The 288,358-nt window shown below is 39.4% G+C and overlaps 3 protein-coding genes across 4 annotated transcripts; 2 read left to right on the top strand and 1 right to left on the bottom strand.

Annotated features, from left to right (window-relative positions):
- The first annotated feature begins 9,006 nt into the window (after window positions 1-9,006).
- Window positions 9,007-76,631, top strand: LOC134527777 (uncharacterized). Of its 2 annotated transcripts, none has more exons than XM_063360717.1 (5): window positions 9,007-9,050; window positions 44,726-45,028; window positions 47,216-47,369; window positions 63,397-63,662; window positions 75,921-76,631. In XM_063360717.1, exons 2-5 carry the CDS (start codon window positions 44,755-44,757, stop codon window positions 76,073-76,075), a joined length of 849 nt encoding a protein of 282 aa, XP_063216787.1. In that variant the 5' UTR covers window positions 9,007-9,050; window positions 44,726-44,754; the 3' UTR covers window positions 76,076-76,631. The 2 variants fall into 2 exon arrangements, with proteins under 2 accessions (XP_063216787.1, XP_063216786.1); XM_063360716.1 differs by having other exon boundaries at window positions 9,034-9,074.
- Window positions 76,632-120,684: 44,053 nt separating this feature from the next.
- On the top strand, window positions 120,685-214,405 carry LOC134527769 (neuronal acetylcholine receptor subunit alpha-10-like). Its single transcript, XM_063360701.1, has 9 exons — window positions 120,685-120,730; window positions 121,343-121,508; window positions 125,772-125,816; window positions 138,693-138,802; window positions 156,122-156,335; window positions 161,018-161,177; window positions 177,905-178,057; window positions 209,098-209,273; window positions 211,453-214,405. The coding sequence occupies exons 2-9, from the start codon at window positions 121,362-121,364 to the stop codon at window positions 211,606-211,608; spliced, it is 1,161 nt and encodes a 386-aa protein (XP_063216771.1). The 5' UTR covers window positions 120,685-120,730; window positions 121,343-121,361; the 3' UTR covers window positions 211,609-214,405.
- A 3,669-nt stretch (window positions 214,406-218,074) lies between these two features.
- LOC134527768 (actin-related protein 10) lies at window positions 218,075-275,898 on the bottom strand. Its single transcript, XM_063360700.1, has 8 exons — window positions 275,662-275,898; window positions 265,655-265,807; window positions 261,849-261,957; window positions 260,314-260,489; window positions 259,096-259,196; window positions 237,261-237,472; window positions 233,734-233,935; window positions 218,075-218,534 (listed from the first exon to the last, which is right to left on the bottom strand). The coding sequence occupies exons 1-8, from the start codon at window positions 275,745-275,747 to the stop codon at window positions 218,407-218,409; spliced, it is 1,167 nt and encodes a 388-aa protein (XP_063216770.1). The 5' UTR covers window positions 275,748-275,898; the 3' UTR covers window positions 218,075-218,406.
- Window positions 275,899-288,358: the final 12,460 nt, after the last annotated feature.

Raw genomic sequence — 288,358 nt, 5'->3', positions numbered from 1 at the left:
AGGGAATTTCGTGTGTCAGGGAAAAGTCAGGGAAATGTCAGGGATTTTTTAAAAATCGTCTGGAAATTTTGGCCGTGTTTGTTCTTCACGCAGCAGCACGATACAATATGCATATTGATTGTTCAATTCGCCGCGTACACAATGATCGACGTATCGATTATAATCGGCACATGGCTGTACACATTGCGGCCTGTTAGGCTGGCCAAAATGGCGCGCATTTGTGTACTCTTGTTGATTTTGGTTTTCGTTTTTGTTGATGGATAAGTGAATTATTATATCATCAGCCAAACAAAGGTAAGAAACAAAATGTATGTATACTCTACTATAGTTGCTCTATGGGCAAGTCGCAAACTGTTGCCTAATTTGTTTCATTCGCTCGGCAACGGTTCGTGATGTTCTTGGTTTGTAAACTCTGCAAGCACGCATGTCTGAGTAAAGCAAAAAGTAGAACACACACCTTTTTTCACATTCCGGTTTATAAACTGTTTATAAACCGGAACATTAAGAAGGTGAGAGTTCAACTTTTTGATTCGGACATGCGTGCTTGCAGAGTTTATAAATCGGGTCAAACACAAGTCATGTTGTAACGTACTATATTATTTATTTTTTGAATTTTACGTTAGTTAGGCATTTTTCTTGCTTCGAAGTAGGCCAGGCCAGACAATGCAAATTTTTTAAAATACATGAACACACAGCAATTTTGTAGGTAAAATGTGACTATTTCCTGAAACAAGCTATTGTTGCTGGAACATATCCTATATTTTTTCAGATTTATTTTCAGTTCATAAGTTTACATTAGACCTAGGCCTATCTTATAAAAGGTGCTTGAAGTTGAAGCTGACGGTTACTTTGTATAGAAAATATGTGCTGATAGGCCTATGTACTTGCATTGATTTTATCTGTGTTTGTGGTGCCTGAAACGTTTATTTGCTAATTAATGAAAAATAGGTTAATTTTCTCACAAGAATATTATTTTAAAGATTAGTGTGATAAAGGTAAAAAATTATTTTATTTTAATAGGTCACAACATGGCTTCAAAACTCAGAAAAACTACATTCAGGGATGAATGGAACCAGAACCCATCCCTCTCATGGGCTCAGGCTATTGATGGCAGCCCATATGCAGCTTGGTGCAAACTTTGCAATCACAGGATTGAACTGAGTAATATGGGGAAGCAGGCTGTTACCAGTCATGCATCTGGAGTGAAACACAGCAGAAGAGTGCAAGGATTTCACATGAGTTCATCCATAGCAGTGTACTGTAAAACAACTAGGCCTACATCAGCAGCGTCACAAAATAATTCTGCTTCAGAGTCTTCTTCACCTTTGTCTGAATCTTCAAAATTGTTTAGTTCTGATGTACCCAGCTCACCTCAAGTATCTTCCCCTCCGTTGTTCCAAACATATCCAGTCAGCAGTTCTAAATCTATGCCTGATACTTCCTCGAATGCTGATAATTCTTCTCTAAACCCATCCGCAACATGTTCTTGCACATGCACATGTGGCAGTGCTAGAAAGGAATCAAAATCATTGACAAATTACTTATTAAATGATTCTGTAACACGTGCCGAAATACTTTGGTGTTTGTATTGTGTTATGGCTCATAATTCCTTAAGGAATGCAGAAAATAGTGTAGCAATGCATCGTAAGATGTATCACGACAGCAAAATTGCAGTTGGGAAAATCGAAAGTATCCTATACAATAGTTCACGGATTGGCTCCAGAATTTCAAAAGGAACTGCATGCTGATATATCAAAATCTTCTCATCTTGTAGTTGGCTTTGATGAAAGTTTAAATAAAATTGCCCAGAAACAGCAAATGGACATTTCTGTCCGTTACTGGAATGAAGATGATTCAATTACTTGCACTCGATATCTTACATCAGCATTTCTCGGCCATTCGACTGCAGCAGACCTGTTAAGTGCTTTTAAAAACTCTTTGCCTGTGAATACATTACACAAAATTATACAGGTGTCGATGGATGGCCCCAATGTAAATTTGCGGTTTTTAAAAGACTTGAAGCAAGATTTGAAGGAAGGTCGTACTGATGAGGGGGTAATATTGGATATCGGCACTTGTGGCTTACATTCATTACACTGTGCCTTCAAAGGCGCAATGAAGGAAACTGGTTGGGAAATTGTTAAATTCTTGCATGCTATTTACAACCTGTTTCATAACATCCCCACTCGTCGTGCAGACTACATTAGAATAACTGGTTCCAGCTTGTTTCCTCTAAAATTTTGTCCAGTTCGTTGGTTAGACAACGTTCCTGTAGCAGACAGAGCATTGAAAATTTTACCAAATCTTCGGAACTATGTTGCTGGTCTAAAGTCAAATACAGAATCTACGTGTGCTAGTTTTGTTATAGTGAAAAGTGCTATTAAAGATGTGTTACTTGGACCTAAACTTGCTTTTTTTTCATCTGTTGCTGCTGAAGTTGAAGCACTTCTCAAAGAATATCAAACAAATGACCCCATGGCGCCGTACCTCTTTTCCGACTTTTCTTCAGTCATCAAGAATTTTATGACTAGATTTGTCAAAGCAGACGTAATGGCAAATACTACCCTGAGCAAAATAGATTTATCTGAAAATAATCTTTTGTCAAGTAAAAAAATTGACTTAGGTTTTGGGACACGAGCTGCATTACGTTCAGAAAATGCAAGTCAGAAGGATATGGAATTATTTAGAGCAGACTGTCTAAAATGCCTGCAGGAATGTGTGAAAAGGATTTTAAAGCGCTCACCTCTTACATTCAGCTTGACAAGAGGCATTTCATTTGCTGATCCTTCTGTAGCCCTTATTCCCGATTTGGCGATCAAGAGGCTGTCATGTGCCTTAGATATATTTGTTAGTCATAATTGGCTCTCTGGAATTCAAGGTGACAAAATATCGAAGGAATTCAAAAGATTGTGTTCATTGACTGCAGTGCAGGAACATTTGAAACTCCATGTCCGATCCAAAGTACGCCTGGATAAGTTTTGGTTTGACCTTTTAAATGTTTACTGTAGTGAAAATACAGGGCATTTAGCATCTTTTTTGAAAATGATATTTATTATGTCTCATGGCAACGCAGCAGTAGAAAGGGAATTTTCAATAAACAAACAGTGCTTGGTAGAAAATCAGCTGGACATTTCACTGATTGCTCAGCGTACAATTCATGATGGTATTTTGTCAGCTGGAGGTATGGATAATTTTGTCGTATCTAAAAGATTTATTCATGCTGCTCGTAATGCATATTTAAAATACAAGGAATACACGGAACAACAGAAGAAGTTATTACAGGAAAAGGAAGAACAAGACACAAGAAAAAGAAAAGCAGCTGCTGAACTCTCTGCTTTGGAAGCTAAGAAAAAGAAAATCTTGGAAGATGCTGAAAAAGAAGCTGCTGTATTAAGCTTCCAGATAGAAGCTTTAAAAAAGTAGTGCTGCTAAGAAAAACCTTTGTTAAAATTTTAATTTGTGATTGGACTTAAAAGGTTTTTTTAAAGTTTTAAGTTTGGAACTATTGCATACTTAGCTAATTTGAATACTATATATATTATTTTTAAATATGAAGTGGAACTGACTTATGTTTTCAAAACCATCTAGTGAGTAACTCTTGGAAGAAATTGAGGAACATGGTGATATGTGAGTACAATAAACATATTTCATATATTTTTTTTCACATTTTGTATTTTAGTATTAGACCTATTTACACAGTTGCTGTTGCTTAAAATTTCGCAGTATATTTTTACATATATTATAGTGTAAAAAATATTGACAAAGTTTATAAGAATTTAAATGGGAACGAGCATAGTGTCAGGGAAAATCCTAATTTTGTCAGGGAAAACAGGGAAATGTCAGGGATTTTTGAAATCCATTTTCACGGTATTACATTTAATTGAACAAAGTTGTAGAACCACCGCCAAACATATCACTGTTATAACATGATTTCATTGAAATAATCAGGGCAGCAACATGTCAGAAGACTATAGGAAGCCCATTGGCTGACGACACTCCGTGGTTCTGGATAACGGCGCCGGGCATGGAACTCACTGGACGGGAGAGTGAGTGCCTCAGTGCGCTCTGTGGCCGAGTCTTATTCACACGGTGCTGCTGTTGGCACTAATCACTAGCCTCTTTAGTCGCCTCCTAGAGCGAGCTGCTGGTGAACTAAGCCACTAAAATTGAATAGTTTAGACGGAACTACTACTGATACATAGTTCCCAGCAACTCGATAGTCACTTTCTACTCACTGAGCTGACACAGTACTCCTTGTGTAGCGGCTGGTTACATCAGCCAACCGCTTGGTGCAGGAAACTTTACCACAGCGACTGTTGGATGCTGGAACTAAAACTCTTTAAGATGCTTGCAAATAAAAAATCCGAATCTTTTGCGGTATCCCCAGCGAATTCGGATCATGTAGCTGGTACCAGTGGCGTAGCGTGTGAGGGGCGGAGGGGGCGGCCCGCCCCGGGCGGCAGCCCGCGGGGGCGGGTCGCCGGTGAAGAGGGTTGAGATCTGATCTATGATTCATTCATTACATGTGTCAGACACACTATAAAGTTCCATTTTCATCTAAAATTTTGCGCACCAACTATTTTTTTAATATTTATTTAAAAGAAAAACTGCGAAATCACTGACAGAGCTCTTTATAACGTTTGTTTGTTTACATACGAACGGCAACATCGCATCACGCCGCGCCGCCCGGCGCGCGCGAGCCGAGTTGAGCGGCACTCCTTATTATGTTAATTACTCATACAAAATCTTTTGTTTCACGCGTAGGCCCGTGTCGATGCCTCTCTTTCGCACTCATTGAATTTAGTACTACGCATTGTACTGTAAAGTTTGACCTTAACACAGGGCAAACCAAACAACTTCCGCAAACCGGGACACAGTAAAACTCCTATATTGCCCCGTACCGCGAGGGCAGGTAAACCCAAAAAAATATTAAAACCCAAACTAATAGCAGGCTTAAAAAATACTAATAAGGTTGCGAACAGTGAGAGAGTCATTTTGATTGTGTTTCGATCTTTTAAATACTGTTGAATCTTCTAAAACTAAACATTTAGAACTTTACCCAATCTTTGAACTAGTTTTTGAAAATGAAAAGAGTCAAAGAAAGCGGTGCGGAATTCCGCAAAAAAAAAAAAAAAAAAAAAAAAAAAGGCTAAGAAAGAAGCAGATGCGAAGAAGTCTCAAGGTGCATTACTGAAATATTTTAGTTCCAGTTGTGGTTCGAAAGCCACGTTAACGTCTTCGGTGGCATCCTGCAGCAGCGGAAGTGATTCCAGTGTAAGTAGGTATATCATTCCTCCATATAGAATCACGCATGGCCTAGAATTACTCCAGTTATTTATTATTATTATTATTTATTTATTGTTTACAAAAGTTACAATATTTCTTACATTAGTCTCGCAAAACCTATTCTCCTAGGTTTGTCTGCAAGTACGGAGTCACACTCGTTCATTAAATCTTATTTTATAATACACTTAAAATTGCTCTAATAGCTGTTTGAACATTGATTATTGTTTAAAAAGTATTGAGTATATTAACATAAATTACATTGTGTTAAGGTACATCTGTTTAACTTTACGACTGAATTCTGTCCTGCTACTTGAATTGAAAACTTCAATAGGGGATGTTTTGTAAATCTAGTAGTAGTCTAGGAATATTTTTTTTTTGTTTTTGGATAACTTGATTATTTATGGTACCTGTCATACAAAGAAAACATAATTTTTCATTTAGCTCAAAAATGGCGCCAACGATTTTTCTCAAATTTCTCGTCATTTTATCTTTTAATAACATCTATAACATGGCTTACTCAGTCAGTTTTTACCGGGAAACTCTAAAAAAGGTAGCTGCCATACAAAATCAATTTTGTTTGTAAATTTTCCTATAAGCCCGGCAAACCGCGCCGTCACCAAAACCACTTTTGTTTTGTGATAGATAAAATACTTATTTGAAATTAGAACGTGTCCTCCGGCCAATATTCATGGGAATACATAACTTATTTTACAGGTACAAGAAGAAAACGTACCTGCCGTCGCAGTTGGAAGTAGTTCTGGTCCCACCACAGAGCAGGGTCAAGACGAAGTCGACTCATCAAAAGTACCTCAAGCATCTTGTCATAAGCCTGCAGAAAAAGTGAATGTTGCCAAAGAAGACATAATTGAAATCGTGCCTTCTGCTCCTGCCGAAATCAAAGATGTGAATCTCGACGATCTAGGTTGCTGGCCTTCTCCTATGACCGACGAAGTATGAACGCTTCTAGTACGTCGCGGATCTGACTCAGTACAGCACATCGATTACAAATTGGCCGATGTTGTTCGCTCAGGGACTTCAACGAAAGGCGGTACCCGAAAACTAACCAAAGAGTGATTCTACAAACCATTATCTAACGGCGAAAAGGTTCTCCGAACATGGATGGTGTACTCGCCTTTGAAGCAATCCTTGTATTGTTTTTCTTGCAAGCTGTTTGGCAATTCCGGCTCTAACTTCGCATCTGAAGAAAGATTCAACAAATGGTGGAAGCTAAATCCAATAATAGGAGACCATGAAAATAGCCTGGGCCATGAACAGAGCTTCTTGAAATGGAAGGAGTTGGAAGTTCGCCTGAACTGTAAAGCAACCATCGATCAGAAACAACAAGAAGTTTTCGAAAGTGAGGAGAAGAAGTGGAGGGATGTACTGTACAGGTTGCTGAATATTATCCAGTTCTTAGCCAAACAGAATCTGGCCTTCAGAGGACATCGAGAAGACATTCGAGGAGATGATAGTGGCAATCGCGGGAACTTTCTGGAGTTAGTGCACCTCCTAGCTAAATACGACCCTCTTCTAATGGAACACCTGACAAAGATAAAGCTGGGAGCAAGAGTCTCAGTTTCGTATCTATCTCCAGAAACCCAGAATGAATTTATAAACTTACTGGGACAGCAAGTTCAATCCACCATCATCCGTCGTATTCAAGAAGCTTAATATTATTGCGTAATCTTCGACAGTACACCAGACATCTCCCACAATGACCAAATGAGCCAAGTTCTGCGATACGTACGTATCGAAGGAGAAAAAGTCGCCGTGGTAGAATCTTTCATTGACTTCTTCGAACAAAAAGGAAAAAAATGCAGAAGATCTCAGCAACGATATAATCGCGAAGATAACAGCAGACGGACTGGACATACAGAATCTGAGAGGACAGGCTTATGACAATGCTGCCACAATGTCAGGGATCCACAATGGAGTTCAAGCCCGTATTAAAGCACTGAATCCGAAAGCTAGATTCGTTGCATGCACAAACCACTCACTAAACTTGGCTGGGGTACACGCTGCTTCTGAATCAGTGGATTCCGTGACGTTTTTTGGAACTCTGGAGAAGCTTTTTGCCTTATTTTCCGCATCAACTGTTCGATGGAACGCTTTGGTTGCCGTCACAGGTCAAGCAGTAAAACGAGTCACTGAAACGCGCTGGAGCGCTAGACATGTAGCTGTCAAGATGCTTAAAAATAAGTTTGAGGTAGTTCTTGAGGTACTGGAACAATTAACAGATTCATCTCAAACTTCCGAAACAAGATCGGGAGCCAGTCTTCTCCTGACAGCCATGCAGTCATTTAACTTCTTAACTTTTCTTGGCTTTTGGGCTGCAGTGCTACCTGAATTATATTGATTTACCTGCAGCAACGAGGACTAAGTGTGGATAAGTGTGCTCAGAAACTCTGCGCTTTGAAAACCCTCTTAGTGGAAAGTAGAGACCGTTTCGTGCAAGAAGCAATTGACTTTGCTGAGACTCTGCGAAAAACTCGGAATCGAACTCAAAACGAGAAGAATTCGCAGGAAAAAAACGCATGCATGGCGATGAATCTTCTGAAGATGCAGCTTTGTCTCACGAACAGGAAATCCGTCGAGAGATTATCGCATCATTCGACAAGATCATTCAAGAAATGACGACTCGATTCCAGCAAATTCAAGAAATATCGGACAAGTTCGGATTTTTGATGCCAGCGAAACTTTTGGACAGCAAGTTCGAGTGTGATCTTTCCCATGTATTAGAAGACATCGACAAGGACGAGTTTCAGATGGAGCGGAAGCGTTTTCAGCAGTTTTTTGTTGTTGCTTGTTCTGAATCAGAGGAAGATATATGTGGTAAAGGACCACTGGAGCTCCTCCAGTTCATTCAAAAACTGAATCTCGGAATTTCGGTTCCAAATATAGTCATCTTGATTCGTATATATTTGCCTTTGGCGATTAGTGTTGCAATTTGTGAGAGACGTTTTTCGAAGTTGAAGCAAATAAAAAATTACCTCAGATCTACTATGAGCTCCGCTAGACTATCAAAATTGGCTATATTGTCGATTGAACAAGAATTGGCTGCTAATATTGATTTTGACAAAGTTATTTCTGACTTCGCTGTTCATAAGGCCCGTAGAATCCGCTTGTAAAACCGCTCATCCTATTTTAACTTCAATAAAAGGTACCTCATTGCATGTGAAATTTAATTTTAATTAAGCACCTATAGAATGGGGGCGGGAAAATGGGTCTCCCGCCCCAGGCGCCGAGATGGCACGCTACGCCACTGGCTGGTACAAAGTGAATAGATGCATCTGTATGTTAATCCCATGGAGTTGGAAATTATAAAGTGACGGCATGCTGTGAGGTATAGTATGAGTCGCTTATTTTACTTCATCATATTGCAAATCCCAAATATTGTGTTAATGGAGCTTAAACATGTTAAATGGTATTTAATAAGTACAAATTAGAGCTTCTCTCACTTCCATAAAACTGTTTCCACGATGAAAACACCACACTTCAGCCAATGTTCTGGGTCTCCAGCCAACATGGTGCAGACCATCAGCTGGACTGAGCGTGGCTTCACATGGTATCCACGTAGTGAAGCAGAAGTGGCCACTCCACTGGTGAACCCACCAGTAAGGTCACCAACTCGCAGATGCAGACCGAGGGCTTAGCGTTATCAAGCGGCGACATTTACCTTCCACGTCGCCAGATATGAGAGCTCGCGGGTTGAGCTTCCGCGTCGCTTGCCTGCGGCCTCCAGTGCCCCGGGAGCTTCACCCGAGGTAGGGACACGCCGTGTCTGTGCAGTAAGGCTCTGTGTTCAATATTTCTGTTCTTCTTCAGCTACAATCACTGTCTATCCAGAAAGATGCAGAACGTAATATTATAGAAGCCATTTAGTGCGTTTAGTGGCAGGTATTTTTCGCGGGAAAATCTGAGGGCTTATTTGACTGCAGTGGCTCAGAATATTTGCTTAATGAAGCAACCCCAAGCAGACTCACGTCCGACTGACAGGGATTTCATCATCGTACGTATGGGCCTAGGGGGCCGAGTACCGAGACTTGGCATCGAACCCCGAGGCCAGTGAAGGAGTCCCAGGTCGCGTGATTGCGACCCTTAACCTCCTAGTTTGACCTATGTGTGTTTTGTTTTGGCGTTTTTGTGAATTGATTTCTAAAAATGCTGTGAATCAGTGGTGTATGCAAATGGCCGGAATATTAAAATTTAATTTCGTGTGGTGACTTTATTTCTACTTTAAACTCGTAGTGTTGTCCAGCCCTCCCTTTTAGTGTAAAAGGAGGAGTGGGGGTGAATATTAGTTAAAGCTGAGCAGTTGGCCTTAGCTGCTCAGGTTGTCTTTATTAGGTATATTATTATTTGTCATTAACGTGTTGATTTAGTTATGCTTGTGGGCAATGGCTGGACTAATTTAATGTATTTTACTACGTGTTGCCTGTCAGGCGAGGTTCCTGAGACCGTGGGCCACTGACCCCCTCCCTTTAATGGCTGGCTCGCTGTGTACCTGGGGCGGCTCAAAACTGCAGTTAGCATTTCTGCCAACTGCAGCATTGCGCCGCGCGGGATAGACTGCATACTCGGTGCGGCCCCAGGCCCTGGGGAGCTGCGGCTTGGTGTGTGCAGCCTCTGCTGCTAGGTGGGCGCCCTGGGTGACGAGTCAGGCCTCCAGGAGTCGAGTGGCTTCTTCTGATGTGGCAAAAGCCACTCGGTGGAGGCCGGTGGGGCGCCCTGTTGCCCGGCCCGGCTCGATGGTTGCGTTCCAAGTTATCTTGGTGCAAAAAGCCGGAAAACCTATTTCTGCAGGCATATGGTCCTCGTACATGGCCTCGTAGAAGGTGAGAAGTTGACCGCCGTGCGATCGACTCGGCGACAAATCCATGTCCAAGTCTGGAGTCGCGCTGCTCTAGACGCTTGTGGCTGTTGTTCTTCCCCCTCTTCCTTCGGCGCGAGTTCGGCATCTTGATTGGAGCGAAGAGAGGGCACGACCGATCAGGCTGGCAGCTAGGGTGCGACTCGATTTGACTGCAGTAAGGTATGCCCGTGCCAGCAGTTTCTTCCTTCTAATTGGTGGCCGCATGCTTCTCCACAACATTGCTGTAATTCGCGTACCGACAATGGACTTGTACCTATGTACCTCAGAGAGACTCAGATAATCACAGAAGATGTTTCAGTGTATTACACACAGATTGTCTCGAAATCTTTCCCCGATAAATGCATGCCCCTAGCGCGTATGAAATCAGCAGTCTCTCTTCACTGTTAGAAGTTATAAATTATTTTACATATTTCTCATAAAGAATACGCCGTGAAAAAAATAAGTGTTCTTCGTAATATATATGTTTGGTGGTGGAGTTTCTCTCAAGTACATGCCCACTGTCAGCATACCAATCATGGCCATTCTGTGCGAAATAACTGCGTCCTGAATGGCCTTTCCGAGTAAGGCAATGGCTTCTCTCGTAGACGGAAATGTCTTATTGCAGTCCAAAAATAAGTTTGTATGTATGTGTGTGTATATATATATACATACATACATCCTTAAAACTTCTGCCCCTGTGCTATACTTGTGCACTCAATAATTTTGTCCTAATATTTTTATTGTTGGCTCATGTTAAGCAACGTAAAATATTTTTATGAATAAATCATTGTGCATAGTAATTGAAGATTGAACAGCTGTTCGCGCGCTGGAAATAAAATTCTTAGTATCCGTGCTTAAGGAGGTAGTATCCTTAATAATTAACATTCTTTAAATTTATGTTTTGGCTCATTATTTTAAATTTATCATAATAAAACAATCGGGAATTTTTAAAAGGTTTTTATCAACGTAACAAGTGTTTTAAAAGTTATTTTGAGAAACTGGAAGTGAAATTTTATTTTTTAAATCATTGCATGGATTGAGGACATGAAATCGAGTGCTATACAATTTTGAATTAACGGCCTTTGTCCTAAAATTCTTAAGTTTTTGCGATATCATTATAAATAAATAAAACTTGGTTTTCGCAAAAGCCTCAAAATTGAGATATTCAGGATTTAAAAAAAATACTGTTTTTTTTATTTATTCCTAAACGATATCTTAACGCTATAGAGTTTTTACAACAAAGACCGTTAATTCAGAATTGCGTTACCCATAACTTCATTCTCTCAATATTAACGTCAGAATTAAAATATAAATTTGCACTGCTTTACCTTTGCTAACATGTGCTACAACTGTACTCTTCAAATAATTTCACATAGATTTCAATCTTTCTAAATTACAAAATATATACCCCTACTTCAGCTACTTCATAGCAATGTGTTGATATATTTACATTATTGTTCTTGTAGTATTACAAACTATTGCTTAGCTACTTGTTTCCAAATGAATATTTTGTAAAATTAGAAGGAAATGTTTTTCTGTGTGCGTCCAATAATTTCAATGAAATAATTGAGCTACAGCCCCACAGAAAAAAAAATTTGTACTTTCACAAAAGTATCCTATAAAAACCAGTTGCCAAGAAATAGATTGTACTACTACAAGAAAGATAATGTAACTTCGTACAATACATGGGTAAGGGATTTATTAATGTGTGCAGTTAATACTGGAAAGCTATTCAGGGAACGGTTTACAAATAACTTTAATGGTTGGAGGTACTGGGACAACACAAAGAATTCGAACCCAGTATTACTGCGAACACTATTTTGTAGTGATGCAGTTGTTTTCATGTAAATGTACAAATTTATTAATATCTGTAAGTTTACAAGAATAATTCTGAAGTAGGTTTATGCTTTATACACGAGTTTGCAGCCTATCCTGTTCGCGTGCAACGTCAATGTGTTGAACTAATCGTGAAGCGACGGTCTGACAACAGACTCGGCCAGGCGTTGGACAAGCAAGTGTATCAGTCTTAATACAGTAAAGTGCAGTGTAATTAAAGTTCTCAAAATCATTAACCAACATTTTATTGAATTGTTAAAACCATTCACAAACCATAAATATATCAATTATAATTATATTCTTGATTCAATTTAAACCACCGGCGAAAATAAAAAATCATAAAAACAAAATGTGCAGTAAAATACTCCTTTAAGGGTCAGGCTCTCGCAGTGTTGCATTACTTTCCATTACGTTATTATTGTTTTGAGGCCTACTGTACTTATTTCTCGTTTTTTTAGTATTTTTTAAAATTGCAAATAAATTTTGCTAGATAATCAATAAAAAATATAATTGTTAATTATAAGTCAAGAATGACCTCAATATTAAAACATGATGGTCTTTATGTAATTTTTATTCTTAATATTTAAAAAAGGCACAATTTGGTTATTTTTTAATCGTTATAACACCGCCTGCCTTTCTTCGACATATGTCTAGTGCGGCTATGTGGCAGAAGCGTGGAATTCGTGTTGGGAAACTGCTGAATTTATCTTAGCAGAAAAACATATTTAATAATTTGTTTTACGTTATCAATCATTTCAATTAAATTATGCAGCCAGAAATGTTCTGCTGTCGCTTAAAATATATAATAAAAAATATTTTTATATCAATTTATATGTCGATACCCATTTAATTGATTAAAAATAACATTTAATAAAATAGTTTTGTTCAAACTTAGATCGGGTTTTTAACCACTTAATAAACGTGAGAACGCAAGAAGCATAAGACTCGATAGTTAAATAACGACATTTTAAAATACGTGTTCAAAAATTATGAAAGATGCAAAAACACAATGTAGGCTTTGGATATATTTAAATTTCTTGCGCTTCGGCTTGAGTTTGCACCTTCTATAGCCATTCGTAGTAAAGTGTTCTGAAAACTTTTAAAAATAGCGACATTGAAGCCGAGTGGACACTAAGTCCAGTCAACCGCAGCAGAGGTGAAAGATACGGGGGGGTTTTACATTAAAACACAACGGCAGTGGTATAAGTGTTTTGAAAAGAATCAAAAAGAGAATAAGAATGAATTAAAAATAATATAACAGATTTATTTATAATAAATCGCCACTGGGGCATAACAACATTAAAGCTACATTAAAGCACGACCAACTCACTCCCGCGGGACGCAAAGTTAGGATAAAACATTTATACAACAGCATTTACACATAAATAAAAATATCATAAGCAGTAAAGCGGACTTGGTGGCTAGGCGCTCTAAAGGGCACAGGCAGTACTCGGTGTGAGCAATTTACTAAAGCCCGAACGAAAACATGGGTCTCAAACACAAAGGCAAAAACATTTAAACAGGCAACAAAGAAAAGTTACAGCGCGGCCACAACTCGCGAGAAAGAGACAATACATAAAAACAGACGTTAAACTTCACAGCCGAGTTCATACCTAGAGACGCAGAGCCACCACCGCAGTGACAGCCTTCAGATCAAGAGAGACCCCGAACGACTGTGTCAAGACTCGCCGATCCATCATATTGCCATCCGGGGCAGTTAGTGTGTGTGCGAGACCAGAAACCGAAGTTTCTATAACTCGCTTAGTGCATTGTAAATCAGGTGCACCCCACACTTTTGTAAAATCACTTGGATCAACGGGCGGGGCGCTTGTCTTGTTGGATAAGTTTGGCACACGGGCCTGTGTGTGCGCTGGTAGGTTGTGTAATGCTATAAAAAGTTACGTGTACCTGTCATCGGCGGGGGAGAGAAGCTCCCCACCAGCTAGATCGGCTAGCTGGCGTGATGTAGTGTCGTGTTGGTGTGCAATAGAGGCTTGTCTGTGTGCTTTAATTTCAAGTGACCTAGTTAAACTCGGGTGTGGCGTGTAGTGTAAAGCTGTGCGAGCCGCTCCTTCGAACCCCTGGGAACACAGAACATGCATGAGTAGTCAGCTCATATGTGCATGTAACAGGAAGTTCTGGCCGACACTCACGCAGGCATATAATCGTGTGGTCGTGTTAATGAACGGTAAAAAAAATTACATGGATTAGTAAACTTCTGACCGCCTTAGGGACCGAACTATTGCGTTCCAAGAATAGTTCAGTCAAAGACAGGCTAAGACAGATGCTGCGGCCCCCAGGCTGTTGTCGTTTAAACCTGAAACACAGGATGTAAAGTTAGTAAGTGTAGTGGTCGTGCTGTTCAGGCATAAGCCCTCGTCACATTTATTATTATTATTTTTTTAATTTTTAAAATTTTAATAATTTTTGTTGATTTTTATTATTTTTTTTTTACTTTTTTTAATTTACTATCTTTTATATCCTATAAATATACTTAAAAACTACTATACAAGCCCCCAGAGCCCTGCCCTGACAGGCATGCATGCCTCTCGGCCCGGATCCTCAGCGAGGGCTGGGGCAGCTCCCTCTACCAGTTCACCTGCATGATTCTGCCTTGACAAGGTGCTACGACGTGTGTGTGGCTTGTCGCGCGTGTTGTAGTGGTGTGACTGTAAAATGTTACGTACCCCGGGGAAGGGAAAATATATTTATTAGGTGATGATAAGTTTACAGAACTAGCTTTGTTAATTCAAAATCCCATGCCTTCCGAAACGCGGCCGGCACTGGAGGTGAAGCCTACCAGGCGGGTCTCGCCCTTCGGACATAGGGAGTCAGCCCTAACACAACAGGGAGAGAACTCCCGGGAGCCGAAACTGCACCTCATACAGGAACTGGGGGACTACGACCCAGAGGAGGAGGTCAGCTACAGACGACCTCGCCTCCCGACATGACACCCCCCACCCCCTCCAGGCAAGAAGGGGGCGGGAGCAGGTGGCAGCAGCGAAGCCAGTGGCACGTCTCTGCAGTGCCTCTCAGCCCTACAGTAGCACACGTGCTTACTAATCGACTGACAACAAATCAACTGGGTCGCCGAGAATAACAACTGCTACACGGGCCAAGGCCAAGTAGCAGCCCTGTTAGAGGTCCGAGGAATGGGCCAGGAGCTCAAGTGCGGGCAGGACCAGCACTTAGCTACAACTGAACGTCGAAATAGTGGCAAATGTTAAATACATTTACAGCCAACCAAAAACCCCAGCCACTACAACGCCGTATCAGTCAAACCAAAATAGGAGAGATGTGCACTAATGCAGAGAGAAGACCGCGGGCCAAGCTGGACAGCTCAACCAGTCTCCCCCCTCCACTGCCGGAGAGCGGGATCGTCATATACCCATGGCTCCCACAACGCCCCAGTCTTCAGTGCGGTCCCAGCTCCTCGGGGGATGGGGTCCCCCTCCCAAGGGGGCGTCGAGTGCGCCCTGGCGGCTGCAATAATATTAAAAAAAAAATCACTTCACCTCGCTCATCACCCTCCAAACACCACGCCTAAATCACACTTTAGGGACTCAACTCACTTGCTTTCACTCCCCTCAACACAGACAATATACAAACACACATCTAGAGGTAGTGGGCAGCTTTCCGCGGCCTGGAACTCTTTGCCAGCCTCCTCGCTTGACGCAACATGGCAATCAGGCGGAGGGGCTCGCTATAGCAATGATGATCTCCCTGTAAAGGCCCGTCTACAATAGTCCGAACCTGTGCGTGGTCCGTGTCCTTATCCAAATGTGAGTGACGTCACATTGTGTCACCGAAAACTGCCCTGTCCACAATTGCGATGTCCGATGTCCTAATGTATTGATTTCTAAAGTTGTCACCAGAGCGCAGTAAATGTGCCAAACCAAATGTTTTTGTTTATTGTTTTGATGCTTTGTAGTTTGAGATTGAACTTATGAAAGTTGTGGGAGTTCAATATTATATATTCCATTTCCTTCAATAATAAAAACAAACACCTCGTTTTCAAACGGGAACCGGAAATTCAAATATCGTGAGTGTTCTGTTCTTTTTCCGTGTCCGAAGTACACAGGTTGGGACAAAAAGTTCAAATTGACGAATGTCTTCGAACCAGGTAGGTTCGGACCTTCGCCCACTTGACGCATGACGTCAGAGGGTCACGTGGACCAATCAGCGACGAGTGTCCTTCGGACACAGTTTAGGACATTGCTATAAACCGGTCGCCTGGGGTTGCGTCATTACGCAATGTATCTGAGCTCGGAATGCTATTTTATATAATTTTAAAGTTATTGAAGACTTTTTAATAACTGAATCCATGTCGCTTTCGTTTTTAATATTTATTGTTTTAATTTAAACGAGGTTTTTTATGTTTACGTTGCTCGGACGGGTCGTAAATCGCTATTGAATTTATCAGTGCGTTTTTGTGCTGTGGTAAATCTAGGTACATTTTATTATTATTCTTTGATATTATTTCGCGGATGTACGGAATTTTAAGTGCGTTATGAATAGTTTCGTTACTCGTAAATCTATTGCAATCTGAAATGGCCCTTAGGAAATTATTCTGTTTAACTTGTAGCCGATTTATATGGTGATTTGCAGCATAGCCCCAGACCTCGCATCCATATAGCAGCTGCGGGCGTACAATTTGCGTGTAAAGTTGGAGTTTTTTCCTGCGTGGTAAATTAGGCGCTTTTAACATTGGGTACAGGCTTATTAAGGATCCTGTTGCAATGTTTGTTGCTCGAGCGATGTGTTTTCCCCATAGTAGTGTTCTGTCTAGCGTGAGTCCTAAATATTTTGCCTGTGTAACATTGGGAATGGGTTGATGAAAATGTTGGAGTTTCCTGTCTGGTCTGCCTCTACATTTTGAAATTACAAGAGTGGTTGATTTAGCTGCATTTATTTTAATTCGCCACCGAGTGTAAAATCGCTCAAGTGCTGTCAGCTGCCGTTGTACGCATACCATGGCATATTTGAAGTTTCCAGACTGTTTAATTATGGCTGTGTCGTCCGCATACATCTGAACATAGGCATTTTCATGCGGTATGTCAGCTGTGTAAATATTATAAAAGAAAGGTGAGAGTGGGGAGCCCTGTGGCACCCCAGCTGTAAGTTCGCAAGTAGTCGATTTAGCCCCGTCCAGAGCAACATAAAAGTTACGGCGCCATAAATAGTGGGCCACCAGGTATATATCTGTGTGTGTGTGTGTGTGTGTGTGTGTGTGTGTGTCTGGGAAATTAAAGTTTATAAATTTTTGAATAAGGCCCGGAATCCAGACTTTGTCGAAAGCTTTTTCTGCGTCGAGCATTGTCATTACTGTGTAAGCTTTAGATGAGTTATTAAATCCGTCGGTAGCATCTTCAACGATTTTTATTAAGGGGTGGATTGTTGAGTGACCTTTCCTGAAACCGAACTGAATGTCCGGAATCACGTTGTGTTCCTCTGCGTGTGTTTGAAGGCGCGAGAGTAAGGCTTTTTTAAAAATTTTACTCATGCTGTTTAAAAGGCTTATGGGTCGCCTGTTTTCTGGAATGGCTGGGTTTTTCCCTGGTTTAGGTATTGTGATTATTTTTGCTAGCTTCCAGGAGTCGGGGTAAGTTTTCTGTGTTAGTATAGCGTTGAATATCGCCAGTAAATATTCAAGTACCTCTAGAGGGATTTTTTTAAGTGTTTCGTAATTTATTGCGTCCGTGCCGCCTGATTTGTTGTTCGGACTGGCTTTAATTAGCTTTAAAAGTTTCCTTAACGTTATGGGTTCAGGGATAGACTGCGTGCCTGTTTGTAGAAAGTTATTTACCGCCTGTGTTGTTGTTAGGGTGAACTGCCTGTCATTTACGTCCGTGTTCGGGGAGAATTGTTTTTCTAGTAGGTCTGCGCCTGCGTTGTCCTTGTCTTCTGCGATGTATTTAGCCCCGGTGGCTGTTATAATAGCTGGAGTTGAAATAAATTTTTTGTTACCGCGGAGCCTGCGAGATAGTTTCCACATTTCCTGCGGTTTTGTGGCTACTTCGTTTATTAAGTTTCCGAATTGATTTATTTTTTCCTGTTTTAATTTGCGCTGTACGAAATTATTTAGTCTGTTGTATTCGTTTCTGGCTTCTGGTGTGCGGAGTCTTTGTGCTCTGTTTCTGGCTTGCCGCCTAAGAGAAATGTGATAATCCAGATCGGGGTAGTGTGTTCTAGTGAACTGCCTTTTTGTTTCAAATCGGGAGTGTTTTTTATGGCATTTTTTTACTGTGTCTGTGAATAGTTTTACGTGTGGATTTATTTCCTCAGGTGAATTTATTTCGGGGGGGGGGGGGGGGCTGATTTAGGGTGTCTATAAGTTCTTCCTTAAACCTGTCCCAATCTGTGATTTTTAGGTTATTATTAAAAAGCTGTATGTTGGAAGTGGCATTGAATGTTATTTGTGCTAGCACCGGTAAGTGATCGGAGTTTAGTTCATCCAGAGTTTCTATATGTATCTGAGCGTTTGGAATGTTTGTTAGGGCTATGTCTAAAATTTCTGGAGTGCCGCCATTTGTTGGATAAATTGTCGGGGAGTCAGGCGCAAGAATGACGTAATTTCCTGCTACCGCGTGGCCGTGTAAAATGTTCCCGTTTGCGTTTGTTTGTGTGCAGCCCCAGTCAGTGTGTTTGCTGTTTAAGTCTCCTGCAATAAAAAATTGATCCTCAACTTCCATTAATTTATTGAGGTCCTGTGGTGTGAGTGGGTCTTGTGGTGTCTTGTATACCGCAGACATGCAAACATGTGAATTATTATTACGGACGTTTATGCTGGTAGCCTCAATATGCTCCAGTTATTTATAGTTACCGGGTGGTGATGTATTCCGTGCTTAATTAGAATGGCTGTACCGCCGCGGAGTGTAGGGCTGTCTGTTCTGTATATTGTGTAACCGCATATGTACGCTCGCATGTGTGGTTTTAGAAAAGTTTCAGAGATGAAAGCGACATCGATTCCGTATACAAAAAGTAACTGTTCCAGTTCATAGATTTTATTTTGGAGGCCATGTGCATTAAATATTAGAACCTATAAAGACTTCCCCGGGTTCTGTGCCATTTTTAAGGTGTAGCGAGATTCAGGATTGCGGATAGTAAGATGATCTGTCGCTTCGATACGTCTGTTTCAGCTCGGATGGCGGCGTAGTGTGGAGAGAGTGTAGCAATGAGCTGTGAGAAATTGCAGAGTTTCAGAATCTCTGCCAGCTCGAACAGATCACCGACGGTGTTACCCTCTATTCTGTTCTGCGCTGGAGTGTGTGTGGTTCGTGGTTCTTTCACGGCCTGCGAGTATTTGCGTTCCGGTCGTGTCAGCTCGGTGGTAGTTTCTGTTTGTGGCTTGTTGACCACCTGGGCGCGCGACTGTGCCTGAGCGGGGCGGGTGGGGGGGAACTCCACCTCGCTGTGCGTGGCTGGCGCTTGTTTTTGAGTCTGTGCCTGCACGGTTGGTTTTTGCGACCTGCTCACCACCATCTTCAGGAAAATTGGACACTGCTTCCAGGCTGCAGTGTGCCCCCGCACTTTACAGTTGAAACAGAATTTTTCAGAGTCGTCAGACGTTTGACAGTCCTTTCGGGCGTGGTATTCGCCACACCTTACGCATCGCGGTGGTTTGCTGCAGCGAGTGTGGGTGTGGTCAAATTCTCCACATCACTTGCACTGGGCGATGTCCTGTGGGCGGGATTGGTATTTCTGTATTCATATCGAAGTGTAGTGCAAAGTACGTACTGCGAGGATGTTTAAATCTGAAGCAGCGACGGTCGCGCAGAAAGTCCCTGACCTGAAGCGGTTCGGCTGTCCTGTCGCGTTTGTGCGTGTAATTTCGAAGTTCCGCACGTCGTGAACTACGAAACCTTTTTCTGTTAGTTCCGCGGAGATGTCTTCTTCGGCGACCTCAGGGTACAGGCCCTTTATCACCACTTTGGTGTTACGCTCGTCTGGGTGCGCGAACGTGTGGTGGAAAATTTCATTAGTTTTTAGGTAGGAGAGGGCTCGTGTGTAGCCCTATCTGTCATTGAAAGTGAGACGCAGTTCTCTCCTGCGTGTTATGGTGTTGCGGAAGGCGATGTTGTTTGTGTTAAGGAAAGTTGCAATTTCCTTCAGTTTTGCAACTTCCCTGACCATGATCGGTACCCCCTTGTACTTACTTCCGGCCGCGGTTGTGGACTGTGGTTGAGCCGGTGATTGTGTGTCGGTGGGCAGGCTTGCCAGCACGTCGTAGCTGTTACGTACAGGGATCGCGGAAATCCCTGCCACCTGCGGTTGTGCGGAGTCGCGCCTGGTTGGCCGCGCATCCTCGCTGTTCCCCAGCACCGTTACCCGTCGTCTCTCGAGCGACTGGCTCCGGTCATGCGCATTGTTTTTCCGCGAGGCCTTTTTCCCCCCAACCTGCTGAAATTCGCTGTCGTCGTCGGCTCGCTCCCTCTTTGCGCCTGTGTGCTGTGTTTCCATGGCCACGGCCTGTTCGAGAGTTGTTGTTGTCGCCATGTTCCTACCCTTGTCACGGTACGCGAGCTATCCGACCCGCCGGTCGCCTAAATCCCTGAAACAGCGGTGGCTGACCAACACCTGGTGACAGGAGAGGCTATGCCTTAGGGAAGCTGTCTTCCCTGCACCGCTGCCTGGGGCTGAGGGCCGGGCTTATATAGCCCAAAAAAACACATTACAAGAGAGAGCGCTGGCGAGGTGGAGGGGAAGAGAACTAAGTAGGAGGGAGGGGAAATTGGAGGGGGAGGTCAAGCTGGAAAGGGAAAGAAGGAGAAGGAAGGGGAAAGGAGGGGAAGGAATGCTATACATGTGCCCCAAAGTGCTGAAAATGCTGGAAGCAGGAGGCTACTGCTTCAACATAATACACATAGAGGTCTATGGTTTTCTTTATATCACACAAAAATAGTACCTATATGAATGTCGGTCCTGCTACAGGGTCCGATGTCGGTGTCCACCATCTTGGATTTTGACATCATGGATGCCATATTATACTCTGACATCACTGCTGCCATATTGATTTACCTTGTTTTTTGACCTTGACTTTTGATCATGACATTTGACCTTGATCCCATCCACCATCTCGGATTCTGCCATCTTGAATTCTGCGATTTTGAAATCCACCATATTGGATTCTGATATCACAGGCGCTATATTGTTTGTTTTCTACTGTAACTCGATGTTCACTATCTTTGTTTATGCTGTTTGTTCCTAGAGTGGCCAGTACCGCTCTGGCTATTGCACATAAGGTCGATTTTCAGTTACTGACCAGTATTGTTATGACCCTTATACAAGATATAATGGAAGCGAGATAATTCAAACCATGGCTTGCATTGTACTTCACTTGTTTGAAAGGTATTTCTTGGGTCGAAGAGGCTCTTTCGATTTGCTTCTCATTGGGTTTTACTTGGACATATTGTATGCTTTTGCACCAGTAGTCAGCCAGTAATTGCACATATTTAAATGGAAGAATTTGAATACTATAAATTTTGCACTTCACACACAACTGTGTACTGTGAATATGTTAACAGACTTTCACACTACATTCTCATACACATAAAGACGAGTACAGTACTTAAAATAATAAGCAAAAAATATAGCTGTAAAATTAGCTATTTATCCAGTGCTCAGCTAGATATTTCCTTATGTCAGCCATATATTACCCAGTAGTCAGCCACATCTAACACACATGAAAAAATTTAATTTAAATTTTAAAATAGCTCTATAAACACAGTTTGTAATACAAGGCTTAAAACAGGGGGGAAATGTAACAATGCTGATGTGATAACGCACAAAATAATTTTTTTTTATGTTTTCAAAAATTAAACAGAATAAACTGACCTTGACAAATCTTCATCCCACCATAAAACATGTTAAAATAAAAATACTTACCTATTTAAATTTAGGCATATTGCTAGTCCTTGCTTGTGGTTACATCTATGATTCTCAATACATAATACAATTTTGGTTTTATAAATAGGCGTTGTCTAGTAATTGCAGTGATAAGGACTAACTTATAGCACCCCTGACTAAAAGAAAGAAAATAAACTATACCTAGATAAACCTTTATGTTTAAACAAATTACCTGTTATAGGCTACCTAGCCAATCAAAACATTTTTTTATTGAAGTGATTTGTTATTGATGTGAAATCTAAGCAACCCTCGACCATACTTTTTTGGTGCATCAATTGCACCTACAATATCACTGAACGAAAATTCAAAAATGTCTTCTACATCTGGGTGGCCATACACAAAACCATTAAATTGTTTGCTGTATTTAGACCTAAGGAAACTTCCTTCAAACTGTCCCGTTTCAGTGTTCTTTCTTGTCACTTTACAAATGTAGTATCTTCTAGAATGTCTTTGTTGAGATGAACATGCTCCCTGGGACCATTCATTTTCTTCTAGACCAACCACTAACCAACTGTCTGTTTCAATATCATAAATTTTCATCACAGGTTTTACATAAGCAAAGGTTCTTCCAAACTTTTGGGTAACCTGAAGGTCTACACAACTTGACGTGTCCCGGCAACAGCGTCCAGTGCTGGGGTGGCTTGAGGTGGGGTGAGACATCCTCAGTCGTCACTTGAACAGCTCCAGTGGTCGGCAATCCATCGTGCAGAGAGTGGCTGCTCAGTTTGCTGGGCAGGGATCACGGAAGAGGAGGGAGGGAAAGGCCGCTCCAGGGGAGGAGGGATGCTAAAGCGAAATCCCGAAGGTAGAGGTGGGTCGAAAAGTATCAACCTGATATTTTGTAACTGATACACGCCCGTATCAGGTACTGTAAACGAGTACACTTGAAAAATATCAAGTACTTTAGTATTAGTTTTTGAATTCGCCTGGAACACCACCACGGCCAATGTGCGCGTGCGCAGAACCCGATCGCAGATGACGGTCACTTGGGCGGAGTTTGTGAAAAGGGAGGGAGCGGCACGACGAATAAGGGATAAAGGGAAAGAATGTAGGGGTGGAAGCGCAGGGGAAGGCGTTGAAGGAGAGGCGCAGAGCAAAATTGTTACAAGTCGTTTTGTTTATTGTCCCACATCTAATTATGCTCAGTGCGCAGTTCGTGCACCGTCTCGTTCAATAATAAAACTAATGAAATTTTAATATTAAAAAGTACATTAATACAAGATATAATATTTATATTTGTGCACCTAACAACTATGAAAATGCAAATAAATTCTCAGTTGACACTAATAACAGATGTAATCAACATATGGACTTTCTTTTTTCGAAAACAATTAGTAACTAGTGTTTTCATACATTAAAAGATTACGATTTTATCAAAAATTAAAAATAAAAAAACAGATAGGTACATTAGTGAGCATACTATATCAATAGACATTTGAGTTAGGTAAATCAGGCAGATAGCAGTGCCAATATCGATAAAAAAACAAACACTTTGCAAGTTCAGTCACTATTTAACAAATAGTATTGCATTATAACTCAGTTTCTGTTTACACAAATTACACTTAGCAAACTCATTATTTTCCGTGAAAAAATTCCACACCAATGAAGTCTTTTTCCTGCACTTATCCATTCCTTATTTCACTATAAAGATACTAACTACAAAGCATGACAACCCGCAACAAGGTACATGGTAATACACGGCCAGGACGAACTGCAGTGAATGTTGAACTGATTGATACTGGCTGTATCAGGCGGGCATTAGAGTAACAGAGGTAAAGAATTACCGGGCGTGATAAATAATGTATCAGAGACACCGATACCTTTTTACGCTGGTGATGATGGCACGGAGGATGTGTAACCTGTAACGAGAATGCTGATACCTCGTTGCTTCTTGGAACCGCTACTGCTCAATCTGATACAAAAGTATAAGATACTTGTAACTAGTACATTACTGTATCAGTATCATGTTGATACTGATACCGAAAATTGCTGTAACAACCCACCTCTACCCGAAGGCCGCTCCAGCGAAGGACTCCAGAGCGTAATCTCGAAGGCCGCTCCGGAGGAAGGAGAGAGAAAGGATAATAGAGAAGTAGAGGAGAGCAGAAAGTAATAAATCGAAATCTAGATTTCTGGTGTAATACCCCAGATTTCTCTAGGGTAATGATCTCTGTCTGGTACGCCGTTTCCTCATATGCTCGGCCGGGAGCGTGTGACAGCGATACCAGGAACTCTTACGTTCCCATAACTCGCTATGCGGTTGCCAATATAAATATTGCGACCCCGTCACTTTGTTCGAATCATTGGAAACGACGGCGGGGCGCGAAGTGTGCGATTTTAAGATTAAAGGTGGCTCACGGTCCAGAAAGAAGTAAAATAGCTGTCGCATGTTGCTTGGCTCTATTTTTAATAGTGTAGATGTCAGGCGGGGGGAGGTCACCCTTTCCCCTCAGTTAGTTGGATAACTGATGCATGAAAGTGTCGTGATGTCTGTATTTAGAGGCGTGTGGAGTGTGCGCAAAAATGGCCTAATTAATCTCGTTGTGTGAGTGTAGTGTATAGCTCCAAGGCCGCACATACCCGGCTGACCAAGCAGGCATATCATCGTGTAGAGTTAGTCCGGTGAAGGAGAGAGCGCATAGTATTAATAAACACTGCGATGATACCTGCATTTTTATGAAAAAGTACCTGGGGAAAACAACTAGTATGCCCCCTAGGTGAACTTAACGACTTAATAAAAAAAAATAATTTTATTTTTATCCTCCAGAATTTTATTATAGTTACGTTGATGGAACTGATAGTACGCGATTACACTGGTACAACAAGTTAACAATAGTTTACTCTTTTGAAAAGCCTCTGGGAAATGATCCGTCCTAAAAGTTTTATTAGATAGTTTTCTCCCACCTTATTGTCCGACGCGTCCATTTAGTTTTCCTGCGAAGCGTTGCGGAACGTTGCGGCCGTTGCAGCTGATGGAGACGTCATCCTCTTGGTCGCCCCAATCTGACCACCACCATGGATGGACGGCGCCAGCGCAGCCCAATCGGCAGCATCTCGTTCTACTACAATATTCATAGCCCGGGTCACTGAAGAGCCGGTCACCCCTTTGCAAGCTTCCTTGTCGAACGGTTACGTTTCTGCTGCCCGAGGGACCCTCGATTGCTGTCCCCTCTAAGTCTCTTAGCACTTCACTGTGTGCTCGCCGAGACTTCCAGCACGTCGCGTAACGTCTACCGCCTGACCACACGGTCTCTCTTCTGCCACCTTAACAGTCCTCGCCGCTCACCACCGCTAGTGGCGCTGCCATCACCTTGCGCATGCGCGACTACCAACCACCGTGTAACTTGAGCCCACCTGACGTCACAGCGGCGCGGCCGTTTAAAACGTAATAACCGTTTTACTAGCATGAACTATAGCCCCGCCTGGGCTAATGAAGACCTGAAGAATTAATTTATAATAATTTAATTAAATTCGTGAAATGATTAATATAAAGTTTCCCGTGAGTTGCTGCTTCGAGCCACGCTCAGGAGAGGACACAGCTCATGTCGCCTGTCGCCAGCAAAATGCAGTCGGTCAGTTAGAGAAACTGCCCAAACCTTCATCACGAGTCCCTGGCCACAACTCCTACGCTTAAGTTCTAACGGTGATGTACAGTTGACCGGGCAACACTAATAATGAATTTACATGCTAATATAGAGCCCCGCTGGGCCGCATTTCGGCTGTGTGTACTCGTTTCGGTGCTGTGTGCACTGGGATGTATGTGGCCTTGGCTTAGGCAAGTTGCGGTTTTTTAAATTGTCGCTGGACAGCTGGGTCGTAGTCGGGGATAGAATGTATAAAAACATTAGGGTGTTCCGGGAGTTTGTCATAAAACGACGACCTATTTTGGCGTTTTATATGTTCCGAGACATATTCTACTTTAAGGAGCTGGTGTACTTCTAAAGTGCTAGTATACCAGGCGCAGTCTGATATTACTCGCAGGAATCTATTTTGTGTTATTTGAAGCTTCTTTATGTGCGACTGGGCTGCATAGCCATATATCTCGCAAGCATAAAGAAGTTGAGGGCGAACTATTTGCAGGTATAGTTGAAGTTTTTTCCTTCTAGGGAATTGAGGGGCCTTAAACATTGGGTATAGGGATCTTAAAGTGCCGAGTGCAATCCTGGAAACTTTATTAACCTGATGTTTCCAGGTGAGACTTGAATAGAGAGTTAGGCCTAAATATCTTACGGATTTTTCGTAAGGAATTTCTTGATTAAAGATTTTAAGTGCGCGATCAGGAGCTGTACGTTTTTTAGTTAAAATTATTGTGGTTGACTTGGCTCCATTAATTTTAATGCGCCAGCGAGTGTACCACTGTTCTAGTGATGTGAGCTGTCTTTGGACAATAGTTAAGGCGAAATTTAAATTAGAAGATTGATAAACTACCGCAGTGTCATCCGCGTAGAGCTGTACATGGGCATGTTCGCGCGGTATATCGGCCGTATACACATTATAAAAGAAGGGGGAGAGGGCTGAGCCCTGCGGCACCCCAGCTGTGAGATCTCGAATAGAGGACTTCGCCCCATCTATCCCGACAAAGAACTTTCGGCGCCATAAATAATGGGCCACTAGATGAATATATGTGTCTGGAAAATTAAAAGTCACCAATTTGTGAATTAGGCCAGGAATCCAGACCTTGTCGAAGGCCTTTCCGCATCTAACATAGTAGCTACTGTAAACTTCGCTCGTGAATTAAAGCCATCGGTGGCATCTTCAATAAGCTTGATTAAAGGATGAGATGTAGAGTGGCCACTCCGAAAACCGAATTGGTTATCTGGGATAATGCTGTGTTGGTCGGAGTGCTCTTTAAGTCGTTGTAATAAAATTTTTTCGAAAATTTTGCTAGTGCTATTTAAAAGGCTAATAGGGCGCCTATTTTGCGGTAAAGCCGCATTTTTTCCTGGCTTCGGAATCGTAATAACTTTCGCGATTTTCCACTCGGAAGGATAAGTTTTTAAAATAAACATTGCATTCAGAATTTTTAATAAATATTCGAGTGCTGGAAGAGGTAATTTTTTAAGTGATTCGAAATTTATACCTTCAGGTCCGCCTGCCTTATTTTTAGGTCGCGATTGAATTACTCGTAATAGCTCGTGAACTGTTATAAGTTCCGGCTTTATTTGTGTGGCTATTTGTAAATAATTATTTACTGCTACTGTAGTGGTTCTAGTAAACTGACGGTTATTTACATCCTCATTTGGCGAAAATTGTTTTTCAAAAATATCAGCTATAGCATTTGCTTTGTCAGCTGCGTCATATTTTATGCCTGTGTCTGTAATTATCGCGGGAGTAGAAATAAATTTATTATTGCCTCTTAGTGTGCGCGTAAGGCGCCACATTTGTCGAGGTTGTGTTGCGACTTCGGTGACTAGATTACCGAATTTATCTATTTTTAATTGTTTAAGTTTTCGAGTAACTTGGGCCTTTAGGCGATTGTATTAAGTCCTAGCCTGCGGTGTTCGTGTTCGCTGATAGTTATTTCGCGCCTGACGTTTTAAAATGATTAAAATATCAACATCTGGATAGTGAATTCGTGTAAATTCTCTTTTGTTTACTAATTTCGTGTGTTTTTTGCGCACATCTGTAATCGTGTCAGTAAACAACTTAACCTGTGTGTCAAGCTCATCTGGAGTATTTATCGGTGGTGGTTCAATAAAAATTGTTTCTAAATCTTCGCGGAATTTTTCCCAGTCGGTAACTCCGAAAGTTCGGCTAAAAATTGCCGCGCAAAACTGGGCATCAAAAGTCAATTGTATTAATACAGGAAAATGATCGGAGTCTAACTCATCTAATTTTTCGGAAGTAACCTGTGCTCCCGGAATGTTGGTAATGGCTATATCTAAAATTTCCGGCATGCCCCCATTAGTTGGGTAGCTAGTCGGCGAATTTGGAGCAAAAATTTCGTAGTTATTTCGAGCCGCATGCTCAGTTAAATTTCTCCCGGCTGGGTTGGTATTTCTGCAACCCCAGTCTTCGTTTTTACTATTTAGATCACCTGCTATGAAAAAGTGCTGCATTGGATTTATTAATTTATTTAAATCCCTAAACAATAAAGACTTGTTCGGTGGTTTATAGACTGCCGACGTACAGACGTGCGCATTTTTGTTACGAATATTTATGCTGGTGGCCTCAATATGCTCTAAGCCAGTTATTTCTATAGGGTGATGATTTATTCCGTGCTTAATAAGGATGGCTGTACCGCCCCCTAGAGTGTCGCGGTCGGTTCTATAGGTTGTATAACCACTTATATTAAAACGATGGTGAGGCTTTAATTTTGTCTCCGAAATTAATGCAACATCTATCCCGTACACGACTAAACATTGTTCTAACTCGTAGGATTTTGAACGGACGCCATTTGCATTAAAATTTAGAATTTGTAGTGTTTTCCCCATGTCTACAGCCATTTACTGAACACTTTCGCAAGGGCCTCCAGCAAAATGGTCTGGCGCTGTTTTGTTGTCTGCGCGGCGCGGATGCGAGCGTAATAAGGCTCCAGGGACTGAACAAGATTCCAATAATCGCATAAATGGAGAATTTCGGCGAGTTCCCCAAGGCCTGACAGTGTATTGGTTTCGTGCGCGTCTGTACTAGTCTCCGCTCTCTGCTGACTTTTGTCGACTCGCGTCTGCACGATGTCTGCGGCAGCGCGGTGTTGAACCCTGGGCCCTGCGACAACGGAAGCGAAAGACGCCTCGGTGCGCGCACTAGCTACCTGTCTGGTAGGTTGGCTTCCCTGCGCGCCGGCGGGCGAGGCCGCGTCATCGCCGCGTGGCGCGACTGTCCGGACGAACGGGAGACGAGGGTTGTCGCGGGTGCGGGTGCCGCGGGGGGCGGGGGGGGGGGGGGGAAGTGCTCAGTTGTCAGCGCGGGTGCTCGCGGAGCTACTCTGGCTGCCTGCTCGGCCTCGACGCGCTTCCTGGCCTCTACCCTGCGCAGAAAGTCTGGACACTGTCTCCACGCCGCGGTGTGCTCTGTGGCTTTGCAATTAAGGCAAACTTTCGGCGCCTCCTCCGGAGCCTGACACTCGCTCCTGGGATGCGCCCCAGAGCACCTAAAACACTGCGGGGTTTCCCTACAGTTTCCTGTTGTGTGCCCGAACACACCACATCGCTTACACAGGGGAATGTCTTCCGCGCGGTTTACATACCTCTCGACTTTAACGCCACTTGTATAATACAAGTGCGTGACTGAGTAGATGTCTCGCGCGCTCGGTGCGACATTTACGATGAACGAGGGAGAAGGCTCGTAGTACATCTGGCCTGTTGACCTATCGGTAAGTTTGGCACTCAGCTGCTTAATGAAAGTAACTTCAAAACCGAGTGACGTTAATTCCTCCTTAATGGCATCTACAGGCGTATACTTGCTGAGGCCTCTGATTACCACCTTTTCTCCCTTTTCGCAGGGCTGGGAGAAAGTGTGGTGCGGTACTCCGTTCGCATTAAGAGAATTCATCATAGGGAAAATAATTCTGCTCTGCCTTTTCGGTAGTCTTCGTACGTGACGTGGTGGGCGGAAGGTTGAGAAAGTGAGTGGGGAGCAAGGCAGGCGAGGATGAGCTGTAAAATCAGCGGGTGGTCTGTGATGCAGGGGGGTTTGATAAGGTCTTACAATGGCTTTGGTAAAGTGGTTGAGGATGACCGTGAAAGAGAAAAGGGGTGGGGGGGGGGGGGGGAAAGGTCCCAATGTTTCTATTCCCTGCACCAGATTGTAGTTTTCTGTATCATCTTTAGTTACCGCCACACAAAAAATAAATCTGTGAATCATTCAAAGTTTTCGTATCTGTAATGCATGATGAAGTGATAAATGAAAAATAATCACATAAAATTTAAAAATTATATTCAAAATAAAATAAAAATGTCAAACATTGTTTCATAACATATTATTTAGATTTAATACATTTGCAGACCTTTTATAATAGAAACGGGTACAACACTTATCTTACAGATATACTTAAAAATCGCCTACGCAGTTGTGAAAGTAAAAAATGCATATAAATAGATATACAATTTTGTTGACTATACGTTTTTAATAAATTCCATAACTAGTGAAAAAAACTTTGTGTACAATATTCAAACCATACACTTTACATAACAATAACACAATCTATAGTTGTGCAAATTATCTGTGTAAAAGAATGTTTGTAAAAAAATCCTACTAATATTATAAACGCGAAAGTTTGTAAGTATGGATGGATGTTTGTTACTCTTTCATGTAAAAACTACTGAATGGATTTGAATGAAATTTGGCCTACAGATAGCTTATAACCTGGATTAACACATAGACCCCATATTAATATGAAATTCCATCCCTAAGGGAGTGAAAAAGTGATAATTTCATTTTATAACAGAAAAAATCATAGGTCATAGACGTACAAATAGTGAGTGAGTGTCATTTCTCTATGTCTGACACACGATCATACACATAGTAAGGTCTGGCAAATTAATATATTTCTCCTTGGTGAGACCAGTCCGCTTAGTGGAGCTCGCAGCGGCTAGCAAAATAAAGGCGCTAATAACAGTTTTGTTCTTAACTTCGTCAATATATAGAGTTGCCTTGAATTTTAAACGCACCATCGTTTGATGCGTTTGTCATGTCTTTAATTATCGTTTGTTTGTGCCGTATGCGTTCCTATGCCATTCATCCGATTGCGATGAAATTTTGGTGATTAGTTACGCGCATGCCCATGAAGGTTACTGAGACGGTATAACTATTTCTCAATAGTTGGAGCACGAATCGTGTCAAAAAATGTGTTTATTTCATTTTATATAGCGGCACTTCGTCTGTTTTTGTTGTATAACTGCGCATGCATGACACAATTTATTTAAATATAAAAGAGAGACAGAGATAGAGTGATATATATATATATATATATATATATATATATATATAGTGAGATAGAGATGGAGAGATAAGTTGAGATAGAGCGAGGTATAGAGAATGAAATGGGTTAGATAAAGAGATATACCTATAGATGTATAGAGCTATATAGAGACTTATATATAGACGATATAGAGATAGTGGAAAGTATATATGTAGCTATAAAGAGATAAATAGAGATAGAGAGATGCATAGATGTATATAGATGTATATAGATGTAGATATATATATATATATATATATATATATATATATATATATATATATAGAGAGAGAGAGAGAGAGAGAGAGAGAGATATGGATAGATGATTTGTATAAATGTGGAACTACTTCAAACATATTACAAAACAAAACTGAATGAGGCATTGCAATGCAGGCCGAGTATTAGCTAGATAATGGAATCATTTCAATATTAGTAATCTCTTATTTTTAGCTTTTTTATATATTGCTTTATAAAGTCTAAATTACATACAGACCAGGTAAATAACTATAAACTGGCAGAACAACGTCTGTCGGGATCTGAAAGTGATTTAAATTAATTTTCACATTTGACATTCAAATTAAGAAGACAATTACTAACTACGCCCTGTGTTCAGCCCGGTCAAGGCCGGGTATTGCAGCTAGTATATCATTAACGTTTATTAAAGTACCAGACACTTTTGCATTAAACCAAATAATAAATAATAGTTTTAAAAAACTAGAAAACACGCTTTTATAGAAATTTGAACTAAAAAATAGAAAATAAATTTTAATAAAATTGAATTAAAAATAGTGCAAAAAATGTATTTTATTTTAAAAAAAGCGTGGGGTGCATGGTGTCAATAGTTATAATTATTTTATTGACAGATATGAGTAGAAGGATTATCATTTTGATAATATCTTAAAAAGCACCTCACGCTTTTTTTTTAAATAAAATACATTTTTTTACACTATTTTTAATTCAATTTTATTAAAATTTCTTTTCTATTTATTAGTTCAATTTTCTATAAAAGCGTGTTTTTTAGTTTTTTTAAACTATTATTTATTTTATACTTTTTAGTTTGGTTTATTTATAATTTAAAGTGATACTTCTTTATCGACGTATGCAAGAAATTTTATAACAATGTCAAAAAACTTGATAGATACATCAATTTACTACTAAAGTAGGCTTTGAATAGATATTGGCTGCAGTTAAATTAAAATCGATAAATATTATTTTATCTCAGAAGTGTCTCTAGATGTGGCTCAATTTTTTATTTATTACATGACTTTGCTATTAAAGTGAATTTGAGTAGATATTGGCTGCTTATAAAATATATATCCAATATAGCGTGTTGAAGAACTACAGTACTCAATAATTTCAATATACTGCTATGAAAATCAATATATTCGGGAAGTCATTGATGTTTATTCTAAGTCAGCATATCTGATGGGTGACATCCTTTGTTTTCAAATGTCTCACAAAACATTTTCTCCCATTTGTTCCAGTCCGATTCCACTGTAAGTTTCATTTGCATGCAGTTGTACCAAACTACACTGGAGTATTCTAAGAAATATTTTAAAATTTCTATTTTCTTTTTGTCTTCTTTGATTAGCAAACATTTACATTCTTTGTTGAAATCTTTAATCCACTGGTAAGCATTTGAGTTTCTGCCCGTGAATTTCTCAATCATGAAATCGTATGCAAATTTTCCTTAAATTTTGAGTTTCAGATATAGTTTTTTTTCTTCAAGAAATTTTTCTAACAGTTTTTCCAATTTTTTATTTGATCCACTAGGTATAGATTCAGCACTTTTTGTTTTTTCTTCGATTTCGTCGAGGTAAAAATCCTTAAACTGTATGTTTTGCTCTTTATCCAAATATATTTTTGATATATCATCTGTCAAACTTATCCATATTTTCCGTGTTTGATGTCTTTTATTTAATTATTTACTGACCGTGGCATAGTTTGGAATATTTTTAACTTCTTGGTGTAGATTTGCAGGTTGGTGTTCAAGTGGAATTTCAAAAATCTGCCATCAGGTGTAGCTATTGAGGTTATGCATATGGTGTTTGATTTCCCATCTGCTGTTGGTTTCACAGCAAAATCAAACACCAATTTTTCCATGTTTCGTGAAATATTTGCAGAAAATGTTGTTTTATAATGATGTTTCACTCTTGGTTAATTGGTAAAATGAAACAAAGAAACAAAGACGTAATTGTGTTTCTCTATTTTACGAAAGAAACAACATTTAAAGCCCTTATTTCAGAGATTTTCTTCTTCATATTTTTACAAATATAGATAATATTCTCTTCAAGAAAGTATATTGTTCACAATAATCATAACCCACTCTCACTTTTCATTTAATTAAATGTCACAATATTTAGTAGGCTTTGTTTATATCGCACCAAAGACAAACTGAAAGAAAATAGTTCCCACATGAGCGAAATGCGAACTCTTTTCTTTCAGTTTGTCTTTGGCGCGATATAAACAAAGCCTACTAAATATTGTGAAATTTTATAAATTGACAAAAATCTTATTTTGCAAATTGATAAATGGAATAATCTTATCAAATTAGTGTATTGTCATCGGTCTTCGATAAATATACAAAGTTTGAATGAAATATGGCCGTTTAAAGTGGGTCAAAATCGCACCCAAAGGAGTCGGTTACAAACATACAAACAAACATACAAACATACAGGTGAAGCTAATATAAAGCGTGTAAAAATAAATCAATTATACTTATTTGTAAACTTATATTATTACCCTTTATTTTATTTGTTGAGAGGAAAACACGAAAGAGTAAATTATAAAACCATTACAGAATGGCAATTTTAACTGTTAATAATATTAACATTATCAAACAACACTTTAAAATAAATATCGCGCGCTTTCACGGTTTTTGCTTTGCCTTTGGGTTCTAGCCGCGTCACATTGGAAGTTATTTCGACGTTGCGGAGTGCATTGCAGCCTCTATCTTTAGGGAAGCAGCAGCAGTCGTTTCTTACCTACTGTCAGTAACAGTAAGTAGTAGGTTACTGACGAACAGTAGGTAGTAGGGTACTGAGAGTAACAGTAGGTAAGAAGCGACTTCTGCTGCTGCCCTGAAGATGGAGGCTGCAACGCACTCCGAAACGTCGGAAAGAACTTCCATTGTGACGCGGCTAGAACCCAGAAGACAAGAACATTTATTAAAATGTTTATAGTTGATTTGATTACTTAAAGTATTTTAGTAAATTCTTGCTTATTACCATAATGTTCCTGATTTGTTATGAAGTCGCTTGAACTCTCGATTATCAATGACTCCGACATCTTATCATGTTTATTATTGGCCAAACATTATTAAATTTGCAAGAGGATTACCTCACAAAATGTGCCAGCCAATTTCAAACTTACCATACATAGTTTATCAAATACAGACACAAATACAGACTTATTAGTACCTCTGGCCTGCGCCTCTTTTTCCTGTATGCTGATAAAAACAATCTGGCTTTGCTAGACTTCCGAACCATTGATAGCTACACTTCCTTCTTCTGGCGAGTTGCGAACCTCAGTTTTGGGACAGCTCCACAGGAAGTGGTAACCCCCACCCCCTGCACTCTTCCCTATTGTTGTTGTCAGGCTTGGGCAGAGTCCTGCGCCCAGCAGGGGTCAGCTTAGCAGCTCCACAGGGGGGGAGGGCTCTCGCTGTCTACACCTCTTCTTCTCTTCTCTGCCTCCCACCATGTTTCCCACGCGACGATCATCTTTTTGGCCCAGCAATGTGTGCATTACTTTATAAATACATAATTTTCATCAAATATCTCAATTACGACAGTGAAGACACATAAATAAATTTATTTTATAAGGTTAACACTATGTTTTCAATGAAAAATATTTATGAAATATTCAATTAGAACTTCTGAAAATCACGCTGAAAACAGCTCAGAAACAGTACTTTCAATGCGGGATAAAACTTATTTAATCACAAAAATTAAAAAAAAAATATTCACTAGAAACGTTCCTTATACCTTTCTATATTTTTCAAAATTTTTTATTTCTTTTCAGTATTAAAATTACGTCATTGAGCCTTGGAACCGCGAGACCCTGCAGCACACAATTTTAGCAGCTGTGATGAATCCTCTTAAGCCAGGCCACCCCCTTGTCCTGGTCTGACTTGGCGTCGAAAGTGATCTTAACCTCTTGTTTTTTTGTTAGGCTCATTCTATTCTTTACGCCGATTTGAGCAAATACAGGGCCTATTGTACTGACGACCTGCGAATTTCGGATAATCAACGGGACCCGTTTATATTTTGGGGCTTCTGCGCCTTGAGGGTTGTTTGATGTGCTCGCGCGCGGTGCACTGTTGCGCCTACTGCTGCGGCTTTTGACTGTTGTGAAATCATCCTCGCGGTCCGAGTCTGATTCGATTGGGATCTGGGTCCCTGAAGGTTTTTTTTTGCTGCGGTGACATCAGAGTAGAGGTGGGTCGAAAAGTATCAACCAGATACTTTTGCACTGATACGCGCCAGTATCAGGAACGGCAAATGAGTACACTTGAAAAGTATCAAGTACTTTAGTATCAGTTCAGAATTCGCCTGGAACAACACCACGGCCAATGTGCGCGTGCGCAGAACCCGATCGCAGATGACGGTCACTTGGGCGGAGCTTGTGAAAGGGGAGGGAGCAGGAACGACGAATAAGGGATAAAGAAGGGAAATAATGTAGAGAGGAAGCGCAGGGGAAGGCGTTGAAGGAGAGGCGCAAAGCGAAATTGTTACGAGTCGTTTGGTTATTGTCCCACATCAAAGTACACTCAGTGCGCAGTGCGTGCACAGTCTCGTTCAATAATAAAACTAATGAAATTTTAATATTAAAAAGTACATTAATACAAGATATAATATTTATATTTGTGCACCTAACAGCTATGAAAATGCAAATAAATTCTCAGTTGACACTAATAACAGATGTAATCAACATATGGACTTTTTTTTTCGAAAACAATTAAGTAACTAGTGTTTTCATACATTAAAAGATTACGATTTTATCAAAAATTAAAAATAAAAAAAACAGATACGTACATTAGTGAATATACTATATCAATGTTTACATTTCAAATGTTTCTTCAGATTAGTTGATGATGATTTATAACTCAGTTTTTGTTTACACAAATTACAATTAGCAAACTCATTATTTTCTGTAAAAAAATTACACACGAATGAAGTCTTTTTCCTGCACTTATCCATATCTTATTTCACTATAAAGATACTAACTACAAAGCATGACAGCCCGCAACAATGTACATACATGGTGGTAATTAATACACGGCCAGGACGAACTGCAGTGAATGTTGAACTGATTGATACTGGCTGTATCAGGCGGGCATGAGAGTAACAGAGGTAGAGAATTACCGGGCGTGATAAATAATGTATCAGAGACACCGATACCTTTTTACGCTGGTGATGACGGCACGGGGGATGTGTACCCTGTAACGAGAATGCTGATACCTTGTCGCTTCCTGGGACCGCTACTGCTCTGATACAAAAGTTTAAGATACTTGTAACTAGTACATTACTGTATCAGTATCAGGATGGAACAGATACCGAAAATTGCTGTAACAACCCACCTCTACATCAGAGTCACTGTCGTCTCGTGCGCGTTTTGTGGCCGCGCCACAATCCATCTCCTCCCCTTCCTTCATCCCTGAAGGTTGGCACCCTGCTTTGAAAAAAGCAGGGACCACCGTTCCTGACTCGTCCGCGGTGTCTCGCGTCGCAATTACAGGTCGCACTATCGCAGCTGCCTACCCGACCTAACACCTTCCACGCTGGCCACTGACCTGAGCTTCCATTATCGGAAACCAGGCTAGGCAAAGAGATACGACTACCAGTACAAGCCAAGCTTATATACAAATCGGGTACAACATCATTACAGTCAATATTTACAGATTTAGCCTTTGTAGCATGTTCCATAAGATGTCACTGACTGTCCTGATCATATGTTAATTTATGACTCTTGGGATGCTCCCAACACGAGCGGAAGCCTGCTCCTTTTCTGAGTAATAATGACACAATAAATCCCACTTATTTGCATTCTGCAGCAGGCGCCATCTATCGGCGCCGGGTGCATCACCATCTTACAGGATACGAGTGTAGTCATAGACAGTTAGGCAAAAAATATCCTGCGGTGTCGGGGCAGCCATGTTTGTTTCAGGGATGAGCATGTAGCACTCGCACAAGGTGGCCGAGGCCAAATGCAGGACACGAAAAACTGTCATCTTCACTGTCTTCGAAACCTAATGAAACATGTGAGTCATCTTCAGAATCACTGCAATTAGCTTTGTCCACCAGAGTTATTCTTTCATTTTCAGTTTTTCTTTTCTTGCTATTTTTATTATCAGTTGTAAATTTTTTAGCTGAAGGATCTCGTTTCAATTTTCTTTCTTCCATTCGATTTATTTTCATTCTTTTCTTTTCTTGTTTTTCGTTATCTTTGTTGCTCATAAACTTACGCCATTTTAGAGATGAAATCGCACTAGGGGCCTTTTCTCTTCTTACTTTCTTCTGATGTGAAAATAGTTTAACATAGAACAAGTGTTGTTCGAAAGCAGGTGACATATTAGAATTGTTTCCAGTTCGTATAAAACTTCCTCTAGTGTTGAAAAATCCATGGATAATGTCGGAAACATCGATATGTCTTACAACTTGAGTAGAATCGATGTCTTTTTTAGTCTGGTATTCTTCCATCTCTCTAACTTCAGGATTATCACTTGCTTCAGAGTTACCAGCACAGTTTTTAACATTAATAGGACTACTATCATCCTCAAATTGTATGTATGAAATGGGTTTGTCTTGATTGCCACAGTAGTCATGATCTTTTTGTCTATCTGTAGTTTTACTAATAGATTTGTTAGTCTCTATCTTCTTATTGGGTCCCTCTTCATGGTTGAAGTTTTCTTGCACGACATTAGTACAAATAGGATGGAGCCCTTCAAAACTTTTGTTCAAAGCTTCTCTTGGTTCAAGGGTGTCTTCAGACATAACTTCATTTAGAATGGTACAGTCTGATAATTCCAACTCTTGCAAATTGAAGCCATCCAATTCAAGAATGCCATCTCTGACAGAGTAAATGCCCTCTTCCATTATGCTTTCTTCAACCATTTCTAATTCACGAGAGACTGAAGAATTGATAGAAACAGAACATTTCTTTTTTGCACTCTCAACTTCCTCATAGATTTTCTTTGCATCAACTTGCCTTAAGAGGAGGTTTCTTTCAATGAACCGAACAACTCTTAGTACTGTATCAAAATCTTCTCTCTTTAACTCAGGAGGTCTGTTTTCCTGCAGCTCTTTGTTTTCTCGCCGTTGAGATTTTCGAGTAGATTTTGAATGCATTTGGAATAATCCACTGCATCTGGATCAAGTGGAAAGAGACCACATCGTTTGAACCCACTTTTGATAGATTCTGGGATCGAAGGATTCTGCAGAACTTTCTGTAGAAGAGGACAAAACTTTAATAAGTTATAGTCAATACTGTGTTAACATTGTGTTCCTCGTTTTGCCAGTCACGAACAGTTTTTTTTTCATTTGTCTTTCAGTGGCTTAAAGACACTGACATCAGCAGGTTGCATGATTTGTGTTGTGTCTGGGGGTAAGGCATACAGAACGATCCCATTTTCAAAGCAGAAAGTGCTCAGCTGCATGGTCAAATAAGATTTGTGCTCATCAACGAATAAAATCAAAGGCCTCTGAATGTTATTTTCATTTACCCATGGGTGTTCTTTGTTTGCCACATACTCGTAGAACACATCACTTTTCATCCAGCCTGACTCTGAGCACCCTAAAAACCAGTTTTCTGGTACACTTTTTATGAGCTGCAAAGGTGGTTTCACATATGGAAAAACAAGAAGAGTATGAATTGTTTCACCACTAGCTGTAAACACCAACAGCACAGTTATTGTATCTTTTTCATTTCCATGCTGTACTTGATAGCCTACACATTTCTTGAGCCTTTTTCTGCTAGAACTTTTCCCATTTTAGGGCAGAGAGAAAAGCTGGTTTCATCACCATTCAGTATTCTTCTGGGATCTAAGAAGACATCATTCAAGTTGTTATATTCTATGTACAATTTCAGATCTGCAAACCATTTTCTGATTGCTTCTTCTGTCACAATTGCTCGACCTTTAGTAAGCCCCTCAGCTGTGCGATGAACTACTATGGGATGATGCTTTAAAAATGATCCATACAATTTTTTTCATGGACGACTGTTTTTGAAAGGATTTTTTCTTTTGTCTTCTTTGATTATATTTTGTACAGTGCTAAGCATATCGTCCTTCAGAGGAAAACCACATTTTGACCACTGAACACACCACTCAACAAGACACTTTTCTTCATCTCCAGTTAATATAGTAGGAGGACCCATACGTCGAGGACCTTCTAGAACCCGACCGTGAAGTCTGTCTTGAAGTGTTCCTCGTGGCACCCCAAACTCCTTAGATGCTGCATTTAAACCCATCCGCATTTCCCTGATAGATAGTAATGCATCTTCAAAAGCTTTTTCTGAGTAACAATGGATTTTTCTTTTCCCGTATGACATGCTGCCTCTGAAAAATATGTTACATAAATCAGTCATGTCATAGGCGGATCTAGGGGGGTTGCACGGGGGCACAAGCCCCCCCCCCCAACCCAGATAAATTAAATATGCACTGGATAATACGACTTCTGCAATAATAATCAGGTATAATACTAAGTACAGACACCCGGTGGTCCCCCCCCCCCCTAGAAGTCATTCGGTGCCCACCTAGAATTCATTCCTGTATCTGCTAATAGTCATGTACTCTTTAAAACTATTTACAGGTTTTCTATTTGTGAAGGTTATTAGGAAAGGATGGGAAACTGCAAACCATGAAGTCAAATAAAAAATAATGATAAATAATAAGCTTAATTTATAAATAAAATTGGCAAGTAGTGGCTGACTTACAGTTTCATGAGATCCAGTGGTCAGCTGCAAGTGTTGAGTAATAAAATAAAGTGGCTGACTACTGGATTTTGAACTGAATGGTCATATTTTTGTACAGCATTAAGTCAAGAAGATATTGATGTAGGCCTATAATATTATTTCTATGAAATATCAGTAGCAAGTAAGTCCATAAACCCCAGTAGTCAGCCACCTAGGCTGAGCACTGGAAAACCGTCATGAAAACTACCCCTGTTACCAGCCACTTCATTATTAAATGAAATTTTCGAAATTGTTGCATATAATTACTTTCATTAACAATTTCAAATATCTCTAAAAAATTCTCAAGATTACTGAATTCTTAATTACTTGTCAGGATACTTTCTTACCTTCTGAGGCCATACTTGAGGCACTCGAATTACGAGCCAAAGTACGCAGTCGCCAAGAAACTATAAAACCAGCAAAAACTACATTCCTAACCAGGACAGGATGATGTTAGAAATAAAGTAACGTATTACTGGCTTGCTCATATTTAATCTCTCCGAATTCTCAACATGGCATAAGCTGGGTACTGATTTGCCGACTCACAAGCTTATATTAATGGCAGGTCACGACCTTTCTTTAAAGCAAAATATAAATAATATAATTATAATAATGATAATTATCAATCTTTTAACAAGTAAAAATTTTACAAGTGATAAGAAACAAATTAACAATATTTTAACAATATTGAAACCGGTATACACGTCATACTAGCGTAACTCAGTACGTTATCTTTTTTATTAATTTTTTCATTATTTCCTCCTAAATGCTGTGACACGTCGCCGTACACCACGCATTATTCAGCTGTGTTTAAATTGCTCCGCACGTCCCGTTTCATAGAACTAAGCTTGTCGAATTGGGTCTGAATAGGCGTGGTAGTAGGCCCACCCCCGTGTCAGCTTCGTTCAGAATACAGGACCCACGCCGTAAGCAGTTTAAAACTCACTTCGGTCTCAACAAAATTCACGTAAACATTTAGTTCGTACTTCTTTATACCAAAAAAGGTTACGTAAACATTAAGTTCATGGCGTTAACTATTTATAGTATTTTAGAGTATCAGTCTAAAAGAAACATCGCGGAGGCACCCACTTTTTGTCACTCAGTTAGTTCCACAAACTTTACCCGGTGCTCGGTTGCTATTATTGGTGCGTCGAGACTTACTTGTACAGGATGTCCCAAAAGTCCTGCATCATAGGAAGAACACTAACTTGTTACAGTAGTGTGAAACAATTCATAAAATGTGCTCCACGTGAGTGCCTGAAAGTTCACAACACAGCTGCAGGTGATCTTTCATGTTTCGCAGAATGTTTTGTACCACAATTGGCGTCATAGCGCGGCATTCGGAAGCAATTCGCTCACACAAATGGTGTATGTCCTTGATCTTCACACTGTACAATTTGGATTTGAGATATCCCCATACAGAAAAGTCCATTGGGTTTAAATCCGGAGATCGAGGAGCCCATTCCACAGTTCCCCTTCGGCCAATCCACTGTGGAATGTTGTCGTCTAACCAATGACGAACCTGCGCGCCATAATGGGGAGGAGCACCATCCTGCATAAACCATTGAGGTTTAGCACCAATTATGTGCAAATCAGGCATCAATGAATTTCCCAACATGTCCAGGTACTTTTCACTTGGTCATTCCATAAAGCACACCACACCATAATCCGGGCAGCTCCTTGTTGTTTGGCATCGGTATTCCAATATGGATTTGCGTCGGACCAGTAGCGCACATTTTGGCAGTTCACCTCACCATTCACGTAAAAGTTTGCCTCATCGGAGAACATCACTGTGGACAAGAAGTCTTCGTCCTGCTCCAGTTTTTCCAGAAACCAATTGCACATTTCCACACGTCGGTACGGATCATCTTCCGACCTGTGGTGCAACAATTGCAACTTGTAAGGGTGGAAGTTGTGCTTTTTCAGGATTCGCTGAACGGTTGACCGAGGAACACCCAATTCCAAGCTGGTTTGTCGAATGGATTTCTTGGGACTTGCTACAACCCTCGCCAAAACAGTTTCCTGCACCTCTCTTGAAGTGCTTGGTCGTCCAGATCTGGTTGCATCAGCCACACTTCCTGTTTCCTTGAATTTTTCAAGCAGGCTGTCGTTCAGGGTACATCTCATTGAAATGTGTTGCCACGTCTCTCTGGGAGTATCCCTCTCTTCCACAGAGCAGCATAATCGCAACACGCTCTTCCTTAGTCAGCATGGTTCACCTGCAACATGAAAAAAAAAACACTTGCAGTTTAATTGCCTATGATGCGGAACTTTTGGGACATCCTGTAGAATGCAATTTCGCCACGTGCCGTCCGTCCTGCCCTCTCCTTGAGGCGTTGGCGAAAAAGACCCCGCCTCTCCATAGCTGAGATCCAGCCAAACATTCTTCCTTCAGCAAGCAGGTGTGCGCGCCTCCAGTCGCTCACTTCCGAATGACTAGCCGGCCACCGCCGCTGGCTCGAGCACGTCTCTCGTGACGTCAGGCCGACCAGCGCGCCGTGCGGTGATCCTGCGTAGAAACAAAAACAGCTGAGCGCTAGAGTTCGTTCCGTTGAGGCACATTACAGGGCACTTTAAGCAAGACAAAAAAGGGGTATTCATGATTAAGCATTATTAACAAAATTAACAAACCAGGTAAAGGAGATTTCAAAATATAAATTTAAGCAAGCAAAAAGGTAAATACCAACGGAGGCGTACCAAACGCCCCACTTCTTAAAAGAAATTCTGCACACAACCCTCTCTTTTCTATGACACAACCCAAACAATCACTAAACAACATCATAGATAGCATCACAGCAACTGTCAAAAGTAGAGGTTGCACAATGACACTAATTTTTGCTATTAAATTTCTCTGCACTGGCTGAGCACTGGAAAAGGGTAGTTGAAAATTGATGTTAAGTCAAAGAGAATACACACAGAATTTCTGAGATTTTATTTGCTACACAAGAGAGAAATGGCCGATTACTGGTGGTGGCTGAAATAAGGTGCTTTTACCCTATACTTAGTAGTGATCTAGAATACCGCATGGTTCAGAAACACTTAGTAAAGTAGTGTAGAATAGTAGTTGGCATTCTAGTAATCATAATGTGTACAGAATACTGCCTGCATGGTAGACATAATGATATTGCATAACAGTTGTTTTGCATAGAGTCATTTTTCGTAGTGAGGTAATGAAAAAAAATATTTAAAATACTATTTTAAACTTTAATTACACTTAGATTTTACACATTATCGAATCAAGGACGGAAATCCTTCGAATTTACAATTATATTAATTCGTAGTTTTTTTTAATGAATTTTTTGAGTTTTTTATTTTTTTATTTTAATGACAGATTTTCAATATGGTGGCCAATATGGTGGATGCTACAACAATCTGATGATTGACTCTATTGTACTCTAGCAGGTATAAATTAAACCAAGATGGCGGCAGTGCACTCTAGCAGACGATGTGTTCAATAAATACATGAGACTAGCACTCCTAGTAGCAAGCATTGAAAACAAAGATGTCGGCAGCGCACTCTAGTAGCTATACTATGTGTACAATATGTAGCACTAGATATTCTAGTAGTAAGTATTTAAACCTTATAGTGCGGCTCAGTTTCCAACCTGTGCTGCTATTATACCTTCATATTAAAAAAATACAATTTATAATATGTATTATTTTTTTATATTTAAGTCTATTAGTCCGGGATATGTCTCGATGGCTGTGTGATCAATGGCGTATTTTTTCCGAACTGTCATGGTTCAAATCACTTCGCTTCCAATGTATTTTGTATAAAAATTAAATTTAATATGTTAATAAGGGTCATATCACATCGACCTTATCTGCAATAGACAGAGCGGCGCTGGCGCACTCTAGAAACAAACAGCAGAAACAATGACATAGAACAAGATGCGACCTCCAGCAGAAAAAATAACAAGCTGTCAGATGTGACTTTAGAATCTAAGATGGAAGAATCCAAAATGGCAGCCAGCACAAGGTCATGATTAAAGGTCAAGGTAAAGTTAATCAAATATGGCCACCATGACTTCACAATATAAGATGGTGGACATGATGTCATAATATAGTATGGCATTTACCAAAACTGGACCCTGGACTCTGTAGCAGGATCGACCTTTATATACTACTCATGCACATTACATTTTTACAGTTATTAAAATTTCACGAAGTAAACAAAGTTTGCTTTCAATTCACATTAACAAGAACTTTCACATTTTCGTGAAAAAAATTCATTACCGATGAAAAGTCCGATGAAGAGAATTGGTTCTATAGTTATAAAGTTTCAAGTTGTAGGGTTGGTAATGGCTTGATGGAGTGTACACAGAATTACAGTTTGATTGTGGGATGGGGGTGGGGGTTGATGGTGGTAGTAGTAGATCCACTTTTCCGCTTTGCATTCAAATTCTTTCTTTGTGATTTGTGGAAATGATAGGTTTCTTTTTAATGATTTTGGAGGAAGGGGATATATCACCCTCCCCATGCCATATTACAATATCCAAAATTGCGAAATTATGTTTTACAAGACCTAATTAGAATTTACGTTTTTGAACACAATCTCTTTCGTAAAAAATGTATTTTTAAACTGTTTCAACCTAACCCAGTGTTTTCAGTGTCCTGCAAAAATAGCACTGACCATCAGCTGGTAAATAAAATTGTTTTTTTATGTATTAATGGTAATGCATGCATAGCTACCCACTGTTCATACCCCATTGAAGTACTTCAGTATTAAGGCATACTCAGTAGCCTACATAATAATGTATGAACTACAGGCTGTGCTACAAACAGCAGTCAACAGGCAAGAATGTAACAACTTCTGAGAAGGTTTTATTAGTGTGCCTTCTGTGTCTTCCACAGGTGCCCATAAAAAATTATCTCTACCCTAGCTACGGCCCAGCCTAGCAGCTGGGAGAACCATAGTAGCACACTGGCTATGGAGATAAATGTGTCGAATATGGTAGTTTGAAGAAAATGACCACTTCTTCCGTTCGCAGTGTGACACCGACGTATCGCCACGAAAACCATGTGGGCACGGCTGGTAGTGGCGCTGGTGGCGGTATCTGGGAGCAGGGCCTGGTACCAGCTGATCCCCGGGGTCGGCTACTACCAGTTCAACGCCGCCGACACGTGGATCCGGGCGCAGGATGCGTGTGTGTCGCGGGACTCGGCACTGGCCGTGCCCACCACACCCGAGAAGCTGCGAGCTCTCGGAGATGTGCTGGTGGGGCGCGGCAGCCGCTACGCCCATGCTGGGTTCCACCAGCTCTTCCAGCCCGGGCAGTACCTCACCGTATACGGTAGTATCTTCCAGCTCAGGCAGTACAGTAATATCTTCCTGCCTGGGTAGTTACCTCACTATATACTGTAATAACTTCCAGTCTGGGCAATACCTCACCATCTACGGTAGCATCATTCAGCTCAGGCAGTATCTCACTGTCTATGGTAATATCATTCAGTCTAGGCAATACCTCACCAATTATGGTATTATATGGTAGTACCTGGGCAGTACCTCTCTATCTGCGGTAACACCCTTCGATATCGCTTGGTGAACCTGGAGAATTGGATCAAAAGTCGTATTATGAGGAGAATTATCGACGAATAAAACTAAATAAGAGCTCTATTGTTGATAGACATTCCAATAAATAATGCGACAGTTGCCTTTTATCTACCTGTAGAGTCACATCGGTTAGCACTGAAGTATTTCCTCACATGGTGCAACATAAAGAATCATTGTGATGCCATTTATGGACTCACGACAAGGCTTAGAACACTTCTGACATTATTATAATTTTTTTAACGAAACTACAAATTGAACTTCTATCACCTCTATTAGTTTGATGGGATTGGTCCTAAATTACATGGTACAGCTCTGTGTTTAATATGCCTGGCTCGTATGCTTTAAGCGAAAATATTTGTCACTTCAACCAAGTATTATCGAAACAGAAGTAGATTGGCTTCTCGGTCGTAGCCGTGTCCTTGGCAAATCATTCACAGACGTTTTGGTCGACATTGCAGTCGCCATCATCAGGAAGCAGATACCCACTCAGTACCTACCTACTCAGTTCCTACCTACTCAGTAGGTAACTGCTCCCTGATGATGGCGACTTCAATATCGACCGAAACTTCGGTGAATTATTCGCCAAGGACACGGCTACACAACCCAGAAGCCAAGCTACTTCAGAAAAATGGCCGTGATAGGCTGAGAACATTATTACTATCGAAACATTTCATGCTGTGCATTTAAATGATCTAAATAGTCACTATGCCAAATGTGGGCACTGATAGTCAATCAATAATTTGGTGAATATAAAACTATTCATTGGTGTCTTTACTTATAAATTTCTAGAATATACATTCCCAGATCATTTTGCTGTAAAGTGTTCTTTCTTATAGATGGTCCTTGGAATTGACCAGAGACTTTGTTATTACATTTCTTCCATCAGTTTCCAAAATACTCTACTTCTAACAAAATGTTTATTTATTGTGTTAGTAATGTACATAAAATAATGATTGTACATAATTTGTAATCATGGATGTAGGATGTTAGGAAATGTTGTGTGCAATCATTTGCATATTAATGATTGATGTCAAAATGAGAACAGCCTCTCATGTCACCATCGTTTTCCCGTCCAGATAACAAAACATTTTTTGGTTATAATAAAGTTTTGTGCTAATTCCTTGCAAATGTGGAGTTAATATTTTTGCTTAACAATATTCACTTCATAAAAACATATTTTATGGCTCTGCCTAGCGAATTCCTTCTAGTCTACTAAACTTTTCTATTAAAAAATTCTATTATTATTATTATTATTATTATTAAACAACTTTGTTTGTTTTTCTAATTACTAACCACAGTGAATTCGACTTTAGAATAGACACCCACTGCATAGACTTATACTTCCATGTTTGTTACTAATGTTAAGTTAGCAATTTTTTTTTTTTAAGTGAGTGCCAAAAACGGGGCAATTCTTACATTAGGCAAAATTCCCAGCTTTATAATCGAAGTTAAGTCGTAGTACTCTCGGTTGTTGTGCAATGATTCTGACTGTAAGGTGAAGAGCAACGTGTAGACCCGAAATCTAAGAGTACAATGACAATAGCAGCGTAAGTCTGATATCATTTAGTTAGGAAATTTCAGGAGATGGCATGATGCGATGTAGTTGAAGTTTCTTTCTACCACACCATCGTCATACTACAACACCAAAACCATTTTGGAATTGGTGCTTGACCATGCCTAATTAAGATAAATGTATGAATTAGAATTTATATAAAATATAGTTCTTTAAAACGATTTCAACAATGAATACACTGCCGTTCAGCCAAAGGTCCTGTAAACATGGCGAAGACCATTAGCTTGGCAAAAAATGGCTTCATACAGTATCCAGATAGTACCTAATGCATGCATATACCCCTTGCCTGAAATATTTTTCACTCATTCGTCCTTGGTAGCAAATGATGGTCCGTGGAACGACGATCATGCGCAGGCGAGCTGCTGAACGAGACAGGACCACTCACGTGGGAGAGGGGCGCCCCACTGCCTGGTCCTGCCTACAGCTGCGGGGCGGTGTCGAGCAGCGGCGAGCTGGCCGTGCTGGAGTGCGACGGGAAGCTGCCATTCGTTTGCGAGAACGAGCTTTGGTGAGTGGACGTGCATTGTGTCTGGGAGGCCCTGACTCCCACATGCAGACTCCGACCTAACTACCCTTGGAAAACCTTGGCCCTTGCTGAGAAAGCATTCGTGGGGGTGGTACCTATATACCTCTTGTATTATAGCTTACTAAATGACTACAAATATGCAGAGTGCGAACCTTAGTAATGACAAATGGTGGGCACAGGGACACGAGACAAACATAAGTGCATTACTGCAATTCAACGACTGGCAATAGTTTTAACTATGAACATGGGCGTATATAAGGGTGGGGGGGTCAGGGGGTCCGGAACCCCCCCCCACCCCTTATCATACGACATAATTAAAATTAGCAGAATATTGATGACGGATAATATAATCTGTGCCACAAAATATGAGCACGCGTCACAACAATTAACTACCTATATATGGTACGTGGACACTGCGCCTTGCACATCCCCCCTCCCGACTTCTGCGCAACATTCATACTGCGCATGCGCCGCACCCGCCTCCCGCGCGACGCGCTTACTGCGCATGCGCACAACAGTCGAGTCTCGCGACCTTGATAGAACCACGCGCCATCGTCAGCCAACGTGTTTTTTCAAGCCATCTTTTGTTGCTATTAAATGTCTACTCTTGAATAAAAATTTATTATGAAACGGTCATCAAACCAAGTATCACTTTTGGATATTTTTGCAAAAAAGGAGAGAGTGAAAGTAGATGGAGCGGACGCGGGCCCGTTCACAAACATTAACGATGAAGCGACAAAGTATGTACCTACTATTTATCTGTAATAAATAACAGTTAACACCTAAGTATATACAGTGCAACCTAATTTTTATGTTCCTGGGATTGACGAATTCTCGTAATTAACTTTTTTTTTTACTTGCATCGTAATTTTCCCTATAATATTAATGCATTATTTTCCCGTTTTTTGGGAAAGCATTTCTCGCAAATTACGTTGCAACAGCGCTGCATTTAATAGCAAACCACCAGAAAAGTTTATACTAAACATAAACAATAAAAGTTGAAAGTGAATAGTGTGAAGTTAATGTATCAAACGTTTTGTGTTTAGTCAAATGCTACTTTGTTCGCTGTTTGTAAACAACCAACTTTTTTTTTGTGCCACAGTAAACCATACAGCCATGAACCAAAACTTTGGTGCCGTGACAACAAAATTAAGTTCAGTTTTATATCTCTCTCTTTTTAACTTCAATGTATTATGCATGAAATAAATGGCAAATACTTTTTTAACATAAACAGTGGATTACTGGGCCATTTTTAAAATAATTTTATGCAATTTACCATATTCCTGAAAATAAGCGTCTTCGTGCATTTTCGGCAATTATCATTTACATTTGAAATATTATTGAAACGGCAGTTCGCAGCACTGAATTTCCAAACATTTCAACAGTATTGCCAGGTTGAGGGATATTTCCTTCAGAGTAGGGATTTTTTTGCATTGAAAGGGATTGAGGGATTTTAAGCCGACCAGGTCATAAATGCAGGGATTTTCGGCAAGGTGAATGTCGTCTTTTCTTGTTTGCGCTGCAGACACCTTTTAATGAGAATATTCAGTCTTTCAATATTTTTGTCGGCGAAGTTGGTACATCTACAGCATCTATTTGTAACAGGAATAGACTGTCTTATGTTTTGTTACCTATTGTCTTTGATGTTTTGTATGTTTTGTTTACACATTTCGTGTTCGTGCAAATTGTATTGGTTACTGTCTCATCATAATTACTGAATTAGTATTACCTTTCTATAGCAGCATCTGGAGGTTGAAGACGATGTTTCCTATATTTAAGTGATAATGTGTGACTCTGAAGCCTTCTACCCCGAAAAGGGTCAGAAAAGAACCGGGAAATGAGAAAAAGTCGTGGCGCAAGCAACCATTTGTAGATTCCTGGTTGGAAGAGCCGCAATTTAAAGGTTGGTTATCAAAGGCCAGTGATAATTACAAAGAAAATTTTTTGTGTTGTAAAAAAGAATTGGTAGCAGGGAAACGCGAGTTGGAAAGACACAGCGATACTCCTACTCACAAAATAAATGCCTTGCAAATAAAAAATGTTCCAAAAATTAGCGCTTTGTTTCGCAGAAGATCGGGCACAGAAGAAACTATGCCAGATTTAACAATAGCACGCAGTATTAAATTGCACAGAACGAAAATAACATTGTTGTTGGTAGGGCCGTCCAACAAAAAATGCAGATGTATTGAAAGGAAATTTCTTTTCTATTCTAGTTAATGAAAGCACTGACATTGGCAGCAATAAAAATTTGTGTATTCACGCTAGTGGTAGTGCTTCGTCAGAATGTCTACCGAAAAAAGTTGAAACATTGTTACATTTGATTTTTTCGTATTTTTCACGTAGTCCAAAACGCCAGGACATTCTTGAAGAACTTCAAGACTTTATGATAGCTTGCTAGGTGAGGATGATCAATCCATCTAAAACAAGATGGTTAGCACTAGGGAACTGTGTCGCAAGAGTTTTAAGTCAGTGGCCAGTGTTTTTTTCTATCTTTGCAGAGGCAAAAAGTGAAGGTAAGAATTTAGTGGCCGACATCATCTTTGCAGACCTAAATAATACGTACACCAAAGCCTACTTGCAGTTTTTGAATTTTGTTTTACCAACATTTAATTCATTCAACAAACTGTTTCAGTCTGATAAATACTAATCCATTGTTTTGCTAATGAAGCTGAAAGATTTTTAAGATTGTTAGGTTCAAATTTCCTGAAACCAGAACTGATTTTAGGAGATAGTTTGTTAACATGTAATGCCAAGCATCCTTCTAATATCTAGCCATTATCTGACATCAAAATAGGGACAGCAGCAGAAGAAACCATAAGCGATTTGAAAACAAGATTTGACCATGATGTAAGTAAAGATGTAGAATATTTTCGCCTCAGATGCTTGCAATTTCACCAAGTTGCTTTTCAGGAAACACAAAAAAGAGTGTCATTACAACAAGGCTGCATTCGTGCTTTGAATTTTCTACAGCCCTCAAATGCCTTGGGAGTTGATAAGTCAATTCAAAGAGCGTATATCGAGTTATCACCACTTATCAAAAAATTTGAATCCAAAATTGATCCTATTGCAACTAAAGACGAATGGAATCACATGTCTAATTATTTTTCTAGTGAGGAAAAAACTGCATTCTTGAATTTACCAATACTAGAATTTTGGAGGGAAATTGAAGTACTTATGTGAAAATTTCAATGCTGAACTTCAGTTTAAAAATATTGGCAAACTTGCAAGAATTTGTTTGTCGTTACCACATTCCAATGCTTCTGTTGAACGTATATTCTCTATGGTTTCAAACATTAAAACAAAAAAGAGAAATAAATTATTTTCATCCACAGTGGCAACCCTTGTTCGTGTCAAGTTAGACATGCAAAACGAAAACATGAAGAAGGCATGCTATGAATACCCAGTAACTGAAAAAATGCTGGAGTTGTTCAACGAAAACATGTACAAGAAGGATCACAAGGAAACAAAATTGCTGGACTCTTGGCTGCTGAAGACGAAGAGAATGAAACTGTTATCTAATGTCAAAGTCTTTAGGACAAAAAAATTTGAAACATTTAAGGTAGAATTGAATAGAAAATGTTGTGTGTGGACTAGGTGTAGCCTACTTCAATAAAAACTATTTTTACATATTATTAATACCATATTATATTATTATTACTTGTCCTATAAAAAACTATTTATGTAGGGATTTTTTAAGGCTTGGAGGGATTTTCTAAGTAGTTTGCAGGGATTTTTGCACTGGGAAACCTGGCAACACTGCATTTCAATGGAAACCACTGACCTTTTTACTTCTAAAGACGTAAACAATCTTTTGAAAGACTTTTTTTTTTTGTTTAATAGAATTGTTTCCAATAAACATCTGAAATAAATTAAATGTTCAATACATGATTATACACACACACACACAAAGTTCCAAAAGAAAAAGGGAGAAATTATCAAAATAATAAGTGGACATTTTGGGTAGCTTCAAAATGCAGATCTCTTACTCAAGAACTTGAAATTTAATGTTCAGCTTTTAATATGCCTAATCATGAAGAATTGGAAGATTGGATGGATTAATTTTTTTACTGTGTGAATTAATTTTGTTTAATATATAAATAAAATAAGCATTCCTGACATTTTATTTAGTGTGATATATTTGCTTCTTATTGTTTCTATCATACTGAGACAATCAGGCCCGGACTGGCTCCTTCTGGGGCCCTCGGCCAGAAACTGAAAGGGGGCCCCTACCGGGAAGTCTGTGGGTTATGGAATACCATCCAGCAAACAGGGAGAGGGGGGGGGGGGGGGGGAGCAGAATCGTTCCCACCGGAAAATGTTTAGAAATTATGCGCCCGTAACTACGCCGGATCTGGAACGCGAGTACCCGGATGACGGCATTTGGCGCCCGCTGCGTGGGGCAAAGACAGAAAACTCAAGATTTTCTTCACGTTCGTTACAGAAAATTCTCACGAAAAACATTTTTTTTTTTAGCCATCTATCTGTCCATTTTTTTTCTCCGGCCACAACGCGGACACGGGACGGCCATCTTGCGCAGGAAAAGGGGATTAGGGTCAGACAGGCCGGCGCGACGAGGCGAGGAAATGAATTTTGACCAAAATTTTTGAAGAAAATATATTTTAAGTAAGTAATTGTATTGTTTCAACTGATTAATTAAAACAAAACTCCATATTTTTTTAAGTATGCCTTTATAATTGGTGAATCTTACAATAAGTTATTAAAATAAAAAATATAATAGGATAAGAAAATTATCAACAAGGAAACCAAGCCGAATTTTACTACTGTATACTGTATTATATGCAAGCTAAATTAATAGAATAATATAAATATGCTATGTTTGATACATTTTGATTAACAATTTTTAAAAATGAGCATTTTTAATTACAACAAACAAACAAAAATATTTTTTTCAAATTAAAATAACAAAATTATTAAGTTCCTCTTTTTGTCTTTGATACCCTATTGAATTGTACCTAATAAGAAAACAATCTATAAAGAGAAATCTAAATAATTATTTTCAGATAAACACAAATAAAATAATTTTTTAAAATAACTATTATAACTAACCCAAAAGCTTTTTCGTAAGTTCATTACTGGTTGCAGCTACTCCATCTATAATTTCGGCTTTATCTAATCCGTAAAATAAGTCTCTCCTAACATTAATAAAAAGTAGGCTTGATAAGAGCTCTTGGCTTAAAGCTGACCTTAGTCGGTTCTTAACAATTTTAAGTTTAGAAAAAACTCTTTTACATGTAACTTGTGTGCAAGGAATAGTTAGCACAAATTTATAAACTACATACAGATTTATATAGATCCCAGATTGTGTGAGATCAAAAAGAACAGAAAAAGCACATGACAAACATCGACAACATCGTTTCTTTTCGGATCAGTTGACACCTATAGGTTTTTCTGGTGCTTTTTCTTTTTCTGATGCTGACTCAAAATCGTCATCTTGATCTTCACTGTCTGTGTTTTCGACACCCACAATTTGTTTTTCTTCAATTTTATCTTCCTGTATGAAATTGCTGTACTGAGCTGCAAACTGTTTCAACTCTATCAGTACCCTGCTTCTGTCAACTTTACATAGTTTAGAGACGCTTGAAAGGGCTTCTGCAGGAAATTCATCAAGCTTCAAAATAGTATTAAATTTCTTTGGATCCAACCAGGAACAGTCTTGTAAAATTTCTTTGTTGGGGAAAAATCTCTCTTCGATACTTATCCTAGCACAGTCTAAAACAGTGAAAAAAATCAGTCTGTAACTTTGAGTAGTTGACAGTTCAGAAGCTTCGTCTTTAGATTTTTCCCCAGGCAACATATTCTTTTTTGACGTTCTTTTATTGTTAAAGTCTAACTCAATTTCAATGTCAACTTCGTATGTTCTAACTTTTCATTGAGAGCACTGGCATATGTTTTTGTTTTTGAGTACAAAGCCTCAAAGTGTACATAATTTCTTTTATTTTTCACTTGCTGGAGTAGTGTTTGAACCAGGTCCCAAGCGATAGAGTAGTCAATATTTTTACTTTGCAAGTACTTGGAAACAGGGGAAGTAACTAAAAAATAAATCAAGCAATACAAAAGACATGAATAGGTTCTCAAATTTAGACCAATGACTTATCAAATTCCTTGCAGTGAATTTTGATTTACAGTCAAAACTTCCAACTGATATTTTTTGTAAAACCGACATAAGATTAAATAATTTTGCTGTATTTGAAATTTTCTTCACAATTCAAAAACTCTTCATAAACAATTGATGAAAGAATTTTGTGTTTGCTCCACCATCGCGTCGCTCCTATTTTTTGTAACCTATATAACTTGTCATGTGCAGTGTGTTTTTTCTTTGTTTCTTCTTCCCACACTGCCATTCTTTTGTGCGACAAATTTAGAAAAACCGCCGTCTCTTCAACCAAACCAAATAAGTTTTCTTCTTGCAGTATTTTAACAGTCGTATCAGCAACTACTAAGTTTAGCACATGTGCCATACTATGTGTATACATAAGATCTCCGTTGTCCTTCTTGAGATTGGCTTGCAGACCGTTGTAGCATCCTTTCATGTTACTAGCTACGTCAAAAGAACATGCAATAATATTTGATGTAGCTATGCCAAATTTTGCTAGAGTAGATTTCACAAGTTCATACAAAGCAAGTCCACTTGAATCATCAACTACTGTCATATCTAAAAGTTTTTCATATATTTTTCCTTGCATTACATAGCGAACACATATAGCCAACTGATCCATTACAGCAACATCATGTGTACTATCTACCATGACGCTGTAATTTATGCTATTTTGAAGGTCGTTCAAAATAATTTTACGACCTATTGAGCTTATTACTTTGATAAACTTGTTGATAAAGGTTTTCGATAAAAATGTGAGTAAATAACCTCGCCCAATAGGCGTAGGCCTTTGAGTGTTCTTTCCTGTGGCTATTCTCTTATTTATTATTTTCTTTCGATGCTTTTTGCTTTCTTCAATACACATTGTGATGTGATTTTGAAAAATAACATCATAATTTGCGACCAACATCACAAGTTCCAGAAAATTTCCATGGTTTTCCACAGAGCCAAGCGTATACGCTCCTTCTGCTTTATCACCTCTATAGGCGATTCCTTGCTTTCCAATAAATAAAACAATGTCAATCAAACGTTGCACAACCAATCTTCTGGTCTGAACTTCTTTTTCTCGCTTTTTTGTTTGTTTGGTAGCTAAAAGAGTTGAGATGTCAAAACATTTTTGGCTTTGAAAAGCTGCTGTCACCGCGAGTTCATGGTAATGAGAGTCTTCATGAATCTCAATAGCTTTGTAAACATGTTTGGGAGAAACATCGTGACCAATAATAAAGGTAGAATCTCTATGATATTTACCTCCAAACGCCATACAACACGAGCAGTACACTTTGTTAAGCTGAACTGAGTATGATAACCATTTTTCAGTGAAATTTATCACCATTTGGCAGAAGTCGATAATACAGCTTTGAAGGCTCAAATGGCAATTTAGTTCCTTTTCCTTCTTTCGCTTGAATTGGTTGCTTCTCCATAAAATATTTTTAGACTCCGATCGGGTCATTTTCGTTTGGGCAGATGAAACAACCAAGTTGTTCCACAGTAGCATCAGGTGTCTCCTGGTCATCTCCTTCATCGGTGTTTTCTGAGTTGGAGCTCGAACTACTTATTTCTTGATGAACCGCTGCCGAGATGAAAAGATGTTAATGATGGACTGTCTAAAACAGGATGATCGCAAGCAGGCGTAGTTTTTTCCTTCTCAACACTACAAGACGAAGTACTAGGAGTAGACGCAGGCTTAAATGAAGGAGGTGACACTGGATCATCAGTCTCTGAAAACAAATACATACCTAGTCGCACTATAGCTAAAATATGACGTTAACAGTTTAGTTTTTTTAGAAATTAATTAAATCTTCTACTGTAAGTGTTGAATTTAGTCATCAAAGGACATCATACAGGAAACACTTCAAAATGTCAGCTTGATGCCTTGCAGTAACTACAATTTTTAGTATTTCCTATGTGAAGCAATTAATATTTAAGAAACGGAAATATTGATAACAGTGTTATTGACACGACTTATATTAAAAGCACAAGCAGGCAGTTACAAAAATAAATAGTTTGTCGCTGTAGCATAAAATACTTTCGGAAAGAGGTATTAAAAGTGCCGTGATCGAATTTGGGGGGGGGGGGGGGGGGTTCACAGCTTAAACAGAGATGACGAATGGAGAACGAGACAGCTGCATTATCGCTTCCCACGGAAATTCCGAAATTCCGTAGTGTTATCAACGTGCCTTCTGTAAAGTCTAGATGACATTCGAGAGGCAGTAAACAACTGCTGTTAAAACAGGCATAAGTAACGCAGTTTCGAGGCAGAGCATGTTTTTCAACTAAGCTATCCCATCCCTCCGCCAGGCACGTGAAGTTAAGGCGTTCGTGTCTGAAAAAAAAATGTGAAAACGTTAAAAGTAGTTTTATTTAAGTAGAAATTCGTGAAAAATACTGAAATAATTAGAAAATCGCGTTTTAACATCCAAACATCACAATTCGCATTATTTTTCGAGTTTTTCGCGATCGTGATTTTTTCAGGTCCCTACGATTGATAACTAATTCAACTTACCTGTATTTGAATTTTCATTGTGTACTGAATGATAACTAAGTACCTGAGAACTGGAATTAGAACTAGCTAACCAAGTGTTCAAACTTTGCGGGCTTTTAACATTTTCTGAAATTTTATTTTTCTTTCCTTTTCTTTTACTAGCGCCACTTGGATACACACGTTTCATATTTTCTAAACTTAATGATGCGGTTTTGTTCAAATCCGAACCACTTTTCGCGCACACATTAGTTGCTGTTAATTTTTAAAATAAACTTAACACAATTTAGCCGATTACATACAGAATAAACGTACTGCAATTGCGACATGCAATGCAACGCAGTTACTGAGCTGTCAGCTTGTCACTTCCCCTACCGCCAGCACCCCCCCCCCCCCTAATGTACGAAATGCACGCGCAGCGAGGGGGAAGAGCGGCATCAATCCATACTGATAAGAGTCTACGACGCCCCTCGCATGTCGCTAGCTGAATATGTGCTAGGGAGGTTTTAGGTGTATACGACGTAAAGTATCACCAACGTAAAACGTAAAATATGTGACCCAAAATGAAAAATACACAGAGGCAATTTTGTAAATCTATAAAGTATTTCGTAGAAAAAAAATTATTTGGGGGCCCTCCTGGCCCGGGGGCCCTCGTCGATCGCCGACTAGCCGACCTGACCAGTCCGGGCCTGGAGACAATAAAAAAAGTTTTTCTAACAATTCCCCCTTCTTTTTTTTTTACGTTTTTTCCGGTTTTTACATATATTTTTTCCCGGTCCCTTGAAATATGTAAAAACGAGGTTCTACTGTATCAGTAATGTAGGTAAGAACACATTGTCTCTGGCTTGCCGGTGCCGGATATCCAAGTTTGGCAAGATCGGGTTTTGGAGCGAAGGTTATTATGATATTTTAAATATCTCACGGCCTGGAATTTGTTAATTAATTTTATTTTCAGTAAACTATTTATTAAATCATTCAAATAAATTTCATAAAAATGACATTAGTTCTATTTATGACAAATTATTTTACTAACAAAAACAACAGCCGATCTCCATCCCACGAATTTCACGTGAATGACACTTGTTCAACACGCAAACGTGAAGTGTTGATCTTTTAGTCAATTAATTTCACTATATATGTACTTACTCAAATATTGAAAATTGATGCATATCTAATATTTATGTAAACAGTGTTGTGTTTTGTGTAATTTAGTTTTTTTTCCTTTTACAGCCGATAGATTTGTCTCCAGATGTATCCATTAATTATGATGTTGGGAGATATGTATGTCATCCTCCAAACAATGATGAGGAAAAACTAAGAGCATTAAACAACCTTGGATTCCACCGGATACATTCAAGTTTCCAGTCACTGGTAAAAAGAATCTGTCCTTTCAACGTCATTGGATTGCCAAATATTCGTGGCTTGTTTATTCAAATGTCATGCAGGGAGAACTTTGCAATGTATGTGTTTTACTTGAAAAAATGCAAGGCAGTCGCGGTCACCAAGAACTTGGAGCCTTTGTTAGTAAGCCATTTACTAACTGGAAGAAAGCTTTAGAGAGCTTTGATCACCATGCAGATACGAAGTATCGAACCAGCAGCAAATTTCATGAAGATTACGGAAGGCAAGGCGATTGATGTTAGTGTGTGTATTAATGTAGAAAATAACAAGATTGCTGCAGAAAATAGAAAAAGATTAAAAGCTATTATAGAAACAATTCTTCTTTGTGGGCGACAGGAAATGGCGTTAAGAGGGAGTCAAGATTCTGGAGAAATTGGAATAAACGAACCCATGCATAATGACGGAAATTTCCGCGCGCTGCTTCGTTTTCGTGCACTATCTGGCGATGAAGCACTTAAAAATCATTTAATTACACAAAACCAACACAACAGAGCCATCTATACATCATCAGTTATACAAAATGAACTGTTTGCAATATGTGGTAATACTATTCAAACACAAGTGCTTAAAAGGTTTCTTTACTGTATTAGCAGATGAAACTCAGGACATATCACGAAGAGATAAATTAGCGTTTTGTTTACGATATGTTACTGCTCGACTGGAAAATCTGTCATCCGTGAAGATTTTCTAGAATTTATCAACGTAGAAGATGTTTCAGCTCAAACATTAGCGAAGACTATTATAACGCATCTCTTAAGCTATAATTTGGACATGAATAAATTTATTGGGCAAGGGTTTGATGGTGCTGCAGTGAAGAGTGGTCGCTTACGAGACTTGAGAAGAATTATCGCAGGCCAATACCCAAAAGTGCAATTCGTACACTGTGTGGCTCACGTTCGGAATTTGGTTCTAGCGCATTCAAGGTGAGGTACCTATGATACGAAACTGTATCGGAACCATAAAAAGTATAGTAAACTTTTTTCGTCAATCTCCACTTAGAGACAGTCTTATGAAGAAAATTGCGGATCAAAATAACTAATCTCATTCAATGCTTATCTCTCTCTGTGAGACGCGATGGACAGAAAAACACGTGGCTGTTGAGAGATTCGCAGAAATGCTTCCAGTAGTACGCACAGCACTTGAAACACTTCAGGATTCTGCTAATAGAAATATCGGCACTGAAGCATACCAACTGCAAACAGCTATGGAAAACAGCCAATTCATCGTGTCATTAGTTGTACTGAGAAAAGTATTTTCATAATCAGTAAATCTAAATAAGGCAATGCAAAAGATTAATGTCGATTTGACCAATATTTGCAGTTACGTATGTAAAAACAATAAAAATTACTTTACAAAATATTCGGAATGAAAACGAGTTCGCAATCCTTTTCGAGCAAGCAAATAATATCAGTTTAAACGACATAAATGTTCCAAGAACGATTGGAAGGCAAACTCAGCGCAGTAATGTTCCAGGAGAAACTGCTGAGATATATTATTGTCGAAATATATTTTACCCTTTCATTGACCAGGTGATTACAGAACTTGATGCATGCTTTAAACTACATGAAGAAACAATAGAAGGGATTCAAATGCTTCTGCCTTAGAAGATCAATAAGGACTCCAGGATAAGTGAAAGGCTTAAAAAAATAGCACTATTATTTTTGGGAGAAACTGAGGCAAATAATTTTTCAAGTGAGTATGAAATATGGCAGAATCATTGGGAACATATGGCGAAAAAACCATCCACCGCACTAGAAAGTCTAGATCAGTGCGAGAATCAATTTTTTCCTAGTATAAGAAAGCTGCTCACTATTTTGGCCACACTCCAAGTGTCTACAGCAACCACAGAAATATGTTTTTCAACCCTAAAGAGGTTAAAAAAACTACTTGAGAAACATCATGGGAGATGAACGACTACCTGGGCTTGCGTAGATGAGCGTTCATCGTGACATAGTTTCTGAACTGGATTCAGATGAAATCATACATATGTTGGCCATAAAATGTAAAAGGCTAAATTTAATACTTTAAAGTTTTCAATTTTTAACTTTTTACCTCTAATTTATTATTTTATTTTGAAGGCTTTTTTATGCCAAATTTTTAAATTGATTGTAGTCTTTTTTATGTCAAAATGTTTTATGTTGAATGTGTAATATGGAAATAAATAAAAGCCGAAGCATCACAAACAAAGATAGAATAAAAATACCTATGTAGTTTAAAAAAAATATATTGATATACAATATTATGTTTATGTTATCTATCTTCTACTTTGTTACTTTTATTATAGTTAAATAAATTCTTTACGGGCATTACTTACAAATATTATTTTAATGTACTTAAAGTAACTATTGTTTGTATTTAGCTTAATTGTATGTAGCTGAACTAGTGTGTACCCATTTCATGTTTAAGTAATTGCTAAATGACTATGATTTGACAGTTTAGATTTTTAGCTTTTACCCGCGGACAAACCACCCCCCCCCCCCCCCCCATGTGAAAGCTTTTGCTACGGCCGTGACCATGAAGGAACTTTACAAGTGATTGGTCAACCTCAACAACTGAATTGCCTACAGAGCAGCCATCCTGTTATTCTACTCAACGATCAGCTTTTAAAGATTTACAACATAGTGGTGCTCTCGTTGTAAAACTGTTGCTTTAAAATAAATTTAAACTTCTTGATGCCAGGAATTTTATTCGTTGAATAAAATTGTGTAAGAAGTTGGCTTGCAGGAAGAACCTCCAGGCAAAACCTTTTCTCCAAACTGGCATGGATTACAAATGTCCTATTTCCTTCACAATGATGAAATTGTGGAAGCTCCATGCCTTGTCAACCTTCGTCTACCTTCTTTTTTTTTCTATCACTTAGGCAATACCTCTGAAGCTCGCATCTTATATTTCTTAAATGCATTTATGTTTTTGCAGTTTTTTCATTCCCTTGTTTGGTGAGGATATCGTGCGCACTATAGATGTTGTGACACTAGCTTAGTTAAAATAATTCGTAACCTGTAAGATCTGAGTGAATGTCTTGTCCAAGTAGATAGTAATAAGTCATTCTGAGAAAACCTAGCCTCTGATAAGATCACATGGTACTTCAATCCATTAGCTGCTTCCCATTGTAATGGGATCTAAAATGAGGTGATCAAATGTGCGAAAGCACTTTCTTCTCTTCAAAAAAAATTATGTTTTATGACACTAAAAATCTATTTATTCCCTAACGAGTGATCCTAACTAACGAAATGTATGCCTTGACAACAGTTCATTTACTCATTTTGGACCAAATGAAAATCCTGCCAAATCAACTCCAACAATCAGGCTACATCTACGGTCATTAACGCAGCAAATACACCAGTAATTTAAAAATAAATTTTATTTGTAACTAAATCAAAATGAAAAATGAAGCAATTGATACACACAATTACATGGAAGAACAGTTCTTACGAATATGGCTATGTTATGCTCGCAACCGCCAAGAATTGACAAAGATTTTCGTAGGTAGGATAGAGTGTTCTATGGAGTGCAGTGCCACAGTGATCTCGCAGTCCAAAGACCCCAGATTTGAATCGCAGTGTGCTGATCCAGAGCTCGAGTTTTCCAATGTTTCCCGACCTTTCTCCCAGAAAATGCTGGGATAATACTTTTGCTATAGCCCATGGCCGATTCATTTCCCTGTGTCCTTTGTCTGAATCTTTGTGTGTTATGTCATCCCATGATCTCGATGACGACAGAACTTTAATGGGGAAGAATATGAACAACCAAAATATGTCCTTTTGGTTTCATTAGGTTTCAGTCCATATAAATGTTTATTAAATTAAATATTTGCAGTGGTTTCGTCATAGAGAAAGCTATTTATAGTAGGGTAGACCGGGGGAAATCGGGTCAATTTTTTTAAATTCCTGAATAAGTATAAAACCAATATTAATTTACCATAAAATAATCTACAGTAATGTCAGTCATACATTTATGTACATATTTACATACAAACATTAGCCAATCTTCCTTACAAATTGACATTAAACTTGATAAAAGGAAAATGAAATGTTTTGACCCGATTTGGACAGAAGTGGGGTAAATCGGATCACAAGTGGGGCAAATCGGGTCAACAGATTTTCTTTACTGTTTTGACAGACACATTCCGCATACAAACTGTTTACACTGAAAAGCATTGACACAGCGCTCATGGTACATTTTGCAAGACTGGCACTGAATCCAATCTCCAGCAGTGCAGCTTCTGATGTCTTTGTATGCAATTTTGCACTTGTTGCAGAGAACATCTTCCTCATCATCCTGGCCTTCTTCCGAAATTTCCAACTCGGATGTGTTTTTAGTTTGTGTTCGCTTCTTCGTCTTCAGAGGTTCAATTTTGCTTTGCTTTGAACTTAATTTAACACCTGCTTCTTTCTTTTCAATTTCCTGGATTCCAACAATGTGCGATTCTCTTTTGACAGTAGCCTTAGAGAAGCAACAGTTTTTCGTTCACCTATATTCTCTTTGGTGTTAATTTTTCTGGTGTTGGTAACAGGCCTCTCACTTCTTCTGTGGTGCTCCTTCCACTTACACATTTGGCAGTGAACTCGTGATTCTATATTTACATGGATAATATTTTTATTATTTTAATATGTCCTAAACTTCAATATTATTATAAGTACTTACTAATTTTATCTAAAGTTGAAGTCATGTGCCTTAAATTCATTTTTTCCACTTATTTAGAATAGGCCTTAACTTAAAAATTGAGAAAGAAGAATAAAGTGCTTCACAATATATAGCAAATATATGAAGCAACCCGATTTCCCCACTGTATGCAGTGACTCGTTTTACCCCAACGGCAGCGACCCGAGTTACCCCATTTCACACTTTAAAAAAAAGAAAAATATTATAAATTCTGTCAAACATATAGAGCTTCAGTAATGCAGAATAATGTTAATTGGGTACATATTTTCGTACTCCATTACTTAAACTACAATACTATTTCGAAATGCGAACGTAAAGGCTTACGTAACACAAAATAAAACTTACATTGTTAAGAATTTTCCACTTCAGGACTGCACAGGTTCGGGTTCATGTCGCACAGACTACCAGAATGTTGTCACAGGCGATATTCGCCTTGTAGTGGACGGTTGTATAGAAAGATAGCAGCACTCTTCGGTAGGTTCCGTAGACTCCAGTTCATTCTTTCGCCGCAAGATAGCAGATCTTGTTATGATGACCCGGTTTACCCCGTGACCCGATTTCCCCCGGTCTACCCTAGCCAGTCGTTATTAACATAAGGGATTTAAAGTAATATATGTGAATGCATGTATGTATGTGCATGTGCGTGAGTGTGTGTGAGTGTGTGTGCTACTCTTTAACAAAGTCAAATTTTGAAAATTAAAAGACAGGAATTTGTAACAGTCTAAAAACGGTTTTAACATACCTAATAAATACATCTTATACATACATATTTTGCTCGTTTAAGCTGATTGTCGTAGAAAAAACCTCAGCCTGATGATGGGAGCAGATGCCAATTACTGAAATGTCGCAACAGATTTGTCCTAGAAAATCTCCTGTGTTTATCCACGCCTTCGTCATTTTTCTATCCAAAGTATCTGTTTAGTTTTATCAATTTGTTCGTCTGTGTGTCGCTGTGTTGTGCGGATTTTTTGTGTTTCTTTGTATTTACTGCTGTTTGTTGCAACTGTATCGTCTGTCAACATATTGTATTCGTCTGTCATTTTTCCTTAATAAACTTCTTCCACTGAATTCTCTGTGTTGTTTAAGCATGTAACATTTGACATCAGCTGATATTGGCTTGTTCTCCGTGTGTTTATGTATTAATAGTTTGTGTTCATTCTTGAGGTCTATGGCAATCAATGTAAACCATGCATGACTTTTTTTCAAGCTGTAACATTAAATGAATTTTCACAATCATAATAATTATTCTAAGAATATAGTAACTGTTGAAACCAAGATGGCGTCTTTCGTTTCCTGTCCCTTTTCTTGAAGTCATGGCATGCGGGGTTAGTGGGAAACTATCTCGGTGGCAGGTCGGAGTATGAGCACTTGGCCGGCGTGGGCTACTACAAGCTGTACACGAGCGGTGAGAACTGGGCGGACGCCAGGCGCCGCTGCGCCCAGGACGGCGCCCACCTGGCGGTGCTCGGCTCTGGAGCCGAGGCGGTGGCTCTTGGGAGGCTGCTGGCGCGCTTCCCCACGCTCAACAACACCGACCACGACAGCCGCGCGCTGCTGGGCTTCCACGCGCTTTACGCCACGACCCGCTCCCGTCGCCCCAGGCTGCGCACCGTGACGGGTGAGGGTCCGGAGGCCAGTGGTCGTGGCACGACTTGGTCATAAACGAAACTAAAGAAAATAATTATAGCTTCGCATTTCACAATAGTTAAGTTTCAATGAACAACAAAAGTAGCAAACTTTGATCTGAAACATATTAATGTATTTTTGAACTTAAAACAATTTAACATAACAAAAATTACAACCATCTTTATCTTTTCTCAACATTTATACTTTTATAGGAAATAACAACTTTCTGCTTCTAAATTGAAATAATGATGCTTTAAAAAAATTTACATGAAAGTTACACTCAAACAACACTATTTATACTTATCCCCGATGCCTATGTTCCCTCTCCCCCCTCTCTCTATCTCTCCCTCTCTCTCTGGTGTCAAGAACATTCTTGCCCTTCTGTCAACATGGTCGCCAGTCAGCGCTAGTGGAATGTCCTGGAAGCGATAAGTCTGGATGCTCGAGTTCACATCTTTATGCGCTCAGTCCGCTGGCGACTGCCAGCCGATTCACATGCAGTGTTGCGGTGCAGAGCGGCTTTCATAGTCTTAAGTACAAGTTCTGACTGGCAGCCTGTAGGGCGATGAATATATCACTCACCACCAGGGACTCATGCACCTCTGGTACCAATCCTGACGCAGACTTCCTGGCCATAACATGGTTTAAACTTTCCGCCACGACCAACTCTTCTCCCAGGGACCACCCCTCTTGTTCTGTAGTGAACCTACCTGCTTAGTTCTTGTTATCCCCGCAGAGGTTTCATGCTGGAGCCTTTTCACACAATACCAGACGACAACAGCATTAAGCCCCGTTCTAAAATGAGACGGAAGCTAAGATGGATCATGTAAACATAAACGGAACTCACATAATGGAGTTTATACAATAACATGCCTAGGGACACGGACCCATACCGATCAGTTATGCAATATCCAAATTTATCGTTCATGTTAATCCGTGCAACCAAGTATTTGTCTGTGGTGGTAGCCATCTTGCCGTTGCTCAACCCCAAAGGCACAACAACAGTCTTAGTTTGTTGTTTGAAGAATGAGTATTGTGATTTGCTTTGATTTTTTTTAAAATTGCATATAGCATACAAGCACAAACGTTTTCACATTTTTCCCTTTGAATTTAATTCCTTCTTAATGTTCAGCTGTACTCGCTTAATCTTACCTGCTGCGAACATAAAAATACCACAATATTAATCTTAAGAAATTCAAAACACTTACACCTTTCTTTAAGCAGGACGAATATTCTACAAGAAAAACAAATGATTTTAAAACCTCCCGCTTACAATACGTTTAACCATGTACAAGGCATCTCAATATTATGTCATGACTAAATAATGCTTCTATTGAATGTGATGTTAATACACATTTTAAATAGTTTCTGAAATATTATTGCTATCATGAATTTACCCAATACACACTGTTTGCAATAACAATAATAACAACAATAATAATTATCACAAAAATTAGCTCACTGCAAGAAACATTATTACTTGGAATACAGTTTAAATTAACAACAGATTATATGAAATTTGAATGACTGACAAACGACTAGCAAAGTTATTTTCAAGAATTATTTTAATCATCTAAATAAAATATCACTTGCCTTCACTCGTCGCTGTCGCTGCTGGCGATCACCACAGCTTGTCGTCTGCTCCCAACGCACTCGCTCGCCTCGAACACTGTTCAGTGGAGACCTCGCTGGCGAAACCTCCTTGTCGTCTCCAGACGCCAAGACGAAAACTCCAATGGCTCGCTGCCACTCGTCCTGCGTTTTTTTTTGGAGAGTGAGCAAAATCGCAGTCACCCATCGTACAGCTAAACCAACTGCATAACCAATGTGAAAAGCTTGTGTTCAGTACTGCTGTAAACACAACTCTTCGAACCTCACTCTTCACTGGCAACTTTCTATTTATCGATGTCCAGTTTTATGACTAACACGATATTGCCATATACTAGCTGCCTACACCTTTGCCAGCCAGACCATGCTTGGTGTAACTGCCCCAGTGTTCGGCATCTCCATATTTGGCAATGACATACATATGGATGACGTCTCAACCTGACGACACTCATACCGACAGTAACACAACTCGCAGCTCCTATGAGTCCATACCAAACTTCAGCTGGCAGTTACCTTGCTTTATTGACGAAAAAGTTTTACCTTTTTCGCGTACAGCGTGTGACCTATACTCGTATAAGCGATTGCAACTCCACACACACCTTGCCTGTTACCTCTCCTCTCGTATCGCTCTATGCCCTGGTCTCTACAGTTCTCCAGTGTGGATGGCTAAGTATTTCTCTTGAATATTAAAATGGCGTTTTACCATATCAAAGTTAAAGTCCTTAGCAGTCGTGGCAGCGCACCATCGGGCAATGTGATGTCCTCGGTGTAAGGGCGGCGGCGGTCGGGCAGTGTGAATTCAGCTCTTCGACGACGACGGTGCGGCACTAGCTTGGTACCGACCTGTTGACTCCCTCGTTCCCTTGCTGGGTCCCATATGTATAACGAACATGTGCTTCGAGTATATTCTACTCTGTGATCGAAACTGTGGTGGACTTCCGGCCATGTGACGATGACGTCATGCATAGTAGGTGGCCTACCTTTTTAGGGATGAATGAGGCTTGCCCGCGCGGCGAAAGGAAAGTGTGGGCGGCCTGGCACCAGACGCCGGCTCCAAAGTAAAGTTTTGCGATCCTGAGTAAGTTACGACGTAAAATATACGAATGTAACAGCTAGGCTTGTTTACATTTTAAAAATATTAAATTATTTCAAATACAACATATCTAGTTGTCTATTATTACTTTGTGGTTTATTTTCATTATATTTGTAAATCCTGACCATGTTGTGTTCTCGGAGATCAAATTTTTTAAATATTTTTTTTGTATTTTTTATTTTATTATTTTGGGTTTCAATATAATTAGTTGTCATTTGTCATGTTTCCATGCATAGTGTATAAATGACAGAAGCTATAGTGAAATTTTCCGGGGGATAGTCTCCATATACGTGTAACCCGTGATCCATTACCATTACCTTGTCATTGTAGAATCTGCTAACAGAGACCGGAAATAGCTATGGTATTAAGGCAGGTAGGATGCGACATAAACGCTCGAATTCGCCCATGTTGGGTTAGTAACATCTTCATTCCATGATTGTTTATCTAGGAAAGTTAATTACTATGAATGTTCCACTATATAAAATTTGCATTTTGTGGTCTGTAGAGCATGTGACCGAAATATGCTACTTGATCTATGGTATTTGTAAGAAGTTAGTCAAATATTTATAATTAAAATTTCGCCTAACTAATGGCTTCGTGATCACTCACTGGAAGTTCATTGTATGTGTTGCCACAGCTGGGTAAAGCGCACTAAATGTAAAATTATTTACTATAACCTCTTTCACCCTCAGTTTCACTGTTGTTGAATTTTCCATTAATTATTCAACCATGTGTGTTTTGAAAGTTTCATAATCCAATTTTGGCAGCAGTACACTACATGGGCCTAGTTGAGATAAATCCTTATTTTTGTTTGTGCTGCCAAAACACCTTAAATAGTTAATGGCATCAGGATTCTATAGAAACAAACCACAGGCACTGAATCCTTTTTTAAGTGTTTATACTTCTACATGTTTGTTCAGAACTGTTTCCAAGACTAGAAGAATTTTTCCTTAAGGTCTTCATTAGGGTGTTTCCTGCGCGAATCAAGTTCAACTTAGCTACATCCTTCTTTAATGAGCCTAAAAGCTGCGACATCTACTGGTTGAGGGATTCATGTTGCATTGGGGTACAGTGCAATTAATACAACACCAAGTTGAGCGCAAATTTCTCTAATACATAATGAAATATTACTTTTCTGTCCATCTACAAACAAAATAACTAATATTTCAATGTTGTTGTCCTTTAAAATTGTCACGAAAATATTTCCAATGTATTCATAAAACACTTCAGCTTTCATCCATCCTGTACTAATTCGAACAATTCCCCAGAAATCTATAACTGATTGAACAACTTCAATAGACAATCTTTGTTAAGGAAAAACAACCATCGGCGAAACCACTAAGCCACTAGCTGAAAAACTGATCATTATCATTACCATGCTTTGTATTTTCCTTGTTCCGTCTCAAAATATTTTCTGGCTCCTTTTGGACCTACCAATTTATAATTGGTGTGGGTTCAACATGAAAGGCATTAAATAGCCTTTCAGGCTGTTTAAAAATGTTGAACTACTCTTCGTCTTTTAGACAGTAGGATGCCTTCTTAAACCAGTTCCGAGTATCTTTTTCGCTGACAACTCTGCTTGTGACAGAGTCACTAGTCCAGGTTGCTATATCTGGATGTCGTTTGAGAAAGACCCTATACCAACCAGGATCTGGTGTGTCATCGGTAAAAGGATTTGGGTTATTTAATTTGAGGAATTCTTTCACACCGATAAACACGTCTTCTTTACGCATAGGATATATTTTGTTATTACTGCAATCAATGATCCATTTTACGGGCATTTTACCTCTTCTTCTGTTAAAACCTTTGAGGGGCCAGGGCGCTCCTCACAATATCTTACTTCACGTGGAACTGAATTGGGCATACGGGGTATTGGTCTCTGCATTTTATATTAAACCATGTGTCACATAAACAAATTTTTTTTTTTAATCAGCAGAGGCATATCTTATCTTTTGTATAACATTTTTAGTTTACTGCAAGGTAAAAATAAGTTGTCTGTAATCCTACAATGCTGCCAAGTATTTATGCACGTGTTCCTTTGCAAGTTCAAGTTTACTGGTACCCCGTGCCAATAAAGTTATAATTTATTAGCCTCCCCCCCCCATACCAAGATGTAACTTGCAATAATACATGGCTGTGAAAGATATGTATCTGAAGTAGGTACATGATAAGGAAGTTATATTGAAATAAATAAAATGCGATATAATTCTTGGCAGGGGGTGCCAAAATTTAAAAAAGAACATAAATCTAGTATGAAATATTGGCATCCTAACTGTATTCAATAAAGTTAGGTTATGTGCCACATTTCAACAAACAATAGGTACACTTAACTCTACAAGACTTATACATACAACTAAATATTAAACAAATTATTTACTTTGATGTCGTCCAGCCGAAGGCCACCCCAAAGCCCGACCTGCAACCGCCAGTATCCGACCCCACTAACGGAACGCACCCTTAGCAATGGCCCACCCGAGTCAGGCGAGCCCCTGAGGACTAGGCAGAATCAAGGGCCATGACTTAATTAATAAGCCACCTAGACCCCAGTTCATTAGAAATCAGACACAATATAATAGTAACGCCACTTTTTATTAAAAACCCCGCCCAAGGAAAGTGCGACGCAGGAGTGCCCGGGTCACTCACGTGTGAAATTACGTTAAAACATTTGTGAGTGTCTCCCTTGCGGCCTTCAGCCTAAATTAATTAGAGTATTGTGTAATGTAAATATTACCTCCCCGTTTTTTGTGTATAAACTCCCCACACTAGACATTATGCGGGGCAGTTCACCATACGGCACGGACCGACTCCCGCTACAAGTGACTTTTTGTTAAACGTCGAGTACACAGGCACCGACGACAGCTACGCATAGAACTTGCATATAATTTAACTGCGAGCCGCGGTCCACACAGGTGGACCCGGGTACCGCCGCATTACGAATTTCCGGGATTGGCTGTCTCCAATCAACCTCCCCCTTAACCTCGACTGGCGTGAGGGTTTAAATTAGTGACAGTGCGTCAGAGAACTCAGTATTAATTCAATGTAATTTCGTAGGGTAATTCAATGTACGTCGTGTAAGTGTAAACTGTAATTGTAACTGTTCGAGCCGATTAAACGTCCACTCCGCACACCCCGTGCGCGACGTGTCACCAACAGTACAAAACCCGAATTCGTGTGTGTTATTGTGTTGAGTCTCCCTACCCCAGCCAGGAATCAGCATGTTATGCTGCACAGGGCATGCGGCGTGTTAACAGCCAGGGATCCCTCCAACTGCAACCATCGCCGACGGTCCTAGCGGGCCACGCAGGGGCAACGCACCCACAGAACCCAAATTTGGTTAGACGCAGAGCTAGCCTGGCGCCCTCCCGGATACATTTTTACTAAGAGCCAGTTGTCCCGCTAGGATCTACGCCCGGTCTCGAACACGAGAACCCGGACGACGGCAACTTCATATGTATGAATTTACCGATCATGCTACAGACCATATTTTTTTTTAAAAAAAAAAAGCAACCACAGAATTGCAGTACATTACATTTACCCATAGATTAAAACTCAATGCAAAATGGAGATAAATCATAGACACAATCATGTACCTAATTTTAGAGGTCATAATTTTATATAAAAACATTAGCTTAAAGAACAAAATTACCCTTATTATTTAACATGGGCACTAACTGCGAATAATTTTACACTGTCAATAATTATTTATCACCTACCCTATATGCTGGGCCGGAGCAAAAAGGTCTTCCGCCTCAGGCAAAAGTCACAATTGCTACCCCTCTCATAAAATTTGGATTTTTTCCCCTCCCTTTTTGCCATTCCTAATATGTTACCGCCCTAGGCGGTCGCCTGACTCGCCTAATGGGTTCGCTGGCCCTGCCTATATGCATATTGTCTAATAATGAAAAATCGTAACAAATTTCAATAAGCTTTGATTTTAACAGTATTCAAATGCCTATTCTGTCATTGAGTTATAAGTCTATGGAATGGATGTCTGTTATAAAAATTATTTATTTCATTCCGGTTAGCAGTTTGTTAGTTAAAAAAAACTGTAATTCCGTAAAGGCTAATGCTAGAAGTTTTAGCTTAAAATGAACTCGCTAGAAATATCTTAAAAATGTAATCACGAAGTGAGTATTGTTAAACAAAGGTGTTAATAATCCATCAGCATCTAGTTACGAATTAAACTTCATTATAACAAAATCAATTTCCAGTATTCACATTTTGATTTGACTAATTCACAAAGCAAGGACTGCACACATCCACTTCTCGTATAAAATCTGCTACAAAACAAGCACTGAAGGTGTTGCAGGGCAGATGGTGGACTATATTGGCCACATTACATTGAAGTGGTTAAACCCTCTCTGGGTACAAGCCATGGAGCTAATATACAGTAATACATCTGGAGAGGACAAGGGAAGGCCAGCAGAGGATGCGAGGTGAAGCTGGGTATCGGCGTTTGTTCCCTGCTTCCTACGCGGGAAGAAAACGAAAACGAGCCAAACTTGCCTCGCGCGGCCGAAAAATCCTCCAAACTAAACTCGTAACAGCTCCGAGACTATCAAAACAATCAAACTGAAGATTTTACTGGATTATCTGTAAACATTTTTCCCCACACCGCTTTAATATTTTTTTCAAAACATGAATACTTTAATTTTTTTTAAAAATAAAATACCTATTTACTGCCAAAAATATTTGTGAATACGCAGAGTAAATTACAACATCGAGGAAAATTTTTTGTTTGCAATTATAGGTGGGGGACACCAGCGTATGAAATTAGGAAGAAGCCTCTAATTTTATTTATATACCCCTCTTGACGCATTCAACCCCATACTTTTATTTTTACAGAGAGTTGAAGTGGGAATAATGTTTCAGTGGGTAACACTACCGACATGTCTTCGGAACGCACTTCTTTTTGTTATTATACGTCTCAAATTTTATAATTTCATACACAACGTTTATAAAAACGAATTCTTACTTACCTCATTTAATCAATTACAAATCTCTTGTAATATACGTGTATTAGTAGAAGTTAGAAGTCTTTTCAATATCATGTTCTTGTTCGAGTCTACTTACTCAACCAACGTAACATGCAAACCTTAGCTAAACACTAGTAGAGAATAAATTGTTTGGAATAACTGTAATGCTATGCATATACTGACAATGTAAGACACTTTCAATTTTATTAATTGTTTGCATAATAATTAATAATTTTAAAAAATCATAGAATAGGCCTTTATAGACTGAAAATCTTTCACGTAGTTTCAAGTAGCGTACATAAAAGTTTTTAAATATATATAATTACCAAATATTGTTGATTATATTTAACATTTTTATACATGTTACAACACACATATAATAACAAGCCTATATAGGATATAAAAAGACAGACGCCAAATTTTAGCATTTTGTATTTCTTTTCTCTGTGTGAATAAAATAACAGTTCTTAACATAGTTGCTAATACTGTACTATATTTCTAAAAAAATACAAAAACCCTTGACATCGTCACCAATACAATAATAAATTTGCAAAATAATTAAGGCACGTCTTTTAATGCTACGAAGCACACTCTTAAGAGAAATGTTTTAAACTTATGTTGGGATGTAACTAATATCTTAAAAGCATTGTGAAACCGTTCCTTTGAGGGAAACCTTAATATACCGAACACCATACCATCTTTTAAACGAGTTCGATTTTCGCTTCTTAAGACCCATTTGTCTTCAAAATGCACTGTACACAATGCATGGTTCGGAGACGCAGTCCAATTAAACCCCGCTTTGTCGCTTTTTCCCAGAGCTGTCGTTGATCGTCACGTTTTGTAAATCTATGGAAAAAGTAAAGACTTGTACTTACAACTGAAACAACTTCTCTTTGTTAATTAGTTTTCTTAGGTTTGCCGAAAAGTTAGAAGATTAGTTACTTCTGTTTAAAACATTTTCCACTTTTTTCTGATGATTCAAATGTTTTGGGAATTAATGTCGTTAACAAATGAAAAAAAAAATCGTTATTACCTGTGAAAAGCAACGCCATCCGGCTTGGAATTCCGTCGATTTGTACAGCCATATGCGCTACAGGAAATCACAATTTTAGCCGCACACCAGCGCCACTCAAACCTCAAGGACAAGTAGGCTGGGTCTGTGTTTGCAGTAGAAATACACTCTCTTCCTCTTTCTTTTCATCCCTTCTTCGCAACGGGCTTGCTTCGCTCTCGCTCTACACATGTCCACTCCAGATTTTCTTACATGCTCCTTGGTACCAGCTGGCACTGCAGCACTATGATACATAATGCAGAGAATCTGTTTCTGTTGCAGGGCAAACACTGGACGATTTAGGTTTAAAAGTGAGGTCAGCCCTCTTTGGGTTCCAGCTAATACTGCGGTGCTGTGATGCAGGACACAGAGCTTGTGATGGTGTTGCAGGCCAGATGCTGGACCATGCTGGCTACACGAGGTGGAAGTGAGGTCAGCCTTCTTGTGGCACCAGTTGGCTCTGCGGTGCCATAATGCAGGACACAGAGCTTGTGATGGTGTTGCAGGCCAGATGCTGGACCATGCTGGCTACACGAGGTGGAAGTGAGGTCAGCATTCTTGTGGCACCAGTTGGCTCTGCGGTGCCATAATGCAGGACACAGAGCTTGTGATGGTGTTGCAGGCCAGATGCTGGACCATGCTGGCTACACGAGGTGGAAGCGGGGTCAGCCCTCTTGTGGCACCAGTTGGCTCTGCGGTGCCATAATGAAGGACACAGAGCTTGTGATGGTGTTGCAGGCCAGATGCTGGACCATGCTGGCTACACGAGGTGGAAGCGGGGTCAGCCCTCTTGTGGCACCAGTTGGCTCTGCGGTGCCATAATGAAGGACACAGAGCTTGTGATGGTGTTGCAGGCCAGATGCTGGACCATGCTGGCTACACGAGGTGGAAGTGAGGTCAGCCTTCTTGTGGCACCAGTTGGCTCTGCGGTGCCATAATGCAGGACACAGAGCTTGTGATGGTGTTGCAGGCCAGATGCTGGACCATGCTGGCTACACGAGGTGGAAGCGGGGTCAGCCCTCTTGTGGCACCAGTTGGCTCTGCGGTGCCATAATGCAGGACACAGAGCTTGTGATGGTGTTGCAGGCCAGATGCTGGACCATGCTGGCTACACGAGGTGGAAGCGGGGTCAGCCCTCTTGTGGCACCAGTTGGCTCTGCGGTGCCATAATGAAGGACACAGAGCTTGTGATGGTGTTGCAGGCCAGATGCTGGACCATGCTGGCTACACGAGGTGGAAGTGAGGTCAGCCTTCTTGTGGCACCAGTTGGCTCTGCGGTGCCATAATGCAGGACACAGAGCTTGTGATGGTGTTGCAGGCCAGATGCTGGACCATGCTGGCTACACGAGGTGGAAGCGGGGTCAGCCCTCTTGTGGCACCAGTTGGCTCTGCGGTGCCATAATGAAGGACACAGAGCTTGTGATGGTGTTGCAGGCCAGATGCTGGACCATGCTGGCTACACGAGGTGGAAGCGGGGTCAGCCCTCTTGTGGCACCAGTTGGCTCTGCGGTGCCATAATGAAGGACACAGAGCTTGTGATGGTGTTGCAGGCCAGATGCTGGACCATGCTGGCTACACGAGGTGGAAGCGGGGTCAGCCCTCTTGTGGCACCAGTTGGCTCTGCGGTGCCATAATGCAGGACACAGAGCTTGTGATGGTGTTGCAGGCCAGATGCTGGACCATGCTGGCTACACGAGGTGGAAGCGGGGTCAGCCCTCTTGTGGCACCAGTTGGCTCTGCGGTGCCATAATGAAGGACACAGAGCTTGTGATGGTGTTGCAGGCCAGATGCTGGACCATGCTGGCTACACGAGGTGGAAGTGAGGTCAGCCTTCTTGTGGCACCAGTTGGCTCTGCGGTGCCATAATGCAGGACACAGAGCTTGTGATGGTGTTGCAGGCCAGATGCTGGACCATGCTGGCTACACGAGGTGGAAGCGGGGTCAGCCCTCTTGTGGCACCAGTTGGCTCTGCGGTGCCATAATGCAGGACACAGAGCTTGTGATGGTGTTGCAGGCCAGATGCTGGACCATGCTGGCTACACGAGGTGGAAGCGGGGTCAGCCCTCTTGTGGCACCAGTTGGCTCTGCGGTGCCATAATGAAGGACACAGAGCTTGTGATGGTGTTGCAGGCCAGATGCTGGACCATGCTGGCTACACGAGGTGGAAGTGAGGTCAGCCTTCTTGTGGCACCAGTTGGCTCTGCGGTGCCATAATGCAGGACACAGAGCTTGTGATGGTGTTGCAGGCCAGATGCTGGACCATGCTGGCTACACGAGGTGGAAGCGGGGTCAGCCCTCTTGTGGCACCAGTTGGCTCTGCGGTGCCATAATGAAGGACACAGAGCTTGTGATGGTGTTGCAGGCCAGATGCTGGACCATGCTGGCTACACGAGGTGGAAGCGGGGTCAGCCCTCTTGTGGCACCAGTTGGCTCTGCGGTGCCATAATGAAGGACACAGAGCTTGTGATGGTGTTGCAGGCCAGATGCTGGACCATGCTGGCTACACGAGGTGGAAGCGGGGTCAGCCCTCTTGTGGCACCAGTTGGCTCTGCGGTGCCATAATGAAGGACACAGAGCTTGTGATGGTGTTGCAGGCCAGATGCTGGACCATGCTGGCTACACGAGGTGGAAGCGGGGTCAGCCCTCTTGTGGCACCAGTTGGCTCTGCGGTGCCATAATGAAGGACACAGAGCTTGTGATGGTGTTGCAGGCCAGATGCTGGACCATGCTGGCTACACGAGGTGGAAGCGGGGTCAGCCCTCTTGTGGCACCAGTTGGCTCTGCGGTGCCATAATGAAGGACACAGAGCTTGTGATGGTGTTGCAGGCCAGATGCTGGACCATGCTGGCTACACGAGGTGGAAGCGGGGTCAGCCCTCTTGTGGCACCAGTTGGCTCTGCGGTGCCATAATGAAGGACACAGAGCTTGTGATGGTGTTGCAGGCCAGATGCTGGACCATGCTGGCTACACGAGGTGGAAGCGGGGTCAGCCCTCTTGTGGCACCAGTTGGCTCTGCGGTGCCATAATGAAGGACACAGAGCTTGTGATGGTGTTGCAGGCCAGATGCTGGACCATGCTGGCTACACGAGGTGGAAGCGGGGTCAGCCCTCTTGTGGCACCAGTTGGCTCTGCGGTGCCATAATGCAGGACACAGAGCTTGTGATGGTGTTGCAGGCCAGATGCTGGACCATGCTGGCTACACGAGGTGGAAGCGGGGTCAGCCCTCTTGTGGCACCAGTTGGCTCTGCGGTGCCATAATGCAGGACACAGAGCTTGTGATGGTGTTGCAGGCCAGATGCTGGACCATGCTGGCTACACGAGGTGGAAGCGGGGTCAGCCCTCTTGTGGCACCAGTTGGCTCTGCGGCACCATAATGCAGGACACAGAGCTTGTGATGGTGTTGCAGGCCAGATGCTGGACCATGCTGGCTACACGAGGTGGAAGTGAGGTCAGCCCTCTTGTGGCACCAGTTGGCTCTGCGGTGCCATAATGCAGGACACAGAGCTTGTGATGGTGTTGCAGGCCAGATGCTGGACCATGCTGGCTACACGAGGTGGAAGCGGGGTCAGCCCTTTCTGGGCACCTCCTGGCACTGCGGCGCTATGACCCGGGACATAGAGCTAGTGATGGTGTCCTGCTCGCACAAGTATGCCTTCATATGTGAGCACGAGCTGTGAGGATGCCACATCGTCGATGCACTCCCAGAAGCACGTGGTGACTGAGCGCCCAGCACCAACGTTTTTGCTGTACACCAGCACTTCTGATAACTATCACAATTTATGTCAATGCACTTGGGATTCACATAACATGGACATAAATTAGATTTTTTTGCAAAAATCTTTATAACCTATAACTTTAGTACGTAAAAAAATAACTTAGAATCACACAAGCCAGAACCATCATAACTGAGAACAATCATAGCTCAGAAATACATGACTTATGGCTGTCACAACAGAGGAACATCGCAAATTAGAAAAATATAACAAAGAAATTGTTGTATTCATACATTTAAAGTGCAGTTAAGTTTAAAATGTTATTTATTTCTTATTGATGTGTTTGTTGATTTATAAGAAACATTGGGTATATGGACAGTAATTGTTTTAACTAGCTATGCTTCTACTGTTGACCTACTCTATAATATCAACTGAACAAGATCATCTTTCAATAGCAAGACCCCTATAGGTAGCAATTGAACACTGTAACTGAACGATGAAATTAACTTATTTATATTAACTTTTGTGTTTTTTTTTGTTATTGTTATATTTTTTCATCTATTTTCCACATTTTTTTTCATTGTTAAATTTTTACTATGTGAAATTATCTTAAATAAAATACAAGAATGTTATTATTTAGGCCAATCAGGGGCCAGCTTTCCGAGTGAGAGATTATTCGAACGAAAATAAGGTTTTTGGTGTGTGTAATTTTTGTTCCAGATCAAGGTACTTAAATATGCTGAACTGCTAAGTAATAGCGTGATAGCTAGATTTTGTGCAGTATCCTGCTCCATATGGATGCATTAAAACATCATTTAAGTGATTAAAAATTTGATTAATATTTTACTCATAAGAGTAAAGCAATTAGGGAGTCCAAAAATCTGTGAGTAACTTACAGGTTGTTTATCCATACACACTAAAGACAGATTAGACGTTTAGTACGTATTGAATTATTTTAAAATTAAAACTATGTGTACATTTAAAGAATACTTTTGATTTGTATTGTACTGGCTGTAAATTCAACTGATATTAAGCAAATTTCATTTTCTATGCTCAGTGGACTAAGAAAAGAGTTTGTGTTTCTACCACTGGAGAAAATTGCTAGCCGAGCAAAAAACCAAAACTATCATTATCTTAATGCAGAGGTGCCCACCCCCCCGAAACACTATGACCCCCCCCCCCTAACCTAATGATGTGGCCCCCCCCCCTCCGAAATTTTGTATGCCATTTTCTCAATGATTTACTCAATTATTTTATAATATTATACTTTTTTAGTATTATATTTTATCACATTTTGCATTAATTAAAACTGATTTTCTAATAATAATTTTGGTCATATCCATCCTGAACCGACAGATGCCAAATTGCTTTTGTTGAGGAAAGTGCGGGGTTGCCAATTTGATTTACAAGATCCCTTTCAATTATCAAAGCACCAGAAACGTATTTTCACATTAGAAGCTATAATTATGTAAATAATATGTACATTTTTCTCGTCTTTTAACCACCCCCCCCTTGAAATTTTAATGACGCAGTCTGCGTCGTTACCCCCCCCCCCCTTGTGGGCACCCCTGCTTAATGAAACTTTAAACCCATGTGTTGGTTTTATGTTGTTACGTAATGAGATCTATCTAAAGACCGTTGTTTAAAAAGAGTACAGGGATGACTGATTCGGATAGCAATCCCTCCATAGCAGGACGGCCGCCAGAGGGCGTAGACGAGTAAGGTGAAGTACAACTTATGTTAACTCCAGTGTAATTTGTAGCATGCTGACTCAGGCTTAGTACCTGCACATCGGTTTGTGTGAAGAAAACCACGCCCGCCAAAACGTTTGTTTTATTCAGTAGTTCTCCGCCCAACCTGCTTAGGTAGTTGTTACATCTAAATTTTTGTGTAAGTTTACTATCTCTAAAAACCTAGTTCACAGGGCTGTAATACCCAAAGTGCCTTAAAGAATAATTCAGTAATTAGATAAAAAGATTTGGAAACTCTGAATACTGGGGCCCTCAATTGATAGCGATAAAAGTCAACAACAGAGGCGACACTAGGAGTAAACAAAGAAAATTTAGAGACTCCCTACGAACACTTGGGAGAAAAAGGATCGTTATTATATATTAAATAAATAAAAACAACTGTTACGTCTATAGACTTCCTTATTTTATTAATCATTGTTCTTTCTTTTTTTATAGATTAAATTTTCCTTAGTAACACCTGTTTTACTCTTATTATATTAATTGAACTTCTTTACTATCGGGCCGGCCCTGAATGCTTAACAAAAATTACAATATTTAAAAACATGAATGAAATTAACATTGGTAACTTTACAGGTTGTACTTATAGTCCTTGCAAAACATTATATAAATTTCTTCTCCTAGATTTGCTTTTACTGTCCGCTGTCTTAACTGGGTTACACTATTTTTTTTTGAGTTCGTGAATAGAATAATAGAATTATGCGGGTATCACCCGGGGCTGTAGGTAGACGGTGATCGAGGTAGTTGGCCTAAAGGTGGTGGGTTCTGCTCAGGAACCGACACCAGAGGTTCTGGCAGAGGATTTTGGCTGCCCCAAACTTGGAACCCTGTCTGAAACAGAAGTCCAAATTCCAAAGAATTAGACCTGTTTCCAGACAGTATACTTAAATGGCGCAAAAGGCCAATAGAGGGAAATAAAAAGGGGGGGGGGGATGACGTCAAGACTTACCAAAACAGGGTGTTGGTCCTGGCGCTCAGGAGAGGGCGTCTCGTCTCCGAAAACCCGAACCACGATTCGCAGTAGCCACGGAAGTCATCATGATTAATTTTAAAAAAATATAAAAAAATACTAAGTTTCTCTACTTTCAACTAAACTACTGACTGGTTAATAATAATATTAGATAGGGACTCCATCCCTCTAGTCTGAGAAGACTACATAATATACGATGCGATGTCGATGATTCGCCGAAGATCGCAGATACAAACGGTACCAGTCAGTCAGGAGGCGCGCACCGAAGTCAGTTCAGAGCGGGATATCACCAGAATATCATAAGCGCGGGGTCTCTAGAGAATGGGAGGGGGGGTAGGCTCTGAGCCGAAAACTACCGAGTCCACCCGAAGGTGTCCGGCATAAAAAAAATTAGATCTTACTGGAGTGACTGCGCGACTGAGGCGCTATCTTTTGGTGGCGAGAAGAAGTACTAATAAATCGACTAGTGACCGACGAGAGTGTCAAGCTAGGGGGTAATGGAGTAACCAGTGGTGCCACCTAGCGGCCTGAGACATAAGGGGGAGAGAGGTTGTCGTTACCTCCGCGCGAGCGCTGGTGTCGGCGCTGCCGACGCCCACAAGTGGCGTTAGTGACGACAGCCGTCACTAGATGTCGTTAAGGTGCAGAATCGTAACTGCGGCTGTCAAGCCTGAGATGGCCTTGACTTCGGTTAACGTACCCGTGCGGTCGTCGCTCCTGGCTTCTCTTCTGAGAAGTAAGGGTGGGTGAGCAGGAGGGGGATGGCTTCAAAAAACGCATGGTCTGTGGGACGCAAGGCCCACGGGATCCTCCTGTCGTGTCTTGCTGCTAGTGAACCTTATACCGATTCGTGACAGAGTTAGCAGGGCTCAGCACTGCTTCACAAGCTGCTCTAGGCAAAAGAGGTCACGCGAAGAAATAAAGTTACCGGCCCCGACGTGCCTGGAGGCGGGAGAAATATTAGCCAGAATGCTAGCCTAGCATGAGGCTGGGAAAGAAAATCAGCTCGCCTCTGGGAACAGAGGCTGAGGGCCTGGCCGTAAAGAAAATAAGATGAGAGAAAAAAATATTTCCAAAAATATTTAAGATTACAAAATTTTAAATAAAACGTGCCTAAATCCCTAATACACGGCACAGGGCAATTAATATTTAGATATAGTAAGTACCTCTGTTTTTCTTCAATGTGATGGAACGATGGCTGAAAATGTAATCATTGAATAATTTTCATAAAATATTTTTGATACAGATATTATAACACGCATAAAACAAATTGGCCATTTGGAACAATTGACAGTACTGCCAACTGTCAAAAACCAATGAGAGCATTCACGAATAATTAAAAGTGCGTTCATGTATAGACTGTTGGTAAAGGTGTGAGGGAATGATTTTTTTTTATGGGACACACGTAAAAAATATATTTGAAAACTGGTTCATTAATTTTTATTCCAAACTGAATTATTACTTTTTTTAATTCGTTGTATTTTTAATAAATTAGTAAAATTCGCAAACAATTTTTTTTAATATTTTGATTTAAAAATTCGAAAGTATTACAATCTGGAGTTTGGGACATAGTGACGGAATGATTTTTAAGGTACATACTATATATATTTATAATTTAAAAAAAAATACTCTTATGGTTCCAAAATTATAACCAACACTATTAGCCTCAGTAAAGTTCTTTTCAAAGAAAAAAATAATTACCCTCATATGTTGTAAAAACTGTAAGGACAAGAATTTTGAGATTTCATGATAGTTACCCTGTACTGTGTTATTGTGTACTGTGCGTCCAGTGTGTGTACTGTGTACTTTGCGCCCGGTGTGTGTACTGTGTGTTATTTTGTTGAATGTGTGTTTTCGTTAAATACATGTAGTCAAAATCTGTAGTGGCTCTGAATATTAACTGGTTCCAAACCTTTTGGTCTTGATAAAACATTTTTAGGGATTATTTGTGCTTTAGTAAGCTTAAAACATTTTCTGTTGGTCTAAATGCTTCTAATTGATTTTATCGATACTTTAGGTTTGACGGTTCGAAGACTGTCTTGACTTCTTGAAATATGTACCTAATCTTAGCTATCGACGAAGAAGTAATTAAGGTTTGGAGACATCTGGTCTATTCGTCTGACATTGTTAATGACCTGGTCTAGCATTAGCATTGTACGTGAACTGGTTGGAATGTATTTCATGTATCGAAAAAAAGTAGACTTTCGTGTTATAGGCAGCGTGACAATATATTTAATTCTTTGGACATGTAACTTGTCTAGTGTTGTTTTTCGTAGCTTAGATGATTAATAAACTCCATTGAAGCTAACGACAAACAAATTAAAAATTTAGTTTAAGCTTTAATTATCCTTATCACTGGCCGAGAATCAAACCTGTGAATGTAAATATATCACGACAATTATTTTAATAATTGATTATTTTGATGATTTTTGGCATTTTTCCTGAATTTCTAGGTCAATTAATACAAATTTCCAAGATGATGGCCATAACAGCTTAATGGATGCTGGTATATGAGGAACTTAAGCTGTTTTTCATTATTTTGAACATGTTTTATTAAATAAGTATTTTTTGTATAAAATATTAATTTTTGCATTGATAAAGTATCAAAACAAGGACGGGAATCTATCGATTCAATCAATAAATTAATTAGTGATTTTTTTGATGATTTTTGGATTTTTTCCCGAAATTCTAGGTTAATTATTACTAATTTTCAAGATGGCGGTCAATATGTCATCGGCTTACTAGAGGCTGGTAGTAGAGGAATTTAAGCCTCCTTTAGGACTTTTCACCATATTTTATTGAATAAGAGTTTTTTGACATAAAATTAGAATTTAATTATCTTTAATTTTTCCCATTTTTCTACATTAATTATTTTGAATTATCAAGATAACATCCAAATTTCAAGGTGCTCATGGTAGCAAGTATTGAAAACAAAATGGTGGTTCTGTCTCGAACAGGCGGTGCTATTATTTTTTCAAATTAAAAAAAAATTACAAGTTCGAATATGTGTGTTTAATTGTTAAATAACTTTTTTTAATTCTCAGTCTTGTACTTAAATGTCTTGATGACCGTGCAGTTAAAGACATATGTTTTCAAACCCAGAGGTCAGAGCTGTGATGGTTCGAATCACAGTGCTTCCAATGTATTCTGCATAAGAAATTAGATTGAATATGTCGATAAGAACCATCAAATCTCTTGTAGGTAACGGAATATCGACCTATGTGATGAGAGACAGCAATGCTGGCGCGCTCTAGTAGTAAATAGAGGAAACAAATATGTCGGTATCCAAGATGGCGGCCTCCAGCAGAACAGAAAAAATCAATATGGCGGTCGTGACATCATCTAAGTTGGCGGCCTCCAGTAGACGAAAACAAAATGGTGGACATGGTGTCAAAATCGAAAGAAGTGGCTGTGAAATCAGATCCAAGATAGCGGACATGTTAATAGAATTCAATATGGTGACCGTAACGAAAATTGAAACTTTTTTATAATCCTAGTTGGTGGCCGTAACGAAAACTGCAACGATGATGTCATACACATCTAATATGGCGGGCGTAACGAAAAGTGCAGCATTAGTGACCAGGGCGCTCGATTAAAAGATGGCGGATCCAAGATAGCGAATCCAAGATGGCCGACGGGGTTAAGGTCAAAGGTGAAGGTCATCCAAGATGGCCACCGTGACGTCACAATCCAAGATGGCGGTCGGCACCTGAATCCTGGGCTCGGAGGAACTATTATATAAGTACACCACTAATATGTTGAGGACAATTATTCAGATTTACCTCTACCATTAGTTACACGTCTATGGCGAGACAAACTGAAGTATCGGCTTCCTGATCCGTGCAATATTGAAAATTTGCCCATACAAATGTTTGACAACTGCGAAAGACATTAAATGCACATACACCCTCGTCTAAATTGTGTTGACTATTGATTACTTTATTATTATGTGGACAAAAACAGATATCGTATGCCAATATACTTTGAAACTTGTGCAAATGTACATTTTCGAATGTCACGGGATTGGTTTTTTCAATTTACTACCATGAGACACTTGACGTAGTTTCATTGCGAAGATAAAGGCTGTGCCGTTCACTTGTGCCATCCCCTGGCTATACTTCCCGGCACTATGAACGAACTCAAGAGCTCTAGATTTAGGGAGGATCCGACATTTTCATAGTCATGCACAGGAACGGAACATTGGCGAAGGAAAGCTTATGACATCCTTTGACTAGATAACGATGTGTTTCGCACTTACGCACTATTGCGCGTGCGCGACAGTTAATAAAGGCTAAATTTTCCATTTCAATAAAAAACTAATGAAAATAAAGGGACGCGAGAAGGGTAGATTTGTTGCAAGTTTACAACCACATTATCTGTGAAATTATTTATTTAATTGTACACAATAATACAGAATCCACACCAGTAAGTAAAATATGAAATTTAGAGAAAATGTCTCATGCTGTAAAGGATCGCAAGATGCCTGCTTTTCAACCCAGCAAACGGTATCCATCGGTAACACTGAGACGACCCTAAATGGCTTAAGTAATATCAGATGCATCGCGTCGGTAAAGCAAGCCAGGCGCAGAGCAGCAATCTCATAAAATGACAGGATGTTGAAGTAAATGCAGAAAAATGAGTAAAAATGAGTATTTACTAAAATCTTCAAAACGGATATTAAATATACAATCATGACTTTACACGTGCTTACACTGGCAAATGGTGCACCATGCTGCCAGTAAGCTTAGCGCTACTAAAAACATTTTGCCACAAAATTTATACATATATTGCTTTTGGCAATCTAGGAGAGTAAAGTGAAAACTCTACAATATGCCAAGTGCTATACATAAATATAAATATATATTAATAATAATGATTATTTAAAGTCTGAAAAAGGATAGTTCGTTACACAAAATTGCGTAACTTCGCTAAATGCATTAAAACATTATTCTCGCCAAGGAAGTTTAAATCCAAACAATTAAATTTACAAAATATAAAAGAGTTAACTGAGTTCTCAATAAAATTCAGGCCATTTATGCGTGCGCATAAAACTATGCTTAATTCTGTTGCAATTTACTGCTACTCTCGGAGACAGAATGCTTTAACATACCTCCAGCAGTGGTGTCTAAAGTATAGGTCACCAACAAGTCACTAGACCCTAAATGCAAAAATTGAGTTATTTAAATATACTACGAGCATAGTTCTGAATAATGTAGGTCTGTGCATAACTTTCATAAGATTTAATCTTTACTAAACAGGACTTCGGAGTGGGTGTTAAAACTCCCAACACTTGAAGAATGTGCATGACCTATAGATTTCTACGAGAGTACGGTACATCCATGGGGCTGCAACTTATATAGAGGGACGAGGACCTGCTTTTAGTTTTCAGAACATTGCCGTAGCTATAATACAGCAGCACAGGCGAGAGTAGCTTTGTTTACTTTTTTTTTTTTACAAAGTGGCAGTTGTATGATTTTAATGGCGGCTAATGTTAGGAAATTGATAATGTTATTCACGTAGAACTTGCATTTTAAGATGTCTATCCCATCTCCTCAATATTTATGGGGAGCGAAGTGTGCGGCGAGAGGCTGTTGCTCAGTTCCGTAGAAACAAAGGTTTTTTTCGTTTTCCAAAAGGCAACACGAAACCTGCAAAAAGTAGGTACCAAGTATGGGTAGATTTCGCTCAGAATCCTGCGGTTTGCAGTTATGGAAAAAGAAACATTTTCTTGTGCGAGCTGCATTTTGCTGACGACCAGTTTAGGGACGCTGACAGGTATATGCTGATGTATGGAGCATTACCAACTATTAAGGTGAAAGAATGTCCGGTACCTGTTGATTCTCAAGTGGTAACTTGTGGGACGGAAGTCGTGAGCAGTGACAGTTTTTGTGAAGTTTCTTCCGAACATTGTCTTGCAGAAAAAAAATACCAGTATTATTGACATTGCAGACAACACTTTAGGTGATAATGCACTTTTACACATGGTTGAACATAATTCTTCAGAAAATGGCATGCGTTTGTTTGTTTCTGGTCAAAGCTCTGAATGTTCAAGTCTTTTTGACCATACATACACCAAAAGCAGTGAAGATACTGGTCCTAGTTTGGGACTTTTTGACACATACACTAAAACACATATTCTAGACAATCCTATATTTTATAAAATAGGTGAAGCTTCAGTTGTTAATAGCGTGAGTAATAGAAATGAAGAAGATACATGCATTGCAGCTTCAAACAGTGGTGGATCCAGGATTTTAGTTTGGGGGGGGGGGCTTGACCCAGCTGAGGGCAATGTTAAGTTAACTATTTGACACCCACAAGTTAGTGTGACATATTTCCCCCTACCCTGAACTATTTAGATGTAACACCACAGATCTTATTCTTGTTAACGGGAACTGAAGCAAATTTAATTTTAAATATTTTAGCAATTACTTTGACACATCAAACAAATCGTTTCAAAATTTATAAACACCAATTTAAGCATAAATTGTTATTTATTTACTGTACAAAAGGATAAATATTTAATATAACATCCAAAATGTACAAACAATATACCTGAATAATAATTCATGTGTGTGTAGAGCACACTGATTAAGTGTTGCCAACATGCATTTCAATATTATTCAAAAACATTTCTTAGTTCTCATTAGTTTTAACAAGAATTTTTTAGAAATTATGTGAGTCCGGTTAAGTTAAATCGTGCAGCATATCATTTTAAAAATCCAAGACTACTAAGTTACAAATGACTTGATTAACTAGTGATTTTATTTTGTAGAACAGATAATTATCTTAAATGACAAAGTCTACTTTCACTACAAAGAAATTGGTTGTCTGTAAAGTCGGTTTACGGACTATAGTTTAACGTGACGTCATAACAAAACATTGATGAAATGACTGCATACTTTTATGAATAAAATTGAATCACAACGAAATCAACAACTTTCCAACAACTTAACTAACTCTTCAGAGCTGCTATAATGTAATTTAATTATTTACTCTCTCTAATGCCGCTGTAACGCAATGAGTAAATAACCTTGTCCATAGGTCATGGGCGTCGCAAGGATATATTTTTTGCGGGGGACTGCAATTGATTTAGTTGTTAAGGAATATCCATCCCCTGGAAATAAGCAGGGGGTCCGGGGGTTCTCCCCCGGGAAATTTTGGGGTTTGAAGGTGCAAAAAGGTGGTTTTGGGCATTTTTCTTTCCTAAATATTCTAATTTTAGTTGGTTGCAATATCTAATTTATTTTTTATAAAAAATATTTTCAGAGAACAAATTTGTAAAACACAGTGCTCACATTACCACGATTGGACTAAATGCTCCATGCGCAAAATATGGGTTATATCACAGAAATCATATTTTTAATATAACTACGAAGCTAAATATATTATTGGAGGGGACGAAATTGAAGACTTTTATTATTGGGGGGGGGGGGCGACTTGTCCCCCCCGTCCCCCCCGGTTGCGACGCCCATGGGTAATTAACAAAGAGAATAACATATAAAAAATACATACAATTATCTGGACTCCAAAATTAAACAGGATTTATTACTAAACTTAAAAATAAAATTAAACAAGGTTGCTTATACAGTCGTGTCATGTAATAAAATAAAACAAATAATAAATTAGGTGTGGGATTACGTTGGACACAAAAAATACAAGAGTTCAGATAATATAAAGAATTTAAAAGAAAATAGATGCTAGCTCATGATCAGTCGGTTCGCAAGAGATCTTTAATCAAAAGACTTCTGAGTGTATGTTGTGTGATTAGAAATTGTGCTGTAAATAATGAATACTTAGAATTAAAACGTTGTTCACAAAAATGTAAATAAATAATTATTTATGATTGTTTATGTCCCGAAGCAACAACAGTTAACACGAAAAATTAGTGATAATATTCGCAGTATGCTAGTATGGCGTCCTCTCAGGATTTAGCATACCACATAGCCATACTTGAATTGCCGCTGTCTTCATAAATTACTATTACGACCCCAGTAAAAACAATTGTAACAGAACTTCGCTGAAGTTCTGGGGCGTAATTATTCACAAGATTTGCGAATCTGCGACGTAAGATATTCCTTACATCCCGCGTCGAAAAGGCCCGACGCGGAACCACACACAAGCCACAATATGGCACACCAGACAGAATACTCAATAATTCAGCTAACAAAATAATAACGACACTAGGAACAATGTTTCAATACACAGTTCAAAAGTTCCGCCGATTTCCGGGCCAATCATCGGCCTTCAAAAACGTAATCCAATACGATTTTTAGAGGTTATATAAACGAAAAATGTATAAATTGTACATAAATAATTATTCTCACACCAAAGTAAACAAACAGTGAAAAATATAAATAAATGATTTAAATTAAAGTTTCAGTGTTCTGTGGTGCATAGTAATATCACACTAAATTACAGGTTTATTTAAAAATGGCACATAATCATTTAAGGTGTTGAAATAGTAGTCATCAACAGCTTTCCTCGAATAACTGTGTTAATATGAATTTATTTTAAGTACATACAGAATAATCAGAAGGATGTACCTACCTGATGAACTTTGAGTCAAGAATGATGTCACTGACATTGTTTCCAGGCAATAGTGTTTCATTTTCGTTCGGTTAGCCCTCTTCCGTAAGAAAAACGAACGAAGATCCCCTTGTTTACGTTTCTCTGTCATTTTTTTAAAATTTGACAAAAGCAAATAAAAGAACGCCGCGATAACAGTTAATAATCACTTGAATAGCTCATTCTATTGTGTTGGATCCCACAAACCATACATGAAGACCTATGTATCTCGAGTACAAGGCGCGACTGCGGGGCGGGCCTTTTGGAAAGAGGAGAGCGAAGAGGTGATACCGTGCGCTCTCCCCCTTTCCCACACTCCCTTTCCACATAATCTTTGTTACAGCCGAAGCTCTTATTACAAGCACTATATACATTCGTTTACGTCTCGCGCGAACCTGTTGTTGGTGCATAATCGTGTGTGATTTGTGTAGTCATAATGGAAGTGGACCCAGATGCTTTTGGGGGGGGGGGGGGGGGGGGGCTTGAGCCCCTTAGCCCCCCCCCCCTGGATCCGCTACTGGCTTCGAATGATGAATCCATCACCCGTAGACTGAAACCAATAAAGTTAATGCAGCTGTTTGATGCTTCAGAAGAAAGGAACATTTCTTCAAAACCTAATATTGGTACAGAAGGTGAACAAGTAATAATTGTGGATTCCAGCACTTCTGACAATAATGGTGATGTTTGCAACAAAAGAAGCAAAGTGTTAAATTTGATTAAATGCAAATCATATAAAGAGGTTACACCAAGAAAATTGAAACTTGCTAATTTACTTTTAGCTAAAACTCGATCATTGAGGAAAGCCAAAAACGATGTGTCAACTTCAAAAGCACTTTTAAGAATTTGATGGGTGTGAATTCAGACCCTAAGTTACTTTTTCCGGATTATTTTCATTCAATGTCCCCTGAATCAGTGAACTGTGTAGTTTCCCAGCTGTTGTGTTCAAAAAAGAAACCTAAAGGTCGACGGTGGTCTAAGGACGATAAAGTTTTGGCACTTGCTTTGTACAAAAAGTCACCAAAAAATTACAGATTTCTCAGTTCAATGTTTGCTCTCCCAAGCAAAATAACTCTTGTCACCTTACTTACCAATATAAGTTTTGTAGCAGGTATAAATGACCACATTTTTGAATCTCTTGCAATGTCTTTCTCTGCCATGGAGGATATTAATCGTACATGTTTATTACTTATGGATGAAATTTCAATTTATGATCATTTAGAATTTGACAGTAATGGTGACAGAATTTCAGGTTTTCATGATCTAGGTCACCGTGGCAGAAGTAAAGCTGTTGGAAACCATGCATTGGTTTGTACCAACCTTGGGGATTAGTACAAATATTTAGCAATTGATAGAAAAATAGAACTTAATATAAAACAGCAATAGAACAATAAGTAAGCAAGGTGTCTAATGAAGGACATGTGAACTCTTACCAAAAATAATCCTTTCCAAAGGATTTACACAATTTCGTTCAACAAATTTATTTCTTAAAAACAAGTAACATACAACTATGAAGCGAAAATAACGAGTGAGTACAGTAGCAATAGCAATGACTAATCTTTAAATCATCCAGATGCAACATACTGAACAATTCATGCCATACAATAAAGTTTCCTGCATATCATGATCAAACAAAGCTTAACAGCACTAAAAGAACACTCGTGAGTACAGTCGCAATAGCCATTACTAACCTTTAAATCATGCAAATGCAATATACTGAACAATTCATGCAATGCAATAAATTGCTAGATTCATACATACGATCGCAACTATGCAAGAGCGATATCCAGAGCAATTAATACACTGGTCAAAGTTTATACCAAAAAGGAGAAGCCTGATACAATTACCGCATCTGACAAAGGTTACAACAAATATTGCAATTGATGACCTAACCTAACCGAACCATGTTATGGATTCACGAACCTTCGTAAGTACAAACTGCAATACAATAAAACAATTAAATTACTAACATTACATATTTACGACACCATGGCGGCGGTAAATGCACCACATACACAGTTACATTAAAGCATTGAACTCCTCGCAAAGTTTATTTTAACTCCTTTTACATAGAGAGTGCCATGCACCGAACACTCGTGAACATTAAACTTGACCTAAAAAATTGATAATACTGGGCAAAGGCAACACAGCCAATCAAAACGACTGAGCTACATTATTACACAAATGATTCATACACGTAAGTAATGAAAGTAATGATAAGCCAAACAAAATTTCCAAAGGCAATCCGAAAACCAATTTAGAAAAAAGCCTAATACAAAGTTAATCACATACCCTAACCTTCGTGCTGCCCACACACGTCGGACACGGAGAACTACCTGCTACCCAATTAGTTACATGTTGCCTCGTTCGAACCTGAAATAATAAGGATGTCAAACAGCTGTTGCAACTACCAGGGAGACCGAACGCTCGAGTGCATGCGCAGAGAGAAGACTGGAGTAGGGGAAAAGGAGGGGAGGCAGCACAGACCACCAGGGAAGGGACAATAAGGAGAGGAGTAAGGAGGGATGATTCTTGTTTGGTGATGACGTCACACTCATAAATGTCTTCTTGCTGCCGGCACAACCACCCACCCTTAAAACCCTGACTAGGGCTTGACACCCTAAAATCCTGCCTCTTGATGCTCCACCACTCCTAGCCACATAGTTATACGCTCAGCTCTCCCAAGTCGAAGTCCGTCGTCAAATGAAGATTAAGCGTAGCATGCTCACGAAGAGAAGAATAGAGCAGACGAAGTCCAGAAGAATAGAGAGGAGGTTACTTCGCTGCAGACAGAAACAAAGTAGAACCAGGCAAAGAGCACCTAGAAGTTCGTCAACCGCTGAACAGCGGTGTCATACAGGACGCTGAGTTCAGGAACATGCTCCAAGAGCAGGCAGCCATCCGGCGAATTTCAGGAGATGAGTACCACAGCAAGCAGGGTTCAATCGTATCCGTCTTCCAAAGCGTCTTCCGGTCTAGACAAGGGCGGTGTCGGCAGCAAGGGAATCCAAAATCCTCTTCTTCGATGATGCAGCATCCATTGCAGTTCCACGTAACAGCCAAACTTCTTACAGCACGGCGATCCATATCAAGAATGGGAATCAGGTTATAGGCATTGGAAACAAGGGGAAAACACTGGGACAAGCGCATGCTTACCAATCGTCCAAAAATTCAATAACAAAATATCAAAATAGCATCTTAACAAGATTATGAACACTAACAACCTTTCGAACCTAACCACTTAAAAATAAACCATGACACTGACAGAAATACACAACTATCATGACTACATATGTGTCAAGCATACACAATATCATCACCCGTGAGAATTGCTAAACAGAGAAAGTAGCCCTTTCCCACATAATAAATCAAGAATCCAAAATGCATTAATTTTAGATAAATAGAACCATTGTAACAAACTACTTAACAAATGTTTTTATCTGACTAGTGTGAGCTTTTCTAAACACCTTGTTATCTTTGTTTACAAGCAACACAGTATTTTTACCTAAAAACTTATTTATGACAAATGGCTCAACAAAACGAGATATCAGCTTACTGCTGACCTTAGCCGCAGCATCAGGCAACACATAATTCCTGCAACAAACCAAGTCTCCTGGGTGAAAACTGTGCTGTTAATGTGAAGCATCATAACGCCTTGCTGCAATGGCTTGAGCCCGTTTTAAATTAGAAAGCACTGTTTCAAAAACCTCTTCATGGGAAGCATCATCTAGCGGGAGTGAAGGAGAAGGGATGCCCCACTTATTGAGCAGAGGATGTGCAAGATGCCTACCAAGGAAGGGCAGGGAAGGAGGAAACCCTGATGACCCATGCTCAGCAGCATTGAAACCCAGATTAATCAAGTCCAGATCCTCATCCCATTGGGTGTGGTCATTATAAAAAATTGTTAGACAAGACTTAAGGTTACGATTAAATCGTTCTACCATGTTATCCTTGGGAAAATATGGAGTACTGAAAATTGGTCGAATTGCCCATTCGAAACACATATTCTTATATGCCACTGACTGAAAACACTTGGCATTATCCGAAGTCAGAAAACACGGAGCCCCAAAGAGCTTCCAAACCTGTGATGTCAAAACTTTCACCACAGTAGAGGCTTTCAGATTTCTCATAGGAAGCAAAAACACAAATTTTGAAAAAATATCTAATAAAATCAAAATGCACACATTACCCTTTTCGGACCTCACTAGAGGACTGAACGCATCCAAGTGCGCAGCATGCCAAGGGGCTTCAGGCAAACTAGCAGCATGCAAGCCCAAGTTAGCTTGACGGGGAGGCTTACAAAGCTGACAATCTGAACATTTCTGCACATAATTCTTAACATCCTCAATTAGAGATGGCCATGCAAAATGTAAAGCAATCTTCTTCAATGTGTTTGCCCTCTCCAAATGTCCTCCAAACACTGAGGAATGTAAATACTTCAACACAACCGATCGTAACGACAAGCGAACTAGCAATTTTTTTGCTCGTCCTGTCTTCCCCGTATAACAGACTAGCCCATTATGCACACAATAAGGAATAGCATCACCATTAGCAATTTATTGGGACAATTATACACAAAAAGGTTCCTGCGCTTGAGCCTCTTTCAAGTTGACGAAAGTTTCCGGAATAACCCGCAAGGCCGAGACCTCCGCAACCTTGACATCTTCGGCAGGTTCAACCTGGTACTCTTCCGGCTGAAACATGCGCGAAAGTGCATCTGCGACCACATTATCAACTTCCCGAATATGATGAATTTTGTACTGAAAACGAGATAGATGCAGCACCCATCTACCAATTCTGCCCAGTTGATCAGAATGGTTCAAGAGCCATGTCAGAGCCTGGTTGTCAAAATATAAATCAAATTCAGAACAATCCAAATAGGTTTGAAACTTTTCCATACCATAAATGCATGCAAGACCTTCCTTTTCATAAGCACTAAGCTTGCGCTCATAATCTGTGAGCGCCCGACTGGCATACACAATGGGCCTCAACCTACCCTCTTCCATTTGTCCCAAAATCGCTCCCAGAGCCAAGGAAGACACATCCACTTGCAATGCAAAATGCTTAGAAAAGTCAGGCAATATGAGAACTGGAGGAGAGGCGAGCTTACTCTTGAGAATTTTAAACGCCAATTCTTGATCTTCACCCCACTCGAATTTTTGACCTTTTCGCTTCAGAAGATTCAAAGGAGCCGCATGAACAGAAAAATCTTTAACAAAACGGGCATAGTAACCCAAAACACCAAGGAATCGCTGTACACCCTTCACATTCTTTGGGTGCGGAAAATTAAGTATAGGAGCAACCTTATCAGGATCCATCAACAGTTCTCCAGAAGAAATCAAATAACCCAAAACTTTAACCTGTCTTTTACTCAGGGTAATCTTATTCGGGTTGACTGTAAGACCTGCCAACCGAAGTCTGTCAAAAACCTGTCGAACATGATCCAGGTGCTCTTCCCAGGAATTACTATATATAATAATGTCATCTTTATAGTTGATGTCACCCAGTATATGTTCCAGCACTCGAGACAATGCCTGTGACCCAAATGAGGAACCCATAGGTAACCTATTATACTCAAAATGACCCCATGGGGTGGAAAAGGCCGCATATTTCCTACAATCAGGATGTGTTAGCACCTGATGGAAACTAGAGTTCAGGTCCACAATAGTGAAATACTTGGCACAACCCAGATGCTGCAAAGCACTCTCAACCGTCGGCATGGGAAATGGGTCAAATACTATAAGGTCATTAACCTGCTTAAAGGAATGAACTAGCCTGAATTCACCTGGTTCTTTCTTGGCAATCAAGAAAGTCGGGGTACAATATTCAGATACCGAAGGTGATATGACACCCGCCTTTAGCAATTTATCAATGAGATTTCGCATAATCTGCATTTTAGGAGGAGATAAGCGGTATGGACGCTCTCTAACCGGCAAGTCTTCCTTGACATGAAAACAATAGGGAAACACATCTTCCCAATTTCTTTGTGACAACATCAGAATATTCCTCCAATATACTACTCAACTGCTTAATCTGCTCCTCTCCTTCCTTCACAACCACTTCCATCACAGAACAACTGCCCTCATTAGCCCAAGGAATCTCAACATCCGATGCAAAAGCAAAACACAAGCACCACTTGCCTGCATCTACAACACACTGAGCATGCCCTAAAAAAGCTAAGCCCATAATAATGTCTGCAGTGATCTGCGGAATTATCCAGAAAATAAAGCTCCAGGAAAAACAATCAATTTTAAAATGTAATCGTACACAGGACCTAGAAGACACCATTTCTCCATTAGCTACACAAGCTCGCAACTGCTTGTCTTCTAAACACACCCTGTATAAATGAGGGCATTCCCTCAACAAACTTTTGAAAAATTTAGCACTAAACACGCAATGCGTGGACCCTGTATTCACAAGTGCCAAAACCTGTTTACCATACAAGCGTATAGGGACTTGACACGCACGAGGCGAATTACCTTTTATTCTTTGAACCCCACTCACACATCTCACGTGAGCGGAGCGGCCTCGTTTTCCGGACATTTCTCCTTAACATGACCTGGCTGCTTGCAACGAAAACACAGTCGTTCAGAATAAGCAATCTGTTGACTAGTGCAACGCGAGGACGCATGCCCATACTGACAGCAATTAGCACATCTAACATTCACAGCGCCAGACAGAGTCGCACCAAATGCCTCCACCTTCGGCGCATTACGATTGATAACGTGTTGTTTGGAGCGACCACTCACAACTGCCCTACTAGAGAGCTGGATGCCTTGTCCAGAACATTGGCTACGAGTCTCACTAACAGAAAATTTCCTTGCATATTCCTTCGTGGCCAGCAGTCTGTTCTCAAATTCACTAGCCAGGGCCCTCAACTGTGCAAAGGATCGCGGCACAGACGCAAAACTACAGTGCTGCAGGGTAAGAGTAGATAGATTTCCCACAATAATCTCTACAAGAGTTGCCTCGGGAAGCCCTGTGCACAACACGTTCGAAAAGTCTATAACTGAATTGACAAAATGTATCATAGGCTCATTCGGTTCCTGGAAACGATAAATTAGATCAGCCTTGCACTTTTCTCTCACCCGCGGAGGACAAGCATAGTCCAACACGGACTTCGCAAAGTCATCATATTTACTGTGCACCCTAATGACATCACACAATAACTGTAGAAAATGATCAGCACACTTCGTAAGAAGCGAGTGGACAAAATCTGATTCGCTCACTAACATGAGCTCACACAATTTTCTGGCAGCAATCAGAAAATCCAAGACCGCACGAGGATCCCCGGATGACAACTTTGGCAACCCCTGCAGGGATTTTAGAAATAACTTTTGACTGAAGGAAGGAGGAACGCTTGGACTCACAGATGTTGCTTCCTGCGAAGGCGGTGCGGACAGCTCCGCGCGAAAAAACTGAACTGCCTTTCGCCTTAGATCTTGCACTGTCTCACGCTCCTCGCTAGCCACGCCCACATCAGCTAAAAAAGCCAGCAACTCAACCTTGCTGACAGTGTAGACCCAAGAATAAGACATGGTCACTGTTGGCTCGTGTTCACATGAATCAAAGACAAACAAAGAATTAGACACACAAGCCAGCAGAGTTGCGCAGAATTTGTACCAACCTCGGGGATTATTACAAGTATTTACCAATTAATAGAAAAATAGAACTTAATATAAAACAGCAATAGAACATTAAGTAAGCAAGGTGCCTAATGAAGGACATGTGAACTCTTACCAAACATAATACTTTCCAAAGGATTTACACAATTTCGTTCAACAAATTTATTTCTTCAAAACAAGTAACATGCAACTATGAAGATGACAGCGAAATTAACGAGTGAGTACAGTAGCAATAGAATGACTAATCTTTAAAGCATGCAGATGAAATATACTGAACAATTCATGCCATACAATAAAGTCAAAGGCCTGTACCAAAAATGGAAGCAACCAGTTGCATATTACATAACAGCAGGTAATTTGAGTGCAGATGACTTACTTGGACTGCTGTGTACAGTTCTTAGAGCATGTTTTCAGGCAGGTTTAAATGTTGTAGGCACTGTATGTGATATGGCAACTAACAACACCCGAACCTTAAAACTTTTAGGTGTTACAGAAGCAGGGCCGGATTAAGGGGGGGGGGGGGGCAAGGGGCCCGGGCCCTGGGCCACCCACCAAGAGTGGGCCTCCCACCAATATAGGGGTGAATATCACAAAACCGGAAAAATAAATGTATTTTTGCTGTGAACTGTTTACAATTATAGGGAACATTTAACAAGACATCTCTAGCTTGATAAGAAATGTAATAACCAAACTTTATATTCTAAATTAGTTAAAATTATTAAAAATCATGCAACGTTATTGCACTGGCTAGTTCTTCCAAAAATGTAGTGATGCACATAACATTTAGTTAAAATGGCTGATAATTTACTAATTTACACCAGTTATAATTATTCACAATAATATGTTTAGTATGTTTATTTTACTTGAAAAATACAAATTGCAATATGTAAAAATAATAAAAATAATTTATTATTACCGGTGACCAGGAATATGATCATTATCCTAGCAAGTAGGTTTCATTTTCTAACTTGTTCATAGGTGGCAGCACAATCACAATGTCAGTACAGAACTAGTCTTTGTCTTCTAGAGAGTAGTGTTGCTATGAGTCCCTATGACAAGTGCGATCTCAGTTATGTGTAGTTTACTTGTTTAAAAGTTAATTCTTATTTTTCCATGTAATGTTTATCAATAGTCATATTCCTGGACTTTGACTTATGATACATCTTGGTAAGTGAAAAACTGTTTTATTATTCTAATTAAAATGAACAATGAATGCATGCTAACAGTGCTTTCAGTGTAAACCTAACCTCAAAAGACTTGGAGGGAAATCTCAATCTTAATATGATGCACTTTCCATCATTGCCCTGCCTATTTGGTCAGGACCACGGTCATATAGATAGGTCTGGCAACATACCTTCATTCTAAATAGGCTTAGTGAAGCTTGCGGTGGCCTGCGAACTAACGGCACTAATAGTAGTTGAACCCATCATTAACATTGTTTGTTTCGTAGAAGTGTAGCTTAACAATGTTGTGATATCCCACTTGTGTTACTATACTACGGAAGTTTGTCAAACAACTGTCAGGACAGAGATAGGATAGAAATACAGAGTTTTTTCTAACAGTAAAACTGACTAGTCACTGGTTAGGTCCAGAGGCAGATCTAGCTCTGGGTCCTGAGAGTCACCATACCTTAGAATTAGATGTACCCATGTCCCAAGTTGTCTGGGATATGTTGCTTGGAAACAGTTTTGATTTTTTGATTTAGAGAATAAAATTTACATTATTTAAGGTGTTTTCAGAATGAGAAGCTTGCATACCATTTGTTAAAAATTTTAATATTTTTTTAATATTTCATGAGGTGGTAGTATGTTTATGTCCCTTACTTGACATTTATTTATTTATTTATTTATTTATTATAACACATCTTCTAGCTACTCTCTAGGATCAACCACTTAGGGAATTTAGTATTTGTCAATAATTTTATATTTTATTAAAATTGTACTCGTTAAGTGTCGAGTGTAACATGGTAATTGAAATGTGTTGTTTTCAAAATCACATCTCAGTCTGATAGGTATAACCTTGAAAAATTCTGCACAAAATTGTTCAATGTTTTCCAAGTAATTTTCTGTTATGTAACTTAGAATGGGATCCACACATTCAATTGGAGGTAAAGTAGCTATAGAAGGGCAGCCAGATAGACGAAGGTAGGTGGAGAAGACAGGGGCAGGGTGGAGAGGATAAGGGTAATAATAAGGTCATTAGTGAAGGACTGGAGAAGCATGGAAAGGAATGTTAAGAATGCACAGCACAGTGATGGGTGAAGGGCATGGGCATGAAGTGGGAGAACATCTGGAGAAGGGTATAGAGAATACATCAATAGAAAAGTACAGCAGCACTGGCAGATGATGGGCCAGGGGCTATAATCAGTGCTGATTATGATGGTAGAAGTGGAATTTGTTGGAGGAGGTGGAGGTGGTGGTGTTTTGTAAAGCTTGTCTAGCTTTGGAACATTGGGATAGTTGGCCATAACCTGGCATGGACTGGGGTTTACGTGAATGGAGCAGTTTAGGTAAGCAAGGTAAATAGTATCAGGTACACAGACATTTTATTCAAACATCAAATCATAACATTAGGTTACTGATGAAGTTACGTTAATACAATTTAAGCAAGGCTAAATACAAAACCCAAAAACAATGATTATAGACAAAACGGGCTTCGAAGGTAAGCCGGCTACACCGTAAGCGATCCCATTATACAACGCGCTGTTGACGCGAAGCAAAGGCGGTGGCAAGTATGCAGATAAATCCAAACATTTTTACATTTTTCAAACTGCTGCAAGGTGCAGTTACAATTAAAAAATAACAGAAATATGTTATATTCATTACGTTGTACAAAACTACTGCGAAGTGCAGTTACGATTAAGGAAATACTTTACATAATTACGTTTGTCAGAACTACTGCAAAGTGCAGTTACAATTACAAAGGGAATTTACATTATGAGAATTAATCAAATACGTGTGACGACGTCTCAGGGGGATACAGTTACCAATAAAAACCAAGTTTACAGTGAAGTTACATTAATGCGTTAATTCAAACTAAACAATTTTCAAGGTGGCGGCCGAAAAGGAATTTAGACAAACCAATTTAAGAATAAGTGACTCTACATTAAGGTAAGGGCCACCGCCTCACACACAACTCAAACCAACTTACATGTTCCCCTGAGGTCGCACACCCACGTAGTTCTAAACTGAACCTAACCGACTACATGCTCGTAGAGTACAACAGCTGACAACCGAGCCTGACTAGAATCAAGAAAGAAAGAGGCTCCTGACCAATTTGCAGCTCCTTTTATAACATCGCGCCGCAGCGCGCGCATGCGCCAATCAAGGAGGGAGGGGGTGAACAAGTAGACCTAGAACAACCACTAGGAGGGGGGGGAAGGAGGGAGAAGGAGGAGGGGAGCGGAGTGCCGGAGGCCGATGCGGCGCGCACAGTTCAAACTGCTACAACTTCCCTGCCCTTAAACCACCGTACCCGCCGCCTTCTCCATCTTGAAGACAAAGTCACAGTTCAATTTCATGACGATCACAATTTTAACTGTCAGTCTAAACTTAGTAACATACAAGGTTTACACGCCGTATATAATTGCCAAGGATTCTTGAAGGATTACATAGGTCAAATACAAAGACCAAAAGGAGCATCTTCAGCGCTGAAGACTTTTCTTGATCTTGAGGGACATCCCAGGAAAGTTCATTTTTGAAACAAATTGTAGCAACGAGCTCCAAAGCTCGTACGTCGACAGACAGACGCAATTCCGGACGTAACTGCCGCAGGCGTCCCCACAGCAGCTGACGCCGATGGCGCCTGGCAGGGTAGACTTTTCAACTCGCTCCCCTGTCGAGCGGGTTGCATGCTCTCAGGGGACGAGGGCTTCCAGATGCCATTGTGTGCATCGTGCAGGCTCGCATGCGGCATGCATCACAGCTCGAGACTGGCGGAATGGGTCTCACGCCAGCACGCCAGCACGCCAAAGCAGCCGGCCGCTCGCTCACCCAGGGACAGCATCCATCAACCGCGGCGACTCAAGTAGGCACCTCAGGGCGAGCCAGGGAAGAGCCGCACAGCAGCATGCTGATGCGGAACTCCGAATGACGGAGTCGCATGGACGCATCCACGGACTCAGACAGGGAAAGAGGCGGGCTGCCTCGTAGACGCAGCGAATAGCGGGTGGGCACCAGTGACCACGACGGAGCGGGCAGGCGGAGGAGCCTCAGATCCGTAGCTGCGCAGATCCTCTTGAGGGCACGGCATCCGCGACGAGGAAGGAGGGGGGAGGAACGATAACCAAACCAAACTGAAAAAAAAAGAACACAAAACCAGACGCGCACGCCAAAACAACAGCAAACCCTATAATTAAGTATTAAACTTTTTTAAATGCCAGACATGAGCCTTTCTAAATTTTTTAGAACCAGACATACTGTGCATCAACACAGTATTCTCACTAAGAAATCTATTTATCACATAAGGTCCCACATATGGGGGAATTAATTTAACATTAATCTTTTCAGCTAAATTAGGTAGCACAAAATTCTTCACTAGGACCAACTGTCCAACAGAAAAATCATGAGGGCTCCGGGAAGCATTATATGAATTAGCCACTGCTTGACGAGCCTTCGTGAGATTGCAAGCCACATTATCCAGCACGGCCTCCAGTGACTCGTCATCCGAGGCAGCCTCCAGGGGCAGCAGTCCCCACAGGTTAAGGAGGGGGTGGGTAAGCTCCCTACCTAGAAACGGAATTGAAGGAGGGAATCGAGTAGCGGAATGCACAGCTGAATTAAGCCCTACGTTGATAAAATCCAGGTCGCTGTCCCATAGCGACTGATCATCCCTGTAGAAAGCAGTAAGAATGCTCTTGAGCACTTAATTGACTCGCTCTGATTGGTTTCCCTGGGGACAGTAAGGACTACTGTAAATAGGCTTAATGGCCCATTGAAAACACATGTCTCTGAACTGTATAGAGCGGAAGTAACGTGCGTTATACCACGTGATCATGGCAGGCGCACCAAAAAATTTTCACACCTGATCACGTAAGGCTTAAACAATACTATTTGCTTTCATGTTTTTTAAGGGGATTAGCAACACAAATTTCGAAAAAATGTCCAGAATAACCAAAATACAATTGTTACCTTTTTTAGAACGTGTTAGGGGACCAAAAATGTCAATGTGAAGCACATGCCAGGGGGCAACAGGAGCATCAGCATAATACAAGCCGACTTTGGCAAAGGCAGTGGCAAGTATGCAGTTAAATCCAAACATTTTTATATTTTTCAAACTGCTGCAAGGTGCAGTTACAATTAAAAAATAACAGAAATATGTTATATTCATTACGTTGTACAAAACTACTGCGAAGTGCAGTTACGATTAAGGAAATACTTTACATAATTACGTTTGTCAGAACTACTGCAAAGTGCAGTTACAATTACAAAGGGAATTTACATTATGAGAATTAATCAAATACGTGTGATGACGTCTAAGGGGGCGACAGTTACCAATAAAAACCAAGTTTACAGTGAAGTTACATTAATGCGTTAATTCAAACTAAACAATTTTCAAGGTGGCGGCCGAAAAGGAATTTAGACAAACCAATTTAAGAATAAGTGACTCTACATTAAGGTAAGGGCCACCGCCTCACACACAACTCAAACCAACTTACATGTTCCCCTGAGGTCGCACACCCACGTAGTTCTAAACTGAACCTAACCGACTACATGCTCGTAGAGTACAACAGCTGACAACCGAGCCTGACTAGAATTAAGAAAGAAAGAGGCTCCTGACCAATTTGCAGCTCCTTTTATAACATCGCGCCGCAGCGCGCGCATGCGCCAATCAAGGAGGGAGGGGGTGAACAAGTAGACATAGAACAACCACTAGGAGGGGGGGAAGGAGGGAGGAGGAGGGGAGCGGAGTGCCGGAGGCCGATGCGGCGCGCACAGTTCAAACCGCTACAGTTTATAGACATTTTAGAATTTCACTGGAATGACTTGGTAAACAAGTTTATATACTTACCATCAGGGGCCTGTTGCATAATGATTTACAATTTAATAATATTAGTAACGTTACTTGTAACTTGTAGAATTGTGTTGCACAGCAAAAAATTACACATCTACAAGTTACAAGTTGTAAAACATAAAATATTAGTGAATTTTACAAGTGTGTGTTGATTAATTGGTTGCTTTTCTACAAGTTTGTACAAATTATTAGTTTACACCAATATATTTTCTACAAGTGACTGTTTGCTCATAGTTTCAAGATACAAGTGAGGTTATTTTCCTTTGTGTTGACTTGAACTAATATTACCATGCAAAATTTGTGGCTAAATTCATCCAGTGATGAAGAAGGTGACTTTGGAGTGCGGGAAGAACAAAGGGTGGTGCACAATAATAGGAGGAAATATTATAGGTTAAGAGTGAATTTTGATTTTGAAAATGATGCAGAGTGCAATGAGCGATTCCTAATGAGGCGAAATAAAGCGGAGTTATTGATACAAAAAATTGGATTGAGATTGCAGCATTCTACAAAGAAGGGTGGTGCTTTATCTCCTAAAAACAAATATGCATAGCATTGCACTGGTTAGGAAGTGGAGCCCAGTTTCATACTGTGGCAGACATGCATGGTGTACACAAGTCTACTGTATGTAGAACAGTTCTAAAGTAGTTCATGCGGTGAACAATGAATTATTTAATGAAGTTGTTACATGGCCTGAAGACATAGCTGAAGAAACTAATATTTTCTACCAAATAGCAAATTTTCCACATGTTATTGGTGTGATTGATGGATCTTTAATACCTATTGATTCACCAACAGTAAATGAAGAAGCATTTGTTGACAGAAAAGGTGATCATTCTTTAAACTGTATGTTTGTTTGTGGTGCTTCTGGTATGTTTTATTATGTTAGTGCCAAATGTCCTGGAAGCGTGCATGATGCCCGTGTCCTACGAAACAGTGTGTTGTACAACAGAATGGAAGAACACAATCTTTTCCCTAATGCATTACTCTTGGGAGATTCTGCATATCCTCTAATGACATGGCTTATGACTCCACTACATCATAACCCAAACGATGTGGCAGAAAGAAAGTACAATCGCAGACTGAAGGCAACAAGACAAGTAATTGAACTTGCTTTAGGCATATTGAAAGAAAAGTTTCCTTGCCTAAATTACCTGCGTATAAACCCTACTTATGCTGGTTCAGTTGTAAAATGCTGTGCTACTCTCTGTAATTTTGCCAGGAGTGAAGAGAATGAGATTGTCATTCTTGCAAATGAAGAGGCAGAAGTGTTGGAAGAGAACTACATTGACCAGCATGAAGATCCTGAAGTGCTATACAATGAAGTGCAGTATGTAGGAGGTCGTATACGGCAGCAGCAGATATTGCAGTTAATGGTATAGGTAAATTATTTTCGTGGATTGTAAAATATATGCGTAGGGATATTATATTTTGTGTGGTTGATATACCTGTATATTTTTTATAGTTGTCACCTATAAAAGTTAATTTGATAAAATATTTGTACAAAACTTCTAGTTTGCTACAAGTTCAAGGTTTTATTTATTATAATTCATACATATGTGAGAGAAACTAAATATATCATTTCAAAACTTATATTAATACTGCAAACATTTTTATTTTATAATATTCATAGCAAATAAGAAAAATGTTCTCAATTGCTACCATTGTGAACTGTTATTATTTGGAAGTCTCCATCAACAATGGTGTTTTCTGATCCAGTGCTTTGAATTACATACATACGAGCTGTGTCAGGACAGCCCTCTGTAAATTTTGAAGGACTCAAACCCAGTTCTCTCTCAAGTTTTAATATTTCCAAAGATTTAAGGTAACTTTCATTCTCCAAAATTTCTACTGAAAGTTCCAACTTCCGTTTTTTAAGTGAATCTTCCGCCTTGTCTGATTCACTCAAAGAAATATTCTGATATGATGACTTCCGATTATTTCTCTCTGAAATAATAAAATATAGACATGTAACTTAAGTTATTTTATGTATTTTAATTTAATAAATGCTTGACAACATTATTCTTGTTATTGATCTTGTAACTTACCAGTTCTGTGACGGGTTTTGCTACATGTTGCTGTGAAACCATATGTTGATGTTTCTGGGGAAATAAAGCATTCTTCTTCTGTTTCGATTAAATCTTCTTCAACCACAGGTTCTGCAGCTGCCTTCATACTTTCTGGTACATCTAACCAGTTACTGTTGGGGAATCTTTACCAATTATCGATAGAACTTCCTCATCAATATTGGTTAGCTTGGCATCTGGTCCCACTCCTGTGCCAGTCCTCTTTGAGTTGTGGTTTTTTTCCTACAACCAAAATTAGCTTCACTGTAACAAAATTTAAAGCACTGCAATGTTTATACATTTTCTTTAATGGTAATATTAAAGTAAGAAAAACCTATAGGGGCCTAGTTATGCCTACAATAAAAATTTTTTGAGTAATATACCTTTACGATTGATTTTTGAAAATCAAATTACATTTATTAAGTTTATTCATTACTTGAAACCCAGTTAATTGTCTTATGTCACGGCTTTTCCGTAAATAAAATAATACAATTTCGAAAAGTTTTTTTAATGCAAATATACCATGTTTTACCCTGAAAACAGCATTCATAATAGTCTACTGGCTTCTGATAAATTACTGTTTATTGTTTAAATTACAAAGACTGTGCACTGACATGTTTTAACTGCATTTCCAATCCCGTGGAATTTTAAAATACCGTTTCCGGGGTAGAGAAAGATGTTGGTGTTTGAAAAGAAATAATCGGAATTTAATACTTATTTTACATACGGGAAAGCCATGACGTAAGAAAATCACCCATAAAGCAACTTAACAACACCAATTATGCAAATAAACAGTTTATAAAAAATTTAACCAAGTACAACATTGGGAAATGAATACATCTTACAAATACATACCTAATTTGTTCATCCACTGTACTTATTATTTTATCCTCCCATTAGCAACGCCATGTTAGAATAGGTTAGGTTATATTTTGCAATTCAATTCTTTCAAGACATTACAATTTAATTAACCTATTTATTTAACACATTAACTGATGGTACTTACCACTGTTGCTTTCCGCACATTTGGCCACCAAACATCTCTTAAATACGTCCAATCTTTCGTCAATGGAATCGCTCCCAATGCTTGCGCGTTTGAATGTACTTCTTTCCATTCTTGCACTTTATCTAGTTTCGAAAGTGAGTTTCTGAATACACTGACGCCACTCCCGCTGCCTGTTTAAGTTTTTAATTAAATATTAGCGTTGGAAAGGATCTCAGGGGTTTTAACGGGGGTTCGGCCTCATGGCTGCAGGCAGGAGCGCGTCGTGGTTCGGAACCTACCTGGGCTGTTCATGCCACCCAGGACGCCTTTTAAATGATTGGTAAACGAGTTACAGGACACTGCACTTTATTCAGTATTGATACACTTATTGGTCCCGGTACTGGCCGCGTCCGTTGTCGGACCGCTGTGACACGCGTATCTCTGAACGTAAATGACGCGCGCGACCAGGATAGGTTGCAAAGTAATATCGACAAACTGAAAGGGTGGGTACACGTCCCTATGAAGGATTTGGCGGATAGTCACGGAACTTATGTTGCTACGACTTAGGCTGATACGGAAACACGAAGAGAAATCCCTATGTTCAGGATTGTTTGCAATCTAGCCTGCGACGAAATATAACGGTCTCTAAAATTACGTAGATACGCCAGCTGGAGACGTACACGTTAAAGTCTCTTGAAATTGAAAGTTATTCAGTTAAATCACACGTTACAAATTACACATTTAAGATGGTGAAAATTAAAAGGCGAAAGTTAGTCAGTAGCATTCAACACTCGTTACAAAGAGCCTACGGTAATAACAATTAGCTGGCTGTGAAGCCGAAACTGCGTACCACTATACGCTGTCCTTAAACTGGACATGGAATTACGTAGAATATGAGAAAACTCCCTGTCGGGATAAAAATTAATAAGTTACGAGTCGCACGAAATATCGTGCGACTGGGGTGGGGTCGGCGCCGAGCTAGTTTTAGGATTTTAAAAGAATTACACTATTGCTGATATGGAGATGAAGCGCGAAAGTTGATGGCCCGACGTTCGCGGAGCGCCCGACCCCTTCTAGCTCCCGACGGTAACTGAGCGCGAGACCGCCCTGCGGCCTCGCGCCTAACCACGTGGAACGCGGGAAAACCGACCCAGCCAGTTTTGGACTTAAAGACAAGTTACACAATATATGCTTATAAGACAATTAGACATAATTTCCCTTACATGAATCTTCTTTTAAATTGTTATTAATTTAGTTGTTTCAATTTGACAAAATAATTATACAATTAATTAGGCGCATTGCCACACCCGGCCGGGCGCTGACGTCGCTTTGGTGTTCGTCGCGGCGCACTTTCACACACTCCGCGGTCATCACGCTCGGGCGTGTTCGATGCTCTTAGGAGCAAGTGTTGTTGTGGCATAACGACCTTTGCGGACCAGAGGGAGCACCGGCGGTTGGCGTCAACACCAAACAATAAATCTCGTTTTTCTTTGATTTTTTGGAGTATACAAAGTTTCAATTTACGCTGTTCATCGCGCTTTTCCATCTTCACTAAACCAAAACACAACCACGCACAATACACAACTATACCTTAACCTCAAAATGAACCTGGCAAAATGTAAATACAACAATTGAATTATTGGAAATTACTTGTAACTTGTAAAATTCACTTGTAGATTTTAACTAATATTATTAGAAAATGGTTCTCCATTATGAATCAGAAATTATTAGCACTTGTGATTTGTAACTTGTAAAAGACTACTGATAATATTAGTAAGATCATGCAACAGGCCCCAGGTGGTGATTACAATGCAATTGCAAGTTATTGTTATAACTAGAATTGAAACCAACTAGACATGGTATATGTGTATTCTTTTATTGTAATTGTAGAGTGTTAAGATGTTATGTGTAAGTTGTGGATAGAAGATTTTAATAAGCTAATTTTATCACTTCTAGGCTACCATAATGTTGTAGCACCATTAAAGTGCAATTGTTATGTTTTCACAAAAACAATAGATAACCGTACAAGTATGCTTACTGGCCTTGCTGGTAAAAAACCACACGTGGAAGCACATTTGTGAATGTGTCTTTTATTAACAAGTACAACCCTATGAGTACTTACAATGTTACACTTCGGCACTAGTGTACTTCGCGATACCATACCGATTTTGCATTATTTACGAAATAATGCCTGGAGATGTTACGACTAAACGTGGCATCGCGAAATATATAACATTGTGCCCTCTTTGTTACAAAACTTCATGAACTGAAAATTAAAGTTGCGGTAAATTTTGTAAATTATGAGGAATAAAATGCCGGTATCGCAAAATACACTTGACTGGGTGGGACTGTATTCTACTTTACGATTCCGGACATTTATTAATGTACTCAACTTCTGCTACAATAGAGGTTTTTATTTTAATGTAGCCGCCCTAACAAAACAAACCTTTCATTATGTTTTCAATCCTAAATGAATGCAAACCTAACCTAGTAAATAAAACGTTTGACTTAAACTAAAAATGTCCGGTATCGTGAACTACACTTGACCCTACACTTATTTTGTGTTTACATGTCATTTACTGCATAACTTTGCCATGCTATTATAGTCTATATCACAAAAGAGTGCACTTTTTTGACAGTTCTTCCGGCATGTGACTTTGTTTTCTTTTTGCACAAAACAGTTTTGCAAGGTTTTGTTTAATGCCAACGTTATGTTGCATGCAATTGTGCCTCTAGCAGTTTGAAATATGTAGTTTCACCATAATGAACTATTGGGTTTTGATTTTGACATATTTATGAACTGTCATTAAGTGCACTCGTTTGTGGAAGAAACTATATATAAAGTTTTGTTGCCCATTTCATTTGCAGTAATCCCTTGCTGTACAGTAATGTTCACGAGTGTCATGTACAATATTATGGAATCCCACATAGCTAAGTTAATTTACCTCCATTGTGATGTTAGCCTTAGTGAATTAAGACATTGTTTTATAACAACCTGGTTAACCATTCGTGATCAAGTACAAACCTGGTAATGTGACCAACCCAACCCAGTTAACTGCACTGATCAGTTTTTGTTAATTTTCATAGTGATGTTTTAATCATCTGGTTTTAGGCGTGTACCAATTTGTTAACCTTTGGTATTTATCTCCATCACTTAATGTTTTTTTGATTTATTTCATCTTATTCTGTAGGTTTGTTGGAGGCCAATGCTATCGCAACAGCGCAGTTTGTGTCATTTTGCAATAAACTGTTCGACAGTGTAAATGGCTCGATAGCTCAACCATATGGAGCGGATGGAATAAAATGCCAGCTTCGCAAGGAGCGAGAAGACCTGCACATGAAATTCTGGGATGAAAGCATAGCTGAAATAAGGCAATGGAAAGTAGAGAAAACCAAATGTGGGGAAGGAAGTGAAGTTAAGTATTTCCGCCCTCCTTGCTTGAGTGGCTGGATAATGACTTTGCAAGGTATGAAAATGCTCTGGGTCAAACTTAAGGAAATAGGTTTTCAGTTCATAGAACCAAGAACTCTTAGTCAAGACCAGATAGAGCATATTTTTGGTTCTGTAAGATCAAACTGTGGTTCCAACACCAATCCCACAGTGCCACAATTTGTCTCTGCATTGAAAACCTCTATGATAAATGGTTTGTCATTCTTGGATGTCAAAAATTCAAATTGCAGCGAAAAAGAGCCCAACACAGGTAAAATTCTGAACAATTTACAAAATTTTATTTCTTACTCATCCTCCCAGAAAGCTAATGCATGTGTGAGCAGTGACGTTTCCTGCAGCAAAACAGGTGAAAGATCTGCAGATACTGGTGTGGCATCATCCATCAATATTGAGACAGAAGCTGCAACTTCTTTGGGTAACATACTTCTTGACAACAGCAATACTCTTTCTGTGGCATATGTTGCTGGCAGTATTGCTAGAAATATTTTGGCATCGTCATCATGTGGGGATTGTAAAGAAGTTTTGGCAGAAGAAACACCTGATGTTGTTTTACATAAAGGCATTATTATGAAGGAATACTCTGCAAAATGCTCCGGACTTACTTATACATCTGATCAACTCATAAAGTGTGTTAACTTGGGAGCACGGCTAATTGATGAAACACTTTCAAAGATTGCGCACCTTCAGGGCATTCAAGTTGCAGTTACAGCAGTATTATTGAAAGAGATCGACTTCAGTTGGTTACGTGGCTGTTCTCATCATGGTGAACAACTTCACAGAGGAATTATTAGCAGGGGCGTACCCCTAACCCCCCCCCCCCCCTTATCACCAAATCTTTAATTAATTTCTTATTCCTCACTCAAACAAATTTCATATTAAAATTAATAAATTTTTTACCATTACAATATTTAAATTTAAGAACCGAAAACTGCTAAAATAGCACTATTTTACACCTTAAAATCCAAATTTTCCCGGGGGAGGACCCCCGGATCACCCGCTTTAATACGGGGGCGGCGGCATTCTTCTGAACACCCCCCCCCCCTAAACAAAAATCCTGGCTACGCCACTGATTATTAGTGGTATGTGTCGTGTAACAATTCCATGGTGGTGCACAAGGCGAAACAGGGAATTATCAAACTCTCTCAAAGTAAAATCTCAGCTGAAGGAACTTAAAATTCTGCAACACCAGTAGTAGTATCTTTTTTATAACTGGATTATGTGCCATCCGTGTTCACTCTATTTTATTAATGGCTTCATTGGATAACTACAGGGCATATGTTGTTTCACAGATCAGGCTTTTTGTTCAACTTTTGTTAGAGTTTCATACTATAATGAAATCTATCAACATTTTACAGTTTGTAAATTTCAAAGATTTCTGGTGTAAACCAACTTTATTTCTTGAAGTTGGAACACGTTTCAAATAACCGTAAGGAATATCATCACCATAGTAACTCAATGTTTTTCATATTGACAGAGTGAAGTGAAACAGGTTGTTTCAAAGGAAAGAACCATTATCAGAAATACTAAAGAATGATTACTTTTATTAGGCATATTGTTCGTTATTATTATTATTGATATTATTGACACAATGTGCTTGTGGTAGAATATATAATTCCTAAATTTAACATTGACTTTTAGGTAAATCTGTGAAACACAATGTACCAAACGAACAGTCGTGTGTTGTAAAAATACCCTAGCTCCCAATGAGGGCCGCAACTAGTTGGTGGGGGAGGGGGGGGGGCAAGCGGGGCATACGCCCCGGGCGCAAAGCTGTGGGGGCGCCGAAATCGCTTGCATTGTAATTCCTACTACAACTGGAAACTGGTAAAAAGTTTTTTAACTTGCATGCCAGGAATGTCTAATCTGATTTACAATATAACGTCTCAACATATTTATTTTAAAATACTCTGAGAAAAATGTTAAGTTCATCATTAACATAAAAAATTGTAAAGGGAGAAGTTCGAAAGTTTTAATGCGTCCTCTATACGAATACAGTACAATGTTGTCAGAGAGGGTGGTACCATGGGGAGGCGGAATGGATTATTTTTTCGTCCGCAACTGCGCACGACGTCATGTGGCTGAAAGCTAACCTCTGCCACTCCCGCAGCCAGACAGCACTCCCGCACATCTTCTCACTTAACTCGCTCGTTCTCTCACACTATTTCAATAAATCTTTTCAAATCTTCAACATCAATACTTTAAACCATTGCGCTTCCTACGGATTAATTATATTTCATGCACGTGCCCGAATTCAGCTGCAAAAAAAATAAAACGCGTAGACAATTTTTTTCTTAAATAACCTTGCGAAACACTGTGTGTTAAAAAACATTTTGAAAGCGCATTTTTCTAGATAAATGGAAATTATAAATCACCTACGCCACAAGGAGACATTACACTTTAATATTATGCAAAGAAAACACCTCTTAGTTTAATAGTTATGTAAAGGTGGTGTGATATGTTTTAGATGTCGCACCGTCTTATCATCCATGTAGAAGAGTTACCCGAAAAGCTAACAAGACTACTGCCATGGAAATGGAAATATGGTTAAGGAAATATTTTTCAAATGTTTGTAAACAGTAAACAAAATATAAAAACATCTTATAACTGTATAATTAAAATACAAACAACCCTATGGTAAATTTAATTTCAATATGAAAAAGTCTACAATAATGTTTACAAGAAACGAAATGGCAATAGCAATACAAAAATTTCGCAATTTTGTTACATTGTTAACATATATATTATTTTTAAAAAGGCAATAAAAATGACATACTCAATATTTGGAATACAATAAATACCTTAAGCCCTACATAATTGCTGGAATATTCACAATAATTTTTTTTCTTAAATATAGTAGTTAAAAAACATCGTAAATAAATCATGAACATACATATGGTGAAGGAAAGTGGACACTATCACACTGAAAAATCTTAGAGGGTAGTTTTCCTCGTCGTATTTCTTTCTTTGCGTTTTTCGTCTTGTTCGTTAACATATTTAATGTTCAAATACTTGATACGCATATAAGTTCTTGTCCAGACAAAACAGTTTATAACTTCTTCTGGATACTTATTTTCAGTAGTTCCTCAAATCATTTTAGTCAGTGATTAAAAAATCCGATCTTTTTGGCACAAATTGTTGCAATGAACATTATCAAAACACATTTCAGCGATCTTTATTAATTCAAAAAATTCATTAGTGGGACATTTTAAGTTACCCTTTGATTGTACATGTATCCAGCTATCGTCCTTCGAATTGAAATCCGTAGTGCCAAGGTCAGGATATTTATTTGTGAAACGGTGAGCTATATAGCCAGCAACATATTTCAGCCCTTCAAGAGAAATTTCGTCACTTGAAAGGGGCCTGTACTCTAAATCTAAGTCTATTTCTTCCATGTCAGAAAGATCTATTTCATTTAAAGGTGATTTCTCCCGAAATGTCTATGTAAAATGCATTTCCTTGCACAAAAGTTGTTCTGTACTTTCATTCTGATAAGCACTGCCCTGTTCCATTTAATTTGACGAAAAATCACTTACCAAAAACATTTCATCTGTCTTCTCATCCGTGTTTTTCCGTTCAGCAAAAACTGCTGCAGAATGTTTTCTTTTTAAGGACTATGTGTTTAATGTAAACCTACACATTTGATTGGTACAGAATGATATAGGATACTTACCATTTTTTACATTAATTTTGTCGCTTCTGCGGCAGCAATGGATCCATTCTTGTTGAAGATCCTCATTTTTTGGAAAGCGGAAAAACTTTATCCCATCACTGTTTCTGCTACTGTTTTAACAATCATAAACAGCACAGTATGACATTTAAACGAAATTCGTACACCGTAGACAGCTTTTACTGCGAACGAAAGAATGACAAGACGTACAGAGCTACTGTAGCGCAACAACCATGGCAAGAAGCACAGTATGTGGTGGTGAGTCAACGCTCTGTAGTTGCTGGTGTTGGGTCAGCTATCAGCCACGTGACGTCAGCAGCTGCGGGGGGAGGGGAAGCGATGCGCGCGCGCGTACCTGTCGTCTTAGTACCATAGGGTGGTACCACTGGCTGTGAGGAAGAGCATCTCTATTTGCTATGATGATATCATCAATATCTTTGCTGCAAAATGGTCTCGCAAGTTGAATTTGAATCTTTAAAAAACATTTATGACGACTATTTAATGACAGAAACGGTTACATGTAGGTACGGAAAATGCTTAAATAGCACCATTTTTCTGTGGGAGGGCCCCCGGACCCCCCGCTTTATTGGTGTGGTATGTGCAAAAAAAGAGTGGGAGGGGGCGCATGAATCCATTCATGCCCCGGGTGCCAGAGACTCTAGTTGCGGCCCTGCTCCCAATTACTAATTAATACCAATACAGTACTGTAAACATTAACAGAGGAAAAAGTGAATATGTGTTAAAACTATCTTCAGCAGGTCGTCAATAAATGTTCAAGTTTGTGTTAACCCACTATCCCTAACTCATGGTATGTTGAGGAGGGTACATTTCTGCTTGTTCTCCATTTTTAATCCAAATTTCAAGTTTTTATATTATCAAACCTTTTTAGATTTTGTGTCTTAAAAAATCAAATTAAAATAGGTCTCATCAGATCCAATAAGACTGTTATTGTGTTCCTTTTGGTTTATAGGTGGTGTTATATCAGTTGGAACAGTTTCCCAGTGTGTTAATCTGTTTGTTGTTTGGTATTTGTGGATATTTCCTGTGTATAAAATTGAGCAAGTCCCTATATTAAGACATGCAATCACAATATTGTAAAACACAGGTCATGTTTTTGTTATTGTATGAAACTGTAGTGTGTGTTTCCAAATAGGCTTTGTACATTTCTTATATTGTTAGATGCATTTATTTGTACAAAGCACTAAATGGTGAACAATAAATGTCATATTTGCTTTTCATAACTGACAAGTAGGTCATAGATGGGTATTTTTTGAATATCAGTAATAGTGTGGTACAATGCAATATATATGTTTCTGCATGTTTAATCACTTCTGTGCATTCTTGTTGTAACACATTTAGGAGAGTAATTTAACAGGCCAGTGTTTTTTTTTTCACTGCTTATGTCATATATATTTTCTTTAGAGAAAAATTAATACTCACAAATTTGAAAGAACTGTTATTAGATGAGTTCCATGAGTAAGTTACCAATGTTAATAGGAAAGACTAAGTGATACACAATGCAAAAAAATTTGTCTTCTATAAATATAATGATAAAGACTAATGATAATTGCGTTTACTATTATCTTATGATTTAATTGAAACAGTAGGTACCATTGTGATGAGTGAGTACCTATGTGTAAAAGGTGCACTTTAATTAGCACATTGATTTGATTTGATTTTTTATTGCATTCAATAGACCATGCATAATGGTATAGAATATGTCATAAAAATACAAATAAACATAAATACAAACACATAAACAGGTACAAGAACAGTATTAAAAGCATACAACTAAAATAATATAAAAGCTGCACTTCCTTGAATAAGCACCTATTTAGATAATATTATATATAAAAGAAAAGTAATACATAGTTACAGTAAACAAAATTAAGTATAGATATACACATTAGAACACAATATAACCTATATCACATAGTACAGTTCATCATAATCATTTAAAAAACTCACAAAAAAAAAGTAAAAATGTTACGAAGCTACCTCCTGTTCATAATCATCTATATTATTAAAAGCCTTATGTGATAAATAAAGAAATAATTATTTTTTAAATCTATTATATTGCTCCATATTTTTTAGAGCTGACGGTAATTTATTAAAAAATCTAATACCAACATTTCTAACTGACTGTAAAGTTTTTTCTTATGAACCCTTTGCAGATGAAAATCTGTATTAATTCGCGTGAAATGCTCATGAATATTAGTATTTTTTATATAAATTAATTTGTTTTTATAAATAAACAAAAATACTTTGTAAATATAAATACAGGGCACAGTAAGAAGACCTAAAGATTTATAAATATCACGACAGCTGTCCAAGCGTTTCATGTGGAGTATAATTCTGATTCATTTTTTTTTTTGTATAATAAAAACTGATTGTAGATGATGTCTATTACTCCCCCAATACATAATTCCATAGCTGATTAAAGAATAAACATAGCCAAAGTAGGCAGACCATAGGGATTGTTTGGTAGTTATATGAGAAAGTACTTTAAACATATAACACATACTGTTTAATTTATTTAGCAAACCAAACGTATGTTTGTCCCATGATAAAAATTCATCAATCTCAAGTCCAAGGAATCGTGAATGTGCCACAAAATTCAAGTTTGTATTTTTTAACAGAGTATTTGGTTTATTTGATTTTAATTTAGAGGGAAAAAAATTACATTTGTTTTACCATAATTCAGTAGCAGTTTATTATTTGTAAACCAAGAGTTTAATTTATGTAGTGTACTCATAACCAGAACATCAAGTTTAGAAGCAGGATTGCCTTTAACCAGTAGGTACATTAGTATCATCTGCAAAATAAATGATAGGAATATCGGTAAAATGATAAGTTAGATCATTTACATAGACCAGAAAAAGAAGTGGCCCTAAAACGCTACCTTGGGGAACTCCTACATTCATAAATTTAGGTAGGGAATTATAAGACTAATATATTGTTACTATTGACTAGTAACTTGAACTATCTGCATTCTGTTTGTGATATAAGACTTCAACAATTTATTGACTACGCCTCTAATTCCCAAATTGTATAATTTATCAATACGTAATTTATGATTTACTGTGTCGAAAGCTTTGAACAGATCAAGAAAAATACCAACGACATCCTCTGATCTGTCCTTGCATTCTGTGACAAAATCAACGAACTCGCCAATAGCCGACTCGGTATTTTTTCCCTTTAAGAAACCATGCTGGGATGTAGATAGCAGGTTAAATTTTGTGAGATAGCTAACCAATCTGTTATTAATGATAGACTCAAATATTTTATAAAAGGAACTAAGAAGTGAGATTGGTCTATAGTTCTCAATTAATGTAGAATTACCTTTTTTAACAATAGAAAAACTTTAGCAATTTTTAAGTCATTTGGAAAAACACCATGTATATAAACGATTCGTTTAAAATATGAACAAGAGGTGCAGCTAAAACATCAGAGCAATCTTTAATGACTTTAATGGGGATTCCATCAAGTCCTGAAGATTTTTAGATTTAAGATTTTTTATACATACAATCATTTCAGAGTATGTTACAGGATATAAAAACATAGTAAATTCAGATACTTTTGTTCGCCAACATGAGGGTGAAACACTTTGAATAGGTAAATTAGATCTAATTTATTTGAAACATTGCAGAAAAAACTATTTATGTAATTAGCTGTGAAAGAGGCTGATTTAATTGGAGCACCCTTTAAGTCAACTAACTGTGGAGTTTCATACGAAGTTTTTAATTTACTGGTTACCTTATTAATTATAACCCAGATTGTCTTTGATTTATTATTAGAATTTTTTATTAGAGTTTCGACATACTTTTGTTTAGCAATTTTTAAAATTCTTTTATATATATTTTTATAATTTCTGTAATAGCTGACAAAATATGGAGATGTATCGTATTTACTTCTCATATGGAGATTTTTTATATTTTTACTTGCCATTTTTATACCTGTGGTTATCCAACCATTATTTAGTCTAGCAGAACACTTATTTATATGTTTTAGTTTTTTTTGTAAAATACTGTTCAAATTTCAAACAAAAAATATTCATAAACATCCTAAATTTATCATCAACTGTTTTGGCTTTAAAAACAGGATCCCAGCTTTCAAGTTGAAGATCACACTAAAACCATGGAAGAGCATTGTAATCTCTAATATACATGAGACACTTTTTAGAAACAAATTTAAAATTATTTAGTTTTAATAATTGACCATAATGGTCAGAAAGACTGTTATTCGTGTTAAAAAGGTGCCCTTAATATTTCTACTAATTATAACATTATCTATTGTGATTGAACTATTAATAGATTCTCTTGTTACAAAATTAGTTAAAAGTAACATTCCATGTTGTTGAAGAATAGCAAAATATTGTTTTACATCGTTTATGTTAAAATCACCACAAAGAAGTACAGATTGATCAATTTTAATAGTTTTAACAAGAAGTTCATCAAGCCTAACAAAAAAAGAGTTTATGGCACTGTTAGGAGATCGATAGATGCACAATACAATATAAACCTTATTGTATGCATCATTAATTTCAATGGCAGCAACCTCAATTATTTTTTCTACAAATAAGCACTCCAGATCTGTTCTTCTTTTGAAGTTTAAGTTTTTAGAAACATATATGTATACAGGAACCACCACATTTAAAGGTTGGCCTACAAAAATAGCTGCCAATACCATAATTAGTTACATGCAATGTCCAAAGTTCATCCTCACTGCACCACTGCACCAATGCAACCACTGCAACAAGATATGTCAGAGTATTCATTTATAAGAATTTATAATTCATTTACTTTATTTCTAATAGATAATACATTTAGTAATAATATATTCAAAAAACAAAAATCACGAGAATCTGAAGGTGTACCCTGTTGAACACCCCCAAAGCTATTTTGAGTCTCAACATGTTGTCAATGAGATGTGCGAAAATTATCTAGTCATATGGGAACATACAAAGTTGGATCTTTGTGATTTACAGCTTGAAGTTTGTTTATTGCCTCACAGATTTTTTCAACCAATACCATTTTACCATTATAGTTTAGATGAAGGCCATGGGCTGTGTGCTGATCTCTACAAAGTCTGGAAATATCTACAACTAGTACGTTTTGAAAAGTATCGCAAATCGTCTTTAGTTTCGCATTTAAGATTTTTATTTCGTCATTTACGCAAGAGCTTGATGACAAGTCATATCTTGCTGGTACATTGACAACTATTACATTTGTATGAGTAATATTTATAAGTGCTTTTTTGTAGCACTTGGGAACTTAGCACTTTCATTCTTGGAAACTTCGTTTGAGCCCCAGCCTAATATCACATAGTCTTAATAATTCGACTCTTTACACAAAGACTGAAAAATTCCATTGTTATGCCTAAGAATAGGCTGCAGTGGGGCACCTGGGAAAATATTACTACAAATATTACCTTTATTACATTTATCTAGAAGTAAATTTCTCAAATTTCTGCCGTGACTGTTTGCAAATAAACTAATTTTTCCTTCAACATTTACTCCATTGTGGATTCCAGTGTGAATGTTTTGATACTTACACTGCGGATTATGTTTCTGTTGTTGCTGCTGCTGCTGGTGATATTGATGACTATTCCGTTGTTGATTAAAATACTGCTGGTGGTGATAGTAGTTCTACTATTGTCTATTATGGTGATTGTTTTGCTGTTTCTGATGGTGATGCCTAGGGTACTGGACGTTGTTCTGCTGTTTCTGGTGACTTTGATTTTGATTTTGATTTTTTTGCTGCTGATGATCTTGGAACTGACTTTCCTGTTGAGATGTCTGTTTTTCGTCATTATACTGACGTTTCAGGCAAACTGATTTCACCTTTTGGCCCGACCTGGACAATACTCCTACTCGTAGAGGTGGAAAAGCTGATGTATTATTGTCAATGTGGTCCGCTCTTAAAACGTCAAAACCATTTTCTATCACTGGAGAGACATACAATGTAGAAATGCCAGAAGCATGTGTTCGTTTTGGGGTTGCAAATTATTGGTCAACAAATCCTTGATCAACAATTTTTTTTGATAGTTCACCAATTTGATTTAGTAAATCCTTGTTACATTTGTGTATATCTTGTATTTCTGTTTGCAACATTTCTATTATTTTCATTAATGATTTTCCATCTTCACTAGAATTTAAACTACACTTCACTGGGCTTTCACCATGTTCTTTACCATATTCACAGAACCACTCTTCACTTTCACTTAAAGATTCGTTATCTTTCACATCCCCGCACCGAAAGTGATACCATCGATCGCACCTGTCGCAAAGAATTCCATTTTTTACGTTTCTATTACACTAAAGCATTTATCATTGTACCGCCGCTTAATTTTGTCACAATCAATTGCACGTTTACCTAACGAGGGCGCCATGACACATTCTTTTCAATACAGTAAATGCAGAAACCAGGCGACATGAAACACTAAAGGGTTTTCTTCTGATTCTTTTTATTTTGTTTTCTATTGAAGTAATTTCATTTCTGCAGACAGAGTGGGTACAGATATTTGCAAGGTGCTTGAAAAATAAGCCTTCTGTTGACATAAAGGATTTCCTTGAAATAAATTAAACCTGGTGTGACCATCATAACTAGTGACTGATACTTGCATCAAGATTATTTTGTTACAAATGCAATTATCTTTAAAAAAAATTCAGTTCAGTGCTGCTGAGAAAATGTAAGTGCTGTAACTTTGTCATGAAGCTAAGACTAAAATGCCTTTCACTTAACCAAAAACTGCAAAAATACATCACATACAGGGCTGCAATAAGAATGATATGAAAGGTAATAACTAGAAAAAATTAACGTCTTATTGAAATAAGGGGACGAGTTGAAATACAAGAGGTTGCTAGTGTAGACAGGGAAGGGTTCAGAGCAGAGAGTGAACGTGGGGAATGCTGCGTCGATGAGGGTTAGGTTTCCTCGGGGGTGCCGCAGGGAATTGTGTTTGATCCTATATTGTTCACCATAATGTTAAAATTACATATGTTTGGAGGTAACCAGCAGGATAAGGTTGTTTTATGATGATTGTGTGCTTCATTCAGTGGTTGGAGGGAAGAGAAAGTTGCAGGAAGATATTGAGTGGATAAGATTTTGGAAAGTTGTAAAAAGATGAAGGTAAATTTTTTGAAAAACTGAAGTGGTGCAGTTTTTGAGGAAATGTTTGAATAGTATGAGGGAGGGGAGAAAATAAGTGAAACATCAGAGTAAAAGTTAGGAGTGGATATGCTGCAGCAGAGTGCAATAGATGGAGTAGGAGCAGTTTGAAGATAATGCCATGAGTGATGGTGATGGATGTGGTGGCATTGAACATTTAAGAACAGGAGATGATTGGGAAGACTGGCACAGGACAGTAATGGGTGGGGTGAATAAAGATGGAATGATCTGGGGTAACATCTGGAAAAGGGTTTGTAAGAAACAACAGTAGAATAAACTGTGGGTCTGGTGGAGAACAATGTTAAATGCTTAACATTTTTATCAACGCCAACATAACTTAGAAGTTTGAAATTGGTGTATTAACCTTAATGTGTATCTACAAATCGGGTATGGTATAATATTGTCTGCCACAAGTAAATAAAATTTAGTTGTGAAAAATTAAATTCTCATATCCAACAAAACATAGAGATTTATTAAGAGTGCCAGAACTTCTCATTGTATGTTGTGTGTATAACACAGACACTGTTAACAATATGGGGATCAGATTGTAAATGGAACCATCTTAAAGTACCTATTGGAGTTATGAAGGGAAAGGACTTATTCAAAAACCACTTTTATAAATTACTACTAAATAGCTTTTACTATTGTGTTTTAGAATACATGTTTCACCAATCTTGAGCATATTATATATGCTGTTTACCTATCTACAATCATGTGCAAAATTTAGTTGTTACCTTTATGATGTAGGCCTATGTCTAATTTTTTTTTCATTTTAGGTGTCACATTTTTTTATATAAACATGTAAAAGATATTTTAACTTATGATGTCATAACTTATCTTGTATGCGAATAAGATTAATTTGTTTTCACATTTGTTTTTTCTTTGTGCATATAACTTGTAATCGCATGTTATCGAGATATTTGTGTGCGGTTTAGTATGTATCAGTTGTGCCCTGTACATTTGAATACATAGCCTACTGTAACATAAAACTAAGTTGTGTACTTATGCAATAAATTTTATCAATAATTCAGTGCATTTTTTGTGCAAGTTTATAAGATTGTAGTATTGAAATATGACAATTAATTTAACAGGCTACATTGTGCATTCACTGGCAAGGTTGTGTGCTAAATTTTACGTTTTTAGTTATTATTATTATTGTTGTTGTTGTTGTTGTTGAATCATCCTGCACAACCACCCCCAGGTATTTGTACTTATCCGCTTCACCAATTTTTTTCCCCACCCCAATTGTATGTCTCCTTAACCTGCATTTGGAAAAGAACTGCCACATCCATTAGGAAGGTACAAAATTGCATGTATGTTCACTGTTTATTTATATTTTTCATTTAAACGATGCTTAAGGACAATAGCATGTAATTGAATTCCTTGAAACTTGAGTAGACTAACTAAAGTATGCATGCTTTCTTACACAATTCTAATTTACACTTGAGGTGGTAAATTTAACCATTACATACGTCGCATTAACGAACTGTAACTAAACGTTTCTAAAATAAGCAAAGACGTTTTAAACCATTAGACAAGTTTCACGTTTTGGAACTATAATCTAACAAATAAAGATACATTCACTTCTTTGCATTCCACGAGCCACGACTCGCAGGATTTGGAACTATTTCTATACTATAATTCATTAAACAATTTTTTTGAAGGGTTCATGCTCAACAGCCCACGAACCTCATGTGTTCATGTCACGAACGTCATTAACCTAAACAAAATATATCATATTTGTTTATATCTTGACTGTTTGGAAACGCGCATGCGCACTTTTAAGAGTAGTTCCAGTGTTTGACGTAGCTAGAAACTGGCGCTGCTGTTACCACTGGAGAAGAAGAATGAGGACCCAACATTTAGCATTGAGTTACCTCTCTTTCCGTAGGGTTAATGCTCGTTGGGTACATCTAGAGCGTGCTCATTGCTACTCTGCGTCACATGCGAGTCGAATAGGCCCAGTTTCAAGGCTCTGTAGTGTACAGTCACACCTAAAAATTGCGTTAGCTACTGAGCGAAGTTTATTAACAGACAATTGTTTGGCACACTTATGTATTTTGTGTTCTTCCATCTACATGTATGGTGTTCCTCTGTCTCGATGTGTAATCAGTAGTCGATGGTGTTTCTCCGTGTCTATGTGTAAACCGTAGTCTATTGTCTAGCTCCGTCTCTATGTGTAATCAGTAGTCTATGACGTGAGCTCCATCTGTAAGTGTAATCAGTAGTCTATGGAATGTGCTCCCGAGGGCATAGCTGTGCGCTTGTTTATCGCCCAGCTGCTCTGGCGCGGGGGCGTGCCGCGCTGGGCGGGCAGTCGCGACCCGGTTGTCGACAAGCGAGCATCTCATATCTGCCCAGCAGCAGGTGAGTCGCAGGCATGGCGTTTGGAATTTTAAAAATACGGCATGCCGTGGGGTATCTGTGGGAATTTTCTACCACACCATAAACATATTGCAAGTCCCTAAACATTGAAATATTGGTGATTGACCAGGCTTCGAGGTTGTTGATTTGTATGAATGATAAATTTTGTCCTTAAAGCATTTACTTTCATAAAATGCCGTCCTTTAAAACTGTTTCCAAAATTCAAACTCTACACTTCACCCGGGCAATGTTATGGTTGTCTTGTAAAAGTGGCGCAGGCCATCAGTTAGATAATCAGGGGATTTCCACGTATGCTTGATTATATTCTAAAAGGGGCCAGAGGGTTTTTTTCAGCTTAATTATGTGCCATATTGGTTAGACACTCAAAACATTGGCCAAAGTGTAGTGTTTGCATTGTATAAATAGTTTTAAATTGCTTATTTTTTTATGAAAGTGATTGTCTTTAACTACGGATATTACTAACCATCACCAGACGTTATCAAGCACTATTTCCACAATGTGTTGGGCGGAACAATATGGCGATGGCGACTGCGTCACAGCATGCCGTCTCCATGGTAACAACGCAGTAGGTAATGCACGCGTGCACTTGCGCAGCCGACGGCGACTCGGGACCATGGAGTGCGCGAACAGCCCCACTGCGCCGCTGTTAGCGCTGAAGAGCGACCTCTTCTGCGACTACGACGCCTCGGCGCTGCCGCAAGGCCACGACGCCAACGGCACGGCGGTGTTCGTGCGGCTGGTCCTCCAGTTCCTGCAGTTCGTGAGTCTGCCTTTACCTCGAGAGCCATTACCGCGTTGAGCGCGGAGCGCAACAGTCACGTCACCTTGGCTCTCGGCATACGGCATTTGGTGGGAGTCATTTTGTGAATGGAACGGAAGTTGCATGGAAAACAAATATGTAATCATGGTGTTGCCATCTGTGGTGGATGGCGCGAACCAAAGCCAAAGGTAAACGTCATAGTATTAACTGTTTAATGAATTTTAACAGGATAAGCAGTATTATAATGAAATTCCTTCTAGGAAATCAAATCCAAAGACGGGGTTTGGTATTTTCCCAAGTCTTTCTTCGCTTTTATGGTTGTAGTTTCTTTAAATAATTTACAATTTCGGTCTGATAAACAAATGATTTGATAGTCAACGTAGCTTATCCCATTGTTCGCGAATTATAGCGGCATGTGCGGAAACTACGTGTGATTCGCGTCAAGAAATATAGGTACTTTAAAACTCAATTTGTGTATATATTTATTGTGTTCGGCATTTTTTTAAAGAATTATACGTTAAATTTTGTGTTCGAGTTCTGTATTATTATACGATTATTTTTCAACAAGAGAACACGTGAATTTGCTTGTTACCGAGGTTAGATGTTACCATGCGCGTAGATCCCGGGAGGGGGGGAAGAGGGACCTGGGCCCCTCCTGAAATTACGAAGCGTCTCACTGAGGGGGCCCGCTTGCGCTTGAAAAAGCACTGTGAAACGGGTTTGATGTCGAAACTATGTTTTATTGAAAAACTTGTATATATGTGTGTGTGTTTTCTGCTTATTGTATGCGTATATGCCCAAATATGGACAGTGTACAACATAAAAGTACAGTATACAGAAATGACTTGTTTCTGTTAACCCCGCGTGTAAAACTCGAGACAACCCCCCCCCCCCACCGGATATATCCAAGGGCCCCCCTTGCGAATCCTCCAGATTTGCGCCCTTGGATGTCACAAATCACCGGCGAGTGATGAAAGACTCGCTACATTTTTCCCCCTGCAATAACTAAAACTAAGTGTGTTTGCAGGAGTGGTCCGGGTTAGGGAGGAACCTAGGTGCGTCTCGTGCCGAAGACTATACGCCTAGTCATGCTGGTGATCAGCCATGCAGGGAGAGGGTCGCATGCATCATGTGCTTAGATTCACCGACCCTGATCAGCCCTAACCTTTTCCAAATTTCGCCACTTACTCTTGCAACTTCGAGGTCGGAATTTCGAGAATCCGTGCATTTTCACGATTTCACAATATTTCATATAAACTTTCTTTGAATGATTCTCGCGTTGGGGAGGATGTAAGACATTGTTTTGGACACATTTCATTGTTGGTTGACACTGTAAGTCGTATGTAAAACATAAAAAACAGACAAAGAAAGATGAATACACAAACAAACACAAAACAAGCCATAATCAGCCCATGTCACTATTAAATGCACAGAGAGCACAGAGAATTTCGTGGAAGGAATTAGTCGAAACAGCACCAAAGCACGGACAAACACAGTGGGCACACAAAGATGAGACTGTTGCTTGGAAACCAGTAATACAAACAACTAAAAACCTTGGTCAACACAGTGACACACAGAGGAAACCGACCATAATACTTTACAGATATTTTGACACTGTTCTGATGAATTTTTTCCACGAAATTCTCTGTGCCGCCAGTACATTTAACATATGCTGTTTTTGGGCTTGCTTTCTGTGTGTTCTGTATTAATCTTCTTTTGTTTATTCTCAGATTTTCTCTGTGACATACAGTGTATTAATTATGTTTTAAATGTTAAATGTTGCTAATCTTACCCAACCAACCTATCATATTAGTTCCGAGAGAAGTTTTTTAATGTGATCTATAATTATTTTCTTTTACAATAGCCAGAAAAAATTCTGAAGCTGCCCAAACTCTGATTACACTCGTATTTCTGACTCTGTGTCCGATAGTGCTTGGAATGCACTTGAAGAGTCAGTAAAGCAACAAAATTCCCACTAAGTTTTACAGAAGGTCTGTAACTTACTGTAACTGTAATTTAAAAAAAAAATGGGTAGCGAATCTGATTCCTTTTTTTAAATTTTTTTTTAAAGCAACTTCAGTTACGATTGTATGTGTGTATTGTATTTTTTTTTTCACTCTTCTCGTTCTTTACAAGTTTATATGTAGGTACATTATATAATTATTTCTTTAAAAATTTTCTTAACAATGTTAATTACGTGAACTTATAGTATACAAATTACCGAAATAGTAATTATGTTTGGGCACAATAGTTAACATAATACAAATTATGTAAATTATAACGCTGATAATTATGTGTAATTAGATAATACTAAAACAATGTAATAAAACATCAATGCAAGTAACTGTAGTTACAAGAAATAGACGTATATTATAATCTTACAGATTGTGATTACACGCCTGTAGGCTATACAATTCAAAACCACATATATAGGTATGTATATGTATGTATAACAGTATAGGACTTCTAGATATGTCTTACTCTTGTTAAGTATAATGATTAAATATGTACACTGATCACATGAGTGCACTAATATCTTGGCAATTTTAATAGTACCTATATAATGTTATAAGTTTCCAAATATTTGCACTATTTATAAGTTGTACATTTAATTCGTGTAGTTGGCTAATATTGTTGTTGCTTTAATTTATACTACCGCTAGATTTGCTCGGTCTTACAAGCTAGTTCAAGACTCAGGTCCAGATAATAATTTTCTGCGGGTGATTCTCGTTACATAATTGCATATTTATTTACAATGATTTTAATTGAATACTTTGGGATCAGATTTAATCAAATATGTCACAGTTATGATTATTTAAATATTTACTGTCCAATTATCGAGATTACCATTAAAAATATAGATGTGTTATGATCGAAAAAATTAATTCAGGCATGACAAGAACGATGACTACTTATCTGAACAATCCATGCCTATTTTACCTATAATCAGTAAAGTGATATCATTATCATTACTACACTTGTCATGCTTATTTGAACTTAATTAACTAATCTGTATTCTTGGTGTACAGAAAATAATCCAGTTACTCTAATTTTCAGATGACTTGATTCAACAATATGGCGCAGAAAAATCTTTCATATCCAATAAACTGACGTCGTCCAAGGCTACACTCTCCCTAAGCCCAATGTGCCTCACGCCACTGCCGACCCCAACTCCTCCCACCGACACCCTCTGTTTCAAACCTCCCGCCAACAAGTGCGCGTGTGCGTGTGTTCGGTCGCCCTGCGCGAACTATTTAGGCATGTTTTTTTTAAATAATGTAATTCTTAAATATCTGTAATATGTAATCCTTAAATCTTAATTAACTTGGAATTTGTGAAAGGTTTTAATAGTTATGTTTAACTGTCTTTAATATTAATGTACTAACGGTAAGTTCATAACTTCCTGCGGCCATGACACCCGGGGCCCGGGGCAGTCTCTTCTGTTCGCCGTGTGAGGACGCATCTCAGCAACTCTTCGACTTCAACTTTTGCTCGTAACTGATCCGTTAACATCCGCCGTCGTAACTATTTTTTAAACCTTTTTTTTAATCAACCTTCGAGGCCTACCCCGGCGGCAGACTGTATAACTTAATTAAAGCTCCCCGGAGCGTTTTGGATTAATCGGCGGACTTATACTTTCGGGACCGGGCCACGCGGTGTCCTGGTCAGCAAGAAAGCTGTACTATGGACTGTTTTCTGTGTGCGTCGTTAGTGTGCGTGTCGGCGCCAATAAAACTCAATATTCACCAGACTCGTTGCACTCAATTCCCGACCACGAGTTTCCCAGCACAGAGACGGAGGTGTTTGGGGCGCCTCAAGACCCCACCAGCAGTAACATAGCGTGCCCGTCGGCCGTGAGTGTTAGCGAGGGAAGTCGAGCCTAGCTCCACATGGGTCACGTCACGGCCCTGGGACAGAGTCGGTAGCCGGGTCCACGTGCCCATCCACGTGGTGGCACCCAAGGTATACATGTACGCCGATTCGAACCCCCCCCCCCCTTACGGCAAAACTGCTGTCTCTCGTTGCAAACTTTTGAACCAGCCACCAGAGACACAACGTAAAACTTTACCTTAGTACTAGAAAATATTAAAAACAAAAATAAACATAATATTTCAGAAACACTTACGACATAAAAAATATTTTGCATAGAAAAACTACACAATTTAACCAATTCTGTAAGCATGGTAATATGGGTCCCTAATATGTCATCTTCAAACAAAAATAAATATGTAAAATAACTATTTATTTTTATTTTTGTTGCAGTGGGAATCTGAAGACACGTTACGCCTTCACGTATGGATGGATTTCGTACGTATTTTTATGATTTAATGTGGGGGGAGGGGAACTGGGTTCGTAAGGGATAACCCAATAAAGTTTTATTACAGTTTTATTAATTACTAATATTTACATTCATTATAAATAATTGTACTTAAAAATGTTCGATCACATATGACTGGCACTTGAAAATGTTTATTCTCAAAGTCACTCAATGCATGTCACGTTCCGCAGATCGAACGCCGCCTCACTGGAGCTAGGCTCAGCAGTGGTTCGCCCCTTACCAAGTGCCTGTCCACACACACACACACAGAGTCTCGTGCCACTCATTCGCCGCACTCTCACGATGCAGTCGAACTCTGAGTCGTGCCACTCTCTAGGGGAAGGGAGGGGGGTCTCTCATCCTCTTCGCCGATGTCGATCTTCCCTTCGCTCGCAGAACTCTGGGAACTCCGGAACTGTCGCGGAACTCGGCACTCACGCGGCACTTCGCGGAACTCTCGTAGAGTCCGGCGTCACTGCTTCAGTACTGGTGGGTAGTCTTTCAGAAGCGACGAGAGCAGCAGTCGCGTGTTCACGCCACTCCGCGCGGCGGCCCGCGGAACTCCCCAAGACCGCTCAGCGATAGATAACAGCGCCGAGGCAGGACGATGCAAGAGCAGGGGGTAACGACGACCCTTGAAATCCGGCCAAGCATGCGTGGCATGCCTTACGCCTGTGGACGGCACGTGACACTGCACATGACGCCATTGGCCTGGCAGTGCCGTCAGCCAGCTCCTTTTTTAGAATGTTCTTCCAAATGTACCTCTTACTTTTTTCTATCAAATGTGCTTCCAAATGTGTTTTCTTTTTGTCGAATGTGCTTTCTTTTTTATCGAATGAGCTTTCAAATGTGCTTTCTTTATATCGAGTAGGTTTCCGAATGTACTAACTTTTTATCGAGTGTGTTTCCAAATTTGCTTCCCTTTTGTCGAATAGGCTTCCAATTGTGCTTACTTTCTATCGAGTTTGTTTACAAATATGCTTCCGTTTTGTCGAATGTTCTTCCAATTGTACTTCATTTTTTTCGAATAGGCTTCCAAATTAATACTTACTTTTTATCGAGTGTGCTTTCAAATGTGCTTCCTTTATTGAATGTGACTCCAAATGTACTGTTCTTTGTGTGCTTTCGTTTTGACGAATGTGCATCGACATATCTGTAGTCATGATATGATTGTCTTCGTGGTTGGGAGATGCCTGTTCTATACATTTGACATATACACAGCCTTTTTTAAATGTATGCTAAGTATCGAAAATAAGACATCTGGGCTACTGACTATATGTACCTAAACACCAACTGGATGGGGAAGGCCACCTACTAGATGTGCCTGGCCACCAACTGGTCGTGTTAGCATGACCAAGCGGCTTTTCGGGTCTTGTCATCTAACTGGACATGCGCTGTTGCTGACTGGACGTGCTTGGTTAATCGACCGTCATGTAGAACTGCCCTGAAAACACATGCAAAGGACTCACTTTGCCTTGTAATTAGATTGTATATATTGTTACGAATATGAGCAAGGCCGGGACACGTGCAGGTGCAGAGCTGGCTGGTGACTGCCGCATTATGATATGCACCGCGCGCGCCTGGAAGATAACAAGGATTGTCACTTTCCCCCCTCCTTCCCATCACTCCCCGCGCGACGCCCTGCCTTTGACACGTAACTGACACCGGACAGCTGGGAGTTACGTGAGTCGCCGACACGTGTTTCGAGATATTTCTACAGTCGTGTCGGCGCGAATTGGCGCGACTGGCCTCAGCCACTCTCGTGAGTTCTGGAATTGCGCCGGGGCCTATATATATGCCCGAGGACGTCAGTCAGGAGTCAGTAGTGAGTCAGTGGAGTGCAGAGAGAGAGAGAGAGAGAGAGAGAGAGAGTTCACGCGGGAGCCTTCCCGCAGCGGATCTTGCGGGGCGATAGTGTCGCGGGTGCGGCAGAGTGGCGAAGTCCTTGGACGAAAGTTCCAGGGCAGGGAGTGAGTGAGTGAGTGAGTGAGTGAGTGAGTCGAGTCGGGAGTTTTCCCACGGCGGAGTTTCCGGGCAATAGTGTCGCGGGCGCGGCGGAGTCCCGAGCGAAGTTCCGAGCGAGGCAACGAGCGGATCCTCGGCGAAGGGGAAGTGCGTCGGCGGCGGCGGAGTGCGGCGACGGAGTCCCGCGGTGGAGACCCACGAGGGGTGCTGCGGCGAGAGTTCCGCCAGAGGTGCGGCCCAGCGAGGTGTGCGGTATGTGAAAACGAGTGACTGGGGAAGCAACATTTTTAAGTGAAATTGATTAATTGCCATTTTAGAAGATTATTTGTATGTGACATAAGTAGTGGCGATAAATAAAACTGTGTGTGTGATAAAAATATTTAATTGGGCTATCCTTTACGAACCCGAGGTAAATTGTAACAATATTAAGAATTAATAATTTATTTTTTATACTTGTAGACTTATATAATACTACATTTTTATTTGTAAAATACTTTATATATTTTTAAACTTTTTGCTTTATATATTATATTTAATTAATTTTTTTTGCATTAGTCAAGAACTGAACCAAGGACAGATATCGATTTAATGAATCAAAATTTTCAGAAGTGATTTTAATAAATTTTGGAATTTTTTTCCCGATTTTATAGTTAAAAAGTTACAGATTTTCTAGATGGCGGTCAAGAAGGATACAAGATGGTGGATGCCACAGTTATAAATACTACTGCACTCTAGAGGGTAAAAATTAAACTAATATGGTGGCAGCACACACTAGCAGACAGCATGTGTACTATGTGCCACTAGTGCTCCTTCTATCGATTACTGAAAACAAGATAGCGGACCCAATATGGTTGCCATGACGTCGTATTTGCTGACGTAATATCTACATTGGCATTAGTGGTGGGAGGTCAGTCTGCCAGTGGCTTTCATGGAGAACGGTTCCATCTCCATTTTTAAACGTGAGACCTCACCGTGTTGTAGCTCCATGGCATAAACTTGCTTTTTATTTTTTAAAAAATTAATACATTTTAAATTTTTTACAATATTTTGGATGAAAATTGCGGATTTTCAAGTTGGCGGTGTGTGACGTAACTATTCAAAATTATGGAATGTTCTAGAATACAAGCTGGCGAGTGTGACATAAGCAATATTTTTATAAAATTTTTATATAAATTGAAATTAATTATTTTTAAAATTTTTATTAATACATTACAGTTACTCTCGCCACAAATAAAAACGAGGACTGGACTGGATAAAGTAACTAAACTTTCAAAGTTAGCATTTTAAAAATATTTTTTAGAACTTTTTAGGAATTTTCTGGTCAAAAATTAAAGAATTTCGTGTTTAAAGCTGTTTTGAGGAATGTTCGTTTTTTAAAAGGCAAAAATCTTTTGAGGCATTTCATTTTTAGGTTTTCGAATTTTTGATAACGAAACAGGATATTTTTTTTGAAGAGGATTTTCCGCTTGAAGTAGGGAAATTTTAAGGAATTTTTAGTCATTTTTGAGGCATTTTGAATAAATTTGACACCAAGATGTCCGCCGTGACATCACAATCCAATATGATGGCCGACACCAACGCCACCACACTCCGACTCCAGTATCAGGAGCCCCCAATATAAGTATACTACTCTTGGACAACACATCCACAAACGGAATAACCCAACGATGATATTAAACTATAAAATGGACAGTACAACAACAACAACAACAACATCAACAACATCAACAACACAGAGATGCACATGCGAACCCAGCGATATGACAAAACAGAACTTCTGGACACCACAACGACCGAACAGACGAACACAGTGGGCTTCTTAAGGCACCAGTTGCTTATTTTATGTGCTATGTTTTTTTTCCCTGATATCGCCTGATGTATTTGTTATGGGAAAGTCGGATCAGAAAGACAGACATGTAGACGACATGTAACTTTCACCAAGACTGCGTTTAATGCAACATCACTTCTTCCAAGGTACGTAATACATAAATCAGTACCACCAACTGAATATTAAACATAAAGACAAATTCCCATACACGTCAAAATTTACTAATTCCAACACCTTTCCCCAATTTTGACAACCCTAACTCAGAAAAAAATCTGTCAAATTTACAGTAGGGTACCTGTTTGGTTAAACATACACTTATTTGGTTATCTGAATAAACATACACAAGTTTTACAATATTCTCTTGTACAAGCTCGTTTATAAAATTGTATTTCACATGAATATGCTTAGATCTTTTTGTCTCAAGAGTACATGCCATTTTTATACAGGATTGATTATACTCATACATAATCATTTCAATATTCTTTAATTCTAAAAGTTCTGTCAACATATTTTTCACAAAGATACACTCTGTAGCAGCAGTAGCCAAGGCTACGTATTCAGCTTCAGTGCTGGATAGACTAACACAACTCTGTTTTTTACATTTCCATATCACATTATTACCAAATATCCTAATGAAGTAATACTTTTCCTATCAATTTTATCATTTACATAGCCTGCATCTACTTATGACTATCACATTACACACATGTTTAGGACAATACTCCTTTGTTTCGTTTAAATATCTTAGGATGTTTTTCAAATACTTAAAATGACTGTTTCCAAAACAATTCTGAAACTTACTGAAATATACAATAGGAAAACTCAAATCTGGTCGAGTACCGAGCATTACATAAATCAAACACCCAATAAGTTCTCTATACGGCACATTATTGTCACATTCATCTGAAGGTTGCAAGTCTAATTTAATTTCCATTGGCAAGTCTGAGAATTTACACTCTTTTATTTGAAATTTTTCTAATATTTTCTCAATCAATTTACATTCCCTAATAGATATACTTTCATCTGTACAAATAATTTCTAGCCCAAGGAAATTAAAAAATTCCAGTTCCCTCACTCATTTACTTCATTTCAAATTTTTCTTTTAAAGTCACTATAAGGTTTTGAATTTTTTCTTTATCATCAGAAAAAACCATTAGATCATCAACATAGACCAACATGTATAAGCCCTTCTTAAAAAACAAGCAAGGATCAGAGTTTGATCGCTTACAACCAAGTCTTAATAGTTCCTTGCTTAATCTTTCGTACCAGCATCTGGGGGATTGTTTCAGACCATACAAAGCCTTCCTTAATTTGCAAACAAGATTTTTATTCTTTTCAGACCCACAAATCCCTTCAGGAACTTTCATGAAAACTGGATCCTTTAGTTCTCCATACAAAAATGCACTTCTAACATCTAATTGGTTAATAACCCAGCCCATCTGTAATGATAGTGATAACAAAATTCTAATAGTAGGCATCCTAGCTACAGGGGCATATATTTCTTAATCTGGTTTTACTTCCTGAAAACACCCTCTGGCAACTAATCTTTCCTTCTTAATTAATTTCCCTTTTACTTCTTTTTCTGAAAAAACCCATTTGGGTCAGTCCATATCAAGTGGTCCAGCTCTGGTTGCTCGACTATTTTTAAAAAAATTCATAATTTGAGCCTTGTTAACATTATGTATTGACAGTTTAAAACTGACACAGTTAAATTTTTATTCTCACTAGTTTGATTATGGCAGCCATTTTTTTGTCATGGGGCGCGACAATTTTTACATTTACAAGGGTTCAGCTACATTGCTATATCTTGGCTCTGGTAGGCCATATCATGATGAAACAAAATCTGAGGGGTTAAGCACATTTTAAGCTACAATTCTGATGACAAAACATTTTTTTAACATCACTCAATCTTGCCAACTTTAAAGGTTGAACTTGTGCCTTAGAATTGCAAAAATTTGCATTTTCATAAATTTTTTTAAGAGTGAAGGCAGTATCTGTTGGGCTTCAAAATATTTATGGATGTGCTTATGTAATAGTAGAGTAAATACAAATTATTTGGAGTGTGAGACTTCAATACTTTTTTTTTTACAATTTTGTAAAAACCAGTTTTTTCAGATTTTTGCTTACTTTACGGCTTAATATCTCTGGTGGGCAGTTATCTAAAAATCTTAAATTTACACACAATTAAGTACTCCATGGTACATAACTCCTGTAAAAATTTAGACTTTGAGATTCAACTGGTTCGGTAGTTACAGCCTTGCCAAACTTGTGTAAAATTGCATTTTTTTTGCAACAATGAAACTATAATAAATTCTAATTATATTTTTAAAAATCTTAATACCCTAAAATTGGCATTTACTATGCAATTGAAAAGAGTTCTCCGACTAAGAACATTAAAAAAATATGCCTGAGATGTTTACCACTGTTTGGAGTGTGCAGGTCTTAACAGGCACGGACTTGCTCTAGTATGGTCTGGTATTTGTTCCATCCTGTTAGTCTGCCAGCAGCTCTGGTATAGGAAAGGTGGTTTGTGTTTCCATGAAGGTTTTTTGTTTTTCGGTATGGAGAAAGAGTGTTCAATAGGACATTTAACAAATGAACAATGCCTCAAATGTGTTTATGGTTCAGTGCAACAGGAATTGAAGAAAATCTGTGTGTTTAGTTTAGAACAGCAACAGCTAATATTTACCAGAGTTTCTAGTGATGTTAAGTCTGTATGTAAGTATCATGAGATTAAGTATCTTATTAAATATCACCATATATTTGGCCGGTATTGCAGTGATCCTTTACAAATACATAAAAAGGCAATCACAAAAGGACTTAGGGAAATACTTCCTGAACACATGTATAAAAAAACAAACTACAATTTACTGCTTGTCCCTGGTAAGTCCTTGTGTCCTACATGCTACAAAAAAATATTTGTGACAGCAAATGATGGAACAGGGGACACATGTGATTCAGACTTTATTACAGAGATTGAAAAGTTGGGAAAAGTAGACAATGTATGTACTCAATTAGGGGTTTCGCCAGCATCTAAAATAAGGAAATTGGGTTTAGATAAAAGACCACAAGCAATAGCTGACAAGATCAGTAAAGTTTCAAATGTTTTGAAAAGAAATCTTGAGGAATCTTTTGATGAAGTGATGGAAAACAGAGAAGCAAGTGAAGAGTCTGTAGAAGAGTTTGACGAATTAATCAAGAAACTGAAGGATAAATGTGCTGTTGCAGGAAAAGAAATGAAAGTGAAAATAATTAGTTTACTTCCAAATTCATGGAGTCGACTAAGAATAGCTCAAGAGTTCAATGTATCTGATCGTTTGGTAAAACTGACAAGAGACCTAGTGAAAGATCAGGGCATTCTACCAGAGTTGGGAAAGAAAAAGGGTTTTGGCATTCAATCAGAGGTGGTTACTACAGTCCGTGAATTCTATGAAAGTGATGAATACAGTCGTCTTTGTCCCGGAAAAAAAGACTGTTTATCTGTAAAAATAAATAACATGAAATGTCAAAAGCAGAAGAGGCTGGTGCTTTGCAATTTGAATGAATTGTTTGTGGAATTTAAATCTAAACATCCAGACTGTAGAATTGGAAGATCAAAATTCATTGAACTCAGACCTAAGTGGTGTGTCACAGCCGGATCATCGGGAACACACAATGTTTGTGTTTGTACTTATCATCAGAATGTTAAGCTAATGGTTGACGGTGCAAAGCTTATGAAAGATTACAAAGACCTACTTGCTATACTCGTTTGTGATATGAGTAGTTACGAGTGTATGATGGGCAAATGTGTTAAATGTCCAGGAAGTGAAGCCCTAGTATCTCTGTTTGATGAATTTGAAGAAAGTGATGCCATCCCAGACAACATAATTTTTCAACAATGGACCACAACAGATAGAGCTGAAATGATAACTGTTATTCAGCCAAAAGAAGAATTCATTCTGTCCCTTATTGAAAAACTTGATTCACTTAAAACTCATCATTTTATATCAAAGATTCAAAGTCAGCATTTGAGAGAGAAGAAGGAGAAACTTAACGAAACAGAGTGCATTGTTCTTGCAGACTTCGCAGAAAACTTTACATTTGTTATCCAAGACGAGATTCAGAGCTACCACTGGGTAAATCGCCAAGCAACTGTTCATCCTTTTGTGTATTATTACAAAGAAAACGATAAACTTCTAACCCAATGTGTTTGTGTAATCAGTGATCATTTGGACCATAACACAACAACAGTGCATACATTTCAATCTCATCTTATGAAACACTTAAAAGACACTGTTCCTTCGGTTCAACATATAATTTACTTCTCAGATGGATCATCAAGTCAGTACAAAAATAAGAAAAATTTAATTAATGTCTGTCACCACAAGAATGATTTCGGTCTTAGTGCTGAGTGGAATTTCTTCGCAACATCACATGGAAAAAATGCATGTGATGGTGTTGGAGGAACAACAAAAAGGGAAGTAACAAAGGCAGGTCTTCAAAGAACAGTCAAGGATCACATTCTTTCCCCTGAAGATATGTATATGTACTGTACACAGACTATTAAAGGTATCAAATATATATATGTTAAAGAAGAGGAAATTACCGCTCGACAAGAAGAGTTGAAACCTAGGTTCGACAACTGCCAACGGCTCCCTGGAACACGAAAATTTCACCGCTTTGTTCCTCTCACCGAGATTATAATGAGATGCTATGCAACGTCCAAATCAGAAGAGTATGAGGATCTTCCAGTTTCAACCAAGTCCATCCCCATGAATCTTCGGAACAATGACATTATCGCCTGTGTGTATGACGAACAGTGGTGGCTAGGAGTCATTGAAGAAGTTAATTTTGTGAACAATGATATTTACGTACAATTTTACAACCCAGCTGGACCTAGAACATCATTTAAGATGTAATGTGCAGACAGAGTGTGGGTGCCGCTTAAGAATGTGTTGAGGAAGCTCAGTCCATCAGAGCTATCCACAGCAACTGGACGTTCACACAACATTTCAGCATCATTATCTGAAGAAATTTCAATGCTGTTTAACAAACATAAGAAATAAGGTACAAATTAAAATCGTAAATCATTTGTCTGTTTAAAAATGTGATATAGAATGACTGTTATAATTAATATTTTTGTGCATAGTATACATGTGTTTTGGCAACAAACTTTAGTGTAATACTTTTTATGACTTAGTACAGCACTTACAGCATATATATAAAATAATTAAGAACGTATATAAAATTACTAGGGTTGCTTTTATTTATGCAAATAAATAAAAAAAATTACGAGTTTGGCAAGGCTGTAACTTCCAAACCAGTTGAATCTCAAAGTCTAAATTTTTGCCGGAGTTAAGTACCATGGAGTACTTAATTGTGTGTAAATTTAAGATTTTTAGATAACTGCCCACCAGAGATATTAAGCCGTAAAGTAAGCAAAAATCTGAAAAAACTGGTTTTTACAAAATTGTAAAAAAAAAAGTATTGAAGTCTCACACTCAAAATAATTTGTATTTACTCTACTATTACATAAGCACATCCATAAATATTTTGAAGCCCAACAGATACTGCCTTCACTCTTAAAAAAATTTATGAAAATGCAAATTTTTGCAATTCTAAGGCACAAGTTCAACCTTTAAAGTTGGCAAGATTGATTGATTTTAAAAAAATGGTTTGTCATCAGAATTGTAGCTTAAAATGTGCTTAACCCCTCAGATTTTGTTTCATCATGATATGGCCTACCAGAGCCAAGATATAGCAATGTAGCTGAACCCTTGTAAATGTAAAAATTGTCGCGCCCCATGACAAAAAAATGGCTGCCATAATCAAACTAATGAGAATAAAAAATTAACTGTGTCAGTTTTAAATTGTCAATACATAATGTTAACAAGGCTCAAAATATCAATTTTTTTAAAATTGATGAAGCTTCCAATAAATTTTTTTTTGGACCACTTCATATGGATTGACCCATTTGGAGTCTATTACTATCTTACCACTTGGTTTTTCAACTAACTCCCAAGTGTGGTTCTTTTCTAGGGCACGTATCTCCTCGTGCATTGCATCTTCCCATGCCTCCCTGTCTCTGTTATATTTCAAATCAGACACTGTCAAGGGAACATTAGGATCGAGAAACCCCCATGCATTCAATGCTGTTTGCATTGTATAGTCCTCAGTAATATAGTCTTTATGCCACACTGGAGGTACCCTAGTTCTTTCTGATCTCCTTCCTCCTTCCTCTATACCCTCATTAGACGTTCTCTCCTTTTGAAAATCACATGATACTTTTTCTAACCTGTCCACGCCATTTACCTTTACTTTCAATGGTTCTGCATCATATTGTGATTCATAGTACATCTCATCCTCCAGAAACTTTGCATCCCTTGACACTACAATTTGTCTCTTGCTTGGATCAAAAAACCTGTAAGCATTTGAAGCGTACCCTACCATGTAAACCTCAATGCTTCTCTTATCCAATTTCCCCAGAGATGGTTGATTGTCCTTAATGAAAGCTTTACTCCCAAACAACCTGATTTTATGGTAATTGACTTCCCCCCATAACATGTTTCAGCTGGTACTAGGCCATTGTACCTAGGGGTTCTATTATACAAGAATGCTGCTGTCCTAAACAGCTTCCCCCATAGGTATTAAGTTAAGTTTCCTATCAAACACCGGGATTTCTCTAACAAAGTTCTATTCATTCTCTCACTTTGTCCATTTAACTGAGGTGTATAGACAGGAGTATATTCCAGCTGAATACCTGAACAACCAGCCTTGAAAACTTGCAGAACAAAATTCACCCCCATTATCACATCGTATTCTTAACACCTTACGATTATCAGAGGAAAACTGCCTTTCTGCTGATTTTATAAAGTTTTTCACATTTTCACAGGCTTCATCTTTCCTCCTCAACAGAAACACCATACAAAAACCAGAATATGCATCAGTTATAGTCTGAAAATAATTATACCCATCAAACATAGTAGGCTTAATGGGACCACACAAGTCACTGCATATTATCTCAAGACACCTTTTCCCTTTAGGGCTTATCGAATTAAATGGTTGTCTAGTCAACTTACTCTCAATACATACTTTACAATCACTTACTGCTTCCATACCTTTAATTCCTGTCATCTTACCCAATGATCTCATTGCCTCCTCACCTGGGTGACCTAACCTCTCATGCCAAGTAGACATCCCTACACTGGGCACAGGTTCATTTCCAACTACCGAACAATTCAGCCCTACTACATACAGTTTACCAATTTTTTGACCTACGAGAACAGGTATACTTTCATTGCTTATTATCATCTTATCATTAAGAAAGGTTGTTTGATACCCAACTGCACAAACCCTTGACATAGAAAGAAGATTGTATCTCAAGTTATTTACAATCAAAAAATTTGTCAATGTACATTTATCAAAAACAATATTTCCCTTTTCATTTGCAACAAGCATTTTACTTCCATCTGCTACAACAATAGCAACAGGTTCCTTTAATGTCTCAATGCCTGTCATGAGAGACCTATAATCAGTATTTATCATATGCTCGGATGCACCAGAGTCACACACAAAAGTAATGGCGTGAGAGCGTTCATCATTACTCATCAAAGAGGTTGAAGCTATAAACACCACATCATTCTGTTCAGCACTTACCGGTGGCATTCCATCTGCAACGTTTACGTTTTGTAAATCATGTCTCCCGCCACAGAAACCCTTCCGAGGTGTATAGGAAAGCAGACCTCTCCGTTTTAACACTGGACACTGTCTCTTGTAATGACCATATTCACCACAGCCGAAACACTTAACCTTTGATCTCTTCGCCGCAAACGAACAACCAGACACCTGGGATGGTGACATATTATCATCCACCATTCAAAGTTCTGCATCCAGGAGTCGTCCCTTCACGAACTCTAAAGTTATGTTTGAAGTCATCGTCTCAATGGCTGTGATAACACTGCTAAATTTATCCGGCATAGTCAATAATAGATAGCACACCTTATCTGTTTCGTCTAAAACTGCCCCCAATGCTTCTAACTCACTAAGCATAGTCTCAACTACAAGGAAATGTTCCTGCAGCTCACCTGAGTAAAACTTCAATTTCAAGAGTTTCTTCATCACAAATAATTTGGATATGGGGCTCTTCCGGGCAAAAACATTCTTTAAAGAAACCATCATTTCTTTAGCTGAGGTTGCCACTTTCACTATCTCCAGGTGTTTATCTGATACACATTGAGCTATGACCCATTTGGCCTTTTTATCACGCACATCAAACTGTCGTCTTTCTTCCGCTGACAATTCCCCTTTGGTGATTTCCGAGATATTTATCACGTCGTCTACCCCCTCTTTGTTCAAAAACGTCTCTACTCTCCATAGCCAATTGGAGAAGTTAGTATTCGTAAGTTGTGGAAATCCTACAACTGTTGCAGGAAACATGGCCACCTGCCCACACCACACACAATCACAAAAAACAGCAGCAATTGCATATATACCGACCACTGCAATGGCAACTATACTCCTGAAATGCATTACGACTTTCAAGCAGTCACAGCCACATTAAACTAAGCCTGTCTGGGCCCATAACCACTGTTATGGGAAAGTCGGATCACAAAGACAGACATGTAGACGACATGTAACTTTCACCAAGACTGCGTTTAATGCAACATCACTTCTTCCAAGGTAATACACAAATCAGTACCACCAACTGAGCATTAAACATAAAGACAAATTCCCATACACATCAAAATTGACTAATACCAACAGTATTTGCATATTTATCTTTCTTTTCTGCTATTGAGCTTTCTTATGACTTAGATACGGTGTAATCAGCAATAGTGTACGTGCAAAACATCTTAAATCAATCTTCCCTTTTGCGAGAAGCACTAAAAGAACATACAAATTTAGGTATTCACGTAAAAATAAATATACCTTCCAAAATAATGATTTAAAAAATCCGCTTCGGAGAGGGCTATTGCCCCACCGCTCTCTTACTGGAGACACGCTTGGTCTTTGGTGATTGAAAATAATCATAAAATATTTGTATGGATGTATAGGCTTTGAGCAGCACAGCCTGATGGGATGACTGTGTCGGCAGGACTGGACGGACGCCAGGCTGTCCTGGGACCCCGCCTCGCACTCCGGGCTGACCAGCCTGACGGTCGACAAGCACTTGCTGTGGTTCCCAGACATCATGCTGTACAGCTCGTGAGTGTCCTTGTCTCCATCACACAGGCTGGTCCGAGCTACACCCGCGGCAAAGGTGCGGCTAGAGTTCCGACACCTAGGTGCCAACACCCTGCATTTATTAAGTAGTGTGACCAACCCGAACACAGGCGTACCGGGGTCTAGTCCTTCAACATAACTGAAGCTTACTTTCCTTGGTAAAGAGCAAATTCATGTGTTCTCATTTTGCAAATACACTTATAATACGAAAATCTGGCACGAAATTTAACATAGAATACTTAAAAATAATGACGAGCGTGATAAGTATATGCAAATTGTGTTTTAAACTAAATTTCTTGGCGCAAATCACACGTAGTTTCCGCGACTGCCGCTAAATTTCGTTGCCGGAGCAGCTCAGTGGCGTAGCCAGAGGGGCCTAGGGGGCCATGGCTCCCCCCGAAAGTTAAATATTATTTTTTTTAATATAAAGTTTGCATAAATAATTTTTATTTATTTTAAAATACTCTTACACTTATCTTATTCATACAAAATTTTACCTCAATTTTAAAATTTTACAATGGTATTGAGAACAAAGAGAAGTAACATTTACTCGTTTCCAGTGCTTAGTCTAAGGAAAGCTGGAATAACTTTGTGCTTCATAGGAAAGAAGTTGTTGCGAGCTCAAAGTCTTTTCTTTTTACAGTTGTTTGTGTGTTTCTGAGGGCTGACTACCTGGGTTACCCTTGTCACAGCAGGGGTGCGAGCTGGTCAGCCCCTGCTGCCAACTCCCTTTCAAATAGCCACACCCTTCAACTGTCACAGCACTGCCTGCTACTACTCGGCCACGACGAGTGTGCAGCGGAAGAGGGAAATGGCACACGTGCGAGAGGCAGGGATAGGAGACATGTGACCTTGCGAGGTAGGGAGGGCGAGCATACAGCAGTGGTCACGGATGTGTGTAACAAGCAACAGTATCAACAGCTCGTTGTTACATGTAAAGTATAGATATGTGCAACAAAAAAGGAAAGGATGTAATTTACTTTCGTATTTTAATAAAGTGTCGAAGCAAGACGGAAGTGGAGATCATATGACAATGACAGGTAAGATTTATAACTAATAAGTTAATCACGAGTTGGAAGTTAATATTACTAAAATACTAAGTTTTCAAAATGGCCACGGAAACAGGTTTCAAAACGTTATGTCTCAATGTCATTACACCAATTGGAATAGTAACTTGACATCGTACGTCCTCTTTATTTAAACAAAAACCCGGGTCACAGCCCTGTCCGCGGCACAATATTCCAGCTACGGCCCTGATAGTGCCACCACTCGTCACCAGATGGCAGTTGTAAATGTAAAGAGACAATGTATTATAGTTATGTTATATATGTTATTATTGTAAATATTTATGAAGATTATTAAGTGTGTATTGTAGAAAAACATCATTATAAGATCTCCTCTCCCAACCAATCTGGGAGAAGAAACATCATTATAAGTTCTCCTCTCTCAGCCAATCTGGGAGAAGAAACATCATTATAAGCTCTCCTCTCCCAGCCAATCTGGGAGAATAAACACCAATACAAGTAATTGTGGAATTATTGGAATACCTCTCTTTCCCTCTCTCTCCTTTTCCTCAGCTAGCGACTCCTAGTGAGACCGCGGGCTTCCTTCTCTCTCTCTCTCATCCTACCTCCCTCTGCCTACCCATCTGCTAGCGACTCTTTGTGAGACCGTGGGCAATTCTCTGCTAGCGACTCTTCGTGAGACCGCGGGCATTCCTCTCTCCTGCTCCCAGACTTTCCGCTAGTGACTCCTTGTGAGACCGCGGGAACCTTCCTTGTCAGCACTTCCTCGGTCAGCTGCACCACTCCCGCCTCAGAGTGTGAGGCTGCTCTACCCAAGAGCTGGCGCCGGGCAAACACCACGACTACCGAACGACCGAGCGACGTCCACCCCGTCTCCACATCTTCACCAGAGACGAGGCGGCAACATTTGGTGCCCGAACGTGTGGCATACTTCATCATCGAGACTACAAGAGAGCACGAACAGCCAGCAGCATTCGGTGACCCGAAGTGTGTATATTCACTAAACAAGTATAGAAGAATGGGTGCAGGACAGACAGTGTAGAAATTCATAAACAATGCTACCACACAGACTGACAACCACATGTGAGATGGGTCAGCCACCAAGGGACTTTGACCTAATGACAGGAGAGGGACAGTGGCACGACACATCTGAGGGCAAACCAGTGAGATCGGAGTTAGCAACAAGTACATTGGTTTGGGACACAATATCAACACCAAGGCCCACACAGGCACCGACACAGAAGGCAGGGGCAAACTTCACAGACTGGGAGGTGCTTGCAAGCCCAGCAATGCATCCAAACATGCATATGGGCGGACAGCTACCACAACAGGATGCATAGTGCTACCAGAGATTAGTGGGATAGCGCATGAGGACCCATGCGAGTTTGTACAGTGGTGTAAGGGACGGTTGACACAATACGGGGTGCCGATTGAAGAATGGACACAACGCACGAGTGAGCAATTACACGGGCAAGCTCGTGAGTGGTGGAACCTGTGGGGATGCTATGACATGCAGTGGCAGGAGTTCGCTACCCACTTAACACGGCGCTTTGACGACCGCATGGCAGTCATGAGCTGTAAGGCTCGCTTCTACGGCGAGTCCCAAAAGGACTCCTAGTCAGTAGAGCAGTTCGTGGCAAACATGCTGCGGCTGTACCGGCGCACAGCCCCGGGAGAAGACCCCGAGCAAGCTTTGCCAGAAGTTACTGCATTAATACGAGAAGAATTGCAACCATTCCTCAGGCCATACTGTAATGGGACGGTAGAGGACTACGTACGACAGGCAACAGCTACAGAAGGCAACCTACGACACCTCCTGGGACGTCGGACCGGGACAACTATCCCCGAACGAAGACCCAGACATCAGGTTGGAGCACCTGCAGGGCCAAGCAGGGACATACTGCAGGAACGTCCATGGCGGACAGCAACACGGGCGATCGAGGGCCCACCTGGTGGGACAGGCCAGAACATATCTCCAGAATGGCGGAATGCAGGCAATCGGCGCGATGGAGGCCGACCACCACAGTGCCGTCTTAGATGCCCACAGGGCTTGTATCACTGGCATCAGGACTGCTAGAGACACCAACAGCAACAACAACCAGCAGGAAATGGGCAGTAGGGGGTGTAGGACCTACATTCCTAACCCCCGCACCAGCCAAACCCCTGCCGCAAGCCACAGAGAACAACCTAGAACAACTGGGGCAGCTCACCACGCAAGAAAACCGACTGATGCGGATCCCCATCACCCTGAACGGGAGACCGACTGCCGCACTTATAGATACAGGGGCGAGCCATGTGTTCGTCGCCCAGCACTGTGTACCACCCGCAGATATCACACCCAGACGCTGTGCCCTGCGCCTTGCTACGAACACTGGAACCGGGACAGCCATTGGAGATGCCATCATCACTGTGGATATACGGGAGATGGTGACCCAAACTTCAGCAGTCGTGGTAGAAGGACTCAGAGAAGATTTGGTACTCGGACAGCCATGGTTGGTAGAGCAGGATGCCTTGATTTCGCCAGCATCAGGCCTGGTAAATTTAGGTAAACATGAGCATCTGGGAGTATGTACACTAGGAAGCATACCACCTTCCCACAGAGCACACGACCACAGGCAAAGAGACACGACCTGTCGCCTGCTCACTGTGGGAGAAGATGATGACCCACCTCCAGCGGACCTGATCGAACTCAAACAACGAGTTCTCAATGCCCAACGCACCTCCCCAGATGCTGAGCGTCGACGAGCAAAGCAAGTGGAAGGACTGGATGAAATATGGCCCATGAGAGAGGGCATGATGTGTACGAAGGGGATAGGAACCAACCAGGAGTGGCACATCTATGTACCACCAGAAGCACGAGAAGCCGTTCTGTGCTTCATGCACCAACATGACCTGGCAGGACACCCAGGAGCGAACCAAACCCGACGGGCAACCAGCCAGCACTACCACTGGCCCGGCATAGCCCGGGACATACGGGAGTATGTAAGGCCTGCGAGAAGTGCCAGGAGCGAAAGGCACGGCGGAGTGATGGGATCGAGCAGCAGCAGCCGCGCCTCCCTACTACCCCATTCCAGTCCATCGCGCTGGATGTTATGGGGCCGTATCCCCATACTGCCCGAGGTAAGAGGTTCCTGGTGGTGGTCACGGACCTCTTCACACGATGGGTAGAAGCATATCCTACCAGTAACATCCGAGCCAAACCATTGCAAGAATCCTGCAGACGGAATTCTTTCCACGATGGGGATACCCCAGGGACCTCCTGACGGACAATGCCAGCCAGTTCATCGGAAGGCAGTGGCAAGAATTATGTCAGGCATGGCAAGTGGAACACTGGACTACGCCGGCTTACCATCCACGAGCCAACCCAACGGAGAAACGTAACCAGGAGCTAAAAGTCCAAATGCGCATACGTCTGGGGGACGACCATACCACATGGGACGAACACATAGCAGAGACCCTGTTCTACATCCACCGCAGGATCAATGCAGCCACAGGGATGTCCCCGGCACAAATGGTCCAAGGCCACAATCTGCCCATGCCCGGCGAATGGACGGCCCACGGAGTGACAGATGAAGGGGAAGACCCCGAGGATCGCTGTCGGCGGCAAGAGATTGAGCTGACAACAGCGCGAGAACACCAGAGGGCCTAAACTCAGCTGATAACCCCGCAGACCACACAACAACCACCACAGCTACAGCCAGGTGGCCACATGTATGTCCGGACACATCCCCTGTCCAATGAAATTAGGAACTACTGCACTGGACTGAGCCCCAGGTGGTCGGGACCACACCGCATCCTGAAGCGGCTGGGTCAACGCACTTATTTGGTGCGCCGGGGTAGACAAATGCGAAAAGTACACCGGGACCACATCTGGAAAACAGCACTCCCAGAAGGGGGCAATGCCATGGAGGACCCTACTCCAGATGTGACAGGACCGATGCCGGACAACCACCAATCTGTCACACTCCAAGAAATGCAGCATCTGTTCCAGGGAACACCGAGCCCAAGGACAAGAATGGAGAGGCCTGCAGAAGACCCTGCCACGATCCCGAGGCGACAGCACCAGAGGCACCCAGCAAGAATGCAGATCCTTGATGTCACTGGGACACCATAGGTGGGCATAGGCACCACGAAGGAGCAGCCCCTGGTGACAGAACCGGATGACATTGAGACAACAGAACCACCTTCCCCTACCCGAGGTGGATGGGGCATGATGCCTCCCTCGCCGATGCCGAATTTCGGGTCAAGGTGGAAGAAACCAGCTGAGGACAAGCAGAGACACCACCGACGACGACGCCGGCCCCCACTGTACCTGGCAGATTACATCACCGGCCGCGAACTGGACACACTGGTAATTGGCGACCCAGGGAGTCCGAAACCGGCAGGCCCGCCCTGACGCTCGCAACTACGAGGAGAGAAGGCATCATGTGCCTGCTGGAGGGCGCGCGGACGGCCTAGACCCGGGCTTTTCCAGGAAGGGGGGGGGGCGTCTGACGTCGTACCTCCTCTTTATTTAAACAAAAACCTGGGTCACAGCCCTGTCCACGGCACAATATTCCAGCCATGGCCCTGATAGTGCCACCACTCGTCACCAGATGGCAGTTGTAAATATAAAGACACAATGTATTATAGTTATGTTATATATGTTATTATTGTAAATATTTATGAAGATTATTAAGTGTGTATTGAGAGTATGTTTTGTAGACTTGTAAATAATATTGTAAATGCAAAAGATCCAAAGGGATAGGAACATGTAAAATTTTAACACAAATGATTGTAGAAGAAACGTGTATAAATTGTGCGGGCTAACAAGCCTAGACAGCTCTCCTCTCCCAACCAATCTGGGAGAAGAAACATCATTATAAGTTCTCCTCTCTCAGCCAATCTGGGAGAAGAAACATCATTATAAGCTCTCCTCTCCCAGCCAATCTGGGAGAATAAACACCAATACAAGTAATTGTGGAATTATTGGAATACCTCTCTTTCCCTCTCTCTCCTTCTCCTCAGCTAGCGACTCCTAGTGAGACCGCGGGCTTCCTTCTCTCTCTCTCATCCTACCTCCCTCTGCCTACCCATCTGCTAGCGACTCTTTGTGAGACCGCGGGCAATCCTCTGCTAGCGTCTCTTCGTGAGACCGCGGGCATCCCTCTCTCCCACGACCAACCTTTCCGCTAGCGACTCTTCGTGAGACCGCGGGCATTCCTCTCTCCTGCTCCCAGACTTTCCGCTAGCGACTCCTTGTGAGACCGCGGGCACCTTCCTTGTCAGCACGTCCTCGGTCAGCTGCACCACTCCCGCCTTAGAGTGTGAGGCTGCTCTACTCAAGAGCTGGCGCCGGGCAAACACCACGACTACCGAACGACCGAGCGACGTCTACCCCGTCTCCACATCTTCATCAGAGACGAGGCCGCGACAACCTAACGGACTGAGTCGAACATAAAATGCTATGGAAACGTGGATCGTATTGGGAAGGGATGGAAAGTAAATGAAATATGCTTTTTTTTTTTTTCGGCTACAGTTGCCCTGTAATCAGGAATAACAACACTTTTATCGGGTCCATTAAATTTACTTGCGGAATTTAATTCCATATGTGGCAAAATGAAAATAGCTGTTTGTTTTTATTTACTTATTTGTTTATTTTATGTGAGCCAACATAAATTAAATCTCGCCAATAGTCCAACATGCAAATATGTCATGCGAATCGAAGTCGTTTTTAATCGGACTGAAATTTACCATGGGAATAGGTACTGTTCACAATCTAGATTCAATAACCAAAACGTTTTGGTACCTACATGGAAGCAATCAATGTTTTTTTATTGTTTCATCTAGAGATGGACGAGCCTTAGGGTGGTATTCCAAAACATTCAGGTAAGGTAGTGAATAAGCACTACCTTGTTGGGATACAACTGTAACCTATCTCGCAGACTGTATTCCAGAACGCGTCCCAATCCAATTCCTGTTAGGAAACGAAAAAGCAACTGTTTTAATAAACTGTGCCCTGTACGAGGCTAGAAACTGATTTCAATGCATTCTAGCGGATGTTTGGCAACCATCGATGGATTTGCTACGCCAAAATCCTACAGATAGCAGCACTATCGTGCGAATTAATTGGCAAAATTTAAATTTTCTCAGGTAATTTTAAAGTTGTTTATTATTTGTTTTTATGACCATTAAATTATTCAAATATATTCCAGAATAGTTTTTGCTATTATAAAGTTTTATTTGACACACTAGTTAATTTTAAAGTTGTTGATTATTTGTTTTTATGGCCATTAAAGTAATCAAATATATTTCAGAATAGTTTTTGCTATTATAAAGTTTTATTTGACACACTAAAACACATTATACATCCTCCGATTACAATTAAAATGACTATATATGAGTTAATGGCGCCAGATGCGATTCAGCCATCTGGGAGAAATCAACGAAAAATTGAGCTCTGCGCATGCGCGTGATTTTGGCAACGAAACGGCAACAGATAGGACACCAAAAATCAGTGCCCTAAAAATAAGGTACTGGCCGTGTCCTATCGTGCACTTGGAATATGGTTAGGGTACAGGTATCGCATATTCAACACCTAAACCCTTATTTTTGTGTCTTGGAATACGGCCCTTAGAGTCTTGAGCCGACCCAAAATGAGCTACAGAAAAACAACATAAAATCAAGCCGGGCAAAAAAAAAGATCCTATTTGAGCCTAAATCAATGCCATTTATAGGAAGGAAAAAATAGTTTCTCTTTCTTCATAATAATTACGTTAATAGTTTTAGATGACAATAAATATTTTTAAAGGTTTCGAGTGTGTGAACTATTTCTTCTTATTATTTATTTTTTTATTACATAATTTTTTTTGTTGAAATCTGTGACTTGATTCAGTGGTTAAAAATCATCTTATTTGATATAACATTTTACAGCTCATGAATAAAACAGCATAACATGCATGTGAATTGAATTGGGGGGGGGGGGGGAACTAATTTATATACATCATTAGTCACATGCATGTTATTTATATTAACTGCAGTTATTAATGGGGTACTTTGTAGATAAAAGGTGTACAATTACATTCTGCATTAAATTATTAGGTTCCATGTGAGTTATTTTTTTATGTATTTTACTAAGTTACGTATGAAGTAGACAGTCAAAAACATACCGTAAATATTTATAACAACATAAATACATTGAATTTGTTTATTGTGACTTTGCAAATGCTTTGGTACCCATGCTCAACCAATTAATAGGACAGTGCTACAGAAGTGTCTTTTTTCTTTATTTTGTACAGGCTGCTGACGAAAAAAAAAACATCGCAGTGTTCAGGTCCTTCTTTGGTACACAGACAATCTCATGATGAGCAAAGCACATTTGAAATGGCGAGTTTAAAAATGCAAAATAAACATGATATCGGGAGTTTCATTGACAGACGCAATGTAAGCGAAGATGAAAAGGAAGCTGTTTTAAAAAAACACTTGGACTCCAAATGCTGACTACAAATTCGAAAGTCAATTTAAGGGCAATAGAAAAAGGAATTTCCAGATTAATTGGTTGGAAAGTTTCAGCTGGCTAGCATATTCCAATGGTAAAGGATCACACCAATCTGTTGGTTCTCTGGATAAAATCCCTTTCACCAACTGGAAGGATGCCATCGAATGCTTTCATAATCATGCAAACAACAAATACCACAAAGATGCTAGCATATCAGTAAGTAACTTTCTTCAAATTTGCGATGGTAAAAGAGAGGACATACAAACTCAGCTAAATAATCAAGCAAAAGAAATCATCTTAAGCAACAAGAAAAAATTGGCAGCAATTATTCAGACAATTGTGTTGTGTGGCAGACAAGATATTGCACTTAGAGGCCACAAAGATGCAGGACGCCTTTCTATTGAAGAACCCGACAGTAATGATGGCAACTTCAGAGCACTGTTGCGATATCGTGCTAAACATGGGGATGTGGTGCTAAAAGAACACATCACAACCTGTAGTGGAAATGCTATGTACACTAGCCCTACTGTACAATATGAGATCATAAGTATTATTGGCACTACTCTCCAGGAAACCATTGCCAACCGAGCATGAAAAGCGAATCACTTCACGGTACTGGCAGATGAAACAAGTGATGTGCAGCCTGGGGGAAACAACAAAGTCGCATCCAAATAACCAGTACTGCCCAAAACCAAATGCGGACAGCAATGTCCAAGATCCCGCCCATTGCTTAGTAGCTTGTTTCTACTCTGTCCAACTCTTCTTCCGGAACCATCCTTCTGTTTCCTGTAACCAACCTGCTTGATATTAATGCATGAAATTTTTGTTTGCATCTCGCATGTCTCAGCCCAAGGTTTTCCCTGTGTCTATGCAGGTTTTACCTGGGCCCAACTTATCTAGTTTTTAATCTAGAATAGTCAGTGGCGCCAATTGCTGCCATGGCTGACCAATCTCCATCCTAACACATGATGCATGCTACCTCTCCTGCATGGCTTAAACCCTGCATGATTAGAGCATATAGGCTTCGACCTGAGACGGACTTAGTCTCTCCCTAACCCAGACCCCTCCCAAATACACTTAGTTTTATTACTTAGGTTAGGGGGAAAAATTGGACCCTCAGTTCACCTCTTGCCGCGGTGCAGTATGGAGCGGCTCTCTTCAGTTAGTTTCGCGAGATTTAGTTACTGTTCCAATGACGGCCTTGATGAACGATCTATCATCAACATCGTGGACCCTGATGGTACCAACGATGACAACAGTGACTACAGCAACAGCGGAGAGCTCAATGGCTGCGGTGTCGGCAGCTGTGGAGATCCCAACAATATCGATACCATCAACTGCAGTCATTTCGACGGTGTCTGCGATACCTGCATTGACTTGTGGTTTTCCATCGGATGAAGTTTCACCAGCATCATTGCAGACTTCAAAGAACTACGAACATTCACCGAGTCAGTGTAAATACTGTGGTGCATCATTTACTAAACATACAAATGCGCGCAGACATGAAAGAAGCAGTTGTCCAAATAATTTACTGAAAAGAACAGTGTTTCAATGTAACAAGTGCAATAAACTAATGTCACGTCTCGATAGCTTACATCATCATTATAAAAAATGTTCCGAGAAAGTTAAGTGCAAGTATAATGATTATGGTTATTGTTTGGACTCATGTGTTGTACCAGCTAATCTATACTAATATTATAAAGCTGAAGAGTTTGTTTGTTTGAACGCGCTAATCTCAGGAACCACTGGTCCGATTTAAAAAATTCTTTCAGTGTTGGATAGTGCATTTATCGAGGAAGGCTATATTATATTATCAATAACATTAGGGATCCTTACTAAAAGTCCAATTTAGAATCAAATGTGTTGGAGGGGGTTAGATACAACATGCAGTACACGTACGAAGTGTGTGTTGACAATGCCGCAGGCGCTAGAAGTTTATTTCCTATTGCCTATTAACATTGTTGCCACGCACTAGATGCCTTATCATTCTTAATTTTCCCATACAAGTACAAAACACCCGTGTGATATTAACAACGAAGCAATCAGTACCCTCATAAGAGTTATATTAGTATTTAAATACTTTTTATCACTTTAAATCGCAAACCTAAACTATTGTTTGTTTTTCCTCTCTCTGTGTTTAATTTGTTTTTTTTTCTTTTACTAGAATTAGTTTTATTATTTTTAATTAATTTTCATTTTTCGGACCATCAATAATTTTACTCTCCCGTTACAATTCTGACAAGGACTTATATATATATATAATAGTGGTAATGCTATTCTTGAGAACTCGATGGCATCATTACCACTATTAACACCGACCTGGATGGAAGGTCTACCATCATCAGTGCAGAGCCCGATGACAACGTCGTCTACAGTTAAAACTACTCTCTCAGCACAGCAGGAGATTTCGACGCGTGCCACATCTTCTGCAGAGCAGACCTCGAAGGCTTCAGAAGTTAACATTTCAGCGATGTTAAAAAGGTTGTCAACAGTGCCAGTGACATTGATGAAGGAAGGAGCATCCAATGGTGTTCCATCACCCAACTGTACGTACTGTGACAAAATCAAAAACTTGAAATTACGGGATTATGTAATACACAATTGTAATAATAACTCTGAACGCATTAAATATCAGTGAATAGGTGTTTAAGCCAGTTTATACACTATGGAAGATTAAAACGACACCTCAGGAATTGTGATAGACTGGCTGTACATTCATCAGAATCAAGCTGTATATTTTGTGGCAAAACAATAGCAAATATTCAAAGTGCAAAACAACATTAAATATATCACTGTCCTTTTAATGAAATCGATAATTCTTCTCTGTGTAAAAAATGTAGTGTACCAATATGTCGACCTGATAAACTGAACAGACATTTAAAGCCATGTAAATGACTTACTTCGTACAATAAGAAAACTGTTTGAATCGAGAAATGCTCAAGACTTTTGTAATTTGTCTGTTTTTATTGTAATTGTAGTAGTGCAGAATTTATGTACTAAATTGTTGTTTTTTAAAATAACTTATGGTGTTTTTATTTTCTCAAACTTTTAACCTTTACCTGAAATTACTTCATTTTGATTATTGTCCATGTATCGATTCTATAGGTAGATTAATGATAGATTTTTTATAAATATAATATTTTTTTATAAATTTATGGGTCAATAAATACCAATTTCCAAGATGGCGGACATAACGGCTTACTGGTGGCTGGTAGTATATGATTTTAAGCCTCTTTAAGAATTTTGAACATTAATTATTGAAATTATTTTTTACATAAAATTACAATTTTTGCATCATCCAGGGATCGAACCAAGGACATGAATTGATCGAATCAATCAGTTTGTTGATTAAAAATTTATTCAATGACATTTGTACTTTTTCCCGAATCTCTAGCATTAAAATTACGGATTTTCAAGATGGCGGACATGATGTCATACTACCTGATGATATAAGGTAGGGGGCCCATATTTCGTCCCCGTGCCCAATTTCGTTCCCTCCTGTATTTCGCCTGTTAGTTGCTGCAACCTGGTGACAGCGCGTGGAACTATAAGAACGCTTGCTTCTTAGCATTCCGCTAGAGTGCAAATAGTGTAGTAATGGCAGTTTTGTAGTTGACAACGTTTTTGTGTTTTCTGATGCGGTAAGTTCTTGAGTACATCTACTTTTGAAACATATTACTTCGAAAGTATGTATGAATATAATTTGAAATCTATGTCAATCACTTATGAGTGTTTAATCTTTTACTGATAAATATTGCGTAGGCAACATCAATTTTTTTATGCATCTGAAATGGCTTCCAGTGTTAAGGAGAGACTGCTCCTGATTTCGTCCCTCTTGGGTTCCAAATTTCGTCCAGGGGACGAGATTAGGAACTTATTTTTATTCATAAAGGTCATGGCATAACGTATACTATTTTTTATTTTCTGTTTTGTTTAGAAGATGGCGAAACGCAAGACGTGGGACAAAGAAGCTATGCAGAGAGCCATATGTGCAGTTAAAGCCAAAGAAATGGGATACAAAGTTGCGAGCAAGACATTTAACATTCCTCGCGCAACATTGAAAGACTATGTTAAAAGAAGTGGTGACCTTTCAACACAAGAATTAGTGTGTATGTAAATAGGCAAAAAACCAATTTTGCCTAAAACTTTGGAGAAAGAATTAGTGGATTACTGCACGACAATGGAAAGCCATTATTATGGTCTAACTGTAAAAGATCTTCGTCGCTTGGCGTTTCAACTTGCGATACGCAACAATATTCAACATCCTTTTTCAGTTGAAAAGAAATCTGCTGGTCGCAAATGGTTACGTCTGTTCCTGAAACGACATCCTCAGTTATCGCTAAGGAAACCACAGCCATTATCTCTTGCCAGAATAAATGGGTTCAGTCAAGAAAATGTAAGCAAGTTTTTCGCATTGCTAGAGCCATAACTTGCAAAAGTAAAACACAGCCCTCTAAAAATATTCAATGTTGACGAAACAGGGATTTCTATTGTTCAGCACAAGAGTCAAAAAGTCGTCGCAATAAAAGGGAAAAGAAAAGTGCATAAAATGTCTTCTGCTGAAAGGGAGTCATTGGTGACTGTGGTGGTGTGTATGTCGGCAGCAGGCCAATACATCCCTCCAATGATGATTTTTCCAAGAAAAATTATGAAAGCAGAACTTCTAGATGGGGCGACCCCGGGAACTATTGGGGGTGTTCACGAATCTGGGTGGATCACGGGCGATCTATTTTTTTAATGGTTCCAGCATTTTGTATCTACAGTTAAACCGTCGCTTGAAGATCCTGTTGTTTTAATATTAGACGGACACTACTCCCACACACGTAACATTAATGTGATTGATTGTGCTCGTGTAAATGGGGTTTCCATTGTCAGCTTACCACCGCATTCTACAGCCAAACTCCAGCCTCTCGATGTTGCTTTTATGTTTCCCTTTAAAACATTTTATTCTCAGGCAATTGAGAATTGGCTTAGGGCCGGTTTTATGACCCCCGGCTAAAGTACCGGCTAAAATTTAACCGCAGGCTAGCTCTTATTTCGGTTTTATGACTCCCTGTTAACGTCTACCTTCCAGTTAAAGTTTCGGCTAACCTAGCGGGTGGATGAACCGGCCGCTAGCTGCTTAACCGGAGGCTAAGCAACAGAAAATAAAATGGCGATGTATCAGGCAAGGTTAGTTGTTGATAGTGATGATAACTATTTGAGGAATTCTATTGAATATTTGCAGGATGCGATAGAATAATTTATTACTAAATATAAAATGCTTCGCCGTATTCGTCAAAGTTTTATTAAAAATTTCATGACATGAAAGTGTAGTCACGCTTTTCTATTCTCGTCGAGTCGTGTATGATTATTTGACTTTAATTCATCACGAAGTACATAAACGTATGCAATGTATATAAACTTTAATGTTCCTGCTTAAGAATATGTGTAAATAAGTGAATTTTAAAATTGCAAAACGAGGGTTATTATTACCTATAAAATGCGTGTTTTCGTGGAAGTTGTATCTGTGAATTTTTATTCGTAATACAGTGGACATATGCCGGGAATGAAATGCACTTCATACGACTTCAGACGTGGTTATAATTCAATGAATACAATTGAATGTGAAAATAAATGTTACCCAATTATCCCTTCCCTATCTTACAAACCTTTAGGTACTTATTATCTACCTGCCACGCAAGTCAAAACGAAAACAGCACTGGAATTATTCTGTTTCCCGTATCCAAGTTTATCCCTTGATCCTATCGGCATGACCCTTTATATGTTGGTCTTGTTTTACATTAGACTTGCTGTTTTAATTTAGAATGTTGAAAAATCCTGTACATAACTCAAAATACCTAACATATCACGATACAAACAAATTATGTCAGGTCTTGTAAAAATGTATTTCTTTCGTATACATTTTACAATCATAATTATTTCCCCAGTGAATATGTCTAGGATCTCTCGACCTACTAAATTAAAAAAGCAAGCATCCTATACCACAAACTAATTCCATCAGGATCGGATTAATTTGGATACGTGATACGAAACTATTAGTACAAAAATGAAACCTACACCAGTGAAATGAAAATCGACAAGTATTTTCCCGAAACAGTGTCCATATTATTTGATTATGAAATAAATTTATGAAATAAATAAGTGTTCTCTAGCAAAAATGTCATCCGTATTTATTTGTTTGTATAAAATTACTTCGTTAGTTTTGACTTATATAACCTAACAAAATCATGAGTTTCAATACAAGAGTAAAGTTGAAAACACACTGTTTTGAATCGTAAATTGTAATTTTATGGTTTAATACAAAGCAGGTTTGACGTCGAAGTAGTTTTTTGTTATTTTAATTATATCTGTTGCAAGATAAAGTTCGCGGCATATTTCTTTACTGCAGCTGTAAACATTCCGAATCACAATACAAACAAACAGCTGACTAACATTCTACCAGAAAAAAAACTGGCTTGCAACAAAAGTTACCAATTTCTGGTTTATTTCATTACCAACACACCCAGTATTACACCACACGCTTCGTCAGGTTCCGGTTAGCCAACCGCAGGCTAAGTACCTATGGGCCATAAAACACCCCTCGTTCGTTAACCGGAGGCTAGCCTAACCTGAAGGCTAGCTAACCTGAAGATTTAGCCGGAGGTCATAATACCGGCCCTTAGTAGTAACCCTGGTCGTGTTATCACTTATCTGCAGCTTGCTAGGCTGTTTTCTCAAGCATACGTAAGAGCAGCAACTATGGAAACTTCAGTCAATGGCTTCCGCAAAACTGTCATAGTTCCTTACAATGCTAACGTGTTCAGTGAATTGAATTTTTTGGCTCACGCTCAACAAATCAATGCAGTTGAAGAAGTACCTACCAGCTCCCAGCCATCTCCTGCAGTCAGCCCTCAACACATCATAGCTATTCCCGTGATCCAGCCATCGAAATCTACAAGATGTGGTTCTGCAGTTGTCAATCATGTTCAACAAACAAATGAAGTCGGAGAAGTTGCTACCAACTCCCAGCCATCTCCTGCAGTCAGCCCTCAACACATCAGAGCTATTCCCGTGATCCAGCCATCGACATCTACAAGACGTGGTTCTGCAGTTGTGGTGACCAGCTCTCCACACAAACAAAGTGTTGAAGTTGCTGTAGCACAACGAAACAAGGTGTGCAGCAAACGACACGCGGCTCCACAAAAATCAACTATCATAATAAAAAAAAGAATATCTGTCAAAGCCGTTTCCAGTGACAGTGACAGTAGTGTAGACATTGAGTATGTGTCAACTGATGATGAAGATAGCGATGATGATGATGCTGAATGTCCTATTTGTAGAAAATAAATTTCTTTAGATAAACATGGTGAGAAATGGATTCGCTGTACGAAGTGTGTTATCTGGTACCATGAACTATGCTGCGGGTCCCAGAACAAAAATAACTTTATTTGTGCTACATGTTTGGAAGGCTAAACATCTGTAATTTTTGCAAAATTAATTATTTTATAAGAAAAAATGGCTAAAGTGTGTCATGTCTTTAACAATTTCGTGTTAGATTTCTGCATAGATAAATATTTTTAAGTTTTTTTGAAAACAAATTGTGTAGATTGCGTTATTTAAATTTTATTTTTGGAAAAAAAGAAAAGGGGACGAAATTAAGAACACTTTTTCTAAAATTCAATTTTTTCCAACTGAAACATTTTTTTTTTCAACGTTAATATTCTTTTGTTTTCTTTCGGTAAAATATATTCTTATCTATGAATAGTTGTTAAGTAAACATCCAAATTTTTAGAACAAGAAAACATTCCTGAGAGCTCTGAGGGGTCAAAATACGACTGGGGGACGAAATATGGGCCCCCTACCTTATATGCTATGAAAAAAGTGGCGGGGGTCAGTCTCTGCCTGCAGCCACCATGAGGGAAGGATCAGTCGCCATTTTTTTTTGCCCTCTCCGGGTTTGAACCTAGGACCCGAGCTCCATGTCATAAATGTATGTTTTTTTAAAAACTTGTATTAAAATTTAATTAATTGAATTTTTTATAATTTTTAAATTGTTTTCGTTAAAATTGTATAATAAATAAAGATTTTCAAGGTGGCGGTCATAACGGAAATTGCAACGGTGACGTCATAATTCAAAATGGCGGAAAACAAAATGCTGGAATATTCGAGAAAACAAAATGATGTTATCCAAGATGGCGGATCCAATATGGCCGCCGGGGTCAAGGTCAAGGTAAAAGGTCGCGGTCAAAGGTCAAGGTTACTGTCATCCAAGATGGCCGCCGTGACATCCCAATCCAAGATGACGGTCGGCACCAGGCACCACCGCCTGGCGCCTGCGCTCGGAGGAACTATTATATACTACTCACGTTGTTAGTGTAAGGAATGAAAAATAGTGCTTGAAAGTCATAAAAAATTAAATAATTACTAGTTGTCATACAACATGAAATTCGTTCTAAGTTATTCATTGCTGCGTTTAAAGTTATTGAATGCTGGATACATTGAGTTTAAAATGTTCGTAGATAATATTTTCGCTGCATGGAAAATGGGCAAATATTCAATCGAACATTTCAATGTTGGAGAACATAAATTTGTTATGTACATTAAGTTATTAAAATGTTCCAGAAGTGTATAGAAGTTTCCAAAATATTTCCAGAATAAATAGGTACTTCGAAATCTACCTACGCATAAAGGCTGTGCCGAAAGGGATTTTCTTTTCTAAAAGAGTTAATAAAACTGATACCCAGGTACAGTTCAACAGTGAAATGATATTACTTTGACCCAGCCTCCACACATGCTCAGTGCGGCTCTCGCCGGCAGGTCACGCACGGAGCACTCGCAGCCCGTGCCTCGCAACCTCAGCTGCACCGTGAGGCACGGCGGCAACGTGTCGTGCACCGCGCAGACCGTGATCTCGGGCAAGTGCCGGGCTGACGTGCGGCGCTGGCCCTTCGATGCTCATCGCTGCAGCCTGAGCGTGGGCTCCCAGGCGCACTCGCACAGCGAGATACAGTTGCAGCTGCCCCACGAGCCGGTGAGTATGTGAGTGAGTGTGGCGTGTATATGAGATGTTGTGGGAATGTTAACACACGTAGTGAGAGTAGGAGTGAGTATTGAGGGTATGTGAGTGAGAGTGTAGTATATTTGTATGTGAATGTTGTGTCCGTGTCAGTGAGTGTTGTGTGTACATGAGTAAGGTTGCGGGTATGTGAATGTTTATGTGAGTGAATGTTGTTAGTATGTTAGTGAGATTTTCTGTTATATGATAGAGTGCTGTGGGTATGTGAATAAATGTTGACATGCGAATGTTATTTGTATGTAAGTGGTAGATATGTCAGTTTATGTGAATGAGTGGTGTATGTTAGTAAGATTTACGAGTACCTATGTAGAGATTTTTATGGGCATGTGAATGAATGTTGATGTTATTTAAGTGAGTGTTCTCTGTAAGAAGTGGTTATGTGAGTGTTTATATGAATGAATGTTATTATGTTAGGCAGATTTGCGGGTATGTGAGAGAAGATTGTTATAGGTATGTGAGTTAGTTTTGAGGCTATGTGAGTGAATATTTTATGTATGTGAGTGTTGTGGCTGTTTTATATATTATTTATTTCATATTATAATAACTTATATACAACATACATGAACAAGACGCTATCTTATATCACACTGATCATCTACCATTGGTGCCAACAACTGTATCCATAACAGTGACTATGTGAATTAATGGTGTTGGTTTGTGAGTATTGTTTGCATGTGAGTGAATGTTGTGCTTGTGAACGAGTATTAAGGGTATGTGAGAGAGTGTATTGGATATGTAAGTGTTGTGAATATGTGTTGTGGGTAAGTAAGTGATTGTTATTTTTATGTACATGAGTGTTTTGTGTATATTAGTGAATTTTTTTTAGGTGAAGAAGTGTTGTGAGCATACCACTAAGTCTTGTTTTTGAGTGTTTAGAAAATGTGTCGTGGATATCTGAGTGATTGATTATGGAAATAAGGGTAATCCATTAATTACGTGAAGCGATTTCGGCGATTTTTCGACCCCCCGCCTTTTCCCCCCATTGGTGAGATGTGATATTTGGCTCGACCCCCTCCCAACCCTAATCACATGTGAGATTTTTCAAAGTGCGTATTTTTAGTGTAAATACGTTAATCTGAGCTTGATTGCGTTGGATTTATTTTTAAAAAAATTTGCTTGATTATTTTTATTTAAAACTAGTTAAGACTAGTATTTACGACAGAACGTAATCTAGAATCACTATGAGAAAATTGAACAATAAAATACTTAGGGTAAAGTCGGGAGAGATGCCGCAGGGGGATAGATGCCGCAGTTAGTGAATCATCCTGAAGGCCATGAGTAACCGCGCTGCCTGCCAGTCGAGTGGAGAGTCTTGGAAGTGAATGTTCTTTGACAAGTTTCGTGCGGACCGTGCAGTGCAAACGGTTGTTTTATGTCGATTATAACGAAGAACTGTCGTTTCAAGGAGGCTTGAAAACTTTCAGGTAACTTTTCAACATCATGCTGAGTCAATAATCTTCGCAGTTTAACTGAGTCTTGCTATTTTATACGAAAGTGCAAATCGTTTTCTTTCTCGCTGTTGTGGTTAGAGGCCGTACGCCATATTTTTTTTCCGTTTAGCTGGGTGCGGCATCTCTTCCACGATTTAAGGAGAGATGCCGCATCTGCGATTGGGGTAAGATGCCGCGCTTCAGCATTAAATGCGTGTACAAATGTCATGGTTTCAGAAGGAGGTGGTTAATAATTTTAGTAGTATATAATCCTAGCAATACAAAGGAATTGTCAAGAGATGTAAAAGGTTAAATATCCAAGGAAAATTGTTTTTTTTTCATTTATGTAGGTTAATAATAAAGTAGATAACGAGGTAGTGTTATTGTTAAAGGCCTCGCCTTATTTTAGCTTTCTTTCATTGTTGAGGCATGGTAGCATAATACACAATATTATTGAATATTTCTTTTTATTTCAGAGGATATGCCACGTGTTTACACACGTAAAACTGATCGAGCGGCATGGTCACAAGAGGATTTGAACAATGCTGTAATAGAAGATAAAGTGAAAATTAGGGAGGCGGGAAGACGTTCCAACATTCCAGAACGAACTTTACGTAGGCGACTCATTTCAAGAAATTTTGAGAAACGAAATCTAGGCCCTTCATCGTGTCTAGGATATGAAGCTGAGAAGAAATTAGTTTCTCATATTGAAAAATTGCAAGCTGCAGGTTTCGCACCGAACAGGAAAACCGTCCAGAAACTAGCTTACGACCTTGCTGTAAGTTGCGGTATACCCCACAAATTCAACAATGAAAGGCAGCGAGCGGGTCGGGATTGGTTCAAATCGTTTATGGAATGTAACGTTAACCTCTCTCTGAGAAAAGCTGAAGGAATTTCTGTTCTCAGAGCGCAGGGAATGAACAGAGAAGAGGTTAATAAATACTTTGATTTATTAACTGCTACACTGCAAGAACACGGTCTTATGGGTAAACCAGGAAATGTCTTCAATGTCGATGAATCAGGTTTGCAGCTTAATAACAAGCCAGACAAGGTAATTGCAGTTAAGGGCAGCAAAGATGTCCATGTTCTTACATCAGGGGAGAAAGGGGAAACAATCTCTGTAATTGCATGCACAAATGCTGAAGGTAGTTTTTTGCCACCATATTGTATTTTTAAAGGCGTGAACAGAAAACCCGAATATTCAGACGGTATGCCACCAGGATCTATTGTTACCATGAGCAAAAAATCAGCTTATGTTACAAGCGAAATATTCATGGACTGGTTGGAAAATCATTTCTTACCACGTAAACCTGCAGGTAAAACTCTTCTTATTTTAGATGGCCATGCTTCACACATGAACTGCTTCAAAATGCTAGAGTTTTGTGTGTTAAACGACATAATTCTCTTATGCCTCCCAAGTCACACTACTCACTGCCTCTAGACCGCTCTTATTTTAAGCCATTAAAAACGTACTTCTATCAGGCTTGTCAAAAATGGATGATAGCAAATGAGAACAGGAAAATCACTCGTTTTCAGTTTGGTGCTCTCCTTTCTAGTGCCTGGTCTCTTGCAGCAACTGTTGCAAATGGTGTTGCTGGTTTTCGTGGTACTGAAATTTTCCCGCTAGACAGGTCAGCTATTCCAGATCATGCTTTTCGTCTTTCTGAAAGCGTAGGTGTACCTAGTGGTTCTACTTCCATAAAATACCAGAATCATCAAGTAAGTGATGAAGCAAGCCTAAGCCAGCAGTTAGTCGATAGGCCTGTAAGTCCTAAACAGTGTTCATCGGTTGGCCCAAGTTCATCTAGGCCAGTGATCCTCCACAATAAAGCTGAAGTTTGTCAAAGCCCAGTAGATCCACAACTAACAACTAGCGTAATATCTCCGATACCAGTGATGCCAGCAAGAAAAAACTCAAAGAGAAAGCAGTCAGCTGCAATTCTCACCGAACCCGATTTCATCTCCGGAAAAAAAAAGTAAAATTTCTGCTCGCCAAACTGCAGGAAAATGTACGCCTAAACAGTTAATGTGCAACAAGACTGAGTCCAAGGGAAAACCAAGACTGAGGAAACGGAAAATTTCTTCGTCATCATCAGACAGCAGTTCGTTTAGTGTAGCATGCAGTGGACAATCAGAACTTTCCGAAGAAAACGAGTGCGTCGAGTGCTTAGAAGAGTACGAAAAAACAACTTCATCGGCAGACTGGATTAAATGTGTTATTTGTTCACGTTGGTTGCATGAAACATGCACGATTTATTGCAACATGTGTTCAGTGTGCGGTAGAATGGAAAAGAGGAAGAACTGGGCAGCTAAGAAACTATAATGTTATTTTCCATAAGCCATCTCTCCCACCACACTGCGGCATCACACCCACCCCTGGTGGGATAGATGGCCAAGTGTAATGATTTTTTAAATGTATTTTTATTTTGTGACATATGTTTTCAAACATACTTATAATAAGATTTAATGATTTGTCAACAAGTACAGATAAGTTTTTATTCATAAAACTTTAGTATTATTTAAATATTAACCTTTATATTTTATTTTTATAAAATGTGCGGCATCTCTCCCGACTTTACCCTAAATGGAACTACTAAAATTCGTAAAAGAATATGCATTATAATTCAGTCCTCTGTAACTCATATGTGGTCTCAACAGTGACTTCGTGGCGTTCGCATAACCGCGATAAATATTATTGTGCAGGGAAACATGTCCCCCTCTCCTCCACGTGAGATTGGGTCGGATTCGGCTAGACCCCTTCCCGCCGCCCAAATGCCTCAATTATGGACGACCCTTAAGTGTTTGTTTACATTAGTGAGCACTGAATGCGTTGTTAAATGTGAATTTTGTGTGTACGTGTGTTTTTATTTTTGGAAACTTAGATCGTGGAACTAACATTTAAAGGGTTGCATTTTTCAATACCGTTATTATTTTTATTAGTAATATTTTTTTTAATATATTTTATTTATAGTATTTTTATTTGACCCTTGATACCTATATTTAAATTTGATTTAAGAATGCGAATTAAAAAAAATTGATATTACTATTACGAAAATATCCGTTTAGGTATTAACGAAGATTTGAGAACATTTTGTCACCAGTGCTGTTCGTGAATTGAAGGTGAAGGTGAAGGCGAAGGCGAGTGTGCTTGAAGGTGTGCTCATCCCTGCAGAGAGCGAGCTGGCCTAAGTGGACTGTGTGGCGCAGATACTGCTGTACCGCTTCCAGCAGAGCCGGCAGTGGCACCTGGTGAAGATAAACGCCCGCAGGCCGTCGCAGGGCGCGGAGTACTCCTGGCTGGAGTACGACGTCCACCTCGAGCGGCACGCCCAGGGCTACTTCACGGTGGTGGTCGTGCCTGCCCTAGGTTATTATAATATGAAATAAATAATATATAAAACAGCCACAACACTCACATAGCCACAAAACTAACTCACATACCTATAACAATCTTCTCTCACATACCCGCAAATCTGACTAACATAATAACATTCATTCACATAAACACTCACATAACCACTACTTACAGAGAACACTCACTTACATAACATCAACATTCATTCACAATGCCCATAACAATCTCTCACATACTCGTAAATCTCACTAACATACACCACTCATTTACATAAACTCACATATGCACCACTTACATACAAATAACACTCGCATAACATCAACATTCATTCACATACCCACAGCACTCTCTCATATAACCGAAAATCTCACTAACATACTAAAAAACATTCTCTTACATAAACATTGACATGATGACACCAAGTGCGCCTGCGCACTGGGGACAACTGCACTCTGTTATTAGAGGGCCAGATATCATATTTGAAACTAATCCGAGGGCCAACAACATGAATTAATTAATGTTGCATTTTTACTACAATTTTTGTATGTCTTATATGTTCTGTACAGTAACTAATAAATATATATATATGTAGCACGTGAAGTACAGAAAAAATTAGACTTTCAAAAAAATAGTATTTACGAAAAAAATTAAAAAAATTAATACTGGACGTCAGGGCTTAAATATATTATTACATGGTTAGGAATAGTATTTTTGAGTATTTATGTGAGAATACTTCGGCTTCTGAACAATGTCTGCTAACAAAGTATTCTAGAAATATGCAAGCACATACGGATAATTCTCAGCTAATAACACTATTTCTTTGTTGGAAGATTCTTCAAGCGGACTGAATAAAACGATGCAGTGGGTCGGATGTGGCCCGTAGGCCTCCAGTTTGACATTACAGGAGTAGATACAGCACTAGTACCGAGTGGACCCTTAGGCCCGTTCTACAATGACACGAAGACGGAGACAGATCTCACGGAACAGTGTCTCTACAATAGTACGCAGACGGAGTCGGACCCGTACGGATTAGCTCTGCAATGCTGAGCTCTGCCGATTACTTTGCTCCGTGCGACTAATAGAAGCCGAGTAATTGGCTGCAGTGGTAGCCATGTTAGTTTATGTTCTAAATATGTTAAAAATTGTTTCAGTACAAGAATATCTAGTGTTATATTATTACTTGTAGTTTATATTTATTATCAACAACCTGTACCGGTTACGCGTTGCTGAGGCCCAGTCTGGTTAAATGGAAAAGAAAAGAAAGAGCACACAATTTTTTTTGTAAATCGTTTGAAATAGGTACACAAACACAGAGAAACTATCTCGCCATATATACTCCTCTATAAATATCACTATATATCTCTCAATATCTCTTTATCTCTCATTTTATACATATATACGAAGATTTATATTCATCTCTCTCCATATCTATATTTCTTTATTTCTGTTTCTATTTTTATATCTATATCTAATTTTATCTCCCCATCTATATCCCTCTACATCGCTCTATGCATCTATATATTCATCGCTTTATCTCTCTATATACCTCCCTCTCTATATATCTATATATCTGTCTATATCTTCCTACCTATATATTTATCGTTACAAAACAGAAAACGAACAACCAACACTCAATTATATATATATTTTTTACCTATATATATTTTATCTATCTTTTTACCTGTCACATATGTGACATGTGTATATAAAAACATGTGCGTATTTGAATGCAACATTGAGTCAAAATTTCAAAGCAATCGGTGAACAACTTTAGGAGACTTAATATCTTGAACGAAAAAAAAAAACATTTGCATTTTTAATAACACATACACATATACACATATACACACACCTACACACACATACAGCTGTACCTGGCCACGCGTTGCTGTAGCTCAGTCTGGTTAGATAAAAAAAAAGAGAGTTTCTAATATGTTAATTTCACAATTTTTGAAGTGAAACTTTTTTGTGTACGTTGATAAGCGTAATATTTCAATTACAATTATTTAATTACAATTTCAATTACGATATACTTAATAGTCGAGGTTCGAATTGCCAAAGAAGTTTCACTTCTATCACGTGTACTGAGTTACACGCACTCTTTTGGATGTGAAACTTCTTTGGGTGCAATGGGAGTAAAATTTCAAGGCCGAATTTTAATCCAAAGTTTTCGTGAAACATTGTTGTAAAACTTTTTTTTTCCTAGCCTAAGTTAATCTAAATGTGTGTGGGAGGGGTCCAGGTTAGGGAAAAACTAAGTGTGTCTCAGGCCAAATTCTATTCACTCTACCATGTGGGGTTTTAACCATACAGAAGAAGGGCGCGTGCATCATGTGCTTATTGGAGTTTGTTGGCCAGTCATGGCTGCGATTGTTGCCATGGCTGGTGCCCCCCCTTAAGTTACCTAGCCTAAAAGCTAACTAAAGTGACCCAGGTAAAACCTGCACAGACACAAGGAAAACTCTGGGCCGGGTCATGCATTATAGTACAGTCATTTGGTTCGAAATATAGAGGTTACTTGGAAAGTTTTCCGGGAGTTTTGAAAATTTGTGATTTTATAGATTTTGATGTGCTCTTTCCGAATTTCCAATTTGCCACCTCGTGTATCTGCCGATCACGCCACCATATTAAAAAAAGGCTCCTAAAAGCAGTTTTTTTATATATAGGCCTATATATATAGTTACGACCTATAATTGGGGGAGAACTGGGTTCGTAAGGACAAGATAAATCGGTTTTATTACAGTTTTATTGATTATTAATATTTACATTAATAATAAATAATTTAACTTTAAAATGTCCGATGGATAATTACTGGCACTTGACAATGTTTATTCGCAAGTCACTCAATGTCTGTCAAGTTGCACAGTTCGCACTCCTCAAGGCTCAACAGTGGTTCGCCCCTTACCTCTCGCCTGTCCACACACACAGTTTCGCGCCACTCAGTCGCCGCACTCTCATGATTCGGCCGAACTCTGCGTCGCGCCACTCTCAGGGGGTCTCTCACCCACTTAGCAGCTGTTGCACTTCCTTTCACTTGGAATCCGCTCGGAACTGCCGCAGAGGCCGGCGTCGCTGCTTAAGTATTGTGTGTGTAGCCCTTCTCGAATCGACGAGAACAGCTGTGACGAGTCGCGTCATCACGGGCCGACCCGACGCCCGAAGCGTCGAAAATAGCGTCGCTTACTCACGTGACTTCACGCGGCGGCCCCCGGAATTCTCTACGCCGCTCAGCGACAGATAACGGCGCCGAGGCAGGACGATGCGTGGGGAGCGTTGGGGAGAGGGGGTAGCGACGACCCTTGTAACACGGCCAGGCACACGTGGTATGCGTTACATCAATGGAGGCCTCGTGATACTCGCATGACGCCAGTGGTCTGGTAGGGCCGCCAGCCAGCTCCGAACCTGGCGCGTGTCGCGGTCCTCTTTGCATTCGTAACACTGTATATATGCATATATATTTAAATTAAATTAGTATTTCGCAACTTTAACATGCAATTTCATTGGTTGCCAATGTGACGTTTCCGTGCACTGTGGGAGCAGCAGACTCGATAGTGAAGTGTTCCGATAGATCCGTCTCCGTTTACTTTATTCGTCTCCGTTTACATGATTCGTCTCCGTTTCCCTGCCATTGTAGAACAGGCATTAGACTGGGTTTATAAACTACGCAAGGGACTCAACGACGCAACACACAACCAACACAAGGAAATCACTATCGTTTATAAAGCACGCAAGTTGCAAGATGTCACCAACCTTACAATTTGAGATAGTAAACAAATAAGCATTAAACTGTCAAAAATGTTATTTTAAAGTGTTATTTCCCTTCGCCGTGTGAAAGTTTAGCAAGTGAAAACGAGTTGTATATAATAAAACAAAAAAAAAAACATCATGGCTTTCTATGCACAAAACTTAAGAGTCGTTAAATTTTTTCATTACCTTCACTTCCAAATATGGCAGGCCAAAACACAAGAAGTTGAAAGTTGGTCAATCTTGCGTTGCACTTTTTGTGTCTTGCGTGAGTAGTATAGCATAGCCGGTCCGGGAACAGGCGCCAGGCGGTGGTGGTGTTGTCGGTGTCCGCCATCTTGGATTTGTGACGTCACGGCGGCAAAAATTCCTCAAAATTCCTCAAAAATGACTCAAAATGACTCAAAATTTCCCGTTTTCGAGGGAAAAATTCCAGTTTCGAGGGAAAATTTCCCGTTTTAGTCCTTAAAAATCCCAGCGGCTAGAAATGTCCTGATAGAGGCTTAAGCATCCTTAACTCAAGCCTCAGTTAAGCCTCTATCAGGATGTGACCTTGACCTTTGACCTTGACCCCGACAGCCATCTTGGATCCACCATCTTTGATGACGTCATTTCGTTTTCTCGAACATTCCGGCATTGTGTTATCCGCCATTTTGAATTATGACGTCACCGTTGCAATTTCCGTTACGGCCGCCATCTTTAAATTTATTATCCGATTTTAATGAAAAAAATTTAAAAATTATAAAAAAATTAAATAATAAAATTTTTAATAAAATATTTAAAAAACAAACATTTACGACACGGAGCTCGGAGTCCTCGGTTCAAACCCGACGAGTGCAAAAAAAAATAAAAATGGCGACCGATCCTTCCCCCGCAGTGGCTGCAGGCATACTGACTCCCACCACTTTTTTTCAAAGCATATATATCGTCAGGTAGTATGACGTCATGTCCGCCATCTTGTCCTCGTCTGCTGGAAGCCATCATCAGTGTATCGTCGGCGAGAGTGCGCTGACGCCATGTTAGTTTAATTCTTATCCGCTAGAGTGCAGTAATCATTTATTATTGCTGTGACACCCGACATCTTGTCATTTGGCCACCATATTGAAAATCCATAATTATTTAGCTAGAAATTCGGGAAAAATTCCAAAATTCATTAAATAAATTTGTAATCTATATACTGATCGATTAGGTCGACTAAGGTCCTTGGTACGATCTAGGACGATGCAAAAAAATTAAATATGACATCAATTTAACATAATAGTAACAGGTTCGAGGAATTAAACACCACAAGTTCTTTTACAAACATAATATTTATTACATAATTTCTATTCTACTACAGGATCATTTGCGAAAGCCAGCAATCTTATAATCATTTAGTTCCGCAGCGGTGTGAAATGACTAATTCTTAGCTCCAATCGGTTTATACTAGACAGAGTCCAGCCAGAACCTTTACAGACATAGTCCACCTCTTCTTGACAGAGTTTCTGGATACCGTTTTTAACAGTTTGCTTCACATCGATAGAACTGTAAATTACTGCAGCCGATGTCTTGAATGCACACTTCTTCACTTTGTCATCGAACGGATATGGCTTTCCATATATACAGTCCAACCACAAGTTATATTTCAAAGGTCCGTTTGTTGCTACATCATCAGTAAGCTGATTGATTATGTCCTCTCTGATATCATCAAGAAAATTACAAATGTATTTCGACTCACCTAACGTATTTAAATAATAGTAGTCCTTCAATGTTCCACGAAATGCAGACTTCGCCAAGTAGAAGCCATTATCGTTCACTTGTAATGCGCCGAACACAGTCTTAGGTTTATTTTCCTGTTCAGACGTCATACCAATCGGTTGCTGCACATCGGTTTTCTTGCTTGTACGCTCACGAGCCTTCAACCTAAACCGAGGAGTCGAAATTTCTGCAGGTAGTTCAGCAGTAGGCACACGGACTTCACCTTTACAGTTTTTCGCATGTCGTCGCAAATTATCAATTCTAGTAAACCATTCATGACACTCATCACATCGAAACTTCATGCGAGATGGATTCTTCGTGCATTTGCTCCGCTCATGTCTTCGTGCATCATGAGCAAATGCGAACGACGTATCACAGTGGCTGCAAGGATACCGTGGTGATGAAGATGAACCTTTCAGACCCGATCCAGATACTGACGTTGCCGCAGTTGCACCATCTCCAGGCATACTCTTATGAACATCAATGCATCGTTGTTGCGCCGAAACCTTTACTTTCTGCCGAACAGCAGGACCTTTGCATGCCTTCATGTGCGTTTTCATATTATCTTTTCTGGCAAACTGCTTATGACATTTCTCACAAAGAAACATTTTACGATATAGGTTCTTCGCACATTCTCTAATCTCATGTCGTCGAGCATTGCTGTTGTTTGAGAAAATCTTGTCGCAGTAACAGCACCGATGTTCGTTAGTTGTTGTCGATTCGGCATCCATTGAAGTCTCCATTGATGGCGAACCAGCGTTCGCCGAGTTTCCCTGTGCAGCCAGCACTAGCGACATTAAAGTGTCTTCTGCTGGCGGTACCACGTCTGTTGAAGTCTCCTCCAGTGTTGACATCGACGTTGCCAACGGGATCTGCTCCACCATCGTCGACGCTGACGTCAAGGTTCCCGCAGTCGATGGTACAACCTCCATCGAGTTCGTCGTTAAAGTCGGTAAAGATGCCATCGAGTTCGCAAGAACAGGTAATTACGTGATTAATGCACCAGAAGAAACAAACTAGGTGATCCTTACACCGACGACGTCAGTAACAAACTGAGCGACCTGCTGTCTAGGACTCACTTATATACATGCACCATATGGAATAATACGCTAGTCAAATCAAGAACCATTTACAATAATACTAGAGTCAAAACAACATTAAAAATAGAAGGACCATCAACGCAAAAGGCAGCACATTTGGAAGCACCGACAACGAAAAGGCAGCACATTTGGAAGCACCGACAACGAAAAGGCAGCACATTTGGAAGCACCGACAACGAAAAGGCAGCACATTTGGAAGCACCGCCAACGAAAAGGCAGCACATTTTGGATGCACCATCGAATAAGGAAGCACCGACAACGAAAAGGCAGCACATTTGGAAGCACCGACAACGAAAAGGCAGCACATTTGGAAGCACCGACAATGTAAATGCAGCACATTTGGAAGCACCGACAACGTAAAGGCAGCACATTTGGAAGCACCGACAACGTAAAGGCAGCATATTTGGAAGCACCGACAACGAAAAGGCAGCACATTTGGAAGCACCGACAACGAAAAGGCAGCACATTTGGAAGCACCGACAACGAAAAGGCAGCACATTTGGAAGCACCGACAACGAAAAGGCAGCACATTTGGAAGCACCGACAACGAAAAGGCAGCACATTTGGAAGCACCGACAACAAAAAGGCAGCACATTTGGAAGCACCGACAACGAAAAGGCAGCACATTTGGAAGCACAGACAACGAAAAGGCAGCACATTATGAAGCACCTACAACGTAAAGGCAACACATTTGGAAGCACCGACAACGAAAAGGCAGCACATTTGGAAGCACCGACAACGAAAAGGCAGCACATTTGGAAGCACCGACAACGAAAAGGCAGCACATTTGGAAGCACCGACAACGTAAATGCAGCACATTTGGAAGCACCGACAACGTAAAGGCAGCACATTTGGAAGCACCGACAACATAAAGGCAGCACATTTGGAAGCACCGCCAACGAAAAGGCAGCACATTTGGAAGCACCGACAACGAAAAGGCAGCACATTTGGAAGCACCGACAACGAAAAGGCAGCACATTTGGAAGCACCGACAACGAAAAGGCAGCACATTTGGAAGCACCGACAACGAAAAGGCAGCACATTTTGAAGCACCGACAACGTAAAGGCAACACATTTGGAAGCACCGACAACGAAAAGGCAGCACATTTGGAAGCACCGACAACGAAAAGGCAGCACATTTGGAAGCACCGACAACGAAAAGGCAGCACATTTGGAAGCACCGCCAACGAAAAGGCAGCACATTTTGGATGCATCATCGAATAAGGAAGCACATTTGGAAGCTCCATCAACTAAAAAAGGCAAAAAGGAAGCACAAGTTACGAGATCTAAGTCTTAGTAAGAAATCATAATACAAGAAATAAAAACATTACATTCTTATAATTTAAATTATTTATTTTATTGCTTTACAGTTTACAAATGCAAGTAAAACAAGTCATTATTGTATGTAGCCAGCATTCCTCAGTTCCTTGAGTATGAAGGATATTTCTTTGATGCACGAATAGTTTCCTGCACAAAGCGAACCATGTAGAAGTCTTAGCCGGTCAACCAATATGTTTGGATCTTTCCATGATGTGTAATCATTCTCTTCTACCACCATCTTCCTTGCACCTTTATAATAAATATTATGATCTCTGGTGTCTTCCGTTTTACCACCAACCTCAGGGTAACTTTCATGTTTGAGACGGTGATCATCACAAGCTTGATCAGATTTATTTAATATATCTCGTTTCCATCGTTTCGGTCTCAGGACACCGCCACATTCTTCGATCTTGGCAGTTTTAGGTGCTTCATCATAGTCTATGTCTTTGTCAACAGCCTCAGAGTCACTGTAACAATCACCGTAGAAGGAATCGTCTTCACCCAATTTACAGTAATAATTCGATGTTGATGATGTTGAAGTGTCTTCATCGTCTTCATGCTTCCTTTTTAGGAGTCCATCATTTTTACAAAGTAGGAAAGATCTACTTGAATTCGGCTGGAATATATTCTCACTTTTCACGTTAAGGATTCTTCCCTTGTCTTCATTCTTCCGTAAATCATCAACCTTCTTCAATTTAAGTTCTTTGTCGAGATCGGAAGAGCCAAGAAAATTATTGTCGTAATGCAGATCACTCTTCCTTAGGCTAGTAGATTCATCGTTGTCCTCTAGCTTGTACGCAGGCTTGGCGCTACAAGTTCTGCCATGTCTTTTTAGGCTCTCTCTCCGCGTAAACGACTTGCTACATCGAACACAACTTATCATATTGCGCAGTGGATTTCTAACACAGTCATTCTTCTCGTGTTGTCTTTTATTCTTTCTCAAGATAAACTCTTTACTACAAAACTTACACCTATGTTCTTTCGATACAGCGTCAGATCCCAAATCGGAATTCATATTAGTTACTGAGACTAATGCCAGATACCAATTGAGTGTTTTAAATTAGATTCAATACTTAAATAGAAATTTTTTCATATTTCATCAGCGAGAATTAATATATCTCATGCAAAAGTACTTTATGCATGTAGTTCTGCTTTTCAACAACAGATGTCGCCACATGTTGCTTGCAGGTAAATAATATTTAGTTCTTTTATGCGGGATGCGGGATGCTCACTAACGATCGCAAAAGAAGAATGGCTTCGCTAGACTCCAAGGAAAAGGAAGTTCGTCTTACATGTTGGTGCTCCACAGATGTCTCATGGCGTAATATTAATTTGACTGAGTAATGATATTTGTTAATTCCACCTGATAAAAATATTGCAAGTTTTGATTTATTAGCAGAAATTATCGAATTAAATGTAACTCCAAATAAAAGGACATGTCTCATTAGACCAAAAAAAATCCATGCAGAGAGCGGTTTCTCAAAATAGTCAGAAACACTTGAAGAAACCACAGGAATGATTGCAAGAACACGGGAAAAACCATCAAAATATTGTCAAGAATAATCAGGAGCACACTGAGAAAACCAACATAATATTAACAATAATAATCGGAAGCACACGGAGAAAACCATCATAATATTGACCAGATTAATCGGAAGCACACAGAGAAAACCACCACATGATTTCTTTGATATCATAAAATTACAAGAAAAAATATTTAAAAATAAAAATAAATTAATAAAAAAATAAAAAATAAAAAAATGCATAAACAGTTTCTGCTAGCTTGTAAACTTATCATTGTTGAGCAAAGATAGAGTTCTTGTACAAGCCAGAAATTTTTTATGCATTTTTTTTATTTTTTTTTTATTTTTTTTATATTTATTTTTTTATTTTTAAATATTTTTTCTTGTAATTTTATGATATCCAAGAAAACATGTGGTGGTTTTCTCTGTGTGCTTCCGATTAATCTGGTCAATATTATGATGGTTTTCTCCGTGTGCTTCCGATTATTATTGTTAATATTATGGTGGTTTTCTCAGTGTGCTCCTGATTATTCTTGACAATATTTTGATGGTTTTTCCCGTGTTATTGCAATCATTCCTGTGGTTTCTTCAAGTGTTTCTGACTATTCTGAGAAACCACTCTCTGCATGGATTTTTTTTGGTCTAATGAGACATGTCATTTTATTTGGAGTTACATTTAATTCGATAATTTCTGCTACTAAATCAAAACTTGCAATATTTTTATCAGGTGGAATTAACAAATATCATTACTCAGTCAAATTAATATTACGCCATGAGACATCTGTGGAGCACCAACATGCAAGACGAACTTCCTTTTCCTTGGAGTCTAACGAAGCCATCCTTCTTTTGCGATCGTTAGTGAGCATCCCGCATCCCGCATAAAAGAACTAAATATTATTTACCTGCAAGCAACATGTGGCGACATCTGTTGTTGAAAAGCAGAACTACATGCATAAAGTACTTTTGCATGAGATATATTAATTCTCGCTGATGAAATATGAAAAAATTTCTATTTAAGTATTGAATCTAATTTAAAACACTCAATTGGTATCTGGCATTAGTCTCAGTAACTAATATGAATTCCGATTTGGGATCTGACGCTGTATCGAAAGAACATAGGTGTAAGTTTTGTAGTAAAGAGTTTATCTTCAGAAAGAATAAAAGACAACACGAGAAGAATGACTGTGTTAAAAATCCACTGCGCAATATGATAAGTTGTGTTCGATGTAGCAAGTCCTTTACGCGGAGAGAGAGCCTAAAAAGACATGGCAGAACTTGTAGCGCCAAGCCTGCGTACAAGCTAGAGGACAACGATGAATCTACTAGCCTAAGGAAGAGTGATCTGCATTACGACAATAATTTTCTTGGCTCTTCCGATCTCGACAAAGAACTTAAATTGAAGAAGGTTGATGATTTACGGAAAAATGAAGACAATGGAAGAATCCTTAACGTGAAAAGTGAGAATATATTCCAGCCGAATTCAAGTAGATCTTTCCTACTTTGTAAAAATGATGGACTCCTAAAAAGGAAGCATGAAGACGATGAAGACACTTCAACATCATCAACATCGAATTATTACGGTAAATTGGGTGAAGACGATTCCTTCTACGGTGATTGTTACAGTGACTCTGAGGCTGTTGACAAAGACATAGACTATGATGAAGCACCTAAAGCTGCCAAGATCGATGAATGTGGCGGTGTCCTGAGACCGAAACGATGGAAACGTGATATATTAAATAAATCTGATCAAGCTTGTGATGATCACCGTCTCAAACATGAAAGTTACCCTGAGGTTGGTGGTAAAACGGAAGACACCAGAGATCATAATATTTATTATAAAGGTGCAAGGAAGATGGTGGTAGAAGAGAATGATTACACATCATGGAAAGATCCAAACATATTGGTTGACCGGCTAAGACTTCTACATGGTTCGCTTTGTGCAGGAAACTATTCGTGCATCAAAGAAATATCCTTCATACTCAAGGAACTGAGGAATGCTGGCTACATACAATAATGACTTGTTTTACTTGCATTTGTATAATGTAAAGCAATAAAATAAATAATTTAAATTATAAGAATGTAATGTTTTTATTTCTTGTATTATGATTTCTTACTAAGACTTAGATCTCGTAACTTGTGCTTCCTTTTTGCCTTTTTTAGTTGATGGAGCTTCCAAATGTGCTTCCTTATTCGATGATGCATCCAAAATGTGCTGCCTTTTCGTTGGCGGTGCTTCCAAATGTGCTGCCTTTTCGTTGTCGGTGCTTCCAAATGTGCTGCCTTTTCGTTGTCGGTGCTTCCAAATGTGCTGCCTTTTCGTTGTCGGTTTTTCCAAATGTGCTGCCTTTACGTTGTCGGTGCTTCCAAATGTGCTGCATTTACATTGTCGGTGCTTCCAAATGTGCTGCCTTTTCGTTGTCGGTGCTTCCAAATGTGCTGCCTTTTCGTTGTCGGTGCTTCCTTATTCGATGGTGCATCCAAAATGTGCTGCCTTTTCGTTGGCGGTGCTTCCAAATGTGCTGCCTTTTCGTTGTCGGTGCTTCCAAATGTGCTGCCTTTTCGTTGTCGGTGCTTCCAAATGTGCTGCCTTTTCGTTGTCGGTGCTTCCAAATGTGTTGCCTTTTCGTTGATGGTCCTTCTATTTTTAATGTTGTTTTGACTCTAGTATTATTGTAAATGGTTCTTGATTTGACTAGCGTATTATTCCATACGGTGCATGTATATAAGTGAGTCCTAGACAGCAGGTCGCTCAGTTTGTTACTGACATCGTCGGTGTAAGGATCACCTAGTTTGTTTCTTCTGGTGCATTAATCACGTAATTACCTGTTCTTGCGAACTCGATGGCATCTTTACCGACTTTAACGACGAACTCGATGGAGGTTGTACCATCGACTGCGGGAACCTTGACGTCAGCGTCGACGATGGTGGAGCAGATCCCGTTGGCAACGTCGATGTCAACACTGGAGGAGACTTCAACAGACGTGGTACCGCCAGCAGAAGTGACTTTAATGTCGCTAGTGCTGGCTGCACAGGGAAACTCGGCGAACGCTGGTTCGCCATCAATGGAGACTTCAATGGATGCCGAATCGACAACAACTAACGAACATCGGTGCTGTTACTGCGACAAGATTTTCTCAAACAACAGCAATGCTCGACGACATGAGATTAGAGAATGTGCGAAGAACCTATATCGTAAAATGTTTCTTTGTGAGAAATGTCATAAGCAGTTTGCCAGAAAAGATAATATGAAAACGCACATGAAGGCATGCAAAGGTCCTGCTGTTCGGCAGAAAGTAAAGGTTTCGGCGCAACAACGATGCATTGATGTTCATAAGAGTATGCCTGGAGATGGTGCAACTGCGGCAACGTCAGTATCTGGATCGGGTCTGAAAGGTTCATCTTCATCACCACGGTATCCTTGCAGCTACTGTGATACGTCGTTCGCATTTGCTCATGATGCACGAAGACATGAGCGGAGCAAATGTACGAAGAATCCATCTCGCATGAAGTTTCGATGTGATGAGTGTCATGAATGGTTTACTAGAATTGATAATTTGCGACGACATGCGAAAAACTGTAAAGGTGAAGTCCGTGTGCCTACTGCTGAACTACCTGCAGAAATTTCGACTCCTCGGTTTAGGTTGAAGGCTCGTGAGCGTACAAGCAAGAAAACCGATGTGCAGCAACCGATTGGTATGACGTCTGAACAGGAAAATAAACCTAAGACTGTGTTCGGCGCATTACAAGTGAACGATAATGGCTTCTACTTGGCGCAGTCTGCATTTCGTGGAACATTGAAGGACTACTATTATTTAAATACGTTAGGTGAGTCGAAAGACATTTGTAATTTTCTTGATGATATCAGAGAGGACATAATCAATCAGCTTACTGATGATGTAGCAACAAACGGACCTTTGAAATATAACTTGTGGTTGGACTGTATATATGGAAAGCCATATCCGTTCGATGACAAAGTGAAGAAGTGTGCATTCAAGACATCGGCTGCAGTAATTTACAGTTCTATCGATGTGAAGCAAACTGTTAAAAACGGTATCCAGAAACTCTGTCAAGAAGAGGTGGACTATGTCTGTAAAGGTTCTGGCTGGACTCTGTCTAGTATAAACCGATTGGAGCTAAGAATTAGTCATTTCACACCGCTGCGGAACTAAATGATTATAAGATTGCTGGCTTTCGCAAATGATCCTGTAGTAGAATAGAAATTATGTAATAAATATTATGTTTGTAAAAGAACTTGTGGTGTTTAATTCCTCGAACCTGTTACTATTATGTTAATTTGATGTCATATTTAATTTTTTTGCATCGTCCTAGATCGTACCAAGGACCTTAGTCGACCTAATTTAATGAATTTTGGAATTTTTCCCGAATTTCTAGCTAAATAATTATGGATTTTCAATATGGCGGCCAAATGACAAGATGTCGGGTGTCACAGCAATAATAAATGATTACTGCACTCTAGCGGATAAGAATTAAACTAACATGGCGTCAGCGCACTCTCGCCGACGATACACTGATGATGGCTTCCAGCAGACGAGGACAAGATGGCGGACATGACGTCATACTACCTGACGATATATATGCTTTGAAAAAAAGTGGTGGGAGTCAGTATGCCTGCAGCCACCGCGGGGGAAGGATCGGTTGCCATTTTTATTTTTTTTTGCACTCGTCGGGTTTGAACCGAGGACTCCGAGCTCCGTGTCGTAAATGTTTGTTTTTTAAATATTTTATTAAAAATTTTATTATTTAATTTTTTTTATAATTTTTAAATTTTTTTCATTAAAATCGGATAATAAATTTAAAGATGGCGGCCGTAACGGAAATTGCAACGGTGACGTCATAATTCAAAATGGCGGATAACACAATGCCGGAATGTTCGAGAAAACGAAATGACGTCATCAAAGATGGTGGATCCAAGATGGCTGTCGGGGTCAAGGTCAAAGGTCAAGGTCACATCCTGATAGAGGCTTAACTGAGGCTTGAGTTAAGGATGCTTAAAGCTCTATCAGGACATTTCTAGCCGCTGGGATTTTTAAGGACTAAAACGGGAAATTTTCCCTCGAAACGGGAATTTTTCCCTCGAAAACGGGAAATTTTTTCTTAAAACGGGAAATTTTGAGTCATTTTGAGTCATTTTTGAGGAATTTTGAGGAATTTTTGCCGCCGTGACGTCACAAATCCAAGATGGCGGACACCGACACCACCACCACCGCCTGGCGCCTGTCCCCGGACCGGCTATCCTATACTTGCGTGTTTTATAAACTGATATTTGAAAATGTCGTATTGACCATTTTTATGTCTTCTGTGTCTTGCGTTCTTGTTTTTCTGGGGTAATTTTCATTGTTTTTTTTTTTCCCTTCTTAGTCGCTGTACACAATCTCAAAATTAACAAACATGAAAGCTGTTTTTCATTGCTTTATAATACGATTTGCACATTGTGATTCTATAATAAATAATGTCTAACAGTGCCTTATATTATAAATAGTCAAAATGTGTAATATAAGTGTACAGGAAAACTAGGTATTGTTTTTTCGTTAGCTTATGAAATAGCAGCATTGAGATTTTTTATACGGATTTTTAATATTTTATTAATATCACGATGGGAGATTGAGTAAAATCATATCAATGTTGTTGGAAGCTGTTCAGAACATTTAAACTGGAATATATTTTACTGGTTGGCCAGCAAAACCCACAAATGAAATTCCCTGACACTTAACTATCCCCAAGTATTTTATAATCTTACTGAAAAAGCCTGTAATATTTCCATATAAAACAGTCAGTACAAAGTTTTGCGCTACTTTCTAGCACTGCCATAGTCCCTGCGTACTTGAGGATTCTCCAGCATCATGATAAAACTGTTCACACAATAACAGAGTCTGGAAACATTCACAAAGAGATGTTTTTTTTTTACATCGTACTCTGAGGCACCATCACAGATGGGATCCAGCCTCACATGCCATAAAATAAAACTGCTCTTTAATACTTGGCACACCAACATAGCAACAAACACTGAACCTAAATACAATGATAAGATGTGCATGGCACGATTCATGGATTAGCGATTCAGAGGTCTTAGTCTAGCCGTTTCTTTTAAATTCCCATATGTGACATATACTTATCTTGACTTTAATATTTTTTTTACAGAAAATGAAAATACTCTGACTATTCCAGGTCTTCCCTGATGCTGGACATACTGTGTTACAATGTTTCCAAACATGCACTACCAATGACATATCCAGAGTGGTCCCCCCATCACCCTCCTCTCATTTCAGGAATTGGAAAACAAAACATAAGAAAGGCAAGTAGAGGAAGTCAGGTTCCGATTTCAGGTAGCTAGCGCTCTGCGCAGATAATCTTCAGCCGCCCTTCTTCCTTTTCTATTTTATCTTACGGCAAGCGCGGGGATGTAAAACGTATTTTTGTAGTGCCTTAAATGGTAGGTATTGTCATGTATTTTTGAAAATCAAATCACCGTACGTTAAAAAACTAATTTTTATCGATCTTAGATTGATTTTTTTTTTGCACCTCAAATTCTCCCACCCCTCAAAAACTGGCGCTCTGCGCAAATGCCCGGTTGGCCCGCTTGTAAATCTGGGTCTGGGTGTAGTTACTGTAGTTAGAGGAATTTGTAACTAATCATTACATAATAATTCTCAAACGAGATTTTTAATAAAAATATATTTTTCCTTTTGCTATTGTTTATTACTAGTATGGCGCAACGGACGTGGTGAACGTATACGTTCTTCTGTTTGTTTTTAATATAAGTTTAAATTTCAAGAGTTTGATCAGCCTGTATTTTGAACGATAAACGTGATACATAACTGAATTGAGGGGAACAAAATGCTCGAAGAGATTCTTGTGAAATCTGCCATTTAACCCCCTCCGCAATCAAATACAAACATCATCATGCTCACAACTCATGCTTCGATTTATTTATAATTGGGAGTTTAAGGTTTTCAAAACCATTAAATGAGACATATGAAAGTTATAAATCCATTCATAAACTATCAAATACAGTTATACTTATTGTTAATATAATTTGAATCACCAGCAAAACCATTAAATTATAGAGTTAAATAAAACTAGGTCTCTTATGCTATGTTGATATTTTTTTCGCCATTTATTTTATTTAAGGGCTATTCCTAAAATAATATATGTGGCAGAACACCAAATGTAAGGGAGGTATCACGTTATAATTCAATAAAAAGCTCTTAAATAAAAGAAAAAAAAAGAATAGAAAAATCAACATAACATGTGAGACTGAACCTTAAACTTCCTCCTACCACATTTTTATTTCCAGCTCTTGCCGCAATGACGCTGTTAACTTTGTGGGTGGAGCCCGAATGTTCGGAGCGCATCATCATGAGTGGTTTGAACATTGCTGGCCATGTGTTGTTCATGCAATACGCCATGCACCTGGTGCCGTCTAACGCCGATCAACCGCCACTGGTCTGTAAGTATTGCTTTCACAAATATTTTTTAAAAATTTTATTTAATGTATCACCATGCACGGAGCCTCTTGCAGATCGTTGCACAGGTGTAGTAGGAAGCGAGGTAATGCATTCCACTCGCATTCCAGGGGAGCTGAGATCGAGTTCCATGTGGCGATCCAGAGTTCGGGTTTCCCATGGTTTGCATAAGCCACTGCAGATCACTCAAGATCACTCCAGGGCACTGCTGGCGACTCTATAACATTCTAGACCACTCAATGACATTCCACGCCTCTCCAGATCACTCCACGCCACTACTGGCAACTTCAGGCCACTCCAGATCATTCCAGGCGTCCTGAATTGTCCGGCCGAATAAGGCAATGACTTATTTTGCGGACGGCCACCAATTACACAGAAGAAACCTCTGGCGGAGGTATATCTTACTGCAGTCTAATGAGCGGCATGATTTTTTCCCCACAAAATATACCCGCCCCTAGCTATTACCTACAAAAGAGAAGGAACTTACCAACAAGGATGTTGTGTACATACTGGATGTAGGTGACATTGGAATATACATCACCAAAGAGACAGATGATTGTGTTTGTAACTGAATTATATCAATGGTGGGTGTTAAGTGTCTCTGCTGAGGATCATGTTTGTGAGTGAAATTGCATACACACTTCGAAGAAAGGACAGACGTTATGCTGGATGCTGCATGTTCCAAAAAAATCGACTGAACATACACGAGGATAAATAACAAGGAACCACACATTGCTGAATGTGTTAAATACCTTACCTTATAGGCATGGACCCAGGCTGCTGATAACATTGCTCTGAAAAAATCGTAGAGCGGATGTTAATTCTCCATTTATTTCTTGTTAAGTGAGACACTTGTAGTGTCGAGAATCTACAGTTTAGATTGTGTGTTCCCGGTTAACTCATGACCGGTTTGGCCGAGCCCATAGCAATATTGTAGGTTTCAGGTAGGTGTCGAAGAAAGACTTCCTATGCAGTCGTTACCAAGGTACGACTTCCAAAAACATTATTTCTACAGTTTTCCGTTTTATGATCCACAGCTCCAAAAACCATTGTCAACACAAAAGTTTATAAAGGTTATACATTAGTAAAACGTTTTTATGGTCACGATAACTGCCGTAATATTTAGGTACAAATTAGTTTCAGACTGGTAGGACATAAAATTTAGCGATGACCAAGTTCATTAAAGAGTAAAATCGGACAAAAGGACTAGAAGTGTTTTTTTTTTTTGGTTTGGGGGTAAAAAAAAGAAAATAATTATAACTCCTTTCATATGAAAAATATATCATTCAGCTTTAGAAACGATAATAGGTGAAGAGATAGGAGTATTGATTGAATGCACGGCAGGCGGCCTTCTCATGGCATCATCCGCAACATAGTGTGTGTTTTGATCCTGGATCATCAAATTTTGATTTTTTGAAATATTATTTTAAGAATATATTTTTAAATGGGGATCCACATTTACTCATCATTGTTGAGGAGTAGCTGGGTATATAAATGTGTAACCTGTAGAAAAGCCTTATTAATGATCAGAAAAATAAAATATCTATGGTTAAAAAAATCGGGGTGGGTAGTATTGCTACACTAACGTAGTTTTTTTTTTTTTACGTGAAAATGTCTCTCGTGAACCATCAGCCCAGTACCTACTGTACTTAATTAGGAATTTTGTTGAAAAAGGCCAAGTTGGTGTCGATTACACTCTCGATTCACTTTATATCCTCACGCAAGTGTCTTGTTTTGTTTTCTGTGCCGCGCACGCAGCGGAAAGAGATGTAAATTCCATTTCTCACTTGGATGCGCAGGATTTTCATAGCGCATTTTCAATCCGCGCCTATCTCTTTGGCGTATCTTTGACATGCACATCTTATAATAAGTAGTGGCGCGCACTCCATCCGCACAGAGAGATGTAGTCGATCGCTGAAAATGACAACTCCTCGTCATATATGTCGTAGATAATATTCTCGGGTATACTCCGCTGACCCAGCGCAATGTCCAAACAATGGTCTTCATTCCACAATATCGTGTGATGTTGAGCATGAATGATCGACTCGGGGGTCCTGTTCACGTCTAGAGGCTCAACCGCCTCGAAAATCTCGTCAGCTACATCAGAACTTGGGCCTGCCACAATGGAGTCACTAGCTGAATGATCGAATACTGACTAGTCAATCGTGATGTTATAATGTTTGTATAACAGTTGGTCAACAGTTACCGCAACCAGGCCTCCACCGTCGATTTCCTCACGTAGTCGCTCAGATAGGTTGACTTGTGCACGATGTTACGTTTTAAATTCACAATAAAGGTTAATCGTCGTGGAGTGTCCTGGGGAGGCATGTACCATGTTCTGAACGTCTAAGGGCATACTTATCACTTTCCTCAAATACGTACCGTAGCTTCCCCCGCGGCGTAAGCAACGTATCTGCATATAAATTCTCGGAGAGATCAGTCGTTCTGTTATTAGATCGAGCTTGGGTAGATGATCGGGCTTGAGTAGATAGACGTAGCAGTTGATTCTGCTCGTCGTTGGAATGTTCCCTGTTTTTCACGATTTCCGACAATTGTTGCAGAGCTCAAAGTTGACCACCTGTTCGTTCGGAAAGTGTATGGTGACAAGGGCTGCCACAGTCACATTTATCCGCTTTAGATGTTATTGAACCATAATCTATCGAATATGCTGCACGCGTACCCAAATTAAATCTCGATAAACTGGCGCCTAAAATGATTATTAGGAGCTGCCAGAGCTATGATAGTGATCCGGATGCTTGTATGGAATGAGCTACTTGGCTGTGGACTTGTATTGGAATCCTTAAGAATGCCCCGTGTATCAGCTTGAGGTGTTTCATTTACTTCGTCTTCACCCATCTGTATCGGGTCTTCATAATTTGAGTTGATTTCAGCCATCCTACCCTCTGTACTGGTCGACTAGTCGGTGGCCCTGAAACAGTGCCCAATGCTTCAATTCTACGGTGCTCACGAAGACGCCTCTCTCGCTCTGTTGGTGAGTTCTGGCGCTCGTTTGGTTCGGTACGAACCGGCCTGAGTCTCAAGCCCTGTCCCGCTGCATCAGGCAATGAATGCTTTTGTGATTGTGCGGCATTTCCTAAAACAAGCCATTTTAGAACTTTTTGTAAACTATCAATCGGCACAACTTTTTGTTTCTGCTTAGTCAAGCTTTTAGAGCAACTCAATATCCACACGACGATGCATGAAAAACTTGTGTAATCCTTTCCATTACGGAGTTATGACTTAATTTTTTGGTCGTGCAGAGTGAATTTCGAGGATCTTTTTCCACTCCCCTCACCGCTCAGTGTCGTAGACGCACTATGGCATGAGTGCAAGCACAGGAAATGTACAGTGGTCTATTTTCAGAATATAGGTAGGTATACGACACTAGGCGATACAACCTTTGAGTCTCGAGATATATTGAGAGTTTTGACAACAACAAAAAAAGTGTTTCATCATTAACTCTGTCAGAGATTAGTATGGAAGCCTTTTTAAAAATGTTTCCAGGTCAAAATTTTCTGCCCCCCATAACAGATTTAATGTCACGAGTGTCTCATACTACACCAGTGAAATGGTACAAATATGGCTTCCAAGTGCAGCTCATCCTCTCAAATTGACTGCCATCCCATTCTTTAAAGTAATATACATAAGCTTATTCTACAATCACATCACAGCAAACATGGATAACATATGCGGTTACGTAAATCACGAAAAGAGTACATCTACAATATCACATATGTACATACTAGTGAAAGATGATGGTGGGAGGGGATAGGGGGATGCATATCGCCCTAACGTTGTAAGAGTTGGTAACCTACGGGCATATATGCTTATGTAGCCTCTCGGACTAAACACTCGAGGACCAACACTCACTCAAAAAAATTAACCCAAGTATTTTAAAGGTCTGTATTACTGGGTTAAAACATATACACTGGTTAAATATTTTGGGCGCCGTGTGAAAAACTTAAAATGCAAAATCTACTGACTCTGATTACCTTTGAGTCTTGAAAGGATAACAATATACGATGAAAGAAATTTAATCTATTAACACTGATTTTATCGAAAATTATCCAAAGTGACACTAATCTTTACCATTAAGGCGATTGGTGCATGGAAAATATTACGACAAAACTAATTTAACTGTACATATTTATTTTTGATGCTTCTTTTTAAGACATAATATACCTAGGATATTTTTAATAAACTTTTTTTTACTGAGTTATGTCATTTTAAATGCATTTATTTTTATTACAAGCCAGAATTATTTAGAAAACACATAATTATGTTAAACTTAAGTATAGTTCAAGAAACGAGTGTACGAATAGGTTTCTGCACATATAAAAGTAAGAAGAAAAAATTTTCATCGTCAAAATTACAGTTTAATATTGACAATTTCCATTGATCACTGCTGGAATACTTCAGGAGCGATTTAAAGAATAAATTTAAATGAAAATGAAAACATAATTGGCAGAACACTATTGAGTTATGTATATATTTTCATATCCTTTTGTTTTTGATACGATCCGACTCAAAACATGCCCTCTGGAGTGACAGTTCTAGTGCTGCGTGTAAAACTCTCGCCGCCGGGAAGAATGTCCCCACGACGTGGCGCTGAGGGCGGCGCTTGTCGCAACCAGGTAGTCCGGCGGAGCTCCGGCCGGCGGGCCGCAGCCTGCGGGTGGGGAGGGGGAAGAATGGGGTGCAGAGGGATGACGAGAGAAGACCGAAGAAACGAAGGGTCTGTCAAGGTCGCGCTCATGGAGCTAATATACAGTAATACATCTGGAGAGGACAAGGGAAGGCCAGCAGAGGATGCACAGTGACACATCCATTAGGTTTTCTCAAAATAAAGTGTAGGCCTACTAACTGTCTCTGCCGTCTCCACAAAAGAAACATCCACTTCTGCTTCGACATCCAGTTGAATGCTGTCATCCTCATCAGTAGGCCTATTTGATGCATCAAATGGTAATGTTATTGCATCTGAATCGAAGGGATTCTTGGCCCCATCGATAGTCGGTTTGATTAGGCTCTGCACTCTCTCACAAATGGGATCCTTACTAACTGTTTTTGAAGGACCTCCACCTGAAAAAATACAGAATTAATTTAGTTATGTGGTGTATATTTTATATCCACTGGTGGTATAGTGTGAAGTGTCTTCTTGACAGTGCAAAGGTTATAGTTCTGATTCCAACTCCACCCAAGATACCTCTTTAATATATTACAATTAATTCAAGTAACTAAAAAAATTGTTATTGCACATGTTTACAATTCGTAAAATTGCATTATGGATAAAAATGCATACAATATTTATTGCTGTACCTAAATATAATGTACCAGGATATACAGACAAAAAATATATTACCTGTTCCAGTTAATACTTGAACTCGTTGATCAGCAGAAGTCTTTCGCGTGTGCTTTTTGAGATTCTCCCACACCGCTTTTAAATTTTCTGCAGTCCTGTGATGTTCTCCAGACATACAATTGAAAGTATCTGCAAGTATTTGCCACTGCTTCATTTTTTGTTGCTGTGAAACACCATCTGTTTTTTTTATTTTCAATGATATTGAAATGTTCAGTTACTAAATCTAAAAGAATGTATTTCTCCTGCTGCGATGTATTTTTATTTCTCTGCTTCTTTGATAAATTACAGCCTTGGCTCACCATAGTAGCCTACTAAATTTCTAGCCAAACTTTGATAACGAAAGGTGTTTACAAACAGAAAATCGCGATAATTTCAGAAGATCGAGTTAAACTTATCTCGATTTTCTCAGAGAAAGATAATATGTGGTGAAACACATATAACTTTATCGAGATAGAAATGGAAGATTAACTTTTTATCTCGATAACATTATCGGGATTTTCAACTCGACTGGTGAAACCGGCCCTTAGTCGAAAGAGTTACAGACGGACAGACAAACAAACATACAGGTGAAGCTAATATAAAGCATGTAATAAAATACGCATCTGTCGCCCATTTACTTTAAATACAGAATTATAAACTACATATTGTGAAAACATTCTGCAGCAGTTTTTGCTGAACGGAAAAACACGGATGAGAAGACAGACGAAATGTGTTTGGTAAGTGATTTTTCGTCAAATGAAATGGAACAGGACAGTGCTTATCAGAATGAAATTACAGAACTACTTTTGTGCAAGGAAATGTATTTTACAAAGACATTTCAAGAGAAATCACCTTTAAATGAAATAGATCTTGCTGACATGAAAGAAATAGACTTAGATTTAGAGGCCAGGCCCCTTTCAAGTGACGAAATTTCTCTTGAAGGGCTGAAATATGTTTCTGGCTATATAGCTCACCGTTTCAGAAATAAATATCCTGACCTAGAGGTGGGTCGAAAAGTATCAACATGATACTTTGGCACTGATACGCGCCTGTATCAGGAACGGCAAACGAGTACACTTGAAAAGTATCAAGTACTTTAGTATCAGTTCAGAATTCGCCTGGAACAACACCACGGCCAATGTGCGCGTGCGCAGAACACGATCGCAGAATATGACGGTCACTTGGGCGGAGCTTTGAAAGGGGAGGGAGCAGGAACGACGAATAAGGGATAAAGAAGGGAAATAATGTAGGGGAGGAAGCGCAGGGGAAGGCGTTGAAGGAGAGGCGCAAAGCGAAATTGTTACGAGTCGTTTGGTTATTGTTCCACATCAAAGTACTCTCAGTGCGCAGTGCGTGCACAGTCTCGTTCAATAATAAAACTAATGAAATTTTAATATTAAAAAGTACATTAATACAAGATATAATATTTATATTTGTGCACCTAACAGCTATGAAAATGCAAATAAATTCTCAGTTGACACTAATAACAGATGTAATCAACAGATGGACTTTTTTTCCGAAAACAATTAGTAACTAGTGTTTTCATACATTAAAAGATTACGATTTTATCAAAAATAAAAAATAAAAAAAACAGATACGTACATTAGTGAGCATACTATATCAATGTTTACGTTTCAAATGTTTCTTCAGATTAGTCGATGATGATTTATAACTCAGTTTTTGTTTACACAAATTACAATTAGCAAACTCATTATTTTCCGTAAAAAAATTCCACACAAATGAAGTCTTTTTCCTGCACTTATCCATTCCTTATTTCACTATAAAGATACTAACTACAAAGCATGACAGCCCGCAACAATGTACATGGTGGTAATTAATACACGGCCAGGACGAACTACAGTGAATGTTGAACTGATTGATACTGGCTGTATCAGGCGGGCATGAGAGTAACAGAGGTAGAGAATTACCGGGCGTGATAAATAATGTATCAGAGACAACGATACCTTTTTACGCTGGTGATGACGGCACGGAGGATGTGTACCCTGTAACGAGAATGCTGATACCTTGTCAGTAGTATAGGAATGGGGCGCCGAGGACAGGCCTTAAGGCTGTGGAGCCGAGAGCCGATCCGCCATCTTGGATTTGTGACGTCACGGCGGCAAAAATTCCTCAAAATTCCTCAAAAATGACTCAAAATGACTCAAAATTTCCCGTTTTAAGAAAAAATTTCCCGTTTTCGAGGGAAAAATCTCCGTTTCGAGGGAAAATTTCCCGATTTAGTCCTTAAAAATCCCAACGGCTAGAAATGTCCTGATAGAGGCTTAAGCATCCTTAACTCAAGCCTCAGTTAAGCCTCTATCAGGATGTGACCTTGACCTTTGACCTTGACCCCGACGGCCATCTTCGATCCACCATCTTGGATGACGTCATTTCGTTTTCTCGAACATTCCGGCATTGTGTTATCGGCCATTTTGAATTATGAAGTCACCGTTGCAATTTACGTTACGGCCGCCATCTTTAAATTTATTATCCGATTTTAATGGAAAAAAAATTAAAAATTATAAAAAAAATTAAATAATAAAATTTTTAATAAAATATTTAAAAAACAAACATTTACAACACGGAGCTCGGAGTCCTCGGTTCAAACCCGACGAGTGCAAAAAAATAAAAATGGCGACCGATCCTTCCCCCGAGGTGGCTGCAGGCATACTGACTCCTTCCACTTTTTTTTTCAAAGCATATATATATCGTCAGGTAGTATGACATCATGTCCGCCATCTTGTCTTCATCCACTGGAGACCACCATCTTGTTTTCGTCTGCTAGAGTGTGCCGATATCATGTAGTATAATTATCTGGTCACCACACCTTTGACCTTGACCTTGAACTTTAACCTTGACCTTGAAATTTGACCTTGACCTTGAACTTTGACCTTGACCTTGAACTTTGACCTTGACCTTGAAATTTGACCTTGACCTTGAAATTTGACCTTGAAAATTGACCTTGACCTTTAAATTTGACCTTGACCTTGAACTTTGACCTTGACCTTGAAATTTGACCTTGAACTTGAAATTTGACCTTGACCTAGAAATTTGACATTGACCTTGAAATTTTACTTTGTCCTTGAAATTTGACTTTGTCCTTGATGTCCATCACGGATCCATCATTTTATGTTCAGTACATGCTACCAGGAGCGACCACCTGCTGGAGTACACCATCTTGTGCGTGTACTCGTATTACCATCATGATAGTTTTATTCTAACATGCTACAGTGCAGTAATCATTTATTATTACTGAGGTACCCACCATCTTGAAATTTGACCGCCATCTTGAAATCATGTAATTATTTAGCTAGAAATGCGGGAAAAATTCCAATAGTCTCCGAAAAAATCATTTATTAATTTACAAATCGAATCGATGGATCCCTGTCCACGGTTCGATTCTTGACCAGAGACAGTTGTAACTAATTATTAAATAAATGTTAGGTTCTGTTTTCCATTACCTTTCGCGGAGTTTATTAATCATTCACTCTACGAAAATCAACTCAAGTCAATATACCGGACCAACGAATTAAATCAGTGCCGATTAGCCTATTATGAAAGTCTAATTTTTCAATAATCTGAATAACATATAAGCCGTTCAGGTACAAAGCCACACATATAGATCAATTGCCTTCAGTCCATGAGACCGAGTCATGTCATTATCAGACGTATAGGCTAGTCATTTCAGGACCACATGACCTTCGTAATCCATCGTGACATTTTTATACATTCTAAAGGACCAAGTAACCATGTAAAATATTTTAGTAACACCAAGAGGTGATAAACTAGTAAATATTCAATCACTACATTTTGTACTACGCGCAATCAACAAAAAAGGAAGCACCAACAACGAAAAGACAGCACCACCAACGAAAAGGCAGCACATTTGGAAGCACCGACTACGAAAAGGCAGCACATTTGGAAGCACCGACAACGAAAAGGCAGCACATTTGGAAGCACCGACAACGAAAAGGCAGCACATTTGGAAGCACCGACAACGAAAAGGCAGCACATTTGGAAGCACCGACTACGAAAAGGCAGCACATTTGGAAGCACCGACTACGAAAAGGCAGCACATTTGGAAGCACCGACAACGAAAAGGCAGCACATTTGGAAGCACCGACAACGAAAAGGCAGCACATTTGGAAGCACCGACAACGAAAAGGCAGCACATTTGGAAGCACCGACTACGAAAAGGCAGCACATTTGGAAGCACCGACTACGAAAAGGCAGCACATTTGTAAGCACCGACAACGAAAAGGCAGCACATTTTGAAGCACCGACAACGAAAAGGCAGCACATTTGGAAGCACCGACAACGAAAAGGCAGCACATTTGGAAGCACCGACTACGAAAAGGCAGCACATTTGGAAGCACCGACAACGAAAAGGCAGCACATTTGGAAGCACCGACTACGAAAAGGCAGCACATTTGGAAGCACCGACAACGAAAAGGCAGCACATTTGGAAGCACCGACAACGAAAAGGCAGCACATTTGGAAGCACCGACAACGAAAAGGCAGCACATTGGAAGCACCGAAAACGAAAAGGCAGCACATTTGGAAGCACCGACAACGAAAAGGCAGCACATTTGGAAGCACCGACTACGAAAAGGCAGCACATTTGGAAGCACCGTCATCGAAAAGGCAGCACATTTGGAAGCACCGACAACGAAAAGGCAGCACATTTGGAAGCACCGACAACGAAAAGGCAGCACATTTGGAAGCACCGACAACGAAAAGGCAGCACATTTGGAAGCACCGACAACGAAAAGGCAGCACATTGGAAGCACCGAAAACGAAAAGGCAGCACATTTGGAAGCACCGACAACGAAAAGGCAGCACATTTGGAAGCACCGACAACGTAAAGGCAGCACATTTGGAAGCACCGACAACGAAAAGGCAGCACATTTGGAAGCACCGACAACGAAAAGGCAGCACATTTGGAAGCACCGACAACGAAAAGGCAGCACATTTGGAAGCACCGACAACAAAAAGGCAGCACATTTGGAAGCACCGACAACGAAAAGGCAGCACATTTGGAAGCACCGACAACGAAAAGGCAGCACATTTGGAAGCACCGACAACGAAAAGGCAGCACATTTGGAAGCACCGACAACGAAAAGGCAGCACATTTGGAAGCACCGACAACGAAAAGGCAGCACATTTGGAAGCACCGACAACGAAAAGGCAGCACATTTGGAAGCACCGACAACGAAAAGGCAGCACATTTGGAAGCACCGACAACGAAAAGGCAGCACATTTGGAAGCACCGCCAACGAAAAGGCAGCACATTTTGGATGCATCATCGAATAAGGAAGCACATTTGGAAGCTCCATCAACTAAAAAAGGCAAAAAGGAAGCACAAGTTACGAGATCTAAGTCTTAGTAAGAAATCATAATACAAGAAATAAAAACATTACATTCTTATAATTTAAATTATTTATTTTATTGCTTTACATTATACAAATGCAAGTAAAACAAGTCAATATTGTATGTAGCCAGCATTCCTCAGTTCCTTGAGTATGAAGGATATTTCTTTGATGCACGAATAGTTTCCTGCACAAAGCGAACCATGTAGAAGTCTTAGCCGGTCAACCAATATGTTTGGATCTTTCCATGATGTGTAATCATTCTCTTCTACCACCATCTTCCTTGCACCTTTATAATAAATATTATGATCTCTGGTGTCTTCCGTTTTACCACCAACCTCAGGGTAACTTTCATGTTTGAGACGGTGATCATCACAAGCTTGATCAGATTTATTTAATATATCTCGTTTCCATCGTTTCGGTCTCAGGACACCGCCACATTCTTCGATCTTGGCAGCTTTAGGTGCTTCATCATAGTCTATGTCTTTGTCAACAGCCTCAGAGTCACTGTAACAATCACCGTAGAAGGAATCGTCTTCACCCAATTCACCGTAATAATTCAATGTTGATGATGTTGAAGTGTCTTCATCGTCTTCGTGCTTCCTTTTTAGGAGTCCATCATTTTTACAAAGTAGGAAAGATCTACTTGAATTCGGCTGGAATATATTCTCACTTTTCACGTTAAGGATTCTTCCATTGTCTTCATTCTTCCGTAAATCATCAACCTTCTTCAATTTAAGTTCTTTGTCGAGATCGGAAGAGCCAAGAAAATTATTGTCGTAATGCAGATCACTCTTCCTTAGGCTAGTAGATTCATCGTTGTCCTCTAGCTTGTACGCAGGCTTGGCGCTACAAGTTCTGCCATGTCTTTTTAGGCTCTCTCTCCGCGTAAACGACTTGCTACATCGAACACAACTTATCATATTGCGCAGTGGATTTTTAACACAGTCATTCTTCTCGTGTTGTCTTTTATTCTTTCTCAAGATAAACTCTTTACTGCAAAACTTACACCTATGTTCTTTCGATACAGCGTCAGATCCCAAATCAGAATTCATATTAGTTACTGAGACTAATGCCAGATACCAATTGAGTGTTTTAAATTAGATTCAATACATAAATAGAAATTTTTTCATATTTCATCAGCGAGAATTAATATATCTCATGCAAAAGTACTTTATGCATGTAGTTCTGCTTTTCAACAACAGATGTCGCCACATGTTGCTTGCAGGTAAATAATATTTAGTTCTTTTATGCGGGATGCGGGATGCTCACTAACGATCGCAAAAGAAGGATGGCTTCGTTAGACTCCAAGGAAAAGGAAGTTCGTCTTGCATGTTGGTGCTCCACAGATGTCTCATGGCGTAATATTAATTTGACTGAGTAATGATATTTGTTAATTCCACCTGATAAAAATATTGCAAGTTTTGATTTAGTAGCAGAAATTATCGAATTAAATGTAACTCTAAATAAAATGACATGTCTCATTATAACAAAAAAAAAATCCATGCAGAGAGCGGTTTCTCAGAATAGTCAGAAAAACTTGAAGAAACCACAGGAATGATTGCAAGAACACGGGAAAAACCATCAAAATATTGTCAAGAATAATCAGGAGCACACTGAGAAAACCACTATAATATTAACAATAATAATCGGAAGCACACGGAGAAAACCATCATAATATTGACCAGATTAATCGGAAGCACACAGAGAAAACCACCACATGTTTTCTTTGATATCATAAAATTACAAGAAAAAATATTTAAAAATAAAAATAAATTAATAAAAAATTAAAAAAATGCATAAATTTCTGGCTTGTAAACTTATCATTGTTGAGCAAAGATAGAGTTGCTCGGTGCTTCCAAATGTGCTGCCTTTTCGTAGTCGGTGCTTCCAAATGTGCTGCCTTTTCGTTGTCGGTGCTTCCAAATGTGCTGCCTTTTCGTTTTCGGTGCTTCCAATGTGCTGCCTTTTCGTTGTCGGTGCTTCCAAATGTGCTGCCTTTTCGTTGTCGGTGCTTCCAAATGTGCTGCCTTTTCGTTGTCGGTGCTTCCAAATGTGCTGCCTTTTCGTTGTCGGTGCTTCCAAATGTGCTGCCTTTTCGTTGTCGGTGCTTCCAATGTGCTGCCTTTTCGTTGTCGGTGCTTCCAAATGTGCTGCCTTTTCGTTGTCGGTGCTTCCAAATGTGCTGCCTTTTCGTTGTCGGTGCTTCCAAATGTGCTGCCTTTTCGATGACGGTGCTTCCAAATGTGCTTCCTTTTCGTAGTCGGTGCTTCCAAATGTGCTGCCTTTTCGTTGTCGGTGCTTCCAAATGTGCTGCCTTTTCGTTTTCGGTGCTTCCAATGTGCTGCCTTTTCGTTGTCGGTGCTTCCAAATGTGCTGTCTTTTCGTTGTCGGTGCTTCCAAATGTGCTGCCTTTTCGTTGTCGGTGCTTCCAATTGTGCTGCCTTTTCGTTGTCGGTGCTTCCAAATGTGCTGCCTTTTCGTTGTCGGTGCTTCCAAATGTGCTGCCTTTTCGTAGTCGGTGCTTCCAAATGTGCTGCCTTTTCGTTGTTGGTGCTTCCAAATGTGCTGCCTTTTCGTTATCGGTGCTTCCAAATGTGCTGCCTTTTCGTTGTCGGTGCTTCCAAATGTGCTGCCTTTTCGTAGTCGGTGCTTCCAAATGTGCTGTCTTTTCGTAGTCGGTGCTTCCAAATGTGCTGCCTTTTCGTTGTCGGTGCTTCCAAATGTGCTGCCTTTTCGTTGTCGGTTCTTCCAAATGTGCTGCCTTTTCGTTGTCGGTGCTTCCAAATGTGCTGCCTTTTCGTAGTCGGTGCTTCCAAATGTGCTGCCTTTTCGTAGTCGGTGCTTCCAAATGTGCTGCCTTTTCGTTGTCGGTGCTTCCAAATGTGCTGCCTTTTCGTTGTCGGTGCTTCCAAATGTGCTGCCTTTTCGTAGTCGGTGCTTCCAAATGTGCTGCCTTTTCGTTGGAGGTGCTGTCTTTTCGTTGTTGGTGCTTCCTTTTTTGTTGATTGCGCGTAGTACAAAATGTAGTGATTGAATATTTACTAGTTTATCACCTCTTGGTGTTACTAAAATATTTTACAAGGTTACTTGGTCCTTTAGAATGTATAAAAATGTCACGATGGATTACGAAGGTCATGTGGTCCTGAAATGACTAGCCTATACGTCTGATAATGACATGACTCGGTCTCATGGACTGAAGGCAATTGATCTATATGTGTGGCTTTGTACATGAACGGCTTATATGTTATTCAGATTATTGAAAAATTAGACTTTCATAATAGGCTAATCGGCACTGATTTAATTCGTTGGTCCGGTATATTGACTTGAGTTGATTTTCGTAGAGTGAATGATTAATAAACTCCGCGAAAGGTAATGGAAAACAGAACCTAACATTTATTTAATAATTAGTTACAACTGTCTCTGGTCAAGAATCGAACCGTGGACAGGGATCCATCGATTCGATTTGTAAATTAATAAATGATTTTTCGGAGACTATTGGAATTTTTCCCGCATTTCTAGCTAAATAATTACATGATTTCAAGATGGCGGTCAAATTTCAAGATGGTGGGTACCTCAGTAATAATAAATGATTACTGCACTGTAGCATGTTAGAATAAAACTATCATGATGGTAATACGAGTACACGCACAAGATGGTGTACTCCAGCAGGTGGTCGCTCCTGGTAGCATGTACTGAACATAAAATGATGGATCCGTGATGGACATCAAGGACAAAGTCAAATTTCAAGGACAAAGTAAAATTTCAAGATCAAAGTCAAATTTCTAGGTCAAGGTCAAATTTCAAGTTCAAGGTCAAATTTCAAGGTCAAGGTCAAATTTCAAGGTCAAGGTCAATTTTCAAGGTCAAGGTCAAATTTCAAGGTCAAGGTCAAAGTTCAAGGTCAAGGTCAAATTTCAAGGTCAAGGTCAAAGTTCAAGGTCAAGGTCAAAGGTGTGGTGACCAGATAATTATACTACATGATATCGGCACACTCTAGCAGACGAAAACAAGATGGTGGTCTCCAGTGGATGAAGACAAGATGGCGGACATGATGTCATACTACCTGACGATATATATATGCTTTGAAAAAAAAAGTGGAGGGAGGAAGTATGCCTGCAGCCACCTCGGGGGAAGGATCGGTCGCCATTTTTATTTTTTTGCACTCGTCGGGTTTGAACCGAGGACTCCGAGCTCCGTGTTGTAAATGTTTGTTTTTTAAATATTTTATTAAAAATTTTATTATTTAATTTTTTTTATAATTTTTAATTTTTTTTCATTAAAATCGGATAATAAATTTAAAGATGGCGGCCGTAACGTAAATTGCAACGGTGACGTCATAATTCAAAATGGCCGATAACACAATGCCGGAATGTTCGAGAAAACGAAATGACGTCATCCAAGATGGTGGATCCAAGATGGCCGTCGGGGTCAAGGTCAAAGGTCAAGGTCACATCCTGATAGAGGCTTAACTGAGGCTTGAGTTAAGGATGCTTAAGCCTCTATCAGGACATTTCTAGCCGTTGGGATTTTTAAGGACTAAATCGGGAAATTTTCCCTCGAAACGGGAATTTTTCCCTCGAAAACGGGAAATTTTTTCTTAAAACGGGAAATTTTGAGTCATTTTGAGTCATTTTTGAGGAATTTTGAGGAATTTTTGCCGCCGTGACGTCACAAATCCAAGATGGCGGATCGGCTCTCGGCTCCACAGCCTTAAGGCCTGTCCTCGGCGCCCCATTCCTATATTACTCTTGTCGCTTCCTGAGACCGCTACTGCTCTGATACAAAAGTATCAGAGACTTGTAACTAAGTCCATTACTGTATCAGTATAAGGTTAGAACAGATACCGAAAATTGCTGTAACAACCCACCTCTATCCTGACCTTGCCACTACGGATTTCAATTCGGAGGACGATAGCTGGATACATGTACAATCAAAGGGTAACTTAAAATGTCCCACTAATGAATTTTTTGAATTAATAAAGATCGCTGAAATGTGTTTTGATAATATTCATGGCAACAATTTGTGCAAAAAAGAGCGGATTTTTGAATCACTGACTAAAATTATTTGCGGAACTACTGAAAATAAATATCCAGAAGAAGTTATATACTGTTTTGTCAGGACAAGAACGTATATGCGTATCAAGTATTTGAACATGAAATATTTTATGAACAAGACCAAAAACGCAAAGAAAGAAATAAGATGAGGAAAACTACCCTCTAAGATTTTTCAGTGTGATAGTGTCCACTTTCCTTCACCATAATATGTATGTTCATAATTTATTTACGATGTTTTTTAATTACTATATTTAAGAAAAGCATTTATTGTGAATATCGCAGCAATTATGTAGGGCTTAAGGTATTTATTGTATTCCAAATATTGAGTATGTCATTTTTATTGCCTTTATTAAAAATAATATATATATATATATAAACAATGTAACAAAATTGCGATATTTTTGTATTGCTATTGCAATTTCGTTTCTTGTAAACATTATTGTAGACTTTTTCATATTGAAATTAAATTTGCTATATGGTTGTTTGTATTTTAATTTTACAGTTATAAGATTTTTTATATGTTGTTTACTGTTTACAAACATTTGAAAAACATTTCCTTAAACATATTTCCATTTCCACGGCAATAGTCTTGTTAGCTTTTCGGGTAACTCTTCTACATGGATGATAAGATGGTGCGACATCTAAAACATATCACACCACCTTTACATATCTATAAAACTAAGAGGTGTTTTCTTTACATAATATTAAAGCACAATGTTTCCTTGTGGCGTAGGTGATTTAGAATTTCCATTTATCTAGAAAAATGGGCTTTCAGAATGTTTTTTAACACACAGTGTTTGGGAAGGTTTTTGAAGAAAAAAATTGACTACGCATTTTATTTTTTTGCAGCTGAATTCGGGCACTTGCATGAAATATAATTAATCCGTAGGAAGCGCAATGGTTTAAAGTATTGATGTTGAAGATTTGAAAAGATTTATTGAAATAGTGTGAGAGAATGAGCGAGTTAAGTGAGAAGAGTGCGGGAGTGGCCACAACACGTCTGCGCAGTTGCGGACAAAAAATAATCCATTCCGCCTCTCCATGGCGAAGAATGAGTGAAAGAGAAACCTGATAAACCTTCCCCTCCTCCGGGCACGATAGAACCTTATCGGCTGTGTGTTAGAGGGAGAGCGAATACAACCTTCGAGGTTTTGTTAGTTCCCGCTAGATGGCAGGCCGCAGAGCGACCACCAGCGACACCCTTCCCGTATGAAGGCCATCTCGCCACTGACGAGCTGGAACTAAGCTCCTGACCTCCCTACATAGTAACAGTCACCCACATAGGCATCTAGACTCTTTAGTGGTCATATGATACAAAATTCATTGTTTTCGGGCCTGTGACCGTTTTTTACCGTGCACCAATCGCCTTAAGGTATTCAATGTTTGCGCACATTTAATACAAAATTGAATTTATATGACGATATTTTAAATAACACAATCGATAGAACATTAGCATTTAAAGAACATTAAGAGACCTGGTAAACAGTCTCATTTGTGTATGAATTTACATTAAATAAATTATAAGTTGACTTGAAGCAAACAAAAGTTAATTCAAGGATTAATAGTCAACTTTGTGCACTCTAACTAAAACTCTGGTAGAAAAATAAAAGTAAAATTGAGAATCTTATTAACACTACGGGAACCACTGATGGCCGGTTTCACCAATGTCCCCTAACTTTTAAGGGCTGCTTAAGGCATGTGTAAGGGCTGCCTAGCACATTGAATCGTTTCACCAACAGTTAAGGAACTCTTAAGTAATCTTAAGCATCCCTTAGTTTAAGTGGTGGAAATCGGGCCCCTAACTATTTAAGCGGCACTTACTGTCACAAAACAAGAAAAATAAAATGGATGCCGTGGAGGAATACGAACTAGCCGAAGATGTATATTTTATTTTTGATATAAATGTTATTGTTGAAGTTGTGGAACATTTTTAAGGTGAACTTAATGTGAAATCTTTTATTATAAATACATTCGAGAATGTTCGCATACTCCACTTTTATTTAAGAACTCATTTAATAAGGAAGTAATTAAAGGTTTTTCTTTTGAAAAGTCTTAAAAGAACATTTATTACAAAAATTTTGTATGTCCTAACGGAAATAAACTGATATTTTTTTATTTTATTTTCATCTGCTATTAAAATTTAGTTTAAACTTAGACAAAATTACAATAGCGAATAAATTCTCCCATGCTGCGTCCTTTTCTTTGCTCGAAACAGCATCCGTCCTCTTATTTTCTATTATATTTTTATGCCTCTCAACTAGGCTCAACACCTTTATTTTCTCATCAGAAGAAAAGTTTTGCGTTTTCATTCTCTTTGTTTAAAACATTTTCACACTACTTTGCAACGACCATATAGCTACTACTTTCTGTGAAAATACACTAACATCGTAACATCCAATTACCGCGAAATTAATAAACATTCAGATATTTGTTTACTGTTTAGTAAAAATATTTGATTGGCTTATGTATGTCACGTGACAACAAGTTCGAAGTACCAACCTGAAAACTATTAGTACTTATATCTGTACGAACCCTCGCTCTATGGCAAGCCAGTCCCTAACTAAGCAACCCCTACATAAGTGAATGTTACGATGGTGAAAACCAATTTCGTGAGAATTGACTTTAAGGAACGCCTAAACTTAAGCAGTCCTTTGCTGAGGGTGTGTTTAGGAGGCGTTGGTGAAAACGGCCCTGAGCTTTTTGTTAGGGCAAAATCAACAAAGAAAAGAAAACTAATTATATAAATTAACTGTCAGATGTTGCTAGCAAATATACATGTGTACAAAACACCAAAATATAACTAATCTGAATATTCTATAATTAAATAAACATAACCCAACACCATACTTTGAGGTCCATTGATTTACATGTAATACACTTTTGGTGGTAATGTCGACCAAATCGTTCAACCTTTACGGCAAATCACGTACAGCCCAGAACGACGTCCGAAGTAGTGGAACCATGTTGGTCCCGACGATCTGCTACTCTTGAAGATAGTTTGCCGTCGTACAATTTAACGTCCTCGTTCACAATAATGTCTTTATGTAACGATGTCTTCAGAATTAACCGGTATGATAGTGCCTCTTCATTTAGGTATGCACTAATTTTGTAAACGGTCACAGTAAAAAATTATCCAATTTTAACAGTAGACACCGATGGAGAGATACAAACTTGAAATTAATATAAATAGAAGAGTTCTACAAACTCAAAAGCAGCTTCTTCCAAATTCTCACTAGGACGAAGTTTTTGTAGTCGTCTGGCCATCTTCCAACGTTAATATTATGAAAATAGTATCAATATTTTCTCAGTACTTCACATAGTAAACCGTTCAACAGCAATAGTGATATAAATTTCACAATTTTAGTGGTAATTAAGACTGTTTGTACTCAATAACTTATCCCTCGTACAATAGCCATGTTAATCCTCTTTTAATTCAAACTTCGTTCTTCCGAATGTTTTTCTTTTCTTTCAATAAAAACAAAACCTCATATTTTTGTCCATAGCATAATTTAGCTGGTGATATCAACTAGCTTTACATATTGGTTTTTAATAAGTAAAATTAACCATAGAATAATGAATAAATATCAATACATCTAATAAATTGATGCGAGTTTTTCTTTGCTATAAGGTATTACCTTATAACGTTATGGAAAAATATGCGCAATATCTCGGTGAAGTTAGTACTTACGCTAGTTTGGGTGATGCAAAGTGAGCTGTCAACACCTGGAATTACAAACAACAAAGTTAATGAGGTTTATTGAGAATGAGAGTGTAACAGCCCAAACCTCTTGTTGATGTAAGGTTCTTGAATATGAATATATATATATATATAGACGTCGTCCGACCGAAGGCCACCCTAAAGCCCGACCTGCAACCGCCAGTATCCGACCTCGCTAACAGAACGTGCCCCTAGCCATGGCCCACCCGAGTCAGACGAGCGCCGCGGGACTTAGGTATTATCAACGCCCTTAACGTAATCGGCAAGACAAACCGAGTCATGTACACAGTAAATTCACTAAACTTTAATGAACCCGCCACTTTGAATTAACAACACTGTGCAACACAAGTGCGACGTAGGAGTGCCCGGGCCACTCACGTGTAGTTTTTTACTAAAACAGCTGTGAGTGCACCCCTTGCGGCCTTCAGCCTGAATTCAATAGTGTAATATGTGATGTAACTCAAACCGCCCGAAATTAGCATTTATCATTCACCACTGGAGTAGTTATCAAGCAACAAACAGTCTCCAGTGTGACTCTAATAATTCAAACTTATTTTATACAAATTTATTAAATGTCATTTCTAAAACATATATATTAAGTTAATCATTAAGTTTTATTGTGTGAATTAAGAGCCACTTGCTTTAGAAACTCTGGCGCGACAGGGAGCTCACCCCTCCCCTCGCGCCAGAGCCAGACGCCAGTACAGCGCGACTCGTGGACCGGGACGGACGCACGTCCCACGGGGAGTCATCATCTCTTTGTCTTCATCGAACTTCCATCTGGTAATTATAGTCAGACCCCGAAACCTTTTTTAACTACTCCCCGTATGCGCCCGGTCCTTTTCCGGTGTAGGGCCTAACCCAGCCGCGTCAACTTAACACGCCCCACACAACGCATTACGTGGGGCCGTGCAATATACGATACGGGCCGACTCCCGCCACCACAGAATTTAATTAATCGCCAAGTGCACAGGCACTGGCTACAGCTAATCGTAGACGTTTCTTAAGTTAATAGCAAGCCGCGGTCCACACAGGTGGGCCCGCACGTCGCCGTTCACCAATTACGGGATTAGCCGACTCTAATCAAACACTCTCCCTCAACCACGACTGGCGTGAGGACGTAACGTTAGTGACGGTGCGTCAGAGCGCCTAGTGTATAATTGACAGTGTACTTTATGTAGGGAAATCGTGTGAATGTAATTGCAAGTGTAATTTGCCAACGTAATTAAAAGTACACTCCGCATACTCCGTGCGCGACGTGTGAACGATAGTGCAAAGCCGTGTAAGTTATTTTTGAACCTCACCAATCCAGTTAGGGATCAGCGTCCTATGCTGTGTAGGGCCAGTGGGGCAACAGGCATTAGGGATCCCTAACTTCATCACCACCACCGCCGTTCCTAGTGGGCCACGCAGGGGCCTTCGAACCTCACGACCCACCTCGTGGCTAACCACCGCATTAGCCTGGCGCCCTCCCGGACACATTTCCCTGCAACAGAGCAGCCTTCCCGCTAGGAACATCGCCGAGTCTCGAACACGAGAACCCGGGCGACGGCAATATATATACGTCGTACTTCCTGCGGCGATGAAGCCCGGTCCCCACCCCGTCAGCACCGAATCCCACTGGAGGACCGCACCCCTCGCGCGGCCCGCATGGAGGAAGTTTGCGATGCTGCCGCGAAGCAGCAGCCAACAGAACGCGGCCTAGGGCGGACACTCTGTCCCGTGGTAAAGAACATAACGGTGTGTCTTGATAAGGATGACAACATTCGCGATTGCGCTTGACAGCGCATGTTAACGGCGACAGACTATAATTGTGTGTGGTGACATCCACCCTAGTGTTCCAGCTGCCACAACAAGCAACAGGTAATTTTCTAGGAGAAGAATCATATTTACTGTGTAAGAACAGTGTGCCTGAACCAGCTTTATTTGGGAGCTCTTGTAAACCCGTAAAGTTGTTTCCTTGTCCAAGGTTTTTTAAATTAATAATCGCCGCGAGTCCAGTGATCCATGCTGGGGCTAACGACCCACGCAATCACAACGGCTAGCCAGGCACACTCTTATAAAGAAAAGAACTAAATAATCTCCGCCAGCAATTACTGGGCTCATCTCGGGTCCCGAACCCGAGACCTCGGGTTACGACAAATAGCACCCCTGCGTGTGGCAAAAATGCAATAACCTAATCAAGCAAATTGACGGAAATTAAATGCAAAACGGCCAAGAAAAAAACGGCCATTTTAGACACGCTAGGGAATCGTGGCCAGACTAAGCGGCGACGGAGTGAGGCGACAAAGGACTCCCTCCCCTCTCCCAAACGTGGATCCTCTCGTTTTCTCATTCGTTGTTTTTCCTAAACTAACTAATACCTAAGTGTATTTGGCAGGGGTCTGGGTAGGGAAGACTCTAAGTGTGTCTCAGGCTGAAGCCTATACGCTCTAAGCATGCAGGTTATGAACCATGCAGGAGAGGAAGCATGCAGCTATGAGGGGATTGGCCAGCCATGGCAACGTTTTAGCCATGACTAACTCCCCTCACTGACTATTCTAGGTTAAAAACTAGATAAGTTGAGCCCAGGTAAAATCTGCATAGACACAGGGAAAACCCTGGGCAGTGACATGCGGGATGCAAAATTTCATGCATTAATTACAAGCAGGTTGGTTACAGGAAACAGAAGGATGGTTCTGGAAGAAGAGTTGGACAGAGTATAAAGACTACTATATAAATGGGCGGGAGCTTGGACATTTTGTCCACATTTGGTTTGGTGGCACTGGTTGTTTCGGGGGTGACATTTGTCGTTTCTCACCAGGCTGCCAGCCAGCCTAAACTAAGTTAAGAAGGGTAAAAATTCGTGTATGCTGTTGAATTTAAACAAAATGTAAAGAAACATTAAATTAACATAAAAATAAACATTTTAAAATATGTTTAGTTTGGTAGCTTTAATTTAATCGTGCTTTTTTGCAAGCTGGTGCATCGAGCCTGCACTCAGGAGTGGACAGAGCCTCAGGTTGACCAAAGTCGGTTAGGGAAATTATCCAGTCCTTCATCGCGAGGCCCTAGCCTCAGCATCTACGCATTCGTAGGCTACATAGTGTGTATAAGTGTACTGTCACGAGCTGGTGCATCGGACCTACACTCGGGAGTGGACAGAGTCTCAGGTTGACCAAAGTCGGTTAGGAAAATTATCCAGTCCTTCATCGCGAGGCCCTAGCCTCAGCATCTACGCAAGCGTAGGCTACGGTTGTGTGAAAAATATTAGGGACACTGGTGGTGAGGGGGGGCTTAAATTAAATATAATTAAGTTTAATAGAAATATAACTTAAACTAAATTAACTGCCAGCATACATGTGTGTGGTGCACATGTCATTTTGTGGTACAATTGGACACACTGTTTTTTTTTGTGAGAAGCACATAGGCAGATTTGTTTCCGCCAGTCCGCAACTATTCTTTTGCGGACTGGCGTGGGTATAGTGCATGTGCACGCTCTCAAGGCTAGCATGCGGAGGGGGAACTAGTTTTGTAGGAGTTGGGTCGCGCGCCGCGCGCTGCATTTGGCCTGCAGACTGCTCAGCCAACCACGTGGCACTACGGCAGCCGGTGTGCCAGGAGTGACTTCGGGCGTTTTTACTTCTGTTCCACGTCCTGGTCATAGTTGCTGAGAGAGGAAATGTGAGGATTTAGACTATTTACGTATTTATCGTAAAAAGTCTGAGTAGTTTCGATGTAGAAGTCTTGCAAAGTTTCCGACCTGGTTTCACGATGCAATGCTTCAACAGGGCAGCACACTGGGGCGTCTGTAGCGATTCGAATACATCTATTCTGAATTCGCTGTAGTTTTAGCAGATGTGTCTTGGCTGCAGTGGCCTAGACTGGGGCTGCATACATGATCATTGGTCGTATGAGGGCTTTGTAGAGCAGTAGGCCAGTTTTAACTCTACTGCCGCATCGCTTACTCATAACTGAGTACAAGGAGCACAGTATAGTCTGAGCTTGTGCCCGTGTGATGTCTATGTGGTGGTGCCATGTTAATTTCATGTCCATGTGAACTCCTAGGTATTTAACCACATCTTTGAGTGGAATGTGTTCGTTAAACAAACTCAGTTGCGGCCTGCGGTCTGCAGGCGGGAGGTGTTTACAAGTGAACACAATAGCTTCTGACATTATTGTGTTCACTTCAATGCGCCACATCGTGCACCACTGTTCTATCTCAGTGAGCGCAACTTGCAGCCTGGTAGTGGCCAGCTGTAGGTTATGCGATCTGCTATATAGGACAGTATCGTCCACATAGCAGCCTAACTTGACGAGTCGATGTGCGGAACGTGGCATGTCTCGCACATATACATTGAAGAGAACAGGGCCTAGAATGCTGCCCTGCAGCACTCCTGCTCTAATCTGCTTTAGGTCTGACGTTGCCCCTCAGTGAACACTCTGAAGGTTCTGCCTGCTAGGTAGGATGTGAATAGCTTGACATAGCAGTCAGGGAAATCAGCTTGGTATAGTTTATAGAGAAGCCCTGCATGAAACACTCTGTCTAAGGCTTTCTCTACATCTAGGAACGTCGCGACAACATAGTCTCGTACGATAAAGGCACTAGTGATCTCTTCAGTGAGACGCACTAGCGGTGAACCGTCGAATGAGCGCCGCGAAAGCAGAATTGCTCATTTGGCAGCTAGTTGTTTTCGTGTATGTGGCAATTTAGTCAATGCAATATTCTCATTATCCGCTGTTTCGCAACCCCCCCCCCCCTTACCACCTCCTTCACTCATCCCCTCCCTATTAAACACGCTTTCTGTCTCTTCTTCGTTTCAGCATGCACCCCCCTTCTACCTAAGTACACGCACTTCCTCTCTCCGCCGCTTCGGAATCCTCTCCCCCCCCCCCCGCCAAGGTCAATTCCTACACTCCTTCTCGCATCACCGTCCTCCCCACCCCTCCCGCAACCGACCGCTCACGCGGCCGCGACTCGGCGAGTGAACAGCTGCGCGACATCAGCGATGCAGCTGCGCGCAACCTAATCCACCTCGTAAACATACATAATGCTGCCAAGTAAGATACCTTCGGTGTGTCCGCAATGCCTCAGACCACAAAATGTCGATATACTGACGGGCCCCTCACAGAGTCAGAACACATACACATGCCCACCAAAGTCAAGCCTCGTGCAAGGTAATGGCGAACCAGTAACACAACAATGGGAAATTAACTGGGATGACATCTGGAGAGTCAGTCCAGTCAGTGTGAAACTCGACTGGCGCACTGCGGGTTACCACAGGACGAGTGGATGGAGAGGACCAGCGAACACCTACGTGGTACCGCCTGGAACTGGTGGAACCTGTGGGGAAGGTTCAACATCACGTGGCAGGAGTTCAAAGAGACGTTCAAGCGCTGGTTCAACACCAGAGCACCTATAGTACAGTGTGCGTCACAGTTTTACGGCACCACACAGAGATGGATAACCGGTCGAGAAATTCATTGCGAGCAAACTGCAACTGTTCCGACGAATTTAATCGAATATTGATCCCATCCATGCACTACCCACAGTCACCATGTTACTACGGGATGAGTTACAGCCCTTCCTATGAGTCAGCCGCACACCGACAGTAGAGGACTATGTCGAGCAGGCGGTAGCGACTAAACGCAACCTTCAAAAGGTCTGGTGCCGACAACCACCGGAAGCACACAGGGGAGACCAGGGACCACCCAGCAGCTGGAGACAACCCGCCCTGCAAGCCCCGCCATCTTTCCAACCACGATGCACCCGGGCAATTCATGAGGTGCCACTGCCACCAGTGGCCCAACGCGTGTCAGGGTTCCCACCACCAGGGACAGCATACTTCAACCACCCCCCTCCCTGCCGTCAAGGTTGCCTTCAAGGTACACGCCACTGGCATAGCGAATGCCCGCAGATGCCAGCCTACCCACAGGCTGGAACCATGCAACCACCACAAAAGCAACCACAACAACCGCCTTCGGGAAACGGGTCGCAGGGGAGGCGGGAGTAGAACCCCTCTTCCCAGTGCCAACAGGAAGTTACCAGCCACCGATATTGGGACAGATCGGTCGAACCACGGACAATTTACTCCGCATCCCAGTGGAAGTGAACAACCGACCCAAAACTGCCCTGGTTGACACGGGAGTGAGCCACATGTTCGTCCACCCCTCCCTGGTGCCATCCGGAGTGCTATGCCCGCACTGTGGCGAGCTTCTCCTGGCCACCACCACCCATGCCGGCCAGATGATCGGATACGCGGATGTCAAGGTGAGCCTGCGGGAATTAGTTACTCATGTCACTGCCGTGGTTGTAAAGGAATTACATGAGGAGCTCGTGTTAGGACAACCGTGGTTGGTGGAGCACGACACAGTGCTGGAGATGGGAGCCACCCACATGCATGTTGGCATGACAGAATGACTCACAGTGTACGCCATTGGACGAGTGCCCGCACCAACTGGCGAATTATTGACTTTGACCGACCTCTGGCACAATGTTCCCCATAGTTCCAAAACCAGGTAAACAGGGCCCTTCGCGAGCGCTGGGACATGTTCGCCGTGGCCGGCCCAAACAGGCACACTATAGTGGCCAAACACTCTATCCCTACCACCACAGACCAACCAGTGTACGGCCCGCCATGTGGGTATGGTTTTCGCGAACAGCGAGTAATCCGTGAACAAGTCACAGAAATGCTGCAGAATGGCATCAAAGAGCCCTCGAATAGTCACTACAATGCCAGTATAGTACTCGCCTCAAAAAAGGACAGGTCCCTCCGGTTCTGTGCTGATTTCCGGCCACTGAATGCGGTAACCATCAGTTCCCCACCCCTGCATTTTAGTGTCGAGGCGGCCGTAGCAGGGCTGGGTAGGGCACGAGTGTTTAGCACCCTGGACCTGAAGTCCGATTACTGGCAGGTGCCAATAAGACGGGAGGATAGGGAAAAGACAGCGTTCACCATGCCTGATGGCAGGCGCTTCCAGTTCCGAGCGATGCCATTTGGTCTGAAGTGCAGCCCGGCCACCTTACAGGCCATGATGAACAGGGTCCTAGAAGGCTACATAGGGCAGTTTACGATAGCCTACCTCGATGATGTGATCGTTTTTTGGAAACGTGGGAGGACCACCACCGTCAACTGGCCCTAGTAAAGGAGCAATTGGCCACCCACCATCTAACAGCGAACCCTGCTAAGTGCCACATCGGGGCTGGTGAGGTAGACTTTCTCGGTCACACCATCAGCGAGAGTGGGAACCGTCCCCAATTAAGCCACCTGCAGAAGATCGCAGAAGCCAAAGCTCCCCGTACACGAAAACAACTGCAAAGATTCATAGGCTTAATAAACTAGCTGCGCAGCTATATCCCAGACTTTTCTCAAACCATCTCGCCCTTCACAGACTTGCTCTTGCCTCAAGCACGCTACCACTGGGACCCTTTGGCGCAACGGGCATTCAATCAAGTTAAACTTACTTCACCCATTGACAATCATTGACCCGGGTGGATCCCAAGTGCCCCCCTTTGCTTACAAACAGATGCGAGCGCACTGGGAGTGGGTGCAGTGCTATTCCACAGGGATGCGCAAGGAGAGAGACAAGTGAACGACTATGCCAGCGGCAAATTCGGACCAGCCGAGAGACGATACCACAGTAATAAACAAAAGTGCTTAGCAGTAGTCTGGGCAGTGAATGAAGTAACGGCCCCACCTCGAAGGCAGACAATTCACCCTCCGAACAGACAATCGGTGTTTGACTTGGCTACATACCATGCAGGGACGAAAAGGCAAATTGATTCGCTGGGCATTGCTCCTTCAGTCATTCGACTTTTGAGTCGAGCACGTACCGGGGTCAGAAAATCAATTGCCCGATCTGCTGTCACGTGAGCCGGATGCTCAAGACGAGGCACTCGACACAGAGGAATGGGAGAACATCCTACCCCCCCCCCTCCGCCCCCCCCCCACCAGGCACACGCACCTGGCCCGGCCCAGGATGCGCTCGCATCACCACGGGCATAGGCGAAGCTAACACGCCCCCGAACACGGTAGCCAGCGTGGACCGCCGCGTGCTCGAGGCGCAACAGCTGTCTCCCGATGCCGTGATACGCCGAGGCCAGGCGGAGGGCGAGGGGTGTGCGACGTGACAGAATCGGGATAGGAAACTTATTAACAAGCCACCCAGGGAAGCGACCGGCTGGAAGACCTATGTGCCCCCTGAGGCCCTCGAAGCAGTGCTACGCTTCTATCACGACCACGATCTCACGGGACACCCGGGTACCAATCAGACCCGTAAAGCAGTCAGTCAACACTACCACTGGCCAGGGGTGCCCCGGGATGTCCGCGAGTACGTCCGGGAGTGATAAACCTGCCAGCTGTGCAAAGCCCGACGTGAAGATGGTTTGCAACAGCAACAACCCCACCAACCAACAAACCCGTTCCAGACCATAGCTCTCTACATCATGGGGCCATACCCGCATTCACCATGGGGCAAGCGCTTCCTGGTAGTTGTAACAGACATGTTTACCAGGTGGACGGAAGCTTACCCCTGTGGAAACGCGCAAGCGTCGACCATCATAGACATCCTAATCCGCGAGTTTCTGCCTTGGTGGGGCTACCCAGAATCCGCCCTCACGGACAATGGTAGCCAGTTCCTGGTAGCTCAATTGAAGGATTCGTGTAGGACGATGCACATCGCCCACCACATCCGCCTACCCCCAAGGGCGAACCCCACCGAGTGCAGGAACCAGGAGCTGAAGGTACAGCTGCGGCTACGACTCGGTGACGACCACACCCAGTGGGACCGTCATGTTGCAGATGCACTATTATGTATCCGGATTCGCATGAACGCCGCCACTGGAATGACCCCGGCGGAAATGGTCCAGGGCCGTATTCTCCCACTGCCTGGCGAGTGGGCTACCCACTCAGGAGAAGGGACAGAGGAGCGCAACCAGCGGCGTGAAAGCGAACACACGGTCGCATGACAGCAACAAACCAGTTACGCACAGGAGATAACCCCCAAACCACACGAACTCAGTACTCATTACAAGGCGACAGTCGCGTGTTCGCGCGAGTCCACCCCTTGTCAGCAGCTCCGTGCAATTACTGCGCCGGACTCGCGCCACAATGGGGTGGCCCATATATGGTCCAACGTCGTCTGGGGGCCACTTCCTACCTGGTGAACCTGGGGGGCCGACGAATCCTTAAGATACACCGGGATGACCTACGGCTAACAGCACTACCGGTGGAGCGTCCTCCAGACGAAAAAGGGGACAGTGACATCGCTGAAGAGCCAATACCCGATGACGACATACCAGCCACGGAGATCGCGAAGCAAGGAGAGGTAAGGATCGGGGAAGACCCCCCGCCAAGATGGGAGGAAGACAAGAGTCCCGATAACTGAAATGGTGACAGGGAAACTCCAGGAAAAGGATGATCAACCACCTGTAACGGTCCCCTGTGTAACGTAACCGGACGAACCAGAAGCCAAACCGATTCTAACACTAACCCGAGAAGGATGGGGTCACCAGGCGACACTCGCAGACGCAACTTTCTGTGTCCGAGTGGACGAGCCAGATGAGCAGGAGGTAGGTAGGCCCAAGCGAAAACGCCGCTGCCCGATTCGACTGCTCCGCGGTAAAGAACATAACAGTGTGTCTTGTTAAGGATGACAACATTCGCGATTGCGCTTGACAGCGCACGTTAACGGCGACAGACTATATTTGTGTGTGGTGACATCCACCCTAGTGTTCCAGCTGCCACAACAAGCAACAGGTAATTTTCTAGAAGAAGAATCATATTTACCGTGTAAGAACAGTGTGCCTGAACCTATTTAATTTGGGTGCTCTTGTAAACCCGTAAAGTTGTTTCCTTGCCCAAGGTTCATAAATTAATAATCTCCGCGAGTCCAGTGATCCACGCTGGGGTCGACGACCCACGCAATCACAGCGGCTAGCCTGGCGCTCTCTCATAAAGAAAAGAACTAAATAATCTCCGCTAGCAATCACTGGGCTCATCCCAGGTCCTGAACCCGAGACCTTGGGTGACGGAAATATATATACAATATATATATTTTTTTTTTTTAATTTCTGTAACCACCACTTGTGAACACAGATGTGAGGATTATCTGTGAAACTCCTAGCTCTTCCATTTATGTCACTCTACGTGACCAATCAAAGCTGAGTAATTGTTCGTAGTGATCCATATTTGTTCAGGTTTTAAATTATTTAAAAAATTTGTACACTATCAGCTTTCTATCATTATATTGGGGTTGATTTTTTGTATGTAAATATTTTTCGATTAATATAATTATTCGTAACTGTGATATTCAATATTTTAATAGCTTCAATAACACTCATTGACCTTAAAACTTAAGAAGTCTCCACATTTTGTACTGCATAACTACGTTGCAAATAAACTTTAATTTTAACATACACAGGTAACACTGTCAAATTTGTGTTGTCAACAAAATTCTGTGCACTGTGGAATGAGTCTTAAGATGGTTTATAAACACAAGATCGTAACACGTAACAAACTCAAGTAAAGCACGGTAGTTAATAGAACACACCAGCCACAAGAAGACATCACCAATCCATCTTCAAACTGGAAAAAAAAACTTACACACACACACTGGGCTTCAAAATCTAATTAATTTTTTCCCCTGAAAAGTTAAAATCTTTATAGCATGATTTAAAGTGCAATTTGCTTTCACTTTGCAATAGTTTATTAAGTTAAATGGTGATGTACATGATAAAAAACTTGTATGCATCTTGAAAAGTTTCGTAAGATAGAATAGTAGGTGAAACACATGAAGTTTAAATTTGATAGATCCTTGCATTACTCTTTTTTGTTTTGCGTACTTTATAAATGGGTATGTGAAAATGTCTTTATTCAACTTCTTCTGCCTTGTATTTATGCGTTCTTGCTTAGTTTGGAAATCCATCCAGCCTTACTCAGTTAACCATGATTACCTACATTTTGTACCAAGAAATTGTCTGGTTAGCAGTGTTCCACAAATTAAAACTTAACAATGTAAATCAGACCTATCAGATCAAACTATTTTAGTGAGGATAAAATGAAACGATTGGTGCCATCACCACACTTTTGCAGAGTTAGTTGTGCTCGCATCATTGTGCAACTATAAAAAAAGTTGTACTTGCTTTGCATATTTTTTCAATCAGTGACAAGAAGAAAAGCAAAAGAATGGAAGACGATGGGTGAAGAACAGTGTTCCACAAATATCGGCACTTCATAAGTTTGAAGTTGACATCATTTTCTGGTCGTAGCTCACCAACATTGCATGTTCTCCACAAACACGTAATTATATCGGGAGTCTGGGCCGACACGTGTAGTTGGCAACCACACTATCCTCTCCTAGACCAGAGAAGGGTGAAGTGGCTCGGTGGTGTGGATCGCCCATCCTACCGCCAGTCAGTCAGACCCAACGGGATGGGACTGACGACGATCCTTAACATTGCTGAACCCTCTAGTGACTTGCGGTTGCACTGTGCAGGGGGTTTTAATGTTTACCCGTGACTTCCTTACAGACAACACAGTACGTATTAATTTTTTTCTTCCAGTTCGGTTCTACCTCGATTCCCTCGTGCTGGCCATTCTGACGACGGTGACCTCAGTGGTAACATATGCACTGACGACGAGGAAAAGTGCTCTGCCAACGTACTTGGCACGGTGCACACAAAGCTTCGCAGGCAACATTGTTGGAAAGTTTATTTTACCTGAAGAATTCAAATCAAAGGTGGGTTGAAAATATATGTTTCATGCTTTCATTTATTAATATTATTTATTTATCCATTCATTGATCTGTCAGATCCCATACAGCACAATGTGCCAAAATACATCAGTGGGAAAAGGAAGGTTATAAGTTTTAGTACATATGTTATGCAAGGGATGTCAGAATAAACTAGATGAGCATGGCCGGCGCGTCCATATAGGCGAACTAGGCAACCGCCTAGGGCGCCAAGTAGCTGGGGGTAGCGCAGCACGACACATAACAGCTCATATAATATGTTTAATGATTATTGAAACTAGATGAAAATGGATTTTTGTAACAGTTTGGAATGTTTATATTGATATAAGTACATAATTATTTAAAGTCCACGGTGACCTGCTTATGATTTGTAATAAGTAAAGAAGTAAAAATAAAACACAAGCCTGCTTACATTTGATTGTTGACAAAATCTTAGGCTTACGTGATGTATTTTGAGGCAAGGAAAATTTTTTTTGGGGTGTCCGGCCCGGGAGGGGGGGGGATTAAGGTTTTTCGCCTAGGGCGCCAATTTACCTTGTACCGGCCCTGTAGATGAGCACACATACGAGTGAATTTATTTCCAGAGCACAAATAGTTGCTGATCCGTGAACACCAGTTTCTGACTACGATGGCAACGAAAGCATATCAGTTCTGTCATTGAAGATGGACAATGAACACGATGTCAGCAATTTCGACACTGTGTAGATACTATACATGCAGTGTTGTTAAAAGTACTCGGAAAAAGTAATTGGGCTCAATTACAATTAATGTGGTGACAATGTAACTAATTACAAGTAAAAATTACTTTACATAAAAGTAATCAGTAAAATTACAATTACAATTACAATTACTTTCCACTACCATTTTATAACTGACTTACGATTCAATTTTTTTACACACTGTTACATTAATAAACATACATATATGTTCTGTTAAAAAAAATTATTTCATGTAATGATTAAATATATTATCTTTAATTAAATGAATAATATTTGAGGACAAACATGCTTGAATAACATCAAAAGACTTCATACAAGTAGCTACCTGTAATAAAAGTAACACTCTTTAAATTCTGGAATTGACCTTACAAAACAATTGCATTTTAAAGTTCTCATCAAATATATTCCCTCTCTTGATGGCAAAAACATCTTTACCAACAGTAAAAAGACGCTCAACGGGAGCACTTGACGGCAGTGATGTGTTAAATTTAAAAAATGCAGATTTTAGGATAGGGTAAAAGTTGGATACACTGCAAGTCATTAGCACTACAAGCGTAAAATTATAAACTTTACTAATACAAAAATGTATGTTCTTCTTGTTCTTAACTGTATTCATTATACGTTCCGAGAATAAAAGTAACGGCAAGTAAATATAAAGTATCGATTACCTTAATGTAACGATTACAATTAATGTTATGTATTCCGATTACAAGTACGAATTACATTTTTTTAATGTAATTCGTTACAAGTATAAATTACTTGAAAAGTAATCATTACAAGTAATCCGATTACTTGTAATTCGTTACTTAACAACACTGTATACATGGGTAGCACACACAAGCATTTTGTGAATGAAATTAAAGAAAATAATTTGGATGTGCTACTTAAATTACTGAAACTGTAAAGAGAGAAATTTATCAGGCAATAATTGTTGATAAAAGAAAGACAGTAAAAGAGGGATAGAGAGAAACAGTAAGAGAAAGAAAGGTGTGTATGCATACAAATGTCTACATGTGCACATCAGGCCATTGCCTACTAAAAGATATGTAGAAATGTTACTCTGTAAAACCTCAGCAAGCTTAGTTTTGGGTCCTACTGCATGGTTTGGAACAAACATCCCCATTAACTTCGACCTGCCTCCTTAGCTTGGTAATTATTTTCTCCCAATTTCTACAAATTTTCGTCTTGCATGTCCTCTCTACTGTACTTATAAGTTATAAATGTTTAATGCCTCTAATTATTAGATTTACAAACCCAAATAGTTACTATGTTAGTATTAAAGAATAACAAATTCAACCTGGATATTTGCAAATGTATAATATGACCATCACCAGCACTAGCTGCATTATTATGTACCCATATCTTTGGAACAACTGGTGAATATGCCAGTTTAGTATCATGGTAGCCATTCCTCGACATATTAACTGATGGTAGTCTTTATTTTACAGGAAGATGGTGCTGAAGAAGAGATAGATGAAGAGCAAACCCGCAGTAAAAGCAATACACCAATAGAATGGCGAATGTTGGCAACTATGGTGGACCGTATGGTGTTCGCCATGTACGTTTTTATAATTGTTATTCTTATGCACAGATTTATTGTGTAACTTGATGTGTACAAGTAAGCAAAGTATCACAGGGTGTCCCGCAACACTCAAAAAACAGAATTCCCTTACTTATTCAGATCTTTTATGATTTTTCACTCTCTCCTTATGTAGTAATAAAGTAAGACACAATGCACCCAGAGAAGGATGTTTTAACAGAGATGCTGGAAAAAAAAGACTTCCCTTGTATTTACATAATTCTATTGAAGACAAATATGTAGTGCGCACCATAGTGAATGGTGATCATTACCTTGAAAATGTTAGATTTTCACTTCCCAAATTATAGATGCAACATGCAATGTGGGTAAATACAGTAATATTTTATGTGTACAATATATTAACGAATCTAAATTTTTGCACAACATATAAAACTACCATAGTCACAACAAATAAAACTACCATAGTCACATCAAATTTAAGGATTCTTGAATGTGTGACCGAACTGTTAACATTTTAACATCAAAATGCCTGGAAGCCCGGTCCCAATCCTGTCAAATCTGCCACCCCCCGCAGGTGGAACGCACTCGCTCTCCACCCAAACCAGTAAATTCCCTCCCCCCTTTTGTGTTGATTAATTGTTTGCCAGTGTTCTGCGAGAGTATCAAGTGTCATAATCCCTTAGGATTTGTGAACATCCAGTGTAGTTATATGTGAATGCAACAATTCCCACAATGAGATAAACTTATTCAAGTCATTGATAAAAACAGAAATTAAGTTCCTTGGTCAAAATGGAAAATTCACTATGTTTTATTTCAAGTCAAGTGTGCCAGTTAATAATGGTAGTAGTAACGTTAACTTTTTTCAACCATTTTCTGGAACAATTTGGCACGAGAGAGACATCCCGACACCTGGAGTATGAGTACAACCACGACCTGGCGACCATAACCACAATATTCAGATGTGCATTATGATGGGCCTTAAACTTTTTAACTACTCCCACGTGACCCTGGGTCATGTACAGCAAGGCTTAACCCGGCCACTTTAACTTTGCCAAGAGGCCACACCGTGAAGTATTAATTTACTGTACTGGCTGCCTCCAGTCAAAACCACAACAAAGAGACTGCAGCTAGGGATTTTGTTTTTAATAGTAATTTGCAACAGCTTGGATTAAGCGCTTTACGTGTTCACACCAAACTACTGTATGTTTGTGCCTGAACAATAATGATTAAAGTGTCTTGCAAACTATCTTGTCATTGATGGTTTTGCATGCATATTCATGAAAGAATCAACCTACTTTATTGATAAGGAAACTGTGAATCAGTATAGCAGGCCGCTTTTACCATAGTAGATTCTTCACCCTACAACACTGGGGCCAATGATGCATGTCAACATTAAATTAGCCACTACCAGATAGCCTGATGCCACACAGACATTTCCAATTTGAAGTCAAATCCAGTAAAAAACACTGCCCACCCCCAGCATCAAGCATATTACCTCAGGTGATAATAGTATTAATTTGCCAAGAAACTATGAAAAAAGTTGTTTTTTTGTACATCACACTTGAACACCATCACAGATGAAATTGAGCCTCTCACTTGCCAAAAAATAAATCTATGATCAAACACACTTGACTAGACGTCTGCAACAAAGACTGAACTCTAATACTATATGCATGAGCCATAAATGGATTGTTAGCAACACAGAATACGGCTGTGTCTATAATCATTTAAATTCCCTGATACTTCATTTTTCCAGAATTCAATTATTGCCTGAATATTCCAAGTTTCCTTGTTTTCCCAAGTGATTCTTTGATTCTAATGATTCATTATGTGTTTTATCAACTGTAATGAGAATCGAGCGGCCTCTTTTATGACAATCGCTTTGATGTCGAGTGAAATGTGGAAACACGGGATTTATTTTCATGTGGACCTGTAAGATATTAAGTTTTTTATTCTTTCAACAATTAATAGGGCACAACACAGTGTTAAAATAAAGCATTAGTACTAAATATTTTGAAGTTATTTATTTAATTTACAATCTTATCAAAAAATAACTTAGGTAATTTCCTCAGCAGTCAAACGACACAAAATCTCGTAAGCCAACGATCCAGATTCAGGTTTTAGAACTGCAGTAAGAAACAACAGTGTCCGAATCTATGAAATGTCAATAATTTGATATCTGAAGTTTTAACTTTTTCCAATACATATGACTCACAGTTTGCTGTTGTCATATCACTCACCAACCACAAAGTTGACCCAAATCTATTTCTCAGCAATGAGAAACTGAAATATTTAATTTCTAAGGTAGAATTGTGATGGAAGCATCATTCAGCTGGAGAGTTTTTCAGGGCTTCACTATCAAATGCATTCTCTCACTGCTCTGTTCCCAATCGCCTTACCGCCTATTTGCACAGTGTTCAGCCCAGGCAACACCGGGTACTGCAGCGTGCGTGTGCATGTCTATATATAACAAAATTGGTTAAAATATTTTGAAGCTGCTTGGATATTGTACTTCATTTAAAGTTATTAGAATGACAGCAATATGGCACAGGTGGTGTCCTTCTCTGTAACTACCTGTCCTTTTTTAATACAGCATCGTGGAAGAAGTCCCACACCCTATTAATGAGTATTTTACTTGTTCTTTAAAAAGCTTTCTGTTTGAGAAGAATATTTCCTTTAAGTGTTGAGGAAGCTCATGTAGCTTTCTTTTTCTGCTGAGTAAGGCCATTTTGTCATTAAATTTACCAGTTGCATAAGTAAATGTTTTTTGTCTTGTATAATGCTCATGAATTTTATATGTACTAATATGTACTGAGTAGCACAGTGATAAAATAGTATATTAAACATAGTGCTCTGATGAATTATTGCCTAGCTTTATCTGTACCATCAATGCCCACTTTTTATGTGAACAGTACTGTATGGTAAAAAATTATTACAGATACTAGTGACACTACTCTTGTCTGTAGTTACTTTTTACCAGACATGTGCAGTCATGTAAAATTTTAAGTTACAGGGAGGGCTTTAAATGGAAACATGAAAATATTGAAAATATACTTCTTAATAGATATTTCAGATTAATACTTCACAAGAAATTTGCTGCCACTATATTTTTTAGTTTACCAAGTGACAGATTTTTTTTTAAAACAATTAAAATTATTGGTAAAACATAGTTATCATCGGAACCTGTATCTGAATCGGGTTTTTTCAGTCTTGCCGTATTGGGCCATCACTAATGTGACCCATAACTAGTTTTAATGGTCTGTTAAGATCTATTGTAGGTAAAGTATAATTTAGAATAGTGCGAACTGTTCGAAATTTCGAGTCGAGTCACATGTTGCAACTCAACTCGAGTAACAGGCCATTTGCCTAAAGGCGGTTTGCCTAAACATGAATTCATTACGGCGATTTTCCTAAAGTCATTTTGCCTAAAGACGTTTTGCCTAACGTCGAATTGCCTAACGTCGAATTGCCTAATGGCGATTTGCCTAGCGGCGATTTGCCTAACGTCGAATTGCCTAACTGTGAATTGCCTAACTGTGAATTGTCTAATGGTGTTTTGCCTAAAGGCATTTTGCCTAACCTAACCTGACAGCATTTTGCCTAACCGCAATATTCCTAACGGCGTTTTGCCTAACTCCTATTTGCCAACGGCGTTTTGCCTAACGGCGATTTTCCTAACTGTGATTTGCCTAATGGCGATTTGCCTAACTGCGTTTTGCCTAACTCCTATTTGGCCAACGGCATTTTGCCTAACGTTTTGCCTAAAATTAGGCAAAATGCCTTTAGGCAAAAACGACACATGCCCCTTGACTCGACTCGAACTTTAAAGTGTTCGAAAAAATTGAGTTTTTAGGTTATTGTTTTAATTCCATTTGAAATTACAATAGTATTTTTACGGTCAGAAGCATAATTGAAAAAGTATTAGGCTATTTTAAAACACGCATTTTAAAAGAACTACAGTCATTTTTGTTTACCAACACAATCTCATCACTCGTAATTTGAAAACACCCACCTGTACCAAGTACAAACAAAAGCAGTCGCGTTTCGCATCCGGAACGGCCTGTTTATAAACCAAAGACGGGTGTTAATGAACAGTGTTGATTAAAATCAGATTTATTTTTCGTGTGTACATTATCCCGTGACACGTTTCATAGTAATAAATAATATACCAGGACAAGCATTCCCGCTAACAGCTGCATGCCACCATGTTGTCTACTGTTCAACGAACGAGCATTTAGACTGTTGTTGCAGTCATTCGATATGAGAATCAATACTACAAGTATGAAAATAGGTCGATTTATTGCGATTTTGCTCAATTTGTCGTACCAGTGCCACGGATCACACAGTAACTCAATCTTTTGTTGAGGTTAATTTAGAAAGTTCTTATTTTCATTTTGTTTACACCGTGAACAGTGTGTATCAGAAATGAAAAAAGAATCCCGGTTCATTAAAACGTGGTGAAGTAAAGCATAAAGGTGCATTAATTTGGAAGTTTTTTTCCAAAACCCGAACAGATGAGGCAGAATGTAACACTTGCAAAATTACTCTGAAGGTGCCGTCGGGAAGTACAACTACGTTGATTCGGCATCTCAACAAACACCGACGACAGAAAAATCAGTATTCGGAAGAAAAACGAAAACAAATGAGCAAGCATCTGTAACGCCACCAAAAACACCCAGACAACAAACTTTAGATGGTGCATTTACCCATGTGAAAAAGGCAATAACATCGGCAATTGGGAGAATGATGGTTCTAGATTATCAGCCCTATTCCCTTGTGGAGGATAGGGGATTCCAGGAACTGGTTAATACCCTAGAACCAAGATACGAGATACCTTCACGAACAGTTTTTTCGAGACGTATTATTCCTGAGATGTACGAGAACTACAAGTTACAAATAAAAACAGAAATGGAATGGAAACTATGTTCAGCACAGTCACTGTCAATTACTACCGACATGTGAACTTTTCGAGCGAACGAGAGCTACATTTCTGTGACCTGTCATTAAATGACAGCAGATTTTATGATGAAACGTTATGATCTAGCTAATTCGTACTTTCCTGGCCAACATACAGGATCTGCAGTGCACCAGAAATTGAATTCCATTTAAGAAGAATGGGATTTGGGGCAGTGCACAGTACCCATTTATATAGTTACAGACAATGCACGAAACATAACTGTAGCATTATCTAAAACAAATTGGATTTCAATACCTTGCCTTGCACATAATGCAATTAGCAGTAAGTGATGCAAAGAAAACCACTCTAGGTTTTAGTGAATTGTGCCAAAAAGGTCGAGCCATTGTTCGGCATTATCGTCACAGTGTTCAAGCACGAGAGAAACTAGGCTATCTATATAAAACAATGGATAAACCTATGCACAAATTAATAGAAGATATCGAAACTGGCTGGAATAGCGAGTACCAGATGTTTGCTAGGCTACTTGAACATAGGGGCCTAATTTCTGCTGAATTAGCAGAGAGTGGAAAAAAAATTGATTGTTTCAACCAAGCTGAGTGGCATATGGTTAGTGATATGGTTGATGTTTTGCAGTCAATTGACCAAGCAACCACTGAACTGTGTGCTGATTCTTACCCAACCCTTTCCATGGTGATTCCTGTTGTAAGCAGCATACAAACATTGCTGGAAAATAACATAAAAACTAAAAGCAAAACAGGATGTGATTTGACTTTCACTAGAAACTTGCTGAAAGCTTTACGAGCTCTTTCCCAGATTATAGAATGTTGAAACCAAATATGGTGGCCATGGTATTGGATCCACGTTTCAAAGGTGTTCTACTCAGAGAAGATGAAATTAAACTTGCTATTAAATTCTTGGAGGAAGAAATCTGCAGGCAACAGGAATGTGATGCTAAATTAGGCCTACCTGCAGTTGACACTTTAGAACAGAGTGATGTAACAGTCACATTGTGGGGGGCTTTTGATCAGTTAGCAAAAGAAAATAATAAGCTTGCCAGCAAGGAACAATCAATGAAAGATCAGGTTACAACATATTTAAGTGAATCTGTCATAGCTAGGCATGAAGACCCTTGTGCATGGTGGAAAAACAACAGAAAGCAGTTCTATTGTCTTAAAAATTTGGCTCAACATTATCTTTCTGTACCTGCAACACAAGTAGCCAGTGAACGTTTGTTTTCCTGTGCAGGGAACACTGTCACTGTAATAAGGAGTAATCTGAGCCCAGAGCATGTGGAGCAACTAGTATTTCTCCATCATAATATGAAGCAATAGTAACTCCTATTTCTGTGTAATGTTAGAGGCCTATGTGTAATCAAATTGTGTTTGTGTAACCTGTTATCTAGTGTAAAAATAGTGTGCTTCAGAGAAACTTGATTATAAAAAAACTTTAAACATGACTGAAATATGAGAAATAGGTTAGTAGGTTCTTACATGGATATTTATTTAGCCTATGTATGTTGACAATAAGAATTTATAAACCAATTTTTTAGCAGAAATTTTTTACTGGTAGATTACCTCTAAACTCGAACTCGACTCGAATTCAAAAAGTGGTGTTCGCACATGCCTAGTATAATTATTTAATTATAATAGGTTTACATGTTGGACAAAGATACATAAGTTGCAAAGCCCACAACAACTGACAGTTTTTACATGGAGGCAGACTAAGTATAAATACAAAACTACTTATGACCTTCCAAAGAGGTTAAAAAACACGCAATCAGCTACAGAACACAAAATAAACATTACAAAACAAACATGTTCACAATACAATGATCATTAGAAAAAAATATTTTAATTACAAACAACATGTGAGTGTGAAATGTATGGAACAAAACATATATACAGTTCCAAGTGCGGCTGAACAGGATGAAGTTAGCCCCGGTGTTCACATGGTCTTCTCGTCGCGACAATTGTACTCGAGGCTCGTCCAATCAGGTACTTCGCTCTTCTTCAGGTAAACTTCCTTCGTGAGGGATCTCAGGTTCAGGATGTCAGTGCCCCCGAACAATGCACCTGGAAGAAAAAATAAAGGGCACTACAGTATTTCCTGGTCTACGTGCATCAAATGTTTTTAGTTCTAATCAAATTTGAATACTAATACATATAAAAAATTATTCTGAAGAACATTTATGAGCAGGAGAAATTATTTTATGACATAGCTTTTTTAGCTCAGCTGGGTGGAAAAGGAAAATTTCAAGTGGGAAATATATATTCCTGCTGTAAATGGGATGGGATCAGTAATTATTTGAGGTTACAAATTTCCAAAATTTCCGTACATCAAATCTAGTGATAGAATGAAAAATTTGCATTCAATTTTATGATAATTGTAAAATTAAAACACAAGCCTAGTTTGCAAAATAGTGTTGAAATTAGCTCATACTTACAATATTAACTCTAATTATTCACTCATTTTAATTATTTAAAACAGCCACATACAATTTCGCAATATTAAAAACACATTTACAGTGAATTTCCACTATAAAAGTCAATTTTATTTATGTTTATGTTTATTTTTATTCTTTTGTCAAAAAATCTATAGTGTCATAGATAAAATGCAGCAAGTAAGCTACTAATGTGTCAACATGGTGGTAGAGTAATCATAGACATTTTCGACCACCATGTTTACATTTTGTCCATAGCAAAACAGTTCCAGCATTTTTTAATGTAGTCACAGATAATTTTTTTTTATACCCGTATGAGATATGAAAATGACAAATTGTTTCTTGCACGTTTAATACGGAAAACAGTAGTACTTTCAATTGTAGAGGCAATTCATTCCGCTACCACTGTGCAACAGTAGTGTAATAAATGTTGGTTATTTGGTGTATGTTTCAAAAGCTGAATAATGAAGGGCTTGTTTACGTTAATGACTGTAAATTGTTTAACACCACCATTAATATTTAGTTAACTGCTGAAAATGGTGAGTTTACAATTGTGTGCATGTAGTGGTTTAGTTAAAGTGCAGCACTTTCTTTGAAAATATTTACTTAACAATATTGGTACGTGGAGATGTATGCTACGGCAATAAAATTGGGAAAAAAGGATTAAGTATTTACAGCATCAATCCAATGTTTTGGGAAAGATACGTTTCCTTTTTTTTTGCAAAACATCGGGATAGCTCCCAGCTCTATTTTTAAGTCATCTGTAAACCAAATTTGTGCATAGTTTTTTTAAATTAATGGTTTTACATGTTTCAATACAACTCTAAAAGAAGTGTGCTTTCATATTTTTAGGATTTATGTTTTTGCAAGTGTTGCAAACTGCTTATTGTAAGCCTGCCAAAAGATTCCCTAATTACTAAAGACAAGATTTTATGGTTTTATATTTAGATCAATTTAATTTTAAAACAGGAGATGTGTGTTATTGTTTTTATTTTTTATTAAACCTGTTTATAAAAACGATAGCATATTACTGATCAAATACAATACTTAAATGTTCCATGATACTGATTTCTCCAAAACAGTATAATTTTGACTGATACATGATTAACTTTGTTTATATAATGATTTGTAAATAAGCATGTCTAACTTTTAGAACAAATAAAATAAATCTTTTAAGTATTTCTGTGTTTGAAAATTGTTCTAAGGTCGTAATGTATAATGTGTAACTAATAACAGTAACAATATTTGAAGAAAAAAAAATGGTTTACAATCTTTTTTAGGTATTATACTGTGGTAAACCATTATGCTAAATAAATTATTTTCACTGAATTTAATATTTAAATGAGGTATTTGTCATTAGAGTTAAGTTTTGATTGAAAATGCTGATTAGTTTCACAATATTAATTGCATATATGTATGTATTGTGTATTGACATGCTTTTCGGTGTTATATCAGTTTTATCACATCTCACCATATAATCTAGTTCCTAATGATTACAATTTGACAAATGTCTCCTCCTGCTATAGAGTAGCTCTGCTATTTACTAATGTGCACTTATTGAAATAAACTGGATAGTTAGATGATGCCCGATAGTACATTGAGACTGTGATTTACACATTTATGCTGTACAAGAAGGACTTCAACCTGCTCTTAACCTCAATTTAGACTGTTACACTAGGTAATGCGAAACAGCTTCACTACACTTTAAATACAAAGGAATATTTATTATTTTTAACTCCATTATTTGAAATTGAATAAATACTAATGATTAGAGACCCCGAAAAATGGTGAAGCGCGAAATTCACGAAATAACGCGAAAATTTGATACTTGAAACGAATTTTGCGACTTTCCTACGATTTCGACATATTCGCGATATTCACGAATTTTCGCACGAAATTCACGCATTTTCGCACGAAATCCACGCTTTTTCGCACAAAATAATGTCCTTATGTCGCAAGTTCTATTTATTTACGCCATCATAAACATAGGCGTGAGATGAACATAGACAAATCCCTTCTTAATTACATTGGGGGGAGATGGCGGCGGTGGTGCAGAACAGCAAAAGAGTTAGTGAGAAATATTTAAAAAATACTTTATATAATGATAAATGTGGTAAATGTAATAGATTTGTGAAAAATGGTATTCTTTGTGACATCTGTGATAGATGGTTTCACTTCACAAAATGTTGTAATGTAAGTGAAGGTGAACAAATAGCCACTGAATGGTCTTGTACTAGCTGCAAATCTGATGATGGTGGACTCTCAAACCAACTAAGTGATCTTAACGTTAATTATGAAGAGTGCCTAAAAAAACAAATGGATAAAATCAAGACTTTAGAAGAAATCATCAGAATGCTACAAAATGACTTACGTGAGCAATAAGAATTAAAAAATTCAAAAACACTAACACAAAGCTACTTAATGTCACCTCAGTGGAAAAAAGTCGGAAAAAATCAAGAAACAAACAAGGGAAGAAAGGAAAAAATATCAAGCCCGCCAGTAAGCATCCAAAATAGATTTCTACCAATACAAAATGAACAAGAAAATTAGAAGAGGAACGTGTCAGATGAGATTGTATTATTTCAGTCTCAGCAGAGAAGCTACAAACAACAAAGAACCTTGAAAACAGAAAGGCCTAATTTGAAAAAAAATAACAGAATTTCTGAGCTGAAAGTAAAAAAGCCGCTAAACAGAGTGGTAGTTCTAGGTGACAGCCATGCTAAAGGAATAGCTCCATTAATAAAAAATAACCTAGATGTTGAAGTTATAGGATTCATAAAACCTGGAGCCCCACAACACGAAGTGCTGCGTAGAGTAAAGGAAAATCTCTCAAGTTTTGAAAACTATGAGACTGTTGTAATCATCGGTGGTGCAAACGACGTAGCCAGAAATGAGGGAGACAAAGCTGTGCAGTGCCTTGAAGATAACCTAGAAAAATTGAAGAAAAAATCAGTAATCGTTGTGAACATCCCTAACAGGTATGATCTATCTGTCACTTCTTGTGTCAACAATGCAATTAAAGTCATAAACAAACAATATGAACAACTAAGTATGAATTTTTCAAATGTGCAACTTGTTGAAGTTGGCAGTCTAAATAGAGAACTGCATACTGTACATGGCATGCATTGTAATAGTAAAGGTAAAGCATTTATTGCTAAAAAAATTTGTGAATTATTAGGTAATAACATTGATCAAAGCAGAAGTAAAGTAGCAAAACCCACTTTCTTAGACAAATGGCTGGTCAGGAAGGGAAATGATATTGTACATAAGGAAGTGTCCAAATGTGAGAAGGCTGTGAGTAAAGAGACAGTGCTTGATAAATGGGTTATAAGGAAAAAGGTGAATGTAAATGAAAGAAATTTTTTATTGTAAACTCCAGCAAAGCCAATAGCTGTACTTCTAGAAGTAGATATCATGAAGTTATAAAGCCTACTCAAGATGTACCGTAAAACAGGGTGAGAATGTGACTGCATGGGTGAGAATGTGACAACACACATTTCTGTCCTTGAGTGCACTCCTGGTGAGTCACAGCAAAGTTATTTTTTCGATCGATTAATCGTTGAATTCTTTAGATTTCGATACATGCGATGGAAGTGTTTTTGTTGTCATACTATCTATGGCCTATTTTTATGAATTTTTTCTGCAAAGTTGGGAAATAAACGTGTTGTTTAAATATAGAAAAAGTGTTCCAGAAAAGGGATATTCCGATGTTTCATACATAAAGGTAAAATTGGTTTTTGTTAACTACAATTAATACCAAGTTATTTGCTGTATAAATTATCTGAATATTATGAAACTGTAATTTTTGAAAGAAGGTTAAGTAAAAAATGTGCATTTGAAGGGGTGAGAATGTGACATCAGTGTCACCAATTCCAATTTTAAAAAGTCACAAAATCCCTCATAACATAGACAAGATATTCAAATTATCAGAAAGACTAACTAAAATAAATAATTTAAGATTTTAGAAAGACTTATAACTTTATGTTAAATGCTTTATCAGCGACATTTTGTAAGATTGTTTATTTATCAATGTTCTTTGGTATTGATGTTTTTGTTCATTCTTTCAGAATTACCTACAGTTTTTACCTGGTAGTTGTTTCCAGTATGCCACGCAATTACAAAAAAAAAGTTGGCGGCAGAACGTATCGTAATTGGACAGATGACCAATTAAAGGCTGCAATTGAAGACATTAAATCTAAAAGAGAGAGTCTACGTTCAGCTTCTGAAAAGTCTGTTAACATGTTATTTCTATCATAATTAATTTTAAAGTTATTGTATAAAATATTAGGAGCACAAAGATAATGTTAATCGTTTAAATTTTCAGATATGGGATCCATAAAAACACTTTGTGGAAAAAAATGCATGGCGAATTGTCATCCAAAACAGGCGGACAACCTGTACTAACAGAGGAGGAAGAAAACGTAATTGTTGCTCATCTCATCACTGTTGCAACTTTTGGCTTCCCCTTCACCATTTTGGATCTTCGATTGGTGGTCAAATCATACCTTGACAGGTTAGGGCGAATTGAAAGAAGATTCCAACGTAACTTACCAGGTAAAGATTGGGCAGATTTGTTTTTGAGACGCCATAAAAAGGAGCTAACTCAGCGGACAGCTCGTCCCATTTCACGAGTTCGTGCTGCATTAGATAAGGATGTTATTGTTGAGTATTTTAACCATTTAGGCAACAGTATTGATGGAGTGCCTCCTTCTCATATATGGAACTATGATGAGACGAATATAACGGACGACCCTGGAAATAAGAAAGTACTCGTCAAGAGAGGAACCAAATATCCCGATCAAATTAAAAATTCCACTAAGGCTTCAGTTTCTGTAATGATGTGTGGGAATGCAGCAGGGGAAATGGCCCCACCTTATGTCACCTACAAAGCTGAAGGACTCTATCAAAGTTGGACTGAGGGAGGACCACGTGGCACACACTATAATCGCTCGAAAAGTGGTTAGTTTGATGGTAGGATATTTGAGGATTGGTTTGAGGGATTGATGCTCCCTATACTAAAAAAGCAAGATGGTGTTAAAATTTTAATAGGAGATAATTTAAGTTCTCACATAAATTATCATGTTGTTGAACTGTGTGAAGCTAATAACATAAGGTTTGTAGCATTGCCTCCCAATTCCACACACTTGTTGCAGCCATTAGATGTAGGGTTCTTTAGACCAATGAAGGGAGCATGGAGGAACATTTTAAATGAATGGAAAGAAAGTGACCAAGGTAGGAAGCTGAGAACAATCCCCAAAGAGAGTTTTCCTGTTTTTCTAAAAATGTTAGTTGAAAATCTAAAAGAGAAGAGCAGCCAGAATTTAAAATCAGGTTTTCAAGCATGTGGCATAGTTCCTCTAAATCAGGACGCTGTTCTCAAAAAACTTGTTGGCAACGAGATGGCTTCAAGTGATCTCCGTGAACATGTGGCAGAGTCCTTTCTGAATGAGATGGAAAAGAAAAGAAAATCAGTTGTTTGTGTTGTGCAAAGGAAAAGGAAGAAAATTGATGTGCCACCTGGAAAAGGTTTCACCACCGCTGACATTCCTCACATGATCCAATCTCAACCTACCACTCTGATGGAAATTCAAGAGCAGCAACCTTCCACCTCTGGAGTAGTTCAAGAGATTCAGCAGAAGCCTCGTCAAACGAGCGGGACAAGGAAAAGGAAGGCCATAAAAAGGAAACAAAAAGATTTCTCATCTGAAGAGGAAGAGGAGAGTGAGAAAATAATTGATGATGAAAGTGAAGACAGCGTAACAAGCAATTTTTTTCAAGATTCTTCTAATTCTTCTGAGGAGGACAAGTCTGAGGATGAACAAGAACCCCTCACTCCAGCACCTGTCTCTGAACCGCAGTACGTAAAAGGAGATTATGTAGTGGTGACATATGAGGGAAAAAAATTATCCTGGTATTGTCATTGACCTGGATGATGATGATATTCATGTATCGACTATGATTCCCTGTGGAAAGTACTGGAAATGGCCATAAAAAGTCGATTCAATTTGGTACAAACGTCATGCTGTTTTATTCAAAGTTCCCCCACCTCGACAAATAAGTAAAAGAGCAGTGTTTTGCATAGACATGAAGCCTTAAATACACGTTGATGAATTGTAAACATTTTGTATTAACTTTATAATTGTATTGTGTCAATGTATGGTCTGTATCAGTAAATCACTGTATCGTAGTTCATTGTATTAAGCTAAAATGTTTTTGTGTATGTTTAACTTTATTTTTTCTTCAATGAACATGTGTTTTGTGGTCTAAAATACATTGATTACTTATTTTTGTAAAGCAAAATGTAATTTATGGGGTTAGAATGTGACACTACTAACTTAGCAGCAAATATAATACAATATTGCTAACGTCACATTCTAACCCCACTCATTGGGGTGAGAATGTGACAAACAATTGTTTTAATAAAAACATTTTAAATCCATTTTTGAAAATTGATATTTTCAGAAAAGTAAGAAAAAGGTGTTATCCATCATAAATAAAATTTTCAGTCCATAAATATAAATATTGTAGTTAGGGCAGGTCAAAAACTAAGAAACCTGTCACATTCTCACCCCGTTTTACGGTAAAACATATAACTCTAAATGATAAAAAAAAAACATTTACAGTATTACATCAAAATATGCGTAGCTTAAAAAATAAAAAAGTATTACTTGAAAATGTTATTGGAATAAACCATCCAGATATTATCTGCTTAACAGAGCACTGGTTGAAAAAAGATGAGATATTAAATTGTCAATTTATAAACTATGCGCTAGCTTCTCAATACTCTAGAAACACAGCTAGTGGTGGAGGTGTGTGTATATATATATGAAGAATAATTTAACTTTCAAAGAAATTAGTGTAGACAACATTTGTCAAGAAAAAATTATTGAAGTATGCTGTGTTACAATATCAAATTTAAACTTCTGTATAATTGTTGTGTATAGATCACCTATCAGTTCAAATGTAGGACAGTTTTTTAAGTCACTTGACAAGTTGTTAATGAAGACTAATAAGTTAAAAAACTATTTGATTTTATGTGGAGACTTTAATATAGACTTAAATGGAGGCACTAATTTAACTGAACAATTTAAAAATACTCTACATAAATTTAACTTACACTATACCATTAGAGACCCAACAAGAATAACTTGTACTAGTAAAAAAATACTTGATAATATCATAACAAATATAGATAAAAAATTATATTTTTCCATCAATTGTGTAACTGCAATCTCAGACCATGATGCCCAAGTGATAAAGGTGGATAAACCAAAGCAAGGAGTTTATTATCACGTTTTAGCAAAAGTAGAACAGAAAAGAATATTTAGCAAGGAAAATATAACTCTCTTTAATTCACTATTAAATTATGAGACATGGTTTGATGTGTATACACAGTTTGATCCAAATATAGCTTGGAATAAATTCTCAAATATTTTCTTTTTACTTTTTAATAATGTATTCCCTAAACAATTGGTAAGAGAGAACATAACAAAAACAAATAAATGGATGACTAAAGGATTGCAAATCTCATACAATAAATTAAAGACTCTTCATATAGAAAAAAGATCTACAAACAGTGACTTATTAAAGTTATATACAAAGAAATATGAGAAAATTTATCATAAACTTATATTGGAAGCTAAAAAACAGTACAATAGTAAAAAGCTACTGTATTCCTCTAATAAAAATAAAGAAATGTGGAAATTAATTAATAAGGAAACTAAACAAAGATTAATAAATAAAAATATAACTATAAATGTGGATGGCATGGAAATTCGTAATGATACCAAATAGCTAATGAATTTAATAATTTTTTTATTACCATACCAAATAAATTAATAAAAGGAGTGAAGACTCCTGATAATCAGCAAAAATTATGTGAAGAATTAAATTTAGAAATGAGGAATACAAATTCCTTATATTTCACCCCCATAACAGAAAAAGATATTTTAGAGACTATTGCAAAATTAAAAAACAAAAACTCTTATGGTCTTGACGAAATACCAACCTCACTACTAAAAAAGTGTTCTCATTTTATAAAACTACCTTTGACATATATATTCAATCTGTGCTTAACTGAAGGTGTTTTCCCAGACAGACTTAAATGGACAAAAATAATTCCTATATATAAAAAAGGTGCAATACCTGATATGAACAATTACAGACCAATAGCACTTCTATCATCTTTTTCAAAAATATTTGAAAAAATAATCTCAAAACAACTTATATTATATCTAGATAAAAATAACATATCTCAGAGTCAATTTGGGTTCCAAAAAGGGAAATCTACAGAACAAGCAGTTTACAAATTCATAGGAAATATTTTAAAAGCTATTGATAAGAAAAACCATATTATGGGCATATTTGCAGATCTTTCCAAAGCATTTGACTGTGTGGACCACTATTTACTATTAAAAAAACTTGAGAGTTATGGCATAAAAGATAAACATTTAAAATTATTTAAATCATATCTACAAGATCGGAAACAAGTAACATTAATACGTCAATGTGATGATAAAGGTACATATACAAATGCTATATCAAAACCTATGACTATTTCAATAGGAGTACCGCAAGGCTCGATCTTAGGTCTGGAAGGCCTGACAGTAGAAGAAATATACCAAAGATTTGATCTTCTAACTGAAGATCAGGCTCTTAACTCAGAAGATGGTGGGGACAGTGATGCTGACGATGCCATTCCTGTTGGAGCAGCTTTTAGCCCAGCCCCAGCAGCAAAGCGCCCAAAAAGGTAACGTGAAGAATGTATCTAAGGTGAAAAGAATGCAATAATATGTTAACTATATAGCCTTCGATTATCATAATTTTACTTCTGACAGAGAAAATTTGCCGTCAACAGTTACGAGCCCAGGAACACCAACAGGAACCCCAGACATCGACGATGAACTTGATGGTTCGCCTGACAATGTACATGACACACCAGACATTGTCCTGCGTATCATTGCAGAGGAAGGTGGTACAGAAGATATCACGGGTGAAGGGCAAGAGGATGAAGAAACTAGTTCCTTTGAACCAATTTGGATCAAAGGTTCAGATGCACAATGTAAAAACATTAAGTCAAAATTTGAAAAAAGTAATTTTAAAGCATATTTTGGGGCAAAAGTTGACATCAGCACGAGCATTGTGTCCCAAATTTTTTTCTTATTCTTTAATTTACAAATTGCACAATTGATTGTGGAACAAACAACTCTGTATGCTTCACAGAGAGGGCAAGTTTTAAACATATCGGTAGCTGAATTGAATGCATTTATAGGTATTCTCATAATAATGGGTTTCAACAAACTGCCATCACTGCGTTTGTATTGGTCGTCAAATCCAAATTTTACAAATGACAGAATTTCAAAAATAATGACTTTGAAAAGATTCCTGTTTTTTTTAAGAATGCTTCATCTCAATGATAATACCAAAATGCCTGAACGCTCCAGTCTGAATTTTGACAAACTTTTTAAAGTACGGCCAATCTTAAATCATTTTAATGCAGTTTTCAGACAGGTTTTTAGCCCAAGTAGATTTTTATCTATAGATGAGAGCATGATTGCATTTAAAGGAAGGTCGTCATTCAAGCAATATCTGCCTCTCAAACCAATTAAACGAGGTTTTAAAATTTGGGTAATTTGCTGCTCAGTTACTGGATATATGATAGGGTATGAATTTTATGCAGGCAAAACAGCAACTAGAGAGGGACCTTTGGGCGAGAGTGTAGTTCTAGGATTGGTGCGAGGATATGAGAATTTAGGATATTGTATTTTCTTTGATCGTTTCTTTTCTAGTTTCAGTCTCGTGAAGAAACTTTTATTGAAGGGATGTTTCAATTGTTCCACAATTCTGCAAACAAAAAAGTTTTTCCCCAAAGACTTATTGAAAAATGACAAAAACCTAACTTTGGGAGAATATGATTATGTAAGCACCAGAGATATGGGATTAGTAAAATGGAAAGATAGGGGAACAAAGTCAGTTTGTATAGTAAGTTCAATGGACGATCCATCTGAAACCTGTTCTATTTCGAGGAAAAACATACATGGTCAGAAAGATCAATTACTTTGTCCTGTGGCTGTGGCATCGTATAATAAGTATATGGGAGGTGTTGATTTATTTGATCAGTTAACATCATATTACAATATTCAGTGGAAATCAAGACGTTGGTGGGTTAAAGTTTTTTATTACTTGATTGATGCTGCTGTTGTCAATTCATACATACTCTATAAATTAGAGATGAAGAAACTACAAAAAAAAACAGTAACACATTTGATGTTTCGGAGTCAGCTTGCAGATAAGTTAATAGGAGAATTTTGCAGCAGAGTTACAAAAAAGAAAAATGTTGTCATCACAAAAAAAAAGTTTAATTTAAGTCCAATCGTAACAGTTCCTAATACAGAAGGACATTTGCCAATTAAAGGTACATTGAGAAGATGTGCCAATTGTAGCACTAGGAATAAACCTGTTCGAAGTAATTTGGTTTGTAAAATGTGTGATGTTGCATTGTGCAAAGTCCCATGTTTCCAACAGTTCCACGAAAACATGGGCAAAGCCACAGCTTCAAAATTGAATTAAATTCCTTTATTTTGTTTTTTTAAATTTAAAAAAATTACATTTAATATAAACTATTAGTTTTAACTGAGTTGTATTTTTTAATGTGTCTTTGTATTTTCAATGCCGTACCTACTTGATGTAAGTACTGAAATACCATGCAATTTTAAGATTTATCATACAATGATATTTTTTAAGGTTTATTGATAAGTTTCAAATATAGTTATTTTTAATAATCTATATGCACAAATATTTTGTAAAATCATTATATTGATTTTTTAGTGTTTTTTTCTCTCTTTATATATAGCTTATATATTGTTTAAATAGTTAAGAAAAAATTTATATTGCTTAGTTGTGATTCTTCATGTAATTGTGTATTGACATGCTACTGTCAAGAAATGTTATATGATACATTTTTTAAGCCCTTGCTAGTATTATAAAGAAATTTAACTTGTAAAATCTATCTCACTACAAAATATAACTTTTACATAAATACATTTTGTATACATTATTGAAATTAAAAAAAAGAAACATAACGCAATGATCATTATAGCATTTTTACTAGGTACCAATAAACTACTATGTGGTTACCTGGACCAACCACAAATCTATTACAACATTTGTATTCAACAATGCAAGTCGCCGACAATAAAGTATTGTGGTTGCCTGTGCTAACCACCACAAAATGCTATTTTCCAAAGACTACGTGAGGTCAAATTATTTTCAAACTTCAGAATCATATATAAAATCATGTAAGGAAATCGACTAAAATAATCGAAAATCCTAACCAAACAAAAAAATTTATGATTTTTCGGAGTAAAACAAGCGTGGTCAACGCAGGCAACCACAAAACGTTTTAAGATTAATTTGAAATAAATGTTTGCCTGTTAAAGGGTTAACCGGAGGCGAGGCTAAGCAACAGAAAATAAAATGGCGATGTATCAGGCGAGGTTAGTTGTTGATTGTGATGATGACTATTTGAGGAATTCTATTGAATATTTGCAGGAAGAGATGGAATAATTTATTACTAAATATAAAATGCTTCGCCGTATTCGTCAAAGTTTTATTAAAAATTACGTGGCTTGAAAGTGTAGTCACGCTTTTCTATTCTTGTCGAGTCGTGTATTATTATTTGACTTTAATTGATCACGAAGTACATAAACGTATGCAATGTATATAAACTTAAATGTTCCTGCTTAAGAATATGTGTAAATAAGTGAATTTTAAAATTGCAAAACGAGGGTTATTATTACCTATAAAATGCATGTTTTCGTGGAAGTTGTATCTGTGTATTTTTATTCGTAATACAGTGGAAATATGCCGGGAATGAAATGCACTTCATACGACTTCAGACGTGGTTCTAATTCAATGAATACAATTGAATGTGAAAATAAATGTTACCCAATTATCCCTTCCCTATCTTACAAACCTTTAGGTACTTATTATCTACCTGCCACGCAAATGCAAAACGAAAACAGCACTGGAATTATTCTGTTTCCCGTATCCAAGTTTATCCCTTGATCCTATCGGCATGACCCTTTATATGTTGGTCTTGTTTTACATTAGACTTGCTGTTTTAATTTAGAATGTTGAAAAATCCTGTACATAACTCAAAATACCTAACATATCACGATACAAACAAATTATGTCAGGTCTTGTAAAAATGTATTTCTTTCGTATACATTTTACAATCATAATTATTTCCCCAGTGAATATGTCTAGGATCTCTCAACCTACTAAATTAAAACAGCAAGCATCCTATACCACAAACTAATTCCATCAGGATCGGATTAATTTCGATACGTGAAACGAAACTATTAGTACAAAAATGAAACCTACACCAGTGAAATGAAAATCTACAAGTATTTTCCCGAAACAGGGTCTTTATTATTTGATAATGAAATAAATTTATGAAAGAAATAAGTGTTCTCTAGCAAAAATGTCATCCCTATTAATTTGTTTGTATAGAATTACTTCGTTAGTTTTGGCTTAATATATAACCTAACAAAATCATGAGTTTCAATACAAGAGTAAAGTTGAAAACGCACGGTTTTGAATCGTAAATTGTAATTTTATGGTTTAATACAAAGCAGGTTTGACGTCGAAGTAGTTTTTGGTTAATTTAATTATATCTGTTGCAAGATAAAGTTCGCGGCATATTTCGTTACTGCAGTAGTAAACATTCCGAATCACAATACAAACAAACAGCTGAATAACATTCTACCAGAAAAAAAACTGTCTTGCAACAAAAGTTACCAAATTCGGGTTTATTTCATTACCAACACACCCAGTATTACACCACACGCTTCGTCAGGTTCCCGTTAGCCAACCGAAGGCTAAGTATGGGTCATAATACACCCCTCGTTCGTTAACTGGAGGCTAGCCTAACCTGAGGACTAGCTAACCTGAAGATTTAGCCGGAGGTCATAATACCGGCCCTTAGATGCCGAAAACTTCGACAATGTTTGATCGAGAAAGAGAGATGAAATCGGATGGATTTTATATTTTTGATCAGCGGGACAAAATTATGATGTGCAAGTTCTGCAACGTGCGGGTTGATTGGACACGCAAAGACACGTGCAAAAAGCATGTGGCAAATGACACACACAAAACAAAACAGAAAAAACAATTATTTTGTCAAGAAAATTCTACTGTGTCTAAACAAATCACGATAGGCGACAGCGTGAATAAAGCAAACAAAGCTTGAAAGTGCAGAAAACAAGAATTTGTTTCTGATTTTGTTAATATGATGCTGTAGGTTAACATTCCTTTGGAAAAAGCTGATCATCTAGCTATGAGGGAATCGGTTGAACACCCATGTTGAAGGTTAGCCTTATTTATTTAGAAATGTTTTCCCCCTCTAATAAAAGTTCATAAGCATAAGTAGGCCTACAATATTATCAATTAACTTACCTTTAGGCCCAACTTACCTTCACTTCAAATAAATATGCAAGTACCTCAGATTAACAAACACATAAATAGGATGGATTGCATTATGAAATGGTGAGCACACCACAAGATATTTTTGACTGATTGATTGATGGTTTGACTCTGTAATCCAGCAGTAATCTTGAAAAGGTTAGGTTATGTTTGGCTTAGAATTGTTTTGAGTAAATTAGCCCATTAATATTTTCAGCGATAACCTTATAAATGCTACCTATTTATAAGTATATTGTAAGTTATGTATACATTTAAGGTGCAGGGGATTTGCCATCAGCCAACACTCTTAGAGAAACTTATGTCCCAAAAATTGGCTAGGCAAATAAGGAAGCAGTAAGGCACGCTGTAGAAGACAAACAGATTGTATTCTTGTGTGATGAAACGACAGACAAAGTGGGCCGATGTAAGGCAGAGTCTGCTACTTTGTAGTGCCTATCCGCTATGAGGTTTTTTTTACACCGCCAATGGCATAATTTTTTCACCTTTTTTGGGGTCTCTACCGATTGCTTATTTTTACACCGATTTTTTTGCACCGCTTGCTTATTTTTACACAGATTTTTTGCACCGCTTTTGTCATTTTTTTACACCGAAATGAGCCAGTTTTATTTACCATTTTCTGGGGTCCCTACTAATGATAAATTATTCATTTATATGGGTATTTTAAATTTTTAGTATTCAGAAATGTCAAAGTATTTTATAGTGAAAACTTCTCATTCTGAAAGCATACATTATTTTGTACATTGTTTAATCTGAGCATAACTTTTTGTCAACAGTGATGTCTTAAAAGATGGTAACAAACAACTACACATACCAAAGATATTTGGAAAATTAGGGCTGTGTACTCAGAACATTCACTTTCGATTTTGATAATACATTCCAAAAATTTCAATCTTCTAATGTTATGCATCATATTCTTTAAGTTCTACTGGATGACTGAAAATATGATGAAAAATCAAATTATTGAACACAGGATAACATAGAACATAACGCAACATCATCACATCCAACACAAATGCAACATCATTAAATCCAACATATACTCTACTGTAAGACGGCAACCAAAATATTTTGAGGCCACTGTGGTTGACTGGTCTGAAAACTCATCTCCCACACAGGTGATCTGGGTTTGTTTCCCGGCTAGGTCAAAACCCAATTTTTTGCAAGTGGGAAACTTTGCAGGTGTTGCGGTGATCCAGTGGGTTTTCTCAGGGTACTTCTATTACCACTTCACCCCTCAGAATTTTTAATGAAGTCGATGTCGACGATACTCTCATTCAGTTTGTGCTTTCAAAGTGTTTCTTGAATTTGTCACCAATGCAAGGAACTACCTCCAAGTAGCAACTCACCTCCGAGCCAAGCAACGTAGTTCTCCTTGGCAGGCGGCGTGTGGAACTTGAAGGTCCTCACGGCAAGCTTAGAAGCATACTTGGACGTCTGCACCAGGTGCTTCAGCTCGGACTGTAGGCGAGCCTTGAAGCCTAGTGCCATGGATGTCCCTCCTATCACGAGGATGTTCTCTGCCAGAGGGCGCCGCATGTCTATCGGGCACTGCAACATGCCCACAGAGGCTTAACGCGGCTGTTCACTACACAGACATTTGTAATAAACACAGCACGTACATAAGATTACCACACAAGTCATGCTAAAACCTTATACGTTCTTCGAATGATTATTGCAATGGGGAAGAGTAATTTAAATCATTATTTTGTATATAGGCCATTGTTATTTTGCACTCTATGTTATAGAGAAAACCCGAAGAATGAACGAAGAAATATGAATACCAAACACATGGAAAAACAACCAAAATCAGTCAATGACATACAGTGCAAACTAGCAATGGCTTATGTCTAAAACAATGACTTAAAACAAAAACCTTATGTTTAGAATAATAATACAGTCAAAGCTCTTTGAACCAGCATTCATTCGTTCAGCACAATCTGTAATCCAGCAGCGATCAAGGAGCTTGTGTTTGGTTTGTTTAATCAGGTGGAGTTGGGCATTTGATGATCCAGGTGGCCAGGTCGCGCCACTGCGCAAAGTGATACCAGAGACTTTTAAACAGTAAACTCATGTGTATATTTTCTTGCCCTAGAGCAGCTTATTAAAACTTGTTTTCAATATCATTGAACAGTAGTAGACCTGTGCAAATATAAGTTTTTTAGTAAAATTTTGTTAAAATATTTTTAAAATATTGTGTTTTTAATCATTAAGCTAACATAACTTAACCTAATCAACTAACATTTCTTTTTAGTTCCTATTCATCTTATTTTCCAGAACCTGATACTTAAATATTGCTCCAGATAATCTTCATGAACCGCAAAATACCAAGAAATCCCATCCGTTTCATGTAAACGTGAATTTTTTTTAATGCCATGTTCCCAAATTAGTGATTAAATTAATAGTTATTGCTTGTTTAAAACATCACTTTTTGTTATTTATTGTTTTAGATTATGAAGTACCATTAAACCTCAAAAAAGGGTATTTTTGCCACACAAATGACTTAACGTCGACAGTGAACGTTGGAATACAACAAATTCATGAGGTATGCTACGTCAAATATTTGTAAGAAAATGAATGTTCATTATTTCAAAGTGTATTTAATGAACTATTCATATAATAATTTTTCCTTGTATTCATAAGAAAACTAATATACGTTATTTCAAAGTGTTAGTATTCTAAAAACTATACATACTGTATAATAATTTTTCCTTGTATTCCACCTAACACTATATGTATTGGTATGCGATAATCCTGTAAAATGATAAATCTGGCACGTCACTGGAACATGCAATATTAAAGAGACTTTGCTGTGTTGAACAGCAGCTTTAGCTGCTAAGAAAATTTTATTTTTTTAAACCAAAACCATTCATTTACTTAACGAATTATGCAATTTTTTTTCAGTTGGGCTTAGCATTTCATGGATAGTGAAGTCATTAAAAACAGTACAGTACACTAAGACACTAAATGTTCAGCTGCTTTTAAACCAAAAATGTTGCAGGAACTAATTCACAAAGGTGAAAAAATCTAGTCAAATAAAAAAGTAAAATTTGTTTCTATATTTACCAATTCCTGTCATAATAGAAATTATTTCACAGACACCGAATCACTTAAAATAAGCATATTCTTTGAGATAGAGAATTTCCTAGCTTTCATAGAAATTATTGAGCTAAATAGTATTTCAGTTTGCATAATTTTTCAGGTTTTCCCAGAAAATTTTTAAAGTCTCTGACTTCCCTGGTTTTTCTTGATTACTTTAAAGTTACCTACTCTTTAAAGGTTTTTTATGACCACATTCAAATTCTCTGACTCCACCAGTCTTGCTATATTCCCCATACTTGAAGCACCCCTGCTGCTATAGTATCAGATAAAGGATAAAATTGATATCACACAGTTTCTAATAGTTAAGGCTCAGTATCACACACTGAATTGGTTATCTCATATTCTATTCATTACTATTAACATTAACTAGAGACAATTTTTAAAGTTTTATTTTTAGGTCATTTTGGTATTGGAAACAAGAATCTATGGTTTTATAGTTTTTGTTATGTAACAAAAATGTTATATTATTCAACAAATATGAAACTAAAATATTTCTTAATACTTATTTAACCAAAGTATTCTCATCTTGACTGACACATAATCCACTTAAACAATAAAGTCATTTGTAATAAGCATGTCAGGAATGTTACATGTCTACTACTCAGAAAAATAGAAATATATCAGCAAATGTTTGTGTGTTTGAAAAATAAGCCAATGTTATTAATGTCAAATGTGTAACTACTAAGAGAAGCAAGATAAAAATCATAAAAGTAAGGTTTTTTCCAATCCATTTAGTTCATACAATTTGATAAATAATTGAAGCTAAATAAATTCCATTCAATGAATTAAACATAGTTAAAGATAACATTTTTGTGGTTTGAATTAAGTTTTGTCAAAGTAATGATCAATTTCATGTTTTTGGTTACATTTCAGTGCTGAATGGTGTATTGAAATTCATTTCTGTGTCATACGTTCTATTGACATGCTTTGCGGTGTTATTTCCGTTTTATCGCATTTCACATAATAAATTTTGTTGAGATTATATCTGATAGCTATAACAAATTTTGCTACCAGATATCTACTAAACATTTTTATGAAGCTCTAAACAGTTGCACAAGTAATTATAATTATAAACCCTTCCATGATTTTTTAGGGCTATGAAATAATATTTTGTAAATATAAGGTGATCCAAAAACAAATGCTAGAGAGCTATCAGAATATATTTACAAGAAAAGCCCTCACACAATAGTAATGACAAGGAAAGAAATAAACCAGCTTGACTAAGAGAGTCATCTGTGGCTGTGATCGCTAACCCCTCCTGCACATGTGGCAAACGTTGTGGGTTTGATAACAGCACCCGGCGTGAGCTCGGAGGGGTGGGAGCCACAATAATCTTGGACATGCCATCGCTGTAATCCTCTGTGCGTGACTGCACACAGCAAGAGAGATGTTAGTTTACAGAAAAGTATTTTTGGAAAATTTTCCATTAATTTACCAGAATATGCAAAACCAGAATATCCTCCAACAAATTATACTTTCTTAAAAGAAAACATTAAATTTCATCAACTTTTTATACAAACAGAACTAAATAAAACATACATTTAGTCGTTTTTTACAATGTAATGGCTCACTGACATTTGAGACTTTGGTTAAGGCCCATTCTACCTATCAACTGATAAGAACACAATTTATTGTTTAAAACGTATTTACCAATCTGCAGAAAATAAATTATTGCATAACTTATAGCAACCTATCTTAAATTATATAAATGTATGTTGGTAATGGGAAAAAGAAAATTTCCCCACTCACATCTCTAGTAGCAAACAAACAGTACCTTCACTATGGCGTCCAGTACCATCGTGGGGACGGCGACCTCGTCGTTGTCCTGCTGGAACAGCACCTCGTATGCCCTCTCCCGCACTGACCCGGGGATCACGAAGCCCGGGACACTGCCCTCACGGTACGAGGCGTCTGGCGGTGGGGCGGGGTCCCTGCCCTCCTCCATCTGCTGTGCCCGGTCCAGCCTCGTCACGAAGCACGCCCGCACTGCGGACACACAGCGACAAGTTCTTAACATCTTGTCCACAACATTGTGATTTAAGGACTATGTTAGGTCAATCAATTTTAAATCAGGAATTTTAAAAAAAAAATCTTTGTACCCCTATTATCAATTTCAATTTAATTTTTCATGGAAAATAAATGATTCTTTCAGAACACAAAATTATAATTATTATTATTATTATTATTATTATTATTATTATTATTATTATTTTGGCCTGTGTAATAAATAGACACCCCAAAAAATAGAGAAAAAATTATGCCATTGGCGGTGTAAAAAAAAAACCTCATAGCGGTACATATAAATGAGGAAAGCGGTGTTTACGAATATTTTATATTGTAGATAAAATTACAATTATAAATAGCTGTTAAATTTTGTATGTGCAAATATGCTTTACATAAACAGAAAAAAAGTAAAAACTTCGTTTAATGATTCATTCAATTAAACATTGTTATAATTTTTGATTACAATACTTCACATATACCTAGGTACTACTCATCTCAAGAAAATACTTACTCTCACATGGTACTTTGGTACAGTTTTAAAACCTGTTTTGTATGTCAGTATTTTTTATACAGTATCAAAGATATGTCTTATTTTGCAAAAAGAATTGTTATAAACTAAAGAACACAGACTTTACAAAGACTAAACACGTCTTAACAAAGAAAACATTCGAAATATTCCATTAAAAATCCTAAGTTACAATACACAGTATTTCAAATTCAATATCCAAATTCAATTACGGAGTCTATCTCACTGTACATACTAGAAATTCTCCTCTGCAGACAAGTTTGGTTGGTACACAAATAATGTGTTAACACAACAGTTACCATAGTTTCTTTCATAGGCACTACAAAGTAGCAGACTCTGCCATACATCGGCCCACTTTGTCTGTTGTTTCATCACACAAGAATACAATCTGTTTGTCTTCTACAGTGTGCCTTACTGCTTCCTTATTTGCCTGGCCAATTTTTGGGACATAAGTTTCTCTAAGCATGTTGGCTGATGGCAAATCCACTGCACCTAAAATATATACATAACTTCAATATACTTATAAATAGGTAGCATTTATCAGGTTATTGCTGAAAATATTAATGGGCTAATTTACTCAAAACAATTCTTAGCAAAACCTAACCTAACCTTTTCAAGATTAATGCTGGATTGCAGAGTCAAACCATCAATCAATCAGTCAAAAATATCTTGTGGTGTGATCACCATTTCACAATGCAATCCATTCTACTTATTTGTTTGTTAATCTGAGGTACTTGCATATTTATTTAAAGTAAAGGTAAGTTGGCCCTAAAGGTAAGTTAAGCGATAATATTGTAGGGCCTACATATGCTTTTTTACCTTTATTAGAGGGGGAAAACATTTCTAAATAAATAAGGCTAACCTTCAACATGGGTGTTCAACCGATTCCCTCATAGCTAGATGATCAGCTTTTTCCAAAGGAATGTTAACTTACAGCATCATATTAACAAAATTAGAAACAAATTCTTGTTTCTACACTTTCAGGCTTGATTGCTCTATTCACGCTGTCGCCTATCGAGATTTGTTTAGACACGGTAGAATTTGCCTGACAAAATAATTGTCTTTTTTTGTTTTGTTTTGTGTGTGTCATTTGCCACACGCTTTTTGCATGTGTATTTGCGTGTCCAATCAACCCGCACGTTGCAGAACTTGCACATCATAATTTTGTTCCGCTGATCAAAAATATAAAATCCAACCGATTTCATCTCTCTTTCGCGATCAAAAATTGTCGAAGTTTTTGGTATCTTAGCCATAAATTCAATTGTATCACAAAACTTACAAAATGTGGAGACGGTATTTGTAAACACTCATAGATATGTGCATGCAAAAATGACTGCCATCTTAGCTCCATGCCATTAAAGTAGGTTAGAAAAAAGACACCAGTGCACCTTGCGTCAGATATGACCATTATTCAAAACACGAAAACTGTGGACAGTCAATTTTGTTATGTTGGTAGTGCCCACATATCAATTGTTTGACATTTGTTAAATTTTGTTTTCATTTGCGATGGCAATATTTGCACCTAGGTAAAGTTCTATATAGTATATACCAACAGCAAAACCGGAAACAAAATGGCACATGTACAAGGAGGTGCTCTTATACTAACAAACACAAAAACAAAACAATTTTTGTAGAAAAAATACACAAATTAACAAATAAAACAAAATTTATTATAAAAAAATTAACAAACTACACAATAATAACTAATAACAAGTCTTTAAAAATAAATCATAAAAAAACAACAATGCACTCCGAAATTAACTAATTATTTAAAAATTCATTCCAATCAAACTAAGTAATGTGCAGATATACCGATTACATACATTGATTGCTGAAAGCTTTCTCTACAAAATGTACTGTCTACTTTTTTCTAAATGTGTCGACAGATTTTCTGCATATGCTTTTAGCAACAACTTCGTGCATGAAAAACTGGCAGTAGGCTGCGCGAAAAATGCTATGAATTCAACATTTTTTCAAGTTTTATTAGTGTCATTTAATTGAACGAGGATCTGAAACTGTCATTGACCCTATATGATTATTTATTGAATTAATTGTATCTAACAGCTTCATCAATCACACACTTTTTGACCTGGCATTTTGACTATAATTATTTTTGATTTAAAGTACCACCAATGCAAGGGGTGAAAAAAAAAATGTGTGGAATGATAAATATATAAATATATATCTTATATATAAAATTTTCGTGTCACAGTGTTAGTTACCATACTCCTCCGAAATGGCTTGACCGATTTTTATCAAATTTTGTATTCCTATTCAGTAGGTCTGAGAATCGGCTACTATCTATTTTTCATACCCCTAAGTGATAAGGGTTGTCCACCCCTAACATTTTTTTTAAATTTTTTGGACAAACTTTATATTTTAATTTTTTGTAATGTGGCATTAAAAAATACATACAACCCTAAATTTTCACCCTTCTATCACCAACCCCTAATTTTTAATAGAATTTTATATTTTTGAACCCCGGTCGATAGCTGATCAATTAACACTTGATCAACCTTCCCCGCCTACAGCGAGCTCATTACCTGGATTAACACACAGACCACATATTAATATGAAATTCCATCCCTAAGGAAGTGAAAAAGTGATAATTTCATTTTATAACAGAAAAAATCATAGGTCAACAAACGACACTGCATCCATTTGTTGTTTACTGGAGAGCAGATGGAGCATTCCATTCAAAAAGCTTATGTTTTGTTAGTGACTATCTGGATCACAACACTACATTGTTTAACACATTTCAAAAAGTTATTATTAAACAACTGAAGCAAGATAACCCTTATCTATTCAGAATCATATATTTCTCTGATCGCTGATCTGTACAGACAAGATTTAGGTAATGGTTTTATTTTAATCCAATTTTGTTTTTAAAACAGAGGATTTCTGTGTTATTGTTTTATTTTTAAAATGTTGGTTTTTTAATATTTACTCCAAAAAAAAGTGGTACTATTTACTTGTTCATGTTGCATTTTTTGATAAAATAATTTGTAATAAATTGGTCAAAAACAGATACATTCAAAACAATAAACATAAATTGGCGAGCAGTTGTGGTTTAAAAGTGATTCAAATAATATATGCACAACAAAACAAATTAAATTATTTTTTCTGACCTACGCACTGTGGTTCATTATTTGTCCGAAAATAATTACATTCCTTGAATTTCAAACATTAAAAGATTACTTTTTTTTATGATTGAATTAAGTTCTGGTTAAATGCTGCTTAGTTCCATCATACAACTTGCATTTTGGAGCTATTTGGTGTTTTAACATGCTTTTCTGTGTTATTTCGGTTTAATTGCAATTCATCACATAATCTTGTTCCTACCCATCTGCCAAATATAAAAACCCACAAAACTTTATTAACTTCAGTCACCACAAAAAAGAATTTGACGTAAGGCTTAGTGGCACTTGTTTGCAACAGCACATGGAAAGGGGCTGTGTGACGGGATAGGAGGTATGAGAAGCGGTTAGTTAGAAAGTCTAGCTCGCAGTGGCCAGATAAGAACGTGATCATGACAAATATGTAAGTTTTCAAGTACGTATTGTTATAATCATTTTCAAAGAGTAACGTTTTTCTATTGTCCTAAGAATAATATAGACAATACAAGAGAAGCTCTCAAAGACAGATTCCAGATGTCGCTGCCAGTCCCACATACTTACCAAAACACTCAATGGTTTCATTCCTATCAGTATTTCTGATATTCAAATTAGGCAGACATTTACTGAACAAGCAAGTACTTTCCAGCTCATCAAAGTCGGTAAAATTGTGCAAGACACATTAAAGAGACACCAGAAATTGCGTAATTACTAGGGACCTGAAAAAATCGTGAATGCGATAAAATTGAAAAATAAAGCGAATTGTAATGTTTGAAGTTAAAGCGCGATCTACTTTGTTCCATGTTTTTCACAAAAACTATTTCCGAAGTCCATCATTTTGAGACCACTGAACTTTTCAAGGGTTACAAAGTCCTTTAGAAAGTTGTACAAGAGATTTTCAATACAGAAAAGCACATAGATATGTTGGAAGTGCTGACTTCTCTGAGTTTAAATTACTTTCGATTTTCACTAGCAGTCCTGCGTGCTGTTTGTAGATCTACAAACTATGTTGACAGCGAATGGTTACTTAGTCACTACAATTTATCATCACAAATGGATGGCAGAACCTGAAAGAATGCAATGGTGAAGTGTTCACTATGTTCTCTTTTGATGACTAAATTCAAAATTTACAGTTTGAAGTTTGATGCAAGTTTAGTTTTAAATGAAGTAAGATAAAAACACTATGAAATAAAAAAAAATTATGTTATGTTTAATTTTTTTTTTTAATTAAATGCAGTCAAAAAAAACACCTAACATTTTGTTGCAAATTTTGTAAAAAATAACACTACTTTTAAGAAAAAATAAACTCTCTTTTTCAGGTCTCTAATGATTACGCATTTTGTATGTATGATAACAACTGGTGGTTAGGGGAAGCTGTAGAAGTACAGTTTATGACATTTTAGAAAAGTACAGTGGAACTTCGGTATTATGAGTACGGGATACTAAGAGACCTTCAAAGATAAGAGAGTTTTGTAATGCACCATCGGTTTGACTACGTAAATCATACTTAATTTGTCTGGTAATTACAAGTGTTTCCTTGTTGACCCTTCCGCAAGTACAAGTGATTTAAATGGTACTATTTTGAAAAAAAGTTCACTCAGTTAACACAAATACCGCTAAAAGAGTGACGAGGAAGGAAGTGGCGTGACTGGTGACAAGCAATGTGCCTTATCTCTCATTCCGCTACTTTCCCCAGCAGCGGGAATGGGGGAAGAGGAGAGGCCATGGGCGGGATTGTGGTGACTAGCAACATCCACTCTCTCTCTCTCTCTCTCTCTCTCTCTCTCTCTCTCTCTCGTGGCTCTCTCGCTTGAGGCGACTGCTACTTCCCCTCCTTTCTTACTCTTCCCCTCATTCTTTTCCTCATCCCGTTATTCCCCAGAATTGTCCTCTCTCTCTCTCGCTGACTCTTTTACTCTCTACCCTCGGTTGAAGGTTGAAGTTGAACAAAGGTGCTTGAAAAGGCACATCCAACAGGGGGTGAAGGAATTTTTCAGCAGCACATGAAGGCTCACAAAATAAAAGGGGAAAAAAAGAGGAAAATGCATCAGAGCTGCCACTTTAATGGTGCGACTGGCCACAAATATAACCTAACCAGAAAGTATTAACTGATTACGTTCACTGCTGCGCATAAAGCACCGTAGAGTGTGTATGTGTGTTGTTTAGGGATGTGCGGGTACCCGATAATTTCATCTTTGATTCAATTCCTAAACTATTTGAACCCGGAACCGAAACTAAACTTTGGAATCGAAAAATTCGGGCAAATTTTTCAAAAGTAAAAAAATCGAAGAAAGAAATTGATGGTTACCGTTCAACTGATTGCTAGACATAAATTTGTTCGTCATTTATCATTAATGTAACTCGTAAAATTGCAGCGCACTTTCACTCAAGCAAATTTCATAACGTTATGAAATATAGGTTAGGCCGAACATTAAATTTTTTTCAAAGATTGTGTATGATTTATTTTACAAATTCAGAACCATTAACTGTTTAGGCTTGCAAAGATAAATACCTTACGAAAACTGCTTGTTTATGAAATAGTTTAACAATCTGCTCAAACATTTTTATTTCTGCCTACTTACGGCATATTACTCATGACCATTTCTCACGTTGCACGGGAAAAAATATTGTTGGTTTATTTGTTTTGAAAAATAAATAACACCTATTAAAAATAATTTTACAACCATCAACGCACAATTTTCTGTTAACAGTTAAAATATTTCCTTGTTCAACCATAAATTTACAAAGATCGCCGTTCTGTGACAGTCTTCTGTTAACAGAATAACCAGCATTAAAACATTCACGACATGAAAATATTTTAGCGGTGCCGGACGTGTAGACCAGTTGACATGCCACCATTTATCATAGATCGCGCGTGCTGACACAAAGGAATCGAATCACTGAACGTAACATTCTGTCAGTATCAAAGTACTGTTTACTGTTTATGCTTTTGCCTTTTACAAAACTTAATAAAAACTGATCATCATTGTGTGGTTTAACTTCGTGAAGTTAATAAATTAATCATATTTACGTATTTTTCCCGTTTTTAGGGGAACAGATCTTGTTGAAAAAACTAAGAAATATATGTTACTTATTGGTTTTAATTTAAATAAACCTACTGGCTAGGCCATGCTGCATATGTCATATGTGCAAATAATTAAATTATACCTCTGTGCACAGTGGTGAAGTGATTAAATAAGTAATGGATGAAAATTGTGGCAAGTTTAAGGGCCGCAGTCATCTTTGCAAATTTTATGACAAAATATTAGAAAGCCATTCCAAATGCAAAACTTGTGGAAGTACACTCAAACAGGTGCATGGTAGCACTTCTAGCATAGCGAAGCACTTAACATTACACAAGAGTGTATATGCCAGGGGCGAATATTCTACGTAAGAATTGTAAGCAGTGCTTACAGTTTGAAAATGTCCTACATATGTGGTAATGCATTCTGAAGTGGCATCTATCAATGGTAAACGCTTGAACAGCTAACACACAGTCTGTTATCATACCGCCTCATTGACGCCTCGCTGTTTGTAATTGTTAGACAGTGGACACCCCTCCCTAACCGCACGGCATCCCTATAGGCTGGCTGAAGCTGTCCGAGCTGCTTACTAGCCCTCTCCCCTCTACGGCAGCGCGAACAATGGCTAGTTTTCCCGTCGTGGACACCCCTCTGTAAACACTTCTCCTCTTGAATACAGGCAGCTGTGAGCTCTTATTGGCCAGACCGTCACCCCCTCCCACGAATGTGCATGCCAGAGGGAGGGCGGAGGTCCGCTCAGCTGGGCATCCCGTTACCATCCGCCTGTAAGTTGACAACCCAGCCGTGCACGCTGTAAGCAGATAGCTTCCTGCTTGCAGCCACTATCAGCCGACTGGAAATTCAGACACCGCTTATCGAAGCGGGGAAAGGAGAAACTCTCCTCTACGACGATCTTAGCGCCATGATTGGCCTGTCAACAGCTTTCTTGTTTTAATCATGTAACATACAGCGATTATCAATAATTGAAACGTGGTTAAAGTGCGATATATTATAAACGCATCAGGAACAAGGTTTAGAAATTTTTTTTATTTTATGTGGTGTTAAATGCATTGAAAGGGTAGAACAATTTCAGCAATATCTTGAGAAACTAAGTGATGATTTCAATGATTTCTGGTGCAAAATTGAGGATAATTTGGTAGCTTGACAGAAGATAGTCAGCCCAAAAAAAGAATAGATAGATAACATTTCGGTTGACAAGAATACTTGTTACAGACGATTATATTTTGAAATCATAGACACAATTAAAGAAAAAATAAGTCAAAGATTTGGTGATATTGGCAGTCTCTTCTTCATTGGTTTGCTCAATTTCATTGAGTTTTCTGATTATTCACGATCATTTCCCGAAAAACTATTCCAGTCCTTAAAATCTTCTTATGGACAATTCTTCGATTTTGCCAGACTGAGAAGCAAACTTTCCGTGGTTTATTCTTCAAAAGAATTTCACAAGAACAACGTGACCGAGTTACATAAATATTTGTACTTGAATGATTTGCACGAAACTCTTCCCAAAGCATAGAAACTTATTTGTTTGGTGTTGACGATTCCGACCACTAGTTCATCTGCAGAAAGATCCTTCTGTCCTGAAGACAATAAAATATACAGGTATTTCCGTAACTCTCAAGGGCAATCGCGGGTCTCAGCATTGTCTTTGTTATCAATTGAAAAAAAAGGTATTGCAAGACCTAACAAAAAATAATACGTTTTACGACGATGTGATCAACATGTTTGCGAAGCAGGGCCGTCGAAATCAGCTTATGTATAAGTAGTGACTGAACACTTGGGTTACGTTTGGTATTTTTAGAACTAAAAACATTAGTGCATAGCTTTCCTTTCATGACACAGAGAATTAAGTTCATGAGCGTCGTCCATCTTGGCGGAGCGAGTCACCACCAGTACCAGGCTCATCAAATCTGAGGGTGAGTTTACATCTACTAAGGCAGAGATTTACATCCACTCGTGATAAATTAGTAAATAAACATTATAAACATTTTACTAAAACAAAATTCTGTATTCCTTACGCATGTTAGTTTTCTGAACTGTCTCCTAGTAGTAAGATCGTAATGATTTAGTAATTTAAGTTAAAATGGTTTAATGCATTGCTTACACATGCAATCAACCCACACCTCGCCACTGGTATATGCAGAGTACTTACAACTACAGAAAGAATTAACTCATGCACCTTCCACATCAAGTAACAAAGTACAACTCACTCTGTCAGCTTTGTTAAGTAGCCAAGAAATATATGGTAGAGACCATCCCCAAAGCTATTGCCATTAACCAATGCCATTGGCAAAATGATTGCTGTGGATCTACAGCCATACAGTATGGTTCAAGATAAAGGCTTCAAAGACTTGATGGCGCTAGTTAAACCCAAGTACTCCCTACCAGACCGAACATCATTTTCTAGGCGTGTAGTGCCAGAGCTGTACAATGGTCTAGTGGAAAAAATGCACACGAAAATCAATAATGACTTCAATGAAGGCGTCAATTCGGTGGCATTTACAACAGATATGTGGACGTCACACAGTAATGACAGCTATTTATCATTAACATGTCATTATGTGGACACAGATTTCGTTCCTGTTCATCACATGCTGGGGAATGTTCTTTTCACCGGAGAACATAGTGGGGAAGCAATTGCCAATACTCTGGTTAGACTAAATGCAAAGTGGGAAATTCCAAACACTATACATATTTACATAGTTTCAGATTCTGCTAGAAACAGGAAATCTGCAGCTGCTAAAACCAGTTGGCATTCATTTAGCTGTTTAGGGCACACTTTGCAGCTAGCCATAAATGATGCCAAAAAAGACACTCCTGGGATTGAGGCGCTGTGCAAAAAAAGTCAGGCTATAGTGGGGCACTACAAACGTAGCTCCAAGCTCATCAGCGTCTCCATGAATTACAAAAGCAGATGGGAAAACCAGAACATGAATTGATCCAGGATGTAGACACCCAATGGAACAGTGAGTTTTCTATGTTGAAATGACTTGTTAAACAAAAAGAGCCTATTGCTGCAGAATAAGCTTCTTCTGATGGTGTTGACAATTTAACTGCCAATGAATGAAAACTCGCAGAAGGGGCTGTCAGAATTTTAGAGCCAATAAATGAAGCAACTAAAGAATTTAGTAGACAAGACTACCCCACAATTTCTCTAGTTACTGTATTGATCCGAAAATAGGCCGACCTTTTTAGCTAGTATTGTCAACCTTGAAATCTAGAGTCGGCCTATAATGGGGCACTAGCCAAAATAGTATAATTAAACACATAAATTTCAAGGAGAATCACTTATGGCATAAAATTGTTATCAGATATACAATTCATTGACCTAAAATTACGCCGTACTTACGTGGAATTATGTAGAAATTTTTCCAACTTAGAAATTTAGTAAACACACAACCCCAATAACGTATCATATTTTAAGTTAAGTACACAGATGTGGTCACTTGTAGCACATAGCTTTTAAAAGCTCAGTCTGGTTATTTTTGAACACAGGCTGCGGTAATTTTATTTGCTTGTAAAATGTGGTATTTACAGTAATCAATTAGTAAAAACAGAAATTTTGCCATAAGGTTATTTACCGTAGTATGCTTTATTTACTCTTCTACCACAGGAAAATCAAAATAGGTAAATGGTACCAGTGTTGGCAACTTGTAGTTGCGACACGAATAAACAAATACCGGTACATACCAACAGTAACAAGAAAAATAAAACCTATTTGCAATATTGATTGTTTTATGGTTGATTCATACACATTTTACATAAAACCATTTTGGGTTTTTTACGTCAAAATTAAACGTACCGGTAAATGTTTTTTTACGTCAGTCACAATTTCTATGAACTCAGAAAATGTAGCCATTACCGTATAAAATGTTGGCACCACTACAAAAGAATGTCAAGATAAACGGAAACACAGCTCCGGATCTAGCTCTTTGAACATGTATCCCGGATCTGTATTTGACGCACTTATTGGGTCAAGACTCTACGGAGTACCGTGTACAAACACATTGTTCGTTCGTAAGGGCTGATCATGTAAAGGTTAAAGCTTCAACTAGCAGGGGAATTAGGCATAGTTTTTCTGCCAATTTCAAAGTACACTAGAGTCCCGTTATAGCGAGGTGTCACGGTTCGGGGTTTGATCCTCGCTATAACCAAATTGGACAGATTTTGGCCCCCAAAAAATAAAAATTAACCGAAAATAGCATATAAATTGGGTTTAAAACTGTATAATTGGAAAATAACAGGTTATATTAACGAAATCTTAATTTCTGTGAACAGATGTGTGAATTCTCTTTAAAACGATACCCCACAAGTACGGATGTGATCACCCATTGCGTCAAAATAACCAGGATACCCTAACACGCCACGTAAGTATAGCATCTCTGCCCGCAATCGACTACTCGACTTGGCCCGCGGCCGACGCAGCATTGTCCTGCTATCTATTGTTGACGCGGGCTGTCTGCTGGCGGCCACGTTGGTTCGGGATGTAGCTAACAGGCGGCACTAGTGTAGCGCGACGATTTAATTCCTTACAAAAAAGCAGGAGTGTAGCAACGCAGCACGTACGCCTCAAACGAAATAGTCGCTGGAAAACTATACTTTTTTCATTTAAAGAAACCTGTTAACTTTTTTAGAAAATAAATTTGGGATTAAACTCAAACCATCACCACCCCCTTCCCGGACATATACCCCAACAACTGACCGAAACAAAAGTTACAAGAAAACTGTCCTAGCGATTCGGAAATAAATACGGTAGTGCCTACTATTTGTCGGATAGTAAAATAAATAACGTGACGTGATTGTGAATGTGTCACGACTGAAATAATTCCAAACAAGTTTATAAATATTTGTGTATTATTAACGCAATCAATTAGCAACAAGTATAAAGACTGCTCTGACTTTTTGGCCTAACATAGTTATAAACAATGTTATTATTCGTTAATGAAAATGTCCCAAAAAATTAAGAGCATTTATATTTTAAAAAGTCTACATTGTTATGTTTAATGGCAGGAAAAAATAGATTTTGTCTATTTTCTAAATAATAAGAAATGCGTACAAGTATATGTATATTCAAAGCCTTCGTTTATTCGAGTCGAGCATACCTTGGCCTTGAAGCCAGCCAGTGATGCTGTGACTGTGAAGTCGCACGCACGCACGCACGCACGCACGCACTGAGTTTGGACGTTTATATTATAGCCGGCTTAACTTGTAGCGACGTAGTCAGAAACGAAACAAAGGGACTGCATTCTTTGTAGCCTAGAGGTTGCATTACACACGCACATATCTCCAGCACGTTCAGCATTTGTTATACTGAGTTCACAGGAATAGAATAATATTAATGAACAGACAACTAACGGAAGTTTGATAAAAGAAAGAAAGGACGGGATTCTATTTTTAAAGCCACGCACTTAGGTGGCGACTGCGAGGCTGAAGAATGTGACAGGTGTCAACGGCAAGATGTCTAGTGGCGAGCGAGAGGGGTGGAGATAAAGCAGACAAACAACCAAAGCGCGCTTCACGCGATCATGCCGTAAATTCCTCAAAAAGACCTCGTTATAGCAGTGTTCTCGCTATTACAGTGTTCGCTATAACGAGATTCTAGTGTAAGTGTAATAAGATATGCAGAAACCACAAATAATGTGGAAGCTGGGCGGAAATATGGTGTTGACGAGAAGAATGTGCATCGCTGGGGGGGTCAAGCAAATAAATTGAAAAATGCAGTTTCAACGAGAAAAGCATTCCAAGGACCCAAAAGTGGAAGAAATCCAGAAATTGATAAACGTGTCCTAGATTTCGTCAAAGAAAAACGGAGTGAAGGTCTTCAGATTAGCAAAGAGGGAATTCAGTTCAAGGCACTGGAAATAGCCAATGAATTGAATGTGCCACGAAGAGAATTCAAGTCAAGTATTGGTTGGTGCAGACGATTTATGCGAAGAAGTGGTCTCTCGCTTAGAAGAAGAACATCTCTGTTTCAACACCTACCATCACATTTCCATGAAAAGCTGTTGGCTTACCAGCGACATGTGTTAAGCCTACGGAAAACACATGATTACCTCCTTGGCCAGATTGGCAATGCCTGTTTACTTCGACATGCCTAGCAACACTACTGTCGAAGCAAAAGGTGCAAAGTCTGTGTTGCTAACAACATCTGGCAATGAAATGATGCGCATCACTGCAATGCTAGGTGTAACTGCAGAAGGACGCAAACTAAGTCCATACATCATCTTGAGGCGCAAAACTTTGCCGAAAGAAAAATTCCCTCCTGGCGTAGTTGTGAGGTGTCATGAAAAGGGTTGGATGACCAGTCAGTTAATACTTGATTGGTTGTCTGTAGTGTGGAATAGGCGACCAGGGGCTGCTCTCAGAAAGCGAGGATTGCTGTCGTTGGGTGCATTTAGGGGCCACCTCACACCAGAATTTAAAAAGAAGGTCCCAGAATGTAATACTGACCTCGTGGTAATTCCTGGGGGAATGACATCGCAGTTACAGGTACTCGATGTAGTAGTGAACAAGCCTTTCAAGGATAATCTAAGGAGGCAATATTCAGACTGGTTACTGCAGGGGGACCATCCACTTACTCCAGGGGGGAGGGAGGGGGGGGAAGATCAAGAAGCCATCGACTGTGCTGATAGCAGCCATTCTAAAGCACAAAGAGTTGAAAGCCAAGCTGAAACCTCAGGGTATAATTTAACCTCTTCGAGACCTGGAAATTTAAAAATTTCTTCAAATCTATTCAATATATATTTTTTTGTTGGAAAAATGGTTGGAAATCATACAACTGCAAGTTATATTTTTAATTATTTATTCCTTATCTCACAATCCTATGTCTCCTGTAGGATACATTAGGCTTTCAGCCTCATCAGGCTCCTCTTTTGATTCAATTATAAAAATCATGAGTTTTGTTACATTAGACATTAACGAAATAATTTGCAGCTGTCCCTCACTAACCATTTACAACAAATGCATACATAATAATTTCTGTGTATCAAACCATATTTTACAAGTACAAATATGCATTTGGTAACAAATTTAAAATAAATATGCCAAATTCTCACAGAAAAAACTTTGTCACTACACTTGTCAGTCATAAATCATGGTAAAGTTTGAAGCAATTCCTGTTGGACAGCACACAAAGAAAGACCTTACATGTTGAACAACGTATTCTTGCTGTGTTGAACCCACAACCTGGCAGACGACATCTGTTTTTTTGTGAACTTTCTGGGAACTCTGGCAAGTGAAGCACATGTTTCTTGCGAAGTGCATCTGGTGGATGAGGAACTCGAATTCTCGATCTCTTGGAGACAGAAGGAAGAAATTGAAAGTCTGGATCATCTTCATCAGTCGAACTTTCTTTTTCAGTGAAATTGAGGAACTCTTCATACTTCATTCGGAAGCTGAGGCAGTCGAGTATGTCTTTTTTGGGAGTTCCAAGAGCAACCTGATGTCTTCGGTATTCTACCCATCCGGCACTGATTGCAAAGTCAAAGAAGTGCATGATTATTCTGACAGTCCATTTCCTGGTCTTTGCTTTGATTCTGTAAAGGCTCATCAACCTGTCCAATATGTCCACACCTCCCATGTTCTTATTGTACTCACGAACAGAAAATGGACGATCAACTTGAATTTTTCTCTGCTCTTTCTTGCTCCAGCGTTGATACTTGTCGGTTGGCAACATTCCCTCTTTGTTGGACAAAATCACAACAGCCTTGTTGTTAAACCATTTGGTGACAGAAAAATCTGACCATCACTTCTGACACACTGATCCATATCCGCTCTTCCTTCCTTCTCTAAAACTTTATCAGTCTTCAGTTTGGTGTTTTTTGGTATCCTAGATCGCTGCACAGTGCCTGTACCTGTACATTGTGTTTCAGAGTGCAGGTGGTCGAGCAGGTGCACAGAAGTAAAGAACCGGTCCATGTAAATAGAAACTCCTGCAGACAGATTCTTTACCAGTCTCATCACCTCCTTTCCTCCAAGGCACTGAAGATTATCCTCTTCAACAATTGGATCTCCTCATCCTTGATAAAAGAAGAAATCCAATGGCAGTTCATCAGGTGCAGCAGCCAAAAAAATCTTCATACCACATGGGTTTGGTTTTGATTTGATAACTTGCCTAGCAGGCATACGACCCCAAAATGGCACCATTTATTCATCAACGGAGATATTTGTAGCCTTCGGGTTCAACAAACAGCCATTCAGTACCATTTGTACTAAAGGCTTAACTTTCCAAAACTTTTCTTTCTTTTCATCATTAGGGATTTCATCATCGTCAACAAGTTTTAAATTGTTTCTGATGGTGAGATATCTGTCTCTACTCATTTTTCAGCTATGCCAGTTACTCTGGTTTTTCCTGCCCAGTACATTTGAATGCGTGGATAACCAAGATATGACATCAATACAGTTACTGCAAAGAATTTCTTCATTTCTTCTGGAGTACATTTCAATTCTTTACCAGTTTCTTTGAAAAATCGCCTGTTTGTGTCATCGCTGAGCAAAGAGAAGAGATCATCTGGTAGGTATTTTCCCACATAGTCCTGGGGTGGCAAATTTAATGCTTGGGTTTCTTCTGGTTCGTAAGTTGGTGCTGGTGGAAGAGCATCAAAATTCTCCAATTTTTTCCAGAATACTCTTTCTCTTACTGTTTCTGGATCCATGTAATTATTTTTGAATGGCTGTGTCTGCTTTTCTTCCTCATCTTCATCTTCCTCCTCTTCCTCTTCATCATGGCCAGCTTCACATTCACTTTCAGGTTCATAGTCTTTATCATTATCGAGGTCGTCGTCGTCGTCGGATAGCTCCATTTCACTGTCGTTTCCATCAAAGTCATACCCCATAAATTTATTGGAGTATGTTGATACTGAAACAAACATAATACATACATGTAGTGAAGGAAACTTAATATTTTTTTCAAAATGTAAAAGTTTTTGTTTTATTTAAGGCCAGTTAAATGGATTATTTAAGCCATGCACTAGGTAAACACATTAATTCGAACAATACTGAATAAAAGTTGCAAAACAAAAAAAGGTTTATATTTTAGTATTTTGTACAAAGAGAAATGAATTTTTTTGAGGTTAGGGTATCACCATGAATTTTTTGTACTAAATAAAACTTAATACACATTATTTCAAACAAAAAATTAGTTTTGCAATGATTTTTGAGTGTTAAATCACAATAAAATTACAGCAAATGCTATGAAAACTTCACTGATCAAACTAGCAGAAAATAAAAGCCTATGGCCTAATGTCTCCTATAGGAGACATGCAACTTTAGAAGTCCATAAAATGGTAAATAAACTGAATTTGTGAAAATGATCAAAGGCATGTAGTCAAAATAAGTTTTAAGAAAGAAATACAGCTATCTAATAAAAAATAAACTTAAAAATAATTAGTGGGAAAACTAACTTACAAACACACCGTCGTTTACTCCTGTTGGAACAGTTTTCATCCATCTTGTTTACAGCTATACATAAAGAAAAGCCACAGAGAAATTTCATATAGGCAGTACCAGCTCTTGCCAACTGATGGAAACTATAAACAAGGCTGCCAACAGCATACAGGCCATAGAATAAAATCTGAAAAATTCCTCTGTTTTATGTCACCTATAGGTGACAACAGGTCCAAAGAGGTTAAGTGTTTGGAGTTGCTTTGAAGAACAGTCTGCAAAGTTTGATGCATCATGTTCAAATACTTGGAAAGATATGGTGTAAAAAGACATCCTTTTGTACTTAAATGAACCCATTCAGAAACGTACTACTAATCCATATCAGTGGTGGCAAGAAAACCAAGTTCGCTACAGATATGTTTCTGATGCTGCTAGAGCACTATTGTGCATTCCTGCACCATCTGTTCCAAGTGAACGCCTGTTTTCCTCAGCAGGAAATATCGTAACAGCACGGAGAGAGAATTTGTCTCCTGAAAGTGTAGAACAGTTAACCTTCTTACATCAGAACCTGTAGGCTTAATCGTGAAATTATGTAGTGTTCAAAGCATTTCTAATCGGGACCCAGTTATCACCTGAAAAGTGTTTATTCGTTAGCAATTACTTAAAGCTGCATTGTGTTGTATAGTGTAAATATTATCATCCTTCAGTTATGTACCTGGTATAACATAAGGCAGGTCTCAGGTCATTTAAGTTAAATACAGTAAAACCTTTTTGTTGCGACCCCATTTATTGCGACCACCTCTCTATTACAACCAGATTTCGAGGAACCGTGAAAAAATTGCCGAAAATCCGAAGAAAATTGGACAGAAAATAAGTTTCTTGTGGTGAGTAGCGTGTTACTGCATTTCTCTTGCCAAGTGCTGTACTGCAGTAGGCAGCGCATATCTAAAAATAGATACCACTTCCTGTTGACCTAAAAATAGATACCACTTCCTGTTGACCTAAAAATAGATACCACTTCCTGTTGACCTAAAAATAGATACCACTTCCTGTTGACCTAAAAATAGATACCACTTCCTGTTGACCTAAAAATAGATACCACTTCCTGTTGACCGCTGTGCGCTTGACAACCCCCATTCCACGTCCCTTTACCGGCAGGGTGCAGATAAAGGTTTTTGTGGCAACGTGTTTATGTTTAGCTTTTTGCGAGTGTCTAGTGTGGTACGCAGTTAAGGCAAAGCTACCTGCTGGATTTCTTTTGATTTTGATTACTATCGGTTGACAATACACAGAGACAGACTGGATGCACGCCCACCTCGACTTGTTTTAACTGCCGCAGCGATGTTTATTTTAACAGCTCAAGCAATTATCTTTTCCCGTGGGCTGTTAGAAAAAGGTCGCTTCACCCAGCATAAAAAAAAAGGCTAAGCCACTTATTCCCCAAGGCCACGCAGGACACACACTGGCTGCCGTCTGTCTCCCCCGCATTTATCTTTCTTCTAACATTCCACGTCTCACCTCTCGCGCGAGCAATAACGAAGCGACCACGCATTTGGCCGCCGCCGCCGCCGCCGCCGCCGCCGCCGCCGCCGCCGCCGCCGCCGCCGCCAGCCAGCCAGCCAGCCAGCCAGGCGAGCTTCGTGTGCGCCCACTCGCGTTGCAGAACCTACAGCTGCCATATTTTTAAAGGAAATGTCCCATTATTAGGGCCACGATTATATGGTGAATCGCGAAAGCACGAAATTTTCCGCGAATTTATATGGAAAATCTGTAAAAAGAGATTTTTAAGAAAAACCGCTAAATAACGCCGAAATTACACAGTACAAGTCTCTTATATTTTAATGTGAAAAGCTTGATAGCCAAGACTTGTCCGAGTCCTGGTTGCTAAGCTGGAAGAATTTCCTGCCTTGCATTTATATGTGCTTCCTCTAATCAGCTTTAGGGCGCCGTCTGGTCAGCGTGTGTTAGTGAAGCGGGATGATAAGAGCGATGCTCAATGGTAGTTCTAGTGCGGTAAAATATCTAAGTGCAAGGCTCTGAACTGGCGTGCAGTCATCTCGTTCCCGTCAGATAACTGTGAAATTTGAGCGGTGACCGTAACATTATATGGCGGAAAAATAAAGATAAAGGTGTAATGCATTTCCCTCTGATACTTTCAAGAAATTTGTAACTGGTTTTTTACACCTAAAACTTCGAAAACATGCCTTTTAGCCATTTTATCTCCTCTAAATCCTCTTGATCAGATATCAAAAGAACCAGTTGGGCATTAACAAATTCTTAAATGCTTTTTGTCAACAGACTCCAGTCGGAAATCTAGTGTAGTTTGGAAATCGCGTAGGTTTTTCGTGGCTGTGCGCGGCACACGACTGTAGTTTCCATGCGTCATGCATCCAGAATGTTGTCCGGCAGGAAGGGCGAGTATAGTTCATTTGCGGTAAAAATGAATACTTTTACAGCCCTGAAGTTTCAGTGATTTTCCAGCGGAAATAATGTTGTGTAACTAACAAACAAATTGTATCAAAACAATTAACGGTAAATGGCTGTCGCGGGGGCCCTTAAAAATTTTTCATTTTACCAGAAATGGACTATACAAACCTGTCTTTCGTCGCACGCAGTTTGGAGAAGGGGAGGAAGGATGTTGACAGTTTCACATGCCAAAGGACGTTTAGGGAGGAGGGGGAGATAGACACGATGGTTCATATGCCTGGGAGGGATGAACCTTGAAATCTGGAAAAGGGAAGGAGAGGTAGGCCGTAAGACGCCATGCATCCGCCGCCTGTGCTGCCGCCAGCCTGTCTAGACGAGATTCCCGCGCTCCCACTTATGTTGCACAAGCGACTGCTGCCGTATTTTTAAGCAGAATGTCCAATTTTTTTTTCTCTTCTTATACGAATATTAGTACGATTATTATAAACCCACACAAAATATATGCTGCGTGTTAAATAATGACTTTTTATAACCTTTTATTGTGAGTTTTACCATTTTTTCCCCAATTATTTTTGTTTTGGTGCCAAAATATCAGATTTTTTGACGGTTCCTGAGAATGTATTCGTAAAATCACTGCTTCGCTAAATCCGGGTTTCATGACATTGGGGTTCTAGTGTATTTAACTACGGCAAGCAGAAAACGTACATGTAAACTAACCAGTAAAAATAAACTGTCTTTTGTCATATTTTCTTTAGAGGTGGCCTGTAGGGCGAGGGACTTGTCAGAAGGTTGAAGTGGGTTTAAAGCAAAGCCGTCTAAAAAAAAAATATTATCAGATGACGATTTTGACGAAATACAACAGGAAAATGTAATTTTAAAATTCTTGTTTTAAATTTTACTTTGCAAAATACAATGTTTCAGATACATTAAAAAAAATTTTTCATTACATAACAAAGTTGTGTCCAAGACTGTTGTGTTATATGGTGTACCTATATCTGGCAACAGAGCACACCAAAATGACAATGGTAATGGCCCAAATAGTGCAATGGAAAGAGAGTAAATCAATGCCCACTGCACACTGCAATCTAAGAATGAGGCACAGTATAAAAAGCAACACTTCAAGGAACAGATAGCAACCGAAACATGGCGTATTGTTTTATAAAACTTTTAAGCCAGTTTCAAAAGTGTTTATGCACCTTTGTTAAAGTGTTTATTACACTTTACCTTGCAGTATCCTGCAATTGTACGGCTGGTTTCTTAGCGAGTAGCGGTTTGGAAAGACGGGGTTGAAATAAACTGAAAATTTCAGAAAACATCTATTACGACCCCCCCACTATTACGACCCTATTCCTGGGAACCGTGAGGGGTCGTTTCAGAGAGGTTTGACTGTACATATGGTTCAAAATAAATACAATTTTTTTTTTTAGATATTCCTACCAGAATAATGACTATGTAGATAAATTTACCCAAAGAATCGAAATCGGAATTGAATTTCAACTATTGTGGTGAGAATCGAATCGGAATCGAATCGAACTGAAAATCATGGAATTGCACAACCCTAGTGTTGTTACATCAGCTAAGGTTATCCCCTAGTAGCTAGCTGCTGTGCTGGCTTTTGACTATAGGGGGAAATCTAAAGATAAAACAGCCTATGCGCCTCCCTTCCCACAGCCTTCTTCTCGCACTTCTTTTATTTTCCTTTCTACGCTTCACTTACCTCCCTTCCTTCTCGACGCGACCGTGGCCCCAGCTGGTATCTTAGCTGTGTTACATTGCTCCCTCATGCGTCAGGCCAATTCATTCCCGATTAAAACGAAAACCATTGCAGAAAAGAAAAATCACAGAGACCTTTTAAATTTGTAATTTAATTTGCTACAACTTTTATTCAATGTGTTTTTCACTAAAGTGCACCATTTTCAAGTTACGGTGTGAAATTAAGACATTTTTAGAAGGTTCAGGAGTCTTAACTTTGACTTCAATTTTCTATGTTCGGTTATTAGGAGTATTTGTAGTTACTAAGATTTTTCCCGCCATTGTCAGCTTTCGTAGTAACGAGGTTCCACTGTACAGAATTCACTTTTTTTTTTCATTCAAAGGGGCCTGTAACTTAATTCAAAGTCTCATAAAGATCTCAAGACTTGGGTACAATTTCAACATGCACTTAAGATTCTGAAACCGACAGTTAAGGTCAGATCAACAACGAGGTCACATTACGACTACAATAAGTGAGGACTTGTCAAAACTGTTCCAAGAGAAATCTATTAATTAAAAACATTAAATTTACTTTATACTGTATTATTTTACCCTTCATATTAAATTGTGTAGGTTCTTAAATCATAAATTTTGTTTTGATTTTTTTCCTTTTTCATGTAATTGTACAACTCCAGGACACAATGTTTTGAAATAGTTTTTTTCTTGTTGCTGGAGTGGATACATTTACATTGTATGTCAAATTTACCAAAACCTGAGTTTTAGTTAAGTCAAAACACTATTTGAATTGTTAATAAATTAATTATGTGACCATGAAAAACTATATGCTATTCACAGGTTTGTAAACATTCAGAAGCTTGTAGTAATCCAAACCATTCAAAGTAACATGATGAAATTTCTTTTAGAAGAAAACTATTAGTAAATCCTATCATTTAAACCAAATATCTTTTAACCCTCCACCACAATCCCTTGTTTGGTCTTGAAATTGCGAGCTTTGCAGAAAATTTGTGTTTCTTCTGAAGGGGACCCAGAAACAACTTAAATGTTTTATTCCCCTACTTGTACGTACTCATGTGTATATATTAAGTATAAAAAAATTAAATTGTTATTAGCATCCCTTAAATGATTTTTAGTTAACCAAATGTTGCAGAAACATTATTGCTTTAGGTCATATTCAACCTAAAAACAAAGTTAGGTTTACTGTTAGGTTAAAAAAAATTTTTATTTTAAGCTTCTAAAGAGCTATGGTGGAGCTTTGTAGATGCGATATAGGTAAAAAGTTAAAACTCCTTAAAAAGATCCTGAAATGTCAATTTTTTTGCAAATCTTAATTATTTTGCTCATATATCAAGCAATTTTTTTTGATTTTATATATATACACATACACACACACAGATATATAACCTTTAATGTCTTCAACGACTTCACGGGGAAGATCCTCGACGACTGCCAGGCTGGCATCGCCTCCGTTGCCTAGAGCGGCTTTCAGCAGAGACGACAGCGAGCTATAACAACCAGGTCTTTCATTGCCCCTGTTAAAGTATGTCAGCAGATCTGAAAACTTTTGAAAACAAAGTTAAATTCTCATCATCAATATGGTGTTTATGCAAGAGCAGTGGATAAGTTGCGAATGGAACAATCAAAAACTAAGTGCCAAGCTGTTATAATATGAAACTATTATGCACAAGAAAATCTGTACCACTTAAAAAAGGTAATTACTTTATGGACAACATCGAGGTCATTAGACACAATGGCCGGTGATGAGAATAAAATGGAGCATTAAAGAACTGACTGCGCAGTACTCGAGAGAAAACCCACCACCACATTGTAAAGGCGTACGCTACATTCCCGCTTATGAAACATTTAGCCCACAGAGAATCCATTTCAGATTGGATGGAGGCGAGCAATCATACCATTTGACTACTGTTCCCCCAAAACTATTAGTAACACCCTAGTACAGAAAACAGGTTTTGCAAACAGAATTGCCAGATATAATTTACATTTATATATTTTCCTAATAATAAAAGAATTTCAGTCATTTTTGTAGCTTAATACATTGTTGCTATTTCAAAAAATGTGCAAACCAAAATACAAAATGTTCAACCGTTCTTAAATCAAAACAGCATTAGCATCTAAAACAAAGTCCATAATATTCTGTTAGAACAGAGTTGATGTTTGCATTTTCTTCCAATGTATGATTTTCTTCCAATATATGATGTTTATTTCAATAAATTCCCATTTATATAATAATAATAATAATAATAATAATAATAATAATAATAATAATATATTTTACTAGCATCCAACTACTAAAAAAACTATTTTTTGCAGTAAGACTGTTTTTAATAGTGGTTATAAAACAAATTATTTAGCTATAACTGCAATCCAAATAAATATTAACCTTGCTAACTTCCCTTCCATATTCCATTTTACCCTGACATTTGCAATAATTCCCTGACCACTTTCCAATTCCTTGACTATTCCCAGTTTTCCCCTAACCACTTTCCCAATAACATTTCTAGGTTTCCCTTATCACTTTTAAAATCCCTGACAACTGCAAGATGTCCCTGATCACTTTCAAATGACTTCCGGACGTGCAGAGACCATGTACACGGGCATCACCTCTGGACGGCGTGGCCGGCCAGGGGCTCCGCCTGCCAGGCGTGCAGCACGGGGTAGCCCTGGTACACAGGGATGAGCACACTCTCCTTGTGGCCCACGTCCAGCACCAGCGCCGTGTCCAGCCCCAGGCAGCACAGCGACACCAGGTGCGACGGCGCGAACATCACCGAAAACACCTGTCCACACACACAACGACGTCAACACCACCTCTGACCGTGCGTGCATAATGCAAAATATTCTTGAACACAAGCAGCATTAGGCATGTCTCTCAGCCTATTGCATCTTACAGTCACTGACTTCACCTGATTCTCGGATGCAGGTATCGAGTATTTTAATATTTGAGATGAGGTGCAGCTTACTTTTCCACCAAGTATAAACACAGCAAGGTAAGATGTAATTTAGAATAAGAGAAAATAAAGCCATAATTTGATGGGTTTAATTTTTGACCATTTCATTGAAAAGAAAATTTTCAATTTTATTTTTATACTTTCTTTTCAATGTGTTTTGCACATGACACTAATATAGTGCATAAATTTATAATATTAATTTATTTTTGCATATATAACATTATATGTATACAAAAAAGACTCCATTTTAATCTAGCAATGTACTTTACTTTTTTAGCAGTGGACGTGTGGGAGGATAGAAATTATATTATATGGTTTTAATTTATTTCTGGACCCAACATAGTTTTGAATGATAATTTTACCTTTTATCATTTATTATTAATGTGCCTTCTATTAATAATAATAAAAAATTGAAAATGCAACATTTTCCTTATATGCCCACTGCCCAATTTCCTTATACATTTCTATGAGATGTATAAGATATTGACTGCTTTTATTTAGTTTACTGTTTAGATTTTTTTTAAAATACAACATTTCATATTTATACTTTACCAGAATACTTAGAAAAAGCCATACACTAGAATCTAAATACATTTTTTGTACATAGTCAATATCAATTGAATATTTTAATAAATAATTAAACTTAAAGTATTTAATTAAATTTTACATTGCAAAAGAAAACAAATTAAGTAAACAGCAGGTGTACTTCATTGTATTATGTGTTTTTCCTTGCAATTCGGTGTTATGCAGTGTACTGAATTACATTTTGGGGTTATTTATATTTTTATACTATTCACCAAATCATCTCACCTCGAGTCAACTGTCACATCAAGATGCTGATAATCACACACGCACCACAGTGGAAACGACGCTTTTGTTATTTCATTAAGACACAGAGAATTTTACATGTCTAATAACATAGCAACACCCTCCCTTACTTAAGGATGAAACAACCAAATAAATGCAAAATCAACCAGAACAGACACTGCACAAAATCTGCTAACGAGCACCGAGGCATTAGTAAGCTACTTTAAAAGAACTTTTCCAACACTATCACCATTCATCTTCCATTTGTAGGTAATTTTTTTTTCTTTTAGAGTAACTACAGATCAAAAGATTGATGTGACTTGGAATTGGTGGTGACTTATTTTCTAGCAAATAGGCAAACATTTCCCTTAAGCATCGTACCTCAAAATGCCTGAACAGGACCTTGGCGAGCGTTTCACGGAACGAGGTGGGGCAGAGCAGCGACTCTACCACAATGAATTTCCGATCCTTTGGGCTGACCAGGAGATGCCTGCAACCACACATGAAGACTAAGTGATCTTCTCGAATGCACTGGATTTGAATGGCAAAAATGTAGCAATTTAGGTAGCGTTCCTAAACAAGGATTGCCTTATTTAAAAAAAAAACTACACTTCAGTAAGAAGAGGACAATGTTGCATAATGTGGAACACTTTAAAAATTACTTTACAATTAAATTATTTCATAGCAATGTAAAAACAGTACATATAGTCAAGAACACTTAGCTATTTCTACTAGCATTTTTTTTATCAAATGTCAGTATAGTTACAATTCTATGGATTTATTTTGCAGCGTCCTGGTGCCTTAATCCCAAGAGGCTACAAACCAAAGCGGAAAACTTACAAAAGAAAAAATTTTAAAATGCAACTAAAGACAAGAGGCAGGGACCCTTATCAAATTAAAAGGGAGTCAGAGAGGCAAGTGGGTTTTGGCAAATATAAAACAAATCAATAAAGAGGTAGGTGTGTAACTAACAGTAAACTGTTTACACAAAGCATGCATATTTATTCCATAAAACTAACACAAATAGCTAGGGAAATGGCTAAATAGAAAAACATTAAGCACTATAATGACATAATATGCATTCTTAATGATAAGAAACCATTTGTGTACGAACATAAACAAGTTAAATTTACAAGCATGCTCGAGCCAAGTACAGCACTACAAAAATATAGTTGCCACAGCTAAACGCGTACACAAGATTAACGATTCAAATGCTCAAAGAAAGTTAGAAGTATAAGCCATTACTATTTACAACAACAATGCACATTCAAATGATGCAGGTACAAGGGTATGCATTAATTAACATTAAAAAATTATTAATGTCTAAAAACATATCATCAAATTATCTCTCATTATGAATGCTAGAAAGGAATTGTCATGTGCACAAAATTCCACGTAATAACTGTGTATCCACTCTTAGACCCACAAAAATATATTTAGAAGAGTACATAACAAGCTATTACAGTTACGGCAGTGAAAAAATTACATTCATATCACACAAGAAATGGGACCACAAAACAATTAAAATTATACAGGCACAATTTTTACATGTGACGTGGATCAACGATTAAGTGGTAGACCCCACAAAACATTTGGCCCAACATACAAAGAGTTTACAATTTTAAAATAATAAATAATTACAAAAAATAATACTACTAGGTATGATTATGTGACCTCGCAGGCCTAAGGAAAGCAGAGCAAAAGCAACCACTAAAAAACAGTACACAAAACATCACAGTGTCCCAATAACATATGTGTCAAATAGGAATAGCCTGCGGGATATCTTAGAGCAAAAGAAATTAAAGCTATGGCCGAAGCCAAGTCCAAAACTGACAAAACAAAGGGGGATGATACAGAAAAGGCCTATTAAAAGGGAGCATAAGTCACGAGGAAACAAACTCTAACCATCCATATAAAAATTACCAAACGGGATGCGTACATCCTCAGCATGAGCCTTACATCTATTCGTCACACCCAGTAAAAAAAAAATTATAACAAGCAGAAAAATAACAGTAAGGTGCAAAGAGCTTACAAACAATTTAAATTTTGAAGGCGGCATCCGAAAAGAAAACCAAATAGGGTTTAGTTATTTATACAGGTATTAAAGACTACATTAGCATTTACAATCACCATGCACCATAATGGCTCACAGATGAACGGTAATTACTCAATATCTGAGCATGCCGAGATGTCGCTACTGCTGAAGTAGGACCAGTAGGATAAGTGTCACAAAATCATACCACAACTGAAACCGAGAGGCCTAGCGCCTAGCACTATATGCCTTTAAGGGCAGCACCACTGCACAAGCACCGAGGCAGAAGTAGGGAAGGGAGAAAACAAGTGTCATCAATGAAAAGTAGAGAGAAAGGAAGGGAGGGGAAGGAGGTTGACACATGCCCGACGGCTTCAGAAATGATGGGTTCGATGCAATTTTTCTTACTTTACAGGTAGTTGTTTTTAGAAGTTGTCTGGAACTGTTTGGTGGCTAATATATTAACTGGTAAATGTTCTGTATCATGTATCAAAGTTTATCCTATGATCCGGATGGCATGATCCTGTATAAATTAATCCTGTGGTACATGATGTTTGCAGTTTTAATTTAGTACATAAAAATATCCTGAACATAACAAAAATTTGTGATATAACAATGAATTATGATCATAAAATATATACAAAATAAATATTCCCACAACATCTGACATAATTTGTTTGTAATGTGATATTCAATATTACATGTTTTTTATTCCTCAGTAGCAAGTTATTCTTTCTTATCAGTTACTTGTCCTTTCATAAAACTAGCACACAAAGAAACTTGTGCCAGGCTAGTGGAGTATTTATTCAATACACCAATTCTCCTAGGCATGCTATTCACAGACTATAAAAAAAAGTTTCCATAAATCAAAGATGGATGCAGCAATACATGTGCATCATGCAGAGCCATGGAAGCAGTGTTAGTCACAAAATGTTGCAGTTACATGCATAGGAAACAAACAGCATAAGAAAACGATATTGATGGCATCATTAAAACCTGTCATGACAGACACGTGGAGCTTCCCTTCATGTACGTTACAACAGTCAAAGAGGAAAAGTTATCTCAACACTGCTCAAGATAAGATCGCACAAATTAGGCACAAACAAGTTATGGCTGGTTTGTTTTTAAATTTTTCCTATGTCCGTTCTTCCAGGCATCACTCGCGATACCTACAGGCGGAAAGAGAGTAATGGTACATGAAAGAAACCAGATGAAGACTGGAGAGTGATGCAGCAGTGAGGGCATCCCCCATGGGTTAAAGTATGATAGATGTGACAGTTGAGCGGGTGGGAGATAAGAAGGAACGGACATCTTCCCGATATGTAACAAGGTGGTTAAAAATATAAAACGTTCAAGCGAAGAAGTGAGCCCGGAGCGATGACATCTTTTTATTTTTACAGCTTCAGAATACAACAAACAATATTTAAACTAAATTCAAGCAAAGATAACCTGACAACTGGATAATCCTGACCTGGAAAATTGAGTTTACTGTACAAACATTTCTGACAATTGATGAATTTAAACAAGAATGATTGTGTTTGGTTAGTTATACAGTATGGTTGATAGTTCATTTAATACATTTTCTCTAATAATCCAAAATAACTTATTGAAAATGGGAATAGGTTCTTTCAGATATTCATAGTTCTAAAGTAAATGAGTCCCAATAAAAAATTTAAAACTTATGTAAATGTTTCTTCCTGACCTTTCAAGTACAAAGTGTCAAGAAATACCTGGACCATTTTATGTTTTCTAATAACCTTCAATGCCCTGTTTTCTTTTTAATAATAGAGAATAAAATTTAACAAAGTACAAGATAAATATACATAGTATTCACAGCTAAAACCTTTCAAGAGATAATTTACACATTATTTAAGCAGACAGTCTCAAACTATTTATATTTGGTGGGTGACTAAAATGTTAAGTTAGGTGTCAAAACACAAATTAGCAAAGGCTGAAAATAAAAATTTTGTGATTTCAGCATTGTTTGTTTTGTTACTTTATAATGACTTTATTGACTTAAATGACCCGTAACCACCCTGAGTATATTCCCCAAGGTTTCCAGGATTTTCCAAGCACTTTGAAATTCCTCAACTTTTACAAGTTTTATGTGTTTCCCAGACCTGCAGTACAAAGACTGAACATGGAGTTCACTCACTTGAAGCACAGGTGGTGCACAAAGTCCACGAGGAACTCATACAGGTCACTGGGACGAGCTGAGGCGTCGAGTCTCCGGCACTGCTTTGTCTCCGGGTCCACGACCTGCGTGGGAAGTATGGCCCGGGGCGAAGTCTCTGCCGAGAAGCCGACCCTCAAACACAAGGAAACAAAGCTTTAATAAAAATCCTTCCTTGATGATTATTACCAGAGCATTGTGGCATTGTAAAAATTTTGTAACCAAAAAATTTTATTCTTGAGTAAAATGTTTACAAAATGCTACCATAGCGCTGCACACTTTATGAAGATTATAGGTATACTTGTCAATAGTTTTCAAACTCTGTAGTTAATGAATATTTAAGTGTTTGGAAGATTAAGGTTTATGTTTAAAAAAGGTTTTGTTTCACTATTAATTATGCATTTTAAAAATATTTCTAAGTGTATAGAAATTGTATTTTTGTAATATAATTTATATTTATTTAATTAATGTATTTAATTGGTTCTGTTGTTTTGTAATTTCTCAAAACTGTTTTACTGTTAAGAGATTTTGAGTTACAGTGATCATGGCTTTTTTTATGATTTTACACATTTGTAACAGTTGAGAGAAAAAATATTTTACAGAATATTTCAATGATTCCTGGTAACAGAGGTAATTTTGAACATTGTTATTACTGCGAGTACAGTAAATTATATAAGTGTTTTTGTAAATTTTTATGTAATTTTTATTGGCATGGATTTGGTTAAATTGTCATGAAAGTTCTTCAGCACTGCCTGCTCTTTTGCATTTCAAAGGCATTCTGAGGTTAAGTAGTACGGTTTTAAAGTGTAGATATTTGGTAAATAGTTTCAATTCTAAAGTTAGTTAATACATTAAATTTCCAAATTAAGGTTTGCGCTCATTAAAGTAATGAACACAAAGTGTAATCTTAGTTAGGTTAGGTCAGATGAGTTACAGTAAATTATGCTGAAATTGAAAATTGTGTTTTTTTTTTCCCACTGGATTTTACAAAACTTGTTAGGTGAGCAAGATTAAAACAGCAAAAACCAGTGTTTTAGTAAGTTAAAAACAAGGAAATATTGATGGAAAATTATTTAATTTGCTATAATTTGTTTGTTGCAGCAATAATATTTGTTTTCAAATCAATTTCTCTCTCTACTAATAGCTTTCACAGCACCATTTTTCCAGACTTCATTGCCACTCGCACTACTCAGTATTTCAGAATGCCGTTTAAATTTTATGAGCCTTTACAGGGAATATTAAGGTACATTCCTTGTACTCGAAAACATTTTTAGTAAATGTTCAATATCATGTTCAAGTTTATTCCTTGATCATGATGGCATGATCCAGTATACATTGATCCTGTGGTACATAATGCTTGCTGTTTCAATTTAGTAAGTCGAAAGATGCTGGACATAACAAAAAAATATTACAATAAATACAATGTTAGGAAGTAAAAAAAATTCATTTTCAGATTTTTATTTGATCTGAAAATACAATCATAATTCATTGTTACATCACAATTTTTGTTGCATCCAGGATCTTTCAATGTACTAAATTAAAACAGCAAGCATCATGTACCAAAGTATCAATCTATTCAGGATCATGCCATCAGGATCAAGGGATAGACTTGAAAATGTGATACAAAATTTTTACCACTTTGTTTTTCAGATTATTTTTTTAAAGATACACTTATCCAGATTTTCCCTGCTGTATAATGTGAGGATACTGTAATGGTGTATTTTCCGATTTCTTAAGTATTTTATTACATGATAACATTTTTATGTAAATGATTGGCTAGGCTGGGTTCTCACACTCAAACTGCAGACAATTTCCTTGAATTTTTTTTTCCATTTGAATTAAATAGTTTTCCCTGTCTCAAATAACAATCTTGCAACGTTCAAAACAGTCAATACTGTAATGCGCCAGGAAAGGTGGCACTTCTCTCAGCGGGGGTGAGGGGTCATGCTGGAGAGAGGGGAAGTGACTCCCCGCGTATACCTGCGTCTGTAGCCTGCAACCTACAAACATTGTTCCCTCACAGCAGTTGAACAGTGGTAGTCGGTTACGATGGATGCTAGAGAACGTCCGGTACGATTTAAAAAAGTCATTCATAGTGGTGAAAGAGAAATAGTGAAACGTGTTATGGAATGCTGTGAATGCGAAGTGAAAAATAAGTGTTTAAAAGTGCCAGTCCACAAAGCTACGGAGAGAGTAGCACACTACACTGGCGTAAGCTGTAGGTCTGCCCTAAGGATAAGAAAACAAAACAAAGAATGTCCACACGAACCTCAAACAACTCCTGGTAAAAAAAGGTATGTAATGTAAGGGATCGTTATAATAAATAATGGTGTTTGGGGGAAGCGTTTTTCTCAAGGATCAAAATGGTGATATAGTTGTATAGGGTGCCTAGCTATTTATATTGTAAACACCAAATATAATTAAATATTAAATATGAAGTTTGTTTCAGTGAAGATGTGAAAAATAAATAAACTATATTTTAATTAATCCAAAAATCCTCTCCACATATTTGACTGGGGGTTTTCGGCATAGAAAGGCCGCCTACTTAAGCCCAATATATACGTTCATTAAACACAAAGAACCGATGGAAAATCAGGTGTATGTTCGTATGTGTCCGAATTGTAGTTTGTGCTGAAATTGATTCGTGTAAACTGTCCAGTTTCTATTAAGTATGTTTGTTTTATTAAGGGGGTAGTTTCCTAGATTTAATAATTTTATAATTATTACTCAGTAATTAATATTTATGGCTTAATCTTGAAATTTGGTGGTAATCATGACACAGTAAAGTACTTATCAGACCTTTTGAAGTTGAAATGAGTTTCCTGTCATCCATATTATTTGTTGAGGGACTGAAATTATTGACTTATTAGAATATACCTAAGGTAAGTGTACCGGAAGTAGTCATCGCACCAGTAGTTGTCACTTATAAAATAAAAATTTATAACAAGTGCAAGAATGTAAAATCTCGCGTGTCGAACATATTAAAGTTCAGAGCAAGAGTCATTTATTTTTTTCTACATGAAGATTTCTGAACGCACACGATTGCAGATAGGGGATTACCATATCTAAGAAGTCGTGTAGGATACTCTAAGAAGGGAGATATACTGCTGCTGGTTTTTGTTAAGAAGGTAAGAAATTAGTTTTTTTAATAAATTGTGTGCCTGTTCCTTTCAGTGCAATGTTTGTGTTTGTTTGCATCTGCGAAGTGTTTAGCATGATTTCTAGTACATTAAGTATTAAGATTATATTCAACGATACAAAGAAAGGGGGGTGACGAGCACTGGATCACTTAATACTCATAAATCACCAGTTATCGTCATACCTGACGAACACTGGTACATGTCAGTTATTTTTAAAATTGAAAATCAGCAAATGCTAAAATGTATATAACATTATGTTAAGTTTACTGTGCTTGTAAAACTTCCAACCAGTCATCAGGACCAGTAGTCGTCACAGGTGACGACTACTGGTACAGAACAATGACGAATACTAGAACATTAAATTTGACACATATTATTGTTATAAAGCATTCAATTATCATAATTATGACTGCTTCAAAACTTACCCTCGTGAGTCAATTTTGTCTCCCCGATGTTATATAATATAATATAATTTAAATATGGTATTTAAGCCTAAGCATTTTTTTTGGTTCATATGAAATCTGTAAATTAACACTAAAAAATTGGTGTTGCAAAGCCATGTTACGAGTAGGCATATTGAAATATGAAGTCATGGTGTTCCAAGGAACACTCTTTCCAACAAAGTAAAAGAGAAGACACCTATTGGACGAAAAATGGGACCAGAGTCTTGACTTAAGAAGGAGGAAGAGAGCATGCTAGTTGATTGAGCCCTTTCTCTCTGTAAAGCAGGATTCCCAATTACCATGGAGGATTTGCAGAATAGTGTGCAGCAGTTCAACAAAAGAGTTGAAGAGGCCTTTTCCTTTTAAAGATGGGCGACCAGGTAGGAAATTGTGCGTGTCTTTTCTTAAAAGGAACCCAGCCTTAACACTGAGAACTGCCCAGAACTTGACTTCTAGTCGGGCTGCTGTCTCGCAGAAACAGATTTCAGCATGGTTTGAGGAAGTGTTTAAATATTTGGAGGAAAACAAACTGAAAGATGTTCTCTCTGATCCAAGAAGAGTTTTTAATGGAGACGAGTCAGCATTTTTCCTCAACCCTAAGGGCAACAAAGTACTGGCCAAAAAAGGAGACAGAAACATTTTTCAACAAGTCAATTTTGATGAAAAGGAATGTGTTACAGTATTATTGACTGGGAATGCAGCTGGTGAACTTTGCCCACCACTGCTGTGCTTGAAATATGAAAGACTGCCACAAGATATTGTGGCAGGAATACCTTCTGAGTGGGGAGTGGGCAAGTCACCAAATGGTTGGATGACTGGTGAAGTTTTTTACGAATTTTTGACGAACATATTTTACCCATGGTTGGTGAAGAAGGAGATAACTTTACCAGCAATACTGTTCATCGATGGCCATTCATCACACCTCACACTGAACAGCAGCACATTTTGCAACGAACATGGGATAGTTTTAGTTGCATTATTACCTAATTCCACCCACATACTGCAACCAATGGATGTAGGAGTTTTCAAGCCACTTAAAAGTGGATGGAAAAAGGCAGTTCATGAGTGGCGACTGCAGCATGTGGCGAACAAGACCCCACACTAAAGAAGAAAGACTTTGCCAAACTGCTGGAAACTGCGATTGAGAAAGCTGCAACTCCAGAAATTTTACAGCACTCATTTAAGAAGAGTGGAATTTTCCCATGTAATCATTCAGAAGTGGATGAAGACAAGTTCATTTCTAGACCCTCCAGTATCCCATGCACACCAACAGTTCTCTTATCTACACCCAAGACTCCACAGAGTAATGTTTGTAGTTCTGAGATTGTTGAGCATTTGGAAAAATTTCTTGGGAAAGGGAATTGCAGCTTTTCAAGGAATCTGGAAATGTATGGCAGGGAGATGTAAAGGACATGACAATGTTTGAATATTGGAGACATGTGAAATCTTGTGATAAGGTCGAAATCAGCTCTACTGCCCAATATGAGGAACCACACACCCTACAAATTCAAGAAATAATCCCTGAAAGATCATCTACTCCTCCAACTTTTGTTGAAGTGGGCACAGTCATTGAGGGCAATGTTTCATCATTTGATCCTGATCCCATTCCATCAACATCGAAAGGTCTTTCTGCTGTGCCCAGAGAAAAGTCTATTCCCTCTCCTTTCAAGCGAGCATTGTTTTGGCCTTCTCAGAAGCCCAAGTTAAAAAAATGTGCACCGAAAGAGAAAATTCCCTCTGTTGCTAGTTCGAGTGCCTGGCAGGATTATTTTTCCAAGAAAGAGAAGACCAAAATGGACTTGCAGAAGCAAAAAGAAGAACGAGCAGCAGAAAGATTGAGGAAGAGGCTGGAGAAAGAAAAACAGAAAGCCAAAAGGAAAAAGGTGGATGAAAATTCTTCAGTTTCATCAACGTCATCGGAGGAAGAATTTGTTACTGTGGAATCTTCAGATGAATGGGTTGAGCAGTATGAAGAAGATAGTGTGGAGTTTGAAGAGGTGACTGATGAAAATTTGCGACCTGGATTGTTTGTACTTGTGACATTTATGGGTGGAAAAAGGGGTGCTACGAAATACAGATTTGTCTGCATTGTCCAAGACACTGAAAGGGAAGAAGTTAAAGTAATGGGCATGCGAGCTCAGGATGATGGTAAAAAGGTGTTTGTGGCGAAAGAAAACAATGTTTCTTATGTAAATAGGTCACAAATAAATGGCATTCTACCACCTCCATTTATGAGCCAGCAAGGTGCCAGGGTCAACTACAATTTTAATGGACATGTTGATGTTAATGAAAATTAAAGTTCAGAAAACTTATAGTTACTTATTGTAGAAGAGTAACTATGTTGAATTAATTTCCATGCATAATTGTATTTTTTTAAGCATATAATATAATTGTTTAAATGTTATTTACTACTCATTGTGGATTTTTTAATAAATATAAGCACTAACTTGCGGGTGAGCGGGAAAAAGGGGATATGTCAAAATGTCATTGTAAATGACTTATATCCCCTTTTTCACGCACGAAAACTGTCAGTTTGTGATGTAACTCCAAAAGTTCAGTGCCATAGAATAACACACAAGGGTGCTAGACTTAAATCATTTAGACCATTTTGTAGAGCTTGTTCTCCTTTATTCCATACCATAAAAAAAAACATTTTTGCCAACATTTGACTTATCCTCGCGCACCCGCGAATTATCAGTTATCATGAACTTATTTATCGTAAAAAAGTTTGATGTGTTTAATGTTTCTCTCACCAATTTTGTAGTGTTTCACATGTGTTATGTATTAGTTTTATTAATATTGGCATGCTTATATTTGACAATGACCTATGCAAGAGTTGCCACAATGTATCTTTGTTGCGGCTTTATTTATTGTGACTGTATCAATACATAGGTAAGTTGACTGTTTTAAAGTTTGAATTAATTGTTTACATATTTTATAATAATATAATATAAAAAAATTCGTAAAATTAACTTCAAAAGTTTGAATAATCATTTGAAATAAAATTTAGAACTAAAATGGTTTGTAATTATAATTACGAATCCATGATTGCTATCCATAAGTGCTGATACCACGAATGACGACTACTGGCACAAAGATATGACGAGCACTGGGAAAGACAAAAATTGGCATGCCGACTACTGGCACAAAAAAACACTTTTTTTAAATTAGAGATCTATAATAATTGGTTTTTATCTAAAAGTGTTTAATATTAATGTTTAAGAAAGTTTGAGGTTAAAGTCAAACACATAACTAGCTGTATTACATCAACAAGTTTAGGTAGGCAAATTTTTTTTGTAAAATATTTCTTAGCATGACGACTACCGGTGCACTTACCTTAATTAAGATCATGCACGTCATAAAATGGTTTTAATATTAACAAAATAGTACTTAAAATTACTGTTAAAATGTGATGTATGTCATACTTAACCTAGTTTGAAAATATCGGATATAAAATTATAGTAATGGAGAAATCTCAACAAATTCATGAAAGTAAGGAAAACTACCCCCTTAAAGCTAACTTGTTGATTCTAATTTAAATTAACATGTTTTTGCAGGCCAAGAAAGACTGTAAAAATTGACGTTGACACTTTTGATAGAAGAGTTATTCGAGATGCAATTCACGAATTCTATATTGTGAAAAAGGTTGTGCAAACAGTCAACAATCTATTACCAATTCTTAAAGAAAAGATTGGCTGGATTTGGAGCAAATCGTCATTGCGCAAACTTCTGAAGGAAATGGGTTTCGTGGAGGAAAACCCAAGACAAAAGTGTAGTACTCCTTGAACGAGCTGATATCGCTCGTTGGCGGTCAAAATACCTTACTGAAATGAAGCAAATCAGAAAAGATGGAAAATAAATATTTTTTACTCGATGAAACTTGGGTTGACACAAATTTAACATTCAAGAAATGTTGGCAGAAAATGACAATATAAACGGTGTTATGAGTACAGGAAACGCAGCTCACAGACTAATAGTTTTGAATATTGTTCGAGAAATGGTTTCCTTCCAGGAGCATGTGTATTTTACAAAGCTAGTGCTACAGTGGGGGATTACCACGGACAAATGAACTCTGTAAATTTCGAAAAATGGCTTTCAGAAAAGGTACTGCCATATCTACCACCTGCATCGATCGTAGTTATGGACAACGCACCATACCACTCCAAACAAGTGGACAAGCCACCATCAAAATACGATGTTAAAGGAGAAATAGTGGGATGGCTTAATAGAAATGGGGTCGAATGTATTGTGACTATGAGTAAAACAGAGCTACCACATCTGCTGGACAGACATCGACCGTAAACAAAAAGGTTTAGTGTTGATCACCTATTAGCAACTCATGGTCATCGGGCTATCAGATTACCACCCTACATGTGTGAATTGAATGCTATAGAGCTCGCTGGCAAAACTTAAACGTCTAGTGCGAGAAAATAACACCACCAGTGAATTGTCTCTCGAATCATTGCAAATTCAAACCACACAAGCTATGAATTCTATTACCTGCAGTGACTGGGAGGGCTACTGCCCACACGTACAGAACACGGAAGAGAATTATTGCAAGAAAGAGTACTTAATGGAAGATATTCAAGACGAATTTGTCATCACCATTGGGAACGACAGTGAAGATAGTGCTACTGGTGAGGGTAATGAAAACAGTGCTGAAAACAGTGATGGTTACTGTTTTACATCCTGTGAAAGTAACAACAGTGTTTTGACAAGTCCATTGTCAGTTTCCTGACATGTGCAACACATTTTGTACGTTTGAAAAAAACATTATATTTCAAATATATCTCTATCAGCGTAGCTTGGTATTTCACTCATACATTTCTGAATCGTATTTAATTTGTTGGTATTGTTTATTTATAGCAATTGTATTGCTACACTTTCAGCATTATTATCATTATTATTTTACCATTCATGTTATCACATTTTTAATTGCACTACCATATTTGCGCTAACAATTAAATTGTTTTTTAAGATTTTTTATATAGTGTTGACAAAATGTTAATGCATTGTAAGATATGTGTTATTAGGATATTTGATTGTTAACAGTATATATATATATATATATATATATATATATATATATATATATATATATATATATATATATATATATATATATATATATATATATATACACACACACACACACACACACATACACATATATATACATATATACACACATATACATATATACATATACATATATATATACATATATACATATACATATATACATATACATATACATACATATATATATGTACATATACATATATATATATGATTTGAAGCATAAGAGACAGTAATGCCTAGGACACTTTGTATTGCATAGCTATACAAAGACTGCAGGGACATTTCAGCTGCGCAGTAATGCAGTACCGTGATGAAATTTTTGTTTAAATTTCAATGTGACATGAATGTTTCGTATTTTAAATTATGTTTAATATTCCATGTGTTTTTTTTTTACTGAAACAAATTAGTACCTTGTCTTAAATCTTGAAAGCTGTTGTAAAGTCAATGATTATGGTCACATGGTACAGGTGTATATCAACATTTACTGTGACACATTTATGAATATATTCATGTAACGGAATATATGACCACGCCGTTACTACTATCGTCCTCGCTACAGATGATAGTACCCTCTGATCCGAGGACTAGAGTGACCGAGTGCCACTATTCCTGGCGTGGACAAATGTTTTCATGTAAGAGAATAGACGGCCACGCCGTTACTGCTGTCGCCCATCACTGCAGGTGGTCGTGCCCTCCCATTAGCCCGAGGACTAGGGAGCTCGAGTGCCACCATTCCTGGCGCGGACAGTAGGTTAAGTTCATGACATTTAATAATAGTGCAAAAACCATTTGAACGGTTTGTTAGGTTAGTTCCGTGACATTCAAAAATACTAAAAAAACATTTTTATTGGTTCCTTGGATTAGGTAAGTAACAGTAAAAATACTAAAAAACAAATAGAACATTTTTTTTGGGTTAGCGACACTTAAAAAACTGCAAAACCATTTGTAAGGTTGATTATTTTGGGGTAAGTAAAACATTGCTACCCTAGGAAATTATTGATTTCCCCACCCTCCTAAAATTGCTGCTGTTACAAATATATTTAAAGCCTTTTCAGAATTTATATATATATTTTTTTATTTTATGCATTTCACCCCACATTAATTTAATATCACATACATGGTACCCCAGCACCACAGTAATAATTATTTTCCTACTATCTCTCCGGCATATCTAAAATCCATTACTTCGTTAAAACTAAAATTACTTTTCTTTGCTGACATTCATAACGTCATATCGTTCCCCTCTTAAAGACGTCATAAACAAACATCGCATACTGTATGATATTGAATAGTACAAAAGACCCCATTTAACAAAAACACTTACTTTGTATACGCAGTTCCTATGTCAATTACTATTGGTTGTTTATCGCTTGACAAACCAAGAGAATCGTATTTATCATACAATGGCATCGTTTAGAACGTCAGAAACACAGCCCTTGTTAATAAATTGCAAACAACGATGTATGCGAAGTTTATTGCAATAATAGACCTACTAATTTGGTCTAAAAAATTATTAAACCAAAACCAGTCTACCTTGAAAAAAAAAAACAACAGAAAGAACATATCAATAAAAAAAAATCCCTAATATGACGAAGTTAGCGCTATATGGCAGCAAATGGAACTAAAACCAATAGTGAAGTATATGTTTAATAAATGACTACAAACAAAAGTAAAACTCTCATATACTAATTTATCTTTATTAGGATTCAAAATTTTTCATTTAGATTATAATATTAGTTTACAAATTTAATTCTTGCAGGGCAGAATATAGTATATATTGATGAAACTGACGCCGACCACCAATGCTCCTATATGTTGCATTGACCGCTATGCCTCATCAACATCTCGCAAAGGCGTGTGCACCGATCGCGCTCTTGCGTGCAGAAAAGTGTAGTTCATGTGACGAGGTGAACGCCAGGCAACGAGTGCTACGTCGGCGGAAGGATCCGGCCGGGTGTTGCATATCCCTCCGCCGCACTACAACAAATTAATTTATGTATATTTTGCCACAGGTTTTTATTAAACATTATTTTTCGTCAATTAATATTTCAGTCCTTTCAAAATTGTCGCGGCCTCGTCTCTGGTGAAGCTGTGGAGACGGGGTGGACGTCGCTCGGTCGTTCAGTTGTGTTGTTTGCCCGGCGCCAGCTCTTGGGTAGAGCAGCCTCACACTCTGAGGCGGGAGTGGACCGTTCGGCCCAGTGCAGCTGACCGAGGACGTGCTGACAAGGAGTAGCTAGCAGGAAGATTGGGTGTAGAAGAGAGGATGCCCGCGGTCTCACGAAGAGTCGCTAGCGGAAAGGATGGAAGTTGGAGAGAGGGATGCTAGCGGAAAGGATGGAAGTTGGAGAGAGGGATGCCCGCGGTCTCACTAAGAGTCGCTAGCAGAGGATTGCCCACGGTCTCACGAAGAGTCGCTAGCGGATGGGTGGGCAGAGAGAGGTAGAATGAGAGAGAGAGAGAGAAGGATGCCCGCGGTCTCTCTAAGAGTCGCTAGCAGAGGATTGCCCGCGGTCTCACAAGGAGTCGCTAGCGGATAGGTGCAAGAGAATGAGAGAAAGAGAAGGAGAGAAGGAAAGCCCGCGGTCTCACAAAGAGTTGCTAGCTGAGGAAAGGAAGATGAGGAATTCAAGCCAGTGATACCACTTTTGACTGAGGTAATATTTATTCTCCCAGATTGGCTGAGAGAGAGGGAAGCTCACAAAGGTATTTCTACTCCCAGATTGGCTGGGAGAGAAGAGCTGTCTAGGCTTGTCAGCCCGCACAATTTATACAAGTTTCTTCTAGAACCATCTGTGTTAAAGTTTTACATATTTCTATCTCTTTTGCATGATGATGATCTTTTGCATTTTAGAATATTATTTCCACATCTACAAAACATACTTCCAGTATACACTTAAATAATCTACCTAAATATTTACAATAATAACATATATAAAATAACTATGATACATTGTCTCTTTATATTTACACTGCCATCTGGTGACGAGTGGTAGCACTACCAGGGCCATGGCTGGAGTGTTGCGCCACGGACAGGATTGTGACCCGGGTTTTTTGTTTAATAAAGAGGAGGTACGACGTCAGACGCCCCCCCCCCCTGGAAAAGCCCGGGTCTAGGCCGTCCGCGCGCCCTCCAGCAGGCACATGATGCCTTCTCTCCTCGTAGTTGCGAGCGTCAGGGCGGGCCTGCCGGTTCCGGACTCCCTGGGTCGCCATTCACCAGCGTGTCCAGTTCGCTGCCGGTGACGTAATCTGCCAGGTACAGCGGGGGCCGGCGGCGTATTCGGCTGTGTCTCTGGTTGTCCTCAGCTGGTTCCTCCACGTTGACCCGGAATTCGGCATCGGCGAGGGAGGCTCCATGCCCCCACCCACCTCGGGTAGGGGAGGGTGGTTCTGTTGTCTCAATGTCTTCTGGTTCTGTCACCAGGGGCTGCTCTTCTGTGGTGTTTACGCCCGCCTCTGGTGTCCCCGTGACATCAAGGATCTGAATTCCTGCTGGGTGCCTCCGGTGCTGTCGCCTCAGGGTCGTGGCAGGGGCTTCTGCAGGCCTCTCCATTCTTGTCCTTGGGCTCGGTGTTCCCTGGAACAGATGCTGCATCCCTTGGGGTGTGACAGATTGGTGGTTGTCCGGCATTGTTCCTGCCACATCTGGCGTAGGATCCTCCACGGTATTGCCCCCTTCTGGGAGTGCTGTTTTCCGGATGTGGTCCCGGTGTACTTTTCGCCTTTGCCTACCCCATCGCACCAAATACGTACTTTGACTTAGCTGCTTCAGGATGCGGTGTGGTCCCGACCACCTGGGGCTCAGTCCAGCGCTGTAGTCCCTAATTGCATTGGATAGGGGATGTGTGCGGATATACACGTGGTCACCTGGCTGTAGCTCTGGTGGTTGTCGTGTGGTCTGCGGAGTTATCTGCTGAGTGTAGGCCCTCTGGGGTTTCGCGCTGTTGTCAGCTCAATCGCTTGCTGCCGACAGCGATCCTCGGGGTCTTCCACTTCATCTGTCACTCCGTGGGCTGTCCATTCACCGTGCATGGTCCGTATCTCATCCAGTCCTTCTGCTTGCTTTGCTCGTTGACGCTCAGCATCTGAGGAGGTGCGTTGGACGTCGAGAACTCGTTGTTTGAGTTCGATCAGGTCCGCTGGAGGTGGGTCATCCTCTCCCACAGTGAGCAGGCGACAGGTCATGTCTCTTGGCCTGTGGTCGTGTGCTCTGTGAGAAGGTGGTATGCTTCCTAGTGTATTTACTGCCAGGCGCTCACGTTTACCTAAATTTACCAGGCCTGATGCTGGTGAAATCAAGGCATCCTGCTCTACCAACCATGGCTGTCCGAGTACCAAATCTTCTCTGAGTCCTTCTACCACGACTGCTGAAGTTTGGGTCACCATCTCCCGTATACCCACAGTGCTAGTCCAATGGCTGTCCCGGTTCCAGTGTTCGTAGCAAGGCGCAGGGCACAGCGTCTGGGTGTGATATCTGCGGGTGGTACACAGTGCTGGGCGACGAATACATGGCTCGCCCCTGTGTCTATAAGTGCGGCAGTCTGTCTCTTGTTCAGGGTAATGGGGATCCGCATCAGTTGGTTTTCTAGCGTGGTGAGCTGCCCCAGTTCAATGTTCTCTGTGGCTTGCGGCAGGGGATTGGCTGGTATGGGGGTTAAGTCTGTAGGTCCTACAACCCCTACTGCCCGTTTTCCCGCCGGTTGTTGTTGCAGTTGGTGTCTCTGGCAGTCCTGATGCCAGTGATACGTGCCCTGTGGGCATCCAAGACGGCACTGTGGTCGTCGGCCTCCATCGCGCCGCTTGCCTGCATTCCGCCATCCTAGAGATGTGTTTTGGTCTGTCCCACCAGGTGGGCCCTCGATCGCCTGTGTTGCTGTCCGCCATGGACGTTCCTGCGGTATGGCCCTGCTTGTCCCTGCAGGTGCTCCAACCTGATGTCTGGGTCCTCGTTCGGGGATAGTTGTCCCGGTCCGACGTCTCAGGAGGTGTCGTAGGTTGCCTTCTGTAGCTGTTGCCTGTCGTACATAGTCCTCTACTGTTCCATTGCAGTATGGCCTGAGGAATGGTTGCAATTCCTCTCGCATTAATGCAGTAACTTCTGGCAAAGCTTGCTCGGGGTCTTTTCCTGGGGCTATGCGCCGGTACAGCTTCAGCTTGTTTGCGACGAACTGCTCTACTGACTCTGAGTCCCTTTGGGACTCGCCGTAGAAGCGAGCCTTACAGCTCATGACTGCCATGCGGTCGTCGAAGCGCCGTGTTAAGCGGGTAGCGAACTCCTGCCACTTCATGTCATAGCGTCCCTACAGGTTCCACCACTCACGAGCTTGCCCGCGTAATTGTTCACTCGTGCGTTGGGTTCATTCTTCTATCTGCACCCCGCATTGTGTCATCCGTTCCTGACACCACTGCACAAACTCGCATGGGTCCTCATGCGCTAACCCACTGAACTCTGGAAGCACTATGCGTCCTTTTGCGGTAGCTGTCCGCCCTATATGCACGTTTGGTTGCACTGCTGGGCGTGCAAGTACCTCCCAGTCTATGAGGTTTGCCCCTGCCTTCTGTGTTGGTGCCTGTGTGGGCCTTGGTGTTGCTATTGTATCCCAAACCAAAGTACCCATTGCTAACTCTGCTCTCGCTGGTTTGCACTCAGATGTGTTGTGCCACTGTTCCTCTCCTGTCATTAGGTCCAAGTCCCTTGGTGGTTGACCTGTTTCGCCTGTGGTTGTCAGTCTGTGTGGTAGCATTGTGTCACGAATTTCTACAAGTTCTGTCCTGCACACATTCTTCTACACTTGTTTAGTGAATATACACACTTCGGGTCGCCGAATCCAGCTGACTGTTCATGAACTCTGGTAGTCTCGATGATGGAGTGCCACACGTTCGGGCGCCAAATGTCGCGGCCTCGTCTCTGGTGAAGCTGTGGAGACGGGGTGGACGTCGCTCGGTCGTTCAGTTGTGTTGTTTGCCCGGCGCCAGCTCTTGGGTAGAGCAGCCTCACACTCTGAGGCGGGAGTGGACCGTTCGGCCCAGTGCAGCTGACCGAGGACGTGCTGACAAGGAGTAGCTAGCAGGAAGATTGGGTGTAGAAGAGAGGATGCCCGCGGTCTCACGAAGAGTCGCTAGCGGAAAGGATGGAAGTTGGAGAGAGGGATGCCCGCGGTCTCACTAAGAGTCGCTAGCAGAGGATTGCCCGCGGTCTCACGAAGAGTCGCTAGCGGATGGGTGGGCAGAGAGAGGTAGAATGAGAGAGAGAGAGAGAAGGATGCCCGCGGTCTCTCTAAGAGTCGCTAGCAGAGGATTGCCCGCGGTCTCACAAGGAGTCGCTAACGGATAGGTGCGAGAGAATGAGAGAGGGAGAAGGAGAGAAGGAAAGCCCGCGGTCTCACAAAGAGTTGCTAGCTGAGGAAAGGAAGATGAGGAATTCAAGCCAGTGATACCACTTTTGACTGAGGTAATATTTATTCTCCCAGATTTGAACCTTGCAACAAAGTAGAAAAAGTGCTGCCAACATGTTAAAGGTATTGAAGCTGAATATTTCAGAAGTGATCGAATCATGGACATCGAAATCGACAAATTTATTGTAACCCTTCAAACATCATCTGATGAAAATTCAAGTGGAACAGATACTGCACATAGCTTCGACTCGGAATTCGACTTGGACTAGGTAAAGTTAATATTTCCTATGGTTATTCAAAATTTAATTAATTTTTCTAATGGTTCTTTTCCAGCTGTTTGTGATAACTATGCAGGTTGCATAGTCTATGCGAATTAATCTTCTATTGGCTTGATATATTAAAATAACTTATTAAGGGGAATTGTGTACTTATGCCTGATAGCAAACATTTTGACTCAACTTGATTTTCAATTTTGTTTACATTTAATTGACACTTTACAATTGCCGGGTGCATGTAATGTATAGTTTTTTATGTCCAGTGCCCTAAATAGACATGCAGTTGTTTCTCAGAGGTTCCAATGTCCTATGAGACTTTCATCGGTGACAAGTCACATTTCATTAATGGGATATATTTAGAAAAGTTAAGTGTATGCTTCTATAGATGTGTCCGTGAATCAGATCAATATGTTCATCTAGATATATAAGTGGGAATGAATATGTAGTTTTCGTAATTTTGAGCGTTTCTAAATAATGTTTCAGGAATCTTTTCCCCCTCTATTACCGATATCGGATGTAGATTTCATTATTGCGTCAACCAAATGACCCCCATAATGCTGCATCAAATGCAACAAATATTTTGTTAGTGCGAATACATTTCAGCCTCATCGCGAAGCGAGTGAAGTGCGTTCGTGTAAGTTGTCCTTGAGGGAGGAGTGACCCTCCCCTACCTGCAGACGATTTGGAGGGGTAGGAGGGGTGGAAGTTAGGGAGGGAGGAGCTGCGCGGAACAGAAACGTACAAGGTCAATTACTTATTTGCCGGGCTATACATAACCTATACTCTCATCATGTATGGTGTACTCACCAACTTGTGTGCATACTGAGTGTCAATTTGTGTAACTGTGTTTGGACTATTAATTTGACATAACTAAAAGACTTGAAATTCCATGTGCTGCCTGTGTCTAACCTTAAACTGCCCGTGTGACTCAGTGATGCTGGTGTGGCCCGACAATACAACAGCAACCAGTGAGTTAGTCGAGGGGAACCGGCATCGGGGATGGATATTAGGTAATGGTGTATGCAGGCACTTCGTTGGTGGCCTGCTAACCAACTGAGAGACCGCTGTTGCGTTATTGCGACGAGGCACAGTCCAGTAGCCTACTCGACAACTAGGGCAGCAGTGTCACCAGCGCTGGCATGTTGGAGGCAGTATATGTCAGCACTGCACCAGGAATCTGCTGGCTTATTTGGCAGTGCAGTGCTGCGAGGGTGAAATTGCCTGACGTCGCTCCAGCATCCTGTGGAACAGCTGGGGAGTGGTGTCGCTGGGGGTGGTACAGATGCGAGGTGGTGATCCGATACTACATCGGCAAACTGTTGGTTGGCCGGAAAGTGCGGGAATGCAAAATGGTGGCAAGATGGCACCACTCCAGCAGTTTTCTCAGCAGAGGGAGCGGCAGTATGAGTAGGTACTGTCGTGTCAGAGGCGGTGTGCCCTGGCACAGCATGAGAAACCTGCTAGCTTAAATAGCAGTGTGGCTGGGTGATGGTGATGCAGCTTGGCATGCATCACATAAACCTGCTGTGAGGCAGCTGAGGGCGGCAGCATTGGAGGCGGCATGCTTGGATTAGTGCAGGCCGTTACTACCTCAGCGGCTTGCCAGCCAACCATAATGTGAGGCGAAACGTTCTTGCATAACTGTACCTCGCCCGCAGCTTACTCAGCCGTCCATGGTGGTGGCACGGACGCCTTGTCGGAGGCGGCCCGTAGGTGTCGGCCTGACAGGTCTATCTGGTATATTTTCTCCAATTTTACCTAAGGGGTGGTATGGGCGTGGCATTTTCGGCAGGCGATGATAAACACTCGTCTGATGACACAGATTGTTTCGCCCTACGGCCGGCATTCTTACGGTGCCCTCCTACATATGCACATTTCAGGGTAGGGTAGGACAAATTTCCAGTTCGTTTATACATTCCAAAGCAATAAATTCAAACAGAACTAATAGGGATCACCCCCACTTTTTTGATCGGCAATGACCAGCGACTAGGGCCACCATCTCAGCATAGTCAGCCCCGTACCTCACTCAGCTAACCAGACAGTTGGCTGTGTCCTGAGCCCTAAGACTTTATCAGCACTGCTGGTGCCTACCCCAATCTCTGACGACACAGTCACATTTTGTAGAAGTAGCGTCGCGATGGTGGTGGCAGCCTGCTTGCTGGCGGTGATTTGCGGCGAAGTCGAGAACTGTGCAGCTGTGCCGCTAGGTGGCAGTGACGTGATTTGAAGTATGTCTGTGCTGGGTAATGTCAATGTTACCTGCACAGTGATGGCCGTCATGGTGAACACATTTGGTGATTTTTATGAAATCATATGATGTGGTGATAATACCAAGGTGTGTCAGAGAATGTAAGGTCAGAGAGTGGTGGGCAGAGAAACATTTGTGTGCTGTGTGGCATTGATACACTCTCTCTACATTGATGTAACATAAATGTTTCCCTGGAAACATTTTGGGAGACTGGATCTTTAATTTCAAAAGAATAAATAACAAATAATGCAGGTTCTTCTATAACTGTGTATCTATTTATTTTTCTTCCATAGTTAATTAAACTAAAGTAAACAAAACATCATCTTGATAACCATGAATAAGATAAAATTTATTCTAGGCCCAGCCCGTGCCAAATTATTAAGAGGTGCCTTACACCATAGTTAAAATACCAATAAACAATCCCAGAATTATAATTATTAGCACGTAGCATAATCTAAGTTCTGCAATTGTCCCAATTTTAGTTAACACATATATAGTACAATTAGTTGACACTTAGAAATTGCGTAGCACTGGCATGCTGTGGAAGTTACGGAGAATTTGGCGGTCATATTGTTGGAACTTGCTGGTTGGGAGTGATACATTTTACTTAAGCCAGGCTGCCAGGTGGTGCCTTAATGACTTTCGGTTACAGTAGACGAGGAAGAGCATTGGGCTGCAATGTCGGCGCCGGCTCTGGGACCCTGTCAAAACAGGGTGTTGTTCCTTGCGCTCAGGAATGGTCCCGTCGGATGCGTGCAAAATCCTGACTGGAACAAGCGCGGTGGACACGGAACCACTCATAATTTAGATTATTTAAAATTTATCAAAATATTAAAATGATGATTTTTTACATTGAAACACAGACTAATTACTATATAATAACTCCCTTGATAAGACGACTACATCCTAGCAGGCTTGTCGAAGTTGAATCTTGCTGAGGGCTGGCCGAGAAACGAAGTAGTCAGTCTAACATCACACCAAGAAGTCCCTAGTAGGTCGGTGTGACGCTTAATTAGAAACAGACGCCTGATTTAGAAAGAAAGGGGGAATACTTCGGCTTCAGGGCCGAAAGGTTCCGAAGGCTTCCGAGTGAGTGGTCAAGAAATACCTTCTTCGATATCTCGACGATTCTCCTGGCGCCTGATGACAGAACTATCTACTCGGAGATGGCCGAAACAGAAAATAAATTGACTCGCGCATGTTGCACGAGGCTGCTTCTAAAGCAAGGGGGCTTATGGAGGAGACTATGGTAGAGCTCTCTGGTGGTTCGGGTAAGAATGACAGGAGGATGTTTGTTGCGTTAGTCGCCAGGGGGCGGGCTGAGCTTGACAACCGCTTGGAGTAGTTGATAATTTCGCCACTAGAGGTGAAGGGTGGTACGTTTGAAAACCTTTAGCTAGCCTTAAAGGAGGCCGGGGTTAGTGTCCGGTCATTGTACTGGAGTCTAAAGAGGAGAGGGGAGGTTGGAAACAGCAGTGGCAGTGGGAAAGAAGCTCTACTGAGCCAGTATATGTGACTTTATGATTGGTAAAACGACTCGTGAGCATGCCTTGAAGTGCTCACCTCTGGAAAGCTCTGAGAAACTCGGGGCTCTGCGGAAATACAGGCATAAGCTGTCCTGATCATGGTGACCGCCCAAGTATCAGTGACCAGAAGTGCGCCGAAGCGAGGATAAGATGACATTGAATGCTGGTCTCACAGAGGGTTGGCAAAAATCAGATACAGAGCTGGGAACGAATTGGGGAACTAGCCTTACAAATATTAAGTGGGAGAGTACAGTGAGTGGAAAAGTTTAAGTTTTAGTTTCAAAATTACTGCTAAATAATTATTTAAAAATTCAAATTTACAATTGTGCTGAAAAATGCTAATTGGCGGCATGCTGCTGCTGATAGTGTGGCCCTGCCTTATATTGCCTCAGGGATGCTTAACACGGACCACACGTAAAACCATTAATCCACTTCTCTTCTCGAGTGTAGGTAAATTTTCATTTGAAAGTCATTGTTGTATCTGGCAGCAAATAACTTCCGTCCACATACCCGGGTTGAGATTGTGTCTGTCAGTGGCTTCATTTCAAATTTAACATTTTACATTACCATTTTCTAAAAACAATGCAGGGCCTTTACCATGGTTCCGACCACAACAGGTTATGGGCTCAAAACAAACATACAAACAGATGACTGGGAAATACAGTGTAAACTTTTTATAACGTCACTCGGTTTAACGACAAACTCCTTAAAACGTCGAAATTGCTTGACTTTGGTTGGTTTACCTTGTTTTATATACAATAATACACTCCATATAGTGTTACACTCACTCTATTTAATGACAAAAATACAGCATTATAAATCATTAAGCAATACTTTGTATAAGTTGATTAGAATTAATTATACGAAACGTAAACACAAGTTATTAATTAAGAGTTCTGTAATGTTATAAATTATATAAAATGTAGATGCTCATGATTATTTACAATAGAAACATGATGACACTATGATTATAAGAAAATAGAAATATTTACAAAACACATTGTCGTCTACGGACGTGCCAGAGCGCATGCGGGTGCGTCCCTGATCGTAGACACTGCACTTCACTGACGATGCACTAAGGGGAAAATACCTCCTTTAGGCCCACATTGGTGGACAGGTACGGCCTCTACATCTAGGAGGGCATGACGACTGTCGTCATATGCCCCCCTCTCCCGAGGACGTCCTGGCCACCGACGTCGGCCTAGACTGATAGCCGCGGTCGCGCCCGACTACGTTTCTGGTCGCCGCAGTCAGTTATGTCATTCATTACAGGTCGGGCGAACTGGGGCAGGAGCTGCATAACGCTGCAGCACAGCCCCCGGCGTCCGTCTGTCGTACGTCCCGGGGCTTGTACTGACCCCCCCCCCCCCCCAACTCGTAGTCCCTGAGGTAGCGAGGGGCAGTTGTCTCACGCGTGGATAGGCGCCCCCCCTCCCCCGGCCTGCTCCCCGCGTGAGTGGTCGTCATCGGCTCCTCGGAAGGCAAGTCCAGGATCACCTGCTGGGCCCTGTCGACGTCACCCTCCCTGCTGAGGAGCTAGACCGTCACCCCGTCAGTCGTGTCTCCATCAATGTCCATACTTTTCACCCGCCGTTCCCAGGGATGGACGAGTCTCTGTTTACGTCCCTGGTCAGGCTCCGGTAGAGTCACCACGGGGTCACTGAAGTTGACCAGATCACCCAAGATGGTGTCGTCATTGGTCACGTCCTCAATGAGTGGCCCGCCGTCGACGTCGTCGTCAGCAGGAAGTACTCGGTCCACAAAGCGCTCCAGCTCTATCATGCTTGTGCCACACGGGCCCCTTCCGTCCGTCCTGTCGGGTGTCTTTGCCCCGCCCCCAGTCATCGGTTGGGAGCCATCGCCCCCTCCTGACCTTCCCTCAAGGGAGACGGAGTTGGCCCCCTCGTGGTGTCATGTCCGTGCCTCGCGCCCCGTGGGTCATCATCTCCGTCACCATTCGTCCTGTACGCCAACCTGATATCGTCCCTGTGTACCTTTGTCGTGTGTCCGTCAGCGCGACGGACCAGGTACGTCGTGGTCCCCAGTCTGTCAATCACCTCCTGAGGTCCTGTCCACTTGGGGGCCAGGCTGGCGCAGAAACCCCTTTCGCCAGACGACAGGTGGTGACACCTGAAAAAAAACCTTCTGGCCAGGTTCAAGTTGCCCTGGGGGCTGGTGTGTCTGAGGCGTACGTCGGGCCAGGTAACATTTCTGGCATCGTCGGGCGTCTGCGCATAGATCGTCTGCGGTCGTTTCGTGCGAGTCGGCAAGTGTGCGCGCCTTCCCGGGCAGGGCGAGATTTTGGCCCTGCACCAGTTCGGCAGGGGAATGGCCCGTGACAACGTTTGTCCGACGGCGCAGGCAATACAGCAGCGTCGGAAGGTGCAGGTCCCACTTGGTGTGGTCCTCGTCCAACCGGATGCACAACTGAGTCTTAATGTCCTGATTCCGCCTTTCGGTCGGATTCGCGTGCGGATAGTAGGTGGGCGTCGTGTGGTGCTCCACCCCCGAAACCCGTGCAGGACATTTGTCAGTGTCTCCTCGTGAACTACACCCCGTTTTCCGTCAGGAGGACAGCGGGGTACTCGTATCTTGGGAAGAACTCACACTCAAGAAGGGCAATCACGGTGCCAGCCTTCACATTTGGCACTGCGAACGCCTCCGCCCAGCGGGTGAAGACGTCCGTGACCACAACGATGAAGCGCCAGCCACGGGATGTGCGAGGATACGGCCCCATGATATTCACTGCCACAGTGTAGAAGGGATCTCAGGGCCGTCGCGGGACCTGTTGCTCTTTGCCGTCGGGTCGTCTGGACTTCCACTCTTGGCAACGCTGGCAGGCCCGCACGTAGCGTCTCACCTCTGCTGCGTCGCCAGGCCAGTGGAACATCCGTATAACCTCACACAGCGTCTGCTCTGCGCCCGGGTCTCCCACCAGGGGTGGTCATTCAGGTAGATCAGGACGCAGTGCCTAGCCTTGGGCGGCATGTGAGTCTGCCACCTGCTCGTCCTGTGAGCCCCCCTGGTCTGGAGCACCCCGTTCAGACTCCGGCAGCCCGGTACCACCCCTCCCCCGCACTCCGTCAGTCGAGTCTGGGTATTGGGGTCCCGGAGTTGCGCAGCGTGGACCCACGAAAGCAGTTTGGTCATGGTTTATGGTCGAGAGTCTGGCGCAGGGGCAGTGGAGCTGGACAGCGCGTACAACGCGCACGGCCATGGCACCGAGTCCTCGACCCCGTGTTTACGCTCAAATAGGAGCACCTCCTCCCAGCTCTGGTCGTCGCGGAACTCACTCTCAGGATACAGATTCTGGGACAGCTTGTCGGCCAGCTGATTCTCTTGTTCAGGGACATGTTCGACCGTGAACGAGAATTCCTGAATCAGCATGGCCCACCGAGTGAACATAGATTTCCGGCCTTGAGCGGAGTCTAGCCAGCGGAGGCACTGGCTGTCGGTTCTCAGCGTGAATGAGCACCCCTCGACGTGGTGACGGTATCACTGCAGGGCTCAGACCAATGCAAGACACTCCTGCTCATTCACATGATACCTCTGTTCAGCCTGCCCAAACTTCGCG

This window comes from Bacillus rossius, chromosome 1, assembly GCF_032445375.1.
Source record: "Bacillus rossius redtenbacheri isolate Brsri chromosome 1, Brsri_v3, whole genome shotgun sequence".
Taxonomy (NCBI): domain Eukaryota; kingdom Metazoa; phylum Arthropoda; class Insecta; order Phasmatodea; family Bacillidae; genus Bacillus; species Bacillus rossius.
This window is presented reverse-complemented; position numbering and strand designations above follow the sequence as displayed.

Bases quoted from the DNA above. Each gene is read 5' to 3' on its own strand.
- LOC134527768 (XM_063360700.1), bottom strand. From the start codon at position 275,747: ATGCCATTGTATGATAAATACGATTCTCTTGGTTTGTCAAGCGATAAA. The intron at 260,490-261,848 runs GTACGATGCTTA...GTGTGTGGACAG, and splicing joins TCCTGTTCAGGCATTTTGAG to GTGTTTTCGGTGATGTTCGC. The intron at 259,197-260,313 runs GTGATGCCCGTG...TGGTTGTTATAG, and splicing joins GCCGGCCACGCCGTCCAGAG to CTCGCTGTCGTCTCTGCTGA.
- LOC134527769 (XM_063360701.1), top strand. From the start codon at position 121,362: ATGGAGTGCGCGAACAGCCCCACTGCGCCGCTGTTAGCGCTGAAGAGC. The intron at 156,336-161,017 runs GTGAGTATGTGA...TGTGTGGCGCAG, and splicing joins TGCAGCTGCCCCACGAGCCG to ATACTGCTGTACCGCTTCCA. The intron at 209,274-211,452 runs GTGGGTTGAAAA...TTTATTTTACAG, and splicing joins CTGAAGAATTCAAATCAAAG to GAAGATGGTGCTGAAGAAGA.
- LOC134527777 (XM_063360717.1), top strand. From the start codon at position 44,755: ATGTGGGCACGGCTGGTAGTGGCGCTGGTGGCGGTATCTGGGAGCAGG. The intron at 47,370-63,396 runs GTGAGTGGACGT...TCTCGGTGGCAG, and splicing joins GTTTGCGAGAACGAGCTTTG to GTCGGAGTATGAGCACTTGG. The intron at 63,663-75,920 runs GTGAGGGTCCGG...ATGGTGTTGCAG, and splicing joins CAGGCTGCGCACCGTGACGG to GCCAGATGCTGGACCATGCT.